Source organism: Lytechinus pictus, chromosome 11 (genome assembly GCF_037042905.1).
Source record: "Lytechinus pictus isolate F3 Inbred chromosome 11, Lp3.0, whole genome shotgun sequence".
NCBI classification, from domain to species: domain Eukaryota; kingdom Metazoa; phylum Echinodermata; class Echinoidea; order Temnopleuroida; family Toxopneustidae; genus Lytechinus; species Lytechinus pictus.
This window is the reverse complement of record NC_087255.1, coordinates 14,675,468-14,963,825: the sequence shown is the minus strand read 5'-3', so window position 1 is coordinate 14,963,825 and position 288,358 is coordinate 14,675,468. Positions and strand designations below refer to the sequence as shown.

Sequence of the window (288,358 nt, the reverse complement as noted above, 5' to 3'; positions counted from 1 at the left end):
ATATACTGGGAACCAAGATTACGTCATCACATCCGGGAGCTACTTACTCACGAGACAAAATAAGGTAGGGTCTGCCATGTATAAAAGCTTCGCCATAACGTCACAACTATCTGTATGAAGCTAACCTCGTTGATCGAGACAGTTATATACACCGGTCGGTGCGTGTTGACTTTCAATTTTTTGGAGAAGACTCATTGTTGAACTCCGGATTTTCACTAGGTTTAAGAAAGTTCTAGAATTTTGAAGCGCCAAACTCAGGTATGTGGCCTACTTTGTGTTTGCATTGCGAGGAGATAAATTAATTGTATTAACTGCAATTGGTCGATCGACAAATGGGATACTCAAAATTTGTTATTTATCATTTACTCTAACAAGCTAATTGGAATTCTTGATCAATGCTGTTGTTATTTAGGGGGTTTATCTGAGTCTTATTAGAGATGGAGCATAATGTTTTTTTAGTTTGCATAATGTTAACGTTTTAGAATAATATTTGCCAAAGTTATCAAAAATAATTTTAAAAAGTTTTTTAACTTGTTCAATATGAGATTCCTCACACACCATTTTTGCAATGGTCAGCCTAAGATTTTGTAAAAATGTTTTATGGAAAATTTCACATTCGATTTTTTTGTAATATTGTTATAATTAAAAAAATTCCACAAATGCAAAAAAATAATAATAACACTTTGACAATATGATTGCTAAATGTTATATTTTGTTTCTTGATCTTATCAAACCATACATTTTTGCATTTTAAACAATGTTTTCTTAACCTTAAGCTAACATTATGGTTTCTTTTTTGTAATTGTGTTAGCTGGATTACTGCAGTGTATAACAAAATGATCTAGAATTCTTACGCAGAAATACTGATTTCCCATTCTGTTCTTCATTCGTTTTCGCTTCCCTAGGAGCAAGAAAGGGATGATGAAGGCGTTTCTTCTATCGCTCGCATACATGGTATGCTCCATCCCAATGGGATGGGGGTGTGTGTCTGGTGCGGGTCCATCGTGGGAGATATCCAAGCCTGGCCGTGGAAGAGGCAGACCGACAGGTGTAATGCCAAGGCCAGGGGTAGCTCCAAGACCAGGTCCAGGAGGTCCACTAGGCCGAAAGGTGAGTTCACCCCTACTCATTTATGTTCACCCCCCCCCCCCCGAGACAAGACTAATCCATCACATTCGTCAATCCTCCCATAGGCATATTCATCTGGAAAGCATTTCATTAAAGTATTATGTCGGACATTGTATCCGACAAGTCTTTTGTGTATACTTCTTGTTAAAGCCATTGGAAACCAAATTATTTTGCATTCATACATTGACCGATAAAAGATTCTTGAAACTTGAATCTTGAATCTTTATCTGTCAATTCATAGTGACAATGCTTCTAAGCCAATCAAAGTCAAGTAAAGTTGTCAGATCTGACAACTTGGCGGACGAAAAATGTCGATGAAACGCTCCCAATTAAGAATTCTCATACAAGTACTTCACGAGCGTATTCGAAAGGCTACATAACCTAATTAAAGGGATATACTTCGGGCTGAAATTATTCATATATAAATAAAGAGAGTAAAATTAACAAAGCAAAATACAGAAAATTTCATCAAAATCGTATAACAAATAACGATTACTGAATTTTAAAGATTTGCATCCGGTGAAATAGCTCTAGACATGCCTTCATGAATATTCATTAGGTGGGCTGATGATGTCACATCCCCACTTTCCTTTTTTCCTTTTGTTATTACCTGAAATCATAATTATTACATTTTTCATAAATGTGCAAATGATGTGTCTCCATTATAATGAAGTCAATTGCAGCAAGAAATAACTAATGCACTTATCAGTTGTCAATCCAATTGTTTTAGTTCTTGGTAGAGAATTTTGAATAAACCTGATTACATATAATAAAATAAGAACAAGTGGGGATATATTACATCATCAGCCCATCTAATAATAAGGGGCAAGGAACCGCGGCATGAGAGTGAGGGGCTCCACATCTTCTCCACACTTTTTCACCAACCATGAACAAAAACATGAAAATTACTATAAAATGTGATTTTATACACGTTTACATATCTAGATCTTGTTTATGAAACTTGAAACTTATTTAGCGACAATTTTAGGCCCTATATGTATGAATGATATTAATATTCAACATTGCCCCTTTTTCTCCCCTCACTTTCTCCCCCATTCCACTTTCACGTCTATTCATTTTTTTCATTTGTTCTTGCCTTCTTCTCACCCCTGTACCTCGCCATTTTCAAACCAAAGGAACCAAGCCGTCCAAGGTAAGAAAATTTACTTTTGAACCTTTTACTATTATAGCGTACTAAGCATGCTAAATCGATTAGTGACGGTACTATACATATAGAAAGTACCAATGATAACATTTATCTTTAATTCAAATGATAAATTAATATATTTCGTTCATAGTTGACCATGGTTGTCAGTTTATCGAGGCTCAAAACTAAAATAAGTATTACGCGTATTGAAACCTTGGATATTTCCTGTCTATAATATTCCAATGATTAAGTAACCATAATCTTTTGAGAAAAAAATGTGGAGCTGTTACATGACTTTCAACTTATACTCTGAATTCCTAATATACCCGTTTCCCTAGAAATATGACCCGCTGATTCCTTTTTGTTATTATACATTCAACACAGAGTTCGATTTTCTCGGAGAAGGGGAGGGAGCTTTGATCTTAAATTTCCACCAGAGCAATCTGCAATTTAACGATGTTGCAACCACATTCTATAATTATTGTCTTTAAACTTTGAACAGAATACCCGAAGAAGTAGCGAGATACTTCGGTGGATTGATCAGCAAGGAAGAAGCTTTCGCAAGCATCGATCTTGATAATGATGGCCAGGTGGCTATTGACGAGTGGATTGTCGAAGGCGGTACCGGGTCCGACTATCTTCACATGCTTCGTCGACTTGATGCCAACGGTAAGAAATGACGTGAAACTGCCTGGGCGTCGGGGGGAGGGGTTTGACTGAGCTCAACATTATATACCTCTTGCATATTACATCATAACCTCACAGCGCCCTCCCTCAGAGGATATACGAATACGCTTAAACAAAGTTGTCAGAGATGCGCCAGCTGTGGATCACCAACGCATGCAAGACAATGGCTTCAGCCTCTAGGCTGGCGGCGCCATGACGTCAATTTATAAGGTCTATTTGCTTACACATGCGCTACCACAGTTTTTTTTTTTCAGAACAATCCTAGATTTGTATTGCTGAAATGATCATCTGTGATCAGGCCTGATCAATTTCCGGACTGCGATGTTATGACACAAATCTTTTTTTTTTTTTTTTTGCGCAGAGAACTACTTCCTCAGTTTTCTCCAAGAGTGTACATCAGACTTTGCGCAAGTTGGTCTTGGAGCAAAAACGTTAATGTCATGTCGGTTTTCAAATGTGTCAGGTGCTGCGTTTCCATAGTAATGTTTTATTTTCAAGTGTCTCACTCTTGGACGACATGATAGAACTGGGGCCTATTTCATGAAACTTAATATAATATTAAATTTTCAGTAATAGTTTAAAGCTACTTAAATCATATAATTTGATTGCTGATCATAAATTGATTATAGAAACTGCGCATTTGTTATCATAGCAAGTCTTTATGAAACGGGCCCCTGGGGTATTTATCACTTTCAGGGGTATTTCTAGTCACCACCGTCGTAGTGGTAATCACAATTTAATCCACAATGGCCCTTTTTTTCTTTATTATTTTGGTGAGTATTTATTGCATATTACCTCGGTAGCGATAATCTTGTTTGCTTTGCACCATTGCCGATGATAATGATCATGTTGACCATGGTCCTGATGTTGACAATACCATACAAATGAACTCCAGAATGTGATGAAAACACTGTTAGTAATTTAATCATTTTTTTTTACAAAACACACACCATCAACTTTTATAATTTAAAAGGAGGAAACACATTGTACGTACGTCAATGTTAAACCCATTATTATAATCAGACAAAGTGAACCAATTTAGGCGAAATTACCTTCAATATCTTTTTTTTTCCATCACTGTGTCTAATTATTTATTATAATTTCTCCGAAACTCACAGGCGATGATATGATCTCTCTTGATGAGCTTCAGCCATTTAGCCTACCAAACGAACCGGTGGACAGGACTCTCGAAGAAGTGGCGGAAATACCGACTGATATTCCACTGGAGAGACCAAGACCAGGGAGCATACCTCGAGAACCCATCCCCAGAATACCGAGACCCTACAATCATGACAATGCTAGAGCAATGCTCGACCCCCGATACAGGTACCGGTTCCTACCTCGTGAACTCCAACTCCAACACCGGCTTCAACGTGAATACCAAATTCCTTGAACGATACAATCGATATCAGGTTATGAACAGCATTGACTTAACCCGGGAAGTGAAATCGGATCAAGTTAACCTATATACCGATCCCCCGATATTACGTGGACACCGATTAATTAACCTGGCCGGTCAATCTCCAATATATCGATAACTTGGAGAATTGGAAAAGAGAACTGCCTGGTTGAACCGAGGATAAGATCAATTTCAAAAGTGTAAATAATGGTCTGCCTCTGAACACGTACCTTCATTTATCATGTCTGCATTTATTTAGTTTGAGGATCATTTCACAAAAATAGCAATAAAGACATTTCATAAAACTTCATCACTCCTGATTTTGTGTACATAGATATGTATTTAAAAAAAGAAGAGGGCCATAATTTTATGGCCAAAAAGCCGCTTCATTACCAACCGAATGGCTTGTCCATAGGTCGGATCTATAGCCTAAAGACTAAAAAAACAAAATGTCCGACTGATCTTTGATATAATAACTTCGTTGCAAAACCTAATGATGTATTCCTCGACTATACAGTGCGTCCCAGAAAGGGGGAAACCGGGATTTCCATGTATATTTTTTCTTTAAAGGCAAATGAATTATGATATTTCATTTATATTATCATATTATTCGATTGTTCTTCTTTATTTTGATACAAGATTTTAGACAAACACTTCAAGCATTACTGAGCAAGACGAGTTTGAAATTTCAATGTCAAACCAGGTTGTGCAGCAAAATTGGACATGATTGGCTAGTGATATGACAACCGTGCTTAATTGAATTATTGGCACATTAGCATTTCTTTTGTATTCTTTGTTAAGATTCTCTCGCTAATCCCTTAAATTGGAGCGGATTCAGATTCACACGAGAGTTTATGCGAGAATTGTTTCTGATATTGTTTGCAATCTGCCACGCCAGCCACGATTTGCTAAGCTGTTGATTTCAAATGAGAGATGAGATTCCAATCGTGCAATGAGTATCAAATTTATAGTAAAAACATAATTTAATAATTGTGAAATCTATCTATGAAAATGGGTTTCCTTTTCTGTGGAACGCACTGTATAATAGTTTGATTATATATATAATGTACATATGAAACCCTCACATTGTCAATTTCGTCGAATGTAAACGACAACAATTTTCTCAACGATAACAAATAAACAGTCGGATTCAAAACCAGTATGATACCTTGCAAATCAGTTATATTTATTTGTGGGGACTTTTATTCCATGTGTAATCTTCAGATAACAAATCCTTGAAGCATGAAATGCGATTGATTTTATTATAAATTCTTATTAGTCATGTTCGTTGATACGTGGAGGATGCATTTAATTCGCTTCCAGTACCGGAAAAAAAATGCATTACCCAACTCCCTCCAAAAGTGATAAAGGTTTTCGTTTTTGCATTGTATATGCTATACAAAATCTGAACGCATTATTCAAATGTCAATTTTCTATCTTGTCGGGAAACTGTAAATTGTGTGTACCTTTAAAAAAAATTCAAAAAATTTCGCTTTTATATCCTGAATCTGTTCCTCCATATATCTTCAGAAAACTACTATAACTAGTTCGAAATTCGACATTTCTATCATCAGTACTTTTGGGATTCTAAACAGTGTTACACGCCTAATTTATCTATTTTAGGTTGAAAAAAAGGTTTGTTTATGATGATTACATAAAATCTGGTCTAGTAAACGTATCATGTGTGCTATGTCAGCGTTCCCAAATAAATTCATTCCTTTTTATTCTACATCGTATGTTACACATTCAAGCCTTTAATTGATGTTTTGTGTAGAAGTACCACTACAGGAAAGTTTGACTCGGTATAAAAATGAAAATAGAAAAGGAAATACTTTTTCAAATATCATTCAAAGTTCAGGATTGCTTTAGTTGAAAATAGTCATAAATGCTAACGTGGACGAAAGCTTACCCGGTACATACAATGAAAAGCAAAATGGAAGCATATATTTCTTTTTATTTTTTCCTTACTTCTAACTAGCTTCCTTTGTTCCCATTCCACATTCTCCTTTCCCCCACCTCCTCTTCTCTCTCGCCCCTCCCTCCCTCTCACTCGCTTTCTTCCTTCCTCTTTATTCTCTCTCCTTCTCCCTCTTTATTCATGAAGGTGTTGGCGTAGGTGTTGTTAGGGTAGAAATGACTATGATTAATGATATGGTAATGATGATGAAGATGATGATGATGATGATGATGATGGTGATAACGAAAACCTCAATGATGTTAATGATGTGAATGGTCACATAGATAGCTGAAAGGCACCAATGGCTGATTGACGGAAGTATTCTGTAATGATAATGATCATCATGATCATGATGATGATCATGATGATCATGACGGATTCTTGTATAGCGCCGGTATACGCTAGCTCAAAAATGTCTCACAAATTCCAAAGCCTTCAAACAGTGTTTAGAATCATCATGATTCAGCTCCAATACTGACCTAGTAGTGCTACAATTATGATAATGATGCGATGATGTTGTAGTGGGGAACAGTAATGTCAATTTCTCCCTTTACATTTAACCCCTTTTTACAATTATTTTTAAAATCGGCTAATCCAAAGACGAAATTATCATCGGTTTTAATGTCGTTTTATCAACATGATATCTAAAAAACGACCATGTTCATTTCCTCCAATGCCATGTCAGTGACTAAATTTATAATGGTCATGTACTACGAACTTTTGAAGTCATTGGCTCATTATAAAGTCATCAAAGTGCCATTTTGTACAATGTCACATAATTGGTCTTATGGTCAAAATGGATCAACAGAAATTGACAATATTCTTGAACATGATATTGTTTAATGGTCATCAGATCATGGCATCAAATGACAAATAAATGTTATGATGCTTAACATGCTAAAAGAAAATGCATCAGTAAAATGTTTGTCCATTTCTATGATTGGAAAAGGTTTTACATCAAATAGGGAAAAAGGGAAATATTGCTGTTATCAATTTCGTCCCAAGTTAAGGAACGGTTTATACTGAGAAGCATATAATAAGCAACTTATCGGAACCTGATTTTTTCTTAAACATCTTAATTGTAAACTTTACCCATACACTACACGTGTTCTATGATATGGTTCTCAAATTTCTTCGACAAAGTCATATTTCCAAAATAGATAATCATATTCTTTAGATTCAACGAAAACTAAATTATGTTTAAGTGTAGGCCTTTATATATATATATATATAAACAAAAAAGGCTAGAGCATGATTATAGATGGGAAGGGGGGGGGGCTTTGGGCAATACACCCCCGTCGTTCGCGCATTTTAAGAAGTTTTTTTCCCATATGCGCCAGGCATGTTCTGCCTCTCAAAATTTTGGTTCAGGTCTTTACCAATTTCATATTTATTATAAGTACTACTGAAATTTCCATGGCAATGATTTTATAAAAATGAATGTGATCGTTAACAAAATACTGAAATCCAATCTGTCTTAATCGAAATTCATTCAAAACGGAGATTCTGTAAAGCAAACTTTATCACCGAACAAAATTATTTGAAATCTAGTAGAAAAACACCTTAATTTTTTAATTGTTATGTTGAGCATTGACTCTCTGGCTTCCCTGAAGTAATATTTCCTGTTTCCTGGTTTATAACGATTTTGCAAACCCCTTTTATTTTCCCGTGCAGGTCCATGACTTCAATAAACACTCTCGACTGTTTATCTCTCCGGAACAATCGAATTAAAATCAGGAAACCTGGTTTCCTACCAGTCTGTATTAAATTTCTATCCAGGATAGGAAACAAATATGAACTTTGTAGCGAAAGGTCCAGGTAATTAATCCTTGGTTGGCGAACGTCCCTATTAATGGAAAAAGAGGAGAGGAAACGAAGAAGAGCATAAACATGAGATGTAAAGGCCCTCTTTTCAACATTTATTGTCATTTTTTCCATTCATCGATTCATGATTTATTAATTAATTAAATTAAATTAATTGGCTGTTAACTGAAGATAGTGGATATTTAAAAGATGTTTGCAAACTGGAAGGATTATATTGATCAAAATAGACCTTTAAAATGATAAAACCAAATATATTGCTTGCTAAACATTAAGAAAGATACAGAATAAGAACAACTCTGGTCGATATAAAAAGCTAAAGATTCAGTGCCATACTAATTTTATATTTTGAGCATGCGAGCAACTGCCTATCAACCCTATATGATGTCATAAAAAGTCACTTGTTCAAATGGTTCATAATTGGTGGAATATCACTTTTATAAAGACATTAAAGAAACGATGTCTTTGATTTCCATCTGCCGGAGAACCTGACTGAACTTTATGGAACTTAGATGACAATGGAGAGCTACTTGTACTTTATAAAGTCACATATTTGAATTTTGGGAATCGATAAGGCTGTTATTTCTTCAATGGATTTTCACAAATCCGTCATTTACCTTTTTCCTCCGTTGTCAAATCAAACCTTTTTGGAATGGACTTCCCTTTTACAAATGTGCACAAATCCCGGCCAAAAAAAGGAAGCTCACCCTCATTTGTTTGATTGTCAGACCAAAGTTACCTAATGATATCCGCAGAGGTAGGAGGAAGAAGGTCGGTTGTTAATGCAATCACATGTAAAGCAATCCCATCCCAGCACCTATTAATTAAATGAAGGCCAATGGTTTAATCATTAGTTACACCATGAGAGCTGGAAGGGAAAGGTGCTGGTTCCCGATGACATGGTTTTCATGAATCCCACACCAGCCCTGCCATTTCCATGAGTTAAGTCTGCTTTGGGATAGGCCGGAGGATTATCATCAGCATCGCTGGACAATCAAGGTATATATGTGCGACCAATTTATAAAATATTTGTAGACAGTGCCTTAGAATTTAATTATTCGAAAAAGCATCATTTTCTGAACGGTTTATCATCTTTGTATTCAGCATGAATAATAGCTCTATTGTATTTATAATCAAGAAAACAAGCTCTATCTCTGTAAAATTATGATGTACCAATGATATTGTGGTATAGCTCATGTTTGCAATTGATGGCATCGTAGTTTAATTCATATCTATTTCTTTTCTCTTCTGTTTTGTTATAGTAGAGCGGATTAGCTCCAAAAATCACAACAATTGTGCAAATTTTGACTAAAGCATGAAACTTTCACAAGTATTAGTATATGCCGTAAGATTTATTTTAAAGGTGGGAGGTAAATTTTAAAATGCCATTTTCGGTCGTTGCCATGGCAACGGATTAATTTCTCAAAAATGACATACATTCCCATGTAAATGGTAAATAAACATGACATAGATGACCAAAATGATAATTTTCAAGTTCCCAATTGAATATATATAAAATTTAGAAACATTCAAAATTAACAAGATAGTTCCAATTGGTCCGTTGCCATTGGAACGGCTTGTTTTTCTCCAGAAAAATAAAAAAACTGATTAAAAAAACGTTGTAGAATAGGATTTATCTTTAATTTTCCCTAATTTTACAGTGTTAAACAACGATATTTTGGTTGCTCAATGTATAAACTACATCTCAAGCCGTTGCCATGGCAACCAAATAACATCTAATTTACAAAAATAACATGGTAAACTAGACAATGGACAGGTGGAAAATACAACTGGAAATGACTTAATCTGTATGCTTAAGTTTTGCCCCCCTCATTTGAACAAAAAATACAGAATGTGTTCTGCAGGAGTTCTTTATAAAGATAAAAAATTATGTTGCCTTGGTAATGCTTGAATTAAATAAAAAAAACGAATGTTGCAAAGATCCCGTTGCCATGGCAACAGTTTATTTCCCTCTAGAAAGGTAAAAATATTGATAAAAATATAGAATACATGTATGATCATCATTCCATTTTCAATATTTTTAAGGAACTAATCAAAATATGATTGTGACTACATTTATAAATATAACATCTTAAGCCATTGCCATGGCAACCAGATAACATCTAATTTAAAAAACAACAGCAGGGATGACAAGGTTATGGATAGGTGAAAAGTACAATGAAAATTAACTTATGTAAATGCATAAGGTTTGACGTACTCAATTAATTTTGGGGAAATAATACAGTGAGTGTTCTGCATGAACTAATTGGAATGATACAGATTGATGTTGCCTTGGTAATACTTGAATTCAACGATAAATATCAATGTTGCAAATTGCCTGTTGCCATAGCAACGGATCATTTAGTACCAGTTTTTATTAAAAAAGGACTATAGAATCTGGTTTTTCTTGCATTTCCCCCAATCTTAGTGTGTTAAACATAGATATGTTTGATGCAAATTGTTTAAATAAAATCTAAAGCTATTGCCATGGCAACCAAATAATATCTAATTCACAAAAAAAAATAATAATTTGGATGACAAGATCATGGACAGGTGGAAAATACAAATATAACTCAATATGCGAAAGGTTTGGCTAGTCATTTAATTTTAAACAAAAAATTTACTAAGTATTCTGCATGAGTTCATTAGAATAATAAATTGATGTTGCCTTGGTAATTCTTGAATTAAATGATAAATATTAATAATTCAAATGTTCTGTTGCCATGGCAACAGCTCATTTCCCCCAGAAAAGTATCAGCAGCTTTGATGAATAAAAACATGATAAAATCTGATTTTTCTTTCATTTCCCTTAAGTTAAGGGTGTTAGAAAATATATGTTTGCGGTTAATATGTAGATAACATCTTCAGCCATTGCCTTGGCAACCAATCAAGATGTAATTTATAAATACAAAAAAAAATTACTGTTGAAATGATAATGGTCAGGTGGGATGTAAAATAAAGGTTTACTTTTAAAAGCTACATAATGTTTGACCAGTCATTAAAGGGAATGAAACCTTTGGAACAAGTAGGCTTGTGTCGAAACAGAAAAATCAAAGAATAAGAACAAAGAAAGTTTGAGAAAAATCAGACAAATAATAAGAAAGTTATGAGCATTTGAATATTGCAATCTCTAATGCTATGGAGATCCTCCCATTGGCAACGCTACAAGGATGTGTGATGTCACACATGAACAACTTTCCCTTTGATGGACACTGAAAATGTGTCTTTTTGCTTTTTCGTATGGTGATACAAACTCTTTATCCATGATGTATTCTTTAAAAATCTGTATTACATGCCCTCCTATAGAAAGAATACATGTTCTACTGATAGATATAATAAAAGAGGCAATTTAAGTGAAATATATACTAAAGTAATGGGGAGAGTTGTTCAAGAGTGACATCACACATCTTTGTCGCATTGCCAATGTGAGGATCTCCATAGCATTAGTGATCGCAATATTCAAAAGCTCATAACTTTCTCATTATTTGTCCGATTTTTCTCAAACTTTCATTGATCTGTTTCTTAGATTTTTCTGTTTTCACACACAAGGGATCGATCGTGCAACAACAAGAAAAAACTGTTGCAGGTGGTCGTAAACAGGTCGTACGTCAATTGTGAAAGGGGCTTTAGATGTTTAGACATATTGGATTACTCACTGTCCTTGTAACTTGTTCCATGTCATGATGTATTTACTGACTTTTAAAACCATGGTTTAGATATCAAAATAATATGCCCTTGGCAGATATTACACGAAATATGTCAATTCTTTAGTAACAGGGCTATTCTATAATCCATTTTTTGAAGCCACCTTGGATTTTTGACATACTTGACCACTGAGTGTTCTTGTAACTTGTCCTAATGTATAGTTTGACACATTTCACCATGGCATAAACTTATTCCAGGCTATTAAACAATCTACGTTTTTTTAATGCAGCAACAACCATTTTAGACTCTATTTTCAAAGCTATCTTGGATTTTTTAAATATACTGGACAACTGACTGTCCGTGTAACTTGTCATAGTGTATTACTTGACCATTGAAACCATGGTCTAGACACCAAATCATATATCCCAGACGGATATGAAATAAGCTATGTCCATTTATATATCAACAGCCATTTCAAACTCCATTTTTGGAAGCTGTCTCAGGGTCTTGGACACATCAGACCACTGGCTGTCCTTGTAACTAGTCACAATATACTACTTCACCCTTAAAACCATTGCATAGAAACCACATTAAGCCACTGGAATTAGATGTAATTTGGTTGTCATGGCAATGGCATAAGTTATTTGTATATCAACAGCAAACATAATGCTTTGCACTCTAAAATTAGGGGAAATTTATGACAAAATGCAGATTCTAAACTGTTTTTCGATCAAATTTGGTACTTTATTCGGGAAAAAAGGAGTCATTGCCATGGCAACGGGCTATATGTAACAGTGATATTTATCATTAAATTCAAGCATTACCAAGGCAACCTCAAATTTTATCATTCTAATGAACTAATGCGAACCACTGTAATCTTTGTTCAAAATTAATTGACTGGGTCAAACCTTGAGTTAATGGATTGCATTTTCCACCTGTCCATTATCATGTCAACCATGTTATTTTTTTCAAATTAGATGTTATTTGGTTGCCATGACAATGGCTTAAGCTACATGTATAATTTGAATGTTAATAGGAAACATATCCATTCTTACCCTAAAATTAGGGGAAATGAAAGGAAAAAATCAGATTCTACAGATTTTCTGATCAAAACTGGTACTTTTCTTGGGGAAATGAGTAGTTGCTATGGCAACAGGTCATTTGCAACGTTGATGTTTATCGAATTCAATTATTACCAAGGCAACTTCAATGTTTATCATCCTTAGAATGATAAATAGTTCATGCAGAACACTCATTGTATTGTTTCCCCTAGATTAATTGAGGTCAATCCTGATGCATACAGTGATGCACATCAAGTGAATTTTCATTGTATTTTTCACCTGTCCATATCCTTGTCATCCATGTTTTTTTTTTAATTAGATGTTATCTGGTTGCCATGGCAATGGCTTAAGATGTTATATTTATAAATTTAGTCACATATATATCTCGATTAGTACCTTAAAATTATTGAAAATGGAAAGATGATCATACATGTCTGTATTCTAAATTCTTATCAATATTTTTACCTTTCTAGAGGGAAATAAGCTGTTGCCATGGCAACGAGCCCTTTGTAACATTTTAAAAAGAATTTAATCCAAGTGTTACCAAGGCAACATAAGTTCATATCTTTTTAAAGAACTCCTGCAGAACATTTTAAGTACTTTTTGTTCAAATGAGGGGGTCAAAAGTTAAGCATACAGATTAAGTCAATTCTAATTGTATTTTCCACCTGTCCATTGTGTTGTCAACCATGTTATTTTTTTTTTCAAATTAGATTAATTTGGTTGCCATGACAATGGCTTCAGATATTGTTTGTATGTTAACAGCAAACATATCAATTCTTACCATTAAATTAGGGGAAATGAAAGAAAAATCAGAGTCCAAAGTCCTTTTTCTAATCAAAACTAGAACTTTTTTGCGTAAATGAGCCGTTGCTATGGCAACAGGTCATTTGCAACATTGATATTTATCGTTGAATTCAAGTGTTACTAAGGTAACATCAATGTTTATCATTCTAATTAGTTCTTGAAGAACACTCACTGTATACTGTATCCCCTAAATTAATTGAGTAGGTCAAAACTTATGCATAAAAGTTATTTTCATTGGATTTTTCACCTATCCATAACCCTGTCATCCCTGTCATTGATTTCTTTTAATTAGATGTTATTTGGTTGCCATGGCAATGGCTTAAGATGTTATATTTATAAATGCAGTCACAAACATATATTTTTATTAGTTCCTTAAAAATATTGAAAATGGAATGATGATCGTATTCTACATTTTTATCAATATTTTTACCTTTCTAGAGGGAAATATGCTGTTGCCATGGCAACGGGATCTTTGCAACATTTGTTTTTTTAATTTAATTCAAGCATTACCAAGGCAACATAATGTTTTATCTTTATAAAGAACTCCTGCAGAACACTTTCTGTATTTTATGTTCAAATGAGGGGGTCAAAACTTAAGCATACAGATTAAGTCATTTCCAGTTGTATTTTCCACCTGTCCATTGTCTTGTTAACCATTTAATTTTTGTAAATTGATGTTATTTGGTTGCCATGGCAACGGCTTGAGATGTAGTTTATACATTGAGCAACCAAAATATCATTGTTCAACACTGTAAAATTAGGGAAAATTAAAAATAAATCCTATTCTACAACGTTTTTTTAATCAGTTTTTTTATTTTTCTGGGGAAAAACAAGTCGTTGCCATGGCAACGGACCAATTGGAACTATCTTGTTAATTTTGAATGTTTCTAAATTTTATATATATTCATTTGGGAGCTTAAAAATTATCATTTTGGTCATCTATATCATGTTTATTTACCATTTACATGGGAATGTATGTCATTTTTGAGAAATTAATCCGTTGCCATGGCAACGGCCGAAAATGGCATTTTAAAATTTACCTCCCATCTTTAAAATAAATCTTAGGGCATATACTTATACTTGTGAAAGTTTCATGCTTTAGTCAAAATTTGCACAATTGTTCGGCTAATCCGCTCCACTATTAGTTCAGTTTCAAATGATTTTTTATTATCATTGTTCATGAAACACAATGAAAATTAATCAATACCAAAATTAGCGCAGAACAAGCATGATTTAATGTAGCATAATAGGCTGATTATGGGGCTGAAAGTGCTACAGTTGTACAGGTATACCAGGGAAGTGTTGGGTATACTAAGAGCTTTTATATTTGGAGACTGCGCTCTAAACAGGATTGTAGAGTATATGGGTCATGGAGTGCATTATTAGGCCATGCAATTAGCTACGAGAACGCATTATCTGAATTATATCGTCATATTTATCATGGTAGATATCAAAAGCTCATCGTATTTTTTTACTATATTCATAGTAGTTAAATCTTCTAAATTTCCGCGTTTAATTATGTATATTTATGGTTATATTGATTTGTGCTTACGGCTGTTTCCATTACATACGACTTATGATTCGTGATAAAGATTCGCGTTTCTACTAAATTATTTTTTTTATAAAGTAAATTAAGTAAATGTACATGAGAATGTCATATAAACGTAAACGGATACCCAACCAACAACAACAGAACAACAGAACCCGGCCACCTGCCACCTACAGTAGGCTTATATAGCCTTTATTCATTATTCCCTTAAAAATAAAAAATATATATATTTTAATGCTTGCTTAATTTCAGATTTCAGAGCAACAAAAAAGCGTGATGAAAGCAATCATTCTAACATCTGTATTAATAGTGTGTACCATCCACATGGCGTGGGGATGTGTGACCGGTGCAGGTCCATCTTGGGAGATCAACCAGCCAAGAAGACCCGGTACAGGTGCACGACGAAAATCTAGCAGACTAAGCTCTCGCAAATCCTTCTTGGTAAGTGTATGGTTAGCAGTCTAAAAGCAACCGCACACCTTACCAGTGGCGTACCTAGGATTTTTCACAGGGGGGGGGCAAAACCGTCCGCCAAAAAAATTGACAAGAAAAAAAAAAAAAAAGAGCTTCAACCTCGTCAGGGGGGGCAATAAGGTCTTCAAGCTCGTCAGGGGGGGGGCAAAAAAGGTCTTTCAAGCTCGTCAGGGGGGCAGGGATACGTCCTTTGCTTGGGTTGTGGCTCGTCAGGGGGGGCAGACTGCCCCCTCTGCCCCCCCCCCCCCCCGTAGGTACGCTATTGCACCTTACGATTGGTCTGCGACCCGATTTTGGAATAAAACCTAGTAGAATTTGATGCTAATATTGAGACATGGAATATCTTACTGTGTAATGTTCGAATTCATCGTACGAATACCTATGTTAAAATATGTGACGAGGCTATCATCCTTCTTAGAATAAAAGCAAATTTAATATGTAGTCGTAATGACGTCATATAGCAGTCGTACGATTGGCTACGATTTGAAACTAATTTTGCCTTTACTCCAAAATAAAGGCTTGTAATCTTTCAAAATGTTTATATCAGTATTCTTTAGATTAATTTTAACCTCAAATAAAATGATATGTTCCATTCACATTTTCAGAAAATCAGCAAAGTGCGATTTGTTCCAAAATCGGATCGCAAACAGTCGTAAGGTGTGCGGTGGCCTTATCGCGCTTACACGCATTCCAAAACACCCACCAAATCATCAAAATATACTCCCAAGAATGTATATAAACACCCACGTATACCTCCTAAATTACACATACCCTCTTCCTCATCCACTCACACAGTCATCCACCCTCGCACACACATACCTGATACACACTCACAGTGGCGCACATGATTTTCCCTCCCTGTTTTCTCTCAAGTCTAATCTCGCGCCAGACGAGATTATTTGTTCGTCATTCATTTGCATCATCACGATAGTACTTTTCTCAAAATACTTTATAAGCCTCGCATACAAGTTCAGAAGTACTCATCGCAACTCTCCCATTTGACAGATGAAAAATTACCATTCATGAAAATAAAAATATATCACATATCAATATTGCTCATATTAGAATTTGCCTCAATTCTTTTCATTGTCTTCTCTTTCTTCCTTTCCTTCTTTGTTTCCTTCTGATTTGTGTAATTTTGTATTTTCTTAACATCTTTCTCACTTTGTATTTGCCTTTTCAGCTCGACTCACCTCCCAGGCCAATCAGTTCAGGGTAATTTTGAATCGTATTATCATTTTTATTCGGAAAGATTTTTTTATTTGTAAATAGAAAATCATATATCCCATTAATATTTATAATGATAAAGGTTTTGATGTGTTGATATAATATATTAAGAAAACGCAATATGGCCTATTGTTTGTTAACAATTATACTTGTTCTTATTTATCACATTCTATTTATGGACATGCCAGCTTATCTCCCAATCGTAGTTACATGAAACCTACGATATTTGATTCGTATAATTTAGTTGTTGATGTTGTTGTTGTTGTTTGTTTAGTATAATGGCGACCAGTCATGTTTGACTATTACCGCTAACTCGTTACTATTTGTTTTCCTTCTTTCTTTTCGTTTCAAATTAAAATCAATACGTTAAAATACCTGATTTAGTGTTTGCTGTGTAACTGTGGCGAGATAAACCCGATAATGTAGACAGCAGACACAAAGAACCCCTGAATATACATGATTTCATATTTCCAGTTTTCTTATCTCTCCTTATAATAATATAGAATACCTTTTGCAGTAGTGACGTATTTTGCTGGACTTATAAGCAAGGAATCAGCATTCCAAAGCATTGATGTTGATGCTAATGGTCTCGTTTCATTGGAGGAGTGGATATTGGGAGGAGGTGACATGACCGAGTTCAAACATATGCTTATTCGTCTTGACATAGGAGGTAAGAACACACGGGAGCGATGAAAATGAAGTATGTTATCATCACATTGGTATGTTCACTTTTGCGATTCTGTTTATGTAGTATTCTAATTTCTTAGTTTTGGCATGTGCATGAAAAATACAATAATGAAAGTGCTGGTTATCCATCTTGTCTGTAGACCGGGAGATTCAAAATCATTGCTATTGTTATACCATCGAGTATCATTATTATTATTACTTTATGATCAATATGCTGATATCAATATCGTGCTTTAATATCATCACCCCTACTATTTGGTATCATTTAGTACATAGTTCCACCCTTGCTCCTATCCCTGATGAAATGATGATGGATACAATTATTACTATGAATTATTACACTCGATCATATCATCGTGGATATTACCATTAACATTTATTATTTTATTTGTCTGATTTGTTATTATTCTCATAAAACATTTAAAAATTGTCATTATGAGGTTTGCATGATTTCACTATGGATATAGCGCTTCGACAGAAAATTTTTGATTATTCACTATTAAGGGTTTTACAGAAAAAAAAAATTTGCATAAAACAATAACAGAATCATTCTGTAAATTCATAAAACAGGAAATTTTCTGAAATTTAAAGGGGAAAAGGGTGTTTTATTAAAGGAAATTTGTAAGGTTCCATACACCAAATACCAATATCCTGTGATTTTACATGATATAATATAAGATTACGCAATGTGGTAAGATTACAGGTGTTCTCGAGACTCTGCTGCAGGAACTTTTTTTATTCTAAGGATAAATTTTCTAACAGTGTATGTCTTACGTTTTTCTATTATGTCTTGTTTAATTCTTACAGGCGATCAAACGATCTCTCTGACTGAGCTGAGGCCATTCAGTCTACCAAGTGAAGGTCCAAGAGATGTGGTTTTTCCTCACCTAGAAATCCCAGACCCTTTGCCACGAAGACCAGTTCCAAGAATATCCGCACCAAGAATGCCGAGACCTCGTCGGCCTCCATTTAGACTCGAACCACGAGAATTCCATGGAGCTCCTTGAACATTATGCCCAATGCCTTTGCCCCGCAAGACCAGTGCCAAGAATATCCCCACCAAGAATGCCCAGACCTCGTAGGCCTCCTGTGTGGAAGCTTTCGAAATATTGATAATGATAGTTGGCTGACGAACTTTGAGTAAATTTGTCAGGATTTTGATTTATTGTTTTTATGGATAATAGCCTGCTACAGCTTTATGTCAATATTATTGTTATTTTACCATTCGATAAATCATATAAAAGGATATTGTATTACTAAAAGTATTCAGAAAAATTATATCGTGTATAATTTCGTGTAATATGTAATGAAATTATATTACAGCTATAATTTGAGTCAATCAGTGTGTGGTGTCTGTGTCAGGATAATGGAGAGTTCGTCTTATGTGGTTGTGTGTGGTGTGTGTTATGGTAAGGGAGTGATAGTCGTATGTGGGTGCATGCAGTGTGTGTAAGGGTATATTGTGTGTTTGAGGATGTGCGGAAGGTACGCAAGAGAGAGTGGTGTTGATAGTTTGTCGGTGTGTGTAAAGGTCACCGCACACCTTACGACTGGTCTGCGACCCGATTTCAGAATAAAATGTAATAGAATTTGATGCTAATATTGAGACTTGGAATATCTTACTGTGTAATGTTAGTAATCATCGTACGAATACCTATGATCAAATTTGTGACTATGATATCATCCTTCTTAGAATAAAAGCGAATTTAATATCTAGTCGTAATGACGTCATAGCAGTTTTACAATTGGCTACGATTTGAAACTAATTTTGCCTTTACTCCAAAATAAGGGCTTGCAATCATTCAAAATTGTTATATTATTATTTTAATTAATTTTAACCTCAAATAAAATGATATGTTCCATTCACATCTTCAGAAAATGAGCAAAATGCGATTTGTTCCAAAATCGGGTCGCAGACCAGTCGTAAGGTGTGTGGTAGCCTTAAGGGTAATGGAAGATTAATGATGTGTGTGTGCGTGTGGATGTGTGTTAGGATAAGGGAGGTAAGTCGTATGTGGGTTTGTGTGGTGTGTGTGTGTTGGGTTAGGAGAGGGTTAGTCGTATGCGGGTGCATACAGTGTGTGTGATGGTAAAGGAGGGTCCGTCTTATGTGGGTGTGGGTGGCGTGTGTTATGGTAAGGGAGGGATAGTCGTATGTGGGTGCATGCAGTGTGTGTAAGGGTACATTGTGTGTTTGAGGATGTGCGGAAGGTTGTGTTTGTGTGTGTGCGCGTGTGGATGTGTGTTAGGACAAGGAGAGGTTAGTCGTATGTGGGTGTGTGTTGGGGTAGGAGAGGGTTAGTCGTATGTGGGTGCATGTGTTTTAGGGTATATTGTGTGTTTTAGGATGTACGGAAGGTACACAAGAGAGAGTGGTGTTGATAGATTGTCGGTGTGTGTAAGGGTTATAGAAGATTAATTGTGTGTGTGCGTGTGGATGTACGTTAGAGTAAGGGATATTTAGTTTATGTGGGTGTGTGTGATTTACGTTAGGGTAAGGGAGGGTTGCTGTAGTAGTATGTGGGTGCATGAGGTGTGTGTAAGTGTAAGGGAAGGTTAGTCGTATGTGGACGAGTGTGGATGTGCGTTGAAGTATTAAGGTGGTTAGTTGTATGTGGATGTGTGTGTTATATGTTTGTATATAGGTGCATGGGAATGTTTTTAGGGTAATGAAGGTTAGTATGTGTGGATGTGTGTTAGGGTAAAAGTGAGTTAGTCGCATGTGGGTGTGTATTATTTTACAGGAGTGGTAGTCGCATGTGCGTGTGTGTAATTATGTTTACATCAATATGATTCGACCTTTCTGTTCCTTCTCTTTTTTCTTTCCTGTATATAAATGCATATATGAATAAGTCGATTATATTTTCTTCATTTCCAAGGGGGATCCACACTTTACAAGCTTTGCTTTTTAGTGGACCCCCCTCATTTCCATTTATGCTCAATATTATACTGTAAGAATGCCCGTCTTTAAAATAGTATTTGATATGTATTACTTTATATTACTTTGTATTATGTTTTGAATGGAAATGGAATAAAGAATTGAATTGAGTGTCTTACGGTAAATGAAGGCTAATTGTGTGTGGGTGTGTGTGGTGTGTATAAGGGTAAGGGAGGGTAACAGGACGTGTGTGGGTGGATGTGGATATTTGTTTAGGGTAAGAGGGGATTGGTGATATGTGTGGCGCGTGTACGTGGATGTGTATGTGATGGTAAATGAGGGTGTGGATATGTGTGAGGTCAGGGAGGGTTAACCGTATGTGGGTGCTTATAGATGTGTGTCAGATTAAGGGACTGTTGATCCTGTGTGTGAGGGAGGGTGTGTGGGTGTGTGTGTGAGGGTGTGTGTGGATGTATGCAGACCTACGGGGGTAAGGGATGGGGAATAATCGTATGAGGTTGCATAGGGATGTGCATATGCCTATGGGAGAGGGAGGGGGTATTCGTATTGTGTGTGTGTGGATGCGTGATGGTGAGAGAGGGTTGATGCTGTGTGTGGGCGTGTGTTAGGGTAAGATACTGTTGATAGGCAAGGGAGGGAGAACGTCGTATGGAGGTGCGTTCGGATGTGTATGATGAAGACAAAGAGTTGATGCTGTATGTGAGGGTGAATGTAGTGGCCGATCGATGTAAAGTTCCTTATTTAGATATTGATTTGTATATTTCCGTAAACAGAATACCATGAAATCAAACATATCATTTTTAGAGTCCAATATATCGCAGAAAATCCAGTGTCAATCATGATAGTTTATAAATACTTACAGAAGTAAACAAAACGGAAACTAAGCTGAAGAGAATATACTTTGGTTGATATATGCACCTAAATGAATAAATAAATATTTGACAAATAGGGAAGGAGGGTGAGAGATGGGGGTGGTGCAGGCAGAAGTATAAATGAAATTACAGGACAGGTGTATGGAATGATTATTAGGCAACCCGTTTGATTTATTAGCTATAATTAATATCAAAATTGGGGGGTCAAGCTTACTAGTTTAATTTGGGGTTTAGACATACATTTGTCCGACTTGCTGATATGGAGTACGGAAAATTAATACACCTGTATACGTCTGATAATACTAATGCTAGGTGATCCTCAATTATACACAGGTTGTGTAAGTTACCTAATTTCACACACAAAAAAAGGGTTGTGATGGTATCAGTGGTGGACTTTTATCTTTTAAAAGCAAATTTCTATGATTTCTAAGTGATATCCCTCCAATCTCTTTTTATCAATGAATTTCTAGTCTTCACAGAATATACCAAACCCCTTTTCAATGTATTTAATAATTTAATTATTATATGATATTTGCAATGAACTGTGCAAAAATCCTCCCGTTTCCCCTAAAATGCTATCTAATAAATCTAATCCGGCAGAGGAAATAGTAATTGCACCCACAAACCCTGCACAATCAATATCCTTTTCCTGCCATTTCTTTCGACCTTTAAAGGTAAAATTGATCAGAATGACCATGGCCCTGGGAAGCGGGGGAGCGTCAGCACCCCCGCTTCCCATGACCATGGTCATTCTGATGGTCATTCTGATCAATTAGGAAATAGTAATTGCACCCACAAACCCTGCACAATCAATATCCTTTTCCTGCCATTTCTTTCGACTTTTAAAGGTAAAATTGATCAGAATGACCATGGTCCTTGAAAGCGGGGGTGCTGACGCACCCCCAAGATTTTCCTTGGAGATGCTGCGTGTATCATTATACATAGGCAGTACCCCCTGGAATTCTGGTAGGTGTTAACAAATGACCTACATTTTGTAGTGAAATCCTCATTTTTTATTTATATTTTTGGGGGGCTTGTCAAATTTATTCGGACCAATATACCCTTCATTTTATAGTGAAACCATTTCTTTTACTTTTTTCCTAGTTAAATTTACATCAGCATCCCCAGTAAAAATCGTTCCCGGGGCCCTGAAAATGACTTGAAATAAGGTGCATCAAGCATAAGCTTACACAGTACCGAAGTGATGCGGTCACAATTTTAAAAGGGGTACTCCAGACTGAAAATAATATGATTTGAACAGATAAAGAAAAACAAAGCACTGACAATTCGATCAAAATCGGACAAGGAATACCAAAGTTATGGCATTCTAAAGACTTGCTAATTCTGTTGAAAAAGCTCTAGGCATCATGATGATGTCTTCATGAATATTCAATTAGCAAACTGATGATGTCATATCCCCACTTGTTCTTTTGTTTTTATGTGAAATTAGATTTATCAATTTTTTTCCGCGAAGAACTAAAAAATGATTAAAAACCGATTTAGTGCATAAAATATTCAATGCTGCAACTTATTTCATTGGGGAGACATCATTTACACATGTATGAAAATATGAAGTAATCAGGATTTCATGTAATAACATAAGAAAATAAAAAGTGGGGATGTGACATCATAAGCCCACCTAATGAATATTCATCTTGTCACAAAATATTGCTAAACTTTAAAATTCAATAACTTTGTTATTTGTTTTCAGATTTTGATGAAATTTTTTGCAGTTTGCTCTGTGAATTTTATTCTATTCATTAAGATATAAGTATTTTCAGCTTGGAGTACCCCTTCAAGGTATTTCCTATTTTCTATTTGATTCTTTGGAGGATCAGTATTAACAAAAAACATCCAAGGACAAATGAAGAATCCATTAATTTAGAACCAGATCAAAATCGAACCTTGCCAATATCACATTGACTTCAATGTGGCCAGGTAGTCAATACTTGGGACTTGTTAGACCAATTCCAACCGAGTTTGGGCCGTATTTGGTTTTCATCATACTCCTGGAAGGTATGATATACAAAATGCTGAAATGCAAAATCTGTTTTTGATGATGTTATACTTTGGTGATTTTACAAATTAATAAGAAATTGAATATCTTATTTCAGATCTCAAGTCTATTTTGACATAGTCATGAAAATACATGGCTCGATAGATAAAACTTCCATTGCCCTCTTCGCCCTCGAAGTTATATAGTATAGAATTTCGATTTTAATTGGATGTTCAGCTTTGTTACCATGGTAGTTGTGATTGATCTCAAGTACTGTAATAATAAGATTTGAGGATCGTATCTTATATTTGTTTTCTGTGGGAAATAAACTTTGACTTTGATTTTTTTTTCGATATGTATTTGAATATGAATTTCAACATGAATTTGAATTCGAATTTGAATTTGAATTTTGAATTTGAATATGAATATGAATTTGATTTTTGAATTTGCTTTTGAATTTGTATTTGATTCTGAATTTGATTTTGAAATATGAATTTGAATATACATTGAAGCATTAAGAGCTACGGCGTCTGAACGTTCATTGAGCACGTTGAGTCAATGGATGCATTTTGCTAAAGAATAGATAGACCTACAGACTACATTGTTAACCCTAGATTTGATAATGTATTTTCCTCCAATAAAGAAAAACATCACGCGTTATACTTATTGTATAATCATTCAAATTTTCACCAGGAATTTCATACAAAAATGTGGGGAAAGGATTAATTAGAATAAGCCTTTTTTTTTCTTATACATGTATAGGGCTAGATTTTAGCTTTAATTTTACCATAAAAGTGTGTAGGCCTACTGTCCTGACATCCTGTTTTCATGTCGATAGCCTGGGCATGGTTTCATAAAAGTCGTTATACATAAAAAATGCTAGAAATACATCGAAATGGTGCTCTTATCCAATCAGAAGGCAGGATTTCCGTAACTTTTAACGGTAGATTTGTTCTTGTCAGCGGTAATGTCCTTTCATGAAACAGGGCCTTGGTTTACGTCGATAAAAAAAAACCTTACAGTTTCCCACCATAAGAGGGAAATCACAGACCATTTCCCAATACAATAGCTCGTGACAAGAGCATATAAATCTTCACTTCACTTATGCAAATATGCATTATTGGTCAACAAAAGTGGGAAGCGATCTTGATTTGGACAATGTTGTAATAATACAGATATAGATCTCTCGAACTGCAGCTCGCCCCTGAGAGTCATATAGGCTTACGTTAAACCAAGAACGATTCAGTTGAATGATTAACTCTCACTAACTCAAGAGAGGACTTCAGACACACTTCAAACGGGTTACACTATACTCCCTGAAGAATTTTGCTCTTTTGCCGGGTACTTATATATTTAGCCGCCATATACAAGGACAAGGCCTAAGGTAAATAGTGTTTTCCTTAAATTTTGATCAAATTCTATTCAAATTTGTTCGATCTAAAATATAATTTTTGATGTGCATGGATCTACAATGTAAATGTACTTTCATTGTACCCTGCCAGTTGTCTGTGCTTGTATTCATTGGATTTTGTTACATTTTAGATATAAATAATGTATTAAATGCTAATGCTAAAATATATATAAGATATAATCTGTCAATTTGTTAAAATTCAAACTGAAACCTACCGTTTCCAAATTTGTCAATAAAAATGACACTTAGTTGTTATATTCTGTATGGATAATATGCTTCCCTTTATCTTTGAGCTATAACTTAAATCATTAAATTTTTTGTTAATAGATGTTTCACTGTCCGTGTGGAAGTTGTGCACTATGATTGCGAAATTATTGCTATTATCTTTAAAAGAGATTTTGAAAACATTGGAAAATGGAATTACATTTAAGACTATAGTCAATACTCTAAACAAAAGTCGAGTAATTCTGTCAAGAAAAATACATTAATGCTTTTGACATTCGGCATAATATACCCATTTTTAATAAGAGTATATTTTCCCATCATATTAAATTTTCTTTGGATTTGAGTTACCTTTGACCTGCTCCACAGTATTATATTGTAAAACAGCATTTAAAAGTCTATATAAATCTGTGCAGACTGGATCACTATAAACGAATCTTTGGATTTTCTTTTACGTTTAAGTTTAAACAATTTCAAACTTTTTAAATGAAAAAAAAAAAGAAAGAACGAAACTAGGATTTCTGTTGTGATGAACTTGAAAGTAAGCGCCGTGAAAGATCAAGGAGGCGCAATACACATTGTTTGAGTGATTTCCTTCAGGCACAATGATGTATGGGGTACATTTTCTTCTTATTACTTGATACGCCAATACCGGAAAATTTCTGGAAAAACCGGTCATTCGAAAGGGCACATCACTGTAATTATACTGCACGTTAGTTTCATTATTTTTTTAGTGTTTATGTATTATTCTCCTCTTTATTTTACAATCACTATTAAAGCACGATGAAGGCATTTCTCGTGACGTGCGTATTCGTAATTTGCACCATCTCCACGGCCTGGGGGTGTGTATCTGGTGCGGGTCCATCGTGGGAGATAGGCGGCCAGAAACCAGGCGGTGGAAGAAGCAAGCCCGGACATGTCGGAACAGGTGAACCAGAGGTAAATTAAAGCTATATAATTATAATAATAATTATAATAATAATAATATTAATGATAATTAATAATGATAATGATAATATTTGTGATAATGATAACAATAACAATAATAATAATAATAATGATAATAATAATAGTGATGATGATAAGGTCCATGTACATACTATATGCATATTCTCTACTGCGCTCGATATTTGGTATCATATTATTATATCGGCTGTAGCTTACCGTCATATATAGGCGCTTTCATCATAGATAAACATTTATTAGAATATTTCCATTACCTTTTGGATTAAAATGGATTTATCTAAAACTCGGTGATTTCCAACTTACGTATGAATGAAAAACTTCAAACTGTATTAATCCTGTCTCATTGCAATATTCGTGTGTCTTGAATGTTTTTCACCAATAACAAAACAATATGTGAAACGAATTTATCCTATCACATTATTTGCCTGCATTTTTATGTTTACTGATTTTAAATCACCAGCTAATGAGGAAAGCCTTTATCAGAAAAAGCAAGAAAAAAGTCTGCTGCAAGTAGTCATATACAAGATAACTATTGGGCCTTATTCTAATTGTTCGCTTAATAAAAATGTGATAGATTTTTTTGTCTTTTCTTTGCAATTCTTCTTACGTTAGTGCATGACGAAAAAATAGCAATAGACCTATTTTAAATTAGCGCCATTTTCAGATTTCGTAGAACTATTATATTTGAAGTAATTTTTTTAACCTTATCAACAAATTTATTTTGAAATGAAACAATCTTTTTTAATGCACATCAGTTTGCTGATAACTATTTTTTTCTCTCTCTCTCTCCCTACATCTATTCCCCCTCCTCCTCCTCTTTTTCTCGCACTCTCCCTCTTCTCTGTCTCTGTCTCTCTCTTTCTTTTTTCGTCTATTTTGATCTCCCCTTTCTTCATTTTCTGACATTCCGAATATCTGTCACATCTCATCAAACAGGACTCGAACACACCAGGGTAAGCACAAATGTTTATAACATGCTTATATATATTCGTCTACGTACGTCAGGGTTTCGTAGAGACAGGGTGTAGAGAGAACGGGAAACAGCTCCACGTACGATATTGCTTGCATTCGATCAGTATGTGTACAAATGGAAGACGACATGCTTTCCGTTTGCTCAAAGTTTTAGTTGCCCTACATGTGCTAGTATATGATTCGTTTTGCAGGCTTTATTGTAAACCAGATGTAACTCCCCAAAAACACACCCGTCATCAGTGTAATTTTCATAAACCAAACGAACAATAAATTGCACCCCAAAAAACGCGCATTGAATAGAATAAAGACGAATTCTGATTTTATCTTCGTTATATGATCATGACTAAGAAACTTAATTGAAACCTGTCAATTTTATGTTCAACTCGAACAATCTTGATATCAAAGGTGTCTCTTTATAGTACACCCCATAATAAAAAATCTTATATTCATCACGTTTAAACATCGTGCTATTCATTTTACGGTGATTTCTTTACCTACATTTTTTATTTTATTTGCATGTCAGCATCCCCATCGCCGTTGCGAGGTACTTTTCTGGAAACATTACGAAGGAAGAAGCGTTTGAGAGTATTGAGGATCCTTTAGACCAAGACGATCTTGTGTCAGTTGATGAGTGGGTTGGTGCGGGTGGATCCCAAATGGAATTCCATTACATGCTTCTCCGCCTGGATTCAAATGGTAAGCTATATGTTGAGGAATTGAGGGAAGCGATTGTGGTGCGAGTGGGAAGGAGGTGGTGGTGGTGGTGGTGGTGGTGATGGCATGGTCATGGTGATGATGCTGCTGCTGCTGATGATGATGATGATGATGATGATGACGATGATGACGATGATGATGATGGTGATTATGATTGCAGTAATCATGAGGGTGGTGATGACTATATTTTTATTGAAAATTAATACGAATATGATGTGATAACGAAGATGATGATGAGAATGGGGAAAGTGACGATAACTATGATGATTGTTATGATGATGATGATCATCATGGAAATATAGCTATAACCCATGGAAATATAGCTATAACCCATTTGTAATCGATGTTTATTTATTGATATTCCGTGTCAATATAACAGGTGATAACCACATCTCATTGGACGAGCTCGATGTTCATAACCTACCGAGTAGAACAAACAGTGACCCCGTCGACGAGACTGCCCCTCGTTTGCTCGAATACCGAGGCGTTCCCGATGAAGAAACCTCCACCCCTGCGACAACCACACCGCGCCCGAGACGTCGAAGGCCCGGTCGAACTCGACCAGGAAGGCGTAATTCGGGAAGACGCAACAGACCCCGTAGTTGAGCGAGAGCAAACAATTAGGGCATCAAAATAAGAAGGGGGAAATAGTGTGAGCGTGATCATCCATGTTGAAGAACCGTCAATGAAAAGTGCGTAACACCGGATGATGATTACTCCTGAATAACATTCGCCATTAATAATGGACTTTGAATGGACTCATGCCTCCCTTTCCCTTGATTCGTGTTACCTTGTTTTCCTGCCCTCCCCTCTTTTGATGAAATCCCGGTTCCCCCATCAACATCGCTTTTCAAAGTTCGACGTGTGATTTTAAAACTGATAGCCTACCTCAAATCATCATGATTGATAATTAACATGGGAACAGATTAGTAGGGTAGGTAAAAGTGAAACCAACTTAAAGGAGAATGAAACCCTTGAAACCAGCTGAATCCATATCAAAGAGAAAAATCAAAGAAACATATTGTTGAAAGTTTGAGGAAGATTGAATGAATAATAAGAAAGTTATGAGCATTCGAATATTGAGATCACTAGTGCCATGTAGATCCTCCCAACGGCAATGCGACCAAGATCTGTGATATAACACACGTACAACTCCCTCATTACTGTAGTACTTATTTCACTTATATTCTCACTTTTATAGAGTCTATCTCAAGGTGAGGTGTTCTCGTTATGAGATGACAAGTACAGAGGTTTCACAACATTATATAATTGATGAATCGTTTGTCATATGATTAGAATGAGCAAAAAGAGATGTTTTGGGGTATATTTTCAGTGTCCAAATGGGAGAGTTGTACGTGTGTGACATCACAGATCTTGGTCGCATTGCCAATGGGAGGATCTCCATAGCATTAGTGATCTCGACATTCAAATGCTCATAACTCTTTTATTGCTAGTCCTATTTTACTCAAAGTTTTGTTGATCTTATTCTTTGATTTTTCTGCTTTCACAAAAGCTAACTTGCTCCAAGAGTTTCATTCTCCTTTAATGTTTCTCACAGACCTCATCTGATAAGGTTATTGATCCTATAAAAGACATCCTTTGAACAACACTCGATGTACTATCCGGATATCCGTGTTTTAAACAACCAACCTAAGGACCGAATTCTTTATCTTGCCGGTGTAATAGCAACGCTAATGGTTTTACATATTACTCGAGATCTGGAGGAAGACAGAGTTTATTTGCGTGGAAGAGCAAGAAAATAATTTTCTATGACTATATGCATTACCTGACGATTCTCGAAAGAGACTGACAAAACATAGCTCTTTCTTTTCCACTATTAATAGCCATAGGTGAAGAAATATCTATGCGTTGGTCAAATCATGCGTTATTATATTATTTCTGTACGCGTTACGTGATTGGTTAAAACTCAATCCTTGGTCATCAACAGAATGTTCCTTCTGTATCAGATTGTAAATATTATACTTGCATATAATAAAATCAAATTCCAAAACATTTGCGATTCTAAATTCGTTATGATTTTGTCATATATGTTCGAAGTTTTCATTCAATTTCGATAAAAATCAATACAAAGTATAGGATAGAGTAATAATGAATAAATTGTACAACAATTAAGGCAAGTATATGAAACGAGAATAAGCAGATACTTATGGCAATGCAAAGAAACAATATTATTTGGGCGACGTCAATGATGATGATCATGATGATGATCATGATGATGATGATGATCATGATCATGATCATGATCATGAAGATGATGGTGATGATGATGATAATGATTCTGATGGTGATGATGATGACGATGATGATGATGGTGATGATATTGATGATGATAATGATGGTGATGATGATTCTGATGGTGATGATGATGACGATGATGATGTGATGATGATGATAATGATGATGGTGATGATGATAATGATGATGATGATGATGGTGATGATGATGATGATGATGATGATGATGATGGTGATGACGATTATTCACGGTGATTAAGCTGGTGGTGAAGAGATCATGGTAACGATGATATTTCACTTTTTCTAACTTTCATTCCATTTATATTTTTTTCTCTCCCTTTTATTTCTTAATTTTACCTATTTTTGTCTTTCCCCTTTTTATCTTCTCAATATTTATCCTCAACTCCCCCTCTCCATTTTATATCTTCATCTTCCTGGAATCTTTCACTCTTCAAATACCACATTTACCCTTTCCACACATTTATCTCGTGGACAACCAAGCCTGATCAATACCATCTACGACCAATGACGCTCAGAATTATCCCCGCGCCCCACCCCTCCCCCATACACAATTTTTTTTTCACTTCTGGGGAAAAAATACTACAAAAAATTGGCCAACTATTAAAGACAGCTGTGTCTTGTTTGTTTGTTTGTTTTATTTCCGTATATAAAATAACAGATACAAAGTACATACAAATACATATAACATGATATGATGAGGTCAATATTAAGATACAATAATAAAAGGTAAAAAATAAAGTAAATTATACGGCTGGTAGTCCATATTCAGCTGCAATAATGCATTGCTGCTGGTCTTCCATGGAGCCAGTTTACTTATACAAAAATGCTATGATTACCATAAAATAAAGAAAGTTGACCATCAGACATATAAGTGAAATCATTAAAAACAAAGAAAAATCATATAACCTACACCTACCCCCCTCCCCCCGGTACAAATCAGTGGTTTAATTTCATTTAGCACAGATATATTTCAAAAATGTATTTTTAAAAGAATTGAAAGTGGTGACATTACGCACGCACAAAGGGATTCTGTTGAATTCAGATGCAGCTCGGTAAGAGAAAGATCTTTTACAACTATTGGTTCTAGGTCTGGGTAAACATATATTATTTTCATTTCTAAGAGGGTAAGGAGTATCTTTTGTATGAAACAAATTTTTCATATATTCAGTGGACATGTTGTTACAAATCTTATACATGAATAATATCAAGTGAGTATACTGTCTCTTTTGAATAGTGTCCCAACCAAGAATAGAATGAATTTGAGAGGTTGAAGTGTGTGAATAGGGGTCAATTTTCAAGATTATTCTTCCAGCTCTATTTTGAATTTTTTTAAGTTGGTCAAGTAGAGATTTGTTTGCAGATTGATAGATAATGTCACCATAATCAAAATGAGGTAAAATTATTGACTTATATATTAATTTTAATTCTGACAAATTTACAAAATGCTTTAGCCGTGCAATATAACCAATCATTCTCCCCAGTTTTTTACATAAATAATTTACGTGATAGTCCCACTTCATGTTTTCATCCACAAATACACCTAGATACTTAAAGCTATTCACTTGAGTCAGTAAATGACAGTCAATTTTTAGTTGTAAATGTTGTGACCTTTTAAGCATTTTAGGTGTTCCAATCAACATGCTTACAGTTTTATCATAGTTTATTTTCAAATTATTCCTGTTCATCCAGACAGATAGACTTTCCAGCTCCTTATTAAGGATGAGTTCGATAACTCTAATATCTTTATGTGAGAAATATATTACTGTGTCGTCAGCATAAAGGTGTACGGTGCACTCTTTAAATACAGAAATTATATCATCAATAAATAAAATGAACAGTAAGGGTCCAAGGAGAGATCCCTGGGGTACTCCCTTAAAAATGACCCTTTCATCAGATAAAATTCCATTAATGGATGTACGTATTCTTCTATTAGTCAAATAACTTTTGAACCAATGCAATTCATCACCAGATATACCAATATTTTTAAGTTTGGATAGGAGAATTGCATGATCGACCAGGTCGAAAGCCTTTTGAAGGTCTATAAAAATAGCCCCTGTATACTGCCCATTGTCCATAGAATGAAACCAGTCATCCGTTACCTTAGCAAGAGCAGTAATGGTAGAGTGTTTCGGACGGAATCCAGATTGAAAAGCAGAAAGTAAAGAATGAGTTTGAATATAACGAAGCAATTGCTTTTGCACAATTTTTTCCATTAATTTAGACACACAGGGTAGAATCGATATCGGTCTATAGATGTTAAATTCAAACTTATCACCTTTCTTGTGAATAGGAACAATTTTGGCTACTTTCCATTTCTCAGGTACAACACCATCACATAAAGATTTATTTATCAAGAAAGTAGTAGGTTCGATTAAAACTGGAATTGATTCTTTGATTATATATACTGAAATACCATCTAGACCAACAGACTTTGTATTCTTCAAATTATGAACCTCTTTCAATACATCGTTTTCAGAGACAGGCGAAAAATTAAAGTTTTCATGCAGAGTGGACGCTACATGATCATGGTGTACATTTGTTGACTCATCAGCAATTTCCAACGCCACATTAGCAAAGTGATTGTTAAAACCATTAGCCACTTCATCTGACATTACTTTGGGAAAAGTGCTATTAGACGAGTTGTTGTTTTTGCCCATAACGGATTTTAGTATTTTCCAAGAGTCATTTCTATTTGTTACATTTGATAATTTGTCACAATAATATTTACGTTTAGATTTCCGGATGACAAAAGTGACCTTATTTTTCAGAGTTTTATATAATTTCCATAAATCATTATCGTTTTTAGTTTTGGCCTTTCTTTTAGCTTTATCTCTTTCTTTCATTAAAGACAAGATCTCATTATTCATCCAAGGAGAAGATTCTTTACGAATGCGCTTAGATTTTAAGGGCATATGTTTATTAACAACTTCTAATAGCATTATTTCCCACTTATTGACAGCGTCATTAATATCATCAAAATCTTTTATTATCCTCCAGTTTTGATTACGAAGGTCATTTCTGAAAGACTCCAAATCAACATTTCTGGATTTTCTATACCTTATATAAGTTTCACCAGATGATAATTTTTGTTGGGATTTCCATATAAAATAACTAATGTAATGATCACTCATCCCATTACATAACACACCGTGAGCTTTCACTTTATCCATGTTATTAGTTAACATGTGGTCAACAAGCGTAGAAGACGAATCTGTCACTCTGGTACATGAAGAGTCATTTATAAATTTTAGCGAGTAAACAGTATTAATTTGGTCAAAGATCTTGGTGTTTCCATAAAATGGTTTTTTCGTAATATCGCAGTTAATATCACCCATGACAATAATGTCACAATCAAAACTACAAGCAAATTCTAAAAATTGTTCATATTGATGAAATACCTCAATTCTACTATTAGGCGGCCTGTACCAATTAAAGAATAATAACGGTTTAGTGTTTTTTAAGTGGATCCGTAAACATATTGCCTCTAACCCAGAAAGAGAATTATGATTAATCAACTCAACATGCAAAGATTCGTGCACATAAACTGCCACCCCGCCTCCGTTCCTATCACGGTCCGCACGAATGATAGAGTAATGAGGTATTTCAACTTCACTATCTACAATGGAGCTATCCAATCTAGTTTCGTTTAAAGCAAAAACGTGTATGTCATTTACATTCAAAATATGTTTAATTTCATCGTAATTTTTCAGAAGGCTGGCTACATTCAAGTGAACAAACTTAATACCTTTATCAGACATCTGATCATATTTCAAACAAACGTTATCTTTCTTTTTACGATGATGTGTATTACTTTCATTTTCATTATATGCTTCAATGCTTTCTTCTATAAAACATGGTAGATGCTTGAAAATACATATAGTACACTCCCAGTTGAAAAAGACCATTGAAGTATCATTATACACCTTAACTGGAATCCGCGCGCAAGATATGTGTACCCATTTACAACACGTAGTGCATTTAAGTGCTTTATGATTTGAATTTACATTTTTGTTACAAAGAACACAAGGAAATTGTACCATTACCCCAACAAGTATATGCAATAACAATAAAAAAAAAGTAAATGAATAAATAAATACAATATACATAAAAGTTTGTTCAAAAGTACCAAAGAATTAACCGAAACAGTGACCCAAAGGTCTGTGTGGTAACAAACGGCTACGTTTAGAATATTACAAAATGGTTCCTCAACAGTTCATAGAACAACACCACTTCATCACTTCATTAGGCAAACCCAAAAGGTATATACTAAATACGTTACAGTCAGTGTTCTTTCAGAGAAGATCAGATTAGAAGCTGAAATCAGTAATTGTTTACGTGCGATCAACTATAATCCTGGGTGTGCCGGATAATCCTGCATAGTACGTCGGACAAGCTTAAAAGTTAAAAAGAAACGTTCAATGGTAACAAGGTAAATCCGAGATCAGGGTCGACTTCTATAAAATAAAGTAGTTTGACCGCGACAATCTATAATGAACAATATGTAGTTCACTGTATCCAAAACCCTGAAGAGATGCTATTGTAGATGCTTCCACTATTGTAGATGCTTCCAGTAGATTATAATCTTCGAATGTGGGCTTCCTTTGTCAGCGTATGTCGATGACCATCGTTTGTTATGACGCGAATGCGGCCATCTTGAGTCCATATACTTTTATATTTATTTTTGTATTTGGACTTGATTTCCCAAAACAGAGTAGATCTGGACTTAGTCAGGCTCTCCTGTATGAAGATGGGGTCTCCTTCGAGACCTCTCAAGATCCTCCTAGCTTGGTAGATTCGGTTACGAATGTCGTAGCTAGTGAAGCGCGCGATGATCCCACGTGACTTCTCCCCTTTGTCTCTGTAGAGAGGTGGCGCAACATTTGATCCGGTCTTGATATTTCAGAAGGCATAGGGTTAGAGTTAGGAGTGCAATTATTGAGTTGTTGGTTCAGGGTAATGTAAAGATATTAGTTTAGGAAGTCAGACTTTATGTTTGGCCTAACGTGCAGATTTTCCATGGGAGCAATTGTCGCGGGAACAAATGTCATGGATCGCTGTAGAGAATCCATCTCATGGGGGCACTTTTCACAGAGACTGTTTCATGGATCACCTTGTTAGTGATTTCCGTTGACAAATTTGCTCTGAGCCAATCACATGCAAGGATATAAAGTAGCATATCACAGCAGTCAGGGATAAGGGGCATAACTTTCTTACATGGGATTGGTTACAGGGACCAGTGTGATTACACATATGGTTTTCACGTAGGGGTTATCCTGCATAGGTGTACATACCCGCCAGTAATACTCACATTTATTTCCTGTTTCATCTATTACACCCCCCCCCCCTCTCACTCTCCTTCTTTCTCTATTTTTCTCACTCATTCCTCTTTCATGATCTTTCTATTTGCCTCCTTGTCCTTGTCTTTTTCTTTCGATCTTCTCCTTTCCTTCGTCTTCCAGTTTCTTAGTATCCATCCCTCATTCATATCCAACTCTATCTTTTATCTGCTGTACACTTTATGAATCTCCTATTGAATTCTCTAAATCAACCCCCACCCTCCCTGCAAAACACACACACCCTCACACACACCCACACACACCTACCATCCCCCTCTGGAAAATGTGCCACAGGGCTATGATGTTAACATTTTAAGTTTAAATTGACACACACTCCCCATGATGGAATGACCACAATGTTTTTGACTACATGTTAATTCATTTTCATAAAACAATTTTTAATAACATACCATACAATCAAAAAAATATTTCATTTTACAAAGGACACAATATTCCGATCATCACCATTTCTTAAATAAATGTCACTCTGCGAAGGATTTTATATGAAATAATGAATGAATGAACATAATGCAGAACAAAATTCTTATAGGTGGCTGTATAAGAGTTTGCAGCTAGGACGTTATGAAGGCAATATGCAAATAAGTTGATGCAGAACTAATATAGTTAGGGGCCACAAAGAATAAAACTGATCAATCGTAGATTTGAATTTTAAAGGTATAGATGCATTGGTAATTTTGCAAAATCAATTGTAAGGATTGACTTTACGATCAATATCTAAGCTTTGTGTTACGAGGCTATGAATGACAACTGTCACGGAATGTTAGTTTAACAAAAATTGAAACTTACATGTATATGACGTCAATACTGCATAAAAACAGGTATTTTGTGAATAATAGTGCATCGGTTTCACGCAATTAACAAATAATGTAAGACATCAACATGTACAAACAAACCAAAATTCTTCTTCCAGATTACAAAAGAGAAACATAATAACTGCTAATACTGCATAAACACCAACACAACCTCACAATTGCTCAATCTTTCAAAACAACAGATACATGACGGAAAATTGCATTGTCCGCATAAAACCAATACGTGCAATGCATGAATCACACAGCAAAAGAGAAATTTACATCAAAATCACAGGTACATTACATTATAACAAGCTCTAAACAATCTCAATATCCCATATCAGGATATTATTGTCAACCAGCAATAATAATACTAAAAAACACAATAAGGGTTCTTCCAACTTGATTTTTACTATGGTATAAAAGTTTGCTGAGTACTGAATATTAAAATAGTTGTATTGTTGGTGTTTTAAGTTGTATTTTTTTTAAAGCCACATAGAAATCTAGCAGTCTAAGGTCGTCGAAAGTGAGCTTAATCTAAAGAAAAGTACAGTTACGATAACTTTATAATTTCAGCTGTCCTTGTTACATGACGTAGTATTGCAAACAAAAATGGCTGATGAATCTTTGGCATTCCCTCGCGCCCCCGCCTGAATAATCTTGCAAACATGATGGAATAACGGTCCAATACAATCACTAACAGTTGGTCCCAATTTTCTTCTACCAAAATGATATCTACATTATTTTCACGAAGTATCTACATCAAAAACGAATGCTACAGTAGGAAGACGAGTTTAATGCATAGATTATTCGTAGCCATAGACATAAAAATAGATTTACTCTTCGTCTTCCTCGACTATTTGATCAGGATACCGCCAGTGTGGTAGGGCATGTTTCAGTTCAAAGTCCCGTACACCAGCCCGGATTTCCTGCAAAAGAGAGAAAGAAAGTAAGAGGAAAAAAAAATAATGAGACATTTGTCCACGCCATTTACATTTATGTGCTACTGTACAAATACTGCCATTTTTCAAACTCTTTGCACGCTGAATTTATTTGGGACGATAGTAATTACAACCGTTTCCATGTTATTACCTTTGAACCAAGATTTCCATATTGCACCATTGATACTGATGATTATTATTCATATATTATCCAAGAACTACTGCCATGTGTTAGCTTCTCGAATATTAACGTAGGGGAGAAAACTAATTAATATGATTGTTGAATTCAATTGTGCAAAATTGCAACATCGGCATGCAAATGGTTAATGTTTGGAAAAAAAATTTAATTTGACTGTTTCATTACTCTAAGACTTTACCAAATCCTGCTCCAATGGAAAACAACTGGCTGATCTCATTTGGCATATCAATTAAGACAATAGTCCCAACATGAGTGTACTTTCATTTATTTCCTGCAACAATAAATATATCCCCCTTGTGCTGCACTCAACCCAGGTGAGGCGTATGAGTTTCTGACAAGAATTAGTTACTCGCAGGCACCAAGCTATGGAAGTTGCACAACAAGCTGAAGGGGGAAATATTAATAGTCCACCTTGGGATAGACCGTCCTGTTTATCAATTTCTTGATAGACAGACGTACTATACATAAAACAGTGCTTGCTATGATTGTATTCATTATCATATCATTTTGTCTGATGTATTCATCGTCTAATCCAACAAGATAACTTCCCTTCTGATCTAAATTTGGTTTAAATTTTCAAAGATTGATTCCCGATCATCTTTAATATTAACATCAGATCTAAGTAAAGGTGGACAAGGGCATCTCCAGGATGTTCATTTCATTTCTCACCTCACCAAACATGTTCAGAGGATCTGTACACTTTTCACACACGGAACGTCCAACCGCCAGCAGATCATCATGGACACAGCTGCAGACCTGGCACTCGGCCGGTTCGGTCTTGAACACCAACCGTTTGACAAAGACCTCGTTGAAGCTCTTGTCACGGAGCTTGCTACTGTCGAAGATGGCACCTCCAGACTCCTGGGCAAGGAGGGCATTCACACCCTTAGGTTCGGTAGTGCGCTGGCGGAGGGAGCCGGATCCCTTGAAAGGCACTAGACCGGCCATCTTGCTGGTGTACGTCGCTGTCGAGTCAATACCTGTAAATCAAAACAAAGAAATAAAAGATTAAGTTAAAAGATCATTTATCCACTCATCCTTTAAATTGTGGAACAGCCTTCCCAAAGACATTTAAAAAAACCATTTAAATTCTGAAACCTTAAATAATAACCTCGAATATCAATTTCCTTTCAAATTGTTTGAAAAGCGCCTTGAGTACTCAACAGCATGGATTTGGGTACAATACAAGTCTAAATTATTATCATTGATATTATTATTATTATTAATGAGGACATAAGAAGTGAATGAACTCCTTGTTCTCCCAGAGCCCACTCTTTGTAGGAAACTTTTAGGATTTTCATCATTACAATGTTGGGATATATTTAAATTCCTTTCATTATGTACACAATTGGCTTCCACAGCATTAGATCGGGAGACCATTGCTTCAAGAGGGAAAGAAAACTCAGCCGAAGTTCAAACCAAACTTCAACCCTAACTTCAAACCTTACTCTTACTCTAACCCTAACTCTGAATCTTTTATTCACATTATTTTGAACCAATAGTTTTAATCATAAACCTTTCTCTACAGAGAAATGGAACTGGAGCAATATACCACAGAAGAATATATGTCTGGGGCCTGTCACACACAAGAATTTGGAATGAACCGATCAATTAAAACTGTGGAGAGACATTAACACCTACATTCCGGAGTTTTAATCAAGTCTTGGCTCCAGTCATCTACGAGAGTACATGCATGTACATCAATGCATTGCATTATCTAATCCTCTGATGCTTTCTTTCAATGCAAGAAATAATTATTTTTAGCAATAATAACACTAATAATGACTTACCGTAAACTAGCTCTGACTTTGACTTTGATTTCGAATTTGAAACACTGAACTGATAATCTGTGAGGATAGTGAGAGAGATGGCTCGCTTTCGAAGCATGACGGACAACTCCCTGAAACTCAGCTAAATATGGAGAAAAGAAGAGGAAAGTGAGAGATCACTGCATTGAAGATTACGTGCCACAGATACATTATTATTCCAAAACACGTTATGTATATGTTAGATCATTCTTTACTTATTTTTTTTTTTTCTGGGTGAACCCAACATCACAAGCACAATGATTTCAGGAGCATCCAATTTTCCTGTAACATATCACAGGAAACTATTATTCATTATGATATGACACATTTTATCTGTATAATGACTTATTTCTATGCTTGGTAATATTAAATGCTGCAAACTTCCACTTTCCTAAAATAAGAACTTGCCTTTCTCATAAATCTATTTTCTTTCGTGGCCCACTACTTTGGAATTCTTTGCTGGTTAATTTGAAAACATCTTGTTCATTTAATATTTTCAAACGTAACTTCAGAAACTTTATATTTGATAATCAAACCTGTTGTAAATATTTTTATATATAATCTAAATCTTACCATTTGTGTATTTATGCCTTTGTATTGTCTTCTAATTGTTTTTTTTTTTACTTTTGATATTGTAAATAATTATTATTCTTTTTAAAGTAAGTTGGGTCGGCCTTTTTATAAGGATATTCTTTTCCTTTTTGGGTGCTTCCCTCTCAAAGCTTTTTTATGTCTTTGATGTTATGTAAACTTTGTTCCTATGTATTTTACCACATTTGTGTTCATTTTTATGCAGAGAGCAAAATAAACTTGAATTGAATTGAATTGAATTAGTTTGTATGTCTTGATTTTGCATCTTTTTAATGAAGAAATGAGTAATTCAATTAAAGGGGAATCCAACCCAAATAAAAACTTGTTTTTATAAGAAAAAGAAAAATCAGACAAGTTGATAGGTGAAAGTTTGAGCAATATTGGACAAACAACAAGAAATTTATGAATTTTTAAAAGTTGTAAATATTGGTAATCACTATACCCATGGAGACTTCAAATTGGCCGCATATGGGATGTCATAGTGATGTAAGGCAAGGACTACTCTTCCATGTACTCCAATATATATTATGGCTAAAATGTCATTTTCCCCAAAAGTTTTATTTCAATTTATATTTTTCTTTCGTGAGGACATAAAACAATATACTACCTGGATTATATTTAGATTACTACCCCAGGGGAATGGGTACTTAGGAGAAAACCACAAATCCCTGATAATAAAGTACATGGCCTATGGGAAAGTTGTCCTTGCCCCTTGTCATAATTTACTTACCCAGTTGCCAATTTGAAATCTACATACTATTAGTGATCTCAATTTTAAAGCAGCTATAACTTTCTTATTGCTTGTCCAATTTCTTTCAAACTTTCACCATTCTGTTTGATTTATTTTTCTCCTTCCCAACACAACATTTTATGGCCAAGGCTGGATTCCCCTAAATGCAATATACTTGGATGAATATTGGATGGAAGGGGTCATGTAACCAGAGGCCTACATATCAAGACAGAAAAAAACCTTCCCATCCACTATAACTGGTCATGGTAAATATTGTTTTCAAACTATCAAACATACATGTATGACTACATCAATCATAATTCAAAAACAATATGTGAAGTATTGCTTGTAATATTCTTCATATTGTTGCACCACATGTTTTTTTTCCACATGATATCTTGGTATGCTCCCATTCTTTATGTCAACAAATGCTACCTAATTAGTGGCATTAAAATTGATTTGCAAACATATGTGTAGGCCTCTTCAAGAAAGATTGATGTGACTACATACAGTACTACAAAGTACTATCAATAGTTAGGTGTGAAGGAATAAAATCTTTCAGATATACTTTCATTCATGGTGCCCAAATGATTGATCTGGGTCTCGTTACACAATGCTTTGCAGTCAACAGCAAATTTTGAAAGAACAATTCTGATTGGCAGCCAGTCACTTCTTCGAACTAAATGTGGATGTAACAATGATCGTGAGAGCCAACTTGTTTTGTGATCGATTGCAAATCTGTTATATGAATGGTTGCTGGCCAGTCTTCTAAAGCAACTTGAATGGTTTAGTGACCGTGATGGGCAGATGTTTCGGTGACTGCAAGCGTTTGTGTTAAAGGGCCCTGGATGGAGACAGGCAAATGCAGATTGATGCCTTTCCAAAGCCGATTCAAGAGTAAGGGAACACTCTAACAACCTACCTCTGAATTATCTCCCGTGAATTCTGAGCAAGAGAGAAGGATGATATGCTTGGCAGCTCCAGCTCGGAAGGGATAGTTGGCAGCGTACTTGACAGCGGCGAAGGTGTCGTTGTTATCACCATCCTCAAAGACCAGCGAGTCGAGACCCAGTAGGAAGTCACGGGTGCGGTTGTTGAAGAGCTTGTGGTTGATGGTATGCTCATGGGGTTCGTCGTGGATCTCAATACCGCCGAAGCCAGAGAGACCAAACCAAGTGTCCTCATAACCTGAAATGATATGAATGAACTCAAGACTCAGCACAGATCCTCATATCAAATTAGTTATCACCATGGAAACAACCATTTTTAAACAGAAGATACCAGCCCTGAAGGACAGAAGTCAGATAAAATATGCATCTTTTTTCAGAAACTAGATGATTTCTCCAAAAGAAATGCTGATAAGTGCCATCTTACACATTTACTACAACAATTTTGCAATCAGAGTCAGTAAGGTTCATCGTTTACATGCACACAAACTATCTTGTCACTCAAGTATTCAACTAAAAAATCAAATTTCAAAGGTTGAATTCCCACTGCCGGCTGGGTTTCAAACAGTGCTATTACACAGAATCAAAGAAAAAAAATAACATGCAATAAACCTACAAACTGAGAGGGGTCAAGAAGTTCTACTCACCGGCATTCTCAAGTTCGCTCGCCAATCTAGCAACCATATCGTCAAGGAGAAGGGCATCCTCTCGCGCACATCGCTTCTCTTCCACGACAAAGACGATATCCACCTTGCGAGGTACCTCCTCTCCTTTGATCCTGATTGGCTGGTCGGCTTGGAAGGACTGCTCTCCAACCTCACAGGTAACTGATGAAAAAATGAATAAAAAGAATTTCTTCAAGGGATACTGAAGACAAGGGGGTTCGATTTTTTATTATCCATCTATTCAATGAAATATCTTTACACAGGATACCATGTTCTGGGGAGCGTTTCACAGAGACTTTCAAGTCTACTCAAAAGTACATGCATGACTCAAAGTCATGCTCAGAGCTGACACGCACATGATACCGGTATACAACACGCAATTTTATTAATTAAATAGCGGTATCACGCGTCCTCTTAGCATGATTGACCAATGCGTTGATGCCTTTCATAGTGCACGCAACTTGAAATTTAAGTGTGACTCTAAATCCAATCTTTGTGAACCCCCCCCCCCCCCCCCCCGGAGTGACAACACAATACAAGGTGCAAATTGCATGGATGTATCATGAAACACACCAATTAAAACTTTTCAAAGATGCTGATACGGTATTAAGGAAAAAGGGTACTTACTGCATTCATCAGGCATGCGTACAGGCTGCTTGCTGAACCAGCACTGGGTCTTGTAGGCAACAGCGATACTGCACATCTTGCTCTTTTGCTCTGCCTCCGGCAGGGTACGCGTGTCTAGGATGCACATCCTGTAGAAAGAGTCTGGATCAACCTACAGTCAAAATGAAAATAATGATAACGATATAATATAGAAAACCTTATAAAGCATTTGTATCCAGTATTAGACACCCTGACAGAAGTCAAGAGCTGTGACTTTCCTCGAGAAATCGGCAAGTGGCTTTTCATCACCGATCACCACATTACATTATTAAGCATTTGTATCCAGTATTAGACACCCTGACAGAAGTCAAGAGCTGTGACTTTCCTGGAGAAATCGGCAAGTGGCTTTTCATCACCGATCACCACATTACATCATAGACAAAATAGTGGGGAATGCGGGTAAGACCGCTATGAAAAGACATAAAGTACCATCATAGCAGAATTCCTTCTTAAAGATGTGGCGCACAGACTTTTGAGAAGTTGGCCTATTTTTGAGATACCATTGGCAGTTAGATCAAAAGCGAGCCCAAAGATGGGCTCGAAAAAGTGAGTCTACAACAGCCTAAGTGGTAGTTCCCGAAATGAAACAAGAGCGATCACTTGACTGCCCATTTCCGGAGGTGGGTTGCACAAGGATAAGTAGTGACTTTAAGAATGGACACTTAAGAATGATATTTTAATGAAATGTAAACATTTCTTTTCTTCGTGGAAACTTACCCCACCATGGCAGGCAGCGAGAGGGGAACAGTTGTCAAGGAACATGCTGGCACAGGCCTCGTTGTCAGGGTGAAGGGGGTCAAAGTTCACAACGGGATCCATGGTTGGGAGGACCCGGTTGCGGTCCAGAGAAGCAGCCTCGGAACGGAGGCAGTTCTTGCCGACCTTCCAGGATTCGGTGAAAGCAGTGATATTGGTCTGGAGCTCATTGCCTTTAGGGAGAGAAATGGAGAGATGTAATAAGCGAGATGTATAACAAGAGGGATATACATGTATAAACACAGTGAGGGTTTGTTGAGAGGAAGGAAAGAAGGGAGGGAGGGGAAAGACGAATGAGGAAGAACAATTACAAGAAAAAAAATAAAAAGACAAATAAAAATAGATAGATAGATAGGATAGATAGATAGATAGATAGCTGGATAGATAGATAGATAGAACAAGTGGAGATGGAGAAATATACATCAAACAAGAGATAGACAGAGAGAAAGAAAGTTATACAGAAAGATGAGAGAAATAAAGTGGGAGAAAAGATCAATAAAGGACAAATACTTAAAGGTAGAGAAAACATTGCGTCATTTTTTAATGTGTAAGTTGCAATTATTCAATTAATCCCAGTGATAAACAAAACAGATATATAATCCTGACAATGTGTATACATTCTAAAAAAAATTACCAACTTTAACAACGATGTCGCATCAGAAAAACAAACTTCAATACTAAAAGAAAAGCTACCTTAATACAAATGTGAATAGATTCCATTTACTTTTATTTGACAACAAAACTAGTAGAATACGCATCCAAAGATAGCGATACATACTTGGGGTCTTGAGGTCATCGTAAGGTTCAAAGTTGAAGTTGCCCAGGAGACCAGCGGTTCTGTCAAAGTATCTGCCGCTCAGCTTCAGAACACAGATGTCATGGGGAAGCTTGCATACAACCGAAATGCCCTCAGAGTTCTTCAAGAAGATACTGTTTCCAATGCGGATGATGACAGTCCCATCCCGCTGTAGCGGCAGTTCCTGAGGCTGGCGGTTCACTCGTACCTGTTTGATAAATCATTTTATTGCATATTGATTAGTATTATTACAGCGAGAATTATATCCCTTACTTAAGATTGTTGTATTGAGAGTGTACACAAGGAGAAAAAAAATAGTTTTACTACGAAAAACGTTTGCCATGAAATAGTTCATTTTCCTTGCTGACGTCACGCATAGTCCATTTTTTATTTTTTTTTTACCCCGCCCCCTACTCGATTCGCGAGCTGTGCGGCGCGATGCGAGCAGAGCGCTGCTCAGCCCAACGGTACTCTCTACTGCATGCCACGGGAAACTTTCGGCGAGCTGCACTAACCAGGTGCGCTCGCTGAACAGACGATCAATACGGCAAGGCTTATTGTTTTCTCAACTTCTCAACGATCGTTCCATCATCGACTAATTAAAAATCGTTTTGCTGTAAAAGTCGGGTTTCAACGAAGAATATCGTATGAAGAATATATATGAGTGGAAGGGATATAAAACAAATATACAATGACCCATTCTCGGAACTGGCTAAAACTATTTGCACTCAGGAACATCACATAGTACTATTCTCCCTCGGGCCGATGGCCTTCGGGAGAATAGTACTATATGATGTTCCTTCGATGCGAATAGTTTTAGCCAGATCCTCGAGTGTCATTGTATATTTGTATACTATGTCTAAATTATTTTGCTGTATTCAGTCATACTGACATTGACATCACAGCAATTATAGCTGAAATCCAGAGACAGAAATAAACATGAAAATTTTGTCTCATGAAATTCAGGACAAAAAATCATTCAACATCAACTATGTCTTACACCAATCATTCAGATTAGTAAGAAATAAATAATTTATTATTGCTTTTATCATCAGAACTTCAGCATGTGTTGAGAAGCCTATCTTTAAGTACACTGTACCTTACAAGAACTTCACTATTGAAAAAGAGATCTGTTATAGACGAAGACCACCCTTAAAGAAGAATGAAACTCTTGGAGCAAGTTAGCTTTTGTGAAAGCAGAAAAATCAAAGAATAAGATCAACAAAAGTTTGAGTAAAATAGGACTAGCAATAGAAGAGTTATGAGCATTTGAATGTCGAGATCACTAATGCTCCCATTGGCAATGCGACCAAGATCTATGATATCACAGATGAACAACTCTCCCCTTTTGGACACTGAAAATATACCCCAAAACATCTCTTTTTGCTCATTCTAATCATATGACAAACGATTCATCAATTATATTATGTTGTAAAACCTCTGTACTTGTCCTCTCATAAAGAGAACACCTCACCTTGTGATAGACTCTATAAAAATGAGAATATAAGTGAAATAAGTACTAAAGTAATGAGGGAGTTGTACGTGTGTGACATCACAGATCTTGGTCGCATTGCCAATGGGAGGATCTACATGGCATTAGTGATCTCAATATTCAAATGCTCATAACTTTCTTATTATTCATTCAATCTTCCTCAAACTTTCAACAATATGTTTCTTTGATTTTTCTCTTTGATATGGATTCAGCTGGTTTCAAGGGTTTCATTCTCCTTTAAGCAAGTTTGAGAGAAAAGGTGGAGATAATAAATTCTTGATCGAAATGTGAAATCCAGGGCCTCGTCTTACAAAGAGTTACGATAGATCCGATCAACCCTTAACTAAACGGAAATCCATCTAAGTCAAAACTTTTTTCTACAGGAAATTTGCACAATGTACTTCATGAACAATAAGAAGCACACTGAATTTTTAAGAAAACGATTAATGTATGAATATACATCTTTATCTAGAAAATATTTTGAATAAACATGCATTTTAGATGTTGACATTGCTGGCTTTCCATAGTTGTGGTTGATCGGATCGATCGCAACTCTTTGTGAGACAGGGAACTGAATTGCACAGCATGAGAAAATGATCGCTTGATGGTGACAGATGGAGGAATATTTTACTGAGTCCAAGTATCAATTGTGAGCACATAATAATATATTTTGATAACTGAACAAAGCATTATGCCATGTGTTAAACTTATGATAACATACATGTACCTTAAGAAACCAAGAAACTTTTCTTAATGACATAGAGCCTGAAAGATCTGTCAGAGGCAGTCATCTTAATGTTTATTTTTTATGTAAAATCCAGTGAAGGAAAAGTTTCTATGTACAAATCATAGCCTAAATACTAAGTAAATAAATTGAAGTGAATTGAATTTAATTGAATTGGACAAATGAATATTCGCAACCATGAAAGGGACATGGAATCATCCTTACCGTGCCGTCAGACTTGATCTCGAACGTTGTGGAGTTGATCATGAACATCATGTTCCTGATCGGGATTTCCATGTCGCGTTCGTAGTCAACGATGGCAGAGAAGTCGTTTTCATGGACAAAATCCCTGGCCAGGATATAGCCACACTTTCCAGAGAAGTCGTAGAAGAGTTTGTCGAATGTCATGTAATGTTGGGCTCCAATGACAAGAGCATTAGCTGAGATGGACAAGGAAAGGTGTACATATTCATAAAACCATCATTATCATTATGATTATCATTAAGGACCACCTGTGTCAAACAGTAGGAAAGCAACAGCAAATATTTATTTTCTCTTTAAGTTAGAAACCAAGAGTAGAGATTAGAAAGTTGCAAATGAACCTAGATGAAGAACTGAAACATTTAACCATTCTCAACCATATCTACAGTCAAGTCTAAAAAATGTCAAAATTTGAGTTCATGTATTGAGATTTCTGATGTTAACTGTGCTTTTTTCTGATTATTTAGTGGTGAAGAAAAGTATCAAATTCATACTTCCAAGATAATTAACAATGATTTTAGAGTCGACCATTGTTTAATGAGCTGATACATTACATCTCTACTGTTAAAGATTTATATCACAAGAGGCTATCCATACTTAAACCACAATTTTAGACCAGAGTTTGAATTAAACCCAACTTCAGAATACGGGCCAAAGATTATTTTACCTCCGTATGGTGGCATCCAGCTATGGGGACAGGTACCAAACCTGGCCTTCATTGCTACAGCAGTCACAGCATTACGCACTCCACACATGGTTTGCTTCATCTTCCCGTACATCCTCTCCAGAGTGGCAAAGTCCATCTCGCTGGTCAGCTCCTCCAGGAAGGAGCGTCGCATCTCCTCGTCGGGGAGGTCCATGATGCGGCCAAAGAAGGGACGGCCACCCTCGACGATGCGGTCACCGATGCGGCCCAGGTAGGGAATGATGCGGGTCTCCAAGGCATCCTGGACACCACCCTGAAGCATCCTGGACTGAATCTCCTGCATCATCTCCTCATAGTAGGTACGGTTGGCGGTGAACTGCTCCATGAAGCGGGCCTTGAAGTCGCTGAGGCTACCTTCCTGGAGCATGCCTATCACCTTCTCCAGCTTCGTCATGTTGAACCTGTCCAGCATGCGCGTGTCCATGTACTGATGGGTGAAGTTGGTGAAAGAAGTGATGTTGCTGAAGTCCTGCAAGATGCGAGGAATGAAAATCATTTATCACCATACTATTATCTATCAAACTTAATCCACTGAACAGTTTCTATGATTAGACAACAATAAATAATGGTCTTACAACATGCTACACCAATATATACAGGATTACCTCTACAATTAAAGGAGAGTAATCAGTTATCACCATGTTAAATTAAATTATTATCTACCTAACATAATCCAGTAAATATTAGGTATGATCAGAGAATAATACATGTAATTAATGGTCTAAGAAAACAGTACACTGATGTATCTCTACGATTAGAATGGAGGATTCAGCAGAAGCAATAAGCCATTCACTGGTAAGAATACCAGACCAACCTTCAAAAATATCTTGACAACAATTTCGCCGTTCATCAGATCCAACTTGGTCAGCTCGTATGTTCCGTTGAAGACCTTCTTCAGGACGTTGATGAGGACAGTGAAGTTGCAACCCTCGTTCTCCTCAACAGCTGGAGCTGGAAGGACGACGACTGGTTGAGGGACATCGACTTGTTGAGGGACATCAGGGATAGTATACTTGGCATTGAACTTTGCAAGAGCAGCAGATATTTGATCAAGGTTTAAGTTTCCAGGTGAACCTGCAGGAGCTTGACGGCGCCGACGTACCAGGGGCTCGGCGTATGGGGCCATGAAGGTTTGAGCAGTGATTGCGGAGAGCTCCTGAGCAGCTGCCTCGTCCATCATCTGTCAATTACATTGAAAAACAAGACAGATAGAAGAACTGTAACTACAGGCAATATGACAGTTAATGGATGCTTCCTTCCTGGGGACTTCATGAGGTATTTCATTAATTTAAAATGATATAGAATAAAATACCTTGGCGCAAGTCTGGTATTCTAACCAGCATAATTAACATTATCACTATCATCATCATACCTCCATCATTTTCACTGGACTCGTCAGAGAGGTGATGGAGATCATCATCTGCATCACCATCATCATCATCACCACTACCAGCACCAACAACATCACCATCATCATCATCATCATCACCACCACCACCACCACCACACCAACAACTACATCATCATCATCATCACCATCATCATCATCATCACCATCATCATCATCATCACCACCATCATCATCACCACCATCACCATCATCATCACCACCACCATCACCATCACCACCACCACCACCACCACCAAACACATCATCGTCATCATCATCATCATCATCATCATCATCTCCGCCATCACAATCAACAAGATCATCACAATTCTTTCATTCCTGCAACCACCATCTGGAATACAATCATCCTAATAAAAACAGGGTAAAGATTGTCCTACATCTGCAATTCATCACGCTTACCATTCGGATGGTTCCATTGAACTGTGTTACAACAGTGAGAATTTGGCTAAAATCAATGTTGCGGAATAGCTCAAGCTCTCTTTCGATAGCGACCTCCCAATTTGAAGCAGCTGTCCTGAGAGAGGCATTAAAACTCTGGACATCCTCAGCAATGGCTGCTATGACATTCTTGATGGCTCTCTTTTCAGATCTCAAGGCAGCTGGGGAGAAAGAAAACAAAGCGTAATTTAAATTATCAATGAGTACTGCACGGGAGCATGCGTTCCCAAGTACCTTGTATTGTTTTTTAATTTCCTTTATAGTCCACTTTCCTGTTTATCTCAAATTTATTTCAACTTGGCTTGGTTTTGTTTATCTTTGTTCTCTATTTCAATTTATTAACTGCAAGCTCCTATTTCCAAATTTTGCTTCACATTTAAAAAACCTGGATATTTTCTTTCTTATATGTTGAAGTTCCCACAAATTTTTTGAAATCCTCTGAATCTTCCAAAACCCCTAATTCTTCTTCTATAAAACATGTACAAGTATCTCAACTTGGTTGTACTCACCAATCCTTGTGTTGAACTCTTCACGGATGCGTTCTCCGACCGCATTGAGGTTCTGACCGATGGTGTAGAGGCGTTCCGAGAGTGGCGTGAAGTCTGGATCCATGGACTCAATGTCCTGTTCAAACTGGGTGAATAGATCGTCAAAGAAAGCATTCTTTGCCTCATCACTGGCAGCCAAGTGGGCAGCAATGGCCGTCCCATTGAACTCATCCTGAATGGCTCTAAATAACTCTTCAAAAGACAACCAGTCCATGGTAACTGCCTGTTTGGAAAAAAAAAACAAGGTTTTAGGAAATGTAAGTCAAAGCTGTCTAGTTTTTCATTATGAAATCCATCTTAGGAAAAGTCTACAGATTAGCCACATTGACCTGAATCATTGAAAACGACAGCCAGTCCATGGTAACTACTGTACCTGTTCAAAAACAAGGTTTGAAGGAATTTTAGGAATAAGTCAAAGCTGTCTTGAATTTCATTGGGAGATCCATCTTAACACAGGTCTCCAAGCTTTGGTTGACATTAATGATCATCCGAAAGGGATTGGTTAAACATTTTGGTTTTGTGGGCGAGTAATTTCAAGTCTAAATTCCTTTGCAAGCCATATACATGTATGACTAAATCTTCTTTTTTGAACCCAACAATACTTGAGATCAACTAGCAGCTACATGTAGTCTACAACATATTTCCCAATTATGTATTCATTAAAAATATTCACTACCCATTTCCTAATATATCAAATGTAAACAAACTGTATTTTGTCAAATGCCCTTCACGAGAAAACACTACTAAGAAGTCTCATAACGGCAGTCCTGTCCTGGACTCTTAACAAAAAACATATTTGCAAATTTTTCATGAGCTGCGAAACTTTGGACAACATACCCGTTCCGGTTCACCAATTTTTGACAAAGATATCTCCTAGATCGTCATTGTCATTTGACAGCCATTTTCATTGCACTTGCTATTGAATATAACAGAATGGCTTTCTTCCTTCCAATGAGAATGCATAATTAAATTAAAACATGGGTAAAATCTACAGGATAAACACTGAAAAACTATTTTATTCAATGAGAAAAAAAATAAATCATGTGAATTTCATGTAAATATTATGCAAAAATTAATTTCCACGAAGTTGGTTCATTCAACAAATGTAGACGAAATCAAGTATTTACCTCTGAAAACGCATTGAATCGTGTAGAAAAGTATGTGTCCACATTCGCAAATTCCATAGCCAAAGCAATGTAGGCATTAGCCTTCTCGTCGAGGCCTACAAAGTTGTTGTGAAACGTCTGGTTGAACGCCATCCATTTTCCCTGCAATAGGCATAAAATATACAAAAATGAGCATCTGATGTTTACGTTGATGCGACATACAGTATGCTACTGCAACATTTGCTCCAGTCTTCATGCTCACATGGCATAGGGTTAGAGTTGGGATTGTACTAGAGTCTTTGGTTCAGAATAATGTAATGATAAGGATTAGGGTTTATTTAGTTTTGGAGGTTAAGTTTTATGTTTGGCTTGACGCACAGATTTTTCATCTGAGCAATTGTCGCCGGAGCAAATGTCATGGAACCATCAGGGAGGGACCTATTGCAGAAAAAGTTGCAATCAAACGCAATTTTTAAAAAATCAAACAAATATTGATTTTCAACCAATCAGAAGAAGGCATACAACGAAGCATTGCAAGGAACTTGCGATCAATTGCGAGTCAATTGTTGGTCCCTAAATCAATTCACAGTTTTGAAATTAATTGCAAATTTGTGATTGATTGTCAATCTGCTTCTTGTAACAAGCAGTGTAATCTGATTTGCTGCAGTTAAAATTGATCTATCAATTATAAAATTACAATAGAATATTTGCAATTGATTGCAAATATTTTCTGGCAAAACACCCCCTAGGACTTGAATATGATATTGAGTTGTGTTTAAACTCAACTCTTTCTGCATCCGACACCAGGAGAAAGAAAAGTACAAAAGGTATATATAAATAGAAGAAAAAAAAATAGTAGGATAGTGAGAGAGGGGAAACAAACTAACAATAGATTCACCAATTGTCTGTACCTACAGCTCGTTCAGAAATCAATTTTTTAATCAATAAAAAGACGAAAAAAAATGTTATGACAGATGCTTGTTTTACAGTGAAGTAATACATGTACCATTTTCCTTTTTCCGTTTTTATAGTAAATCACCTGGCATATCTCACTCATATGTTCAAGTGAACAAAATGTGTTGTCTATAAATGTTGCAATATCTCAGGTCATTGTATAGAAATTGATTTATAAGTGATCTACATGATCTTAAGAGTTTGTGTTAAATTATAAAATACAACTCATAGAGTGCATAATAAATCAGTGACACGAAAGACAGTCCTCTTACTTAAAAGTGAGATACTTACGACGAGGTTGCCAATTTGTACCATCCTTGGAAGTGTGGTCAATTCCCATTCAGCTTCGACGCTAGTCTTCAGCAGCTGCATCCGAGTGTAGATGTCTATGTTGGATACCATGAAGTTCATTGCCGTTTGGTTCAATCTGTTTGCCAGTTTCTTCCAGCCGCCGCAGATGGATGCATGCTTCTCGGCCTGCAGCGCGATTGTCTTGTTGATGATGTCCTGAACGGCAGCCTGTGTGAAGAGATAGGACAGCAAAATGGCGGTCATTGCAATGAAGATGGACCGTCAACATGCCCGAAAATGTTGAGTCTTCCCATCTGCTTCTGCTCTACAACTCCACCTGTTGGCTCAAGCCTGCCTTTCCTCTCATATCTCCAACTAAAGCCAGCCTTCTACTCAAGCCTCTCATCTTGCCTACTACCCAAGCTTTCCACTCCTTCTTGTTTACAGTCCGTTTAAGGACAACAGTAGATCTACTTTCTAACCTCCACCTTCTCGCCTATCCCTTTCACTTCTATCTTTTAGTCCTTTCCTGGACTTTACACTTAGTGTAACTTAAACCATTTCCACAAATGAGAATAAAGGTTTTAAATCCTTTGTTAAAAACATTTGTCAGAATTTCAAGAATCTCATTGTGAATGTGAAGAGCATCATAATATATGCCATTAACTATAGCTATTTATTTAACATACATTCAAGCCTGTCTTTGCAAACCTGTCTTTAGTTAAAACCTTCCTTTAGTGGTCACTGAATTTGTCTCCCATTTGAAAGAAATATGTGTTAAAGAACCTGTCTATAAAAGCCAACTGTCTTAAGTGAGCTCTTTTTCTGTTTCCCTTAGGTGGTCTTAAAGGGGAAGTTCACCCTGACAAAAGAAATAGTGTAAAAATATCAGAAAATATAATAAAAATATTGCTAACGGTTGGAGAAAAATCCATCAAAGAATAATGAAGTTATTAGAATTTCAATAATTTGATTTGTATCGTCATATGCAAGCAGCTTTCATACATATCATATGGTAAAAAATCAACAAAATGTCATTTTCTCAGAAAATTTGTAACATCAGTATATCAAAAGAAAAATAATTACACACCCACTCCCAAGAAAGGAAAAAAAAAAGTAAGTCATCAAGAACCACTTAAAAATAGAAATTTCTGCATTTTATATTACATAACATATGGGCCAGCTGCTCGTTATGGCGTCACAAATCCAAAACTTAAAATGCTAATAAGTTTCTTAATCTTTGATGGATTTTCCTCAAACCTTCACCAATATCTCATATTATTTTTCTTTTATTGTTACAACAAACTTTTTCGTCGGGTTGAACGTCCCCTTTAATAGACAGGTTTGATCGAATACACATGCATTAATCTCTGGAACTATTAATTATTATGAGCAGGTAGGACGAGACGCGATTCTGTGTCATTGACTGCAGTACAGAATTCAAAATCAAAATTACCAAGGGGAGCTAATCCCACCTGTCCCCCCCCCCCCCCCCCCGAATCACCACAATGATCATATACATGACCCTTTATCATTAGATGGTGAGGCTAGATACCTTGAGGTCTTGTGGCCATGCCGGCTCCCACTTGATTTGGGTTGTAAGAACCTTTGGCATGCTGCCATCTAAGCTGAAGACGAGAGAACCGTTCTGGATTGTCTGGCCAGAGTGGACGGTGTCCAAAGAAGCAAAGACGGCCGTGTCGTTCTGGTAACCTGCCAGGAACTCCCAGATGTCATCAGCATTGTCTAAATGAAATTAATTTGAAAATGATTTTAGTCATAATAAAAGTAACAAAAACTAAATTAAATAACAACTAAATAAAAAAAAATATGTTAACATTACTTAAATAATATCAAAAGTCATGGCCCACTCACAATTAAGAATCACATCATGGAAAATTGCATTAATTGAATAAGTATCGGAAGCAACAATGACAATAACTGTAAGAGCAGTGACAATAGCACTGTACTGGTCCTAATAGGGAAAACAAACAAGAACAAGAGTAATTCTCGCTATCGGCAATAACCATAAGTTCCGGGATGTACAGTGTGACCCACTGCATAAATTTGCCATTCACTTTGTGCACTGAACTAGAAATTCTATTTCTTATTCAGCGATGTGTGACCAAACGACTTCCTGCCTACTCTTATGGTAGCCAGATCAGTCCCATCCGCTTCCCCCACTGCCTTCTCAATCTATTCTTACATTTCGAGGAGGAATCCAAAAGCCTGCTACTTGTGTCACCCCTCATGCTTGATACTATTCTTCCTTAAAGCTACCAAAACTACTGGGTCACACAGGTTAACGGCATGATCTACATCTGGATATTGCCGATAGCGAGACTTAATAATAATATGCAACATCTATATAGCGCTTAATACAAATGTTTCTAAGCGCTGCATACTATTGCCCCAGCTTTAGTACAGCTACCCTGATCGGGTGCTCGAGCATTCAAGGAATTCCTTCCCACCGGGTACCCATTTACTAACACCTGGGTGAAGAGTGTGAAATGTAGATAAACGCCTTGCCAAAGGACGCAAGTGCTGCCATGGGATTTGAACCCCGGACCTTGTGGTGCAAAGTCCGGAGACTTATCCACTGAGCCACAACACCTCTAATGATCACTAGTCCCCTGCATACCAGAAAATCATTTTTTTAGGTGTAACCCTCATGAGCCCATCAATTATCTCTAGTAGGGGTACATACCTGGGTTGTACTGGACTGTCATGCCCACCAGTCTTCGTGGTTCACTGAACATCATGGCGTAAGGCACCACACGCCTGTCGTACGTGTTGCGGCAATTGATCTGATACGCCCGGCCTGCCTCGGTGGTCCTGTTGATAAAGTGGCCCCAGAATCCATAGCGTCTGCTGCCAGTGTACTGCGAGTTCGGGGAAATCAAAAGGTTCCAAAACATTCACAAACAGAGAACATAATTACGAGAACATGACAAGACGACACTGGTCACCAACTCTAGCTACGTGTATCCAACTACTCGAGCCTCCCATCTCTCAAACTACTTAAGCCTAGTTCACAGTCCTTTCAAGGACTAACACTCATTTCTGAAAGATATTCTACATGTACTTTCTAAACTTCCTCCATCTTGCCTATCCATTTCACTTCTATATGTACCTCTATCCACTTTTCTTTAACAGTCCATCTAGGACTCACCACATGGTGTACCATACACCACTTCCATGATTGTCCATGCCACCATGCAAACCTTCAAACATCATCATAATCTCAACAAGCAATATAAAACAAACATACATACCATGAAGGACACCTCCTTTGTGGCTCTGTTGAGGGTGAATGAAAGTTCAGGCATATGTCGTTCATCACCAAGAAGAACGCTGTTCTCGAGCGAGACCTCAAATTGCTCAGAAGTATTCGAATACGTTCTGGAGAAATTCAAACATCACAGAATGAATGATTTTGCATGACTGTTTTGATGATTGTCCGTTAAAGAAACTCCTTGCTCTCACTGACAACTTAAGGTACCTTAAGAAAAGTTATGTGACTGGACTGACCACAAGCAGAATTACATGTACGCACCTTGACTTTTTGAAAAAATCCACTTTATTTTTAAAATGACCCAAGTTAAGAGTTAAAGCAGTCAGTTCTGTTTATAGTTTTAAACATCGCATGAGGCAGAGACAGACAGAGAGATAGCATGAGATCATAAGGCTTGTCGTAACAAAATTACATAATCTGTCAATAGCTACCAACAAACGACATCTCACGGGCAGATAGCCAATTGGTTATTGTTTACAAGTTTTATGAAACTGGAGCCAGATATTTGTGCACTCACCCAATGATGTCGACATCAACGGTGTTGACCAAATGCTGAAGGTTCAGGTGAATGGAGTGACCATTCAGCACACGAGTGACCTCAATGCCAGCGGTCAATTTTTGGTTCTTCTCAATGCTATAGGTGATGGTCAGGTCGGCGTCCACGACTGTGTTTCCGCTGTTCTGAATCAGGCTGGTCGCTACAGTGATTGGCTGAAGAGATCAAAGGAATGTTCATGAAACGCAAAAGCAAAACAATCTTAACCGATTTGATTTGATTTGATTTTGATTTGATTTTAATTCTTTCAGAGTCTACATGAAATAAATACATATTTTTACATTTACATGTACCTATATTCATAATGCAATGAATGATAACAATGATACAGGCATATGAATAAAAATTATTATGATTTGATTTTATTTGATTCTATTCGATTCGGTTTTTATATTTATTCATTTATATTCTACATTACAGAAATAAATACAATTACAATATTTACCTCACTATATATGTATAATTTACCAAAACATAGAACCCTAAGATTTCAATACGATATTCGCTACTCTGGGCCAAAATTTTGGAATAGTTTACCAGCCCACCTACAAAACTCTCGTTCTTTGCAATCTTTCTCTTATAAAATGAAACTTTATTTAAATGCTCGCACTGACAGAGATCATTGACATGTTGCCATGCTTGAACTACCTTCCATTAATGCACATGCCTTACCTGTTGCTCTGCTAGACAAATGTCACTCAAGCTCTTTATACATGTTTATACAATGTTACGTAATTGCGACCAGTTTACTCTGATATTCAAATGAACTTATCTTCTAATGCCTACATTTCTTCTCTCTCTTCTCCATCTGTGTTTCTTTTTCTACTCTTAACTTTTTTATTTATATGCAATTACATATGATGTCATTACAGTACGTAACTTGTTATTTATTTGTATCTGGCGACCCCAACTCAAGCTCTGCTTTCCGGGTTTTCGCCTCCTTCAATTGTGTCAAAATATATACTGTATTCGTTACTATGTCAAACATTATTTTGTATCTGTTTGAAGGAAATAAATGTGATTTTCAATCAATTCAATCAATAATGCAATGAATAATAACAACCATACAGGCATATGCATAAAAATCAATATCATTTGATTTGATTCAATTTTGATTAATTCAGATTCTACATTACAGAAAAAGCTACATTTACAATATTTACCTTCATGTATATTGCAATGGATACTTACAAGTCAAGAAATTAACATGACACTTTAATTACAATTATATTGATAAAACATGATAGTATACTTCAAAAGCTACATTAATTTCCATTTTGACGCTCCCCACCCAGGTGTGAAATGGTTACCTGGAAGGGTATGAGGGCCAATGCGTTCGGCCTAGCACTTGAGAGCTGACACTCTTACATGAATACTACCCAAGGAGTGGACAAAGTGTATACATTGCGTGCATGCAATCAACAATCAAATTATCAGGGCAATACAACTAAATATAAAATGGCTTACAGACATTGTCTCATGCATTCAGCCATCATTTAAAAGTGAAATATTACAATTATAAAAACCAGTTTTACTTACATGTCTGTCTAGTATGGTCGTAGTGATACTGTAACCATAATCCTTGGTGATGCCAAGGCTATTATTGGACAGCACAGATAGAACAGAGACGATGTTTCCATTCTCCCCGGTGAAAGTGGTCTGAAGCAGAAAAATTGGTAACAACTGATTAGGATCCTCAAGCCACACCCGATACATGCATTTCATAATACCAGCCACAAATTTTGCCCATATTCAGACCCTCCTCGTATGGATTGGTAGACAACAGTACAATACCATGCCTTAATTGGAGTGGTTCTCTTAGAAAGTGATTACAATATTCAATTAAACACTACAGTTTTCCTGGGAAATCATTGCTACATGTAGCACCACTGGTTACTCCTTATATTTCCCTTGGCTTGGAAGTCATCGTTCGGATATACTGTATTTCTTTAATTTGCAACTTGGTGCCTGCAATATCTTCTATGTCTAAGGAAGAAGTGGTCGACCCCCAAGCCTATCATGATTATGATCACTGCTGGTGCATTTATTCTGAAACGCATGAATTAAGCAAGAGCTACAGGAGGGAACTTTACTTTTTGAAGAAACCCAACAGCAATTTAATGTACAGTACATCTCAGTCAGTCCGAAGCTTGTTTCTTAAATGTTATTTCAATGGAAAAGGTCAAGATCAGGATTGGTAAATTTGGAGTAATCTGGTAATTTGAAAATATTTGAATGAGATTGTCATTATATTACACCTAGTTCAATTAGGTAGAGCGTCCACCTCACAACCAAGAGGTCGAGAGTTCAAACCCCTGCCGCATGAGACCAAAAGATATTAAATTATAGGAGTTGCTGCTGTTTGGCACTCAACGATTCAAGGGATAGAGCTATGTCGATCTGGCGCTGATCAACAGTGGCTGCTGGGCCCATGATCAATTGGGCAAAACAAATTTTCAGAGTATTTCCGATAGTTGTATCACTGTTAAATTCATTTGCAGTCTCTTGGAACTGCATGAGCACACATATGAAATGATTCAAATTGTGGCCAGAAATAAGTTCCCAACATCTGGGTCCCGTAACACAAAGGTTAGCGATTGATCCTACGCTTGATTTTCACGATTGATTGTACACTGTAGTCCATGGAATCAATCGTACAAAAATGTTCTACGATCATTGCTAAGCTTTGTGTTACGGGCCCCAGATGTGGTGTACTACCAGAGTTAGTGTATGACACTTACATTGCAGCTTTCCTGAGATTCCGTTTTGGTCTTATCAACGTTCAGGGTGTACACTCTTCCGAAGCCCAAGATGCGGCCCTCATTTCGAAGCATGAGGGTGGCCCCAGCTCCACCCTGGTTTCTTCTGCCGATGAAACGCAAGGCAACGGTCTGGGTAGGGAGCAGGCTACCCCACATCAGAGTGGTGTTATGGGCGACTCCTTGCTCGTTCATGGAGCAGGAATCGACAAGGACCACCTGATGCAGGTTGATGCTGGGATTGGTGGGCTGTCTGATGACAATCTTGGTGGTACGGGAGACGGGATCGTCTGATGCACCGTTGGTGAATGTCAAGGAGAACTAGCAAAGAAAGAAAGAGACAGAGAGAGAGAGTCAAACTAATTGCATTGCTTCGTTTTATTTTTTTCAATACTTGTCTTGTCTTAGAAATCTAGATTAAGAGAATTCTTCTAAACTTCCAGATTCTAGAAGCGTTGTTCATGCACATGCCACTAATATTTGGGTGGCACTGATCATCATACATGTACAGCAAAAATGTGTAATTTTCTCTCATCCAACCTCTTGTGACAGGATATTAGATAAGAGAATACTTTCATCTTTCATCTTGGCATCTTTCATCATGACAAAATAAACTGAATAATATGTTGAACTGTGTTTTCAAAACAAGTAATTAGATTTTTGTGAAGCAATGCCATGCTGAATGTTTACTACAAAGTCAAGTAATATGAAACAAATAGTCAGTAAAAGGACCTACCACGTCCCTGTTGTCCACATTATGTGAGTAGAAGAGAGTAGCAGCCAGCTCAGTTTCCTCAAAATTGAGAGAGGTCCTGGTGTTGTAACCTGGCAAGAAATCTGACCTGGTCTCTGTGGCCAGGTCAAAGCGCTTCTGGCCAGGGAAAAGGTCAAGCTCCCAGTTGGTGTAGAGGTTCTCCCGATCATTCTCCTGTATTTGGAGGTTGAGCTCGTAGGAATTGCTGATATTACTCAGGGTCAGGGTCAGCACAGAGCCATAGGACATCACGCTCTCGAGAACCCGAAGGCTGTAGCTGAAGCCGGCATCGCTCTCCAGGAAGTTTTGGGTGTAGTTGGATGACCAGATGATGACAGAGTCTTTGGCGAGGGTGATGTTGCGGGACTCCATATTAAACCTAGTTCCAAGGCTGTACACGTGAACTGGAGTTGTAAGGCTTAGATCACATGCAATGCCCTCATTCAAGGGGTCGTGGACATATACTGCTCCATCGAAAACAATCTCCTCCTCTGCAAAGAATGAAACACCATGCAAAAATTAAATATATTATACAACAACTAGAATCACAATTTTCCATACTTCAGCATAAATGCATCTGGTATGATAGCAATAGAGCATCTGGCAAATGATTTTAATGTAAAAAAATAAATCAATGTAAAGCTATAAGCTATAATTATTATCATTATTGAAATAATTATTATTATCAATAGTATTATCATCATTATTATAATCACAACAATTAATGATTGTCACTATTGCGAATATCATCATTATCCCCACCATTACCATCATTCTCATGATCATCATCATCATCACCAATATTATCACTATTACATTCGTCATCATCATCACCATCATCATTATCATCATCATCATCATCATCATGAATACTACTACTAGGACTTACCACCCCACATGCCAGTGAAAGAAGTTGTCATAAATGGCGGTTGATCTTCAGAAAACATGTACTCAACAGTGTGTTTGAGACCATACCCTACATTTGCAGGAGACCTGAAGGTCAAGGCGGTGTCGTATGCCTGGCTTGATGAGGAGCTCCTGTTCTTCATGGCCAACTCAACAGCGTAGGTTTCAGCTGATCTCATAAGAGGTTGTATTTTAATGCTCATATTGCCAGATGGGACACCCTTCTCAAGCTTTCCTTCAGTGAGAACAGTGATGGCAGTCTTCGGGAGGGTCAGAGTGGCGATAATCTGGCCGTCCTCCTTTGCTTCCGTGCTTCTGTTTGTAAAATCGGCGATGAGGGAGATCGGTTTCTGGCCAGGGAGGAACCGAAGCTGCAGATCTGCATTGGCATTGCCAGTTTGACGATCGATAGTCACCGCTTGGTAGTAGCGTATGTCCTGGACAGGTTGGAACGTGGTCCTTATAGCACGGATGTAACGAGTGAAGATTCGGGTTTCTGATTTCTCCATTGTGTCTTCCTCAAACTTCCACAGTTTCAACTCAGAATTCTTCTTGATAGTCATCGAGTCCAACTTGTTGTCGTTATTTTTGTCAAAGATATATTCCAGAGTATAAGCATTGTTCCTGATGTCTGTATATTCCAAAACAGTGGTCATCCCGAAGACCGTTTCAGATTCAGCAGTCATATTGAAGCGCACGAGGAAGCTCATGACCTGCTCGCCAGATCTGTACTTCGATAACCAAAGGATGTCCATGGGGTTGCTGAAATGGAAAATGTCTGTAGACTCGTAATCAAAGTAGCCTGGAGCCGTGAGGAGGATCGCTACGGAGCCGTTGGTGGATGGTCCTTCTGCGGTGTACCTCATGGTGGTGGTGAATAGATCCTCTTCATGATCCCTCAGGGTCAGCTCCATGCCGGAGGAGGCACCTACAACACACCCGGTGGTCCATTCCATCGACAAGTCAACACCAACAGCAGGATGAGTGTAAGACACTTCCATGTCATGACTGTATGAAACGTTCCTTACATGATTAAAGGTCAGGTCATGGCTCAAAGTGATCTGGAGTGGTGGAGGGGTGACGAATGGGGAACAAAAACACGGATGAGAGCAGGAATATGATAACATTTTTTTTGTTCTTCATCTGACGTTAAAGTCGCATGATAGTGTGCAAAGGAGAGTTTTTCATCAAACCATTAGTCACTAACCAGAAAGAAATATAACTTTATGATATGCTAAATACATGTATTAGTATCATGAATTTCTTCTTAATGGCATTCACATTGTGCATGCATCACTTTTCTATTCTACAACTTCTTTATATGGAATTACATCTAGCTTACTAAACATTATCAAAATTACATGGATTCTCAACTATGCTACATGTACGTGAAAATTCATGCCTCCATAATTGTAAGATCTGAAATATATTATCAATTAATCAATTGAATTTTCATACAGTTTTATGATTCCCATTATCCTAATCAGATCATTACTCCAAGTCAACTTCAAATTTGATCTGTTTTTATTGAAGCCATTATGAGAAGTTAATGTGAGAAACAGTAACTTTTTGAATGACATTTTTTTTCAAGTGTTTGACCTTTGACCCAGTGATCCCCAAATCTCCTCAAAGTCAACACCACTCCCATATGAATACATGAGTGATCCTTCAAAATGAATGAGAATTCAGTTCTCACAATAAAATGTATTTTTCAGGTACAAAAATTCTGGTTACCTTCGGCCTTGAACCTTGTGACCCTAAAATCTAAACAGTTCACAGTTAAACATCAAAGAATGACAGAGATTACAAGAAACGAGAGGTTTCATTGTTCGTACCCTCTTATCAGTAGAAGTACAGTCAATTCCATCGTAGCAGAGCCTGAAGACGTTTCCACTGGATCGGCCATCAGATAAGGCGTATTCGGTGTCCATACGGAAGCTCAGCTCGGGATGGTGGGGCATGTCCAGCTCAATCTTGCCGTCCCAGGCAAAGATCTCACCCTGATCAAGAAACAGTGATAACATGTACAGTTTTACTATTCAAATCTAGAGAGTCGGGAGACGCTAAACCCAGTAGGATGCAAAAGCCTATGTAGTGTCCCTAGCAAATGAGTCTTGGAACTCTTGTTGGAATGTTCCCAAGGGAGGGGAGAAGGTGCTTACATTGCATGCCAGGATCCGATGACCAGGGTAACAAATATTATCTGTAAATCGCTTATTATATTATTATTATATTATATCAACATGTGCAAATTACATTGTTGAAACCTCAGTTCTATGAACTTCATAGTCTGAAATAAACCTTGTTGGCCTTCACAGTAGCATACCTGGGCCCCCGTAACATAAAGGTTTACGATGGATTGCAAATATGAAGGAACATATTTTGATTGGTTACTTGTCAACATTTTGAACTAATTGCGTATACAACAATGATTTTGATTGGCCAATGCTATTTAGCGATTGATTGCAAATCTTTATGCTAGAGGACCCTGGGTAGCAATTCAGGAAAGAACATTTTATCAAAGAAAGTAATGCGACAGCTACAATTGGGACTGTGCTTCTCAGTCAATCTAAATCAATGAAAGTTGTCATTCAAATTCTATTTCAATAATAAGGAAACACTAGAAGTGATGGAAAGATGACCAAGAAAAATATAACAACCAAAACCAAACAAAGCCATGGATGTATGTAGGGTGACACGACATTAGCTCCTGCGACAATTGCTCCCGTCTTAATTTCTCAGAAGGCATAGGGCTAGAGTTGATTGTAATAAGAGTTTTTGATTCAGAATAATGTAAAGATAAGGATAAGGGTTTATTTAGTTCTGAAGATTAGGTTTTACATGTATGTTTGGCTTAACATTGCAGATTTTTAATCGGAGCAATTGTTGGCGGAGGAACTGTCATGGAACCAGTCTTATGGTGAGTTTGTAACAAACTTTTAATCAATTCCAAGTAAACGTAGGCTCCAAAAATCAATCATAAGTATTAAAATTGATTGCAAATATGCGCTCAATTGTTGGACAGGTCTGCTTTTTAGAACAAATTTAACTGATTTGCTTAAGTTTAAATGGATCTATCAATCGTAAATTTGCAACAGTAATTAGCTATTGATTGCAAATATTTTCTCGCAAGACCCCATTAGATTGAACAATCTTGGGTCAAATGAGTTTCAATGGAATTACAAACCTCTTTGGTGGAGTTCTGAAGTTCAATGTTGAGGCTGTAGTCAGGTTGGCTTGATCCATCTGATGTCATAGATGTCTGGAAGGTCAGAGTGTTATCACGGTGGGAGGCAGACCCTGATACACCCCCGATGACGTAAGCACCACCAACATTCAATGTCCAGTCGATGGTCCTTATTTCACGATCCAGGGAAGCAGAGCCTGAATGCAGATGAAACAAAGAATTGTTAATTGTAAAGACAGGGGACAATATAAGTACATGTATAAGTATTCATTTATTGTCCATAAATGGAAATTCTTCTTCTATGTCTTGAGCACCTACTAAAGATTAAATACAAATTTCTTTGATCTTCCACAAAGGTTTCAGCTGATAGTGTTTCTTATATTCTGAGAAATGAGCCAAGAATCTCATAACATTTAGGGCAACATAAAGATTTCTGAGACCAACTGCAGCTTGTCATTTCTGGATTGAAGGGAAAAAGTGGTACCAATTTCTGTGTGCGCCCATTCATTTTGCGCTAAATTCTGGGATTTGGATAGGGAGAAACATTTGGGGGCATTTACATGAAATGCCTAAAATAAAATAAAAAAATTCTCAAAATTTTGACACTGGACTTTTTAAATGATTAAAATGAATACTGCCCTCTTTATTGCAGATATAAAGATTGGGTTACTGACTCGTTATTTTGTTTTTCTCATTTTACCCCCTAATACTGATTTTCATTTTGATTTGCCATTGCTAGCTACCTTACCTTTCTGTTCTTCTCATGTTTTACCCTTTCACACAAATCATTTCACCACCAAAGTTAGGTTACTCTTTAACCCATTGAACACAATTTAATTTCAGTACCATATCACCCACTGCCCATGGACACTAGCCAGATAAATCTTGGGCATATAGGGCTTAACATATTAGCAATACATACCACTGAGAGTTACAATATCCTCAGTACCGACCAGCCTCAGGTTGTTGATCAAGATTCCACTTCCTACTAATACATTGACTGATCCTCCCAGAGAGAGACTTCCAAGCTCGTTTGTTTCCAAGAGGAAGATCGGGGTGAACCTGTTCCCGGAATTCATGGGCTGGACCTGAAGACCGTTCTTGGTCCTGAAGATCTGATTGCCTCTGAACTTGATGATGGTGTCCAGGTACTGATGAGTGTTAACTTGGTTCTTGAATTCACCTGTCATGGGGAAAAGTATGCTTCATGCTTATCCTGCTGCCTACTTGAACCACATGGCCCCTGTGCAAAGTCTATGGGTATTGCAGACTTAAGTGGCAAACAGGTTTAAAAGGAGGTGTGTTAGCTCAGTCGGTAGAGCCGGGGTTTCAGATTCCGGTGACCCAGGTTCGATTCCCACTTGATGCACTAGTGCCCTTTGATGAGGCATAACCAAGTCCCTCAGAGAGGACCTTACGTCTACAGTCCCCTTGTTGCTTGCTTACAAGCATTCATGCTTTCAGGTAAAAAATAGCAATCCGGTAAAAAAAAAACCACCAAATCACCAAACCCTGTTAAGAATATTTCAATATCAGTTTCAGTATGACATACATTTTTCTATCGCCCCCTGAAGTTGAAAATGAATTTACTTTAAAATTACTTCATCCTTAATAAAGGGAAAGTCATCTGACATGACCTACACATCATTAGACTATGCTTTGATAGAGTCATGAAATCTTTGTTAATGAGAAAGTATTCTGCCTCAGATGCAACTTAAACAAAATCACCAATCAACGAATAGCCACAACATACAACAAGATATACAACAGCCAATGTAAGTACAATAGTGGATATTGAATTATGAATTTCGAACAGTTTCTTCTTCTAATGGTTTGCATTCAACAGAGGGAAGTACAAGTTTCTCTGCCAGGTCCTGGCGCTAATAAGGTATGATGAGAAACCAACTATCTATAAAACTAGCTTTATTCAACTAACAATAGGTCAGACTCTTAATTGATGTGATAATTATTTCACACTCACTTGTTACATTGAAGAACTCATTGCCGTTGACTGCCGTCACGACCTCAATCCTGTAGATGGAATCCGCTGACTTGTTGAAGAGTGTACCCTGAATGTTGTATGAGCCCATGGAGTTGACGGTCAGATCCACAGAGTACTGTCTCTGCTCGTCGTTGGTCATCTCAAACTCAATGCCGAAAGGAATGATCTCTTTGATCATACCCTGGACACCAAACCTCCTCTCACTTTTCTCGAGGTGTAGGTCTGAATTTGAAAGGTCAAACAAAAATCTTGGCTTTCATATTTCTATGTCACAAGCCGAAGAAGTCCAACAAGGATCCTACTAAGTATCTACATACTTGATATCATTTTTTTTCTGTTTAAGTAGAAGATTAAGTTGTTATCAACTTGAATGAATTGCAAATCTTTAAAAGTTAGTTACAGGAGGTAATACAAAAAAAGGTAAACAAAAATAATTATTACAGTAATAATTAATAAACAAAAACACTTCATGCAAATTTTGAAATTACCATACATGTATTCAAGGAGTTTAAAAATTCTATGTAGAAAATTTGACTCCCCAACCCAGAGCTATGATATCAAAGCAAACAGAATTGAAATTGGATACGAAATGACAAAGAAGAAGCATCATGAAATTGTGCAAAGACAGCGGACAATAGACGCTAGACGACGGACATCATGCCACGTCATTAGCACATCAGGGTCCCGTTGCAGATAGAGTCGCGTTGAAACGTGACTCAAGAAATTGAGCGCAAGTCCTAAATACGCACGTCTGATCAGCGCAAAATCACGATGCATTTGATTTTTTTTCAGGTTGCGTCTGATAACAACTCTTTCTGCAACTGGCCCTACGGTTCCCTGACATTTGGTCCAGCGACGATTGCTCTGGAGACAATTACTCCAATGAAAAATCTGCATGTTAAGCCAAACATAAAATCAAACGTCCACAACGAAATAAACCATAATCCTTATCTTGACATTATTCTGAAACAAAAACCCCTTTTATAATCCTAACTCTAACCCTATGCCCTTTGAAAAAATTACGACCGGAGATACTGTCGCAGTAGCAAATGTGGCGTCACCAGCCCTACAGACCAAATAAGCTAATAAAAGAAGGATAGTTACTATCCTAAATCATACTCACTGGATATCTTGATCAGTCTTGAGTTGGCTGAGGTGAGGTAGAGTTCACCCATGGTCACACCGTTGTCCGAGAGGACCAGAGGACCTCCACCGAGTCTCAAAGAGACAACAGGGAAAGCACTGGTGAGGCTGAAGATGGGAGTGATCATGAGAGATGAGGGTGTGGTTTCCGACTTGTAGCCCCCCTGGAGGGAGCCAGAGAATGCGCCAACGTTACCAGACACGGACAGGAGGCGCATGGTGTCGTTCTTGATGAGGTCACCTAAAGAAAAATCAAAGATCAAAGGTAAGGGTCAAATAGTAACTGAGTAAGCAACAATGAATTGCAACATGTATGTACATGATTTGCCCACAGATGAAACAATCATATCTGAATGATGAATGCAAAGATCTTTCACAAGTGCCTGAACAAATATTGGTACACTGAGAAAAAACATTTAATACAGAGCATACACTTGATACTAAAATATGGACCTCTCAAAAATGCCCTTTGCAAATAAAAAAAAACAATGCTCTTGAAGAAAAGCAAAGACACACAGGTTACTGATGAGCTTAACTAGGAATTCCTCGAAAGGGATGATATCCAACATCAATATAACATAATGATAATTGTTCTCCGACTAAAAACTACATCGAATGTTGTCCATCGATCAGAACTACATCATACATCAACAGCGACAAGCGCTAGATTTTTAGTTCTTTCCAGAGTTCTGAGATTGGAAAATCACAATCCACTTCTCATGAACTCTAAAAAATAACAAATATGTGCTTAATATATAAAAAAATTGTGATTTACCTCTCAGGGAAATAAGTCTTTGTTCTGATCCATCGACCAGGCTGAGATCCACCACCTTGTCCTCTTCAGTGCTGCTGATGTATCCCTCCAGGTTGTAGCTCACAAGGTCTGGGATCGTCAAGGAGAAGACTGGGATGAACTTGATACCATTGGACAGTGGGATGGTGTCCATACCAGCGTCCAAGACGTAGGTCTGAACAGCTCCGGTAGCATCTGAAGTTGCTTGCAGGTGAAGTCTCTTGTTGGTCTGTTCATTGCGGAGTGATCCTGGAAGGAAGACATTGAAGAATCAAGATGTCCGTGCAATTACTTGACTATAGTATTTTGATATACAGGGGCTGCGAACCCAGCGAGGGGGAGGGGGGCGTTTTTTCCAAAACCATGTTCAAAAGCATTACCATCTGCTTCTTATTTTTTGCATGGTCAGCCCCACTCCCCTCCCCCCACTTTTAAAACCGTTCTCGGGCCTCTAATATTAATCTTTCATTTTTGTTTCGACTAGAGGGGTTTTTTTATCTTCTAACAGTAGCACTGAATACTGAACAGACATATCCCACTAACTGGAAATTAGACAAACTGATACAAGATCAGGTAAATATTCATTAGACCAAATGGTTATTGTACAAATTGTTTTACTGTTGAAATGCATTCAGACCATGTGGAACTAGACAAAGTGGGATTAGACCAAATGGCAAATCTAAAACACATTCCCACATGTTGTTCATACCTATGAAATATGTGCTGCCATGGAATGGAGTGTTTGCATCGATAAGAAGTGTTGAATTGGCACGGTGATAGTGCAAATCCATGCTGTACACCCCAATGCTCTCACTACCTTCAGCGCCAACTAGAAGACGGACCTCGTCAACTTTCACAACCTCACCGTTCCTGACACTCTGTGACATACACAACAAAGAAAAGAGTTGAACTAATATGGACTGCCCTATCATTATAAATGACACACTGCTGTGATTATTTTTATGTTATCACTGAATATATATTATTAAACAAAATTGTCATGTCGAGCGAGTAAAGTTTATCAATCGATTCAAATTCAAATTCATTAAGAAATGTCAAAAGAGGAAAAAGAATCAAATAAAATACAGATATCTATCTGTAAAACATTTCTAGAGACATCACTCCGATGCATCAGGCGCTACATAAAAGCGAAATGTTATCATAATTACATCTAAAGCTCCAGGCTAAAATACGATGAAGATTTCTACCTGCTTTGTCCTGAATCCAACCTCAAGATCGTAAGAAACAAGGCTATCCTCAAGCTTGTCTAATGTGATCTCCATTCCCCAGGTGTGGAATAGTGCCCCGGGCTATCAAAACAGAGAAGGAAAAGAACTGATTTGTGAAACATGTTGCAGTATATGAATGGTGGTAATGCAAATATCGTTGAGATTCTTTATCTCAGCCAGTAATAGTCCTAGGGGGGTGTTTAATTCACAAAGACTTAAAGTTTGACTGAGAGTCATGCTTATATGCCAATGCGCACATGATGTTTAGCACATACAAGTAATCTGACTGATGGATACGCGGTAGTGTGCATCCTGTGTGATTGATCTGACCGATGAGGCGATGCACTATATATTATTTTGTTTTGGCGTCACCTGTGCCTGGGAGGCGAAAAGCGAACTGAATCACTATGACCCGCAGGTCTCTCCTCCCGATATAACTGATTGGGGGAATGCAGGTGGACCACTACACCGGGGTTTCCCCCTACTCTTATACGAATAGTGCATTTGGTTCTTAACGTGCAAAGGTGGTGACTCTCCTCTACACGGGGCCTGCATTTAACGTCCTATCCGAGGGACGGAGTGTTTTCCATTGTAACATAGCCTGCATCTATGAAACATGGGAGAGACGTTTACACACAACGCACTGGCTTCAGCCATCCGCCCGGGGTGGACTCGAACCCACGATCTTTGGTTCGACGGGCAGACGCGTTACCGACTGAGCCAACACCGCTCTCTAAAGCATACATGTTCATATACATGTTCTGCATGCAAATGAAATTAAAGAACGACTCTATACCACACTTGGATCTTTGTGAAACACCCCAAGTTCCCATAATTTGAGCCACCATGAACCAATTAATGTTCAATTTGCTTTTTTGTTTTTTTATCATGTGCTCCTGATATATGATCCTGACAATGATGAAATTAAACAACAATAGTTCAACACTATATTTCTGTCATACTACCAAACTGTCATGACTGGAAAGTTGAAATACCAATGGTAGCACAATCTGCCCCATTGGTAACAGTAAATCATTATTTGAGAATTTTGTCACTGTGAACCTTCCTCAAGAGACAAATCAACAATTCTTTAGATAACTGTTTAAAGACTTCTTTGGTACTTGGGGGGGGGGGTGATTTACTTATTTTTTTAATTATACGATAGTAAAAAATTTATCAAAATGTGAAGGTTCAATAAGAAATAAATGTGTAGTGTCATTGCTTCTGCATGAAAGGTACAAAAAAATAAACAGTAAGGAGGCTATAAAGAAGCAGATTCTTACCAGAGGGAAGGTTGCAGCTGGTCTGGTTCCAGTGATATGAAGAGAGTACCTTGGATTGGCAAAGGTTTCATCCATGGAGATTTCTGGCTCGGATACTGCAACCAGTTGATCATTCCCCTGCATGAAGGATAGGGAAGACCTGGCAAAAGAAAACAGAATTTAATAATAATAATAATAATAGGCATTTATATAGCGCCATCTTTCTAGAAATATTCTATTCCGAGGCGCGTTGTTATTATTATTATTACCCCGGCTTTAGCTCGAGCTGCCTTTCAGCGCTCATGCATTCAAGGAATTAATCCTGCCGGGTACCCATTCACCTCACCTGGGTTGAGTGCAACACAATGTGGATAAATTTCTTGCTGAAGGAAATTACACCATGGCTGGGATTCAAACCCACAACCCTCTGTTTCAAAGTCAGAAGACTTATCCACTGGGCCACAACGCTCCACACTTGCTTAATCATATGCAAAGATGCTAATCTGACTGACATGTTCTGGCTGGCTTTGATTCCTCCAAAAAATGGTGTTTAAAAAGTCTTAGGCCTAACTTTGATTCAATTACCCCATGTTTTACTTTTATCTTGTATCAGTAATTCCTACCCTTAATATCAGTTTTGTAATTCTTACAAACATTTTTAGTTTAAATTCCATAAAATATAAATGAGTATCTGAATATAAAAATCGCCCAAGTCCAATTGTTGGCAAAATTGAGTTAAATATGGGAAATTGTTTTCTTATGTACAATGACTCATCTTGTGTTTAAATGATAAATCTGAAATCATCTCAGGAATGCCTTAAATAAAGGAGGAAAACCTGGTACATTCATATCATAGCGCCCTCTCTCATTACTTCTAGTACTTATTACAGAAGTCTACCATGTATATGAACGTAAGAATGACCGAAGTCCAGGTGATTCTAAAAACGACCCAAGTCCACCAGACAAAAGGCCCCACCCACAAGTAATGTGAATATTAAAGTTCATAAAAAAAATTTTTTTTTTCGATTTTCTCGAAATGACCTGCTATAGACTTGGGCCTTTTTTATATTCATATACTCAAATGTATTTATGTCTTACTAGGTAAAGTGCATAGATGTCTATCTATTATGTAATCAATAAATCAATCTTTAGTATTCTTATAATTATCATATAACTATATTTCAGGTTTTTAAGCAATTTATCAAAAAGATATTACTATAAATGATTTTGGATCGATTCCCATTATCTTCATCCAACAGATAAGATATGATATTCTAAGAACTGTGACATCTTCCTATCCTCTGTAAATACTTACGATGCCTTGATGACAGTCTCTCGTCTTGGCGGAGCGTCGACCTTGACATTGAGCAACCCATCCGCGAAGGACAGACTACCTCCGAGGCTGAGGGATGTAGCCATGTTGATCTTGTGAGACAGACCGCTACGGGCGCAATGGGCATCCACCATCATGTTACTGCTCACCTCAATGGCCGCACTAAAACAAATCAAGTTCAGGAAAATATTTGTTAAGTATCCATTCTGAGTACAACATAGTCTACAAACTATAAATAAATTAGAAAGGTTGAGTCTATAAGATGTACTGTCAAGATAAACTTGAGCTAAATTGATGATCCTAAATTGCACATTGAATGATTTATCAATACTGTTTCTGCTTAGTTTGGAATGTTTACAGGGATGGGCCGGGTTAACAATCGATCACAAACATCATGATGATATTATTTGATTATGTTGTAGATTTCAAACAGCAATACATCGTCTGCACTCTTATAATTGAAGAAAAAATGGATGTTGTATTGTGTATACAATATCAAAATAAGTATCCTGCATAAAGCAACATATTTTAGATAAGCAAGATATAGCAAGTGACATACTTTGACTTACCTTGGCTCAAACGATCCCTTGATAGTCAATGTCCTTGGACTGGCCACCATGCCCAGGACGTCCAACTTCCCTGATGCCTTCAGGATGCTGTTGAATGCTCCTTGGATGTTGACCTCTAGAGGCATACCAGCCATGGTCGGGATGGACACCTTGGACGCCTTGAAGTTCTTGTTCAGACTGTATTCATGGGTCCTGTGCGTGGTCAGGGATGCGATGATCTGTGGGCAGTTTAAAATAATTGGAATTTGGAATGCATATTTTTTGGTCAAGAAACTAATTTTACCTTCTCTGCATAATTGGATTACAGGGAGCATGTCAGATATTCCAAAGCTTATGCAAGTATTGCTTTCAATGAAATAATGAATGCTTTTGCTGATGAGTTAAATATTCTCCAATTTCACACCGTTTTGATGTCTTTAAGTTCTCAAAGACAACTCAAATTTGAAGGCCCGGTCCCATGAACTTGTCTACTATTAAAATGCTAATTACAAGCTTCTGTTATAAGCTACTGAATGGTCAATTTGATTGGTCAAAAGCAATTCTGGTATTAAGTCTGGCATTAGTTATTGACTACGCCATTCCGCTAGAGACCCTAGGCAGAAAAAGGTCAGTTTCAAACTGGGATTTTGCCGAAAAACTCCACTGGCCAAAGCCGATGTAACAATTTATTTCCACACCCTATCTGTCATTACTACAAAAAATCATGTTTACATATCTTCAACTCCCTTTATCAACCCATCACAAAAATATTACTCTGACGGTCAAAAGAATGTTATATTGCACAACCTATCAGTCAATAATACTCAATATATTCCAATCTTCAACTATCCTCCTTTGCAATCTTGGGCCATCAGGAAAATATAACTTACAGTCACTAATACATATTATATATACCATGTTTATGTATCTTCAATTCTCTTCATTTCCTATCAGGAAAAAGGACTCTGGCAGTCAAAAGAATGTTATATTACACACCCTATCAGTCAAAGATACACAATATATACCATATTTACGTATCTCCGTACCTGCATGATGTTTTCCCTGCTGAACTTCTCAGCCATACGCTCAAAGTCATCACGGTCCTTGTAGAAGACGTCATTACCAAAGACCTTCATCGCTAAGGAAGCTTGCTCGATCTCCTCCTGCTCCAAGTCATGGTTGGATTCATACTGTTAGAATGAACAATAGAATATTTGATTGTGAAGAACCCAGTATAATCATGGTTGTATTTTTTATGTAGAATAAATAATAAACAACTTTACAATGAAAATACAATGTTTTGGGGCATGGGAGATAAGAAGTACACTGTAGTATGCAAAGTCTAGTAGGATATACATGTAAGAGTACGGAGGTACGACACAAAACAAAATCTTGACATTAAACTTCAAATGCTAACGGTTGAACAACACACATTTACAAAACCATATGCAAGCAGTCTCCATACACCACAATTAAAACCACCGATTGGACTGTCAGGAGTGCAAAATCGCCTCTCGTGTATTCCTACGCTGACCCATATATTATTATCATTTTATTTGGCAGAATATCAAACAAGTCAAATACAATGATAAAAAAATAATTGTTCCTAACCTGGTTCCTGATCTTATTCAGTGCAGAATTCTTGATGCCCTCCCTCCTCTGTCGCCTAGCACGTTTCTTGAACATCCTCTGAACTGATCGAATCATGTTGGCATCACGGTCCTCATCGCTGGGTGCCATAAGGGACTCCAGGGCTTCTTGCCATCCCTCCGTCCTGGCATCCAACTAAAGAGAACACCCAATATACCGTTACATATTAGTCATATTAAGTGGTCTGGTGGGTGTTCGTAAGGTACGAATGACTTTATGCACGACATGTGATCCTTTCTTGTGCTAAGTGATATCCCTATGTAATTGAGTTATGACCTAAGAACATGTTCCAGTCGTGCGTAAAGTCGTTCGTAACTTTACAAACAGCTTTATGAAACACCCATCTGGTGCTCTAACACTTGTCTTTCAATGAGAGGGTCACGGGTTCAAATCTCAACTACAGCAAGTTTTCCGTCAACAAGGAATCCCCCTACAATGTGCTGCACTCAACCCAAGTATTAAGGTGAATTTTAAGGTGAATGGGTACCCAGCAGGATTAATTCCTCAAATGTACCAAGCGCTAGAAACAATTAACAGCTGAAGCTATAGCCAGGGGTAATGTGCATTTGAATAGACAACGAGGTAAACAATATAGACTGGGTGCTATTATCAATGTACTGTCAACAGGTATACTTACAAATTGGTCTCTTTCTGATTACATGCATATAAGTGGCCATTTCAAATAGCATGTAAAGTGATTTCTTCAATGATATTTCAATATTGTTCACCGACACAGCAATCAAAGAATCCCCAAGATAATGACAAACTCCCAACAATAACACGTCCAATGATAGTTTCGGCCAGATTCCATGGCTCGTAAATGCAACCCTGATCAATGATGTACTGCATTAACAAACTTGTAGGATGGTTTTAAGAATGTTTTACTTCTTTGGAATCATCTTTTTAACAACCTCTCAATCTACTTGTATGTTTATGTGCAGCATTTCCTTACACAGATGTGATTATTTTCTGCCATGTTGGAAACATACAGTAAGCAAACAGAATACTTCAGTTAATATTCGCAATTGGTTGGGGTTGGGTTAGCTTACGTAGTAACAATAATGGTCATTCACTATTTCTAACTGGTGTATCATATACCTCAAAGAGATCAAGTCCGTATCCGAAGACATCCACGTTCATGGCCAACCTGCCACTCCTTGGGAGGTAGGACTCGGAGGAGAAGACAACATCACCATCAAAATGGATGCCATTGCCACTCTCATCTACAAAATAGAATGCAATATGCAGTTTAAAGGGGACGTTCACCATGCCGATGAGTTGTTTTTAATAAAAGGAAAAAAATGGTTAAGGCTTGATAAAACTTCATCAAAGAATAACAGTTATACAATTTTGTTTATGTTTTGATATTGTGATGTCACAGATGAGCAGTTCCTTCTTGTGTCATGTGATATGAATTCCCAAAAATAATGTGTTCCCCCCCTTGCGGGTGCAAAAAAAAGTTATTTTATTTCTGCAGGAGATAAACATAAAACACATCATTCCAAACCCCCTCCTATAAGAAATATACTTTTATTCATCATGTTCCTTTCAAATATTGAAATAAATGGAATTTATATTATATGACACATCATACATGTATAAGACAAAATATTTGGCTCAAGAAATCTAGCTCATTCAGCTGAAAGAATGGAACCCGTCATTTTTAAAATTGTGTTTAACTTACAAACAGCCTTGTGAAATGGCCCCCACACGTCCCGATTAAATGCATGGGGCTTCGCACTCACTGCATTCAGCTGAAGGAATCCATCATTTTTAAAATCGTGCTTAATTGACAAACAGCCTTGTGAAATGGCCCCCACACGTCCCGATTAAATGCATGGGGCTTCGCACTCACCGTCAAAGTATGAAAGACCGTAGTTGTGGGAGAACTTCCTGTAGTCCATGCCACACTTTGTCACATTGGCAAGGGGGCTCTGGCCGAGGGCAGACTGGAGGTCAGACACCATGGGGTCCTGGGAGTTCCTGAGGTTGGCAAGGTGACTGGATACATAGCAGGTCACTGGAAGATACAGATTGAAAGGTCAAAGGTCAGCTTGTAAGTTCTATCACGCAGTTCATATTTGGGATAAGATGCAAAATACCATTACCTCTGTGTTGTAGAGATGGTTCTTGATGAAATCCGGGTTCACATCACACTACCCCCCCATAAACAATGATATTGATAAAAATGTAAACTAAAAAAAGAAGTTCTTCTTGGTTGAGGCATGAAGCTTCCTACCTAGGCACTTTCCAATCAAAAAGATACATTCATGAACTTGATGCAAATACAAGTCAAATTAGATCACCAACAAATTACAGTACAGATTTAGTAGTAATTGAAAAATCTCATTAGTCGTGTCAAGGTTCTAAGTTATGTTTCATCGACCAGAAAGACTATAAATCCCAATCCTGCCACCATAAACACAACTTTTTAACGTCATCTTGTGCTCCCCCTTTCACTCTGCACCAATCTGCAACAAGGATTTCCGAAGATTACAACAGATATCTGCTGGAATCACGGACCAACACTTTACGAGATGCTGGACAGCCTACCTTGGTTGGTGGGTTCCAAGGCCATGGTGCTGGCAATGCCCTGAAGGAGTTCCTCTGAAGGACACCTGATGATGGCCCGGTAGGCAGCAATCCTCAACTCGCTGTCGTTATCGACGGTGCTGAAGACACGCATGAAGCGATCGGTCTGGAGATGAAGAGAAGATAGCAAAACATGAAGAATCAAGATATCTTCCAAAATGACGCCTTCAGGATCGAGATGAAGGTTGAGGAAAGGTATTAAGCTCTAGTTTATGTTTGGCTGAACATGTGCATTTCAAATCCAAGCAGTATCTGCAGGAGCAGATGGCATGGAACCATGCAAGGTTACGCCATCCTAAGATCCGTTCTCGACAGTAGGAGAGTATATATTCAAGACTATATCACTGAAACTGAGTTGAAACTTTTGAAGATTAACGATGCATCAAAATATTTCCTACAATTTCTGGTAGATGTTCTCTCTTATATGGAAACATTGAAAAGTACTTGCTGTTTAAGAAAATGATAATAAGCACTTCTAAATAGCATGTTACATATCGTCATCCTGCAATTAAATGGGTAATGTGGCAATAAAAATGATACCAAACACTTAATCACAAATTGTAATAAAACAAAAACTATATTTCCTTTAATATCGATAGCCAATATAGCCCTTTCATTTTCCAAACAACGATAGGGTCATCACTCGGTATGACTGAGTTGTTTTAAGAAATTACTTACAGGGACATCAACACAAGACACTCTTCTGTAAGCTTGGATAGAAGCAACACGTAGTTGGTTAGAGTTCTGGTCCCTGTTGCATCGGTTGAGGAGACTCTTGGTTTGGATAAGACCCATGTTACCGATGGCCCTGACAGACATCAGGATCTACATTCACCAAATGAAATATTGAAAAAAAAAATAATGGAAGAGTAACATTGACTTTCAAAATCTGAGTTGCAAGGGCTTTTGACCTGTGTCCGTGATATATTATAAAAAAGAACAAATGAAGCCCAGAAAGAAATTCACCTGAAAATCAATATTTCGTACTTCACAAAAGTGAAATGTAAAGTGACAGGAAACATCATCTTAATCAAACAAAAAACAAATGTTGGTCTGATCAGAACAATGCAACACCACTATTTGAATTTCACAAACTCATTGATTGTGTGCATCAAAGGAGAGACTTCTGAATGATTTTCCAAACACCCAGTGGGCAATCCGACAGGGGTATTTGTCGCTATGTCAGAATAGCATCAAGATAATTGAAAAACTTTGTATTCAAGATCGTACAAGTTTGTATCTATCAAATTTACGAGCAACTTGCTGTAATTTAGAGGACCCTCCATGTCTATTACATTCATATTGTTATCTCAATGCAATGGGTTAATACCATATTATATTTCTGCTGGTTTTTTTTTAAGAATGGAAAAGAAATTAAAATTAAACATGACCTTAAACATGTCAACTTACCCTCTTTTCATCTTCTTCGTTCTCTGGCAGACAGGATTCGTGGAGATTATCTTCAAAGACCACAGCAGCCTGCTGGATATCAGGGTCCCTGGAGCAGTCGTCGTCCGAGATGCGACAGTATTGGTGGATCATCGATGAGAGGGCATAGTAAGCCGGGAGATTTACCTCCTCGCTTCCATGGACATAGCGCTGAAACAAGATAATTGATTCACATGAAATTGATATATAGTTTACAAAGTGAATGTAAAAATACAACCAAATTCCAAAAGAATAAAGATAGCATCATGCCATCAGAACCCTTCTTTCCATCTAGATGGAAAGTACACTTTATAAATCCTATGTATTATTATTATTATTATTATTGTTATTAAAACTATCCATATTTTCGGTCTTAATACTAAATCTCTGAGCAAACCTCATCAATCACCTTAGTCATGGTAGGTCAACTTCTCAAGTCAATTAACGTCACTCAACAGAAATACAAAATGTGGGTCACTATATGACAGGTAGCCTATCTTAGAATGTCAGACAACATACATTGATTGTGACAGACACAAGAAAGTTGGCCTTATGGAAGAGTTGCCAATGGTTGCAGGAATTTAAATTTGCAATTGATTCCAATTTTGCCAAACTGCACACTTGCAGATCAAACAGCAAACTAATGCTCACTTTCGGTTGGGAAAGCTGATCAGCAATCAATCAAAAAGTTGCAATGGATTCCAGGACTTATAATTGATTTTTGTATCTAGAACTGACTTGTAATTTCTTTAAAATCTGATGCAAATCAGCGGAAGATAGCTAGCCCTGTATTCAGGTGCATACCTTGACAATGTCGATCATGTTTTTGGTAGGGTTCTTGTGGAAGACGAGCTTCATGAACCACTTCCTGAGGTAGAAATCGTTTTCAGCCGAGTTCTCGGAATTGATGATGGAGTGGAATCCCTGAGCGCACTGTTCGGTGTCGCAATCAGTCAAAGCGTCTTTCACCATGTTACTAAAAGGATGCAAACAATCTTAACATGAGTATACATTCACAGTCAATCATGATTTGGTCTTAACCCACTTGTTCTAAAATAAAGTCTCAGCCTTCACACTATAATATTCCAATTTCTCCGAACAGCTCATCTACTTTAATACTTCTTTGGCGTAAATGCTACTTAGAATAACCCATATACATGTATCATTACCTCTAACTTCCATTTTGACAATGATTGTTTTGTCTTGTACCCTTTGATGTGAAAAACTTGTATTCAGACAAGGCCACAACAAAGTCAAACTTAGAACTGCAAGACAGATGTAGTTCCATTAAGACCAATGTTCATAAATCTTTGATGGGTAATTCCATAAAATATGACTGTCTGACAGCGTTTCGGACAATGAATATTGATGACATGCTCCCCCAAGGGATTCATTCTTTTGATATGAATGTGGTCTTGCAAAGGTCCTACCTACTCAAGCTTTAAAACAAGCAATCATATTCCTTTAGTTCTCAGGTGAATCAAGAACCCCAGTTGCCAATTTAGCACATTGGTAAACCTTCATGAATGATTATTCTTGGCTCCCTTTATCAATCCACCTTGACACATTAATTTCATTCAATTTCATTGCATTAAAGAGTTTAGTGGAGGGAGGGGTGAGGGTGATCTCTGTGACTGCAAAGTAAAGCCGGCCACCCCTGTAGTCGGGGACTTAACCAGATTTAAAACCTGGATGACTGACCGACTATACAAGACGCTGACATCAAACGACTTACATGACTTCATTCGTCTCAGGGCAGATTCTGAAGAGTCTGTTGATCACAGTGTACATGTTGTCCATGTCCAGTTCTCCGAACTGCTTGGTCAGGGTTTCAAAGAGTCCAGGAGTCTCATGGCTGATGCCGTTGGTGATGGATTCGCAGATCTGGGTGATAGTCTTTCGGACATCCCTACTGCTTATCTCAGAGTCTGGGCTTGGGTTCTCATAGAGAAGACTGGTCCTACGAGCAAACTCGCTACCTGCGGGACACAGGAGCAAAGAGGTTATGGTGTGATGAGCTAATTGGATCTGTTACATTTCTCTGACAGCTAAATTACCCTTGAGAAAAATATTATGACTACTGTCTCCGAGTATTGCCAAAAAAAAAAAAAAAAAACTCATAGCATTATGTTTTGCACAATTTTTTAAAAAGAATTTGAATGGTTAAGTCCCACAGGTTCACTCCCTAGTGGCAAAAGCATTGTCTCTCTTATCATTTTTTGTAGCATCATGTATGTACCTTATTGTACCTTATATGTACAGCTGACAAGCTGTCTTGCACTTTGTCCCAACAAGGCTTTTGAGTGACTTCCCAATTCCTTCACAAATACAAAAGAAAGATTCAACATTCACAATTCTCAACTTACCAAGTGATGATGAGATCGTCGGCCTGACGTCAGTCTTGGTAATCATTGTGCGTACCCTGACTTCTGGGTGGGACTCTGACTCGGCGAATGGCTTGAGCGTGTGTGTCTCCTGGCATTCAATGGTACTGATGCTCTGACTGTCCATCGTGTACTCGCATTCCATTCTGCTTGTCAGAGGGCTTGCAGTAGGCTGTAAATAAAGGTAAGGGGGATAAATCAACGGAACTGGAATCATCACAGGAGGGTTGCATGAAACAACTCGTCGGCTATTTTCACTGACCATTCTGCTCTCAACAAATCAGATGCAAGGATTTACGGAGCTTGATATGTGAAAATCACTGACAAATCAACTATTGAGACACTCTCAAGGGTAGTGTTTCATGAAAGGACATGTTGGATTTTTATCCCACCAAGTCTGTTTATGTCACGGTTACCATGGTAACACTACTTCTCAGCCAATCAATATCAAAGAAAGCTGTTAGATTGCATGACAGATGTTGGTGAAATGCTTTCTGGAGCCAGCCGGCATGGGCTGTGTAAAATGAGCTAAATCCTGTTAATGTCTCCAACACCAACGAATGTGGTCATTATTTGAAATACTACATGTATCTGAGGGACAGAATGTTTTCAACAGCGTAATGCAGCCTGAATTTAGGAAATAGAAGAGGATCAATATTGAAGTAAAGTCAAACAATTACCATAGAAAATACTTACAGCAAGAAGATGGACGGGCACGGCATCCACAAACATGTTGAGGTTCGTCCTGTGCTTGCACATCAGATAATCGTTACTCTTAATGAATGACATCTCTCCTGTTGGGCTGTACACAGGCATGCAAGTTCCAGTGACACTAGTCTGCGGATTGAGATGACGAGTGTACAGAATTAAATAATAACATCTCAGATTAATTGCAGCTCTATTGGACTTATGTATATTATTTGGCGACAATTGAGGACGTTGGAATGTTGAAAATTAATCAATCTGAATATGATTAAGGATAGAAAAATACTTTCAGCTGCAAGTTGAAAGAATAACCTCTATGTGTTTTAGAAATGTAAATTTCCATATAGGGCTGGTTATAGTAAGTCATGTTACAACTGTATTTTGATCATAATTTTTATCAGAAACCCATTCACTGATGAATTCTACCATATAGAAATACAAACTTTCTAAGGTATCATAAGGAGTTAATATAGTAATGGAATGACACTTGAGAGCATTATCTCAGAGGCACAGGTATTTGGCTTTTAAGAAAATACATTCCTCAACCTGCTTGGGACAATTTCAGGCAACAAGAGTGAGATAATATTAACTCTACCAATAATATAAAAAGCCATGGATAAAATACAGAGCATAAAAAAAAACTGATCATAAAACTTGATTCCATCTTGATGACAGACAACATCTGTTTCTGTGTGAACACCAGGGTAAGAAATCATTCTCATTTTTAGGGGCTATTTTTTTTCTTCATTTTATTGGAGTGATTGTTGAATTTTAGGGCCATTTCTTTCATTTAATGGGCTATTTTTCTTTGCAATAAGCAATTATGTAGTAAATGCAAACAGTCTGCAATGTGCAGAATGCTGATTTTCTACAATATTCTTGAATACTGTTTATGCGAGATCTTGAACAGGCTCTTGAAAAGATGGTTGCCCCAAAGATGCGAATTGGGGAACTTTAGAGGCGATTTGCGCTGTCATGAGGGCAACCCGCCCGGCACCCTCATTTATTACCTATGCTGGTTAACACCCTTATGCATCAAATTCCCCATAAAAGCTAGCTTTTGAGAGTATTCCACTCCTAAAATGTTGGCCCAGGCAAAGATGCATCAAGGCTTACCTCAAAGACACCAGCCACGGATAGAACATCGTTTGAGGTAGTTCTCTTGGTCTGCATGTGAGAAAGGAATCCTCTCTTCACATTGAGGGCCCAGATCTCTTCCCCGGCCTCAGGGCAGACGGAGGTGATGGTGCCGTTGCTCTCCATCGAGAAGCGCAGAGGATGGGCGCTGAGACTGAGGGCAAAAGTGGATTCCGTCTCCGCGGGTACCATGATGCCATCGGACTGCCTTTCAAGGATGCTGATATCACTGAGCTGGAAATGAAGAGTCAACCGTAAACTTGGGTTAAAAAATGAGGAAATGACAAACACATAAGGATATGAACTCACAAGCTGAACATAGCAGGAAAAAAGGGATTATTTATAAAAAATCTTTGTGGGGAAAGAATGTATAGTGTTCTTTATAAGAATACAACAATTAATGAACATGTAGTAGATCACCAATGAAGGATTGTTCTCATCCTTCAAACAATTCAATACCAGTTACGATAAGCATCTACATTTAGCTTCACATTTATCATAGCCTTGATTCACAGATATATGGCAAAACATGTTAAGGTGTCTATATTCACATTGTTTTTACAACAATAACACCCAATTTTTTTGACATTATCCAACTACATTAACTCTCAATAGATAATTGTGAATTTTGAAAACTAAATTTGAAGACAGATTTCTCAAGAGATCTCTCATAACTGGATTTGATGTCCATGCATGCATTGCAAAATGTTATTTATCTGTTTAGAATTTGAGGGGTAAAATTATACATGTATAGTCCCCAAAACAAGATGGCTGCCAAAAGCCCAAAAGGACTACTACTTTGGTTGCACTGCTTACTATGAGCATCTTGTCACAGGCTGAGAGGCCTTCGATGACGGCTGTAGCTTCGATACGGACGGTTGAAGACTGGGCAATGTCGGAGCCATTGATTCTGCTGTCGATGTCCACGGCATATGAAAAGTAGTAGCTCTTGAAGGATCTGAACATCCCTTCATCTTCTGTAATGGACAGAAAAAAAATAACAAAATTCACAATCATGCAATCTCCTTGGGTTCATTCATATTACAAAGACACACCAACACACATCTGGTACATTGACACAAGGGTTTGATTTGAACAGTATGCAGCAGAGCTGCCAACCTGAACAAGATCATTTCAGTTCTTACAAAAGCTGAAAATCAGTATTTTGGTGAGGAAATCAGTATTTTCCAAGAAATACCATAGCAGACAACACATAAAACTGGAACTTTAGACATCAGAATTTTGCATGAAACCATCAGTATCATTTTTCAGTACTAAATACCAACTAACTTTAATCTAGCACCCCTTCTTCTCTCTTTCATCAAAATAAGGACCATTTGATACTGACATGACTGAGATAACAAATATGTAGATCTACTCCTATTATTAAGTTTATTTTTCTTTCAAATAGTATTCAGATATATGTATGTAATATGCATAAAAATGTTATTATTTAAGAAGCAACTTGCAAGACACTATACTACGTCATACAGTAAGAGAGTCATGACATTGATAGTCAGACTCATCCCTAATTCATCACCATCAATTGCCATCATCAACATCAGACATCATCATGGGCTAGCATTCAAAGCATCCATATGCCATGGGGTGAAGATAGATCTAGATCAACTACTAGTTCTAAACTTAAATGTCAGATTTTAATGAAAAATTTAGGACTTTATTTTATTTGAAAAGCTAAAGGAAAGGCCAAGCTGAGCAGAGCAAAGCCTAGACCAAAAGCTTCAGTCTCTGTTATGATGGTTGTTCAGCTGAACTCTGTTGGCTTCACTCACCAAATACAGAGACCGAAGTTCTAGCGCGATCTGAACAGGGGACTCAATGGCCATATGTTTATGTGTATTACTATTAAGTTCGGATAAAACAGGGCAGTGAAGTTGCGCGACAGCCGAGGTAAGTCACTGTTTTTGTTCCTTTTAACTTGATTTGCCCCGTTTTTATGGCAATTAATGCCAAGAGGGAATATTAATTTGCATTTCGGTCGCGTTAATTTTCATAATCATATTAAGTTTGATTCATTAAACTTAAAGACAAAAATTGAAGAGCCCCGACGGGGGGATTTTGCATTGTAAGTCCCCTAATGGTGGCTGCACGATAGCGAGCCGTCTGTGTACGAGAAGAAATTTTAAAAATAAAAAAATGTTTAAAAAAACTCCTCGAAACAGACGACTGCCAGCTGTCTAAGCAAAGCCAAGGCGAAGACGGAATAGTGAATATTGCAACCAAAAAATCATCATATGGGACTGAGGAAAATACAAAATGAATACCCCATCCCCTCTTTCTCTACAATATCGTTTTTTAAGTTTCAAATCCTTAATTCTGTATATTAATGAAGTACAATTTAATGTCAATAAATCACATGACCCATTTAATAATAAATAAAACTTACAAGAGAATTTATGGACCGCAAAGGCAAGCTAGGCCTAAAAAATAGTATGAAAAGTTGAAAACCATGAATTAGCAGCAGAGCCAAGAGTCCACCTCCAAGTTGATTAGTCTTATACTACAGCAGCTAGTTGGACTTACAAATGCAGTTGATTTTTGTTATTTTTTTACAAGAGATAATGTGAGGGAAAAATACCCCTAAATTATATTTTTTGAGGAATGAAAATATTCACAATATTCACCTTAGATTTACTTTTTCCCAAAGACCCAAACAAGTAAAGTGGAAAAGGTAAAACTTTGGGAAACTACTAACTGGGTCATCTCACTCTAGACTATACTCTACTAAGATCTGACCAATGAGAAAGCAAGTAGGTGTAAACATCGATCAGCTGGGGCGGACATGTGCGCAACGAGGTCAGAAAACGAATTAGCTTTACCAAGAAACCCTGCACTGACTCGGAGTCAACAAAACAATTCTATGCAAATCTTGAATTCAAACAACACCTTTCATGGCCCCTTTCTTCCAACAAAAACAGCCATGTTTTATGGCTGCTTGTTGTTCCCTTTCTTAGCCAGCCCAATCTCCGTCCCTTTTCTCAGTATTTCGCCATCAACATCCAGTCCTTCTCACACATCTCTCTCGTGAAAGGTCTGTGACTTAGATCGTGCAGGTACATAATTGTCATTCACAATGGGAGTGACATTGGAAATTCTTCATGGTTACAAATACAATCATATCCTTACCTCGACTATTGCATTGTTCCGCACATTGTGTTTCCCTCACTGGTCCTGTGACATTAAAAACAAGAGATACATGACAATTAAGAAAGGGGGCGAGATAGACCCAAACTTGTCATTCGTCGATCTATACCTCGTTCAAGAATATTGTTAATGTGATTAATTCTAGAATACCTAGGAAGTTTATTTATTTACCGCCTTCTTACTTTAGGATTTGTAGGCCTATTAATGAACAACAATTAGAAATAAACTGATACGAACATGCCTGACATATCATCCAGGAAACATAACTATAAATCACGATAGTATGTGAAACTGCAGACAAATACTTTCGTCACAACTAAATAACTAAATTCAAATTCATTTTTTTTTCAAATTCAAATTCAATTCGGTTTTATTCAACAATACTCATCAAAAAGTCCGAAGACTAACAATGAGAGTTTACAATAAAAAAAAACACTTAACAGAGAAAATAAATTAATACATAACATGCAGTGACCATAAAAGAAAAACATATATATCATGTTTAAAAATGCAATAACAGTATAACAACAAATTGAATGAGCAGATGCATGTAATGAGACAGATTTGATTTATATATTAAGAAAAAAGTAGAAGAAACAAAACCCCATATTATCAATAGTAGCATCTTATTAAAAAAAATATCACCAGGTCATGATATAATCTGTAAAACATTATTATGAGCAATAAACAAGTGCATTATCATCCACATGAACCACCCGCACGATGGACGATTTATGTATTTTGGAGGAAGGCCAAATTCATTTCACCACTGGCCAAACCTCCAGCTGTTTTTCACAGTACGAGTTTGTTTACATGATGTCACTGAAATGATATAATACTTTCCAAGAACGTCATACCCTGGATCGTGCACTAACCTAAACCAACATAAGTGAATCAATGTTTAGATTCGGGGTTGCTGACTTGTATATATTCAACAAGGTTTCAACAATTCCTACTTACGTCTTTGAATATAGGCACATTATACATGGAGGTACTCATGGCTGAACAGTTCGTTTTCGATTCCGTCTTTGAGATCCAATGGTATCTTTCACTGGTATCTTAATACAGTCATAAATCTTTAATCTCCAATCTCCAAAATATTAGATAAGATATCGAACACTCTCTAAAAGGTATAATCCTTTGGCCAATTTGTTTGTCTACATAAATTATTGTGTTCAAGTTACGTAATATATTATCCTATGGTTGCGGTTTCATTTAACATGATGGACACTGGGATATAAACAAGACGTCGATCGGCGGTCTCACTTTCTGTCAACTTGAAGCTGAATTTTAGTTCATTTGTAAGTTTGAGCTCCTGCTGTGTATTTTTTTTTGGGGGGGGGGGGTTCTCGTGGGTCTGTCCTTTTTCTATCTCGGAGCTTCCCTCTTGGAAAGTTTCAGACTTTTTAGTAGTTTTTTAATAAACCACGATTAAGTGTTTTCAATCATTTAAATCTTTTGAAATAGTATGATTTTTACTTAATTATTTCAATAAGAAACTTCAATATAAGAAAGTTTCTAGCTATTTAAGTATAACTATAGATTGAATGCTCGAAAGAAAATATCATGTTGACGTAAGATTGTTCTGAAAGAAATAAAAACTGAAAGAGCTCACAATCATTTATTTCAAGGCTAACATAGCTGGCTTGTAAAGTCTGTCAAATAAATACATTGTAATAGGCCTAAATAATTTATCAAAGTAAGTTTGGGGTAGTTGGGTATGGGCGATGTGTCAGCAAGAAAAGGGTATCAACGTAACATATTTCGTAAGAAAACATAGTTTTAATTGTAGCATATGACAAAACACTGAAAAACAAACTAGATCGATCCCCTGCAGACACAAGACGATATTATTATGCTAAAGATCGAGGGTTAAATCCTAATCCATCCGTCAATAAGAAGAAAACTGTTAAAGCTTAATCTATTTTGAGGGATTAGCTGGTAAAATTAGTTGCCTATTGTTGCGCGCCCTATGATCTTGAACAGGTGCTGACACATGGCCACATTCACCAGGCCAGGTTGGTAGTCTTAAAGGAACATACAGGGTAAAGATATCAAGGTTGGATCAAATTTTAGTCTAAATGATATATGAAATTGAAATCCTCACACTTCGGATAATCATACGAAACATATAAAAGAAATCAATAGACAGATTGACATATCTCATCTCCCATCCATTTATCTTGTTCCCCTTTTCATCCCTGTTTCTCCATCTCATCCTCCTTTCTCTTCCTCCAATTTCCATCTATATATCTACCACCTCCCTGTCTAACTCTGTCAATTAGCCCGACCATGGACCTGGCCCGACAGAAACGTCTCAAATTAGTTGATGTAAGTACAATCATAAGAAATAGACCCAATAGTTTGTTATAATTACAGAAACTCTGACATAGACAAAGGGAATATGAATATAACAATAAGGCATATATCCAAATGAATTAGATGATCTCCAAAAATACATTATGTACAGATAACTTATTTCATGCTATCATCATATCCAGACGCTTTACCAGAATGGTATCTCCCAGAACATAAATAATAACTAATGATTAAAATCACATCCTTGATGATAATACTTGACGAAGCTTCGTAAAGAGAGAGGAATATATATATATATATATTTAAGGAAGAAAAAAGGCGAACATACCAGCTAGAGATCCAGCCGCTACACAAGCGAGGACTAAAAGCGTTTTGAAATCCATAATTGGTCCCAGTATTGGGTTGAACTATCCCACTGGAACTCCACAGATACAGATTCTCTCCTCCTAACTTCCAAACTTCCAATTATTTCGCCAAGCAGCAACAGCGCCAATTTATAGCTAACTTTTTGCACCAATGACGTGCTGGCAGAACGGAGACCGCGGGTTGGCTGTCAGGGAGCAGCTTGGAAAGCTCTTCCAAACAACAGCGATCACCCCTCTGGAAACTGTTTGTTGCAAAATGACAGAGAACAGCCACACTCGCAATACATTGGTATATGACATGCAAATTTCAGAAAGACCGGTTCACTGACAAATTCAGGCACTGCTTCACATCACACTGAACGATAATGAAAAGTGAAAATAGCGTCTATTCCCGGGGGGGCCACTTACATTGACGAGTGGATACCATGCGCGACCAAGAAAACACGTAAAAAGGATGTCTTTTTCAAGATAGGGCACGTTACGTACGTAACGTGATAAGGGTGTCAAAAACAAAAAAATAATGAAAAAAGGGTATCTATTTCGCTAGGAAAGCTACGTGTTTAGGGTCACATTTGCGGGGATGATAAAACAAAATTAAAATGTTGTATAAAGGATGTCCTTTTTGCCCCAACACTACGTGTTTAGAGTCCGATTTGCGCGAGGTGAGGAAGGTGGGACCTTACTAAACCAAATGGTGTGTAAATTAGGTAAAACCGACGACCGACGGACCCGTGACACAACAATAAAATATACTTGTTTAAGGGTTCATTTCAAGGAATACTTGCCAAGAGTATAGTTTTGTTTCCAATACTTGTTAAGGGTAGGGTTTCAGACGCCAATACTTGTTAAGGGGTGCATTTTCAGAACATGGAAAATACGTGTTTAGGGTGCTTTACGAGACCCCGTGGTCGCGCATGGTATCCACTCGTCAATGGAAGTGGCCCCCCCCGGGCGTCTATTTCAGTCCAAGGGATGAGTTGGTACAGTGTTATAACGAACGTTCTATTGCAGTCTCGCTAATTCGATTACAGTTCGTCTTTTAGAATTTCAAATAGTTCCTCCATTTTAATTATGTACACGAATTCGACGGTATATCATGATTATGCCAGCTGTTACGTAATTCCATCATTCAGTACCTCCCTTTATTATCTACTGGGAAAAGATTGTAACGAAACGGATTTGGGATTTTGTTTTTCTTTCTTGGTGATTTTCGAGGAAACATCCCAAGGTATCTATTCCGAGATATTCAGATATTGTGCGTCATGGTATCTATACCATGACAACAGTTACCCTTAAAGGAGAATGAAACCCTTGAAACCAGCTGAATCCATATCAAAGAGAAAAATCAAAGAAACATATTGTTGAAAGTTTGAGGAAGATTGAATGAATAATAAGAAAGTTATGAGCATTTGAATATTGAGATCACTAATGCCATGTAGATCCTCCCATTGGCAATGCGACCAAGATCTGTGATGTCACACACGTACAACTCCCTCATTGCCGCTTATTTCACTTATATTCTCACTTTTATAGAATCTATCACAAGGTGAGGTGTTCTCTTTATGAGAGGACAAGTACAGAGGTTTCACAACATTATGTCATTGATGAATCGTTTGTCATATGATTAGAATGAGCAAAAAGAGATGTTTTGGGGTATATTTTCAGTGTCCAAAAGGGGATAGTTGTTCATCTGTGATATCATAGATCTTGGTTGCGCTGCCAATGGGAGGATCTCCATAGCATTAGTGATCTCGACATTCAAATGCTCATAACTCTTCTATTGCTAGTCCTATTTTACTCAAACTTTTGTTGATCTTATTCTTTGATTTTTCTGCTTTCACAAAAGCTAACTTGCTCCAAGAGTTTCATTCTCCTTTAATAAACAGCAAAAACACCGCAAATAAATTCATTGCAATGAGTTTCTGTTCCAGGGGAAGGATGTCTCTGTCTTTGAGATTCATGTATCTGTCACCCGAAAATCAATTTCTGGATTAACTCCTTCCAAGATCGAAAGTAATCGCTTTAGCATCCTAAAGGTCAAGTCCACCCCAGAAAAATGTTATTTTGAATAGAGAAAATCAAATGAGCATAATGGTGAAAAATTCATCAAAATCGGATGTAAAATAAACAAGTTATGACATTTTAAAGTTTCGCTTACTTTTCACAAAGCATGTGATATGCACAACTCAGTGACATGCAAATGAGACAGACGATGGTGTCCCTCACTGTTTCTTTTGTTTGTTATTGTTTGAATTATACAATATTTCATTTTTTACAGATTCGACAATAAGGACCAACTTGACTGAACCATATAATATTAAACAATGCTAATTCCACATGTTCAGGGAGGAATTAGTCCTTGTTTCACTTGACAATGAAGAGAAAATTAGAATATTTCATATTTCATACAATAAAATACAAAATAAATAGTGAGTGGATGATGTCATCAGTTTCTTCACTTGCATACAGACCAGGATGTGCATATAACTGTTTTGTAAAATTAAACGAAAATTTAGAATGTCATAACTTTTTTGTTTTACATCCGATTTTGATGAAATTTTCAGTGTTATGCTTGTTTGATTTTGTTTCTTTCTATTGAAATCAACTTTTTGTTGGGGTGGACTCATCCTTTAAGCTCCATGTATCTGTCACCCGAGAAAATCAATTTCTGCAAATTATGGATTAACTCCTTCCAAGATCGAGAGTAATCGCTTTGGGAGACATAATATCCTCAACAGGAGGGGGTCATTGGCTAATGTACATGCGAGCACGTTCCATGCTTTGTTACCATGTAAGAATGTAGGTTCAAGCAAAGTCCAGACATGTTTCTTAACACAATGGATGGAATAGAAAATATTATCAGTTTCTAGGATAAATACAGATTCTGCTTTTTTAATCTTCAGGTTCAGATTGGTGCCTGCACCAAAAGTTCAATTTGATACAATCATAGTCTTACGTCTTTGTGACGCAATTTTGCATATTAGTCATTTCATTATACTTTTATAATGGTCTATGTTTATTCAAACAGGATAACACTGACAATCAGAGCATGTTGCTTTCATCTCGATAATATATATGTTATATAAAAGAAAGGTGCATATTGATTATATGTATCGTTTAATATAAAACAAAATGCATGATATAGGTATAGATGCATTGACTAAAAGAACTAATCTTATAAAAAGTATAATGGAAATATTTTCACGGTTTTGTCCTGGTTTGTTGATAAAATTGGTCCCCCCCCCCCCCCATTCAACGACCCTGCAAACATAGCAGTTGTAATAACAGTAAAAGGGGGCTGAGCACCCGGAGCTTCCATTATGATTGGCCAATAGGCAGAGGCGTTGATCATGTGGGGAAGGGGGTGATCGCCCCCATCATGAAATAATTGGGGGCAGAGTTATCAATTTAGCCCCCCCCCCCCCACCCTTTCCCCGCTATTTTTGCTAACTTTATTAAAGATTCATGATATACAAATGATGCAAAAATATTAAACCCTGGCATAAAAAAAATATTAAACACGAAACATGTTCAATTTTTCAGCGCTTCGCGTGTAAATTCTGCATTTTGGTTTGCGCCGAAAGTTTGAACATTTATTTCAAACATTGATCGACGACCCAGCCAGTTGGCCTACATAGAGTTGATATGATCGAGCTAAGACCATTTTGTTTCTTAGTTCCTTCTTTGCTGTCTAGACCTATACCAGTAGATCGGTATAGGCCTACATCAGGGGCCGCGGAACCGGGGGGGGGGGGCTGGGGGGGCTTCAGCCCCCCCCCCCCACTTTTTTCCAAAACCGTGTACAAAAACTTAAAATTGACCATATGATTGTGATTTTTAGCATGGTCAGCCCCCCGCTTTTGGCTTAGCCCCCCCCCCCCCCCCACTTTGAAAACCGTTCCGCGGCCCCTGTACATGGTCATGCATCTCTCATGAAATAGGTAGGCCTATATAGATACAACATTACAATTAAATGAAGAGAATAGACAGGTGAGTTAAATTAATTACAAACTCTAAGCATAGAGGTGAAGACTTATCACGTGTGTTCGCTGTGATTCCCGGCAAATTGCAATATCCTGCCCAAAAGTTTGTCCACCCGGGATGCTTGCCAATGCCCATCTACTTCAGTATGACGTAAGGAAACGTTATTAGAAAGTTTGTCTGTTGTCAACCTACCCTGGATAATGGTCCCCAAAATTTAATGTACTTTTTAAGGATGTAGAGTTTTCAGATGTGATGTTGAGCGTTTTCTAATATAACGGCAGTTTCATTTATATAGGCCTTTACACCATGTGCAGCAGATTATGTGCAACTACAGAAAATTATTTGAGGAAATCGCGAAGGAAATTGAGCAAGAAATAACACAAAGTGATTGATGTTTGATAAATTATCACTCGATATAATTATGCAAATCTCGAATTGATTGTGACAAATGGTAGTACAGACAACGCTGTCATTTTTCGTATAGGCCTACCTAAAGACTAAGTCCCAAAACCCCAACAAAAAATTGTTATTAATATTTTTAAAAATAACGCTGAAAATTACATGAAGGGTGTAAAGTTACAAAGTTATGACATTTTGAAATTTCTCTTCTCTTATTAATTTCCGGCTTAATATCACAAAACAGTTAATACATATCTGTATCGGTATGGAAATGAAAAAAAAAACAATGACGCCACTTAGTTGAATCATTTCATATTCCCTCCTGTAAATTAAAGGTTCATCCCCCCCCCCCTTGAACATGTGGAGTTGACTTGCAACCTACATTACGTGCCTATTTTAATCAATAAAGACCTTTATTGTCTTTGCAATGTGCACAAAATCAGATTCATGTATAGGACAAACAAACTATATAAAAATGTAGCAGGTGTGTGACATTATAAATTCAAGACTCTCTTAAATGAATATCAATCGTACATTGTTACGCACATTTTTTAATGTGAAAATAAGTTATTTTTAATGTCATAACGTTCAACATTGTTCTCTCATTTTCGATAACCATTTTTCTCTCCATTTATTCTTAAAAAAGGTCATTCCCCTCGAATATGTCAAAGTTGCTATTTCCATTAAAAACAAATCATATTCATTCTTTAATCCAATGAGATGGCTTGGTTCCTCGGAGAATGATTGTTACTTTTTACTTTTTATTTATGATTATTACTTTCAAATCCCCCTTGGAAGCGCAGAATGTGTCATTCACATTGTGGATGGGGCTTGCACATAAAACTGGAGCATGTTGAGTTCACGATGTTTTTTTTTTCCAGCTGACGGAAATCTCGTTCTGAATTTATAGGTTCCAGATTTCAGATCTTTGGGATCAGCCCTTATTCCTATTTGATCATGACCTGTATGCGTCCAGATTTTCTTTTCCTGTTATGTCGGATCCTGGTATTTCAATCCTAAAATGACAAAACATGTATTCACCGCATATTTGTGGCCCCCGATACAAATTAGAAAATTGCGACCCTTCTAGCTCTCAGCATGATTCGGTGTTATGGTTGATTGATTGATTGATTGGTTGGTTGGTTGGTTGGTTGATTGATTGATTGATTGATTGATTGCTTGATTGATTGATTGATTGATTGATTGATTGATTGATTGATTGCTTGCTTGCTTGCTTGATTGATTGATTGTTTGCTTGCTTGCTTGCTTGCTTGCTTGATTGATTGATTGTTTGCTTGCTTGCTTGCTTGCTTGATTGATTGATTGTTTGCTTGCTTGCTTGATTGATTGATTGATTGATTGATCGATCAATTGGTTGATTGATTGATTGATTGATTGATTGATTGATTGATTGATTGATTGATTGATTGATTGATTAATTGATTGATTGATACTTTGTTGAATGATTGATTGGTGAGTTGGTTGGTTGGTTGATAGGTTGTTCATAATTGGTTAAATGATTGACTTATCAATATTGATTGATACTTATATAGTTTGTATGATCGATCATTGGCCCTGGCTTCGTAGATTAAAGTCTTCAAATCATATGAACTGAATGAATTGGTTGATATCTTTTCAATGGTAAACTGATATAGACCGGACAGTTTGGCCAATCGAGTCCTAATGGGCATTCGGAACAAAGAACATTGAATATGACAATTTATAATCATATAGGCCTCAGCCTAGATTATGTAAACAAATAAACATGTTTTTAATATGTAATGAGTACCCTCCATGATTTAAGGTAATCACCCGCAACGGACAAAGACCTGCACAATTATTATCTGGGACCATAAATTTTAATCATGTTTGTATTGTAATTTGTATATAGGCATAGGTACCTTGGATGAAAGTCATAAGATCGAATAGTCGAAACCAGATTTCCATACAATGCTGGTTTGAGAAGGGAGTTTAGAAGTAGGGCCTAGCTATAATAGAAAAATACATGCAAATTTTCATCAAAAGTTTGTTCACCCGTCCATGTCCGAGATGTTGCATCGAGAGTAGAGAACAAGAGAGAGAGAAAGGGAGAGAGAGAGAGAGAGGGAGGGTGAGAGAAGTCGGTAAAGTTTGTTGACCCAAAACTCCTTGGCAGAGTTCGAGCGAGAAACCCCAAATGAAAGTCATTGTCATTCATGTGTCAACTAATGCCAAAGCGAGACACACGGGATTAGGGCACCAGACTGTACTGATATGTCGGGAACCCTCATAAACATAAAATCATGAATATAGCCTGATCGCGGGCCTGATCGTCCCGATCGAGTTCGATTCGGAACATATATAATTAATGCTCACAATCACTAGCTGACAATAATAACTACTAGTATGCATGCACAAATCCAGAATGTCCATGGTTTGTCTACATACGGACACCCCCCCCCCCCGAAAAATAGAATTAAAAAAAAAAAATAATAATCATACACAACAAATTTAAAAAAAAACCTTAAAGGAGAATGAAACCTTCGGAACAAGATAGCTTGTATGAAAACAGAAAAATCTAAGAAACAGATCAACGAAAGTTTGAGAAAAATCAGACAAATAATGAGAAAGTTATGAGCATTTGAATATTGCGATCACTAATGCTATGGAGATCCTCACATTGGCAATGCGACAAGGATGTGTGATGTCACATGTGAACAACTTTCCCTGTGAGGGACTATAAAATACCCCTAAAATGTCCCTTTTTGCACTTTCTTATGGTGATACAAACTCTTTATCCATGATGTATTTTTTAAAACTTTGTATTACATGCCCTCCTATAGAAAGAACACATGATCTACTGATAGATGTGATAAAAGAGGCAATTTGAATATTGCGATCACTAATGCTATGGAGATCATCACATTGGCAATGCGACAAGGATGTGTGATGTCACATGTGAACAACTTTCCCTGTGAGGGACTATAAAATACCCCTAAAATGTCCCTTTTTGCACTTTCTTATGGTGATACAAACTCTTTATCAATGATGTATTTTTTAAAACTTTGTATTACATGCCCTCCTATAGAAAGAACACATGATCTACTGATAGATGTGATAAAAGAGGCAATTTAAGCGAAATATATACTAAAGTAATGGGGAGAGTTGTTCATAAGTGACATCACACATCTCTGTTGCATTGCCAATTTGAGGATCTCCATAGCATTAGTGATCGCAATATTCAAATGCTCATAACTTTCTCATGATTTGTCCGATTTTTCTCAAACTTTCGTTGATCTTTTTCTTTGATTTTTCTGTTTTCACACAAGCTATCTTGTTTCAAAAGTTTCATTCTCCTTTTAAGGACGTGCATGAGACAAGGAGAAAATGGGGGCATCATTTCAACTGTCGAAGAGAGCCACGTGACGAAACCCCATTTTAATCAATTTTTAACACCCCCCCCCCCCCCTCGTTCCGACAGGTTCTTATTTGGTTTTGTTTTAAGTGCATACGCTTGGGATAAGCCCTTGTATGATGTACAAGGAATCAAAACATCATGATTTCCTCTTTTTTGCACAAAACATGAAACCACGAATGGCGTATTGGCAGATATATCGATGATATTTCTGACTCATCCGAACATCATCATGGTTAAATGGCCTAGCAAAAGGATATGCACGGTGTATGCACAGGAGCGCGGAACGGTTTTGAAAAGGGGGTGCTGAGCCGAAATTTGGGGCTGACCATGCAAAAAAATACAATCAGATGGTCATTTTTACGTTTCTGTACATGGTTTGGGGCAGTGGCGTACCGTGGGTCACGGCATGGGGGGGGGGCACCAGCAAAAATTTTGAGTCGCTCAGTGAGCGCGCAAAGCGCGCTCAATTACCAGGTATAGGTCTATTGACCTTATTTAGAGACATTTTAAGGACTGTGCCATTAAACGGATATGCAATGTATCTCACTGATCAAATGATGCGAGCGCGAAGCGCGAGCTGAAAATTATTGAAATTCATACCTAAAAAGGGTCAAAATAAGCTATTAAATAAAAATAAAAAATACGGATCTGTCTCGCTAAACAAACAATGCGAGCGCGAAGCGCGAGCTGAAATTTTTGTATTTATTGACCCCAAACAGAGACAGTTTAAGGATTATTTTTTAGAAATCAAATAAGAGAATACATATCTCACCATACTCATCTAATTTGAGTGCCAAGCGCTTGCTGATTTTGTTAGAAAACATGAAACACCTTTTGTAGTCATTGTAATCATGATTAAAATACGCATCTCACTAATCAAATATTGCGAGCGCGAAGCGCGAGCTAAAAATTTAGGAAATTCAGACCTGAAAAGAAGCATTCTAAGGCTTGTTTGTAGGAATTTACGAAGACCATACGTACTTCACGTACAAAATGATGCGAGCGCGAAGCGCGAGCTGAAAATTTTGTATATATTGACCCCAAACAGGGACATTTTAAGGACTACTTCTTTTTTTGAATCCATTAAGAGTATACATATCTCACCATAGTCATCCAATGCGAGTGTCAAGCGATTGCTGATTTTGTTAGAATCACATTCAAACACATGAAGAGCTTTTTGTAGTCATACTAATCATGATTATCATACGCATACTTAGCGCAAAGTGCGAGCTGAAAATATAGGAAATTCAGATCTGAAGAGGGGCATTCTAAGGCTTGTTTGTAGGAATCTACTATGACCATACGTATTTCACTAAACAAATGATGCGAGCGCGAAACGCGAGCTGAAAATTTTTGATATTTACATTAGAAAAAGAAACATTTTAAGGACCGATTTCAGGAATTCATGAAGAGCAGACAAATCTCATCAATCCACTAATTCGAACGTAAGCGCGAACACGAACAAGGATTTTTTTTTATATACAGACCTTAAAATGGGGCTATCACTCTAAGTAGTCATGAAAAGAAGCATATGTCACTACATAAAACAATAATAACTCGAAGTGCGATGATATATATTTGGTGCATATTGACTTGAAAACAGGACGTTTTGGTACATGATTGTACATGTATATCTCATTAAACAGACAATGCTAGTACCATGAATAATGAACAAATAGGCCCTGAGCACATTATGTTTCATAAAGTTATGAAAAAAGAAATAATTCTTATGTAATATAACACAACATATAATATAATATAACATTATAATGTACAATAAATTCTTCTTTCCCACTACGTTTCTTTCTTCTCCCTCTTTTTTCCCTTTTCTCCCGTTTTTTTTTTTTTTTTTTTTTTTTTTTTTGCCAGCCGATTGGGGGGGGGGGGGGGGGGGCACGTGCCCCCATGCCCCCCCCCCGTAGTTACGCCACTGGTTTGGGGGGGAAGAGGGGCGGGCTGAAGCCACCACCCCCGCCCCCTCCCCTGGTTCCGCGACCCATGATGCATGCCTGTATTTTGGACCTGGACAGTTTTTTACCCGCATACATTCGTAATTCCGAAGCTTCGTTATTCCGAAGGTTCGGATATTCCGAAGGTTCGTTATTCCGAAGGTTCGTTATTCCGAAGGTTCGTATTTCCGAAAGTTCGTAATTCCGAATGTTCGTTAGTCCGAAAACGAAATGAGGTTCACAATTCCGAAGGTTCGTTAGTCCGAAAACGAAGTGAGGTTCGTAATTCCGAAGGTTCGTTAATCCGAAAACGAAATGAGGTTCGTAATTCCGAAGGTTCGTTAGTCCGAAAATGAAATGATTAACGAACGTTATTTCGTTTTCAGACTAACGAACCTTCAGAACAACGAACCTTATTTCGTTTTCGGATTAACGAACCTTCGGAACAACGAACCTTATTTCGTTTTCGGATTAACGAACCTTCGGAACATCGAACCTTATTTCTTTTTCGGATTATCGAACCTTCGGAATAACGAACCTTCGGAATAAAGCCACAAATGTTCGGATTAACGAACCCTTTTACGTTTCCGGATTAACGAACATCGAGGTATAGGCAATTTACGTGTTTCGGAATTACGAACCTTCGGAATTACGAACCTTCGGAATTACGAAGTGTAACCGTTTTTACCAGTGCAGGGTGCCGTTTCATAAAGCTGTTATAGTGATCGAGTTAAGGGGTTAAGAGTGACTTTACGAACGACTGGTGTTCCTTTCATGTCTTGTGGTAAACGATATTAACCATTAAATGTTCATCGGTGATTATTTAGTGCGTAAGAAAGGTTCATCAGTCGTTCTTCAAGTTCGCTCTCGAATGAAACACCCGCCTGGTCTTTCAAAGAAAATTTTAATGCTTTCCTGTAGAAATCCCTAATGTGTCATGACAAACGATTGTAAATCACGAATCCTTGTGCATGTTGTGGTTTGAGGGTTTTGATGATGACCTCTTAGATGACCCGATCGACCCTGACCCAGACAATGAAAATGAATGAAACGGAAGGCGAAATAGAAAGGAAGAAATAGAAGGGGGTTGGAAGAATTGAAGTTGGTACCTTATGCCCTCAAAGCGTTCGTCAAAATCAGGGGGGAAATGAATTGACTAATCACTTTCTTTGAAAGTAATATAAATTAGTTGTTGAGGTGATTTATGACATAAGAAATCATTATTATTTTGTTTAGTCAGTTTAGACTTCTTTCAATCTTTCATAGAAGCACCTATGAAAGAATCGCTCAATCGAAACACGATTTAAAGACCTTTTATGATTTCACTCATTATTTTCTTGAGGAAAAACATGCTTCTTTATTCTTAGAGCAGAAATATAAGATAATTCAAATTCAATATCATAAAACAAAATATAAAAGGAAAGGTTAACTCGCTGGTGGCACTATATCAGCCACTGGCAGGGGCCGCGGAACCGGGGGGGGGGGCTTCAGCCCCCCACTTTTTTCCAAAACCGTGTACAAAAACGTAAAAAGGACCATATGATTGTGATTTTTAGCATGGTCAGCCCCCCCCCCCCCCACTTTGAAAACCGTTCCGCGGCCCCTGACTGGGAGCTTGGGGCACTGGAACACAAAAGTTCCGAGAACAAGAACAACGACAAAGGAGAAAAGGGGAGATAAGGATTGATTGATTGATTGATTGATAGAGTGATTGATTGATTGATTGATTGATTGATTGATTGATTGATTGATTGATTGATACAGTGATTGATTGATTGATTGATCGATTGATTGGTAGATTGATTGATTGATTGATTGATTGATTGATTGATTGATTGATTGATTGATTGACTGACTGACTGACTGACTGACTGACTGACTGACTGATACCACCTTACAAATACCAGCCGAACGGTAGTGCATACATTTCACACTTCACAAATATATAAACTATAGACAATCCTTTATTCATATAAAATGCATTTTCTGATTTAAGACTAAATCGCCTATAACAGTTCGAAACAAATAATTCTGTCTTCAACCCCTCCCCAATATTTCCCATTTTTTAAAGCACTTTATTATGAGGGGACAATAATCGTTGAACCTCCCTGAACCATCAAAATAGTATTATCAATATTTGCTCTATTGTTGTATTGACACAGACTTCATGATAGATAATCATTCCATTATCGGGTCCAAATATGACAATACTATCTATAATGAGAAGTTAAGTGGTAAAGTGGGGTTAATGAGATGACGCATAAAATCTAGTGGTCCAGTTCACCCATTATTACTAGACAGTCCTTTTATTGATTACTAATCTACTTAACTAGATTAAAATATTTTTTTATTGGTCATTATGGATTTTGGACGAAGACTCATGTTAGTTTTTCGATTCTAATAATATACGCTGTTAGAAAAAAAAAAGATTTTACAGAAGAAAAAATATAAAACAGATTTTACACAGAAAGAAATAACCAAATCATTCTGTAAATTGTTTTAACAGGAAAGATTTTCTACAATATTTCTACAATTTTACAGAACAGGTCTGTTAAAAAAAAAGGGGGGGGGGGACAGTACAACTTGTAAGGTTACGCACACCAAAAACCAATTTTCTGTAATTTTACAAAAATGCATGTAAGATTACACAGCACAGTAAGATTACAGGTGTTCTCGCGACTGCAGGATTTTTGGGGTTTTTTTAGTATAAATTTTCTAATAGTGTATTACAAGGCAATATAATCGTAGAACTTAGGAACGTTAAAATATCTTTTGAAACGAAAACAACGTAGCAGTTTTTTTATGACATGTTTGACAAGGGAAGAATTGAGGCATGTAACCAGTTTAGTTTCGGAACTAAATGTAAGGATTATTTATTCTCAAAGTTTGAATATATATATTGCCACATAAAACCTCCAAATAAAGATGCAATCTAAAATGTGACACTTATATTATGTACTTTTACAATTAAATGACTTCATTAAAATAATACCCGATATATTTTGCCTGTGATTGTTTTTATTGCGTTATTCTTAACCTCTTTTTCATTCAGCGGCTTGTGATAAGGCAAAATTTTCAGGATAAGCTATAGTTTTCTGGATAATACAATCACTGAATATTCATGTTCGAAGAGAATGTATTAAAAGGCTACTCCAGGCTGAAAATGATGTGATTTAAACAGAAAGAGAAAAATCAGAAAAACTTTAACACTGACAGTTTCATCAAAATCGGACGAAGGAGAACAAAGTTATAACAAAGGTTTTCAGTAGTTCGGAGAAACAGTCATGCATGTCCTCATGAGCGAGCTAATGACGTCATCTCCCCCCTTATTATTTTTATTTGACTATACGAAATCATATACACTGTTGGTCATAATGGTGGAATAATTATTTTTACCCCAGTTTAGGGAAGGATTTAAAAAAATTGTTTATTTCTAATAGATCTAGATAATGGCATACATTCTCAGATTTTATTGAATATTGATTTGCGAGTGTTTCTTTTGCGTGACTGCTAAATCATATGTGTGCTACTATGCTAATCAGCTAGGGAACCTACGTCCTTAAATCATAATTGACAGTAATGAGGATTAATGCCTCACAAAAGGGCACTTATATAGCTAATCGACACGATTTTTATCCTGGGGCCTCACAGTAACGAGGCCATTACTTAGCCCCTGAATCATGACTGTACGCAGTGTTTGCTAGGGTACGCGGCCGCCCCCACAAATCCCCCAAAACGAAGAAAATGCAATAAATTGTCAAAAATTCATTGCAATTTCCCCCCGCCCCCAACAGGAAAAATTTCTCTGTGTGGCCATGCCTTGAACCATAATGCATGGCCCTACAGAGGAATTTTTCCTGTTGGGGGCCGGGGGAAAATGCAATAAATTTTTGACAATTTATTGCATTTTCTTCGTTTTGGGGGATTTGTGGAAGGGGCCGCGTACCCTAGCAAACACTGCGTACAGTCATGATTCAGGGGCTAAGTAATGGCCTCGTTACTGTGAGGCCCCAGGATAAAAATCGTGTCGATCAGTTATATATCAGTGCCCTTTTGTGAGGCATTAATCCTCATTACTGTCAATCATGACTTAAGGACGTAGGTCCCTTAGCTGATTAGCATAGTAACACACATATGATGAAGCAGTCACGCAAAACAAATACTCGCAAATTAGTATTCAATAAAATCTGAGAATGTATGCCATTATCTAGATCTATTAGAAATAAATAATTTTTAAAAATCCTTCCCTAAACTGGGGTAAAAATAAATATTCCACCTTTATGACCAACAGTGTATGTTACTAAAATGTCGTTTTCCTGCAAAGTCCATTGATTCCATTTCCAATGTTTCTCTTTTTCTATTGAAAGTGCGAACGTAGGAGAAAGGGTGTTTTTATGCTCCCTCAAATTCGAGGATGAGTGCAAAATGTACATTGTATACCTGGCCCCCGTCTTACAAAGAGTTACGATTGATCCAATCAATCTCAACTCTATATGGAAATCCATCCATAAATATATACCATATTTTTTCTCCAGGAAATGTGCACAATGTGCTGAGTAAACAAAAAGAATCACACTGAATTTTCAAGAGAATTATGAATGTATGCATATAATCATCCTAATTTCTATAAAAAAAAAAAACATTTTGAACAAACATACATTTTAGATGTTGATGTTGCTGGCCGTCCATATAGTTATGATCGATCGGATCAATCGCAACTCTCTGTAAGACGGTGGCCCAGTTCATGCACAATGCAGATAGGATTGTGAAAGGCATACTCTCGCCCCCCCCCTCCATGTTTGTTTCGGAGGCGGGGAGAGGGTCAATCTAGTTCAACAAATCATAATTTGTTTTCATACCCAAGGTGTATCATGGTAAGCATAATAAACATGTTGAATAGACGGAAGGGGTGTGAACGTGCTTCCTCTCGGTTCTCATCTCAAATTCATGGTTACATCAGCATGGCAACTGAGGATAAATCAGATCGGTATAGGTGATCAATTATTATAATCTCGATTCTCTTCTGACTAATTGTCCCTGATTGAATCAATTCTCTTCGATATCATTAAGAGAGATTTCCGTTTATTGTTTGACAATATTTATTAGCGCCGTTGACAATAGGACATTCAACCGTGGTAGCCCCGGAAATTCTTCCTTAGGCCTAACCGTTAACTCATGCAAGAACAGAGAAGGGGGGGGGGTGGTAGAAATTGAAAATGAATTGTTCACAAACAAAAAAAAAACATTTAGGAGCCTTTAATGATTTAAAAGAAAAAAAGAAAACCACAACGATAAAATGTCGCGTAAAGACATTTTACTGTGAATTTACATAATTATATAAATGTCACACTTTAGCTTCCATCTTTCATCTATGTGCACATTTTTGTACTTGATGATATCATTTTATGTGACGATAAATGTAAACGTTGAAAAATGATTTTTTTTGTAATGATTTAAATGAAAAATTGACAAATGAACATATAAAAAATAAACGAGAAATCATTTATACAAAACAAATGAGTAACTCAATAGATAATGATAGGTCTAGGCATTTTCATTGGTAAAGTTGATGAATAAAAGAAATTAACTTAGTCATGCAAACAGGTTATAAAAACGAATTCCTAATTCTTGCCATTTTCATGTCACACAGGCCTATTTCGTAAAAATTATGTGAATATAAACTTTTTGAGTGATATATTTAAAGGAATCTATTGATGGATATCACGAGGGGGGGAAACTAAAACCATGTCTCTTTTTTTTCTTACAACGTCTTACTCAGTTGTAGGGGCGGCGGAACGTATTTTCTTTCTTTTTTTCTGCGGGGGGCAAAGCCAAAAAGGGCACTTATGGGCATTTCGGACAGGGAAAAACATGATATTTTCACCATGAGAATATCATCTGTGTGTTTTTGTAGTAATTAAGTTGAGCAAAGTTTTTTTTGAAGTGATTTCTGATTGATAAGATGTATTTCTGTTATATTTTTCCGCGAGCGAGCGGTTTAGAATTTTTTTTTAAATAATGAAGTTGTAAAACTCGCTTTTTGGTCAAGGCATCCTTGCAACATTTTGCGAGCGCTAGTCACGGGCTCAAGAGCGCGAAGCGTTAGCTGAAAATTTAAATATACTGATGTTAAATACTGCATTTAGTGAATCATGAATAGGATACATATCTCACCAATCGGAGATGCGAGCGCTAAGCGCGGGCTGACAATTTTTGATATTTTAACCTAAAAACTGGACATCCTAAGCATTTTTGTTACCAGAAACAGAATAAGCACCTTAATAAACAATAATTGATAAGAGCGCGAAACACGAGCCAATATTGTGTGATATTCCAAATATAATCACTGTATTAAAGTGGTTTCTTTGTTGTTGAATAATTGTTTTGCATTTCACCTTTGATCATTTGGTTATTGTTCATTGCATGTTTCCTCGATACATATTCAAGTAATAAAGTATATATGAGGGGAAACTGTGCACCAAATACAAGAGCTACACATTGATCAATTATCTCTTTTTTTTCGTTGCAGGGACCAGCAGGAAACCCAATAAGAGCAGTGGTCAGATCGCTCTTGAATGACTCGAGTGTCCAAGAAAAGACCTGGATGAAATAACAGCTGATCGATGATGCTCTTTCACAACCAGAAGCGGATCTAGAGGGGGGGTTGGGGGGGTTGCAACCCCCCCCCCCAAAAAAAAAAAATCCGGGGACCATTTTTTTAAATCTTATCTTTTAGATGCAAGAAAACGCCATTTTCACACACAGATTTTCAAAAATTTTCCCTACTGTGGGAGGGGGGACACCCCCCCTCCCACACCCTCCCCCCTCGCTCGCTCCGCTCGCATGGACTCGGTCGCTACGCTCCCTCGCATACCACCCCAACCCCCCCCCCCTTTATAAAAAGCTGGATCCGCCCCTGGACAACGTTTGCGAAGTTCATTGTACCGTAAAAATTACATATATACAAACTTACAAAGGGATATACCCCTTTAATTAGTGACAACCGTAGCTCCAGAAGACTTACGACGGCCAGGGGGGTTTATTTTGTTTATCAGATAGCAACAAACCCTTGCCTGCTCCTGCCAGTAAGGTCCGCGTATTTATTGTTGCACATTAGCATACAATGCAGTCAGCTGTTTTGGCTGTTACGCTTCAAGTTCACCCTCCCTCCCTGATAGGATGAATCTACGCACCACACAACAATGCATGCACTGCTCGTTTTTTACAGCATGATTCCAGCAGCGATCAAAGAGGATTACATGTTATGTTTACTGTTTAATGCTATAGTCTCTATGATCAGCCGATTTCATACTTTCTTGAATATTACAAAACATAGATTCATATTCCAAACGGGAAAGAATGAACTGCACCCCAAATTATAATTTCTAGTGTTCTTAATAATACACCAAGTCTTGCATGTGCACCTTTAAAATTCGGTGTCCCTTAATTTGTCTATTGCGTTAGGTCTTGTTTGTTCACGTTTGTGCAATAGTTTGAGCTAAGATAATATAATTTGCTGACCAAATTTTGTTACGAGTCAATTCCGCAACTTCATCGACGATATATTTTCTTCAAGCCTATATAAACTGAAAGAACCTGGTAATTCAGATATATCATTTCGAAGAAGATCTTTGTCTGAAACATATAATCCAAAATGGGTTTACTTTCCCAAACTAGTGAGGTCTACGAACTTTCGAAACTCTGAACTGTTTTGATGCAGCAAGCTCACGAGTGTACACTTTCTCCCTGGCCTTGGCAAAAACCTTCTCTCGCGCGTGACTGAAACGATTAGAGAGACACAAAGTATTATGATTGATGTATTATGATGGGATTATGATAAGCCATTCTTCCAAATTCAGAATTGCTCCTTTACCCTGATGTTCGAAAGAACATGGGTGGAAAAAATGTGACTTGAGACGTTGCGCCTACCAGGGACCGATTTTGATTTTCCACCAGATAGGCAGGGGGCATTTTTGTTCAGAAAAAAAATAATATCAAGCACAAGGGGGAGGGGTTCCTTTGATTTACATGCAGGGGCGGATCCAGGATTTTTCGAAAGGCCGGGGGGCCCATTTTCCCGAGGAAAATTGTGACAAAACCAAAAATTAAGGGTGCATGTTTCCGTCACAAATTTTTTTTGGATAAGCAAAATAAGAAAAAATAAAAGGTCTTCACTTTCGAAGGGGGGGGGGGGGGGCACACTTCTATTTTGACGGCATTTTTACATTACAAATTTTAATTGTGCCTCTCAATCCGTGAAGAATAATGGTTTAAACTTTCGATTTTGTGACATCATAATTATGCAGACGAGCAGCTCCTCCGTGTCGTGTGATACAAATTTCAAACTTTTCTTAAAATTGAAAGCGATTTTAAATCGTATATACTTTTAAAATAGTTGGGCAAAATTGCCCAACTTTTACTTTAACCAACCCTAGGCAAACATACTGTCCACACAATTGGTTAAAAATATGTCCAAATTGGGTAATAAAAACTAATAATTGGGTAATAAATTTGCTCATGAAACTGGATAATAATTGCCCAGTCCTTTGGAAGCGCATAGAGACATTATTCATAATGTGATATACGCTATACAAGAACTGTATATTATTATTATTATTATTATTATCATTATTAATTGCCAAGAATGTTGTAGAGAATATATATATATATATATATATATATATATATATATATATTATGGGTTAGTGTTAGGTTCTGGGTTCAGTGGGCAGTATGTTGTAGAGTGGATATATCATCAGAATTCATATCCAGAAAGATATTTTTATTCCAATAAAAGAATGGAATTTATTTTACATGATATATGAGGATCGAGCTGGACACATTAAAGGGATCGTCCGGGCTGAAAATATTTATATCTTAATACATAGAGTAGAATTCACTGAGCAAAATGCCGAAAATTTCATCAAAATCGGATAACAAATAATAAAGTTATTGAAGTTTAAACTTGAGCAATATTTTGTGAAAACAGTCGTCATGAATATTCATTAGGTGGGCTGATGATGTCACATCTCCACTTTCCGTTTTCTTATGTTATTACATAAAATCATATTTTTTCATTATTTCATACTTGTGTCAATAATATGTCTCCCTTATAATGAAATAAGATGCAGCAATAAATATCTAATGCACTAAATCAGTTGTCAATCCAATTTTCTAGTTCTTGGAGGAAAAAAAATTGAATTAACCTAATTTCATATAATAAAATACAAAAGAACAAGTGGAAATATCATGACGACTGTTTTCACAAAATATTGCTCAAGTTTAAAATTCAATAACTTTGTTATTTGTTATCCGATTTTGATGAAATTTTCGGCATTTTGCTCAGTAAATTCTACTCTATTTATTAAGCTATACATACTTTGTAGCCCGGACCATCCCTTTATGCTCGTTTTTAATCAACAATTTACGTACTTAGGACTACCGCCTATATGACGAGCAAGATTAGGTTAGATTTTGACCTAAAAACAGGACATTTTCGATGCAGTGTTTGTAATCATGATCCTAAATAAATGATGCGAGCACAGAGCGCGAGCTGAAATTTTGTAATATTCCGATCTGAAATCTGGATATGATTATTGAGGACGTTATTGTTTGTTTTGTTTTGTTTTATTTTGTTTTGTTTTAATTTGTTTTGTTTTGTTTGACAGAACAAGCTGTGTAACAATAAATATTTTTTCCGTGGGGCGCGAAGCACAAGCTGAATTTTTTTATACTTTCCCGAAAGGGAACCTTTTCAGAATTGTTTAACATGTAGGAAATTATGAATTTGATATGGATCTCACTAAATAACTATTTTGGGGCGATTATTTAGACCTAAAAAGGGGGATCTAAGTAATTTTAATTTATGGACAGAATGCGTATATCAACCTAAACTCAGTCTTAACTATTTGTGCAAATCATGCTAAGCGAGCTAAAATATTTGATGTACTGGGCCTGCTGACCTAAAAAAGAGAAACTTTCTAGGAATGTATGTGGGAATTCATAAATGGGATAGCAATTCCATAAATCAACTAAAAATAATGTGAGTGCGTAGCGCGAGCTGAAAACTGTTTTATATTCAAAACCTGAAAATGTTCCTATATATTTTTCAATAATTGTGACCCCCTCCATTTCACTTTCCCTTTCTTCCCATTCTTAAAGTTATTCTTTTTTCCCTATATTTTTATCGAACATAAATTGAGGGGGGGGGGCGCTTGGAGGCTTTGCCCTACTGGATGCCTATGGACATGCATGATAAAGTCCTGTCATCCAATAGCTTTTAACAGACCGTGCTACAAAAAAACCCATTGATATAGGCCTAAATCTGAACAATTTTACCAGAAGAAATGCAAAGTTATGTAACGCACATAATTTTTTTTGCAATAGGCCTACTTTTCAAATCTGTATTGATTAAAAAACGTATATAGGGACCTAATTATTTTTTTAGTGCTCCAACATATTATTTTCATATAGGGCCTAATGCAAAATTAATAGTCATAATGGACCATGATTGCTTGTATGAAACACTAACCTCCCCCTCCATCCTCCCTGTTTGAGTCATATCAGGCCTACATTCAGGTCTACTTACAGATTTTGTTGGTTCTTTAGTCTTTTTATCTATTAATTTTTTTTTATTTATTTAACATCGCGGCCTGATTTATTATGTTTATAGGCCTATACTTGCTTGAAAATCGTTGAAGAGGCGTTATTGCCACCCTCCTTCCCTGGCTGTTGAGCCCGCCTCTGATTTAGTATGCCCTGCCGGGGGGGGGGGGGGTGTTGTCAAATATATTGCTTTACACATGCGTGACCAAAAACACGCGTTTAAAGGGGTGTTTTTTCAGTTTTGGACGAGGGCCGCGCGTGCACTCGTTAAGGGCATAGACGGTGGAAGCGGGGGGGGGGGGGGGCGGGTCCTGTCCCCCCTAAATTTGAGGTGGGGGGGGGGGGGAAGGACCCCCCTAAAATTTATGTTCATAACCTTTTTTTGCTTTTTCAATTTTTTACCTGTGTCCATCTCGAAATTTCAGGTGGACCCCATGGCCTGGTTAAGGGTATCAAAAACACAAATTTTCAAGAAATTAAAGGGGTGGTTCGAAAGACTGGTTAATATGGTCATATTAGGGTATTTTTTTCCAAAACTTTTTTTAAAGACTAGCCAAACGTGTTTAGCCAAACTGGGCGTTGTGGCGTGCACCTGTAATCCAAGCTATGTGGGGAAGTTACAAATTGATGCAGAGGTTCGAGGTTCGAGCCCTGCATGGTCACGTCTTTCGGATGGTGACGTTAAAGGTCGGTCCCAGACGTAATCATATCTGATTGATACTTTTTTTAATACTGTTTTTATTCTGATTTCATGAACAAATAGTTACATAACATTTCAATTTAACATTTCAAATCACATAATACTTTACATTTCACATTTTCACCTTTTTTCACTAACTTAATATAATCATATATATTAAAAGAAAACAATGAAATCAGTTATTATAAAAAAAATACACGTCTGACAAAACTCAAATACACACACACACACACACACACACATGGTATGTTTTTACCCCCAAGCTTTTTCCCCGGGGTCATATTCTGGCGACAACTTGTTTAGGGGCCAAAATGTGTAAAAATTAAGCCCGCGAAAAACTTGCATGTTAATTTAGGTGGTTATTTTGCACACAGAGAAAAAAATTCGTTTAGGGGGTGTTTGGAAATAATGTGGTCACGCATGTGTACATCAATACATTTGACTGCCCCCGGGGGGAGGGGGTGGTAATGATCCAACAGTCCCCTCCCCGAAGATCTCGAGGGGAGAGGGGGGGGGGGGGGGGGGGTCGGAGGGCCGCGACCATAGCGCCGCGACCTTGGCCGCGACCATAGGCCACGACCGTAGTATACGTACGTAAGATCGTATCTCTGTGCGCCGCGACGATCTCGCTGTTTTGTAAACATGAGAGGCCTGTGACTCATTTGAGGCCGTGTGTTCTTGTCACTATGAGGAACTTTTGCATTTTTGTACTATTTTTCATGATATTTTTAAGTGTTTGCAACTCAAAAATGATATATCAATTCAATCGGTACCATTACAAGAAGAAACCAAGATCGGTGAGTGTAAATTATTGATGATAATCGGGATTATACAGTTTTGCAGCGATACGGTCCCATATGTATAAATTTGTGTTTGTTTCAGACACCACAAATTAGTTGAAATTGACCACTCTGGGGCTACACCGCTATTCCAACGCGTGTTGGAAAAGTCGACGCCAGACGGGTACGTTTTGGCCTTGAATTTCCAGCAAATTAATCAAAATTACGGCCTAAATTTAGGTCTATGTTATCAATTATATACTAATTTCATAATTATAATGTAAAACGGGTACTCACGGGTTCTTTTCTTTCCAAATTTTGTGTTTTCATCGCCTCTTCTGGCCAACTCTTGCGATGGATTTTGTCGCCATAGGATCCTGTACGTGCAAATCCAGGGCGAGTTGTCACATGACGCTCGCGAGTCTCTAGGGGTAATGGCCTTTAATCAAGGCGTTCTTTTTGCTATAATTTTATAATGACGCTTAAATATCGAAATCAATGTAGACGAGTCTGTGCAGGGGCATAACAGGGGTATATAAGAGGGGGCATAGTACATGTCGCATGTGGAAGATAAAAGTTACGTAATGTAAGTCCCGAGCACTAGCGTACCTAGGGGGGGGGGCAGTCTGCCCCCCCCCCCGATGAGTCACAAACCCATGCAAATTACATATCTCTGCCCCCCGGCCCCCCTGACGAGCTTGAAAACCTATTTTGCCCCCCCCCCCCCCCCCGACGAGCTTGAATACCTATTTTGCCCCCCCTGGCGAGCTTGAAGACTTTTTTTTTGCTTGTCAAATTTTTTCTGGTACGATTGAAGACCTTTTTCATTGAAGAGCCTTTTTTTCCTTTTTTTTTGCTTGTCAAATTTTTTGGCGGCCGATTTTGCCCCCCTGTGGAAAATCCTAGGTACGCCATGCACTGCCCGCGCTACATGTATGTTGGTAGCCCTGGGACCTCTGGATATTAACTAATCCAATTTAATTACAGATGGCAGATTTTTTTATTATCTGAGTAGCCCCCCCCCCCCGGATTATTTGTTCTCACATTACTTTCCTTTTTAAATTTCCTTTCGTTCTTTCTTTCATTTTTCTTTCTTTCTTCCTTCCGTTGCTCCTATGTTTTTTTTTCAGGTGAAATCCACTCGGGGGATGGCCAGCCATGCCCCCATCTGTTTATGCCTCTGAGATGTAGGCTATACTCATGATCTTAATCTTCGATTTTCCAAAGTAGGGGGGTGCAATTTCTCAAGTAAAATTTGACAACCCCCCCAAAAAGGTTATCACAGAAAAATTGTCATTTTGTCTCGCGTAAGATTTGACAAGTAAAAAGAAAAGATGGTTACTAAAAATAAAAGACTCATTTTGTCCGTGTAATATTTGGCAAGCCTCCCCCCCCCCCAAGTTTAACATATCGGAGGTGCGATGGCTCAGTCGGTAGAGCAGGGGTTTCGGATTCCGGTGACCCGGGTTCGATTCCCAAGTGGTGCGCTAGTGCCCTTAAGGCTTATCCTCATTACCAGGTCCCTCGGAGAGGACCTTAAGCCGTTGGTCCCCTGGTTGCTTGCTCACAGGCATTCGTGCTTTTTTAGCAGTCAGGTAAAAAATCTCGATATAACATAACATTAAAAAAAAGTGAAAGTCATTTTGTCCTGCGTGAAATTTTAAAAGTAATAAAAAGATGGTCACTAAAATTGAAGTTCATTTTGTTTGTGAAATATTTGGCAAGCCCCCCTCCCAAAAAAAGGTTTTAACTAAAAATGATTGAAGGCCATTTTGTTCCTCTTAAAATTTGTCAAGTATAAAAAAAAAAATCACTAAAAAATGAAGGTCATTTGTCCCACGTAAAATTTGACAAGCCCCCCCCCCTAAAAAAAAATGAAAGGTAGCTGATAATGATTGAAGATCATTTTTTCTTGCATAACATTTTACAAAAAAAAGTGTGTCACTATTTGGCGAGCCCCCTACCCTCCAAAAAAAAAGGTTTAATTAATAATGATCGAAGGTCATTTTGTCTCTCGTAAAATTTGACAAATAAAAAAAAAGTTGTCACTAAAACAAGAAGGTCATCTTGTCGCGCGTTATATTTGGCAAGCCCCCACCCCCCTAAAAAAGTTTGTCATTAAATATAGAAAGTCATATGTTCAAAGTAAAATAAATTTGGGAAGCAAAAAAGAAAAGGACAAAAAGAGCAAAGAATATGAACAAAATATCCCCATTACAAATATTGCTGTGATTCTCATAAGGAGGTGGGGGGGGGGGGGGACTTAACTTTGTACGAACGACATTTTTTTTTTACATCCAAAATATTGACTATGAATCTCAAAAGGTGGAACGGGCCAGAAATGCTCAACCCCCCCCCCCCCCCCCCCGATCTGCCATTGATTCCAATCGATAATGACTTTTCCCTGCAATACTGATGCTTGAAATCAAGATACTAGTACTGAAGATTGATATATTGTAATATAAATTATGAACGTCTGACAAAAAGATAACCAACCGATCACCTGACCGATCAGCTGACCAGTACGTGAATCACATCGTAGTTGATCAGTCCCCACAGCGTTTGGAACGCTCACCAAGAATTCAAGAAAAAAGACTGAAAATGTAAGTTTAACCTCAATCCATTAAATTTCAAATGTCGTAGAAGTTTCCTTATCATGTTTAAAACTAATTAATACCTAAATTGTTACCATCCACTATGTATTAAGGCGTACATTTGCCAAAGTTCTTGGGTGCAAATCGAAACGGCAATGTCTAACCGGTTTTATCACTGATGTCGCCTATGAGGTCCATACATGTAATGTTTGGACCTCATTGGTACTAGGAGTGGAAATTGACAGGGATACCTGAATCTAGTCTTGAGGACGCAATGATGATGACTTTTTAAATAATGATATATACTTCTTCATCATTGACGTCTTGACACTCTTCCCCCAGTCGCATAAATAAAGATGGATTTCCCTCGGAAATCCATCTTTAGAAACAAAAATCACTTTAATTGTATTGATTTCATTAATTTTCACACCTTCCTACGCCTAATGCGTAGGAAGGTTTTAAAAATTATAACATGAAAATGTGAAAAATTTAAGGTTTCTTACCTAACTGATGCTGAGTAAACCCCTCGATCCACATGTAAACAACGTAAGTACAATAGCGTCGACCCTTGAACCGCTTATGTATGACGTACTTCCGGCTAGCGATGCCGTTCTGATGAATAATTTATAGAAAAAAAAATTATTTCGCAAATGTTAAAATGTATCACGTAAATTAAAAATAATTGTCAGTTTCATACCAATTATTTTTAATTACGTGATAAATTTTAACATTTGCAAAATAATTTTTTTTTCTATAAATTATTCATCAGAACGGCATCGCTAGCCAGAAGTACGTCATACATAAGCGGTTCAAGGGTCGACGCTATTGTACTTACGTTGTTTACATGTGGATCGAGGGGTTTACTCAGCATCAGTTAGGTAAGAAACCTTAAATTTTTCACATTTTCATGTTATAATTTTTAAAACCTTCCTACGCATTAGGCGTAGGAAGGTGTGAAAATTAATGAAATCAATACAATTAAAGTGATTTTTGTTTCTAAAGATGGATTTCCGAGGGAAATCCATCTTTATTATGGTCCTTCTCTTATGCGACTGGGGGAAGAGTGTCAAGACGTCAATGATGAAGAAGTATATATCATTATTTAAAAAGTCATCATCATTGCGTCCTCAAGACTACCTGAATCCTGATTGGCAATCCAGGCCAGGTCAGGTGTTTGTGAGAACAGATTGAGACTGTGACATCGTGTTCAATAAGTCCGACGTTTATGACACACTATGAAGGAAATAATTAGATATACAATTTACTCTATTTTAGACTTGGTTTTGACTTAAAGGTATTCAGTAGAGGCGCACGGCCAATATTGGAGACTGTCTCCAATGTGGGAGATTATCTCCAATATCAGAGACTTTTGTAAAGAATTTGGGTATCCAATTTCAGAGACCGTCTCCAGCTTTGGATACCAATTTCCTTTGTTTACATTTGCTGCAAAAGGATTACCTTGGCGGCAAATAAAAATGTGATAAGCAGATTCCTCATGAAAAATTACCCCTTTTCACCGTCTACTTTAAAAATTCACCATCTACTTTTGTTTTGATAAGGATTTTTGTTGTCAATCACACACAAAACAAATGGGCTTCTAACCTCAGTGAGACAAAATTTTGGGTGGAAAAAATCATGCTTTTGTTGGTGTTGTTTCTTTTGTCCTTTTGCAAAGCAAGTCTCCAATGTGGGAGATTGTCTCCCCTATTGGAGAGAGTCTCCCATATTGGCCGTGCGCCTCTACTGGTATTGTTTAACTTTGTCATTTTGTGAGCAGCCGATTTTAAAAATTCTCAAACCAAGATTAAACATGTGCACAAGTGCATGTATTTGAACTAATAAACCCTGAAAACAACCATTATTGAGAATGAAAAGCTAAAACTACAAGGCAAACCCCAATTTTGTAAATAGGCATCTTATAGACGCCTAAATAGTACACATGACATAAGTCGAGTGTATGAGATGAAATTAAGATGGTGTTTTCGGTCACTTTATATTTCAATTTTTGAAGCACTAAATAATTATTTTCGGACGCAATTTTTTCTGGGCTTCATTTTTGTAACATATCACACACACAGGTGACAAGTGTGACCTTCTAGCTCAGATTTTTTAAAAGTCAAACCAATGTTAACCAATCACTTTAAGATTTTCTTTTCTGTAGACTTTACGAAACTACAGTGCATATAAAAAAAACGGGACAGATTTGAAAAGTCTATCAAATTTTTGTTTCAAATAATGATGTCTATATTTTAGTGTTAATAGATGCTCTAAGGTCTTATCTTTGAAATGCAATTTAAAAAAATAAATTTTATTCATGCTTGAGCGAACACATGACGTTTTTGTTGGGGGTTCAAAAAGAGGCTTGCGCCAGAATTGCAGAATATGTGTAATACAGTGATCAGACTTTTTGCTAATCAGGAGACTTCCTCTTGACCTTTTCATTATCTGTGCCACAATTTTCAAATTATGCTGTCAAATTTCATTTACAAAGTTATTTATTTAATTTAATTATTTTGTTTTTTTCATTTAAACTTCTCTTACCTTTTAATTTTCCTTCATAAGTAACTGAGGAAAGAAGATTTTTTTTGTCAACCCAAGCACGAAGATTTGAATTATTAATTGGGAAAACTTGTGATTATTTAAATCGTTTTATTATGTGAAACAAATTATGTTATGTACCTTTAAAAGACATGAATCTATTTTTCAATGGGTCATTAATTCCTTGACCAAGTTTAATTGCTTGACAGGAAACACAGGAAGGGATTCATGTCTTTCAATGACCATGATGTATTGAGTGAATTTTGAAGGAGCTAGATATGGCAGATCGAGTAAAATGTATTAAAAAGTTTTGAGCGAGCGAAGTGAGCACGCAAATATTCCCACTTTTTTAAATTACAATATCAAAGTTTGTGATAGATTTTGACATAATATTCAGAAAATAATATCATATTTTACTTTCTATCTTTCCTTTTATTTCCTGTCCACTTTTTTCTTGGTCATGATATTTTTAATTAAGGGGGGGGGGGGAGCAACCCGAGCGCCCGCCCATCTGTGTGGCTTTGTTCAAAAGGAACCATAACCTTTGTAGCACATAATGAAAGGATTTGAATAAAAAAATCCATGCTCTCCCATAATTTGGTTGTAAAGAAAAATTTTAGCTTGAAGAAGGAATATTCAAAGCTAACAGAGAGCATATTAAAAAGAAATAACAGAATAATTCAAGCAAATAAATAGATCTGAAAATGAATTTTGACCGCATGATTTGAAAATTATGGCAAAGATAATGAAAAGGTTAAGAGGAAGTCTGCTAATTAGAAAGAAGTCCGATCATCATATTACTCATATTCTGCAATTCTGGCGCAAGCCTCTTTTTGAACCCCCAACAAAAACGTCCCGTGTTCGCTCAAGCATGAACGAAACTAATTTTTTTTAATAGCATTTGAAAGACAAGACCTTAGAGCACCTATTAACACCAAAATATAGACATAATAATTTGAAACTAAAATTTTATAGACTTTTCAAATCTGTCCCGTTTTTTTTTTATATGCACTGTAGTAGTACTAGTAGTATAGTAGTACTAGATTCTAACTTAATAGTCTACTCTTACACTACACTTTTACAGATAACAACCTACATGTAACAACATTCTAATTAAGAAACCATTTCATATGATAGTTTATGATAGCTTAGACCAGGGATTCTCAAATGGTGGCGCGCGCGCCACTTGTGGCGCACCGAGCCTTGCGGAGTGGCGCTTGGAAGCCGGTATAAAAAAAGTAAAAATAAAGAAAAATTAGGGAGATAAAAATGTATCTACCAGTAACCTGGAAATAAGGATTTGCTGATCATTTTAATACAAAGAGAAAACAAAAACTCTTTACTTGACACTTAATTGATTTCCTCAAATTTTGTCAAATTTAGCACTCGATAACCTCTATTATAGAGGATCGATGTTGTTCTTTTTATTTATTCTATGCGGTACAAAGTTTATGTGCCACACAAGTGATTTGAAAACCCCGTTTGTAGGATTTCTATTTCAACGGCGAGAAATGTTGCATTTCCAGAGTATCATTTTTGTTTAAGAGTTAAACATCAAATAATGTGATATCCATAAAGCATCCTGATCATAAAAAAATATGAATTTGGGGCATAACAAGCAGAAAATTTGTTTACGGAGCCGATTAAAATCCGAAGGTGTAAAGTGAAATACATACATGCTCAGATGTATTGCCTGCCGTGATTGCCTGCATGCACTCTTGCTTAACACGAACTGAATAAATGATACTGCACGTGAGTTGTAGAGGGGCAGTTTGGGCGCTAGTGCAGTGCAACGCCTAATTTTCAGCCCTTGCAAAATCGGGGAACGTAACTTTAGCCACTGGCGTACAGATGGGGGCGGGGATTGGGGGCCCCCAAGTGTTTCACGGCCAAGAAAACAAAAGGAGAAAAGAGGAGAAAAGGAAAGAAAAGGGAAATATTGTATTATCTTAATATTATGTCAAAATATAGATTTTTGTATTGAAAAGTTCAATATTTTTGCTTCAGCTGCCATATCTAGCCCCTCATTTTTTTTTTTACTCATTATGCCACTTGCTTCAGCCAATAGATCTGGTGCAGAACAGTCTGAACTAGTGGTATCATTGGTATGTTGTGAAAAAGTCACTGGTCATTTTTCTTTTAATATTGTGTAGTTTGTTGGCATTTGTATTTCTTCTTTTGATATTAATTAGAGCCCCTCTGGGCAATTTAAAAAGCCTCATATTCCAAAACTTCTTGGGGCTCTGCCCCCTCGACCCCCACGCCACCAGGGGCCTCTGGGCCCCCCATCCGCTGATACATTGCTGGTTTGCGTAATGGATAGTGGAGCATTACAGATTCTCAACAAGAAATGTGGCGCTTCCAAAAAAGTAATTGAGAATGGCTGGCTTAGACCTTTGTCTTAGACCTCTTTTCAGGGAAAACATATGCTTCTCTTTTTAAAAATATAGATTTCCTATTGACTTTATGTTCACTTTTTCACAAAAATGCATTTCACTTTCAGTTGTTGTCATGATCATATATTTTGCTTTTCACATAATACTGCGTAACAAATATATATTTCTCTCTCACCAAAATCATTTCACTTCGGTAGCATCAGCATTGATTCTCCTCACAACATATTTTACATTTGGTAGATAAGCTAATAATATAACTATTTTGTTGCAGGTTTGGAGACACAGGTCCTAGGGCCAGGCCTTTGCTTGTCATCAGGCTTTAACATTTTTGTCCACCTCCCTACTTTCTTGCAGTCGGGTCCTGATTTGGTTTGCCTGAGTTGTTTTCCATCTACTAATATAACATGTATATTGGATACCATTCATAATTAAATTCATCTATCACATTACATTATTATTTATCTGTCCAATGTATGAAAAATACAAATTACAATATGTTCTTGTCCATCAATTAATATCAACATTGATGCATTATATTTTGTTGTCTGATGATATTCTTTTTTTCCAGGAAAACCTTTTCAAGCGTGACACAAGGATGTGTGAGAGTGAGTGCACATCATATGTCGGCCGAGAACGGTTAAATTGCATCAGGAAATGCATCTCATCGGAATGCTATGAAGAGCTCTACAGTTGGGATGAGGTATAAATAAAATGGTGGAGTTTCAAAATTCTCTAAAACCCATGGAGACACATTGGGAGTGTTTCATTGAATTGAATTATTTCGCATGGATCCCCAATGCAGAAATTTGTTATCCATTGGCTATTTATTAAAAGTAAATACATTCACATGAAATGGAACTTGAAAACACAAGCTAAAACATATTATATAGCCAGGTGTATACCGAAACATATATAAGAAAAAATAGTTTTGAGTAGTAATACATGTAACTTCAAATGCTTCACACATTGGCGAAGTGTATTTTTAAACGTTTGTAGGAAGATTTGTTTATGTTTTACTTGTTTGTATACAATACATGAGAACTGTTATTGATCAAGCATCATGTACATCATTTGATGGTGTATGTGTGCTTGTGAGGGTGTGTGTGTGGCTTTATTATCATTATGCTTGGCTATTTTCACAAACTCTGTGCAATGTCAAGTGGTGAAATCGCATTCCAAACCTGTGTATGGGGGACATAGCACACTATCACATCTCGGTCACCAAATTCTCTATTTATCTCTGAGCAAAATCATGCTCTTTTTGATGTAGACCGAAATAACTCCTTTTAAAATCAATGGGGTAGTGATTTGTTACAATTTCTGAATTATAGAAATAATAATAATACTAGTGATGTCTTATTGAGCGCACACACTGTCCAGAGACGCTCATGGCGCTAGTGCAGCAACACTTCCTTTGGGTATACATATATTTGTAAATGAAGTCAACAAAGAGATCTTAAGTTACTACAAGTACAGTTTTGCATCACCCACTGGAATTCCTAGCTACATCCTTGTGGGGCCTGGTGGTGCCCTCCTGCTTGCTGCTCCGTTCACCGACAGTTATATCCAAATGCTTAGAACATTAATTTCTATTTTGCCTTTGTTCAGTTGGAGGAAGGTGAGATTGACATAAGGGCATCGTCTTTCAAAGGATGCTGGATGAAAAAGATCATCAATCAACGCTATGGCAAACATCACCGGTAAGTGTTGGCTTAGTTGGTAGAGCGTCTGTCTCACAACCGGGAGGTCGGGAGTTCAAACCCCGGCCGTGTCGGACCAAAAGACGTTAAAAGTTGGGAGTTGCTGCTACCCTGTTCAGCGTTCAACTATACAAGGGATTAGAGCTTCATGTATGTCGATCTGGCGCTGCACAGTGGCTGCCGGGCCCACGATCAATTGGGCAAAACAAATTTTCTGAGGATTTCTTTTTTCTGATTTCTGTTTTGAACAAATTACAAACAGATTTAGAAAAGGCCTCAAATTTATTTACTGGTTATTTCTCAAGCCACACTCAAACTTTTAATTTGTACAAGCCTGAAAATGTTATAGAAATTTGTCTACATATACATGTAAGTGGCCGAAAGGCATTAATGTTATCATAGAACTCGGTCGTGTTGATGTTTAAATCCATGTTTCTTGTTTTATCAATGTTCAGCTCTTCATATTCTCTTGTATCACATATTCTTGTTTTTTTGGGAGCATTATGTGTATCATGATAAAATTAATCATAATAATCATAATAGTCATACTGTACATATTTATACCAGAATAGATGATTTTAACTAATCAATGTCCTACATTACTCACAACTCACTCTTGATTTCTCTTCCCAGAACCAGTCATTGATCGTCTGCATGGATAGGATGAAATGTAAAGAGATGGATTGGTGCTCCTGGTCATTGAGAAGGAGATCAGAGGAGGAGTGTGCCAGGAGTCGGCTTCGACTGGATTAACCTCCGTCATGTCAAGTCTGCAAGGGACTGAAACCTAGCGGTGGAGGAGCTATGAAAGAGGACGAAGAACTAGGGGAAGTGGAGAGATGATTCCTCAAAAGCTTCAACAAGTTCTTAGGATCTTCAGAAGTGACAGTCTCGAAGACAAGGTGATGGGGATGTCATATAGAGGATGAAGGGAAAGATTGATAGAGAGAATGAGAAAGAAAAGAAAAATGAGAGAAAGTGAGAGAGAAAGGGTATTTTATTAGAGGCTGGAAAAGGGAGGACAGTATTCTTGATGAGAGTGGACAAGGTATTGCTAGCTCTATTTTACTGAAATGCATGTCAAACCATTGGCTCTGTACGCCACTTTGTGTTTTGTTGTTCTCATCACAAAACTTAGTACGTAGGGGGGGGAGGGTTGACTGAGATTTAAATGCATCTAAAAGCGCACCATTCCCAAACACGTATCGAGCTCAATAATGTGTCACCGCATTGGTCACACTCATGGGACGCAATGTACTGCATATTACTTTGAAAATTCACTTTTACACTGTTTTTTAATGTCACAGACTCTCTGAAAAGCAGTTTGCTCTGACTGAACGTGAGTTTTACTGCGGTTAAATAAATTGAAATAAATGAATAAAATGTGTTAAATATCACATATGCACAGGCAGTTAAGCATGATTTTTAATCAAATTTTCCTTGGTGTGAAACACCCCCTGGATTGTACTACTACTAACTAGTATATTTCTTGGGCCATCCCCTAGATAAGTTTGGTTTGTGCCCTTGTGGAATTGCCTAGATTCACACTATCAACACAGAGTTTGCTATTTTGGCAATGAGCTTAGGCCAGGAGAAACAGAGAGACAGAGAGATGGGGCAGATAGGGAGAAAGAGTTTATTTCAAAGAGAAGGGGATGAATGATAATTACATTTCTATAGCGCCTTTTCTTGGAAAGGTACAAAGCGCATTACATATAAAGAATGTACAATGAAACAAAACACAACCATAAAAGTGAATGAAAGATTGAAGAACATTGAAAGACCAATGCTGGCTAGTAGGCATTAACGGAAAAGATACATACATGTGTTTTTTAGATTTTTCTTGAATATGTTGAGTGAAATTGCGTTCTTTATAGAATTGGGGAGATTGTTCTATGCTCTTGGAGCAGTGGCTAGGAATACACGCTTGCCAGCATTGGTTTGACATCTTGGGATATGGATTTCTCTATTGGCATTAGATCTTAGGGGTGACACTTCGTAATTCCGAAGGTTCTTTATTCCGAAGGTTCGTAATTCCAAAACACGTAAATTGCCTATACATCGATGTTCGTTAATCCGAAAACGTAAAAGGGTTCGTTAATCCGAACATTTGTGGCGTTATTCCGAAGGTTCGATAATCCGAAAACGAAATAAGGTTCGATGTTCCGAAGGTTCGTTAATCCGAAAACGAAATAAGGTTCGTTGTTCCGAAGGTTCGTTAGTCCGAAAACGAAATAAGGTTAGTTAATCATTTAGTTTTCGGACTAACGAACCTTCGGAATTGCGAACCTCATTTCTTTTTTGGATTATCGAACCTTCGGAATAACGAACCTCATTTCGTTTTCGGACTAACGAACCTTCGGAATTACGAACCTTCGGAAATACAAACCTTCGGAATAACGAACCTTCGGAATATCCGAACCTTCGGAATAACGAAGCTTCGGAATTACGAATGTATGCAGATCTTAGGTTATAACTAGATCTCTTTACATGAATGAGATCACACAGGTATGAGGGGAAGGAGACGCAGAAAGATTTTCAATCAACTGCAACTTGACTGTCACTACTTTCTACCAATGAAATGCGCAGATTAGGGACTTTGCATTTGATTTGGGGGTTGCCTTTATTCTACAATTGGCCCCTGATGGTGAAATATTGTGGACAAACTATCAGCAAACAAATAACACAGCACTTGTCTATTTATGGGATTTTTACTTTTCCTGTTGTTCATAGTGCATTATGATGAAATCTGGGAGTAGTAGCTGGACTTTTAATGAATATGTCACATTTTATAACCAATTCAGTTGATATATGGACCAATATGAAGAAAGACTGTTGTAATGTGGCATTGTGGATTAATAGTCAGCCCTTGGTAAACCTTGAATTCTTGTCATGTCATAGCTGCCAAAGTTTATGCCTGAAAACTAGAACCTCAAGGCCATAGGAAGTGATAACCTGGTATAGGTTGTTAAAGAGTAGGGCTTTCACTTTTGTTTCTTTGAAAACGAACATGTGACCGAAAAAAACAGCGAGCACTTTGGATTAAGTAAAACCATCTGTCAAAATTCTTGGAGTACATGTGGATTATTGTAAAATTTTCATAAACATGTTTACGATAGCTATTCTCAAATGTGGTTTAAGGTTCATGGAATGCATACATGACATGTTCATATTTTTAACTGAATATTTTGCTAAATTAAATCGCTAAGGTCCAACCTGAAATTACTTTATTAATTTTATGAACGTTTTCCAGTTGATTTTGAATTTTGAATTATTGAAAGAGGATACTGTATTACAAAAACTTATTACGATATTGGTTTTCTCATTTAAAATTTGCATGTATATGAGTCGACCTTGTAATTTGTTTTCTATTTTCTATTTTAAAAAGTATGTAATACATTGATGAGTGGAATTTTCCAAATGTTGTTGCTGAATTAATAAAATCAATAAAAAAACTATTTCACCAAGTTTTTGTTTCATTTCATTTTTTAGTACTGCCTATTGTCTATATTATTTTGCAGTGAGAAAGGATTTCCTTTCGGAAAAAACCCACTGTTAAAAAGTTCTGACATGCAGTTTGAAATGGATACATTACATGTATATGCATGACTCCAACTGTATGATAATTAGAATTGAATAACTCAGATGTTCATCAACCTAAAGCAAACCAATGATAATAATAACGTCATATTTTATCCAGGGTAGCTACATGTGTACTTCAGTTCTGAAAACTGTTCTCCCAGCGGGCTCTGCTTAACATGATTGTGTTATTATTACCCCGGCTTAAGCATGGCTACCAAAGAAACAAGACTATAATGTATGTTATGTTGAATGATTTAATTGCACTCAGTAATTGCCCATTGATACCAAATGATTTCAGGAAGTTTGCTGAGGATAATAAAAAGATTATATTTTGGAATCAATGTGTATACTGTATGGCCGTTTCACAAAGGAGTTCATCAGTATAAACTAGCTTAATATAAACTTGTGTAAGTCTACCTTTAATTAATATTTGCCCGACTCAAATTCAAATTTCTCCTAATTCAAACAGATTTCTGAGGTCCAAAAAGATTTGACTGATGCAAAGTTTCCTGTATTTATTAGCATGCCGTTTGACATGATATATACCTACATGTATATCAAGGTTTATTTCAATCATTTATCAGTGACCTTTATAAACTTTTTTTTTTCAAATTATTTGACTACTGAAATCTGTAATTCCCTTTGATTTTGTACAGGGACCCCCTGGTTCTGAAGGACAAAATTTTTTGCTGAATATCCCTCATGAAAAAAGAACTGATTTTTATCCTTTGACTTCGCAAACATCTCGTGTTTTCACAAGTTCAATTTTTGCTCGGTTTGCTGTTATTTTAATGACTATTTGGACTAGCACATTGGCAGAAACCTTGATTATGTTGTATGTTGCTCAATCACTGGTTATTAATCTATGCTTTATCATATAGTGGCCTCATTGTAAAGGCCAATTAGGTTTATACAAGTACTTGTTTCAAGATGTAGTTATATTTATTCTTTTTATTTGATTTTGATTTCGAAAATAATTGAGCAGGAAAAATTGCTCCGGAAAAATTGCTCCGGAAAAATTGCATTTTTTGCAGCAATAACTTGGATTTAAAGGAACTTTTACATACCACGCTGACAGGAAATCGACAGTGGTGAGCCTTGTGCTACTTATTTTCTCATATCTTATTGACTTTCAATGTTTTGGGCCATTTTAAACCGTTATTTTGGTCAATTTTAATTCATTATTTTGGAGTTATTTGAACATTTTAGCGCACATAAACAATACATGCGCAATGAACTTGGAAACAACGCGAGTGATCAACGCGCGTGTGACATATCCCTGACGTGACGCGATGATGGTCTGTGCCAGGGTCTGTGCAATATAGATGACGTCACAATGGCCGCAGTTAATGTGAAAACTCTCCGACTTAAAGAACTGAAAGCAGAATTGCAAAAACGCGGGCTGAATAAATCTGGTGTAAAAGATACGTTGGTTAAACGACTCCAGAGTGCTATTGATAAAGAAGTAAATGCGGGAGTAAATGACACTATCCTACAATCTCAGATCAATGAAATAAGGAATGAAAACAAAATAGATCAGGAAACTAACACCGAACAATCTGACATTTATGAGCTGTTCAATCTAGTTTTGTCTTCCGTGAATGAGTTGGCCGAAAGGATAACCATTCTTGAAGCTAAGTTCGAGAACGAATGGCAAGTAGGAAAGGCGAAAAAAACTCTTCATGAAATCGCTGGAACTGTATCGAGAATCAATCCGGTGAGGATTTACAAGCCTTCCATCCCTACAAAGAATCGATTTGATGTCCTTGCGGAACATCATACTGACGCGGAAGCTTGTACTTCGTCATATCCCTCGGTGAGTGACCAGATCAATGACTACCGAAATCGACATCGCCAACGCCACTTGTCTAAGTCCCCCGATTCTCTCGTCGAGAACACTGAGGCCAAATCCTCGACTTCGATGTCGACAAGCGACCAGATTAGAGATTACCGTGAAGGTCATCGTCGACGCTTCTTGTCAGAGCAGCTAAATGATGTCATCGAATGTGCTGATACCAAACCTTCGACTTCGAAGACGATGAGTGAAGAGATCACTGATTATCAACAAAGAGATCGCCGAGGCCGCTTGTCTGAACTCCCCGATGTCGTCATAGAAGGTGACTCGATGATAAAACACATCGTGGGCCGACTCCTCAGCCGAAAGCGGAATGTTGTCTGCCATCCAAATCCAGGGGCAAAGGTGGCTAACATCTCCTCGAATGTAACTGAGGGTGTTAAGAGGAAGGGTGACGTCATTCTTCATATTGGGTCGAATGACTTATCGAAGGATAATGGAAGTCCACAGATCGCTGAAAACATCGTATCCTTAGCAGACGCTATCTCAGCGAATGGCTGTGAAGTTGGCTTGTCCAGTATAATTCACCGCAGGTGGGAATCAGCTCATCAGAGACGCCGGGTTGATGTGGTAAATGAGCGACTAAAGAGAGCTTCACGTGAAAGGGGATGGGGTTTCATCGACAACAACAACATCGGTGACAGGCACCTTGGTAAGGATGGAGTACATATAAATAAGGCAGGACAAGCTGTTCTAGCCTCAAATTTTCGACGCTTCATCGAGCGACTTCGAGGGCAAGCTCCACTTGATCAGAATATGACCTACGCTGAAGCTCTGATGGGATCTTCAACGCAGGATTTCGAGGTGATTCCACCCAGAGGGAGGCTGAAATCAACCCCGGTCCATCCTTGGCTTCCACAGACGAAAGATCAACAGGAGTGGCACGAGTATCTACGTTTCGTCAAAGCAACATGCAGCTAAACTCTGTCTCTAACTGTGGTGAATCTTGTGGAAGCCGTGACGAATCTTATTCAATATCACCATCATTTTCTCGTAACTCTTCACAAGTTGGTAATGAGACTTTTAATCACCTTGATACATCCAGTAGGCCTACTGGTAGTTTTGAAAATGATTTTCAGGAACCATCACATCAACTGAGAAAGGATAAAATTAATCAATTAGTAAATGGTTCAGTTCCTAGGTTTAGAAACAGAGGCTTAAAATTTGCTCATTTGAATATTCACAGTTTAATTGCTAAAATTGATGAACTTAGATTACTTCTGAGAAATTCATCATTTGATGTTGTCGGATTGAATGAGACACTTTGCGACTCAATGATTGATGATTCTGAATTGCGTATTGATGATTATGTCTTATTACGTAGAGATCGTACGAGACACGGAGGTGGTGTGGCTGTATACATATCGAAGAAGTTCAATTACAAAAGAAGGGATGATCTGATTTCACCAAATTTAGAATGTATTTGGTTTGAATTGCATTATCCAAACAAGTCTCCAATTCTGGTTGGGGAGTTTTATAGACCTCCGAATTCTCATGTTGATTTCTTTGAAGAATTAGACAAAAACTTGGATGCTGCTCTCTTGGAAGATATGAGCAGTATGATATTGGGTGATTTCAACTGTGATTGTATGCCACAACAAAATGATGTGAATGGGGAAAAAATAATGTTTTATACAAATATGTACGGGCTGAGTCAGCTAATTGATACTGCTACAAGAGTCACAAATACCTCTGCCACTTTAATTGATTTGATATTTGTATCAGACAAAGAACTATACAGTGAATGGGGAATATTTGAAACTAGTATAAGTGATCATTATTTGGTGTATACAATTCGCGATTTCAGTGCTAAGATGTATAAAGATTCCGAATTTGCAGAATTTCGTTCATTTAAAAATCTTGATGAGGAAACATTTTATAGTGAATTGAGAAATATTCCTTGGCAGGTCGTAAAAGATATAGATGATGTTGATGTTGCTTGGGATGTATGGTTGACTTTTTTCAATGATGTAATCAACAGGCACATTCCCTTTTGTAAAAAGCGGATAAGAAAAAAAGCTTGTCCTTGGATATCTGACGAGGTCGTCAAGCTAATGAAGGAACGTGATAAGGTTCTAAAAACAGCTAAAGTTAACAAAAATAATGATATTTGGGACACATACAAATTTCTGAAAAATAAAGTTATTCATCTCATGAGAAAAAGTAAAAAAGAATATAATGCTAACCAGATTTCACAAAATCAAAACAATAGTAAGAAAATGTGGAGATGTTTGAGAGAACTTGTGCCCAAGTCATTACCTATTTCTCCCAACACCATAAACGTAGATGGAACAGATGTGTCGGGCAATGCAAATATTGCTGAAGCATTTAATGAATTTTTCATTTCAAATGCTACTAATATTACTAAGGACCTGCAAAGGGATGCGTCTCAACAGAGAGTTCAAGTAGAAGATGATACAAATGTTGGTTCAATTCACTCTCAATTTGAGCTAGAGTTGATTACTAGAGATTTTGTTTTGAAACAGATTGATAATCTGAGTATAGATAAATCAACTGGGGAAGATCATGTCAGCTGCAAACTTTTAAAGATGACAAAAAATGTTATCGCAGAGTCCCTTTGTGATATTATTAACAAATCCCTTACTACTGGAGTTGTTCCTCGTGAATGGAAAAAGGCTCGGGTAGTACCAATATTTAAATCTGGTGATATGTCTTCGTTGAATAATTACCGCCCAATTTCTATATTACCAATCGTGAGTAAAATTTTAGAAAGGGCTGTTCACCAACAGCTAAGTGAATTCTTGGACGTGAATGATTTATTACACCCAAATCAATCTGGTTTTCGGCCTATGCATTCAACAACTACTGCCCTTGCAAAACTTGTAAATCAGTGGTCGTTAAACATTGATAACAATTTAATTTCTGGAGTTGCGTTCATAGATCTTCGGAAGGCCTTTGATACCGTGGACCATGAGCTGCTTTTAAAGAAATTAACTTGCATTGGTTGTAGTAAGAGGACTATCACTTGGTTCAAATCATATTTATTTGATCGACAACAAGTGACACAATTTAAAGGAGCCAAATCGCACCCTTCAATCGTCAAATTAGGCGTGCCACAAGGGTCAATTCTAGGTCCCCTTTTATTTTCAATATATGTTAATAGTTTACCTGAATGTATTCATGAAGGTATTATAGATATGTACGCTGACGACACGACACTTACCGTCAGTGCGAATGATGCGACAGTTTTGGAAGAAAAATTAACTGTTGCATTAAACAAGGTCATGGCATGGATTAAAGATAATCAGCTCGTCCTCAACACTGAAAAAACTTGTGTCATGATAATAGGTTCTCGTGCTAATCTCAGGAAAATAGATTCTTTCACGATTTTGTTAAACGGTGATTTGATAAATAGAGTTCAATTCACCAAATGCTTAGGAGTTTTGATAGATGAAGAACTGAAATGGTCAAAACAAATAGAAAATGTATGTAAACTTACTCAGAAAAGCATTGGCATAATAAAGAGAGCGAAAAGTTCTTTGCTTGTGCAGTCCTTAAAGTTGCTTTATAACAGTTTAGTGTTGCCAAGATTTGATTACTGTTCTGCTGTATGGTCGAATAGATTTCAATCCCATACAATTAAGCTGCAAAAAATTCAGAAGAGGGCTGCAAGAATTATATTGAACAAGACATACGACACACCGTCGGCTGATTTGTTCACAAGTCTTAAATGGATGACACTAGACAAACGATTTGAGCTCAGTCGCGTTTTGATGATATTTAAATGTGTCCATAATTTAGCACCTTCTTACCTTCAGGTAAACTTAACCAATCCAAATGATGTACATGAACATCATACCAGACAGAGTTACAGTGGATATTTACGCGTGCCCAAGTTTCGCACTGATTGTTATAAGTGTAGTCCAATCGTATCTTCAATATTTAAATGGAATAAGCTTGATAATTCAATTAGAACAGCTCCTTCTGTCATTTCATTTAAGAGAATGTTTAAAAGAACTTGTAATTTATAAATAACTTGCGGAACATCCACTGTTGTGCTTATTTTGTGTTAGCATGACCTTGATGATTTGGTGTATATTATCAGTATTTTCAAGATGTCCTTCTTAATTAATTTGATTTATTGATATTTTATTATACGTCAAACGAGTGCCCGTCTGCGTTTTGTTTGCTGCTAAGTTTGTTAATGTTTCGTTTTACACTCAAATCCTAATGTGAATCTTAATGATGTAACATTCTGTACATACGTTATGCATTTTGTAAATATGTTTATTGTTATTCAGGGCCTCATGGAAGACCACTACTTATTGGTGAATGGGCTACCCTGTCAAAATATCAGAAATAAATAAATAAATAAATAAATAAATAAATATTTAAAAGATGAGCAAGCACTCTACTAGGATAATTGCTTGTACATTTGTATTTGTACAGTGTACACAAATGAGCATCCAGAACATTCCCTACAGTGTATGTTTGTTGCATAAATCAATGATTTGATAACATACATGTAACTGCTTATGTGGTTTAAATGTAATATATGCTTACAAATTCAAGTCAGCTCTTTTGGATTACTCTAATTCCAACTTTTAGTGGAGTAGAAAATTATGGTTATTGGTGTAATTGATTTGAGGCATCTACATCTGTAATAAGATAATATAGTATCAAATTGTAAACATATTTATACTGCATTTTTTCTATTTTGTTCTTTTCATTCATTTATTGTTTTTATTTATATTTCCTTATTTTTTTATTTGAATTTTGTTACTATTATGCCAAGAGCCCAAGACAATATTTTGGTAACTACTAGTATTACATATACATTAAATTTCATGAAATATCTTTGATATTCTAGGTACTTATTCATACCTATAGGTTTATAATGATATCTGTTGCCTTTTTGTATGGGAAAAATATAAACCCTACCTTTACTCGCTTGAAAGCATTCCTTGAACTTCGCCCCCCCCTCCTCCCTTATGAAGTTGCAAAAAGTAAAAAAAAAACACAAAAAAACACAGCAATGCCATCGCGTACATGACAGGTAGCATGCCTTAGTAGCGTGTAACATGCCCATGCACAATAGGTGTGCCAGAACTTTGCCAGTTCAAGAATTGGACTATGATACCGTTTCAGAGCCAGAAGGACGTTAAGGCCAATGTACCACTACCACATTGAAAAGCATCAGCTGCTCGAGTCCAGAACTGCTCAAATTGTACACAATTTCTTACCCAAAATGCAACAGTTTGATAATGTAGTCTAATAAACTATGTACGGTACCCAATTTAAAGTGATGCCATATTTGTCAACTTTTTTATTTTAATACACAATTGTACCACAAATGTAGCGTACCGGTATGTTCGTAAGGAATAAAAAACTCACAGATTCCCTTCAAATACATTGTATTCCCTGTTTCCAATTTTCATTTACACCAAGCATATTTCCCATTGTTTTATCAAAAGGTATGGTATATTTGTCAAGAATGTTTTTCAGTACTGGAGTCTATTAGGACCTCCGCTGTGCAAGTGAATCCCTTGGAAGACACTTCCCTTTGAGTATTTTTTTTTCTTCATTTTCCCCTCCAGACAGATTTTAGTAAAGTGGTCAACTTAATATAACGTTTCAATGACAAGTTAATAATATAGCAATGAAGTATGTTACAACAGTAATTGCAAAAATATATATAATATAAAAATAATAATATAGGATTTGTATAGCGCACGTATCCACCTTGCTACATGTAGGTGCTCAAGGCGCTCCTGTATTACCCTGGCTAAGCTAGTCTACCGATTCAGGTGCTCACAGCTTTTTGAGGAATTACTTCCTGCTGTTACCCATTTACCTCACCTGGGTCGAGTGCAGCACAGTGTGGATAAATTTCTTGCTGAAGGAAAACACGCCATGGCTAGGATTCGAACTCACGACCCTCTGTTTGAAAAGCGAGAGTCAGAACCACTAGAACACGACGCCCCCACATGTATACATATACACTGTAATATTTAAACAAATAAAAACAACAAGTGAAAGAACAATTGCACAATGTACAGGGAATAGGAATTGAACAATATCACTCCATGTATACAAGAATCGTGATTGAAAACGTTTTCTTTCGAATTTAACCATTTTGCAATTTGACTCTGTTATATATGTATTTTTCTGATACTTAAAATAACCTCCCTATTAATATATGCTTAAGCATAAAACGTTTTCTTGTGAATTTAACCATTTGTAATTTTACTCTGATATATACATGTATATATGTATTTTTCTGATATTTATAATAAGTTCCCTTTAAATATATACATGTATATGTTGAATCATACAAACAATGTCCTTCTTGCATGAGATAAAATGTGGGTCAAGTTTGCCAGCAACCTGGTTAAAAACAAAATGTAAGCCTTGATCAAAACCAATCCTTCACTGCTGGTGGAAACAAGTGGAAGTGATTTACCCAGAAAAATAACAAATTCGCTTTGAAAGTTTGCATGATTGGGAAGGATTTGAAGTGGATTAAGGGTATGTAATGGCCTAGCCTAAGTATGTCAACTTTGTCAGGAGTCAAACAATGGATATAGGTTATTTTTATAATGATATATATTTAACAAGAAGGATGTTTTGGATTAATTTTTGTATGCTTTATGGGCGTCCATCTCTCATGACTTCCAAAATTGATTTATTATGGATAAAGTGATTCGAAGAACATAGTATGTGGAAAATCTGTTTGTAATTTACCCCCCCCCCCATTTCATGAATAAATATAAATTTCGCTATGAGGGTGTTTCTGTTGCAAAATTTTCTGTATTTACAATAAAATGAATGGCCTATTGGAGGGTCATAAAAAATAAAGAAAAATAATAAAGTTTCTGTTTCTTTAGAAAGTATGTATGTATACATGGTACATTATTGCATTGTTGTATGTTTTATAAACATTTTATTGAAATAATGTAGTTACTTATGATTTAATCACTTTAGTAATAAAGTGATTTGGAATCTTGAACTACTTGCAGTACATTCCCATCAATGAACTTTGGCCCACTTCACCAAACTTTGGTAGAGTAATGAACTTTTCATTTGAAATCTATTGAAGTGGAAATGACAGAAACAAGTGGATGGCTGGTGCAACTAAAGTCATAACACATTTAAGATGCTCTCTTGCAGAAACAAGAATCAGAAAAATGACAGAAATATAATCTTTTATTTTCTTTGAAGCAATTTACTGGCGGCGGAAGGCAAAAAATTTAGGGGGGGTCCACCTGAAATTTTGGGATGGACACAGGTAAAAAAATTTGACAAGCAAAAAAAAAAGTTAACAAAAATTTTAGGGGGGGACCACAACAATTTTAGGGGGGTCCAACTGAATTTAGGGGGGGGACGTAGAAAACAAAATTAAAAAAAAAACTTATCAACAACAAATTTAGGGGGGACAGGACCCCCCGCTGCCTATGTTTACAATAGACAAGATTATGCAAAACAACAGGAACCTATATATTTCATAATGAATTTATGATTGTCGTAACTCCACAATTATGGTTAATACCATGGCAACATATGGCTCAATAACCAAATTAAATCAAGGTTTGAATGGTACTTGGTAGTTACCAAATTATTGTAAGTCTTTATTACATAGGGCCCAGGTATTAACATGTAGGCCTTTAGTTTAGGCCCAGGCATGAGACTTGTAGGCAGTTACCTATACATATATGAACTTTAATAGCTCAGTTATTGAACAAACTTTTGAATCATGTTATTGTTATATATAAACATATACACCACAGGGTGAAGAGGAAGAGGTGGTTTATTTTAGCCTTCCAGCATCGACCATTCTGACTCTATTCATATCCTGCTAGCACCAAATATCCACATTTACTTTGGCTTTATTTACATCAACATTACCTATTTTTTCACCCTCGCCAAACTTTTGAAACTAAAATTGGGAACTCTCACCCGGCAAAATTATAAATACAGAGAGAATCTGTTTTGCACACTTTCACGCAGACGTTATTCGGGAAATTGGAATAATCCAGGGACCCCTATGTTTGTGTCAAGTTTGAAGGCCATTACTGTCCCAAATCTTGTCAAAGCCTGACTGTTGCCAATTCAAGATTTACAGTTAAACTTGAGTCATCCTAATAATTAGTTTTCTCCTTGAATATTGAAATTACCAGCATCAATAGACCTTTTGTATTGACGTCATCATGCCGCCACCTTAAATGCTGAAGCCATTGCCTTTCACAAATTGTTGATCTGGAACCGGCGCATCTGACAACTCTGTCTACACATATTCCTACATGTATGACCTCTGGGGGAGGGCGCTATAGGATTGTGACGTCATTTGCATAAGGTCCATGACATATTTTTTTTTTGTCGTTTTATTTTAACAGGGAAGCCCTGTAATGAGGAAAGCAGGATTAAAAGAAAATAGCAATAGAACAGTTGTCGTATTCACCATCTTTGAATTAATTTAGTGCAGAATGGGTTTAAATAAATAGAAAACAGCCAGACTTGCGAAAGTGGAACTTATAATTGTCATAATTATATCTCTCGAACGAATTCATAGCACAAAGGGTTAACCTTTGAAAAAATCAGACAGGCTTGCATAACTGAAACTTACTAAAGTCAAGGTAATCACTAAATCCTTGATTCATATTTTGTCTGTATAAAAAGTAAAGTACAGTTATCTTTTCATGAGTAGATCCTCACATCAGTTGTGCTTTACCAAATTCAAAGGTATGAAGATTTTTTTTTAGTTGTATAATGCCCAAATTTTCAAAATCAAAGCTACATGTATTTCATCCTATTATTTAATGAATCCCATTAGATTTGACTGGCGCAAGACTTATTGGATACAATTCCCACCAGCGTAAGAAATACACAAGTGCTACGGCGATTTCACCCTAATGACAGCCCAAATCACCGATAAAATATCCCGAATTGAATGCTTTACGGCTACCATCTTTTCTCCTCAATATGTTCCATAAACAATATCCAAGAATATTTTAAAATTGATATCCTACAAAAAAAATTAATATTGTACACAAAAATGTAGCCCTTGAAATGAAAGAAATAGCCCCCAAAACAATATGATAAAAGTAGCCCCTTAAAAAAAAAGAATTAGGTCCTACCCTGCTTTCTTCCTCTTGTTTTGAAACTTCCTTTGTGTTGTTTTTTTATTTCCATCTTGAAATTTCTTTTAAATTTTCTGGATGAATCTGATGAATGTAATTTGAATGTGATGAATTAATAAATGACTACTACATGTAGTATATATTATTGAGAGCTGGATTTAAAGAATGTAAAGCTTCCCACTGCACTCCTAATGCTGCAGTAAAGTTGTGGGGTATATAAAATTACTGTATAAGCAAGTTATACATACAATTTTAGTGATAGATTAATAACACTCTTTACCAGTTGTAATTTTCATGATTAATGATTTGAATATTAGCTTATACAACACAGATATTTCACACCTGTTCCATTAGTATTAGCGCAACACTCATGTATGGTACGCAAGTTACCCAAGCCCTTTCTTGAATAGATTTGAATAAATTTAAATCAATCTCAACTATAGGAAGCAAGTGATGCTATAATTCATCATCTCAGAGGAATATGCTCTCTCTCCTATTTGCAAACAAAATGGAGCTTGCTGATTGTAGTGCAGTCATCAATGGGCAGCACTCGTCTACACAGGGGTGTAAGAGTTCAGCTTATTTTACTGCTGTATATAGCTTTCCTCTGTACAACAATATGGGAGCTCCTTTTCCCCTGCTCTTCAGTTTACATGTATTTCAGCTCTATGATGATCAATTATGGCATAACTGGCTTTCCATACTTGATGATCAATTATGGTATTACTGGCTTTCCATACTTGATGATCAATTATGGCATTACTTGCTTTCCATACTGATCAATTATGGCATTACTGGTTTTCCATTAAGATTGATTTGGATCACTCACACTCCGATGAAAGGAAACACTATAAACAACCAAATTATTTTGTACAAATATACAAAATGTGCTAGACTTTAATAATCTGCAGTTCGGTCCGTGCACACAAGCAAGAGACATGCATTTCAATCATTAATTTCATTTCCAGTACACAAAGGACACTATCGGCATTATTCACAAAATATCTTTCGCTATACATGGTATAAAAGGCATTGAGCACCACATGGAAGGTACTATGGGAAGATTTTATTACCATCTGTATGAAAAACTATGATGTACATGGTATAAAAGGCGTTGAGCACCACATGAAAGGCACTGTAGGAAGATTTTATTACCATCTTTATGGAAAACTTAATGAAAATACACGGTATAAAAGGGGTTGAGCCTCACATGGAAGGCACTGTCTGTAGGCAAATTTTATTCCCATCTTTATGAAATACTTTATGAAATAAACGGTATAAAAGTTGTTGAGCCTCACATGGAAGGCACTGTCGGTAAATGTTATTACTATACACACACCTGAAAATCAATGATACTTCATTCTGTACTCCGTCCGAGACATAACAAGAGAAAAGCATTTTTGTAACTTTAAAACGATGATTCTACATGTACATGTATCTGTATGATTTACTTGTTGGATACTGTACTTTTCAAGTTTTTGTATGGATGGGCTCGGAGAAAAGGTAACATATTTCTGAGCTGTTCCCTACTTTATGAATTAAAAACTTTATGTACACATTTGTGCCACTGCATACCATAAATACAATGTACACACCATATTTTTATACATTTATTTACAAAGAAGATTACATCAATTCCCTTCATAATACTTCAAAAAAGATAACCTGGATATCACTGCATTATTTACAACCACATTTACCACACTAATCTACCTAAATCTATAGTCAATAATATCTTTTGTACAATGAAGAGACAGTATGATCGGAGAATGACAAAAATGGAAGAAATAAGATTTGATATCCCGATAATCAATGAGAGAAAGATGGAGATATATAGAGAGAAAACTCATTGTTGCTTCATTTAAAAAGGAGTGAGCATTTTTATCTCATCCTGGTCACATTTGTACATGAGAATCTAAGTAGTTTGAAAAAGGTTATAAGGTCATATACACAACTCCATGGCAACCGGATTTTGAATTGAGCATGTTTGTATAACATTGCAACCTCTTGCCATAAATATGACAGGAAAACATTACAGAAATGGAAGCATGTATACATAATCTGTTTGCAAGGTTTTTTTGGTGACATCAGGTTTAGCCCCAGCTGCATGTATCTCTTGTATATAATTCTTATATTATCACTCAGAGCGGAATACATGTACATGGTGGAATGTCCTAACCCAAGGCAATGGATCATTGGAAAGTAATCACATGTACATGTAGTATAATTTACCACAAAATATCTTAAAGTGTCGACATTTAATTGAACTTAAAACCATTATCATCGCACCTCTGAATGAACTACCGTATTGGATAATTGAAGATTTCCCTGTTTGACTACTAGTGATTTCTTACTCAAATGTATCTTCATATAATTTCATCAGGAAACTCAATAAAATCAACATTAATATTCAACATTGCATATTCCTCAATATGCTTAGATTCATGGCAAAATATATGAAAACAGAAACTCAATATCAGCTCCAAATCCATTCTGTAAAGCCTAATATCACAGACTAATTTCAAAAATAGGAAAATGATCCTGAATGAACCCTTTAGACTTCACAAAGAAGAAGCATTTTCTGTGGCCAAAATATGTTGCATAAGTAGGAATTTCTATCCTTTTCAGAATAGGGCTTCCTTGAGTTATTATTTGGATCCTAATTAAATGAAGAGTAGACATTATTTCACCACATGGTCTAATTTCATTATGTCTAATGCCATTCCGTCCATTAACATTTCGTCAAATCATTTGGTCCAATAACCATTTGGTCCAAACATCACTTCGTCTAATCACCATGTCGTCTCATATCCAGTTGGTCTAATATCCATTTCATTTTCATTCATTTTGCACAATAACACTTAGTCAAATTAGACCAAACGGTATATGGACTAAATGGCTATTGGACCAACTGGTTATTAGAAGAATTGGCTATTAGACCATGTGGTTAGTGGACGAACCGATGGTAGACCAAATGATAGTAGACAAGTTGGCAATTGGCATTGGACCAAATGAAAATAAACCCATTATTTCACCACATGGGTGTAATATTTCGCAAAATGGCAGAAGCTGGTACTAGTGTTACAGGATCAGGAACAATTGGAGATTAATCTCCTAGACAAATCTGACTGATGTTCTAAAGATAGAATCTCATATCTGTTTGTTATGTACACTAGGCTGTATTCAAACGAAACTTTTACACCATAGAAACATGGCTCTCAGAAACATTGAGTTCAATCTACAGATGCATTCAAACAGGTGTGTTCAAACAATTTTCATTTGGCTTAGAAATGTGTTTTGAATGGCCATTTTATAGAAGCAATAGATGTGTTCAAGCAATTTTCTACCGTCTTTCAAAACGTCAACAATAAACAATGAAAATGTTCATTTTAAATGGTGATTCTGCTAAACCATTAATCTCACATTCACACATTATTGCGTACAAGCCATTTCAACCTTTACTTCCTGGTTCAAGTGGCTTGGCTTGAAACGAGAGATAAAATATTGCTTGAACAGTCTGCTATGACCATGTGGAATGTTTGCATTCTGATTTTGTGAACATGTTTGTGATTCTAGTTTTAAAACTGTTAGGAAAGCATCCCTTGTTCTTATGACTTCTCCAGGGCAGTTGTCAATCCAACGTTATCCAACAGGATACCTGAATGAAATATTGCTTGAACACACCTGCACTGCCCATACTTTACATTTGCATTTTGATTTGTATAAGCATGTTTGTGATCGAGCTAAGACAATTGAATGAACACATCCCTCGTTTCTCAAGACTTCTCCAAGGCAGTTGTTATCAATCCCAGCGTTGACTTTACAGGATAACTGAAGTCAGAGTTTGTAGACTTTGTACCGATAAGACCCAATGTGGTAGATGCTGATTAGGATAATTTCTCACCTAATAACAAAGAGGTCAAACCACTTCTGCCCCCATTAATTAAGAAAGCATATAGACCAATTTTAAGACAATAAACAGCATCACAGTAAAGGTTCACTGTTCCGATTAAAGGATCGTAACGGTTGTTCTCCATGTAAATAACTTCTCTTTTCAGAGTCCAAATGTGAGTAACAATATTGGAATTTATGCCCAAGCGCCCCCCCCCCCCCCCATTGAATGCAAAAATGTTATTAACACAAACATGGAGCAATTTATTTTCTTCAAAATGGTGATTCTTAAAAAAAGTCACCTTCCAGTAGTGAAATGTACATGTATGCCTAATTTACAAGCTATTCATGGGGGGGGGGGGGGGTCAACAATGATCACATGACAGCTATCATTGGTTTAGATTGGCGGAGAATCAGAGGTCTCCTTCTGATCTGTTACTATGGGACATGTAACTGTTGTGATTTTAAATGACAAATAGTCAATCAATGCTGACAACTTTCATGACACAATCCATAGACTTCTCTCTTCTCATAACCCCCTAGAAGGGGAGGGTGCAATTGTTGGAAGTCTAATTTTGTCAAAGTTTTTGTTATCAGTCACAGCATAGATTGCTTGCACAATTGCACATTTTTATTTGCTCACAAATACGATTCTCGTTTAAGAAGTTCAGCAAAAACTTTACCCTCGCTCAATCCTGACACTATATCTTAATACACAGCACTATGAAATATAACAATTGAGAGCTTTAGCAAATCTCCTAATCAATGGTCATCATATGCAGACCTTTGAACATCTGCTATCAAGATACTTCAAGGTTTTTGACATGCATTGCTACTGAATAAAGGAGGACGCTTCTTCCGTGAGATATCAATAACGACGGGAAAGGAAATCACGAACAGAAGGTCTACTACTGAATCAGCGTTATTCCATCCTCGTCTAACTGGAATCTACTATTTACATTACACTGCCAGCTATCGCGTCATCCCCGATAGCCTATCATCATGTTTTGACAATAACGGTTACCATTATCAAAGAAGGCAAACTCATATATCTGGGTCTTATCATCAAGTGTTTGATCCCGACCCTGAATTGTCAAATTCTGACAGCAGTGAACCTTTGCTGATCTTACCCAGTCAGATACCAGCAATCTCAACCCGTCTCATCTTCCAGTCTTATCTCCGGAACAGGTTGATACCACCGCACAGAGTCTGCCAGTTCTTATAAATAACCCATGCATCAGCTAAATACAATCATGTGAGTGGGCGCAAGGGTGCCAGGGATCGACGGCTTTGGGAAGCAGATTTGGAAATGTCACATGCCTCGATGAGGGCAATGGCCTTGGGGGAACTATTCAAAACCTTCTTATTTACATATCATTATTCAATAATTTAAAAGGATTAATTTTGGTTATAGTTATTCTGATGAACATTGTATTTACACAGCAGAAAATACAGAAAATTGAAAGATGACCTTCAAAATGAAAATGCACATTTTCTTTGATCACAAGAATATTCCATCAAACTTTCATTTCTGATTACACATATCAACCAAGAGAAAACTAAAATTGATAAGGCTATATTACACCACAACAGCAGATTTCAGTAAAGCACAACTCATATTAACTTTAGTTGGCATACTTTGGTAACTCAAATCATCATGTGGTGTACATTTCAGATTTTTCTAATTTTCTTAAAAATCCAGCCCTGAAAACTGATGCAAAGAGAACGGCGGTGAAACGATAGTTTCAGAAATAGTTTGATGTCACCTAATGTATCAAAAAGATATCACAGAAGTAGAGCATATCATCAGTTTGACTTTTCTGCCAACGGCTCCGTCCTCGCTCTCTTTGCAGACGTCTTCTTGGTGGTGGTGCTCTTGCCACGAGCGAAGGATGCGGGAACGGCGGGCGGGATTGACGACTGCTGCTGGGCGTAGCGTGTTACCGTGGATACGCCATCAACAAACTTGGTCTTGTAGAGAACATTGGCATTGTTGAACATTCCGTCTTTGAGGGATACCACAATGAACTGTAGGGACAGTAGAAAATGAAATGGAATATTATTGACTTTTAAGGAATTATTTTCATCAGTTTGTTCTACTTAATGATTCTAAATATCCACCCCCCCCTATCTATGGAAGTTTTCAAGTGCAATCTACTTGATGTGATGGCAAGATACGTAAAAAATGACACCATAAATCATCATGCCCATGTATAGGTTTATAGGATTAGTGGAATTGGATTGTTTCTCACCATGTCTACATAATAAGGCTTTTACATGTAAGTTGACTTGGCAAAAAAATGAATCTCGCCATGTCGACATAATCATATTCAAGGTAACTAAGTCAACATGGCAAGATAAAATATCTTGCCGTCTCATCATTAATGCTTCCGTACCTATCAATGATAGAAAGATCTTTTCGACCACATTTGAAAAGTTTTAGTTTTAGCAAAATTTTAATTTTAGCTCATTATGAATAGCTTTACAAACAACTTTCTAAAAAACCCTTAAAACCTGTTGCAAAAAGGGTTGCAATTAAACACAACTGCAAATCATATCAATGGTGCCCAAATGCATGTTTTTGATTGATTTGTATTGTTTTTTTTTTGGTCATTCTATTTTCACTTTATTTTTCAAAGCATTCTCCCCCTGAATGATGTTTCTGCAATGTGTATGAACCTCAGGTGCAATATTTAATCTTGCTCTTATTTCAGACCTGCCAACCATCTACAACAAAAAAAGTATTCTTAGAAGGAAAAAAAAGTATTTTTTAAAATTTGTCTCAATGTAACAATCGCCAGCCTGTCATAGTGAGAATGGTGAAAAAAACATGTGAAATGACTCTACTTGAAAACTTGATAATTCACCCTTTTAAACATGTGCTCGTAGGCAAGAATTTACTTGTTCTTTTCATGCAACAAGTTACTGGCCCGACAGTGATTTTTACCGGAGTAGGACTGTCAGACCGGCGCTAGTGTCATGCACTGTGTATAATACATGTACATACTCCATGATCAGAAATTTAAAAAAAAAAGGTAACAAATCATACAAAAGAAGTATTGGTGTATTCATAGCAAAAAAGAGGAATAAATACTCTAAAAAAGGAAAAGTTGGCATGTCTGTTATTTGATCATCTTTTGTTAATTTGTAAGTATTATATTCCTTTCATGTATTTTTCTATTTTCTGTTAACTTTGTATGTATCAGTCTCCAAAATGTTTTTACAATATCTTTCATATAGCTTAATAGCAAATCCTTTTGAAATGGATTCCATAGCTATCAAATGTTGTTAATCAAGAAATGACAAGCTTTATACTACTGACCTGTGAATGTTTGAAGTGAGTCCTGAGCATCTGTCCAATGTTCTGCGTATGCGAGAGATCCAAGGCTGCGTCTACTTCATCCAGAATGTACAGAGGAGCAGGTTTGAAGAGCAATAGGGAGAGGATCAAAGACAGTGCTACCAACGACCTATCAAGAGAAAACAATATAAGGTGAATATTTGAAGATTTATAAGAGAACATACAATAAACCTAACATGGATCAAAGTAAGGTTGGAAGAGTAGTAGGAAGAGGATCAAAGACAGCGCTACCAAAGACCTATCAGGTGAAACAACATGAGGTGAATATTTGAAGATTTATCAAGAAGATACAATGAACCTCATAGATCAAAGTTGGGGTTGAAAAGCAGTAGGGAGAGGATCAAGGACAGCGCTACCAAAGACCTATCATATGTATATAAATGTGAATATTTGAAGAAATAGAGAACATAAAATCAACCTAACATGGATCAAAGTAAGAATGGAAGAGCAGTAAAGACGGGATCAATGGCTACAAAAGACCTATCAAGTGAAAAAATTATGAAGGTGAATACTATTTACAGTGAACATACAATTAACATCATATAAATCAATGTCAGGTTTGAAGAGAAGTAGGGATAGGATCAAAGACAGGGCAAGCAAAGATCCATCAGATGAAAACAATATAAAGATGAACACTTGGGAATTCATAGAGAACAATCAAAGGTGGAAACAGAAAATATGCCCTTTACAGACATCCATGCCAGATTTTCATTAGATTTAGCATGTTTTCTTGGCTCAAACACCCCAAATAACAATTTTCTAATACATGAAGAGAAATAATATTATATTTTTTCTATAGTTTCAGGGGAGTGGAATATTTTTTATTCAAATTTGTTGAAAATAAGAACTTTGCAAGAAATAAATGAGACTTTTAATAATCTTCAAGGCAGTGGCAGTAAGGAGACAGGGGCACAATTTTTTTTTTTTTAACTGAAATATGACACAAAATTTTTGTTATATCTTTCTTTACCTTTGACCTCCACTGAGCTCCTGCAGACTTTCCTTCCAGACATCCCCAAAGGCCACCTTGACCTCCAGCCCATCAAGGATACCCATACCCTCTGGTGGAGTCAGCTTGGCTGATGTACCCGGTAACAGGGTCGAGAAGATGGAGCCAAAGTCCTACAGGGGGATAAGACATCGCAGAAATTATCTATTGTGTCTGATACAAAACAGTTTAATAGACCTTATGCACTGATATCGTGCAGCTGAACAAACATTTAAATTGGTAGATCATGTGTAAGGAAAAAAAATTAAGCTCATCACAGGCATCTAGTAAAAGATCCGGAATAAGCATGATGAAAGAGATGGTAATACCTTAATGAACAAAATGTGACATTGGGGCCCGTATTCTGAAGTCGGGTTTAACTTAAACTCAGGTTTAAAGTTGTAGTTTACGTATGGATAGCCAATTGTTACATAAATCAATAACAGTAGAGATATCATATTTCAGCTCATTTTGCTCTCAAATCATTCATAATTGTCTAGGAAGTATAAATAGATGATTGTCTTCACCATTGATGAATCAGGAAAGAGCACAGTAAACATAACTATAAGAAACATACAACTTAGAAAGAAAAAAAAATTAGACACTTTTGGCTTCCCATAATTTTAGCACAGAGTTAGACCATAGTCTGGGTTAAGCCCGACTTCAGAATACGGGTCTGGAACTGACAACTGTTACTAACCAAACAATTTGACAGCTTTATAAAGTGGCTAGGATAAACATTCTAATAGAGTGGAACGGTCAAGGCAGTGACACACTTCAAGGAAAATATCACAGAATGAAGTAGGTGATGGCCCAAAACATACAGAACTCTACAGAATTCAACACAAAAGCATTTAAATGTTTTATGATGCAAAGGAAATAAAGCTTAATAGCCTGGACTGGTCAAGGTTATAACAGATTTCAAGAAAAACACCCTCGCTGTGCCCCTGAAGCAACAATGGGTTAATAAGACCAATTAAATTGTAAATGGCCATAAACTAAACAACCAAGATGTAAAGTGTCCCTTGCATATGTTTGAACAAGAAGATTAAGCAATGTATGCTGTTTTTCAAATGGAAAACAGCATACCTGCCAACCCTTTTCACTAGAAAAAAGAGGGATGAAATTGCTAAGAAAATAGGAATGAACATCATTTCCTATAGGATTGTGCAGTAAAATGATCAAGAAATATGGTTATATAACATATGCTCCGCTATAGATTCCACACACTAAATCAAATGATTAAACTTCAACCTTATAAATCTAACAATATATCCTAGCCTAAACTTAACCCTCAACATAACCTAACATAAAACCCTATTGCAACCCTATCCCTACATCTTGGGTGAAATAAATCCAGGAGAAATCGCCCCAGGAGCAAACTTCATGTCACAAGAAAAATAGGAAAATTATTACGAAGCAAGAGATCAGAATGGTTGAAAATTGATATTCTTTCCTCAAAATTCAAAATGGTTGAGAAGTATGGAAAACGGCATTCCATGGCTACAGTAATGCACAACATGGAAAAATTTCTTGCTAGAGGAAATGACACCATGGTTGGGATTGGTTACAATGCAAGCAACAAGAAATTGCAATGCAACTTTATTTTGTTTTGTAAAACATCGTCTTAAATAATGTTGCCACATAACTGTATGATGTAATTTGTTACCTTGTTGACTTGCTGCCATGCTTTCTTGAGAGCCTCATTCTTCTTCTCGTCAAGTTCTCTGATCGTATCCATGATCTTCTTTTTGTCATTCTCTACGATACGCTTCTTCTTCATCAACTCATTGTACTGGGATTTAAAAAATAAAAGATCATAGGTGGCTTGAGTGGAAGGGGATGGTTCAAGAAGACATGGAAGAAGGGTTGAGGATGGACTGAATCGTAGGAGGGGTAAGGTGGAATGCTGCCACATTCCAATTTTTTCTCTTCAGCACAATATTCCCACCACAGCAACTGATCTTTCCTTTGGCCTTGCTAAACTGTAAGAATGTAATTCTTAAATACATGTAACTACATTCAAATTCTTGAAATTTACTTGACATCCATAGATACCAATGGCTTTGTCTATAACATTAGGCAGAGGACAAAGCTTGATTACAGGGTTCCAAAGAACTTGAAAACAGAATTCCATGACTTTTCCATGACTAAATTGCTGCTTTCCATGACTTCCCGTGAGTTACATGTATGTAGAATTTGGGATGTCACAAAACTGGGAAAAATTTAAAAATAATGAACACCAATTATAATAGCAGAGTATGATCACAGATTATGAGAGTTGCGAGACACGACAAACTGGAAAGCTGCCATAGCCAAGAGGTAAATGCAATTCTATGACTTTTCACAATTTTTTCCAAATTCCCTAACTTTCCATGACTGTGGGAACCCTGGATTACCATTAAACACATTTATCAAAATGTTATTATGTTTTATTCATCAATCCATGTAGTCATGTTCACAGCCATGATTATCACATATGTGACAATCACCACCCTTCTCATTACTGGATGGGTCTTCCAGCGCATGACTGGTGTGAGTCTAACCTTTGTTAATGGGGTATTCCCCATTCTACCTTTTCAGTATTTCAAGATTTTTTTTTAATTCTTCATGTATTTACATGTACATACTTCCTCTGCCTTTACTTGTTTATTTTGTATATTTTTCTTCTTCAAATTGTGTTAATACTGTATATGATTCCTTTGATTTGTTTCATTAAAGCATACAAATATGACATTAAAAAAACATTACTGACTTGAATAAAACAGGAAAGTGTGGTTATTATTATCTCCTTGATCACTCACCTTCTCCTCTGCCTTGCTGAGCATGTTCATGGCTCTCATGTTGACACTCTTTCCTAGCTTCTCCTTGGTCTCCTGCAGCTTCTGTAACCTGCGGCCGTTCTCCTTGGGGTCCGAGCTGCTGAAGTCGTAGGCCGTGTTGGGTTGCCCAAAGAACTGGCGCTCCGAGGCGATCCATTCGTACTTGGCCATGAGGTTCTCAACCTGATAGTAAGAAGGAAGTGAAAGAAATGTACTAAACCCTTTGACCACTTGAACCAGGAGGTCTCTGTACAAAACCTATGGGAATTACAGGATATGGTAGTCTACAGGTTAATACTTGATGTGTCATAGAGTCACTAGATTCTGGTTGAGTCATTTTGAGGTTTCAAATCTCTTTAGTTCCTGTACAAATATCAATGGGTTAGTGATATAGAGGGTAAGTCAATTTCTAGAAATCTGTGCCAAAGAGGCTCTCTGCCAAGCATGTGGCACCAACACAGTAGCTTCTAACTTGCCAAACCATCAAGAACTAAAACAGGTGATTTGTTTCATGAAGTCTCTTGTTATCGGCTTCTACTGACAAACTACTCTTATCCAATCAGGTGCAAATATTCTAGTAGCTCATATCAGAAGATTCAACCTTGCCATTAATTTACACGTTTTGATGAAACTGGACCCTGGTACTAACCCTATGTACTGCATCAGCACTGTCTCTCTGGATCTTCGCTGCAACATGTTCTTGTTCCTTGATCTGAAGTTGAGTGTCTTGGTCTTCTTTCTTCAGATCTTCCCTCTCGCTGATCTTAGTCTGGATGTCTTTGTTCTTCTCTTTCAGTTTCTCCTTCTGTCTATCAAGCTCCTTCTTGGTTTCCTTCACCTTGTCCTGTGAAAAAATTGGTAGAGATTCACTGCTGACAAAGATTTTTCAAAAGTATGTATTGGTAAGGATATTTTAGATTTGCATTTCTTTAGAACAAATGCCCCAATATGCTCATTTGATGGTTTATTATCATCATAATTGGTATTATTATTCATTTTGCATTTGCAGAGTCACATTCCTATTCATTAAATTAGAAATTTGAGATCAAGTTGATAAAAAAAATAATAATTACATGCAACAAGCAAAGAGTGCAAATTTTGTTCTAAAAATCAATGTACAAGGCTTTGTGTATAATGGGCTGATGGTGCCAACCAACATGAAACATAATAAAATGGAAAAATAACACAAAATGTATTGAATTTGAGAGCAATACTTGTAGGTGCCATATTTTTTTACATCAGGCAATATTAAGGAAAACTGTTCCTTAAATTCCCCCATAAGTTTGAGTTCACGATGTTATACAGTCACTGACCTTTGATTCCTTTGCCTGTTGTTCCATCTCTTCCTGTTGTGCCTGGATGGCTTCAATGGCCTGGTCACTAGCGGTCAGCTGGTCATCATACTTGGTTATTTCTTGCTTCAGGTTGTCCACCTCAAACTTGAGACTGTTCATTTCCTGGAGATTGATGGATAAAAAAAACCCATGAAACATTACAATCAATCTCTTCATAAAAAGGGTTCTATATCATTCAATATCTCCTTTATTGCTGATTTCATATTTCAAAGGAACCCACAGACCTTACAAGCTCTGCTTTTTATGCAGGTTCCTTCATATATTCACGCACTCACTTATTGTCAGTGTTATCTACTGATGTTCTTTGCTATACTAAATTACTTTGCTACACTGACTTTCTGTATTATAATAAAATGTATCATCTTCTATTGTGTTGATATTTTATTATTTACTTTGTGAAATATGAGAACAAATTCAAATCATATATCAAGATGGGTAGATAATTCATGATTGAAATGCTTAGTCTGCATCCGGGTTGCCGCCAGAAACTCTTTAGTGGTGGAAATTAAAACTTTTTTTAGTGATGAAAACAAAAATTGCCTGACACCTTGCCATTGGGCTTCAGGGAGACTAAAGCAGATATATTCTTCAGGGTTTGACAAATGGAAAGGCAGAGGCTGAAAGTAGGGGCATTGCAAAGTTTTCTATTCATTTATACACAATGATTTTCAAAAAGAGGAGTAACAGGGTTGAAGAGGCTTTCTTTTCACCAAAAATCCAGACCGTACCTATAAAATCATCCTAGAAATATAATACAGTACTACAAACCTGTTGCTTTTCTTTCATTTGTTTATTGGTTTCCTCAGCTTTCTTCTTGGCCTTGTTAACCTCCTGTTCGGCTGCTTTGAGTTCTTTCTCTCTAACGGCTGCAGCATTCTTAATCTTGTCCTCGAGGCTCTTCGTTCTCTCCGTCATCTCCTTCTGTTTGGTCTTGGCATCCTCGATCATCTTCCCTTGCTCCTCTGTGTAATCAAAATTATGAAAAGAGACAATGACTAAAATGTCAAGAGAATGCTAAATGGACAAATCTACGGATGCCGAGCCTTATATTTTCAAATCTTTAAATAACTTTACTTTAAAAAAAAATCATCATCACTTGCCTTCACTAATGGTGCACTGAATTTTCAATATCACAGGGGCTTTTCATACATTTTAAAGATTCTTTTATAATTCCAAGTGTTCAATGACATAAAACTAATGTAAGAAGTCAGAGGTGATTCACAGAAACTTTCAAGCACTGTTTACAAGTTCACATGATAACGAATGATATTTTGATTTCATAAAAATCCATCTTCATGAAATAATTTTCAATAAAAAAGTCTCTTTCATTACATGGTTTAAGTATGTGATTTATTTATTTTATTTATTTATTTACTTTTACTTTTTTTGGGAGGGGTGGGTAACTTCGATTAGTGTTTGAGACACTGACAAATGTTGTATTACATTTTGTAATACATCTCCTAAAAATTTGAAATTCTAGACAAACACATTAATGATTTACTGTCTAACGAAACAGATCCAAACAGGCCACTTACCAACTGATGCTTTGAGCGCATTGATTTCTTCTAGTTTGCTGTGATGTGTGCCTTGCTTCAGCCTTTCTTCTAGGAGCTGTGCCTCGTGGACCTTGAGATCATACTGTTCCTTCAACGCTCGCATCCTGTCAACAACCAAACAGGAAAACATTGTCACGTTTCATAAAAGCTTGGAATTCCATGATTTTAACCCTCAGCCAATCGTATTGGAGCATTACAGTAGCTTATAACAGTAGCATGTAACCACGATTGAAATTCTGATTTTTATTGGTAGCTGAACCTTTTTTACTATTTATTTATTTTTATTTATTCTATTTCCAGGCAAAAGACAACAAGAATATGTCAAGAGGAAGAAATTACCACCGACTAGTGCCTGAGGATGACTAAAAGAAAAACTAGTTTCTGTTATGAAGCTCTCCTCACTAGTGGGGGTTTACAAATATACAAAAATAAAATCGGTATAAAATGGCAATATGTTTAGATGCATTACTTAATAAAACTATGGTTACTATGGTAACTGATATAATGGCAAAAGTTACCATAATCAAGTCTTTAGGAAATGGACCCAGATGAACTTCATAAGAATTATATATTTCTTGCAAAGGTTATTTTTTAAAATTTCAATGAGATAATAGGATATAAAATTTTTTATATGACACCTAGATAGATCCTTTTCATTTGATTGGTTGTTTGATATCGATCATTCAGCCTATTTCTTAATGACTTCATCATCCGTGCAATTTTGGATCGATTCATCATGCAATTTTGGGTCCATAGCATGCGCCTGGCATGCGCACTCGGACCACCAGCGATATACATAAAAACACCCGTGTTTGCAGTGCGTGTGTTGTTTGCGAAAATCAACAGACCTCGTTCGCACTGATTGCACTTCTACTCAAATTTATAATAGTCAGATGACAATGATCTAGCTTTAGGTGTCATATAAATCAAATGGTGAATGTTCTTTTCATTCATGCAATGGACAGAATACTTCATTCGGTGAAAGATGAAATGAATGATCCATTCAACAAGGCGTACTACGCCTCGTTGAATGGAGCATTTCATTTTTCACCGAATGAAGTATTCTGTCCATTGCACTCATAAACATTCATTATTTGTATGATATTTTGGGTATTCCAATATCTTTTGAGATTCAAGTCAGTGAGAAAAGAGGCATACATTACATATGAAAACAGTTATACAATACACGTCTGCCCCCCCAATAAAAATGACCTAACAAACTATGATATTGTACATTCCCTATCGAAAATGGTCTTAAAAATTGTGCAAAAACACAGTTCTAGTAACAAGATAATCTTACTTGTCTGCAGATCCTCTGATCTTGGCCAATTCTTTCTTGACGGCATTCAGTTTTTCCTGCTCCACAAACAAGGCTTCTTCAGCCTCCTGAAGCTCTGCTAGCTTACGCAACACTGAAGAACTGTTGTTCCGCGCACCTGAACAGGAAATATAATTGTTACTTAAATCATCCACACAAGTTAGTCTTTGAATAGATATATCAAAATGACATACTAGTATGCCCGAGACTTTGTAATTGCTTTTTACATGCTGTAGCTAGCGGCAGTAACATAAAATAATGAATTGTAGTGTATGTATTGTAGTTGGACAATGCCATATAGTAAACAACCTTTTTGTTTATCCGACCCACATTTTCTCCATTCTCAACTCATTTCATGAACAGCTGAAGCCATGATAATTAGAGAGCATGAAAACTTCACATATGAACTAGAATTCAGAGACATAAATTATTTCAGGTAGGTTCCACCAATAGGGGATCGGATGGACATATTTCATGGAATTGCCCACATGCATATTAAGTGCCCTGTAAGAGCTTACTTTTATGCTTCTTTATTGAAGTATTTTCTAATTATTTTCTTTAATCTGTACAATTTCACCTAATTGGCATTAGACATGGGGAAAAATAAGTATGGGGACATAGGATCATGCATAGACATTGCAGTATTTTGACACGTAATTGTTGCACAAATATCTACTAATTTGGAAATGATTGCACTTACAAAAAGCATACATGTAAGTCATTCATTTTTAATCAAAGACATTTTTGTCTTCTGACAGACATACTTTTGCTAATGGGCAATTCCATATAGTAATAAACAATTTGTACGTCCAACGCTCCTTTTTCTAATTTTTTAATTCACTTCATGAACTACTAATTTCATGATAATTTGAGATTATTTGAAGCACAAAGTGTGGATCAATTATTTCATGAAGTGCCTCTTGTTTTATAATCTAGAGTGGTGAGAAAAAAAACAGAGGAAGTAAAGAAGATGTACAACTGTTCAACATCTTTTCCCTAGACGAATGATCTATTTGGCTTGAATAAATGAGTAAATTTGAACCTACCTCCCGTCAAGGTTCCTGATGGGTCAAAGGTGTCACCAGCAAGGGTCACTGTCCTTGTCTTGACCTTAGGGTCAAAGGTCACCTACAATAAAAACAAAAGAGATTAATAAATGAGTTTTATGCTTTACACCTTATTTTCATCATCGGTGACATTGACAATCTATGTTAGTTCTTATTAATTTACATGCCTTCTGACATAAAGATCCATAAATAATTCTGAAACCCCAAACGACTCAAAGATGAAACATCAGAGCATTGTAACATACAGTAAATAAATATTACACCTGTCTATATATACCATAGGTCCGGTTCCCTTGAAAAGTATTTCTCATTAAAACCTGCATTTGAGGAACCTATTCATAAAGACCAACCTTTCATAATGACTGCTTTTCTTGTCTTCCTTGGGTGGTCTTCACAGTCAGGTTAGATTGCATTAGGTACATGGATTTGCCATAGATTTACAACTGATATCAATCACAGATCATATGATTCACTGTTTAAAAAAAATTTCATGATAAATTAATCTGATTGTTTTAGACACGGTTAACCAGGATTTGTAAGCTTACATAAATTAGAAATTAAAAATTGATTTTTTGACTTTCGAAGACTGTGTTCTCTTACCTTTTTAGCATGTGCCATATCATTACAGACCAAACTAGACCCAAAGACAAACTCCATTGCTGACTGTACATCCTTCTCGTACCCAACGAGGGTCAGGGCAGTACGGACATTGTCTTTGCCAACCTGCAGTGAAAAAGATATTGATAAAAAATATTAAGAACGACAATATGCAGCAATTCCGTTTGAAATTACTTTATCGGTGGTGTTATCTACGGCAAGGCTCCACACTAACTTTTTTTCTTGGTGACCCGATCGGTCCACCAAAATCATAAATTTCGTATTTTTGGTGGCCCCCAAAGCAAATTTAGTGGCCCTAACACAATAGAAGACATCACAATTTATCAAAACTTTGGTAGCCCAACAGGGCCACCAAGTTTGGGAATTTGCAGAATTTTGGTGGCCCAACTCTCATTTTTGGTTGCCCCAGGCCACCGCTTACGTCGAGCCCTGTCTAGGGTATAGCAGTGATTCCAGTAATATTGCATCCTTGTGCCTGAAAGAAACCAGTAAAGCAAGTTGTCTGTGATTTTCAATGACAACTGTTCTAAGCTACTGAACTGCTTGCATCTGATTGACTAAGAGCAAATTTGTCTGCGAACAAAATCAATGACAAGACACTCCATGAAACACCGCCTTGGTTTCAATTGGATTGTGCATTGTTAAAGGTACAGTTCATGAAGACCATGAAGGAATCCATTAAAAACTACTCTGCATTCAAATGATCGGGGATGTCAGATATGCTAGTCACACCAGCAAAACTGCCTCCACACTGACCAACAATATATCTATCAAAATAATGAAATAGTTTTAATTGGTATGGGGTTGGTTTCGTTGGTGTAACTGTAGCATCAGAATTAATCAGAAGTCCTGAAAATCATCAAGAATATACTTCTTTGTATTCTAAATGAAGTGTTTGATTGTTCCCTTTAGCGTCAAAGGTAATTGCTGGGACCCGTCTGACATAGTTATGATTGATCCAGAGATGCCAACTTTTGGAAATCAGAATTAGGGAGGATTTGCAACCGACTCCAATTTATGTGCGCGTAGCGCACATCTCGAGCGCGGAGCGCTCGACCCTTGCGGCCGGGGTCCAGGGCCCGCCTTAGGGCCCTGGAAGCTCTGGGTTTCTAGATGCTCTCTGGTGCAATCTGACCCTTATTTTGGAGCATTTCACATGTTTTTAAAGAAACATTGTTCCCACTTTTTTAACATAAAAAAAAAAATGAGGGGACAATAGAAGAAAAGTACCTGTTAAACAATAATAATAATGAGGAATTATCCTCTTTATTATTGTGCAGGTACTTTTCTTCTATTCTCCCCTCATTTTTTACATATTTGTAAGCAATATTCCTCTTACCTCACTGGCTAGAACTAGTACTGCTTCCTTCTAGATCTCCAGCAGCTTTGCTGAGTGACAGCTTTGTGGCTTTCTTAGCCCTTCTGATAATGTCTTTGCTATATTGCCTTTCAAAGCAAGGGGTACTATGTGCAAGCTTTTCAATCAAGAGGGCTTCCAGAGTTCTGACACTCAAGTTTGGGCGAAATTCGGTATGATTTTTTCGCACAACACTGAATGCCCTTTCACATGAGGCATTTGAATGAGGGATGACCAGGATTCCTGTCATCACTTTGGTCAAAGTTGGATAAATCCTGGCACCTGTACAGGGATCCGATAGCTGTGAAATCCTATGCCATTGCTCATCCACTCTCTCTGTCTCAGTAGCAATTGTAGCTATGGAGGAGTCTGCCTGGTAGTGGGCAAATTCACTCTCAAGACTGTCAAATTCACCATCACCCAACATACAGGGGAATTTCTCGATGAAAAACTCCACAGAGTCAAACCTTACTTCTTGGTGCAGCTTAACATCCAACACCTGAGCATGCTTTGATAATTCATCATCCAGAGGCCAGGTTTTGAAGATGTAATCACAGGCTTTCACATAGTATGAGCGAACTGCACTGAAGAATCCTTGGATGTCTGACTCACTCAGAGTTAAGGTAGACTTCTCTAGACTTCTCTGTTCTCTTATGTACAGTTTGGCATTCTGCCCAATCATTAGGTCCTCATCATTCTTGTGATGATCTCTGTCAGAATAAGGTACCTCTAATAGAGCAAATGATGATACTGATGATGGTTTCACAAACCGGATGAAGATATTTTTCAGAAGTCCATTAAGTTCTCTGTGGAGGAGATGGATACAGGGCTCTTCCCTCTGGAGCAGGAGATTCCCCTTCTCAAAAAGTTTGTTAGCGTATCGAAGGAAGAAGCAATAAAGTTTTGTTTGAGGTGACAAGAACATTCTGTTGGCACGTTTTTCTCTAGATTCCTGCAAGGTGTGGGAGGAAGATGCACTTTTTGTTGTGGTACTAGTAGAACACTTAGTGGCAGGAAGATTACACTTGCGTTTACTGCCAGCAGAAGTAGTCAGACTCTCTGTACCAGATCCAATTTTACGCTTAAGGAGAGAGCTTGAGCTGGATGCAGACAAGGAAGGAGTAGGCCTCTGACTTTTTGCTGAGGGTTTTGCTGAGCTTCTATCAAGTGACTTGGCAAAAGCAGAACTTAACTTGGGTCCTCCTTTGCCTTTCGATGGGAGTTCAGTTTTTCTTGACTCTGAAGGGCCAGTGATGCTACCAGCTCTCGCCATTGTTGCTCCACTTGTGCTTACTGTAGCTACAGATCCTGCAGTAGATACAGCGGTCTTCTTCTTGCTGGATGTTAGATTTATGGCTTTCGTCGGTTTCATCTTTTTTTGCACTTCTGCTTTGAAGAAGAGGCGAAGGGGCTCCCATTGTTCTATTAACCTGTCTAAGCACTGACCAAGTGACAGCCATCTTGTTGCAGCATGCTTCAGAATCTTGTGTGTCGGGGCATCACAAAGTTCTTGCAGGGCTTTCACTCCTTTGATGCGTTTACTGCTCTTGTCTAAATAGTAGTAGATATCAACAAGAAATTCATCCAATGCAACTGGTAAGGCCTGAGCTGCCTTTTTGGCTGTATTATGTATCATATGGCAAGGGCAGCCCATGATATAGCACTTTGGGTTTTCTTTGTGGATATAAGCAGCAACTCCTTTGTGCTTACCCACCATCACACTAGCATTGTCAGCACAAAAGGAAACACAATTTTTCCATGAAATTTTCCTGTCATTGAATTCTTTATTGAGCAGTTTGTAGATGTTTTCTCCAGTGGAATCTTGTTTGCATGATGGTAAGCTTAGCAAACCTTGTTTCACAATTCCAGCACTGTTGTCAAAGTACGTTATGAGGACAGGGTAAAGTTGAGCCTCACCACCATCATTGCTCCCATCTGTAGCTACACTGAAGGGAGACCCTCTGGCAATATCAGCAATAGATGTAGCAGTAACATTTGATAACTCACCAATTATTGCTGAAGTTTTTGTCCGAGCACAGCCATATTTCGAAGCCACTTTCGAGTCTGGAAACATTTTCCTAAATAGAGGGCCAGCGTGGTCTGAGACAGCAATAGGCAGGTTATGTTCCACTATAAATCCAGTAAAGAAAAGCTCAGCGCGGGTAACGTCTTCCTCCTCGCTGGTCCCTTGCTTGGTGAAATAAGTCAACAGGGTACTAGTGGAGCTCGAAGATCTCGTCTTCGCAATGTCCGTATGCCGTTTGCTCCCTACGTGCTTCCGAATATCATCACGACCTCCGTGCTCAACTGAAATGTCCACGCTGCAAATTGTGCAAAATGCATGGTAAATTCCTCTTTCCGACTTCCGAATACACGGGTACTGGAGACTGTATTCAGTCTTATACTTCTGAGACCATTTCTTGGTCTTCTTTTGTTGATTTTCCGCCATTTCGTGTCAATATCAACCCATCAATACGCCGAAATCACACACCGATATTCCACCGCACGACTCGACAATTACAGTGGCCGCGAGCGCACACGCCTCGCGAAGCTAGCCGGGCCTACCGGCCTGGTGCACAGTGGATTCCCGTTGGGCATATCACATGCACCAGCTTTTCGCTGCTCCTTATTTGTCTACCTTTCACACATAATTTAGAAGCAGCGAACGTAATTGAGTTACTACATGCTACAATTAGCAGACGATACATGAGTTTCCAATCCAATTTGATCAATGCAAAAAAATCGTAATTTCGGGAGGATAAAGATGGTAATCGTAAGGGCGGGAGTTGGGATGAATTTTCGGGAGCCTCCCGATGAAATCGGGAGGGTTGGCATCTCTGTTGATCCGATCAACCTAAACTATATGGAAATCCATCAATGTCATAATTTTTTGTTCAGAAAATTTGCACAAAGTCCTTTGCAAACAAAGAGAAGCACACTAAATTTTTAGGAAAACAATGAATGTACAGGCATGAATATACTGCATATCTAGGAAATAATTTGAACAAACATGCATTTTAGATTGTTGATGTTGCTGGCTCTCCATAGTTGTGGTTGATCAGATCAATCGTAACTCTTTATAAGACAGGGCACTGATATCCTCGAATGGTCTGAAAAGCGGCATCCCTTTGCACTTCTGCAGTGATACTTACCAGATTCTGAGCTGCTCTGACTGTATCCCCCGAGATGGATCGGGCTGCAATCTTGTTGAGGGGGATGATGGTGTAGCGACGTTTCAACTCTCCCTTCTGCAGGAGCTTCTTGCCCGTTTGCTCTGAATCTACCACCACGTTGTAGAGCTAACAGAAAGGAAAGATTAATCCAAGTTAATAAATTGCTTGCAAAATCAAATTTTTTAACATTGATTATTTTAAGAGGAATCTAATGAAAAGCCTGGATGTTCCATGTGAGGATGCCTATGGGCAACAGGGAAGAACTTCCCTTTTGTGAAACCTGACCCACATGCCACTCTGTATCAACCTTTATTCTATATCTTCTACTTTGTATGTACATATGGTCGAATAAACAACAATAAGGATAGTACTAAGTAATGGAGGTCAGGAACCTGAAATCAAAACTGTCTCATGGAAAAAATGTAACGAGTATTTAAATTGAAGAAATGCGAAGTAATGAGTTTCAGTTCTATTCACAACCACCGAAATTCTGTCGTAGAACAAATGCTTTGAAATAATGTGTCCCAAAAAGAAATAAAAAGTAACCTGTCATGGTATTGGAACATATGAAAGGAAAAGAAAACTACAACCTGCATTTATATAAATAAGCTTGAAACTCAACAGAAATCTAATCAACAGACGGAACTTAGAACTTTCTTTTTGTATTCAAAAGTCTGGCAGATTAGCCCTTAAGCCACAAAATCCTTGAAAATATATTAAACTTAACTTTAAAACCAAATTTACTTCATTAAAATTGTTTATGTAACTGACCTTTCGACCTGCAGTGACCTCTAGTGATGTAGCATACTTGACATCCTTGACCTTTACGAGTCTGGCCACTAGACCATGCACCTTGGAACGGTCAAAGTTCTTCTCGGGATCCTTGTATTCAAACTGAAGATTAGGGAATCTACAAGAAAAACAAAATCAAGAGCTTTTATTATTTCTTTGGTAACAAACCAAACCATTGGCTCTATACTTCAATCCAATAACCCATTTAACAAACCATGTACAGTAGTAATGTGGAGCTCTATGAAACAAAATTATTTCAAGATTTTACAGGTTGGAAAGATATGGTAAAGAAGGAAAACAGAAAAGTTGGTCTAAACTGGGAGGATGCTCAAGACAGAAAGAAATGGAAGGAGCAAGATTCATCAAGGTGCGAGAGTTGGTAACCCTTCTCAAGAGGGACATGCTGAAATAAATGATGTTGATGGTAGGAGGGTCTACTGAAATATCATTCTTCAAAACCATGACCATTCATCTTTATTATCTTGATCCCCTTACACAAAAAGATATACAATATCTACAATCAATATCATTTTCATGTACATAGCTTGAAATAAACTTAGTTACGCTGTAGCTTTTATGTTACAGGGCCTTTGTCTTTGATGGTTTTTTTCCAAGTCATAGGTTACATGGAAAGATATAGTGAAGAAGGAATTCAATAATCTTGGACTGAGCAAGGAGGATGCTCATGATAAACACAGGGCAATCATACCTGGATGTAAGTGCGTTGACCTTGTCTGAAAGGTTATCGACCTTGGCCGAGAGGGTTTTGTGTTGGTTCTCGAGATCATCTTCCTTGCCATCCTCAAAACCAAGCTTCTTCATCTCATCCTAGAGGACAGATAATCATAAAATATATTGATCAAATATATCCTTACAGCAATATTATCACTACTTTTGTAATATGCATTCATTTTTAGCCCATGCCCAGTCCCCAATGTTACTGTGATGCCACTATCATCCCCATATTCAATTTTATCATAATTAGCACAATCACCAACCCCATCATCATCAGCAGCAGCAAAATCCTCCTCCTCCTCCTCGTCGTCGTCATCATCATCATCATCATCATCGTCATTGCTGTTGTCATCAACATCATCACCTTCATTATCCTATCACCATCATGGTTGTAAAAAACCATCAATTTTGCCTATGCCGTGCAGCATTTAGGAATCATAATAGAACAAGTTCATTACTTTCTTAAATAAATTGGTTAATTCCCCAAGTTCCTAAGTTTCCCTCAACATGACTGCATTTTTTTTTACAGCCTGCAACCCCCTTCCCATCTTACCTCCAATTTAGTCTTGCTCTTGATCACTGCCTCCATGTTGGCCTTGTCTTTCTCATACTCCTTGGCCGTTTTCTTGAGTTCAGCTTCCTTCTTCTTCAGCTCAGCCTGGTCGCTCTTCAGTGTGCTCTGGGCTTGTTTCAGGTTCGTCTCGGCAGCTTTCATCTCCGCCTTGCAAGCTGAGAGACACAAACATAGTCCGCTGAGTATATTTTATTCTATTTCATACATCTAATCACCTTGCCATCCCTCTCTGTCTATCTGTATGTCTCTCTCTCTCTCATCCTCTATTGTGTCTATTCATTCATCTGTCTCTGCTGTCCTTGTCTGTCTGTCTGTCTCCCATTACCCTTGCATAATATTGCATTACATATATGCCTTCCATAGTTGCCTTAGATTTGAAAATAATATTGTGATGTAATTCTGATCACCTTTTTTTATATGATCAAATTATGCTGTTCTACAACTCCGAACAGATGATATAAGCCAATACAAGAATTATGAATATATCAGGGAAATTTATAACATTACCAAGAGGAGGCAAGTAACATGTGATGATATAATGATCTCTATCTGAAGAAACATATAATAATGGAATGTAATGATTATTGAATCTTTGCAAAAAGCTGTATCTCTCTCTAACAACATCACAAGCAGAATTCATACATTGAATGAGAAAAGTGAAGGCAAGTACAACTTGAAATCCTGTTGCAATTCAGCAATTTTGACAAAAACCTGGATATGATTTTTTGAATGAACCAAACTGAATTGAATCACATTGAACTTACTCATAAGCTGATCAGCTAGTGTCTTATCCTCTCCATCGTCACTGCTAGACAGGCCAGCAGAGACGGCTTGGTAGTGCTTCTGAGCCTGGACGACGCCCTCCTGGTTCTCTTTGCATTTCTCTTCAAGCTTCGTGAAACTTCCACTCAGCTTCTCGATATCCTTTTCTTTGGCCTTTAGGGTAGCTTGATCCTGGAGGGGAGAGGGTACATAATTTCACATTATGCAAAGCTTGAACAGCAGAGGGCAGTATTTCTAAACTGTACATGTTTTATACAATAGGCCATAATCTACCAGCACTATATTGGTTCCCCTTGTATTTCTCTTCAAGCTTGGTGAATTTTTTACTCAACTGCTTGATGCCCTTCTCTTTGGTATTCAAGATGGCTTGGTCCAGGCAGAGAGATAGGGTAAGAAGGGGAAAATAATGGCACATTATATTAAGTTTCAACAGTAGAGGGCAGTATTTCCCCTCTTTGTACAGGTTTTCATACAACAGGCAATAATTTCTTCAAGCTTGGTGAAACTTTCACTCAAGCTTCTCAATGTCCTTCTCTTTGGCTTTTATATCACACGGTCCAAATCTACAGCCTCTAACAAGGGAGACCTGTAGAATGATCGACAACTTGCATATCATCCGGAAGCGTAAAATGCATTGAGGTAGGAAAGCGGGAGTTTGCAAATAAAAATAATAACATTTATAGGGCGCTTTCAAAGTGCACAGGTGGGCTGACTAAAGTAAACAATGAATCCATTAAAAACAAAAAACAAAAACAACTATGCTAGTGTTGAGAAAAGGTAAGTTTTGAGTGAGGATTTGAGAATTTCAACAGAGGAAGCATTTTGAATATGGGTTGGGAGCTTGTTCCACAGAGCAGGGGCAATAACAGAAAAAGGGACGATCACTGTATCTGGTGTTAGTGCAAGGGCCGTAGTTTAAATTAGATGAAAAGGATGAGCGGATGGATCTGACTGACGAGGAGTAACAAAAGGAGACTAGGTCTTGGAGATACTTAGGTGCCCTATTATGATTAATTTTGTATACAATGAGAAGAATCTTAGAGGTTATGCGAGCGTGTAAATCACAGCATTTGACTAGTAACTGAATATCTACTGAAGATGGCATATGAAGTATGCATAAAGAATATCACATGCCGATTTTGAGAGCTGTTCGTGCTTATTTAATGTGTACTTGTTGCACTCATGTGCAGATTAGCACAAAATAAAAAGTGCACATGAGACCTATAGATATAATCTACAATCTGTAACCTTTTTACAATACTGCATAATATAACTTAACAAAAATAAAAAGCATTTTCCAGCTTTAGCAGATAGTCTTGCATCCTTTACCTCTGTGTAGCTCTTCTCAATAGCCTTCTTATTCTTCTTCTCCTTATTGACTGCCTCTTTCTTGTGTTGCAGTGAGCTCTGGATCTTGGTATCGTCATTCTGTGTTTCCACAAGGCGCTTCTCTATCTCCTTTAATACTCCACCAGCCTCCTCGTCCCTCTCCTTCTCCAAGGCCTGGATGGTATCCCCCAGCTCAACAATTTTGTCATCAATCTGAAAGATTAATAATCACATTTAAGACTACATTGATTTCAATTTAGAGTATAGAGTGACATGGAAGCCTGGGTGCCTGTTAATGGTCTAAGTTTGTGGAAATCCCATACAAATGCATTATAACGAATCTGCCAAACTTCAGGAAATCAAATCAGGATTTTGCATCTCCAAAGTTCGTATTCTCCCATAAAATTTTGTATTTAATCAACCCTATTTTTTTCATCAAAATTTATTGAACATTCCAATGCATCGCAATATATATATATATATATATATATATATATATATATATATATACATATGCATGTACAGTCCAACCTCTCTTATCCGGACACGTTGGGACCAGCACCAATCTGGATAAGGGATTTATCCGGATCTGGGAGACCCAATATTAAATACATGCAGCTGCGCCTCCCCAACGGCGGTAACTACATGTACACCGTACACTTAATCTATTGTAGTGGGCGTACAGACAGTATTCACTGCAGTGTCAGTGCAAATTATGGGCGGCATATTTACGGAAATGAAATCGATCGATGGTCAAAACTCTTGGATAATTTAACTGATAAAATGATTGAGGTATACATCGAGCATACCTCGACAGAAAGAGAATGACTTGATGAAACTAAGTTTTACGATTGGATCATCGCGGCGGTTATAGCAGCTTTGCAAAGTCAGCCATTGTTATACTGACTGTAGGCTCAAACATGATAGATGGCGCTGTCCATATTGAGGCCTAGTGCTAACTAGCGAGATGTGTGTGTTGTTTTTTTCCCCGGGAAATAAAGAGAATGTGATGAAATGTTTCCGCTGCGCCCTGATTCACTGAAAAATTATCCTGTCTAAGTTGTTTTGGTGATTTGGGTGAGATATTTTCATGAAAAATAATGTGGTTGTAGGTAGACTATATTGGAAAATATATGTAATCAAAGTGACTTTGTGTAGGATTGAGTTTAGATTGAAATCACATTTCCCAACGTACTAGATTGAATTGGAAAAAAAAAATATCAGCAAGTGTGCGACCGGATAAGGGGAGGCCAGATAAGAGAGGTCGGACTGTATACAAGTACACTCAATCCTTTGAGGCACCGCCTTTCACTTTCCTGTTTTCAATCAATTTGTTACTCAAAAATTTAAATTTCAGGGCAAACAAGTTGTAAAAATTTGAAAACAGGAGATAGAATCTACTGTATGTATTGAACTTCTCTTTTCACATCACCAAAAAGGACGAAAACAGTAGTTTTGCCTTAGTCTTGCCTAATGTTCCTACACTTTCTGGAGGGTCTCACTAGATTTTGGTACTATTGGGGTTCGTTTCATAAAACTTGTTATAAATAACAAATTTGCAAATAACAGTTTTAAGCTACTGAAATCATTTGGTTTAGCTGGCAGAGGGTCAACTTGTTATACAAATTATGCATTTGTTATTGCAATGGGACCCTGGTCCCATATACGTAATCTATTCATTTGGAAGCCCTAATTGGTGCAGAGCTCACTCACCTCTTTCATCCTCTGTCTGAGGGCATTGGTTGCCTCTGCGATCTTGGCCAGCTCCTGCTCCGACTCCTTAGAGAGCTTCTCGGCGGAGACAAACTGGTATGCCACATGGAGCTTGGTCAGGTGATCCAGCTCCCTCAAGACCTTCTGATACTCCAGGTAGGAGGAGCGCTCCTCGTTGAGTCGGGTCAGGGTGGGAGTGATCTCTTCGTTTAGTACCTACAGAGGAGAACAATACGATGTATTAGCTTTGGTTTTAGAATTAAGCTTGGGGAATAATGTATTGGTTTCAGTCTTAGAAGATTAATTTGTGGAGTCAGTCTCAGAATAAAATGTGGTCTCATTCTCCGATAAACGTAAGCCACCTAATTACTGGTATTTGAAAAAAGAAATGGATTGCAGTCCATAGGTTTGTATGAAGACACACGGTTCCATCATTTTCAACAATTCAATAACCATTATTGTATTGAGAGATTTGACACATGAACTGAAATTCACATATTGCATGGTGTATGTGTTTACCAAATGGCCTTCCATTAGCAGTCTCCCAAGATTTGTAGACAATTTTTGTATCAAATTTGCAAACCTATATAAATGTACCTTATCATTACCTTGTGTGACAGTTTAAAACTGAAACAAAAGAACACTACTTTTCCACACTTTATAGAAATTTCTTAACATGAAAGAACAAGACAATGAGAAAGTTTACTTACTGATTCAATTTCTTTGAGCTTAGCATCTTTCTTCTCTATTGTTTTCTGAGCAGAGGCCTTTTTGTTCTCATACATACGTGTGCCAGCTGCTTCCTCTATCATGGAGAGGATCTGGATAGATGAAGACGGAAAAGGAAAATAAAACATACCAAGTTAGCAATATTGAGTTGACTGTATACATGTATGATGCAAAATGGCATTAAAACCTGGTTTAACCCTAAACAGGCCGGGGGGGGGGGGGGGGGTTGAATCAACTCCCCCTCAACATTTTCTGCGATCATTCCTCCGCGCGAAATTTTTTGACCGCGCCACTCGCAGAGTTTATACTTTAAAGTCTCGCGCATCTTTTGAGACCAAATTTAGGACGCCCTGTTACGCGGTTCCGAAATGACGCAACATTTCGTAAGTGCATGTCAGACCAAAAATTGTTCCAAAACGTGATTTTGTGTACAAAGTCAATGCAAATTGAGTTTTCTCATCTTATTCATAAAGATATGATTATTTTTACTTTAAACATTTGAAATCAATTGACTTTAGCATAATTATGCTTCAAAAAGGTTGTGCAATAAATCTGGTGAAAAAAACAAAGAAAAACAAAAGGTTGAAAAACAAGGAAATACATAAGAAATTCATAAAACAATAAAATACATAAGAAATTGATTTCCAAACCGATTTTGTTTTCAAATTGCGCTTGTTAAGAATGCTACAAAGAATATTTTTACCAAAAATTAGCATTCTAGGAGCTTTATTTAGTGAATTAGAGCAAAAAGTATGATTTATGAATAAATTAGCATAATTAATTCATATGAAATAAAATCTCATTATTTTGCAAAATTCTACCATACAGCCTTGTAGATTACATCGCACACTACCAGCGTGCAAATTTTTGCAGCGCTCAGCGGCCGAGATCTCAGGGGGGGTTGAATCAACCCCCCCCGGCCACAGAACAGCCAAAAAAGCCCGGCCTAGTTTAGGGTTAAACGATGACTATCCCTATAGCTACATGTACAATCTTCATTATTATTAATTTGTTTGGCATAAGCTGTGCATGGAAAGTGAACTTAGGCCACCAGCATCACCATGGCCTGCGGGTCTTGAGATAAGTATCTTCTGCCCTGCATCACATAACATAACCTTGAACCTGTAACACAAATCTTCGCATTTGATCATAGGGCTTAATTTATGCTTGAGTAAACTGGTCAGTATGTGCAATCAAGCATATCAATCAACGATAAAATCAATCGCTGTCCTTTTACTGTCCCCACAACACATCACCGTAAAGAAGTATCATTTAGAAAATCAACTAAACTCACCTCTGGAGGTTTCATGTTCAGTACTTTAGTGATTCTCCCCTGAAAAAGGAAAACAATATATGGTTACATTATAATTACGTACATGAATATAAAGCAGTACAAAATAAAAATTGCCACTGAATAGTCCTTTCATAAAAATATTACACAAACATAATTTCTCATAACTCATAAACTCACTAGAATGTAGAACAATCATATGCTAAGTCTATCACATGTAGTTAGCCTTCATGTCCGCAGCAAGGTACAGGTGAATAAATAAGGCAACCTTAAGTTAAAATGCCATTTGGCAACTTGAAAAAGGTTGAATAGGTTCTGTTGCCCAGCTGGCAACCTAGGTAAAAAATTAAGTGAGAGCCCTGCACAGGCACACCTCACGATTTGATATGAATTTACCTGCATAATGAGGAAATGTGGATTGTTGACATTGAGTTGAACGCTGCAAAAGAGATCCTGTACTCTGCTATTGTTTGCATTGCTTCCATTGATCAGGTACTTATTCCTACCACCTATTACAACCTGCCAATTAAAAAGGAGGAAAAGAAATAAGTACACATTTAGAAGATTTTTTCACTTCTTCTGTTAGGACTACATATTCTTGCAAAATCTGCATATTTTGTCAACTTAACCCTATCTGGGCCGGGGGTGGGGGGCCTCAGAGACCCCCCTCAAGGATTCGAGCAATATTTTCGCCGCGCAATTTCTTTTGCCTGCGCCGCTCAATGACTTTTTACTTTTAAGTCTTGCGCATCTTTCGAGACCAAATTTGCGACACCCCCGGGTACGTGGTTCTGACTTCTGAAATTATGCAACATTCTGTAAGTGCATGTCAGGCTAAAAATTGCTAAAAAACGTGATTTCATGTACAAAAAGTCAAAGCAAATTGTGTTTTCAACCAAAAATCATAAATGTATGATTATTTTTAGTTTTGCTGGTCTAAATGGATTTATTTTATGCTATTTATGATCACAAGAGTCCTTGACAAATTCCATTGAAAAAACAATGAAAAACAAAGGGTAAAAAAAACCAAAGAAATACATAAGAAATTGCATTTAACAATATAACACATAAGAAATTGAACTGATATCGCAATTTTTTAAAAGTAAATTTGCCAAGAACACCACAAAGAGTTTCTGCACCAAAAATTAGAACATTTGGAGCTTTATTTAGGGAAATAGAGGACAAATTATGATTTTGCATACTAATTATTTGTAAATTAGCATAATCAATAGCAATTTGCAAGAAATAAATTACAATACAATTTTGTAGATTATATCCCACACAACCTCCATGCCAATTTTTGACGCGATCGCACGATCAACAGCCGAGATCTTTATGATCTCCCAAAATACCATGGCCTAGATCTATATAGGGTTAAGATTAAAATAGAAAATTCCCACAGATTTTATTTTTTTAAAGACTATCAGTGAACTAGAACTGGACTGTTTTCATTTTGCTTAGGGCTTATTTTGGGATATTCCATTTATCCTCTCTTAAAATGAAATATTTTGGTCTCGGGTCAAAGAAATGGCTGTGCCTTCAAATTACTTTTTTTTTTTTTCTTTTCTTTCTACTTTTCATTCATATCAACCATGTATCCTAGCATGAAACTGATTCTAGATTAAAGAACGAATAACATACTGTTATCTTTATTCCCTTCAAATCAACTGTAAATCAATTTTCATAACAAATTTAAATTTCAATGGAAAATCCATAGAAATGTGTGTAGATTTTGTAATATTCTAATATGGATTTGATCATGAAAGTTCATATCATTGATAAAGGTTGCAGTTGATGGCCAAAAATTTTGAGGTAAATTTTCCAGTGTATTGAGAACAGTTGAATTCCTCAAAATTGCTATTGATTGTGCAGGGATAATAGTTTTTGTGAAAACGACCCCATGATATCATTACCTGTCTTGAGACTGTGAATTCATCAAAGCTGTCATATCCTACTGGACTCTGCTTCTTGTCTCTGTTGTCAAAGACTATTGTGACAGTTGCTTTTGTGACACCGGCTTGGCCTCCCTTGTACACCAGTTCTTGTAAGCTGCCAGCTCGAACCTAGTACAACAAAAAGATGGATCAATGAATCAATCATATACAGTACCATACAGATGGGGGGGGGGGGCTTGGGGGAACTTGTCCCCCCTAAAAAAAAAATAATAAAAAAAATAAAATAAAAAATCACCGCCAAGAAAAACAGATAAAGGAAAAGAAAAAAGAGAAGGGTGAAATCGCAAATTATTTTCTGAATTTATTATGTCGAATTTTATCACAGACTATTGTATAGAAAATGTCGAAATTTTTGCTCACTCGCAACTATATTTTAAAAATAAATCTTGCCCGTTACACAATATCTCAGCTCAATACGACAGCAATCATAGACAGCACGACCCAGATGACAATCAGCCTTTTATTGAATTTTATTGAGGCCATATATTCAAAATTCTCACATTTTGCCAAAAATGGGTTATCAGAAATGAGGATACAAGAATCTTAAAAAGTAATACATGGCTTTCGGATATATCACACTCAAATTCTTGAATAGTTTTGTTTCTTTTTTTTATTGACTCTATTCTTGTTATTATTGAGACAGCAAGTCGTGAAAAATAGATGGTGAACTACATGTAGGGGAATTGAGGCCACTGAATCTATTTTTAGCACTCTCAATCCCCCAAATTGCCATCTAATATGTCCCGAAGGAGTAAGTGAAAAAAAAAAAATGTCCCCATACAAGGACAGTCTCAATTCATCAAGACATGATTTGTCTTGGTTTATGAGGATATCCTTGTTTTCTGGGACAATCCCAATTTTTCGACCAGCACCTCTACTGGTTTGTGAGGCGCGAGGACATGCATTCCTCATTTTCAGACTATATAGTAATAGTGCGCCTTTGTTTGCATATATCGCGATATGCATGCTGTCGTCTTGGCGAAAGACAAAGAAAACAAGATGGCGACATAACCGCGGTGGCAAGTTTTCCTCGTCTTTTCATATTTTTCTCGGTTTTTTTAATGAATTCTTGTTTAAAAATGAAATCAATATCGTAGAAATGTCGGAAATGAAGTTGTATCTCATTTACATGATTTAGGGCTAGGCCCACTCACACGTATTGCGAGGTTAGTATTAGTATACTAACCTCGCACCACGAACCGCGTTTGGAAGTGGAAGTGGGCTAGGCCTAGATCGTTTAGAAGTAGAAATCTCGGGGGCGAAAGTTTCAGTTTTTTTCGCGGTGCACACGCGCATGAACGGGACGCAATTCCTGGCTCCGTGGAGAGTAAGCCTATGTTAGTAGAATAATTCTTATTCTCCAGGAGCCTCCTGCATGTCCTGGCTAGTCAGAAGCCCGTTTGTTTTGTGTGAGGATGACAACAAAAATCCTAGACCTTATCAAAACAAAAGTAGACAGTGAATTTTTAAGTAGACGGTGAAAAGCTAAAAAAAAGGGTGATTTTTTTATGAGGAATCTGCTTATAACATTTTTATTTGCCGCCAAGCTAATCCTCTTTTTCATCATGTCAATTCATCATTCATGGGATCTGTTTCATGTTTGAGAAGTTGTGATCTGATCGACAAATCCGGACAATGCCAAAAATCTAGGCCTAAAGTAACAAACTTAGGCTAAAATTCATAGCTTGGCATAGAAAAATCTAAATAAGGGGCCAATTATGGTCTAACGTAAATTTTGTTCAAAATTTTCATAAACGAGTGATTTGCCTATTTGTCTGGATCTCATTCAAACTCAAACTTTCAAAGAACATTCAGTTTTCACATCGAAAATAGCCTTAGTCCCACCTGTGTTAAATTGGAGATCCCCAACAAAAAACAAATCGAGTCGAGGATGTTTGACTTTCCAGAACCGTTCAATCCAGTAATTGCGTTGAAGAGAGGGTCAAATCCCTTGATTTCCGTCCTCTGTGCATATGACTTAAATCCATCGATGATTATTTCCTTGATATACATCTTGTATTCCTGAGATTTAGTCCCAAAAAATAATATTTTGAAAAGTTGTATTGCGGCACTGCACTCCGCTCCGTTCAAAGCGCCCGGTTATTTGGCGGTTGACGTCTGCGCATGCGCGAAGCTCGAAGGCAGGCTTTGCAGTTGTTGTTTATGATGTTGGGTTTTTTTGTCTTGCGCCATCACAATGATTCAAATACTAGTAAATATTTTGGGAAATTTTCTGTTCGGTCGGGTTTAAATATTTTAATAAAGTAACTAAACTCTCACCAAACACCCCCCCCCCCCAAAAAAAATGTTTAAGTTTGTGTCGGGGTTGTTTAAAATTCAAGTCCACGTACGCTGCCAGAAAACGTTGATTTGAGTTAATAAGAAAATTGTGACATTTTAAAGTTTCGCTTATTTTTTACAAAACAGTTTTCATGACAACTCATTGTGCAAATTAGGGTGTACGATGATGTCCCGCACTCACTATTTTGTTATTTCCTCAATTTGTTGTGTGAATTATACAATATTTAGGCCCTATTTCATTTGTAAGGATTTGACAATGAGAACCAACTTGACTGAACAATATGAAATGTTAAAACAATATTCGACATATGTTCAGGGAGGAATAAAAAGTTTGTTTCATGGACAATGAAGAGAAAATAAAAATATATAATCTTTAAAAAAAAAGCAAAATAAATGACGTCATCAGTCCCCTCATTTCTATACAGACTCAGAACAGGATTTTTACGTGCACGATATATCTGCACATTTTGTGAAATTAAGCAAATTTAAAGTATATTATTGACAAAATATTTTTTTTTATTAATTCCAACTGGTTATGATGAAATTCTAGTGTTCTCTTTTAAAAATTCAAATTAACTTTTGTCCTTTAAAATGATATATTAAAAAATGATGCCCTATAGTATGCAGCATAGGACTACCTATTACCTTCCTAGCTCGTTTTTATTTAAATATTATCCTATATGAAATGTAAACTTTTCTTTTTCAGATTTTGTTTCATTTATGCAAATCATATAATAATTGTGACTTTTTGTGTTAATTAGAATTGAACGCTTCTTAAAAATAATGTTCACACCAACAATATTGAGTAAAAAGAGACAAAGCATGCTGATGAAAATCGGATGCAAAATAAGAAAGTTATGGAATTTCGCTTATTTTTAAAAAGTTATGCAAAACACAGTGGTAATCATCATGGAGAATCGATATCAGTCACTCACTATTATACATTATTTCTTTTTGCAGATTTGACAATAATGATACTCTAGCTTCATCGAATTTAACATGTGTTATAAGAGTGGCAATTGTCAGGGAGAAAAAGTGAGGAGAAAATGTTTGTTAGTTATTATAACAAAAGAAATAGTGAGTCACTGAGTTAATTCGTCATCGGTACGTCATTTGGATACCGACCAGGTTGTGCATAAAACTACTTTGTGAATTAAGTAAAACACTGTCAGAACTACCTCGTTTCATATCCAATTTTTAAGATTAAACGTACTTTTAAATTATTTTTTTCTACTTTTTTATTCAAATAAAAGCTTTTTTGATTTTGTGAGGATGGTTTGCCCTTTAATCATAACAAATAAGCATATATCAAATAATTTATTTCCAAGGCGTGAATCGGGATGGAATCAGCCCCCCCCCCCCCTATTGGTGGTGGAATTTAGAAAAAAGAGAAAGAGATGCGTAAGGAAGGAGGAGAATGAGGAAGGAGGAGAAAATAGAATTATGATGAAATAGGAAGAAGACGGAAAAACCAACAGAAAATATATGATTAAAGAATCTCGAATATATGACGAAAGGAAAAATTGAATAAAATAAGATATGGGAATGACTGACAAATAAAAAAAACTCGCAGGTTTCACACTAGGATTATATTAGGTCATATGCATACAGATCACTTCAATTAAGACTGGACAACGAAAAACTTCTTGTTCCATTTCTTCCCTTGTAAATATTGACATTATTGATGCTTTCTTTTCTTTCTTTCTTTCTTTGTTTGTTTCTTTTTCTTTCTTTCTTTCTTTTTCTTTTTTTCCCTTCCTTCCTTCCCTTCTTCTTCTTCTTCTTCTCTCTCTCTCATATGATTCATCATAACATTGGAATTCTTTGCCCCTCAGTCATCAACTTCTTCAACTTCAGTTTCCTACAGTAGGCCTGTAATGTACATGTGTAGATGAATCTATCAACCCTATGATCCCTTTCTCTCTCTCTCTCCTTCTACCTATCTGCCCATTTCTCTTCTCTTCCCTGCCTCCCTCCTGTGCTTCCTCTCTCCATCTTATCCTTTGTTTCCCTTTCTACCAATCATCTTCCTTTTCACCCTGTATCTCATTCTCCTTCTCTACCCCCCTGATCCATTCTCCTTCCAAACCAATCTCCAATTCCCCCTCCACCCACATCAAACGATGTGTAATAGAGTACCGAAGTGATGACGTCACTTTTTTTTGCATTTCAGCATTTTTTATACCGTATTCTGGTAGAGCATGATGAATAACCCCCACTTCCAAAATCTGGTGAGAATCCATGGGGGCCTGAGATATGACCTGATGAATACATAGTTAGTCCAATCATAGAGCTATTCTGTAATAGCTCTATGGTCCAATTGAATTCAATGTACACGTATTATTGGCCTGGTTCCTAACATTTAGAACCAGGCCAATAATACATTGACTTCGATTGAGCTAATTATGTATTCATGAGGTCATATCTTGGGGCCCCACAGACCGATTCCTACCATATTTGGGTTGTGGCAGTTTTTCATCATGCTATACCAAAATATGGTATAAAAACGCTGAAATGCAAAAAGTGCAAATTTATGACGTCACATTTCGGTACTCTATTAACATTCCTCCACACATTAAATATTTTGAAAACCACAGTAGCTCAATAGAGGTATAAGGATTTTAAAGCTAAATTATATTCAATAATAAATAATAAACAAATTCATTCTTCAGTTTGACAAGGCAACATCTGTTGTTTTTAATTATGCTCACATTTTAGTTATCCATTCACCATGAACAGCAATGAAAGATAAAGATAACTGCACAGATCCACGATGGCATAAATGATACGATTTACAAAAAGTACACTTTAGGTATGAAGAGAATACACAAACGTTGGTTCGTAGCATTAACTTTGCTTAGAAACGTTGAAGGAATCAATCCAAACAATAAATGATGACCAACATACATTTCCTACATGGCACGCGATACATTGTCACCCAAGCTATAATCTCAAATACACTCAAAACGTGAGGGGCATGACAGCTACCAACTAAATATATTACGCAACAGTGCTAGAAAAGAAAATGTTAAGATTTTTGCCTACGCATACTGATATGGAAGCTTTATGCGTACAAAGAAAATTCAGTTCACCATAATGCATATATTTCTTTGAGTAAAAATCCTCAGAGAGAGATTGTTATGTTGCAATACAAAAGTAATTATAATGATAGCAGTTTGGTATTTTGTAAGTTGTGTAATGAGCTATATTACAGCATTAAACTGTATAAAACACATATTTCCTTGTAATAGGTAATTTGATATACTTCACTACATCTTTATGGTAAAATAAACAAATATATCGGGCTTTGAGAAAGTATAGTGGAATTATTTATCCGAGGTTGGTCTGGCAATTACTATTTTTTCCCGAGGGGCAAAGCCCCGAGGGAAATATAGTAGTTTTGCCAGTCCAACCGAGGATCAATAATTCCCACTATGCTTTCGAATGAAACGCCTGATATATTTGCTTTATATCCTACTTTTAATAATTTATAACCAAAATCTATGCGCTGAGCATGCAAAGTCCTGTTGAATTACCTACTTTTCTCCGAGCCACCGCGCCCAGCGGAACGCAGATTAGTGTCTGCGCTGACGCATCGCGCTGGACTTGCGCGCCCGGGAGAGAGAGAGCGCGCAAGCCGGTGCGCCGAGATATCCAGTTTTGTGAAATAATGACGTCAGAATATTGGTATATCCAAAAATATATCGAGGTCTGACGTCACGCAACATCATAGTTGAAATATATTCGGTCACATGATGCTACTTGAACCAATCACTATACAGGATTTACTCTATGTAGGATATAATATCTGCCAAAAAGAATGTACATAATACAACCATCTTAATACAATTCCTATTCTAAAGACACTGTTAAAAGATGCATACACTGTATAGCAGATGTTAAAATTATATATTATATTGAATAAAAAGCCCAGATATCACTAATTGAACATCTATTCAAAGATCTAGATTTAAATCTGCTGTAACACAGTGATGAACACACTTTTCACAAGATTGTGCAATACCTCTATAAATGAGTATTGGAAAGCTTGAATGAACTTGATCAATTTTCAGAATACAGTATGCTTACGTATCACTTTCTTGATTAAGCAGTAGTAAACCATGATAGCACTTTACCTAAAAAAACCTGTTCAATAATTTGGCGCAATCAACTGCACATGATTGTACATTGTAAGAGATATGAATCTATATGAACCTCCCCACAAACAGGCGACAACTACGATATCCCTCCTATCACTTTACCATGATTCATAAAAATCCATACAATAATAAGCTTGAATGGCTTATGTGCTACATAGTATTACCAGGGGAGTGAGTGATCATAAATAAAAAGATCTGAAAAAAGCTGAAGAGTGTTGAAAAAGTCTGAAATAGAAAGAGCTCCCATACTTTTTGTACAGAGGAAAGCCAAAAATAAGCTGAAAATCAAAAAAAAAATTCTGAAATCAGATAAAAATCTGAACTCTCACACCCGTTATTACATTCTGCGTTGCATGTAGGCCATAAGGCCAACCATTCTGTAAATATTATTTTTGTCAAAGAAAGAAGCAAAATCAGAGACCATGTCTACAGAATGTGTCCTGTAAGCTGTCTATACAGTGAACATCCTCTTTTGCCCCACTCAAGAAAAAAGAAAAAAAAAGTGTGTTGTAAAACATGTTCACAGTGGGAGTGGCTGCATTTTGCCTCTCTCCCCCCAAAAATGTGTGGTGTAAAATTTCTCTTCAGTATTTGTTTGACCAAAGTCATACAAATACAAAGTTTTGATCCATCTGTATGATGGTATAAAAGGAACATACAAGTTAAGCCCCCATCACACTTATTCCGAATCAAGCAGAATTGGCCTGAATGAAAGGACTATCGTTTGACCACCAGTTGGTCATTTAAATCTACTTCGAACACCGTTCGAAAATATCCCTCGAATGTTTTGAACATGACCAAAACCTTCGGGACGGCCAAAAGAAGTGACAAAAATATTTCGAATGCACTCAGAATGCAGTCAGGATATTTAGAATGTCCCTAGAATGTCCAAGAACGTAGCACGAAATATCAATCTGACTCCATTGCAGTTCATTTTGACTAGTGTATGATGATACACGTGGTCAATTTACTGAATTTCAACTCCAGTTTGGTGAATTCATAAGTTCCTCCCAAAAATTTCTAGATTTTTTGAATTTTTTTTTTCTTTCCAGCTTCTGCTTGATTCCTGCTGATTCCGAATAAGTGTGATGGGGGCTGAAAAGATAATCACTGAAAATCACAACGTTGCTAAGCCTTAACATCAGAAAGTATTATGTGTTTATGTTAAGTAATTATGCATTCAATTTATCTCTAATATATTACAAAGATTTATACATCTATGGCAATTTACATGTAGGTATTAGAATCAAAGATAATTCTCGAGCAAGTACTATATATATATCCATGAAAAAAAAATCATAACGTTCCTTTTATACTTCAATTATGCAAAGTGTACCTGAGATAATTTCCACTTCCACTTCAAAGTATATTGGATAAACATAATTGAGTCATTTAAAGGCATTACTAATAATTATACATCATGATTTTCCATGGTAAAGTTACAAATTTCTAATACGGTAATCATCCCCATTGTTTATAATTCCATTCTCTGTCCAGCAGACTTTTTCTACTATTTTAGATAATTTATCAAAAATATCACTATTTTAGATCTTATATTATACACATGATATACATTGAACTAGATTTTCACTGTGAGGAAAAGCCACACTGATCAGTAGTTAAAACAAAACTCATTAGCCATGAAAATTGCACAAAAGCTGCTCTCGATCCATGCCATGCAATGTTCAATGAGATAAATAAATATTTAAATAACACATAAAAACTTCAAATAACATAACAATGTAAAAACAACACATGTTTGTGAAATGTGTGTGTCAGATTCCATAACTAAATAAAAAAAAATCAATGGAATTTATTATTAAAATTTATGATGACACTTGTCAATCTGAAAAAAGCACATTGACCACAATATGGAATGCAGGCCAACTTTGCTTGCAATACACAGTACTACACCATATTGATGAAGCATTGAAAACAAATAAAAGTTGCCAATTTGTCTTTGCACATGGGGCAGCTGCTTGAGATGCAATCGCAATACTTAAAATTACATCGGGCTTGCTCAAATACAAGAATATGCGACACTTAAAAATGGCATATACCTACCAGTCTATAACTTCTCACAGCAATCAAGGTACACAAGATTCGATAATCATACATAATAATATTCAATCTATCAATAAATACAAGAGCTCACCTAAAGAGTACTGATACACTACTAGCTTAAGTAATAGATGGTAATTAAATACCACTGTGAATGGTCACACAGAATAAAGGGGCGTTGCAAGAAACTTGCGATCAATTGCAAATCTATTTTCGTTCCCGAAATCAAGCATATGCCGCGCAATTAATTGCAAATTTGCGATTGATTGCTGATCTGCTCCATGAAACAAGGAGTAATCTGATTTGCTAAAGGTAAAAGTGATCAATCAACTGTAGAATTGCAACAGAATATTTGCGATTGATTGAAAATATTTTCTTGCAACACCCCCTACGACACACAAATAATCATTTAATCACCTGATCTTCTGAGACTACTATACTTTTTAAAAACATATTTTCAAACATTTCTTGCTCTGGGGCCAGTTTCACAAAAAATAACAACCATAGTAACTTTGTTGTTATGACAACTGCCATGGAAACAGGGCTCAGCAGCCAATCACCATCAAGGTTTCCATAAAAGTTTCCATAGCAGAGATTCCATATTAGTTGTAGCTATTTGTAAAACGGGGCCTCTAAAGTGGCAATCAAAGATGAGCTACTAGTAAAAGGTTTTGTATCAAAATCATAATTTTCATCTTTAGAACATGGAATTATTCTATGAGATATTACCATATTCGTGCCAATATCTTCATATACAAGTTATTGGCTATTATTGATATGATATGCTGTTTATATCATTGCAATATGAAAGTTGGTATTAAAAAGCAAGCTCTGTAGCAGAATGCCAATATTGTGACATACAATGAAGACATATAGACATATAGTTCCACTAATTGTGCAAACAAGTTTTGTTATTTTCTTATAGTAACAACGATATGTTATATATTACCATTAGAAAGATCAGTTTATAATGTCAAAGGCATGATGTCATATTGCCATGAAAAACAGAATTAACATAAAAGAAATAAAATGACTCAAGGAAATCTAACAATCCTTACGTTAATTTCGCTCAAGAGAAAGGAAAACAATGACGAGAAAACCATGCCATTGGTTCAGATCAAAACCTCTTAGTTCCATCACACATTAGATGACATTAAATGCTAAACATGATTTCAGATTGGTTATATACAGAGTAAAAGCATCTTTATACAATGTCAAATTAGCATTAGATAAAAACAAACAAGTTAAAATAAATTGGTCAGAAACCAGTGACTCAATTAGATGATGTTCATGAGAGTGTTAAAAAATACAACAGCAAATACATGTACTTGTGTAGCTTTCTATTTCCTGAAGAATATATGGCATTATTGAGAAATACATGTAATAACGACTGTTCCCTTTACAAGAAAGTTATTCTGCTTCTAATTCCACATAATCTACATGTAACAGTTTGCACTTAAAACAAAACTCTGTTTGTCAACTTTCTAAAGGATTAGTGTGTTGCAAAATGAAAATTTACTGATTTCTAATTGATAAATCCACCTCTTCTAGTTTGAGCGGATATTATTTTTAAAATGAACTTCCTCATCAAGCATCTGGCAAACTAAATGATTGATGATTAAAACTTGCATGAATTCGCTATACCATAATCAACAATGCACTTGTTTACCAGTGCTTATGGACTGTGACATTCACACTGCTGTATTAAAGTAATATGAATAATATTGTACCTTAGCATTAATTAATTAATTAAAATCAATTGCAATTTCCTGAGACAATGAGTGATTCAAGCCAAGGATTGGTCAAAATTATAAGCCAAGAGGATAACTTCAGGGGCCCATCTTACAAAGAGTTGTGATTGACCAATCAATCGCATCTATGGAAAGCCAGCAAAGTCAACATATAAAATGCATGGTTGCTCAAAATTTTTCCTCTACATATGAATGTATATCCATAAATTCATTGATTTCTTTACAATTTGGTGTGTTCTCCTTTGTTTACAAAGGACATTTTGCAAATTTCCTGGAGAAAAAATTATGACACTGAACATAGAGTTACAATTAATTGGATCAATCGTAACTAGGGCTGGGACTAAAACCCGGGTACCCAGATCCCGTCCGGAAGCCTCGGGTACCCGGGTAGAAAAATCAATACCCGATACCCGAAAATTGCTCACCAGTAACGTACATGTATTTTATTTTTATTGCGTAGTGTAAGACATGATTGTAACTCATCACAAAAATACACAATTCTCATTTTGAATCTCACCAATTACCCTCGAAATATCCATAAATATACAAGTTTTTCAAGTGATGATGATGTGACTGAGATCGTTTAATCGTCGCCATGTTTCTTTTGCAGCGCAGTGACGTCATCTAGCCACTGCGACGCAAGCCAATTTATGAATGAAAATATAGTAAGCATGCGCATTGCAAGCCTCCCGTGCCCACGCAGTATTCCATTGAAACAAGTCTGCAATACTTTGTCACCTCGTACCAAAATCGACCTAGAATTCCACTTTTCTATATTTAATATGAATTATGAAAGGTATTCTCAGAGGATCTGTTTTCTCACCGATACCAAGCAAAGTAAGCAAAATTTTATTACTTCTTGCTTTTCCGTCAAAATCTTACGAAGTAGCGTCAATATTACATCGTGTTCGTGAGTTTGTAGAATCTATGTCTACGTGAACAAAGTCAATTGATTTCCGGGTTTCGGAGCATACGAAGCGCCAGCCAATCACGATCGTGTTACCATTTTCGGTTTATGATGAACTGAAAATGGTAACAAGAACGTGATTGGCTGGTGCTTCGTATGCTCCGAAACCCGGAAATCAATTGACTTTGTTCACGTAGCCATAGATTCTACAAACTCACGAACACGTTGTAATATCGACGCTACTTCGTAAGATTTTGACGGAAAAGCAAGAAGTAATAAAAATTTGCTTGGTATCGGTGAGAAAACAGATCCTCTGAGAATACCTTTGATAATTCATATTAAATATAGGAAAGTGGAATTCTAGGTCGATTTTGGTACGAGGTGACAGAGTATTGCAGACTTGTTTCGATGGAATACTGCGTGGGGCACGGGAGGTTTGCAATGCGCATGCTTACTATATTTTCATTCATAAATTGGCTCGCATGGCAATGGCTTGATGACGTCACCTATGGGGTTTTTCCACCAGTCATATTTCAAGCGACATGATTTTCGGGTACCCGCCCGAAAATTACCACGGGTACCCGAAAACAAAAAAACCCGAAAGTCCCAGGCCTAATCGTAACTCTTTGTAAGATGGGGCCCATGCCAGTAAACTTAGCCACATTTATGGAATGCTTGAAGAATCTACAGAGGTATAAAATCTTCATCAATATATGCCACAGCCACATATTTGCATACAACCTGTAGAAAAGCCAGATCATAATGACGCACAGCCATATCCAATACAGAACAATGAGTGTTCTTTATGTACTCAACACACAGACAAGCGCATGTACATGTGGGACTGTGCTACATTTAGCAAGTATTAAAACCAGAAACTGTGACAACTAAACATAATTTGAAATACCTATCTTTAGGCGTTTTTGTTCGCACTCAATTTACCTTACTTGATCGTGCTGTTACTTGCATAATTACAAATGTTATGCTGTTGCATGCGCTCTTATCGCAGCAGCAACAAGAACTGTAAAGAATCCTGTTTGCTTCTATGTGAAATAGCTTGCCAGCTGGCCACTCGAAAAGACATCAATAAGTAAACACACTAATATTGTGATTACTACATGGACATGCATCTTCCTTTTAGCTTTGTATTGAAGTGTATATGTTGTGTATATTACGCAGCATTCATCATTATGTAAAAATTTACATGTACAATGTATATGCAAAAATGCGACTGTGGCGTAGTATTTGGAGGAAAAATGTCAATTGGCTTGAGTGTTCAAGTAGGTTATAACAGTTACTTAAACCATGCTTTAAACAAAACACTTTATAAAACAGGGGTTTGTAATTAATACCACTCCTAATTTCTGTGACAAGGCTTTGTGCTTTTCTATAAAGGATGATGAATTGAACAGGATATCTTACCACTGAAAATGGAACAAGTGTGTTCAGTCTGGAATGGGAAATAGAAAATCAATTTGGTCCAGAAAACTTATTTACATCCCTCAATGATTAGGAGCTATGGAAATGGTCAAATAATGTCCTACCAAGACATTTGTAATGAATTGCACAGATTTTCCATCTGCATGCAGCAGTTCCAGGCTCTCATGAACGCAGCATACAGCAATGTTAGCTCTGACTTCTTATTCCACCTGTAAAAATCTTAATCAAATCATACATACATCTAATCATAAATGAATACAGCTGAATATTGTCATCATAATGCAGAAAGAAGTATATAGTAAATGATGTTAATGCTGACTTCAAGGGACAATATAAAAAACATTGGTTAAACTTCAAAGGTTTAGTGATCAACATACATTTCACCGAGTACCTCATTTGTCATGTTATCTATGCTATATTCCTCTGCTGCACATACAAGCAGGATGATTTTAGATAGGATATAATATTGTCATGGATTTGCACATTACGATCAAGTATTTTCAGGAAAAAGAACATTTGTAGTAAAGACGGTAAAATGGTAGTCCTAGGCCCCGTAACACAAAGGTTAGCGATTAATCGTACACTCAATTTTCACGATTGATTGTACATTGTAGTCAATGGAATCAATCGTAGAAAAATGTTCTACGATCATTGCTGAGCTTTGGGTTACGGGCCCCTAGTGATATAAAAATATAAAGTAAAAGGTTCTTGAAGAAAAATGATGTACATGTATATAAAAATCATATAACTGGCTACGTGTCTCATGTCTGTGTACCGGAAGTAGAAAGCATAAACCATTTTCAAAGCGGAAAGTCAAAATGGCATCATCTCTGTGACGCAGTTGAATAAAATCAGATTCTTGCTGAAAGGGCAAACTCGGTGCCATGAAAGTCAATATGAATTCAATAGTAGTACAGAGTCACACACTGTCGAGTGTTCAGAATGTCAAGGCGAGAAAGCTTTAAATAAGTCAATATATTTCAACACTGAGATGATAAATCAATTTCGTCCATCTGGAGCCCGCCCTCTGGAGTCACACCGGAGTCAGTCGACGTGAAACTGACGACCGGTTCCGTCGGTGGGCCATTGCCGTCGTAAATGGGATTGCTGTAGCCCGCGTATTGCGTCATAATCTTATTGGTGTTCTGCGGATGTGCCGTTGCTATGGGCGACGAGGCAGCCATAGGTTGAGGAGGCGGGGCAGCGAAGAGGGAATTGACTGTGACCTTGTCGAGCTGGCCGCTGCGTTGTCTTTGATGTCTCATATTGGTGTTCTTTGGCTGTAGAGGGACATCGTTGCTGTTGATACTTGTCAGTTCGTGGGGTGTAGGAATGTAACGGGCGGATGCTCCATCTATTGATTAAAAAAAGAAGAATTGAAATCAAATAAAATTACTGCTTGTTCTGATATGGTTTAACTAAGCTTTGCATCATTGTGTACAAAGTTAATGGGAAATGAGGTGCTAGAAAAGATGTTGCAAAAGCCAGAGACAATAAAGCAGAAAAATCACATCGGTAAGAAAAATGAATAGTGAAAAGAAAAATTTTGTCAAAAGTTACGGACAAACAATTTCTTGAACCATATTTGTATGAGGCTGTAGACCTGATCTGAGGGTGTGAAATTCATCTAAAATAAGTTCCCTTTTTTTATTTTTTATTTTTTAATAAAAGTCGTCATTTTTGGGGCCTCAACTATAATGTACCATTGCCTGAAAAAAAAGCCATGCCGATAAACAAAGAACTACACTTCTACACTGGCACATAAAACATCAGGTAATGGTCACAAGTGTCATCATACTGGATATCATTCATATCACTACGCCTTTTTTGAATACTCGTTTAAGGACGTTCCACAGTTAAAGTGAAATCCATGTCATTTTCACCAAACTTTGCACATAGATACTTTAGAACCTTAATATTCGAAATATGCACAAATTAACATAGGTCCATGTGCTTGATTTTTTGCTATAGAGCTTCAAAGTTCACCCAAATTGATGTTTTTAAGAATTGCGCATTCAAAAGAATTTGGCATTTTTAGACCACCCAATATTACTACAATGAGTTTAAACCTCCATTACTCATTCAAAATACATGAAAAAGTCATCAAATTTCGCAAGAGAGTTAATAATTGTATCGTTAGAATGGAGAATCTATCAATAGTGCTATTTGTTTGCAATTTTAAGTTTAACAGCACTGTCAGTTCTTAAAAATGGCGTAAAAGAGAACAAAATCCCAATCTAAAAAATGTAAAATTTCAGTAACAAACTACAAACGTACAATAAATGCTGCACTTTATTCAAAATCCATGTCATTTTCACCAAAATTTGCAGAGTTGTAGAAGAAGGTATACCTAAGAGGTACAAACATTAAAAAATAGGGGTTCATATGCTTGTTTTTAAACTATCAGCATTTTTATTAGAGCAAATGTGCTTTTTAAAACACCAAAAATGGGCCGAATGCTTAGTATCTATGTGAAGAAAAAATCAAAACCACTCTACCATTTATTCAAACTCGGGGTAATATTCGTGATTCTTGGCAGCACTGCAGAGTAAAGTATTTTGAAATTGTAGAGAATATTTTTTGAATGATCCATTGAATAATTCAATTTTTTAGCTTCATGAAATAACGCATCGGATCTGCAGTTAAAGTGCAGAAGATGAGAAAAATCAGCTCATACCCGCAGCTAATTAATCACCTGTTCATCCATTGTGACGTCAGCGCGCAGATCATAATGCGAACAAATATAACTGTGGAACGTCCTTAAATAAGAAAATATAGAATATCCATGAGTCATGCTGATATTTGAGCCCCCACACCCAATCCCTCTTTATGTTCATCTGAAAACAGAGTTTCAAAATTGAGATAAACAGACACGGGTAATTTGAAATCTTTTGTTTATCCCAAGTTTAGTGCATGCATTACATCTAGCTATATAAGAATGTGAGCAAATTAACAAGTTAATCAAGGCAGTAAAAGTATTTCCTCTTTGGTTAAATCTATCATTTGGGCAATTCCAAAAAGTATGTTCCCCCAACCCCCACATGAGAGGCCTTCTGGAAATAGATTTTCTCTGTTTTATAGTTTATATGAAAGGCTGTATTGCTACCAAATCATTGTAACTTGATCAGTTTGGTCAGGATGGAGAAAAAATCAATTAAATTTCACTTTATTAGTCTTTGACATAATTATACTCTTCATAAAAACATTTTCCTCCAATGACTTTAACATAAGAAATTACAGGGTAACATACAAATTGTACACAGGGTTTGACGTGCAAAAGGTTATATTTTAAGGAATAAAGACATAGCTTAACCAAAGAAATAGTTTCTTACCCGTAGAGAGGGCGACTCTATTGTTGGCCTGGACGTTATTAGCCGACGGTGGGAACAGAGTCAACTCGACAGTAGTCTCATCTCCAGTCCTCTGTTGACTGGCAAAGTTAATGAATACCTGTAACAAAAGGAAAAATTGAATATCGTTTTAAAACTGTAGCGACACTGGAAATAACCAACCAACTAACTCTCTGGACTTAACTAGAGGGTCCTGGGTTCGAATCCCAGCCATGACCTAATTTCCTTCAGCAAGAAATTGACCCATGTTGTGCTGCAAGATACAGATTATTTTTAAGCGCTGGATACATGAACAAAAAATTAGTTAACAAATTTAATCTAACAATAGGACAGGAGAGAAAGCTGGTAATACAAATTTAAGATCAAATATATGTAATAAGAAAGCTACAGCTAAAGATACAGTAGCCCACACAGGTGTGGGCTGCGAAGGGATTGGGGCTAAAATACAAAGTACAAAATAACATAAACTAACCTGATCTAGCGTGGTCTGGCTGACCGAGTAGTCTTCAATATTAAACCTCGATCTCTTATCCTCGAGGTATTGGAAGACTTTGGAGAGGATGGTGTCTGCGGACGACAGCTGGAACTCTAGCATGTTGAAGTGCTGCTCTCGTAGGGAAGCGCTCGGAAACTCCACATCCATGAAGTCAGCGAGGGCAGCAGTCTGCGGGACGTCACCTCCTAGCCGTATGGTCAGGGTGTAACCATCACCAAATCTTGGTAAGGATAGAAAGAAGAGATATGATTGAATTTTAAAATGATTCCAGTGGCTGAGTAGCCTGAATTTGATCTTTGATGCATATTTGGGTGCATATTAATCAAGTACGGAGACCCTAAGGTGACACCGTTTTTCCCTTGACTTCTAACTATAAGGCGAGGCAACACGTTATTTAAACGAGGGAATGACTTATAAGTTGAGGGAATGAGGTAATAGTAACTCGGGGGACGAGTAAGAAAAAAAAATGTCATGTCACCTTTATAAGGGCTATGTAATTAAAGGAGTCTCATCTACAATTTCAATATGTACATGTACAGTGTATATGAAACGTCAAGTAACCTCTCTTCACTTCAGCCTGCTACTGCTCAAACCATCGATACTCAAGCCATATTCAACTCATCTCATCTGGTTTACAGTCCTTTCCAGGACTTCACTCACTTTCAAGAAAAGAATACCTCTAATTTCCTCTTTCCATCCTTTCTCGTCTTTCCATTTCAATTTTTCTGCCTGTATTTCCTTTCCCTTCTTCATATTACACATGGTGAACCGTAAACCTTTACCACGTTATAAACTCCACCATGTAAGCCTACAAAGATCATCTAATTTCAATATGCTTTATTTTCTTTGTTTGCTTCAATTTCTGTATGTATAAAATGTTTACATATAAAATATACATAAATAATCCACAATATAAACAGCAATAAAAAACCATGTGCAGCATACATTTTTCATAAAAGAAATACATAATTAATGAACGCAGGAGACTGCCATTTTATAGACACACTGAAGAGCACTATCAGAAATATCACTTATCAAGCCTCCTCAATATTAAAAATGTTGAATTCCATTTCATTTGTTCATTGACCATAAAAGAATTACTGAATGAGTAATTAACCCAATAACAACTAACAATATAATGTGGAAGAACTCAGTACTCACTTATTTTTGAGATGCTGTGTGCTCCCCAGACATTTGAATTTGCCATTGACCATGATGGCTAGCCGGGTACATAGGGCTTCACATTCCTCCATACTGCAAATAAAAGAAATTCATATTAAGCTGAATCCTAAAAATTTCTTAATAGAAACATATCAAAGTATAAAATGGCACTGAATAAAGACATGAATTATTTATTTTCTTGTACTTATCAAGAGCAAATGCAAGAATGAAAAGAAATCAAAATAAATGGAGACCTGAGGGGTGTTTCACAAAGATTTAAGTATGACTTAGAGTGGCACTTAAATGTCTAGTTGCGTGCATTATAAAAGGCACGACCGCATTGGTCAGATCATGCCAAGAGGGCGCGCATTACTGCGTATCAATCAATAAGATTGCGCATTACACATCTTATACACTCGGCACTTAAGTGCAACTCGTCATACTTAACTCTTAGTGAAACATCCCCAGGGCCAGTAACATAAAGCATGGCAATCAATCATGAGGATGATTTTAAAAACTGATCATACATAATTATCAATGCAATCAATCATAGAAATCAGTTCAACATGTATAATAATAATAAAAATAAGAGACAGTTCTCGTATAGCGCATAACACATTACGTATAACGTCTCTATGCGCTTCGAAAGGACTTGGATATTATTACCCCGGCTGTAGCTCGAGCAGCCTTCCAGCGCTCAGTGCACTTCAAGGAATAAATTCCTGCCAGGTACCCATTCACCTCACCTGGGTTGAGTGCAGCACAATGTGGATATATTTCTTGCTGAAGGAAACTCCGCCATGGCTTGGATTTGAACCCACAACCCTCTGTTTCAAAGTCCGGAGACTAATCCACTGGGCCACGACGCTCCACAATCTTGTGTTACTGGGTCCTGGTGGGTGTTTCATAAAGCTGTTCGTAAGTTAAGAGCGACTTTAAGAACGACTGGTGATCCTTTCTTGTGGTAAATGGTATATTCATTGGCGACGGTTTAGCGCATAAGAAAGGATCACCAGTCGTTCTTAAAGTCGCTCTTATCTTACGAACAGCTTTATGAAACACCCGCCAGGACGGATTAATTCCTTGAAATGCTTGCTAACTGTACAAGGCTATGAAGCAAAGCTAGGGTAGCAATATCAAAGTCCTTTGGAAGCCAATAGAGGCGTTATATCATAATGAGCTAGATACATATAAGAACAGTGTATTATTATTAATACCTGTGTGAAGTAAGGACCACTGATCTTCCTTCCTTGACGATGCTTGTTATACAGTTCCACAGGAATCTCCTTGACTTGGGATCCATCCCTGTGGTTGGCTCATCCTGAAACAGAAAAAAGAAACGGTTGATAAAATCAGATTTAGGAAAGGAATTTAACAGGAGGAATGGAAAGGGGGTATACTGCATATTTGCAACAACTGCAAAAGGGATTTGTCAAATGTGTTGTGATCGATGAATGACGGGTAGTTGAGCCTGCTGGCCGAATATCGGGTAGCACAAATTGATCCGAGGTGTAATGACTTCCAATAAAAAAAACAATTATTCATTTAAATAATTTTCATCCAGGAATTTAAACAAAATGTACATGAACACTATCCAGTATGCATTCATCTGGAATAGACTTTGAAAACAGCCTTTTAGACAAATTGTCAAAAGTATGTGCTCCATCTTTCAGCAGGAATCCTGCTATAGCAATCCTTTCCATCTATTCATTGCAGCTTTCCTGCAGTCCCCATTGTTTATTCTACGGTGACTGAGATGATTTGTGACCAAAAGGTGCATGCAGGATTCCTGGGGATCGGCAAAGCTCTGATTTTTATCAAGGTGACTTATTGTAAACAGTCATGTGGCTTACCAGGAATACAACAGGTGGGTTTCCAATGAGAGCGATAGCAGTAGAGAGCTTTCTCTTGTTGCCTCCGCTGTACGTCCCTGCCGACCGATCTCTGTACTCTGTCAGACCTAGCTTGCGGATACCCCAATCAGCGACCTGAGGGTTACAGGATAAAAGATTGTGAACAAAACTGAGGATTTTGCATGATTTAAGCGTGGTTGATAATACTTGGATAAAGCATTATTTCATACAAAAACAAAACTAGTAACTAAACTCGAGACTTTTATGCATGGAGTAAATTTTAAGGCAGCCTAAAGATTATAAGGAACACTAAGACTACTTGAGGAAAATTGGGATAATTCTGTTCTTCTTCTTCTCATTTTCAATACACCCCAGCCCACCTAGTTGAGGGCAAAGTTTCCAATAGGTTAAAAAAAATACCACTGTTGAAATACATGTACTGTCAACATTTGAAGCCCATTTCACAAAGAGTAAGCTGCATGTACGATAACTTTGCAATTATATCAACTTCTATGGTAACCGGGCTCAGCAGCCAATAACAATCAAGGTTTCCATGGTACTGAAATCATCAATTTGATTGGTAGACAGCAAACTAGTCAGAGAATTCATGGATTTGTTACTATACCAAATTTTTAGGAAACAGGACCGTCTCAACCTACCTTTGGTACCTCCTCCTCTACGACTCCTCTCACCCTGGCGTAGAACTCCAGATGCTCTTGACCGGTCAGGAGGTCATCCAGTGCATCGAACTGAGGACAATAGCCCATGGACCTGTTCACATCCTGCATAGAATCCAGGATACTGAAGGTATTGATGTGAGCGGTCCCGCTGGTCACGCTGGTGTCCCCCGTAAGCATCTTGAAAGTGGTTGTCTTGCCAGCTCCATTTACGCCAAGCAGACCAAAGCACTGCAATACCAAAGACATAGAGAAGTTGTTCAGTGCTTTGCTATTTTGCATGAAGGGTCATTCCTTGACACTCCAGACATTTTCAAAGATTCTCTCTTTCAAAATCTACAGTATTCAAACTGCTCTTGCTGAGTTAACCACATATATTCTAACATCAGTTACATACACAATCATTTTTTTAAAACTCTATTTAACATCATTAGAGAAAATGTATGTTAAACAAAGTGATTTAAAGTGCATTTTCTATACAACATTCAATAAAATCTTGTCAAATATTCATCGTGTACATGCATGTACATGTAAGGGAATATGAAAATGTACCTAATAAACTCTACAATAATGATTTGAATATTGTTAAGTATAAAGTATGATGCTTTGAATTTGTTTAAAATTGACAAGATGGTACTATAGACATGTTTTAGACATCATCTGAATACTGGGAATGTATATCATGTACATGTATAGTGTATTGTGGGCACGTCGTGGTCTAGTGGTTCTGACTCTCGTCTTTCAAACAGAGGGTCGTGGGTTCCAATCCTAGCCATGGTGTATTTTCCTTCAGCAAGAAATTTATCCACACTGTGCTGCACTCGACCCAGGTGAGGTAAATGGGTACCAGCAGGAATTCCTAAAAAAGCTGTGCGCACCAGAATCGGTAGACTAGTTTAGCCGGGGCAATATAGGAGCGCCTTGAGCACCTAGCAAGGAGGATACATGCGCTATACAAATCCTATATCATTATCATTTATTGATTAATAATGTTTTTTAATGCATGTTCATGCATGTAGAGAAAACATATTGACTGCTTTAATGCAATTTGCCAATACACACACAACTACATATACATTTATAAAAGAGCAAGGAAACTTCCACAATACATGTAAGTGTAACATCAGATTGAAAGAAATTTTGTTTTCACACACGCATGCACCCCAAACATCTGACCTGGGATTTTAGGATAATATGAAAGTGTTACACAATTAATAACCAACAACCAAAATATAAAACTTAAGAATGCAAGTAAGAGAAGCCTACCTCTCCTTTTGGAATGCCCACACACATTTTATCAACTGCTGTCATAGGGCCTCTGCTAGTCCTGTAAACCTACATATAACAAGTAGAACAGGTTGTGATAAAGGAAAAGAGAGAGAAAGATATATTAGATACAACTTCTTGTTAAGGTGAATCCAAGCTTAGAACTCCTAGAGCTTACAGTTTCTACATGTAGATCTATATTTCTTTTGCCTGTGATTTCCTCGATTATCATACATGTAGAACCATTTGCGCACATGATACATGTACATGTTACATGGAGAGCAAGGGTTGGTCAGACACAAATGCTCTAAATGGCAGATTTCATCAGATTTTACAAACTTTTATAAATACGAAAAAACTAAATAAATTAAAATGAAAATGTAGAAAAGATGGTGAATATTAGGGTTGGTAAGCATTTTTTCCCCCTAGCAAACAGCCCTGTATCCTTATTACAAAGTTGCTCTCACATGAAGAATACAAGGGGAATGAATCTTACTTTGGTAAGGTTTTCAATGCGGATGACATCATTCATGGCCCTTCCAGTCAGTACCCTCTGCCTCTCTCTTTGAACATCGTCATCTTCTTGCTCAGACAAGCTTGGTGGAGGATGAACTTGCCTGGCATAGCAACAAATAAATGATTAATGGGTTGATATATTGCATTACAAGCATCAGACTAGATTGAATTATAAAATCAAGGTACATGTACATGTATCATTGCAAAGATTTAGGAGCGATTGCAATATTTTGCAATTATGGTATTATTATATCATTATACTGTATCATCATACTGCAATTGTAATGTTTTCTAGAACATGCATTCAACCTACATGTACATGTATAGGCTCCTGCCCATATATATGAACACTGCCTCCAACAGATGAATCTATGTTACTATTCAATTTTCCTATTATAAATATGCTCTTCCAGTGTCATGTTTTACAAAACCTTGTTATCAATAACAAATGCTGACTTTAAATACAAATTTAACACACAGCCAATGAAATGACATAATTTCAGTAGCCTTTAACAACTATCAGCTTCTTACAAGAAAGAAGTTTTGTGAAACAGGGGTTAATAGTTCACCTGGGTGTAATTAAGAATCTACATTCAATGGGGAGAGTGAGAATGAAGAAAACAAAGCTCTCAATAAAGAGAGCAAAGAGACTCTTTACACAATTAAACCCACTTCAGTATCAACAAATGCTGAATGATAATCCACTTTCTCGGCCAATCTAAATACACAATTCCAGTAGCTTATAATGGTACTTAACAAAGTCTTACAAGAAACATGCTTTGTGAAACAGGGGTTAATAGTTTACCTGGGTGTGATGAAGAATCTATATTCAATGAGGAGAGTCAGGATGAAGAAAACAAAGCCCTCAATAAAGAGAGCAAAGAGACTCTTTCCAAGTTGATCCCACTGGAATGGATCGGGGGCTGTGTAATCTACACAGAAAAACACAAGGGAAAAAAAGACTTGTCAAGAATTATGATACAATCAACTTGATAATCATATATCAAACTTTATACTACATGTACGTCTCATTATTGTCATATTAATATGTAATGATAATTTTTTTTTATTGAAAATGAATAAAAGGACAATCCAGAAAGGAAAGTATGTGCATCCAACTCCCTATGTGGGCTCTTCCCAAAATGCTTTGTTGCTGTTTTCTTGTTCATATGAAAATTTGTAATGGTCTTGAATTATCATGGCTTGATCACTATGCAAAATGAAGCAAGAATGGAGGAAAATGAAGTACTAAAAGTTGTTTATATCATGGCAATGCCCAACTTTATATACTGTTCTCATAATTTTGATGAGCAATGTTCGTATATATGCTCATATTCTTTGATCGATTGAATGCAGAAAAAAACCCATATAAACTTCAAGTGTATTGTTCTGTCCCCTCCATCTCTTACCCTCATTACTTACCTGTGTATTCGCTGAGAACCTGAGCCTTCAGTTCATTGGACGCCATGTCCATCAAGCCACGCCCAAGACAGTACGGAGGGAAGAGCAGGAATACCCTTTTCAGAACCTCATTAACGTTATGCAGATACTGAAATTAAACGAAAGGAAATTCATTTATTGACACTAACATTCAAGGGCTACATAATCATCAATCAAGCAAGTAAATTAAAGAAGAGGCAAAGATCTTTAAAGATCTTTTAATAAAAACATCTGCCTGAAAATATAATTATAATTAAAGAAAATTTTTGGAAGAGCATGTGCATAAACCAAATAAAATATAATCAATACTGCAACCCTGTCAGTCCTGACAACTTTCATGAAAAGGTCGTCTGAAGCAAACAAATACCAAGAACCAACCAACAAAAAGAGAGATCTTGTGCACTTACTTGATCGTCTGTGCCTAGGTAATCTAGAATGTACGTGGAGGTGACAGTGGTGATGCCTACTAACATGTTACCGCACGCCATGGAAAGATATGCAGTACTGGGCACCTTGAATACAAACGCTGCCGGGTAGGTCATGGGAGTGATGGCCCAGCTGAATAAAGACAATTAAACTCAAGTTAATAATAACAATAACTTATAACGTTATTATATCGCTTTATACAATGTTTCCAAGTGCTGCATACTATTACAAAGACTTTGATACAGCTACCCAAATTGGGCGCTCTAGCATTCAAGGGATTCTTCCAACCGGGTACCCATTTACTACACCTGGGTGGAGAGTGGCAACTATAGAAGCACACACCATCTTACGTATCCTATCTACAAGAATACCTATTGTTTTTAATATTTTGTACAACATATTATCTTGGAGACGGCACACCACTATGATACTCATGCAGGGCCATCAAATGACCACTTAAGAGTTTCCTTATGGTTCATTAAATACATTCTATACAGCAAAAAAGGGAACAAACAACAAAAGAGCGCCTTACCCATATAGGAACAAGAGAAGTATGATGGTTGGTAAGCTATCACCGCCGGTGAAAGCTGTCATCCTGAATGCAAGGAAGATGACAATGGTCAGGATGGCTGGGATCATGTAGTTAACCTGGATACAGGGATGACAAGTTTCAAAGAGTTGGATAAGTTTCGAAGAGGTACACGTTGATGAGTTTCAAAGAGATAAAAAAAAGTTTGAAAGAGAGGTACACATTAAAGGTATCATTAGTATTTCTCTTGAAGGAAATGTCTTTTCTTCAGACATACATACAACATTAAGAAAATTACTCTGACCTCTTTCTTAAATATGAATACAGGATGAATAAGGAAAGAGTCAGAATGGTTCATATAAATTATGAACGTTGTGACAAAGATGTACATGTATTTAGAGAGAAAGAAATATAGATGGGAGAAAGGGATAGAGGTAGATTGTAAAAGAGATTCAGGAATAAAGGAGGACATAATTAAAGTCAAAGACATACATGTAGATTAAAAGAAGAGGGCACACAGATTTGAACCTAACAGATATTGAGAACCTACATGTAAAGAACAAAGACATTGTATTTACAAGGTCTGTCTTCTCATACATACCACAAGTACTGCCAACAGTTATAAATTAACTTAAAAAACAATTTTAATTAATTGCCCGGTTTTTGTTTTCCCACTAAGCCTTATTCAGCAAGGCATTATCAACCCAATTTAGGGACAGTTTGTAGTCTTAAGATTACATAATTGTACACAATTTAATTCATGTTAGGCATTTTGGGCCAAAAGGGAAAAGTACAATATACATGAAAGTGATCATACTATAAATACAAAGAATAATAATAATGAATGTATTTCGACTAATGTGATGCAGAAATAATGACAAAATGTTATTAAACACTTACCATATCCCAGCAGAGATTGCTGACCCAGTAAATGGTGGGATTGATACCGCTCACCATCTGAAGATGTTTGGCTTTGGAAGTACGCTCACTGATCAGGAATACAACAAAGCTGGCTGGAACAAAGGCTAGCGCAAACATGACAAACATGGCCACTGCCAAGTTGACTGATGATTTGGACCTGAAAATTGGGATGAGAGAGAGGATGTTGGTTGATACATCAGTGTATGAGGGCCTTGTTGCTTAAATCCTGTCAGTGATATCTGGGTCCCATAACACAAAGGTTAGCAATTACATTGTAATTGTACGCTTGATTTTCATAACTGATTGTACATTATAGTCAATGCAATCAATGGTAGAAAAATGTTCAATTATTGCTATAAAGCTTTGTGTTACGGGCCCCTGCCATACAAACATTGATTTTGATTGGCTGAAGATACATTATAATGGTAGTTTCCATCGATAGCAGAATGTCAACTAAAGGTAGATTATAAGTGACTAGAGCCCAAATTAAGGTTCTGGAAGACATTTATTTCATATCGTTTCACATTTGTATGGTTTCCATGTATTCACAATCATGGCAATAATATTCACACTGCCAAATTTCGAAGTCAGTTAAGTAAAACAACATTTGTACTGTATATTTCATCATCAAATTGACTAGCTTCAGCTTGTGAAGTTCAATTTTGACAAATGGTTCGAAGGACGATTCAATGCTTTCGTTGTTTTTCTCTCTTTGTTTTTCCTGTCATTTTTGTGTTATGTACAACACAGTTACTATTTTACATTTCAATTGTGTAGTACATTTAATCGAGTCAAGTTAAGTCATGGTTCTCGTTCCCCTTCTGATACTTCTTAAGGATCAACATCAAACAAGAAAACATTCATTTTCATGTCACAAAGAATGTTGTCAAAATGTCTGGTACGACACAGCATGAAATCGCCCTGTAAGTGTAACATATGGTAGAAATACCTGATCTCTTCATCTATCTGGCTGCTGGTGAAATTGATAGGATGGTTAGTAACCGTCATCCCATGGTATAGGCTGCTGTTAGCTGAATCAACGTGAGCTCGTAGGAGCAGGTTGTTCATCACGTTCATGAAGATAGGCAGAGCATGCCATCCGTTATTATCCCACCAAACCTAGAAAAAAGTTAATAAACAAGTGAATGTTTGTAGAGCGATAATATATTATAGAAAGTATTATTTCATTGGGTTTTATTTTTAATGGCTTTGCCATATTTACATGTAGGATTCTATTCTTGTCCTCAAATTATTTGGAGGACAAGAATGGAAAAAGACGCTAAGCAGGTTTCTGCTGAAAAAAAGAGTAGCTGGGACTTTTATCAATGTGTCTATATCGATCCATACACTTACTTTGTAGGATTGAGTCCTAGTTCTTAATCGTAATATGTTAATGAAATGCGCTATGTAATGTAACTTTTATCTATCTGCCTTGTTGTTTGAGTTCAGTATCTTTAGAACTGCTCAATCATTTGCCTAAGGTGGCTAACAGAGCTGCCATCCTGAACAAAAGCATATCAGTATTTCAAAAGCTGATAATCAGTAATTGGGTGAGGAAATCAGTATTTTCAAAGAAATACCATAGGATAACACATAAAACTGAAGCTTTAAAAATCAGTAGTTTGCATGAAACCATCAGTATTCTTCTCATTTTTCAGAACGAAATTCTGCAAATCAGTAATACTTCTTGGCAGCTCTGGGCTAACATTCCATGGATACACCAGTACTGTGCAGTGCATATTTCATATTATCATAAAAACTATCAACAATACCACATTCTTTGCCTTTAGTTAGATTAATGCATGTAAATGATTGTGCTACTTCACTGCCAAGATATCTAATTCAATAAATTATATATTGTGCTATTGCCTAGATGACTAAACATTATTACGACAAGAAAAATTACACAAACATTTAAAATGACAACCAACAGTCCTAAATATCTGGATTAGAAGAAAAATAATGATTGAAATCCCTTTTTGAATAATGAAACAGCAATATACATGTAGACATATACATGTAAGTGATGATCTTACCTTGACATTTGAAGGTGTAGTAAGAGAACTGAGGACTTCATAAACCTCTCTGATAGTATCCCCTGAAGGCAAGAACTCCTAAAAATAATACAAACAATGAAACTGAATTAAATTGATAAAGGAATGAGCATCTGTATATTTTTGGCTGATAAAATATAATTTTATTCAAATGGACAATGATTTAAAAGGTAGTGCATTATCACTCCATAGGGGGAAAGTTTCAAGGACTTGCAGGACATTTTATCCAACACGTAATATAGTTTCTATGGTAACAATGCTTCTCAGCCAATCGAAATTAAGAAAGTTGTCAGACAAAAATGGGAAGAAAATGCTACCCTTTTAGAATCTATGCCATCCAATATACATGTAAGTGTCATAGATACATGTATAAAAATATCTTGATTTTAAGGACCATCTCCAAATGATTGCTCACTGCAGCTATACGAGTTTGGTTTTAATATCATCAAGGATTTATGATTATGTCTTTCAAGCATGGCAGTATATGAGATTTCTCCAATCAAATAGTCATTTGATATAGCGACTTTTCCTTTTAGTTACAAAGCATTGCACACACACTACTCCATGTTTCTCTGTATTGTTTTTCAACTACTCACCCTGTTTGGACTGCCCTCGCCTGGTGTAGAAGAAACATTTCCTCTCATCCATTCTCCGATCAACTGACGGCTCTGATTGATGGATAGGAGCGCATCCTCATTGTCCTCGATAAAACTCATCCCACCAAATCTAGAAAGCAATAACAACAGCAGATGACAATAATCACCATCTCAAAATCCTAGTTGTTCGCAATAAAACTCATCTCATCTAATCTAGATTTAAAACAATCCTGAATGTGTTGTTGCATATAATGATTGAATACTCCTCAGCTCCTTTTTCTACATGAGTGCTTAAAATTTATAGTTCAACATAAAATAATCGCTGATGTGGTTTACGGTACACCATGTGAAGTGTTATAGAAACAGTGGATAGAAGAAGAGAAGAAATGGATAGGCGAGAAAGTGGAGATTTGAGAGTAGACTATTCTTTCTTGAAAGTAGTCCTGAAAAGGACTGTAAACCAGGAAAGATTGATGAGTTGAGAACAGCTTGAGTAGTAGAGCTAATGAGGAGATGCTGGCTTGAGTCGGCGAGTAGAGATGATGAGTAGTAGAGAGACTCGACGTTTCGGGCAGGTTGACTGTCCGTCTTCAGGAATAAAATAAGTTTATAAAACTTAAATCTTAACACATCAACTGTAGTATTCAGACAAGGTCCGAATGTGCACACAAAGTGACGCTAAAACCTGACCGACAACCCTTTTCTTGAAGGCCCACTAAATCCAGAATAAAATAACTCACCTATTCAGAATGAAATCTTCCATGGTCTTGACCAGATAGTGGCTGACATTCACACTGGTCATGTTCTGGAGGAAGTCGGTGGAAGCTTCCATTCTGGTCGGCGGGGGTGGTCCCTCGGCTCCTACATCGCATGATTGGAAACCTCTATCACAGTCACAGGAGAGATTCCTGGATAGGTAGTCATCATACAGGTAGTCTGGGAAGGCCGGCTTGTGGGGCTTCCCCCATTCTGTGGCTCTGTGAGGCTCACAGGGATAACTTTGAAGACAAATATTGAAATTAATTTGAAATTATCAAAATACAAAACATGACACTACAAATGTAAAAAAAAAAACCAACACTTTACCACAGGAAATTGAGTTTTTCTATGGAGTTGAACAACACGCTAAAAACAAAGGCCCCCTTCTTACAAAAAGTTGCGATTGATCCAATCAACCACAACTATGGAAAGCCAGCAACGTCAACAACTATTGCATGTTTGTTCAAAACATTTTCTAACTATGATGCATATTCACACATTCATTGTTTTCTTGAAAATTCAGTGTGCTTCTCTTCGTTTACAAATGACATTGTGCAAATTTCCTGTAGAAAACAAAAATATGATATTGATGGATTTCCAAAGAGTTGAGGTTGATTTGATCAATTGTAACTCTTTAAGATGGGGCCCAGATCAGATTTGGTACATCGATTCCAACGGGAACCCTAATAGCCATATGGGTCAATCTATATTACATGTAACTGATAAATGCTAAAGACTGTAAAATGACAACATTCTCCTTGAAAATGTCTCAAAATTGAACATCTTTTCTTCCCTGTACTTCCAAAAATCTCTTCAAGACTTCATATTTAAGTTTGGAAATGAATTAATCCCAAGCAATTCTTTGCCCTTACTTCCCTTTTCTAAATTACATATTTTGCTAACTGCAGCGAGTTTACTGCGGGAACAAGCCATTTCCTAATCAATGTATTTTTCTACGTTTTATCAATATATCAAAAATACCTCAAGGTCAACTGAAGCAAAAGTTAAAAACTAAAGCACTTTTGATCGTTCGGCCCACGTCTAAATGAAACTCTGTATCAACTCACCCAATATCTGAGTTCGGCATGCACCTCACTCCGATCCCCGGTCCATCGACCAAGGCCTCCTCCATCCTGGCAGAGACTGGGTTATTGGAATTATCCTGGCTGTAGAAGACGTAGTTGTTGGAGCCGTAGAGCCAGGGAACGAGACGGAGGGCTGATGGCTGCTGGATGGGAGGGATCAGGGTCGCAAACAGCATGGAGAAACAGACAAAGACGACTGGCAGAATGACCTGGATGAAGAGAGAAAGAAGATAGGTATGTGTTGGTTAAAAAAGATTCATGTCAAATCTAAGGGGTCGAGGGAGAGCTGTCTGTATGTAAATTGCATTATAATCATAATTTCATAAGTGTTAATAAGATCAAGATCGAGATTCTTTTATTGGTCAATGTATGCATACAAAGAAATTTGGTTTCCAATGGCTTTAACAATAAGTACATGCAAAGATGAAAAATACAGCATGTCATGAAAATATTGGAAACTGTAAACAAACAAACAAAATAAATCATTAATAACTTGAATATAATGTCTAAATCTAAGCATGGCTATGATTAATTATGGAGCCCTACAGGAAAATAAATATATACTGTAAATAAATTAAACAATCATGTTTCTTGGAACAGTAATGAATGTAAAGGTTAATAGCAATAATGTCTGTTTTGTAAATTAGTCAAAAAAAATATTACATCATACAACTAATTTAGTATATTCCTCATAAGAATTAGAATTCCAATGCCTTCTCTTTTTATACTCTAGTTGCAAAAGGCACAACAGCAAACTAGTGCATGTTTCTTATGACCACACGCCAATAATAGCTTGGCATGATGACATCTGTTGTAATTGAACTAAATCAGTACAGAGTTGCCTATAGATACATATATATATCAAAGATATGATCAACTGTAAATCTTTATCTATTAATTGGAGAAATTCCCCTTCATTTTCACACTTTTGGTGGCAGCAGTGGGATACATTTCAAAATAAGTGATTTCAATTTGGTGGTGAAAGCTGGTGTTGGTGTTAGGGAAAACCAAACACCAGCCACAGAAATGAACCTAAAATAATGCTTGTGTTAAACTGATGCTTCAAGGTGTTATCAATGTCATTGGTGTTATTTCTAAAATCCACATTGGTGTTACAGCTTGCTTCAATAATCACAATCTTAACTCGCGACACCAACACTAATAAGAAATTGATCATATCCATCAACATACATTGCAGTGTTCTCTCCAAATAGTTACTGTAGGAGGCCGGTATCTATTCAAAGGCTTAATTGAGATACGCCCTTCTGATTCTAAGCAAATAGAGAACAAATACCTGAGCAATGAAACCCTTCTTGCTGCGTCGGGCGTGGTGAAATCGCTTGAAAAAGAGGGCTGAAAACTGTCGCTGGATCAGTTTAAGTCCTGTCACCCTCTTGTCGCTGAGGTCTAGGACTTCATGGGCATGGACTGGTGGTGCTAGAACCGTAGCTGCAAAATGAAATATTTCATACACAAATAGTTACAGATGGTGTAACAAGTTTCAAGACATTTTCTTGAAGGCATGATTACATGTATATGCATCAACTCATGAAAGATTTATTGGGATATGTATTTGGTAACGCAACATCATTTTCAAAAATATTCATGCATTATTTCTACAAATATATACAGCTGATACTGACAGATCAATTTAGTTTTTTTTTTCCTATGCACTTATAATGAGATTACTGATTTGTCTCTCTTCTAAGATCGGTTTCGAACATATAACAATACTTTTAATATTCTCAAGTAGAATTTGTAGGAATATCAATTTGTAAAATGTCCAGCAAATCATCCATAAAATCAAGCATAAGAAAGGGGAAAGCACTAACATTTTTTTTTCATAATATTCACAAATATTTGTACCAATATATATTTTTTTCAATGTTCATTTGACAATTATGATTCCAAAATGTACTATTCTTTCTAAAAATGGAAATGCAAGGCCTTGCTTAATGCATTTAAATATTTAATGGTAAATTCATAACATCTGGTTGAAATGATTTAATATTGATTATCACAAGCAAACAATGATCATACAAATATGTACATGTATATTGAAAAAATAAAGAATGACACATATACAGTAATATGCACAAACCGAAGAGAGAATATGGTTTTGTTGCTAGGGTGCGCAAAGAGAGATTAAGGAGACGAGTACAAGGATAAACGCCTGGATTAAATACAGATAAGCAGAAACATCAAACATCATCAATAAAATAAAACAAATAATGCACATGAATCAAAAAGATATCATTCACATGGTGGGAAGAAGCAAGTCGTAAGTGCACTGAAAGTATCAGTATGCATTAGTGCTAAAGCATGGACAGCATACAGCATGGTGTAGAGTTTTACATGTAGTATTAAAAAGCAACTTAAAAATAAATAAACATAACAACAAAGTCAGTGAACATTATCTTGTAACTTCATCCCCCACCAAATATAGAAAATTTACAATATACAAAGTATGACCGATAAGCATCATTAGTTATCTTTAAATAATTCAAACTAAAGAAGTTTAAAAGTGATTTTGTTTTGTTTTGGGAAAGCAACAATAAAAGAAGAGCCATTGATATTACTGATATTGATAACACTAATTAACAGTCTTATTTTTTTTAAGAAGATTATTTTACTTAATTACAGCCAAAATATACTATAATTGGAAAGCTCCTTTGAGTGCTGGTGATAGATGTATCATGATCCTGTGGATATGTTTCCGGCCTACAGATCTCAAGGTTCATGGTTCAATTCCCACATCGGCACTAGTGTCCCTTGGGAAAGAATTATCTAAACTTGCCACACTTGACGCACGTGAGGTAAATGGTTACCCAGCAGAAATTAATTCCTTGAAGTGTTAAAGTACATGTATCTCATTGGCAGCTATATGCTAAAGCTGGGGAAATTTAATATGCAGCACTTAGAAATCTTGGCATACAGCGCTAAATACTTTTTGCATATTATTATCATTATATCATATGACTTTATATATTGAACATGATTTGCACAAGTTGCATACATGTACTATTACTTGTATATAATATGCAACATTCTTAGTCAAATAAAGAAATCAGTTGTTTGTTAAAATGCCTAGTGGTATGAGTCAGGATAAAAAGCAAGAAATAGGTCCTTGTAAATATTGCAATTACTTAAAATTCAACAACCATTCATGAACAATTACATCTTTTCTGAAAAGATATACAGAATATGAATGCATTTTCTCGTTATTCCATGGACTTAAATCAAACCATAACTAGTACTATGTAGTATAAGTAAATTCATTGTTGCAGTTTTATACTGTAATTAATCGATGACTGTTTACATCGCATCTCATTCATCACATGTACATACAGCATGCTAGTTAGTTACACAGCATCTTTTTTTTAAGGAAGTTTTTTTTAATTTTTTTTTTTAATAAATAACTGTTTGTCTTTATTAAAACACATTTTATGTATAGGCCCAAATTCATTAACGGGTTTTTGAAACCAAGGTTTATGCAAATTTATGCATTTCATTCAGGTTTCTTTCTATGTTTAGCAGTCATCAGCCCAGTTTTGAATCAATAAATCCACCATTTATTCAAATACATAAAAAACGTTGACTCGATCCATAGCAGCTGACATGAATTTCAGGCCCTGTGATAGAAGCATAAATCTAATATTGCACCCTTTCCCATTACATATGCAGTAAACTAAGCATAGTTAAATATTGAATTTGCATAAACCATGATCACAAGCCACAGATTCAAAACCATCAGGGGGAATTTGGGCCTAAAGTGCTTTTAGTGTGGGGCAATTCCACAAAATGATCAACCTTCTTGTACAATGTATGTCTAACACCCATTTTCTCTGCTTTTACTCACTTCATCTACAGCATTACATGTATATGGATGTCACAAAAACAACCATTATCAAATCAGGGGAGTGTTTCATCAACATTTTCATCCGACAAGTTGTCGGATCTGACATCTTTCTCTGATGTTGATTGGCTGAGAGGTACTGTTACTATGGTAACTGTCGGATAAAATGGGACTTGTCGGATAAAACGTCCGACAAGTCCTTTCATGAAACGCTCCCCAGGAGTCAATTGCAGAAATAGATGCATTTAAATGCAACCAAAAAGTCAAGCGCAAGTCCCTAATACATGTACATGTACATGCATACCATTGGTTGAAAGGAAAGATGCATTTTATTTTATGAGTAGCGTTTGATTGCAAGTCTTTCTGCAGAGGGCCCCAGGAGATTCCCACATTTAGGGGGTTGGACTAACATAATTCATGGAATTGCCCTCGTTGTTAGTCAGCATGCAATGTTAAAAAGTTTGTGCAGATACAGTATTTTGGGGGGATACGCCATCCCTGCCTACCCTCTTGTTGACTGAAGCTCACTTGCCGGGCATGACCTCTGCCCTTTGTTTGACCTTTCACACTTGACGGACCCTTGCTTGAGCTATCTGGGCTCTGAGAGCTGTTCACACTTGCTTGTACTACATCAGACAAAATCAAGTTCAGCATTAAAAAAAAGGATAGCTACTGCTTCACAAGATGTATCGATCATTCTTCAGAGCATTGATTGCATGTACATGTATCAGTCACATATCTACTGAATGACACCCCCCTTCCTTCAATAAAAATGGGGAAAAACACATACAAGCAAACACAAATACATGTAGGTAGATAATATTGCAAATAATAGCATGGCTTTGACCAGTCAAACTTTTATCAGAAAGATCACAGAATTATCCAAGTTGATGAGAAAGTAGAAAATAAACATACTGTATACAGTACATGTTAATGTAAACGTACATTGTACCTACATGTATTTAGCATTAAAATATAAAACACACAAGCATAGATGTGAAGCATTAAAAATGCATTCAAACAAAAACTTGTCATAAATTCCAGTGTAATTTGAAATAGCGAAAGAGGCTGTAGTACGACTGCGCGACAACAGAAAACGCAAGAACAGTTCAGTGGAAAATTATACAAAAATTTTAAAATGTTTCACTCGCAAAGAAATGCATAAAAAAAAGCTTGGACCTACATGTACATGTATGCTTCACTTCAGGATCCTGTTGCTTAAATGGCTTAGTTTGTCATAGCTGGCTTGTTCAACCATGCTGCTTTTAAGAGAAGTGACAGTTACTGTATTTAATATTGGCGACAAAGTTTTAATCAATGCCAAGTTCTGTGCAACAGGGCCCTGGATCTGCATCAAATACATGTAGCAGAGTATTTGCGACTTGATCAAAATACATGTAAAGCAAACACAATTCAGACCTACCATCTATTTGACTGAAGCTGACCTGACGAGCATGGCCTTTGTTCCTGCTGTGACCTTTAACCCTTGGGGGTACACTGCTGGCCACGGCTCCCTGAGGCTCTGAGCTATGGGTATCGGTTGGTGCTGCATTAAGTAATGGAATGATTGGAACAAAAAATGGAAGTTGCACACAAATGAAGAAACCACAATGAAAAGTTGATATAGAATACATGTATGCTTGTACAAGAAATGGAATGATACTACTAAAAAAAAAATACATGTAGGTATCTAGCTCATATGTGACGGATTCTCATCATAATGCTAAACTAGTAATTTATAAGGCACGTATATTAAAGATATAGTACAGAGAAACCTGTCTTTGAGACCAACTAAGAAAAACATGAAAGTGGTGTTCATGAGGCAGCTCGAGCTAAAGCCGGGGTAATAATAATAACATCGTGCCTCGGAATAGAATATTTCTAGATAGATGGTGCTATATAAATGCCTATTATTATGAGCAAGTGGTCTTTCTAGACAGGTTTTTTTTACATGATCATGATTCAAAGGGGAATTTTTTAAGGGAAACCAAATTTGTGGTATTTATATACAGATTGTTGCTTAAACATGTTTGACTGTATATGATATTTGACAGGTAGATTTCTCTGGTCATCAAATTCAAGCGCTCTTTACCAAGGAGTATCGCAATGGGTCACTGTGTGAGAGATTATTTCCACACTCAGTTGAAAGCTATTGATGAATGTTTCGAACACATAGATTATGGAGACACATACATGTTTACTACTGAATTACATGAATGTTGTACCTTAATTTTATTTGTATGGTTTCAAGATGAAATGATACTGGAGCTGAATTCTGTAGCATGTCACATAACAAAGAAAGATTACTACTGACTTAGTCTTTAAAACCTTTTTGAGTTTGCATGGTTTCACGTTGAAAACATTCTTTTAAAAATAATTGTTGAATGTTTTTAACATTAGGGCCCATATTCTGAAGTCAGGTTTAACTTAGACCATGGTCTAACTAACTGCTAAAATTATAGGGTGCCAAAAATTCAAAAATTATGTTTATATTATATATTTTTTATGTTTACTCTTTTGTTTCCTTTTGCTTTCATAATGAAGAAAGATACTTCAGTTATCATTCCCAGACATTTATGAACAATTTGGGTGTCATATGAGTTAATAAATTGAATGTGTCCTGTAAGGGATTTTTGCTCCAATTGGCTTTCCATAGTTAAACCACAACTATAAACCAGGGCTTAATTTAAACTCGAGTTCAGAATACGGGCCATTGAGTATGAAGATACAAACATGTTTACTACTAAATTCCATGAATGCTGTCACTTGATTTGATTTGCACGGTTTCATGGTGAAACATAAACAACATTGGCTAATGACTCATCATTTTACTACCTTTTTGAGTTTGCATGGTTTCTCGCTGGAATGGTGTCATGGGTGTTGAATTCTGATCATCTTCTCCAGCATCCCCACCGTCTCGAGTAACGTCCCGGGCTGGTTCCGTCTGGGCAGGCTGGGCCATGGCCTCCTGGTGGACAGCATCGGTAACTAGATATATGAAAGGTTGGAATATTGGATGGAATATGTGATTAGGGACTAAATGTACTAGGTATGCCACTACATATGCCAAATAATATGGATAGTTGAAGATATTTGATAATTATGATGGTATAAACCTATCATATAATAATATGAATGATTGTTTATCATGATTATCTATTATGATCAATATAAACAATTGCATTTTTTAATAAAGATCTTCTTAATAATAATTTTGACCATGTATTTCATCATCATGATCATCATGATCAACATGATCATCATCATCATTGTCATAATAACTATTCTTGTCCTTATGATCACCATACTCATTATCGACATTATTAAAACCACCACCACCATCATCATCATCATCAAAACAATTATAATTGTCATCACAATCATCTTTCTCCTTTAATATGATATTCACAATCATTGTCATCATCTCCATCATTAAAAATTTCCTTTCTCTTCCTCCTCCTCATCATGACCATCTTGACCATCATGACCAAACCCACCACCATCAACTCACCATCATTTGCCAGCAGCCCTTGGTTCTCATCAGTGATGCTAAGATTGATAGAAGATGCCGATGGCATTCTATAATGCCTCCTCCTGATGCTACCCCTCCCCATGAATGGGCGTGGCAACCTGCCTCCATCTGTTGCTATGTCGGTACAGCCTGGCTCCATGTCTACCATCTCATTCTCTTCTGTCACGGCCAAGAACACCTAATCGGAAGATTACAAGAAGCCCTCTTTATATTACTTCAAATAAATAACGATGTACACTAAAATGGGTCTATATTCACTTCGTCTACAAGCAGTTGGTACATTTCTCAGACGATTACACGACACTTGCTCCTTCGACATTTGCGCTGGTCTTAACACCTTAGTGGGCATAGGGTTAGAATTAGGACTGTAATAGAGTTTTCTGTTCAGAGCAATATAAAGATAAGGATTCAGCTTTATTACGTTTTGGAGGTTGGGTATTTTTGTTTATCTCAACGTGCAGATCTTCCATCAGAACATATTGTCACCTAAGTAAATGTCATGGAACCTCTCGAATAGTCTAATATCACATGGGCTGAATCTATTTGGCCTGCTATCAATTGGTCTAAATACATGTACTGTTTGGTCTAGCTACACTTGATCTAATGCCCTCTTGGTCTAGTCCCCATTAAGTTTACTGCCCAGTTGGTCTTACTTCAAATTCACATACTTATTCTTAAGAACTTGCAATCTATTTCAAGTTTTTGTTACATGTAGGTCTAAAAATCAATCATACAGTACATGTAAGTCTTGCTTGCAACAGAAATTATGGATTGATTTGCTACGATGGAAAGTGATGCACATTTAACTGATGTTTGCAAACAATTGCATAAAAGCTTCTTGCCTGATGTAAGTAAAATATTTTCAGTCATCATTACAAAATAGGAATTTGTGGAATTTACATTACATGCCCTATCTTTAATAGATTAAACTGTTCAAAACACAATTTGACCTCTCTTAGAAACCAACCTCTTCTAATGACGTATCAGAGAGGCCATAGCTGCTGATGTAAAGTTTATCCATGTTCATCTCTAGTTCTCTGAATAACTTTGAGAGCATCTGATTGCGAGCCGATGAGAGAGGGAGCTGGTAGGAGATCTCGGTGCCGATGTTCTCAGCCACCGTTGCCTTGGGAACAAACTTCTTGATGAAGGCTGTGATGACGGCCACGCTGCAATACCCAAGATCTGGTAATCAAGAAAAATAGATGTTGAAGCACTATTGCAACTCCAAAATTGTAACTGTAAGATGACTATTTATCAATAAAGTTAACAGATTCCCGATATCCAAGGTCTGATAACAACAAAATAAATTAACATCTGGCATTAAGGACAATGTTATTGAAGCATTCGCAATAAACCTGAATGATAAATGTAATTCAGAAATAAATTTACATCAAGAGGGCATGTACATGCACATAGTCAACTAAATCATAAAACCACATGCGACTACCTACATGTATGATTTGAATTTCCCCAGACCCAAGACATAATAACTTACATGTATTCCTTCAAAGGAATACATGCATTGAGAGACTCCTGCTGATTTTTCATTATTTCTAAAAAAAATTCTTTAAAATTTCCAATATTTGAATTTGTTACCTGGTACATCTCCAGCTTCGCTTGCTTTCTCGGCATGGATCACATCACCATCGGTCTTATCATCAGGGTTTAGATTAAGCTATACGGAACAATATATATATATATATATATCAATAAATTACTCATCTAGAATTAGCATTGAATATTTCACAAGCTTGATTACCAATGGTTTTAATAGTAACTATTCAAACTAATTACAAGTATGACACAGCAAGGATATCAAAATCTAAGTAACTTTCAAAGAAATACCTAATACAAAAGTTTTGGGATTCATTTAAAAAAGTCTACTTTTTGATGATTTATTAAAAGGGGGAGACGGACAAGAAGGATGAGGATAAGAAGAAGAGAAGGATGGGAAGAAAGAGGAGGAGGCGAGCAAGAGGATGAGGAGGTGGGAAATCATAATTTCTAAAGCACCAATCCACATTGACAATGAGAGGAAACTACTGGAAGGCAATTTTAAACAAATGGGTTTTTAGAGTAATTTTGAAATTATCGATATTTGAAATATTCCGGATGGAATATGGCAACTGATTCCACAAGGATGGTCCAGCATGTGGGAATGACCGGTCCCCAATGATTTCTTGGATTTAGGAACTGCAAGCAATTTTGAATCAGAAGATCTTAAACATTGAGGAGGACTGTATGGAATCAACAAATTAACATTGTATAAAATGGGAAGAGAGGATAACAAAGAAAACCTACCGGTGCAACATCATCATCCACATTCCTACTGAGCCCATGTTCTCCAGTCTTCTTTGTCAGCACCAGGTAATACCCAGAGCCAAAATGACTCTTGAGAAACAGAGACGTTCCGCAACATCTCAGTTTGCCCTTAGCGATGATAGCGATACGATCTCCCAAGATGTCCGCCTCATCCATGTGATGCGTGGACATGATGATTGTTCGGCCTGAGAGGATAACAGTTTGCAAGCATATTCATTTCATGAGGAACATTTTGTAGATTTAATTTCATATTGCAGTTTTCATGCTTTCCTTCAATACAATTACAAAAAAGATAATTTCAAACATACGTCACATGCAGCTTTCCTTCAATACAATTACAAAAAAGATAATTTCAAACATACATCACATGCAGCAAAATAAAATTAACATGACTGAAATCAGCTTTTGTAAATGTTAATCAAAATGTGTATTATTCCCTTTGAAGTTTGAAGCACGTTCATTCATTCAGTAAACGTTTGTATTCTGAATGCTACATTCATATAAGGGAAGATGGAAACAAAGGATAGTGGTTGACCTGTAAACATTAATACCAAAATGTGAGACCTAAATTTACAGATGTATAGGTAAACAGTGTCTCCCAGATACAGGCATAATACTATTATTACAACTAAGTAATACAAAAGCTGTATTATTTCCTACCTGTCTTGTATTTGCTGAGAAGGTCCCAGATCTCTCTCCTAGCATACGGATCTACTCCAGCAGTAGGTTCGTCTAAGATGACTGTCTTAGAGCCAGCCATGAAGGCAATGGCTATGGACAGTTTTCTTTTCATGCCACCTACGATTGAGAAAGACCGTTATTGATCGTCATGCACTTACAAAATATAATGCATTGTCGGCTAATACAAATTGAGGTCTTCGATCTCCATACAAACATGGAATTTCACAAATTATAATGTATTTCAATGCAGAGTTATATATCGAGAGAGCATGCGTTGAATATGATATCTCAAGATTTGTATAAGTAGGTGCAGTATCTCTATATATAACCATCTTGAAGGACAATTGTACATGTCAAGAGGACCTGTCTATGTTATTGAATGCAAGAATAACTTCTACAAATATTTTAAAACACTCTAAATTATATTTTCAATAGTCGTTAAAGAGGTTTAGTTAATTTCATGATTGAAAATATTCACTACTTGAAAATGTTGAATGTTTAAGCTTAACCTTTGAAGCACTATTCCTTAAAAACTTCCCACTATATCTTTATAATAAGTATCCAGATATAATGCTCCCCTCCAAGTAACTACTGTACAAGGAGTAGAAATAATTTACGCCCATACACATTATATCACATGTACTGTACACATTGTATTCCAAAAATTATCATTTTAGAAATATTGCATATTACATTCCAATGTACCTGAAAGGTTGGCAGAGTATTCATCTCTCTTATGAGGTAGATTCAAGTCCTGTAACATCTGTTCCATCTCTATGGCAACATCATTAGCAGTAGCACCCTTGAGACGGGCATAGAACCAAAGATGTTCCGCTACAGTCAACCTTGGGTTAAAACATTTGACATACATTTAATTAGTGTCATTTTCAAATCATTAATTAAGCATGAAATTTGAAGTATAATCAACATATGAAAATGATCTATTATTTGAAGAAAAAAATCAAACACAAAAGTAAAGATGAATAAAGAGAAAATGATGTTGAAAGAATTATAGTGCGAATTATAGGTACAATGTACATGACATAAGAATGCTAATCTTGTACTTGAAAACAACATTTAATAATTTTGAGGGATTGAGATGATGGGACATTTTGCAAAGAAAATCAAGTTTTTAATATTATTATCATTACTTAAATAAATTTCCCAAAATTGATGATGGGATTTTTACACATAATGTTACAATAACTGCATAAGGGAAAATATTGGCATCTCAACAGAAGTTGAGAACAAAAAGCCAAGCTCAAATTCGACCAATCTCAAGTAACTGCAGTCTCACCTATCAAACAAGACGTTATGCTGTGGACACATTCCTAGACTCTGTCTGATCTCATCTATACTGGTACGGATGTCCCTCCCATAGATGTAAGCCGTGCCCTCCGTTGGCGGGAACAGACCAGTCAATATAGACCTACGAGGTACACAGTTGGAAAAAATTGTTAACCAATCTTAGGAACACATATCAAAGAGGCAGTTGCTACAACCTTGCTACTACATTTATTTGGTGAAAATCACTTGATTTTGTAGGGTTTGTACATGTAGCTTTAATAGGGTGGAAAAGACCCGGTCAAAAAATTGTGTGTATGTTGCAAATAAAAAACAATCATTTTCATCTTGTACTCACATTAGTATATCACATTAGTTACAAGTAGATGCAATGTACAGTTTGGAAGTCGTGGCATCATTTCATAATTACATCATTACAGACAATTTTCATGGATGGGTTCAAGTTCAGTTTAGAACAGATAACCAACTTGAAGGTGGTGTTGTCACGTCTGAAGCAGGAGTCTTCGGTCCAGTGATAATAATAAATGATAACTTTACTTCAAAATGTCCACAGGAGTGGAAGAAAGCTTTCCAGCAAACCTCAAGGTTTGTAGAAGGTTTGGAGTACTTTGCAGGAGAAGACTTACATGGTCGTGGTCTTGCCGGCTCCATTGTGGCCCAGGAACGAGGTGATCTGTCCTTCATAGAAGTTCACACTGAGGTTGTCTACAGCAAGCTTCTTACCGGTAGAGTAGATCTTGAGGAGATGACGGATGGCCACACCAAGGGGTAGGTGGGCAGGATCAGCCTCAAAGTCAGAGTTGGGTGCTGTAAGATATGATGACCATACACAAATCATTCCATAACTTCAATAAGTACAATGCACAACGAAAAGGGTAATTACATGATTGTATGCAGCACCAACAAAGAATAATTACAGACCTTAGATAAGAAGTTTGAAGTCTACTTTAGAAGACTTAAATGATTGGTCCTGAAAAGTATGCACTTATTCTCCCCAGGGAGTGGAGAAACTGCGCACTTAGTGCAGGCATGCAAGAATCTGATAACCAGGGTCATAATAATTACAATGTAAAGCACTTAGAAGCATTAAGTGCTATATAATTACATATTATTCTTCTAAGGAAAGTGAAAACATCCTTATGGAAACGTCAAGAGTGAGCAGATCTTTTCAGAACCAATCATGTTCAAAGAGAGAATTTGATGTGTATCATGCCATGAAGCCTCCATTGCAATACATCTCCTGATATGGAAACATAAGATACTTGTATCATTGTATAAACTTACCACCTCTAAACCTTGCATGACTCATATCAATACGCTCTCCATCCATATCCTTAGATTTACCATGCCCAAACCAGTAGCTGTATGTGAACGGGAAGTAAAATGGTCTGGGCATTCCATATTGGCCTGAAACACAAAGACAAAAGAATGGTGCTGTTGTATAAAACAAATATTACTGTGGTATACATGTACAATGTAGATTAAAAAAAATCATTTACATGTACATCATATTCTTATTTGAAATGGTTGTTCTATTCACTTTAATTTAATTCAAGTCGATTCACTAAATTTTCATTGGCAAAGACCTACTTTAAACAAAGAGTAATTTCTTAATTTTCAAATTCAAAGTAGAATAAAAAGTTTCTTACATTCAATAGTTAGAGGAAAACCTTTTTGAGCTTTTATGTTCATTAATGAGATCTTTGTTGAAATATATGATGCTATTTGAAGATGGGTGAAGATATTTTTGTATGAATATTGCATGAATATTATCCTCTACTCCAGTAAAATTACAATTAAACAATACATTTTCTTACTAAACTATGCCTGAATTTAAAGTTTCAATGTAAAAGTGTATTATGTTAAATCACATACATTGTACCTGTACGTGTGAATGAAAATATCGAAATAACTTTAATATCACGCAAGCTCAATGCATCATGGATGGGATTTGCCCGAAAAAAAGCCTAGTAACTTCTAGCATCTTAATATTTTGCAGAAAAATAAATTACCTGGTTTTACAGCTTCAATATACCACGTCAAAAGCCCATAGATGAACGCATCCAACCACATCATGGCTAAGACCTGCATGAACGTAAAGCCATGCTCCCCATTCAAGGGACTGGTGTTGATGTTGTTCCATTGGACACCTGTTCCTTGGACCTCGTACAGGGAGAGGTAGACAGAGCCGTAGCCAAAGGCAATGGTGTTCAGCAGAGACTGTAAGAGATAGGTCAGGCAAGGTCAGGAGTGAAGACTAGCATGAAATTGTGTCTTGTTTGGAAATCTGCTTAATTGCTCGTTTAAAAATCAATATCAACCCAATTCATTTGCTAGCATGCATGCATAAAAAAAAAAAAATAGAAACACCAAGTGTATTTTAATAGAACCATATGAAATAATACATTTCAAAAGTATTTTTGAAAAAAATATCTAGGAAAAGGGGCATCAGTAATAGCCAATGACTAAAGTAGATGTGCCAATCAAATTTTGTAGTACCAAACTAATCAGTTTCAATTATGATGTATGATATTGAACATGAATTGGGAGTGAATTGAATTTGCTATTGAGTGTGTCTTGCATTTTCTAAGTTACAATTTATTAATATTTTAAAAAGTATTTACTTTCAAAATAAGTGTTAACCAACTTGACAGCAGACCGGTTGGGTCTAGCCATGATGGTATATACAGTAAAGGTTTGGCTTTTGCAATTTTTCTTTGTAGAAAATCTTTAAATAAGATTACAAAGATGACATCTGGGGGAAAAAAATGAAAACTTAGAGTGAAATTGGTGTAAATATATGCATATTTTATTCATAATAAATAAAATAATTTTTGGGGGAATTTCTTCTTATAATGGCTTGTAGTTTATGTAATAAAGAATAAAGAATGTGCGAGCCAAATTTTGACACAATCGCGCGAACGGGGGCCATCATGACCCCCCCCCCCCCCCCCCCCCCCCCCGCCGTCGTCAATACATCTCAAATAGCGCCCAGTCCTTTAAGAGTTAAATTGAACTGGACTTCAGAAAATGGGCCTTGAATCCAAACTCACCACACCAAACTTGGCTCCTCTGGTCAAGTAGGCATCCCAGGTGATGACCAGGGTGAAAGGGACGTAGGTGAGGAAGAAGATGACCGCTCCGCACGCAGCCGAGAGGTTGGCCTTGGAGAAGAACACGCTGATGAGGAAACACAGCATGATGGTAGAGATACAGAAGGAGACCAGGAAGAGGAGGACGATCCCTCCATCAGAGTAGGTGATGATCGCTCCATACTGGAAGAAGAAAGGAAATGTAAATTAGTGTCTTTGGTCAATATACTAGATCCATGATTTTATGATTATAATAATGCTGATGTCTTATTGAGCGCAAACACCGTCCAGAGACGCTAATGGCACTTAAGTTGTTAGAATCGTTATCAATCAACATTAAAACAGCAGCATCATCATCACCATCACCAACAATTATCACTATTTCTGACAAATACCACCATCATAATCAACATCCTTAATCATCATTATCATAATTATCATCAACATCATCCCCCTTCCTCATCATTGTCATCATCCCCAATATCACCATCATCATCTTCGACATCATTATCATCATCATACTCCTCCTCATCCCAAAAATTACCACCATCAAGTTCATTATCATCATCATCATCATCATCATCATCATCATCATCATCATCATCACCATCATCACCACCATTACCCTAATTAACATTAAAATCATCACCACTGCCACCTCGACCATCATTATTCTGATCATCATCGTCAATAGCTTCATCGTAACCTCCAATATCGTCATCATCATCATCACCCCCGTTATGATCATTATCATCAAGAACATCATCACAGCCTGCATCATCATCCCCATCCTCACCTTCAAAACCAGCACCAGGAGCACACAGCTGGTGAACATAACAAGGAAGCTATCGATGAACCACGCCAGCCAGTGAACCCCGTTGCTAAGCCCCATCACCTTCATCACCTCCTTGAGACGTCTCTCCTTCTCGTAGACGACACCCTTGATGATCATCGCCACCGAGAAGATCCAGGAGATGATCATGAAGAGAGGCAGAACTCCAGATAAGGATTGGACGAACCTGGATAGAGAAAACACAGGGTTAGCAATAGGAAGACAATCACAGTAATAATTATCAATCTTGTCATCGTCATTGTCATCATCATCGCCATCATCATCATCATCACCATAATAATATTCCGCATTTATATAGCGCTTAACACATCGAAACGACGTTTCTAAGCGCTTTACGGATATATTATTACCCCGGTCATCGGATACTTGCATGCCCGCATACAATGTATGCACCTTCTCCACTCCCTGTGGAGCATTCCAACAAGAGTTCCAAGACTCAATTGCTAGGCATACTACATAGGCTTTCGCATCCTACCGGGTACCCATTTAACACCTGGGTGGAGAGTGGCAAATTGTGGATTGACGCCTTGCCAAAGGACGCTAGGCCATAGCGGGATTCGAACACACGACCCTCTGATTACAAGGCGAGAGTCAGAACCGCTACACCACAGCGCTTCCACCATCATCAACATCATTGCCATCATCACCATCTCTACCATTAGCCAGCGAACCAGTGAACCCTATTGATAAGCCCCATCATCATCATCATACAGTGTAATTTCATATTGACTGACCTAATTTACCATTAATCTTTCATTACAGGTCATCTCATTTTTTTAACAGAAGTCCAGTTAATCTTAACAAATCTTTGATTTCATCTTATCTTCAGTGAGGCTACATGTATGTCCATTTCACTTCCTACTAACTTGGCATGATCCTATTTTTGTTTATCTGATTAGACCATTCAATGAAATACGGCAAAGGAGTAATAAGACTGTTATAAAATTTGGGATTATAGTAATATTGCCATCCAATCGTAATTACCATGGTAACAATGCTCAACAACCAATCAAAATCAAAGATTTCATGATAGTTACCATTGGATGGCAGTTATAACTTTTTATTGCAATGGCACCCTTGGAATTAGACCAAGTGGATATTAACCCATGTCACCTCATCATATTCTAATTCCACAACATGGAGTTTTAAAAAGAAAAAAGAAATAGAAATAACTGAAAAAATTTAAGAAAGTAGGCAGATTAGGGGGATGATACTAGCCTTGAGTCATGGAGGACAGATGTCTTCTTAACTGATATTCCTTATTCAACTCGCCATAATAATAAACTTATAAGACAGTGGGCATCAATGGGAAGACAAGACAAACCAAATGGTTATGATGATTCCTCAAACCAGATTTATACTTACAGATCACTGATATAGCATGGATATGGGAACTGCTTGACGTACATTCCTGCTCCGAGGTCTTCTTTCCCGGTCTTCACTTTGATGATTGCTTGCTCCAGGATATCTTGGATGAAGATGAATCCACTCTCAAAGTATTTCCTATCTCTGATGCCCTTCCTTGGGCCTGGAGTCCAGTACCTGAGATGGAAGTTAATAGATGTGATTACACATTCAGCTAAACAAAAGATGTCAAAACAAACAATGATTTCATGCCTTGAAAATCAAGGTTAAATGTCATCATACCGTTCGTTCTTTCTTTCTTTCGTTTATTCATTTGTTAGTAAGTTCATTTTTTCATTCATCCATTCCTATATTAATTCATTCATTTGTAACTTCATTCACTCGTTCGTTCATTCATTCATCCATTCATTAGTTCATTCATTCATTTTATTCATATTGGAAATATTGACTAGCAGCAAAGGCTAAAGGGGTCAATTTACAAATACAGGTAATTAAAATATATGATTACAAATCAATATAACATTAAATACAGTTTACGGAATTATAATGATTAAATTGCATCAAGAATGATAATCTTCTTCCATGATATACATTGAAGATCTTAATTCAGTACTTTTAAAACCTCTTTGCGATATCATGAAATCTACATGTAAGCCAAAAATTAATCACATTGAAGTTTGATGACATTTATTTATCAAAATCAGCAGTAACAATGGTTACACTACCATCTGAGTGCTACTTACCCATCCATGATCCTTGTGGTACTTTCACTGAAAGCAGAGTCCATGCGGATCTTGTAGTCTAGCAGAGGAGGAATGTAACTGCTATCTGGATCATCATCAATGTTAGTAAACACAATCCCTGAAGACATAAAATAAGAGATCAAAGTGTACTTTAATCCCCATCATCCAACATACATGTTCTTTGGAATTGAACCAAATATATACATAGAGAACAATGACATTCAATGACATCATAATGAACTACATGTAAGTCGCATGTCAATTACCAAATCTGATCTTACGAAGTGATGATGCCATAATAAGGCAAGTGATAATGACTTGTCCAATAAAATTTCTCCCACTTTTTTTTTTGGGGGGGGGGGGGGGGGGATGGATAGATGAAAATTATATTGGATGGCTTTCTTTCATGGACAACCAGAAATGTTCCACTCGTGAGGGCCAATATTCCACTCATAATAATAATTATAATAATAGTGTATATTTGTAGAGCGCACACACCCGTAAGTAGACGCTCATGGCGCTAGCCGAGCAACAGTTCTCTTTTACAATGGAAAAAATGAGATTTTATAGAGATTTATATACATGTAAATACTACACAAGAACCATGAACAAGTACAATGTAAGAATAATAATTTCACATCTGCTTCATTCACCCCAACCCATCCATCAGCCCATCATCATGCGGAACCCAGTGCCCTCTAGCTGCCCCGTTCACTGACAATTTAATCTGTGATTCGTGAATATTTGTCCAAACTCGTGGAATATTTCTGGTATTCCATTCTGAGCCATCCAATATAATACAAAAATTATTTTCTGAAATAAACAGAATATTTTAAATAAATTTTGTGGAGAAAATGATTTGAATATGATTGTGATTAGAGATACAAAATAGTATACTAGTAAGTGTTTGTAACTTTAAGCACAGTGTATATTTAGGTCAATTGGTAGTTTTTGTTTACATTGTACATGTAGTTTGTTTATATTTAATAGACCTGTTGCTGACCTAGTACCATGAGTGCATTTGAACCTTGTGTGCTCTGTATTAATTTACACTGTTAATACTATTATTGATACAATGTCCTATATGTAACTCTCAGTTCTCTATCTTGAAAAACGAAATTAACTACACCATCTATGGCTATGAAAGACTTCCATTTAAAAAAAAAAAAATGTGATGACAAGCTGGCAGCCATATTCAGTGTCCGTTTTGTTGGAATTTTCATTGCTGTTATTGCTTGCCTGAATATCTTTGATACATAATACTGCACTTGTACATAATTATACAGAGTATACACAACGAATGTGCATAAAGGCATGTGCATTTTTTGTAACTGCAATATCACTGGCAAGTGAATGAACTTCCAAGCTATTGTAAACACATTATTGACATTGGCTCTTCAACATGGGGCTGCTATTGTTATCGTTAACAAAGACGAGATCTGCTGGGGTCATGTTACACAACCCACACAATAGCTGCAGTCAATAGACCCACTGGGATTAACTCAGGTGTAAATTGGTTCCCTCCATGGGATCAAAGGAAGCCTAATCTCCAGTCTTTGGGATCCTGACTTCCTTTGTGTGCCAAAACCAAGTTCTCCTCAACCATTTTCAATGGTGTGTTATTGTTAGAGGAAACGATCCATTATCACCATAATGTCTGTTTTGGAAGACATTATGGTGCTTCAGAGATGTGTGTATGCACGCAGAATGTATACTGCATTTAGATAATGTGCAACCTAGATGAGTTACTAACACTATTCTATTTTGTAGGCATGTTGGCAGAGATGCCAACCTAAAGGGATGGTTGTCAGGAATATTTACCATATTTGTCAGGAACAAATGGGAGTTTCTCAGGAACATCCCGCGAAGTAGCATCGTTTATACAGGGATGCCACTAGGTGTCCTCCAAAAATACTGAAACTCATCGCGGGCCGGAGCAGTGTCCAAGAAAAAAAAATTTAGGGGGGTCCACCTTTAATTTTGGGATGGACACATGTCACAGGTAAAAAATTGGACAAGCAAGCAAAAAAAAAAAAAAAAAAAAAAAAAAAAAAAAATAGGAGGGGGGGGGGGGTCTGCCCCCACCTCAAATTTAGGGATGGGGGGGGGGGGGGGGGAGGACCAAGTGGCTTCTTACCTTGTTGTGATCGATGACTTTGAAGTCAATTAGGTTTGAAAAACTGACGGTAGTTAGTTGTGTGTTTCTCATAGAACGCGAGACCAAAAGCTTCAGTCTCTGTATTTTGGTTGTTCAGCTGAACCGCGTTGGCTCCACTCACCAATACATAGACTGAAGAGTTGTTGGCCCGTACATTAAGACAACGTATCAGCTAACCCAGGGAGCTCTGGGCTAGCTGATACGTACGTAACCCAAGGAGCTCCGGCCCGCTTTTCGGGCCGGAGCTCCCTGAGTTCCGTATCAGCATGCAGCAGTAACGTTAGATCCAACATTCGGCGGAAACCCGATTTTCGGATCGTTTTTGGTACATCAAATGTCACATTATGAAAAAATAATTACATCCAAACTTACGAGAAAATATATAAAATTCAGAAACATCGTACCTTAGACCACAGTTACCGCTAATTCCTTTCAAATGATGATTGAAACTTAGTCATCCTCGATTCCTTCGTTGGTCATCGTAAGTTGCCATCTTGGATGACGTCATCATCTTTACAGTCGTATTTACCAGTCGCTATTATACCGCGATTCGTGCCGCTGATTTGTGCTTGTCTACGTGCGTGCGTTCGGAACTTGTCGCTCGCATTGATTGGCCAGGATATCGATAATTCTAATCAGAAAGCCTTGATAAAAGCATAACTCAATGAACGTAGTAGGCAGTGCGCGCGTTTATAAATTATAGTAGAGAAACTCCCGTTGGTTTACCGTTGGCCACACACACGCTGCATGCACGATACATGTATACACAATACACGCATATACATGCACAATACACAATACACGCATATATACACATGCACAGCAAAGCAATACACAATACACATGTATTGTAGTTGTTTTTTCCGTAACCTTTTTATTGTTGCCGTAACACCGTAATTGGAGGAATAAAATCGGAACAAATACGGCGAATCCGTAACGGTTGGCATCTCTGTGTTGGGTGAGCTGGCTATAAATCCATTCACTTTTGTTAGGCGGAGATGAAAAAAATAAACCTATAAAATAAAATGAACTCACTAGTTTCTCACTCAAGTTCTTGACTAGTTCTTGACTTTATGAACTTTATACTGCTCATGTACACACAGATAACGGAAAGATAGAAAAGGTGTAAATCTAACTCTTGTTTGAAAAACTTATTTTCAAGGGCAAATTATATCTACTGTTATGTTATGAGCTACTGAAAAGGTCTCGTTTAATGTGCCAGTAAAAGGCATTACGCTTTTAGAGAAATATAACTGACAATTTTTATGATAGAAATTATGATATGTGACAAATGTACAGTAGTAAAATTTATTGTACATGCACATAAAGCTGTTTTGCTTCTAAACATTGTCATCCACTTAAAAGAGCTAATATTTCTTATTTCATCTTTGATTAACTTGATTTTTACAACTTTTTTTATTCATCACAGTGCAATTTTCAGGAGGTAATTTCAGTGATCCAGAATTTTCAAAGATTTTCCACAAAGCAGGCAACTTTATAGCACTAGTCTAAAGATTTATATTTAGAGTACATGACCGAGGTTAAATGCATCTAATACATCTAATAGGAATAGATCGAGAAGCAGTACTGAACAGGAATTGTATTACTTACCGGCCCAGAATGTGAAATTTTCAATATGAATCTTTGCATCGTCAACAAGATCCATTTCACTCTTGTATGGACGGAATCTGTCAAGTTCAAAGCACTGTTAAAAGAAAGATTGAGTCAATTTTAATTCAGAGGAAAAATCTGATCTCTTAAATTTGAATATTTGCTTTTAATTATTTCAATTCAATGATCATTGTACATTTGTAGAAACCTGTTTTTATTTTCTATCTATTATCATTTTTATTATGATTAAGGTAAAATAAGATGTAAGATAAGATTTAGAAGATTAATCTTAAGACAACCAAACAGGAGTATAGGCATCTCAATAAGAAAATGCATGCACTTACAATAAGCAATACAAGAAAATACATTGTGTATATATAAACATTCAGAATAATGCATACAATGTTGACAAATATAAAATAAGCCTTCACTCCCGAAATGTTCTGGGCCTAGATTGTAATTTTAGCCAAGTGTAAACAGGCAAACCCACCAATTGTTGCTAAGCCCATCCGACAACCTGGCAAAATCGTCAACCAAACCGTTACATATTTTAATCATTATGTAACTAAAACAGGTGAAAATTTCATGAAACAATTGGTAATTATTTTCACTGGCTATTACTACAAGCTCCTGCAAATCCTTGCATCTGATTGGCTGAGAGTGAATCAGTCTGCGAAAATCACGGACTTATCTTTACATGAAATGCTACCCAGGAACATGCAGCAGCTCTAGGAACACTCACCTTCAGAATCACAAGTGTCGTGTTGGCCAAGCTGTCCATGGCGTCCAGGAGGTTCAGAATATCCTCTGTGTTGTTCCCAAACAGGTCCGGTAGGAAAGAGTTGTTCCGGAGGGTGGGAGGCACCACCGTGGAGAAGTTGGAGGGTAGAGGGATGCCCCCTGGAAGCGCCGTGACTGGTAGGAGATCTTGTGGATTGTCAGGGAAAGGGGGCAGGCCCTCGCTGGATCGGTTCAAACAGGTGGCCATGGTACGGAGGTCCTGGTTTTCAACGAAAGCCTGGATAGAAGGTAAAACAGATGGATATCAAAAATATATTTGGGGAGTCTTCATCCGGAGTCATAAAGTGCCTCTTCTTCTTGTAAAGAAGTAACCTATTTAGCTTTATAGCTATTAAGACCTCATGATCTCCGTATAAATTCTGATGGAGATCAGAAGTCTAAAGTGTAAAAGGCCATCATTGTTTTTGAGAGATAACTTTTAATATTTCATCTCGAATTCTGTAAATATTCTTCAAGATACATTCAACTCTTTATTTCACCTTATGTGGGGTAATAATAATAACAATGCGCCTCGGAATAGATTGTTTCTAGATAGATGGTGCTATACAAATGCCTATTACTATCGGTCAATACATAAATCTGTTCACACAGACAGTAAGAGGGTGTGTCTAACTAAATGATCCAACAAAATCAAAGCTGCAATATTTTGTTCATTATTTGTTATGTCCATGCTTGGAATTTTTACTTTAATTTCTAATGTAAAAGCCAGGATGAAATGTTTATATCACACATTTAATAAAATGAAATTGAGTACTATTTTATTGGAATGAAAGCCTATGACTGATTTTACTCCCCAAAAGCTTAATTCTAACAATACTTACTCTGATACAAGGTGATACTTCCGTCCATTTCTCTGCTAAATCTTTCATATCTCTCAAACTGTTGAACATCTCATCAGCCTATATCAAACAGATGAATAATAAATTAAACAGTCAAATCTGCATGTTTCATACAGAATGCCATTAAAGTCATTCACGATGCTACATGTACATAGCACTGGACCCTATACCTGAGATTCTATATGGCAGGGCTTCATGACAGCCAATGAAAAACAAAAGCAAACTGATCCAAAAGTATCTCTCAAAATTACTTCAATGAAATGATTTGTATATTCTCTTTGATGTGCCAGTTTGAATCTAAACTTTGAACTCAATGTGCAAATGCAATGGGATATCCCGTACTAAATGGGCCTTAAGCAAGCGTTTTTGTGCAATACAATCGCCTATCATGAACAAGCCAACTCAAAATGAAAATTCACACTGATATTGTCCAATAAACCGTTCTGGCTGTGCCAAGTGAAGTTTTGTAAGAATTGCATGAAGAGGTATCTTCGCATAAAGCGAATCAGCATTAAATTCAGACTACAGTCAAGCCTGGACCTACCGAAAAGGTAACCAATGTGGCCACAGGTGGCTTTTATCTATAACACATATCCTATTCCAATGGGAGATAAATTTGATGGCCACTGAATACAGGTTTTTAAAATAGACAGGTGGCTGCCGAAGCATGTTTGACTGAACACTTAACAGAGGTAAGCCGATTAATTCATTGTTCTTCATTACCTTTTCCATGATCTGCCTGGTTGCAGTCGTGTTGGGTGTGTAGAAGATGTAGCCTTGGATGAGAGGTAGGAAGAGTGATAGGATGTACTCTGTCTGTTTGGTGTTCCCTGAGCCTGTTTGTAGGAGATCGACAAGCCAAGGACATCGCTCCGTACCTGGGATAGTATCTGAAGGTAAGATATAAATAAGATTTTGTCAGAATCTGCCTCGCAGTGGTGGTGTTAGGAGTAGAGTAGGTTTCTTTGTATGAGAGGTAAGAGTGATAGGATGTACTGAGTCTGTTTGGCGTTCCCTGAGCCTGTTTGTAGGAGAACGACAAGCCACAGGCATCGTACTGTACCAGGGATAGTATCTCACTTTGCGAGAATGGATGCATGTTGAACTGAGATACTTCAAAGGCCCTGTATCCCAAAGCTTAGAGCTTGATCGTTTCGCTCATATTTATGCTTGATTAGTGTGATCATCATGGACAATCAAGTGCACAAATCAACTGGATGATCAATCACAAAGCTTTTTCTTAGATGCGCCATGCATATCAATGCCAAAACCTTATCGTTTGCATACATACATGTAGGCCTACCATTGTCATCTCTGTTCCCCAGATCATCGGATATGGGAGGGAACGTCGGGGGATCTACTGGATCTACGGACTCCTCCGGCTCCAGGGCATCCACAGGCTCCAGGGCTTCTCCTGGTCCTGCTGGGGGCGGTGGGGGCTCCTGGGCGTCCTGTTCAAAACTCGGCACACTGAAGCCCAGGAAGGGCAGGTCTCCGCAGATGAGCTTGCCCGTGTCGTTGTTCTTGAGGATATCCTCAATCTCTGAGGTCAGGTTCTTGAAACTCTCCAGCTCTCGAATCTAAAGTGGAAAGTGAAGGTTTGCAAGAAAGAAGACCACATGAATATTTCATATTAATTACAAGTTGAGCCATTATCATGAAGTCACTCACTGTGTATTGGCCCTTATTGTGATGTCACTAACTACCAATACTCAGGGAGCGTTTCATCAACATGTTTGTCTGACAAGTTGTCGGATCTCACAACTTTCCTTGATTTTGATGGGCGGAGAAGCACTGTTACTATGGCAACTGTCGGATGAAACAAGACTTGTCCCATAAAACGTCTGACAATTCCTTCCATGAAACGCTCCACTGAGAGACTGACCAGCCACAGTTGGTTCAACACCATGCATTAATCATGGTGTTTCTCTTTTAAAATGATAAAAAAACAAGACACGATTTAAAGAGTCTAGTTTTATGGGGATCTCTCTTAAAGTTTTACTGATTAACCCCTATTCTTCCATGCACCTCGGATTCATTGGTCACTTGAACAGTACCATATTTTTTTAATTCTTTACTCATGACCTGTGCTATCTTGTATGCCTTAGGAAAAAGTGGCCAGCCCACAAGACCCTCTTGATAATGAAAGTTGGTGCTGCATCTATTATGAAAGGCATTTAAAGGGGAATCCAACCCAAATAAAATCTTGTTTTTACAAGGAAAAGAAAAATCAGACAAGTTGATAGGTGAAAGTTTGAACAATATTGAAGAAATAACAAGAAAGTTATAATTTTTTTAAAGTTGTAAATATTGGTAATCACTATACCCATGGAGACTTCAAAATGACCGCATATGGGATGTCATAGTGATGTAAAGCAAGGACTACTCTTCCATATACTCCGATACATATTTTGGCTAAAATGTCATTTTTCCCAAAAGTTTTATTTCAAATCATATTTTTCTTTCGTGAGGACATAAAAACAATATACATGTACTACCTGGGTTATATTTAGATTACTTCCCCAGGGGAATGGGTACTTTAATAGGAGAAAACCACAAATCCCTGATAATAAAGTACATGGCCTATGGGAAAGTTGTCCTTGCCCCTTGTCATAATTTACTTACAGAGTTGCCAATTTGAAATCTACATAGTATTAGTGATCTCAATTTTAAAGCTGCTATAACTTTATTATTGCTTGTCCGATTTCTTTCAAACTTTCACCATTCTGTTTAATTAATTTTTCTCCTTCCCAACACAACTTTTTATGGCCAGGGCTGGATTCCCCTTTAAAACTTTTACCAAATAAGAGGAATGCTATCATGTAAGGCTCCCAACACAATTTGAAAGTACACTGGGTTATGCACTTGACGAATTATACATGTACAATTGATTGCATATTGCAAACTGACATCTGTCACTTGCAACCTCTTTCCTTCCTTTCACTCCTTGTGATGGCATGCTTCGCCTATCATCACAATACAGCGATCTCTGACTGTATAAAAATGATTTATGAATCGTCAGGGAAGAAAAGAGGTTCTTAAAAATGAAAGAGCACACACACAAAAATTCAAATGTAATCTCTACAAGTGGTGTATATTCAAATGAAACATAACATCTACATGTACCACATTTTCTGTGTAATACTTAAAACGATACAAAGTGTAACATGCAGCAAGTAGTCAACTTAAAGTAATTCAAGTCCTTGGCAATAGTGAGATTGAATCATATCTCACCTCTTGCATGATTTGTCTGATGTCATCATAAACATTAGATGGTATATCTGAATTATTCCTGGCCTGAAAGTAACAAAAGAAAGAAAAATGTTGAATACAGTGCTTTACACACAAGACATTTATATACAATGTATTCTACTAGATATCAGAATAGACAGGCATACATGTACGTATCACAATGTATTGCATTAATTTATTTTAAATTACACTGTGTTTTCACAATACTCTTTAATGCATCTGCTTCTCTTTTCTTCAAATTTTCATTGATTAAACTAAAACACAATTAATTATTACAAAATCAAAATAAATCAATCAAACTTTTTTGTATATGATTTACCAAGCAGCATGGAACTTTAACAATTCATTATTACGTGTGAACTCCTGTAATATAATGCATTTTTCTAAGGATGTACAGACATCGGCGGCAATATACAAGATACGAAAAGACAATCAATGACCTTACCCAATCAATAAATTTCTGTTTGTCCAATGACTGCCAGAGATCCTTCGAGAACTCATCCAGTTGGCTACTGGTCAGGTTACAAAGGACTTTGCTGATATCATCCAGATCCTCAGGGTTCTGAGGTTGGATGATCTCACCTAGAGCAGTCTCGTTGCATACAGTATCATGCATTCCACTGCCTTGAAGCAACAGTTGAAGCTGAAATGAGAGATAACAACAGGTACTCATGTTTTAAACTTGATTTTATTTCATCTAGTTGCCTAGTAGTCAGGGTACAGCGGACTTTTCTGATATTGTAAAAAATGTCAGGGTTCTGAGGTCGACTGATCTCACCCAGAGCACTCTCATTGCATTGAGTATCATGCATTTGACTACCTTGAAGTTACAGTTGAAGCTGCAATGAAACATGTAATAAAATGTAATAAAACATACTGTATCAATACTTTCATCTTCTTTCTATTCATCAACTATCTATATATCTGACACAAGGAGTAATGGAGAAGATAAAAATTATCATCATTAACCACAGATAAGCAATGTAATTTTTGTAAACATCATTGCCTGACTTTGGCAAGGTCACAAAATTGTGGGCTGAAACGTTTTTCATTGCTGGATTTCATATATTTACATGCATGTACATGTACATGTATGTGCTTGGGAATGTTAATAGAAGACTGAGTCTATACCATACATGTATTTGCAATTTAATTCCAACTGTCCATAAGGACACATTTCTTGTTTCGCTTGGGTGGTCACAATAGAAAGGTTTCACTGTAGCTTATCATCCCCTATCCCTAAAAATGCTAGCCCATATTACAGCACCACGTGACAGGCATATCTGAAAGTCACTTTATGTCCCTTTGTCACTTAAACATGCAGATATGTCACGTATATATTCATGTTCTCAGTTTAGTGTCAAAGTCTGATTTCAGGGCTTGATGTAGACTTGAACCAAAATAACATTACACAGCATATAAGCATAAAATTGAGCAATGTTTGTCTGTAAACAATCACAGTTCACACCCCTGCCAAATCAGCTAAACTTTACCTATTTATTAAATAAACATGAATAAAGTTATAAGGGCTTTTTTTTCCTGATACCTCCCCCCCCCCCCAAAAAAAAAAAAGGCTACATAAACATGTACTCTACCCCTACATAAACTACAAAATGGTGGTTCAAAAACATTCCTTTAATAATAGTACAATTACAAGTAATTCATCATCTCCTTTTTGCTAATATATTCATGATCATTGCATGTTAACTGTTGAACCACGGAGAAATAAAGAAATACATGTAGATCTACTAAAAAAAAAACCAACAAAACAAATAGGTAAATAATTTGTGTTTAAAGGCACTTTTACAGTGTAGTAAAATATTTAAAAACAACTCAACATTATCTCTTTTTAGATTTTGAAGAGATACGTGCAGAAACAAAGAATTATGGGATTGGAACGAAGACAACTGAGGAAAAATTGAATTAAACAAAGGGGGATCCGGAGAGAATATATGAAATTGACTAAGAAACAGAGCACCCAATATTAAAGACAAGTTGGTGAGAATACTAATAAGATGACAAGAGAGGAATAGAATGGAAAGAGAAGAGGAATGAACTAATGAAATAAAACCAGAGAAAAACAAAACCATCGAGACGGAAACGGAAAAAAAACACGATGCGTCATAAGATCCAATGCCACCTCTTAAAACGGCGCATTAAGAGGATTCCTTGCTTTTATATCCCCATAAAGCTCCTGCTAAGATTTGCATGCCAGAGTCTCTGTATTGACATACATAGATTACTGTCTACACAATCATCTCAGATTAGATTGACTTTGTCTATGGGATTACCATTATCAAGTTCCACACCAAGAAGTGATCATCAAGACAAACAGAGTATGGTGTTGTCCAAGTTCAAACAGGGTTTGAAAACATGAAACAAATATTATTGATAATTTATTATGAAGTTGGCTTGACGTCAAGATCTCTTTGTTCAAGCAGTGCTCGATGAACATGAAACTGAAACATTAATAAATTCAACTTGAAATTGGCTTCAAATGGTGTTGTCCAAGTTCAAACAAAACATGAAACCAACATTCATAATTTAATGCGAAGTTGGCTGGATGTGATGTCTTTGTTCAAGCAGAGTTTAAGAAAATGAAAGCAAAACATCTTATAATACAATAAACATGAAGATGGCTGAACATCATGGCTTTTAATATAAAGCAGACTTTGATAAACATAAAACAGGAGCACTAATAGCTTAAATAAATAAATTTACCGCGCAATTGGCTGGACGTCAGTGTATCAGCAACCGGGAATAATGATAATTACTGAGAAGCTCCGATCAGATGTTTCTCTTAGAATTAATATAAACCTTCTTCCCCCATGACAAAATTCTTATTCTTGAGCTCATTTTCAAATATTCCTCTTTTATAGACATGTTAATGTTTTGGAATTCATTGCACTCTTTTGTATACTCCTTGATAGAACATTCCATCAACCCCCCCCCCAAAAAAAAAATAATAAAAGGCCAAACATTAATAAAGAGGAAATCAATGATCTTACCTCTCGAGGATTAATAGGGGTGTTGATCAGCTCCTCAGTCACATTAGGATTAATCCCCAGGTCATTGTTTAAAAGTTCTTCGAAAGCTGCAGGGTCCGTCAAAATATCGGACAGTGTGACAGATCCTATGAGGAAAAAAACAAAAAAACATTAGATTTCAATTTTTACACAAGATAATAACACCATTTTTTGTATTCTGCAAATTAATGGCAACACTACTTACAGGTTTATTTGGTTTTAGGCATTTTCACATTATCATGAGTACAATATCAATTGTTCAAACACACACTGAGTAGGATACATGCATAGTCTGACAAGAGCCCTGTACCATAATAAATCAATCAATCAATTGTACAACTAATTGATGGTTTAACATTTCCAATTTATAGCAACTGCTAATTTGCTAAAATTATTTGATATTTTTGTTTCATATTATCATCATAGAATGTTGGATTGATATGAACAAACTTTCTTACCTGTAGAAGTACTATTTGATGAAGAACCCGTCTATGTAAATGGAAAAAGAGAAAAGTAAAAGGAGTAGGGCAGGTTGAAAAGAATCACATGTGTTCGAATGAATAGAGTATTAAAGATTAAAGTAAAACACTGTAAATTTCATAAAGATTGGGAGCAGAATAATAAAGTTATGGTATTTTTAGGTTTTGTGTTTTTTTCCTTAAACAATACCCTGTATAGAAATTATGAATACAGAATGCGTGAGCTGAAGCAGTCATCTCTAAACTTTTTCACATGAATTTTAATTATTATATGAAATGACATTGACGTGTATATGCATTCCATTTTTCCTGCTTCGAGATTGTAAAAAAAATGTGATTAAACACTTTCATTTTCTCATATAATTTCTGCCTTGTCTTATTAATGAAGTGCAGAAATGAACACAATAGTCAAGACACAAAAGTGTAGAATTCATATTCAGAAATAATGATTGATAATTATCTGAATAATTGCTAGTCTCTCTCTAGACCTTACAGAAAGGGGAAATTTAACAATTGTTTTTAATATATGTACAGGTATTTAGAACAAATAGCCATCATTAAACAAGTACATGTACATGTATTCTAGGAATATGGTAGAGTTTGTTAAAAGGAAGTGTCAATGATAGTAAAACGGACATGGTAAATTTCCATCATATGGGTTGTTCCGGGTTCGTTGCCAGGATATACAAACAAAACTTTGGAAGGAATTCAATCAACATTTTCTGGGTCAAGCTTGTTACAATGTACAGTAAGGTAGCTTAATGAATAAAATGTCCAGCCCATTGTCTGACATGGGATTACCAAGACACTTGACCCCCCCCCCCCCTTCCTCCGGATGTGTCATCCATTTATGTATAAAATAGGGGTTAGGAGAAAAACAGTCTTGACTTTTGGTAGATCCTCATATTCAAAGGCAATTTTTGTCATTTTTACTTTTCCTGACATATACAAACAGACTATGCGATCCACAATAGGGCAAAATCATTTCAACTCTTAAGCACATACTTCCATGAGAAATCCATCTTGAGTTTTAATTACTTTAGGATGAGGGCTCTTCTTGATTTTATTGATTTGAATAGTTGGTTGGTTTAATTTAAATCATTGATTGATTGACTGCTTGATTGGTTGGCTGATTGCTTGCTTGCTCGACTGATTGATGGATGGATGGATGAATTAATTGATTGCTTCATTGATTGATTGACTAACTGATTAATTGGTTGATTGATTGATTGTGATTTATTGGTTGGTTGACTGACTACCTGATTGATTGATTGATGATAGACGATTGATTGATTGATTAATTGATGGATTGACTAAATGATTGTTTATTGGTTGATTGTTTGATAGTTTCATTAATTCAAATCAAGTAGAATGATTCCTGACGTGGCAAAGTCTTACCAGTGCTGCAACTGCTGAGGGGTCTATGTGCGTGAGGAGTTCTTGAGCAATTTCTGTATACTGCTCCCTGGTCAGGGCACATAGTTCTTCAGTGGTCTTCGCTCGTAGCTCTGGATCCTCAATACCAAATAGGTCTCCAAGCGTCCCAAATTCACATGCCAGTGACAGGGTGGTTGGATCAGTCAATGCAAAGAGCTATAGAAAGTACATGGAGAGAAAAGATTGTTTTGTTATAAAGGGAAACTCTTGATGTGGAATAGGTTCAAACAATTGCGAGTTAACAATTTTTTTCATGTATTTATTTATTTGTTTCATTTAATTCACACTGCAGGGTTGGCCTTTTCATTTTTTTTTTATTTGCTTCACAAAGGCACCCTGCAGTATTAAACAAACAAATTCAAGAAGCAGTCAAGTGTCCACTGACTTAAAGTAAAAACTAGCAAGTACATGTAAACAAATAAAATGAAAAAAAAATCACTAATATGAAAATAGATATATAACTAGGAACAATACAGATTATAATAATGTATGAACCTATTTCAATGTACTTACATACAATAATAATCATTACAATTCCTTTAAAAAAAATCTAAATAAATAAAAACCAATAAACAACTAATTTATTAAAGTGAACAAATTTATTAGCTTTTTAATATTAAAGTGAAGTGCTTTCTATAGCAGAACTTGCACAGCTATAAATTAATTCTGTGATTAAGTACAAATTCACAATGTACATGTACATGTAATAAAGTCTGTCAGTCCCTATCAGAATGAGATGGCTTTGTACAATGTACATTTCAATAAAACAGGAGTCAATTGGCATCATAAAATTGATTAATGTTTTATCCTGTCCTTGAAGCTATTCTCATTACATGTACATGTAGATGATGCCTGGTAGAATTGTTTAATCATATCGATCCAGAGCAATGAAAATGTGCTCTAGTTATACAAAAAATGTAGGCAATGATAAATTGCCTTCAAATGCTGGGTTATATTGTAATTTGTAATAAGGAGAAAAAGAATATGAACATTTGATCATTTCTTCTGATGTATGTAGTTATTATGTAGTTTATTGTTTAATTAATAAACCAAACAACATTATGTAGTTTTTAGTTTTTACACAAAACCTGTGCAGAAATTTAAGCAGTGAATTCTTCGTATGAATCCTCTGCACCCAAGTGAAAGAAAAATCTTAGAAAAAAAACCCCAAAGGGTTCATGGCATGTCCAAACATCTTGTATTACAATGTATATACATGTAGAAGGAAGAGGGAAAAGAAATAAAGATTACAGAAATTAAAGACTAGTGTAGGAGTGCTCTGCATGCATAGAATCTGTTTCCAGAAAAAAAAAGACACAACCCCAAAAAATGAAAAAATAGAAGAGAAATGGGAAAAGAGAAAACAAATCAGGAAAAGAGAAAACAAAACAGAAAAAGAGGAAAGATGGAAAAAAATGAGAAAAAGATGAAGTAAATCTACAGTAAACAAATCTATCAAATACAGTGCAATTTCCTTAATACTGCTTCAATCCAATTATTGAATCATACTGCCGCCATTTATGCTGAGCACTATTTGCTATTTATAGTCATGATGAATATTGTTTATTAAAGGTTATCTGAAATGAATAAACAAAAAAAATATCCATACTGTGGTACAGTATACTTGCAGGTGCATAAATTCCATGAGACGAGTGCTGAAAAGTTCATGCGTGTTTTAATGTGAGCAATAGAAAATTAATCATATCATGTTCTGAGAGAGGCTGAACTTTGTACACAATGTACATGTACATGCATGCTTGACTACAGATTATTATCATTTGTCTGAACTACTCCTCGTGTGAATAAACTTCATGTCATTTGACACCAAAATCTATTAAGCGGGATAAGAATTAATGAGAATGCTTGACTATGACCAAGGACCGATAAAAGTCTGTGAGAATGTTGTAAATTTGCTTGTTTATTGGCTTGCTGTAATTGGATTTCACGCCATTAATCAAAGTGGAAGATACATTATAAGAGTTAAAATATGATTTGTGACTGACACAAAACTTTGTTGTTTATCGTGGACATCTTTTGCTGCCAGGACAAATATTGAATGAGGGCATCAGCTCAAGGGATACATTGAAATTGATAAGACAAAAAAGAAGGCCGATGGGTAATTTCACCCTCACGAAGGCCCAAATGGCCCCTAAAATTTCCAAAATAACATGCGCTGGGGTGACCATCTTATCTAGAGTTGCCCCAAGATCTCCCTCAAACAATTTAGCAAATCACTATCTTACATAATGTAGACTGATGGCATACTGACCTGCATAAATTGCTTGATGCAAAAAAAAGTAGCCCTTTATTTAAAATTAAAAAAATGGTCTCCAAAGTTCAGCAACCCTATCACCCAAAATGTGAAGACAAAATAGCCCATACAAATCAAAATTAATCACTAAAATGATCGATGGGAATATACTGTATTAAAGCCAACTAGAAAATTAACAGAGAAGGTAGATCTATATAAAATCAATATAATACATGAATCAAAATAAAAGATAGAAAGACAAGGGAGAGGAGCCGAGAAAAGTAAAGAGAAAAGAAAGGAGTGACAGAAAAAGGGGGAAGGGGGGAGGAGAAGGGGGAAGGACAGTGAATGAGGTGGAGAACATAGGTACAATGTAACCTAGCAATCTGCAGTTAATAATTTAACGAATTATATGCTTCAGGACCCCATTGGAAATACATTGTATATAAATTGTAAGCCTTTCGGCTTTCATGGGTTATCCTGTCAAGGTATTCTTTAAATCTATTGTATCGCACATAACCTGTGATATTCTTCACAAATAAACTCAATCAATCAAAAGAAAGAGAGCAATGGGAGGGGGGAGGCAGGGTGAGAAGGAGGAGGTGGACAACATGACAAAGCAATCTGCAGTAAAAATCATTTTAACCATTCTTTGCTTCAAAACCACATTCCATGTCACGTAGAATAGAATTTCTTAAAAAGCCAGAGGAACGATAACAAATTTGATCTTGGATCCACAGGGATGCAATATATCACTTTCATCAATATGTCTGTTCATCCTGTTTTTCAGAGCTCCAATCATCAATATTTCACGGCAATATGTGAGGGATGTAAATCCATAAACGAGACCGAATTTCCTTTCCTGGTATCCCAGGGATAATTGTGCGCATATCAAGTTCCCCCACTCAGCCTCCAAATCCCCAATACGGATTGAGAGAAACTGCACAAAATGCATGATCAGTCGTTCATACAAGTGTTGCAATGGATTTTTTTTTAAAGCACATGTACGTTGTAAATACATATCTTATAAAACAAAATATTTATTTCCCAAGAGGATTAGTTTTTGATGATGTCATATCTCCACTTGTTCTTTTGTATTTTATTATATGAAATCAGGTTTATTCAAGAATTTTCTACCAAGAACTAAAACAATTGGATTGACAACTGATTAAGTGCATTTTGCCGCAACTTATTTCATCATAATGGAGACACATCATTTACACAGTATGAAACATTTATGATTTCATGTAATAACAAGAAAAAGGAAAGTGGGGATGTGACATCATCAGCCCACCTGATGAATATTCATGACGATGTGCATATAACTGTTTTCACAAAATATTGATAAACTTTAAAATTCAATAACTTCGTTATTTGTTATCCGATTTTGCTCTGTGAATTTTTCTCTATTTATTCATAATTTAGATATAAATATTCTTAGCCTGGACCATCCCTTTAAACAAATCATCTTGCTCAAAACAACATTTTTCCTTTCATTCCTGGAAATACCTCCATTCAGATATCAAACTATCACAGATCAATATCTATACAGGGACCGACGCTGACAAAAAAAAAGCTTTATGAAAGTAGATCAAGTTCATTGTCTGAGGGAAGTTGAGGGAGACACCTGTGCCTGTACCTGCATTTTACCTTTATCTTACACACTCCACTTGGCATTGTGTCAAGAATTTGTTCCAGGGTTTTAAACATGAACGTCAAAATTTGACGTCACTCACACATTTTTCTCTAGTGTTGGTTGACAGCCTTTAATATTTAAGTATCAATATTGCACCGATACTTGGTAAATTGAAATACATGCAGACGTACGTATTATACATGTAGGTCAGGATAAAAAGATAATGGTGATTGATGTGTACATGCTCTCCATGTTCAAAGACCAGGGAATAATTTTCCTGGTATCGCATCGCAGTTTGCTCCACATTTTTCAAAGACTGCTACTGTACATAAAAAGTATTTTGTGTTGCAGATACATCTCTTGTATTTTAATACATGTTAGGACTGAACAAAATCATGAGAGCTTCTCTCTTTGACCAAAAATGTGAATCAAATTGAAAGCAAACTTATTCCCTGAAGACTACATGATTGTAATGTCCTTGAATAAAACAGGCTCCAATATTTTATCAGAGTAATTTGTGAAATTAATTATTTTTTTAAATGTAACTTCCTTCTTTTTGGTCCCTTGCTTTTGAGGCAGGGAGAGAATTTCACAGGGAAGGGACTGTAAACTCTATTTATCAATATCCAATTGAGTGCATACAGACACATTTGGCAGTGATATGCGCTATTGATATATTATTGGTATTATTTTTTGCATGATACACTTTGAAATTGACACACAAAAAACATTGCATTTACATGTACATGTATGTAATAAAGAAATATTCATGTATACCATTTCATACAATTCCTTTGAATTGATTGACGATAATTGTTATGTGAGTTTGGCAATTACACAATTCTTGCGAAACCTTTTGAAAGACAACGAACATCCTGTTTTATACACTTATAATCATCATCATTCTTTTAAACATGACAAGTACTCATCACATTATCCAGCAATTTAAAAACCTAGAGAAAGTAGGCAATCAGAGAAATTCATCACGCCCATTTCCTTCCTATTGTTCAACCAGTGTTATTCTTTCGTTTCTTGGATCTATTTCCAATTGCATATCCTGATTCATCAGGAAGGAAAGGTACAGGTAATATTAAAGATTGGTCAACATTAATAGATTTAAAAGATGATCATTTTGAAATATTTGTAAGAAATATTTCTAAAAAGTACAAAAATCAAAGCCAATATTAAGTTTTTACTTCTATTTCTCTTAATGGTAACAAATTTATAAAATTCGCTTTTAGATTTGAAAACAAATTTATGATCTTTGCTATTTGAATTCAGGATGTAGATGTACTGTATGGTGTATTATCAAATCTTAATGTTGAAAACATTCATTTTTATGGAAAAATATGTTAGAAGATGGTTTCTAAAAATCAATCCTTCAAACGGTTGTAACAAAAACTTTATGGTCAATACAGGTTTCCATGACATTTGCTTTGGCGACAATTGCTCTGTTATGAATTCGACACACTAATGGAATCGCAAACTTGAACCCTGGATTTAACACTATAGGCCTACATGTACATACCCTATCCTAAACCTAACCACACCTACATGTAAAATAAAACCCTATTGCAACCCTAACCCTACATGTACATGTATATCTTAGACAAAAAAAAGCCCAGAGCAATTGTCGCAGGAGCAAATGTTGTGTCACCACATGTACATGTAGGTCCATAGGTATATGTACTCAGCATGATTAGCATTCGTAGATGTATGTACCGGTAATGTGTACTCAATAAAAAAAATGTGCATGATCACTGGCCGAGTCTCATTCATGTGTACATGTACTTCCCAGTCAATTTCATTCAGTTGCCTCACTGCTAAAAATAGCTCCTTGGAATAATATCTCCCATGTGAGTTCATGCTAGTCTAACAGGAAATTAAGCATTGAAATGTAATTAGGATAATTGTTGTGTTATATAAGTATCCATAATAAATTAGAAGCTATGCTATATATGTAGTCATACAGTACTTCAATGGGACTTGACCTACTCATTAATTGCAATTCCTATTTGATTATTTCCTCTGGGTGATTAAAATGTTGAAACTGCCAGGATTAAAGTTTTTTTTTTGAGAAAATTGAGAAAAGAAAGAACATTATGAAATACATAATGGATTACACTTTTAATTTATCAAATGAATGTTAAAGATTTGACTGAGATGCCGTACTCATTACCGTCCTAATACTGGAAACAAGTGGAAACATAACGTGTAATGAGAACGGTCTTGGAGCAGAAGTGGAAGCGATCTTCCAAACATGTTTGGAAAACCAACTCGCGATGTAGTTTTCAAGATCGCTTTGCAGTGTTAAACTTTTTTTGGCGTAAGGACATAACTGTTCTTCGGGAAGCGATCTTCGCACATGTTGCATGTAGAATGCCTATGCTGCGGTTTCAAATTTTGCAAAAAATTGAGAGCGTAGGGGAAGGCGGGGTAAGTTGAGCATAGGGGCAAGTTGAGCCACCACCCCCAGGCCAATAATGAATGAGTCAGACATTGTGGTGGTGTCATGTTTTGATGACCCATTACATAACCCTCAACCCCACCACATTGTTTTCAACTTTAAAACAAAAAGTATTTTTATAGAGGGAAAAATACAAATTTCAGCCAAAAAAGTAAAAAAGGGTGTGAAATAGATGAGTGCTTTTTACCCAAACACGTCTTTAAATATAATAAATAATTAAGAACAATATTGTTAATAGCCCAGGTATGGATTCTAATTCTTGTCATAGTCTTTTACATGATGAATGCATAAGAAATGTGTGGATGTGAAAATATCGCATTAAGTTCAGGCTGGGGTAATTTGAGCCAGCCAACATGGGGCAAGTTGAGCCATGGTTATTCTTACATGTATGTTAATGAATAATAATAAAAAAAAACCTTAAAAAGCCATTGATATGCTGGCAGAAAGGAGCAAAATCACATGACAGTGCTTTTACTTTTAGAGGATGTTAATATCTATAGAGAATTAGCAAGTGAAAAGACTTCAAATAAACACTGACATGCTGGTTCTTTCTGGATACATTTTGTACATAGTTTTTGTGGCTCAACCCCAGAAAATGGCACAACTTACCCCACAGATGGGGCAAGTTGAGCCATTAAACATCGTTTTTTTCAAAGGTGACAATGACTTTCAGTGTGGGGGTAGAAAGTTATATATAGGTGAAAAACATTTCCCAAGAATTAAATTCAAAGGCAAGGTAATTATTTCTACACGATTATTAGTCATATCAACTCTAACATGCAAAATGCAAAGTGTCACAACTTATCCCGCCTTCCCCTACCAATAGCAACAAGATTGTTTTCCGTAAAGCGGCTGTGAATGTGGATTTGAAAATGAGAATGATAGACACCTTTCTCAATATATTTTCTAAAACTAGTTTACTGGAAACCGGTTCAGGAAACCAGTTTGGAAGATTGCTTTGCTAGCGTTCCCATTTGATCACCCGAAAGTGGTTTTCAACATAAAGCGATCTTGTTGCTACGGGAACACTCACAGTGGGGTAACATGTTTCGCACAAAATTTGAAACCACATCGTAGGCATTCTACACACAGTGTGTGGAGTAGCGTGCATGCTCAAAATGTGTGAAGATCTCTTCCCGAAGAACGGTTGTGTCATCACTTACTCTATTACCAGTTTAACGAGGCAAAGCGATCTTGAAAACTATATCGTGAAGTGATTTTATGACCCGGTTCGGAAGATCACTTCGACCGTTCTCATTACACGTTAATCTAGTTTCCGCGAAAATAGTTTCCAGTAAACTAGTTTTACAAAGGTAGTGAGAACGGTGTCTTATTTACCCTGGTGCAACCTACATGTACAACCAAAATATCATACATGTATGTAAACGGTAACTTCAATGCTGCTAATCACAGATGGAAGTGAACTACAGGTAAAGGGTAATCTTTAAGCTACTACGTCCCAGTTTAGTCTTTTTTTAGGGAATGAGTAGTAAGTGTCGAATGAGAATACTCGCAGCTGCATGGCAAATGCATCATATTCTTGTATCTGTTTGAAATTGTGTGCACAATTTGTATGATAATGGATCATCTTCTCCAGCAACATTTCAATAGTTAATGGCAAAGCTGAACTATAAATGGTTATCATTTCTTCAACAAAAGCAGAAACCCTCTTTAGCATTTGATAAAAAATCAGACCTGAACAGCTAAGAAAAAAATGTCGCTCAAGGAGCCGCTTGGCCAGGTGAAAAATGCTGGAAAGGCCTAATGTGGGGCCAAAGGCAGCAACACATTTGGTCAAACTTTGGAGGTAGTTACTGCCGCAGCTGCTGCAGCTGAGACTACTGTGTCTCAGCTCAGCCTTTTCTCACTGTAACCACAGGTGGGGCCAAGCCTTGACTCAGCCACGCTTTCGTGTAAAATAGTTTAACATGGCGTTCCATAGGACCGCACACCCCCAAAATACTGATTGTATAGTGTATACATGTACATGCAAGGCACATTCCAACAAAATATTGAAAGTTCAAATTAAGGCTGAGCTGAGCACCCTACATGTACATGTACTATTCATAAACACACAAAATTTAGCCCGAGCTTGAGCCCCCCCACAGTAAACAAGATAGCCCGAGCTGAGCACCTCATTGTAAACGCTCAAAATTTAGCCTTCAACTTCGCCCAAGCTTGGCCTGGCCCTGTGCACACTGTTAATGCGGCATTATAGTGCCACTTTGCTTTTGCTTACCTCAGCAGGGGTTGGTTTCGAGTTGAGGATGGCATCGACAACATCGGGTGACAGACCCACTTGGCTCTTGAGGTATCTACGCACCGCATCTGGGTCGTCTATTAAACCACTTAAAGATGAAACATCTGAAAGTAAAATTAATGGGCATTATAATGGCATTTGTTTTATAGAGCTCTGGAGTGTATGAAAGTGTGAAGTGGATGCAACCTATCACCACAGTACAAGATACATTACAGGTTTGATACTGTGATCTCTGCTTTTGAAATTGTAATGAATTTTTATTGAACATGTTTGATATTAAATGAGAGATATTACGTCCCCATTTCAAGATGCTTAATAACACTGTCAAGTACAAGGCTACTGTTTGATACTGTTATAAGCTACCGAAAGGTGGCACTGATGAGCTGAGACCAATTTTGTTGAAATTGTTGGACTGTTATTAGAACAAGTTGTGTAACAAAGGATCCTGGTGCGTAATATGATTTAAATAAATCTCAAATTCAGTGAGAATCGATATTCAGGTGTACATGGGGAGGGAGAAAGAACAGAATAGAATCAATATGGAAATGAAAAACAAGCAAAGAACATGATGAGGGAAAAGAAGAAGAAAAGATTGGGATGGGCATAAATAAAAACAAATATAAAGACAATTACTGAAATGAGACTGTAAAAAGATGCATAATAAGGGTTATCATAGTATTTTGAATAGATTTTTTTTTAAATGTTAAAAGCCCCAAAATGATCTCAAAGTCAAACGTCTGTCTCCTGTCTGTCTGTGAACATTGAAATCATTCCTAATAAATGTCATTCCATGGAGGCGACAAGAATACCATCCCTCAATTATCATAGGAAGACTCTTATTTAGTCTGGATTGAGATGCATCATATCATCCTTCTGGAATTGAGGTGTCCCTAGGATGTGTTCATACACAAGCAACTTCATGTTTTAAAGACGTAATATTCACATGGGAAGTGAAGGTGCACCTTGACTTGCTGTTGCTGCCTTGAGAATTCAAAGTAAATCTTGTTTGGTTTTTTTTTAAACAATAAAGAAACATTTGCAAATGAGTTCAGAAAATCAAAACTTTTTTTAATCTCATGTTCCAGAGAAACTTCAGGGATTGCTGTCTAAATCTAATGTAATGCCCCAATAAAACTACTGGTACTCTACATGTACATGTGCTTATTTTCCAATATACGTTCTATTTTTGTGAATTTTGCAAGTCAAACCATACTAAAATTTCTACTTCGATGTAATTTAATTTTGCCTATTTAGGGCCTACATAAATAAAAACTGTGTAAGAATCACAAAAGCCAACAACTGGAGAACGCTTGCTTGAGATATTAGGATAACATCACACAGCATATCCATGTATAGTACCGCCCGCCTCCCAGCCAGATAGTGGGAATGCAATAAACAAAAACTGTTTAAGCCATGTTTACATTTTACATTAAAATACCAACTGACAAAAGGCCTACCATACAGTACGGCACAATTTTATGACGGATTTGAAGATCTTTATTTGTACTTGCTACTCCATAAATCCTATGCAGGAAAACGCGCCGGAACATTTCATACCACTCCAGCACACGCGCTCATGAACACACCTCTCGGTCTTCGGCAAACAGTTCGCAGATGCACATGAAATAAATCCATCTTGAATACACTTTCTGACTTGCAGTATGATTAGTTTGCATCACCTTTCTTGATATAAAAATCAAGCTAGTTTTGTACTCAATAATGCCATCAGACTTCTTCTCTGTTTGGTTACTGATTACAAATGTTCAGGTCAGGATGTATGAAATATCAATATTCGATGCACTAAAACATCAAAAGATGGAAACAGAGAAATTACAATCTACAGTAATGAAATATTATTCATAAACGTGTCAAAAACAGTATCAAATTTAGGATTGTGTACATGTAGGACTACGTGTTATTATACAGAGACTTAATTTCTTCATTATAACCTTATTCATTTTCCAACATGAATAATGATAGTAAATTGAAATGTTATTACTTTTGTACAAGGTAAAAAAAAATCAAGCCAATGAAAAAAATCAAGTATCAGGTATGCCACTTTTTTTTCCAAATAAACTGTGCATAAAACAAGGGCTGGGTCATTACACTTTTTTTTTCACAAAACAATAATAATACAAAATGGTCTATTCAAATACAGTGATATGCATGTATGGAATGCGGGAATCAATATTACATTTATTTTTTATTTCTTAATAAAGTTAGAACTTCTGTGCAAGATCTCCAAAATATAACTTGAAATATTTCATGAAAAAAAAATCAATTTGCATTCCACCTGTGTTACAAATAAACTGAAATCAAAAATTTAAGTGAAACTTTAAAAATAAACTTTCTGATGTTACATGTACATCCAATTTCTAATATTTAAACAATACGAAGTTCCATTTGTGTCTAGCATTCAAATCAACTTCATGCTGGAGTGGACTTGACCTTTAAAAGGTTAAAGATGATGAAAAACAAATCTCAAATTATTTTTCTTATCAGCTATCTTGATATCTCAAACACATTTGATGTATAAATCTCCACTTTACAATGGCCCAATATCAAATATTAACTCAAAGCAAAACAACTATTGATAGTGGAGATATAATTTCAAGCTAACAAAATTCACCTTGACAAAGTCGGATGAACAGACAAACAGGATATGAACAGTTCACTTTGTTCTTCGACTTTGTGCCGGCTCCGTTAGATGATAAAGAATCAGATAGAGGGTCTACTGAAGATTTAGAAACAGTTTTCTCAAAGACACACATTGGAATTTCCAGCTTCTCAAAGACTTTTGAAAGGCTCTCTTTCATTTTCATATCTCAAAGGATGTCTAAATATTTTTGTAAATCAAATAATGAAGCATCACCAAACGTTTTCAAGCTTTAAAAAAAGTGCAGTGACTCTTTTCTCATCCATTGACTCTTTGTGAAAATTTGAATTTGATTTTTTTAAAGCATTCTCTCTCAGGAATGTTTTCATTTTCTTTTAATATTAAAAAGGACTCTTAAAACAAATGTAATGATTGGCTATCAAAAAGCTACAAAAAATTCATGATATCTTGAAATTTTCAGCCCATTCCATGCTTGAGTAACACTTTTATACAGCCCCCCCCCCCTCGGTAGAAATAAATGCAGTTTTCATTTTGTATGGGATCTTGACCAAAATACAATGTAAAATCACATAAATTTATAGATAAAAAAAATATACATTTTCCCCCCAAATCATTCACATCATACAGTTTAGGACATACACATTCTCATACACCAACACTTTGAGGGGGGGGGGGGTAAATTTATTTTAATTGGAGTTTACCAATATGGCCCTTATTTGCCACCTTTCATCATTTTACATACATAATAAAAAGATCAGGCCAAAAGAACATTCTACATGTATAAAAAAAAAATCAAAGAGGTTTAAAAAAACAACATCATCTGGTTCATTAGATACTGTATAATGGAAGAATGGAAGGAACCTGTTGCAACTCATTAGAACAAGACGGGGGGGGGGGGGATGAAGTGATTGGTTTCACTCCAGAAAATATATAGAATTTTAATACGGGTTGTCAATCCATTGACTTCTGGGATTCACAGAGGAAGGGAAGGGGAAGGGAAGGCAGTGATTACACCATGCAAGGTTTGCTCCCAGAGGATACATGTGTGTATCAGCAAAGTATGAAAACCTGGTGTTACTGTTTATGGTGAAATATGACTGTGCAGGAAGAAGCGAAAGAGCGTGATTTGGAGAGAGAGAGAGAGAGGGGAAAGTTTGGCAATAAAGGACAGGACCAGAATAAATAAAAATGAAAATAAAGGAAATAACATTTTAAAAAATCAGTCATCAATTAGATATAACCCTGGTTAAATCTAATTGATGACTGAAAAATCAAATTGAATTGTCCATATTATATACCGATGCTCTCATACTATCAGTTCAACACCTTGTATATTAATTTCTCTCTTTCATACCTTCTTCACCTGCATCTCTGTTTCAGTGACACAACATTTGCTCCAGCGACAATTGCTTCGGGCTTTATTTTGTCTAAGATAGGGCTAGGATTAGGGTTGCAATAGGGTTTCATGTTAGGTCTAGAGTAATTCCAGGGTTGAATTTGGTCATTCCATTTGTATACAAGTGGAAATTACAGTGGAGCAATTATCGCCAGAGCAAATGTCATGGTACCCCCTGTTTCTGCTAAATAGTTGGGGAAAATGAGAGATTGCCTATTAAAGTATTTAGCTAAACTTGACAAATAAATTAATGAAACAGTTTACCAGACAATCAAAAAGAAATGCCCCAACTGTTGCAGTGAAATTCCCATAGTTACCTGGTAATGAAGGGCCGCTAGTGTTTATTTGCCCCTGTGCCTGTTCCCACCAGTTATTGCCCCTATTCCACCAGTCTCCCTGGCGCTCCAGATCCCCTAGCTGGATCAGAATCTTCTCTACATCATCTACAAACGTCTTGTTTCCTAGAATCTTCTCAATGTCTTCTATAAGAATTGATAACCTGTGAAAATAAAAGAAGAGGAGAGACATGATCCAATCAAAAGTCAAGATTCTGGAAAGTCCAACCAGACATCAAATTAATTAAGTTACAAAAATAAAAGAATAGAAAAGTTATAACGTCTTGAAGTTTTTATTTTGTGACATCATTGGTGAACAGATGCCCCATTTGTCAAGCAATATAAATGACCACATTTTTAATGGTTCATGACTGTAAATATTTTCTTATGTACACAAGAGTTGTTTTTCAAGAATGTGCCTCATGATATATCAAATACATGGGTGAAATCATTTTCAATTTTCGGAGAAAATTACATGTACATTGTATGGACATTATTATGGACTTTAATGAGCATGGCGTACAGTTGAACAGTTCGCATATGAAGTCATAAAATTGAAATTTAAAAGTAATAAAGGGAAAATGATTATTTTATGGATTTTTTTCATTGTTTATAATACATTTTCTCTCATCTTTTTACTTTCATTCAATTTAAGTTGACGTCTGGGTCGACTGGGTGTAATTCTCCTTTTATAATCTATTTGACCTATGGCTATTTTTCTTGGTACCAACAGTATTAAATGGACAATTCAATATTGAACATTACTCAATTGTCCCGATCCATCAATGAAACCGTAACCATGTATTTATACACTGTACATGAAAATGAAATGAATGAAATGAAAAATGAAATGAAATGAAATGAAATGAAAAAATGAAATGAAAATGGATCAGTAGTGTCTGATCCTAAAATGAAATCAAAATCCAGGAAGTTGTGGGGAAGTTTATTGGATAAATGGATATCAGTAATAAAACAGTCAGCCCATTGAAATGAAATAAAGTATACATTTCGCTTCCTCCTTAGGCACACAATCAGGATCATGCATGTTTGATCTTTCCATTGGGGGTCATTAACTTTTGGATGAGTAAATACATAGGTCCTTGCTTACTTTGATGAAAGAATGATAAAGTTACAGTATTGTCCTGGTACAGATTGACCTTTTATAAGAGATGAAATTAAATGCACACAAATGCCTTCCTAAAAACATACTGAACATACAGACTAAGGTACAGGCATTTTTTTTCCGGGGGGGGGGGGCTAGTTTTCACAGCTTATTGCTTAAATCTGCAAAATTGGATAAGCTTTTAACTTGCAATAAATGGGGATATTCCAGGGCTTTATTGAGCATTTCAGAGGTTAAATCGCCCCCAGCCCCTGTGTATCTTTTCCCTGCAAAGGTGATAAATGGGACCTTGCAGCTCAGATTTTTTTTAAGTCGAACCAAATATTAAAGGTCAAGTCCACCCCAGGAAAATGCTGATTTGAATAAATAAAGAAAAATCAAACTAGCATAGTGCTGAAAATTTCATCAAAATCGGATGTAAAATAATAAAGTTATGACATTTTAAAGTTTCGCTTATTTTTCACAAACTAGTGATATGCACAACTAGGTGAGTGAGTCGATGATGTCCATCACTCACTATTTCTTTTGTTTTTTATTGTTTGAATTATACAATATTCAATTTTTTTACAGATTTGACAATAAGGACCAACTTGACTGAACCATGAGTACTAAACAATGCTAATTCCACATGTTCAGGGAGGAATTGATCGTTGTATCACTTGACAATGAGAAAATTAGAATATTTCATATAATAAAATACAAAAGAAATAGTGAGTGGAGGACGTCATAGTCTCCTCATTTGCATACCAGCCAGGATGTGCATACATGTATAACTGTTTTGTGAAATTAAGCGAAACTTTAAAATGTCATAATTTTCTTATTTTACATCCGATTTTGATGAAAATTTCAGTGTTATGCTTGTTGGATTTTTCTCTTTTTATTCAAATCGCCTTTTTGTTGGGGTGGACTTGTCCTTTAACCAATACCATCAAAGTGGGGAACTTGTCTTACTTTGCTTGTGAGAAGTCATTGACCTTCCCTGGGACATCACTTTCCAACTCCTCTTTTCGGCATGAGTTTAGAGTATCACACATGAGAGACTGAAGGAAAGGTACCATGCCGGCCGATGGCATTGCTTTGGCGGAAAAATGACCTGTATTGGAAAGAAAACGAGAGAGGGAAAAAACTGATCATTACAAAAACTGAACGAATTAAACAAGAATAATAGTAATAATATTCAAATTTTGTATAATAATAATAGGCATTTGTATAGCGCCATCTATCTAGAGACAATCTATTCCGAGGCGCATTGTTATCATTATTATTACCCTAGCCTTAGCTCGAGCTGCCTTTCAGCGCTCGTGCATTCAAGGAATTAATCCTGCCGGGTACCCATTCACCTCACCTGGGTCGAGTGCAGCATGAAGGAAAAAACGCCATGGTTAGGATTCGAACCCACAACCCTCTGTTTGAAAGGTGAGAGCCAGAACCACTAGACCACTATGCGCCCACATCACGTAAACATGAACTTTCAAAGGGAATTGGATGGTACATGTACTACCAAGCTCAGCCCAGCAAGCCTTGTACAAGCCAACAAGCATTTCAGGAAATTTCTGCGAGGTACCGTACCTCACCTGGGTTGAGAGCAGCACGATGTGAATCAATTAATGCAGGGAGAAGCACATTTAAATAATGCTGTTACACTCGAGACATTTTGTTTGAGTATTTCAATGACACCTTTAAACTTAATTGAATTGAGCATTTATTTAGATAAAATTTAGTTTTGAAAGTGAATTAAGAAATTGCCTTCTGAAGGGATTGAAGAAGAGAACACCTTTTGGAGTAGTACTAAGAGGATTAAATGATTTTTTAATCAAATTTTACGGGGCATACAGCACACTGCCCATCCACCCCCCCCCCTCCTGAAATGAAAATTACCAAAAATAGAAAAAGAATATAAGAGTACACCTTTACCTGTACAGTAGTACTGAAGGGGAAAAAATGAACTTTTGAATCATATTTTACGGGGCATAATACAGCACACTGACCATTATCCCCCCCCCCACCCCCTGTTCCTGAAATGAAAATTACCAAAAACAGAATATAACAAAGTTTAATAGTGCTGATAGTACTACCGGTATTGCTTTGATAGGAACTATTACTATGCCTCCACTAATGGGTCTTCAATCATGAGAAAAGACCAGAAAAAGTAAAAGACAGAAAAGTACGTAAGACAGAAAATGGTATCAATAAAGCCTACAGTATATAATTTGTTTGGCCTATTACTTTGCATTGTCTTTATTAATGTATTAATTCATTCATTTATATTTTTTATAAATAATTTAACTGTTCATATCAGGTCCACTTGTGGGATTTGGTAATTTCCTACATGTCCAATCAATATAGATATGACCCAGATCCAATTATAGTTACATAAGTACATGTATGTACAACTGTAGGGATGCATGTACATCAAATAACCCAGTTATAGTACACAATACTGTACAGAAAAGATAAACACTTTTGTGTAGTCATATGCATGGCCTCGGCAATCAATAAAAATCAATGTTGCGTGACACAGATTGTGTCCTTGTTCATAGTAAACAAAATATTTACATTAGTACATGTAGGTATGTTGACATACATGTATTGCAAGCGACTTTGATAAATTTGCTTGTAATTGTCCTTTTTTTTTTAATGAAGACCACTAAGGACATGTACATGTACAATGCCCGGAGTACAATTTAGCAGCTGGGCTATTCACTATCATTTTTATGATTAACATCATCATCATCATCATCATCACTACCACCACCACCACATCACAACAATCAGTTAACCATCATCATTATCTTTGTTATAATCATGATCATCATCATCATCATCACTACCACCACCACCACATCACAACAATCAGTTCACCGTCATCATCATCTTTGTTATAATCATCATCATCATCATCACCTCCATCATAGTGCAATCATCAATATCAACATCAAAATTAAAAAGAATGTGTGATTGTGTTGAACCCAGCTGGGTGATGAGAGAAATTTAGCTTTAAAAATTATCAATTTTATGGGCAGAATACACATGTACTGGTGCAAACACCAGTTTTCTGACTAGTCTATCGTTTTCCTGACATCCGGGTGTACATGTACTTTTGTTTATAATGATGATAGTTATTCAAGGTGTCATTGACAAGGTGATTCAACCTCAGATGGATTGAAAGCTTCCGTAATATTCTATATGAAGTGCACACTCATTGTACTGTCCTGTAATACATGTAGGCCGCATTACAGTGCACAGTGATTGCATTATACATGTAGGCCTACATATGCTTCATCGTGCTGGAAGATGTTAAAATACAATGTAATTAAATAAATGAATGAATACATGAATGACTAAATAAATAAATAATGTGGAGCGTTGTGGCCCAGTGGATAGTCTTCTGACTTTGAAACAGAGGGTCGTGGGTTCGAATACCAGCCATGGCATAATTTTCTTCAGCAAGAAATTCATCCACATTGTGCTGCACTCAACCCAGGTGAGGTGAATGGCAGGAATGTATTCCTTGAAATGCGTGTGCGCTGTAATCTTAGTAATTACGGCTGCCAAGCTACAGCTGGGATAATAATATCCAAGTCCTTTGGAAGCGCATAGAGACATTATTCATAATGTGATATGCGCTACTGTATACAAGAACTGTATATTATTATTATAAATAAATAAATACATAAATAAATAAATAAATAAATAATTAAATAAATAAATAAAAAATAAATAAAAATAAATAAACAAATGAATGAATAAATGAATCAATAAATCAATACTAGAGCACAGAAAATATACAATATCATTGCACTAAACATTTGAGCCTGACATGATCAAGCATCACCTACATGAAGTGTTGTATTTTTTTTTGGAAAGATGGGAAATACATTTTAAGCAAAAATTTATTGTGCTTTGTTCTGTTGGGTGGTAGGGATGGGGAACACGTCCCAATCCATTCATATACAATGTATAACAAAGAACAATATATATACATGTACAGTTGAGGCCAGAAGTTTACAAACACCCAAGTTGACACTTGCCAAACATCACAAAAATTTACTGTACATGTATCTTATAATATATTTGTGCTATCATGACGAATATGATATGAAACAAATGAGTATGTCATGCCCCTTCATCACATTGCTTTATCATCAGGAGCTGAAAAATATTTAGGTGTCATTTTTTTCCGAAAAATCTTTATATTTTAGACAAATTAAAAATAAAACTTGACAAAAACATTTCATATTTGTGTGAGTTACTTCTCTACACAAACATTTCAGATTACACTTTTTTGTTCAGTGGTGACATATCAGGATAGAAAATGGAATATAAATCATAGATTTGACATTTATAGATTTCTATGAAACGATGTTTGAAAATATATAACAAACTGTAATAGAATACATTTGGCATGAATATTACTTTTTTTCTTCAAAGAAAATTCCACCTGAAATATACTTTAATCCCAATGGCATCCCAATCGTGTGAAAGAGCTATACCAGTATACGTTCTTTCATCTGATACCAAAGTCGTCATGGTAGTATTTATATTTCTGAAGATATAGTAAATTTTATGATGTTTGGCAAGCGAACAAATTTCACTGAATTCCATGGGTGTATATAAACTTTTGGCCTCAGCTGTACATGTATGTTTGCATAACCAATTTAGCCCTTTTCACTGGGGACTTTTTTTTATTTATCTAGGTTTCCATACTAACATGTTTTATACTGAGAATGATCTATTAATAGAGACTTACATTCATGTCTGAACTCTGGTGGTTCGTCCCGTCTGACTGCTGCAAGAATAATGAAGATTACCAATGGCCAAAGTAGCTCTATCAGTATCCGAATCTAAAGTAAAGCACAAAGAAAAAGAGTGAAAACATTCTGATCAATAAACAATTAAGACAATTAATAGTAGTGTACAAGTAATGAAAAATTACATAGTAGTTTTAGTAGTATTATTCTCACATTTAATACAAAGCACCAAAGTAAAACCTGAAAATACTTCTGCACCGCTCTTTCGCCAACCAACCCAGATTTGGGGGGAAGCAATTTTATGTCTTGTTAGGAGCCAGAACCTTTTATTTTTTTTTGGGGGGGGGCTTAAAAATTTTGTGACTTCTGAGCACCATTTTGTATGATAATCTGTGAGTAACTCTCACCAAGACATCTGATAAATCAATCATCAATATTGCTAGACCTGTATGGCAGGCAAACATATTTGCTTGTCCACCCCAACAAAAAGTTGATTTGAATAAAAAGAGAAAAAGCTAACAAGCATAACACTGCAAATTTCATCAAAATCGGATGTAAAAGAAGAAAGTTATGACATTTTTACGTTTCGCTTAATTTCATATAACAGTTACATGTATATGCACATCATGGTTGGTACGTGCAAATGACAGTTACATTATGCATGTCACTGAGTTGTGCTTATCACTGTTTTCTAAAAATAAGCGAAACTTTAAAATGTCATAACTTTCTTATTTTACTTCTGATTTTGATGAAATTTTCAGCTTTATGATTGTTTGATTTTTCTATATTTTTCTGGGGTGGGCTTGACCTTTAAATACTAGGGGCAGCGTTCCATAAAATGGTATATTATGTTGTATAAAAAAAAACATGCAGACATTGTCATGTACATGTATGCACATACTTCCTCTGTGTAATTCTGATTTTACTCCCATGGTACACTGTGTATTGATTGTTTGAAAAATCTAAATTACAGATTTTGAAGGAGAAAAATAAGAATAGAAAAGAAGAAACATGGGATGGCTGTTCTATTTCAAAGCATGATTAGAAATATGTTTGTTACATTGATATACGTGTACATGTACTGTATGATATTTTCCTTATTCTTGAGAGCGTTCCAAATGAGGAACTTGGGCAAAGAAAAATCACAAGTCATGAATTGGATATTACAGGTTAATGGTAGGTGGTACAGCACATCTAAACATCAAATGTGTTCATAGCCAAGAGCAGTGGTGGTTGAAATCACAATAAGGTAGAAATTCAGATTCCTACAACTCATTCAATCCATGATGAGTAAATTTTTCAGGCATTCTAGTCCTTTGTTCTATGAATCAAAGTCCATCTTCAATTCACATTTTGTACCAGGTACTGCTCATTTTATAAAACCTATTCAAAATCCCCATCAAAATGATAAAAATGAAGTGTATTGGTTGATCGCCAGAGTATAAAATGCTGTTTTGAAAACGCAGAATATGTTTGAATGCAGAAAGAGTACGCAATTGAATTTGATGAAGATCACTGCACAACTGGAATAATGTGAATAATTGCCTACAAATACATGTAATTCTCTGCTTGAATGAAATCATTGTACACTTTTTAATTGTATCCATTGAAATTGGGTGTATTTTATTCAAAAATATGTAAATTACATGTTACACTTTTTAACTGAAAATCTAAAAAAAAGGCCTGATCGTGGGGGGGGGGGGGAGTACTCACAGAATGATGTGGTGCTGTATACTACAGGTATGTCAAGGCTCCACATTAACTTTTTTTGGTGGTGGCCCGTTCGGGCCACCAAAACCTTCATATAATTTTTTTTGGTGGCCCGATATTAAAGTTTGGTGGCCCGAAAAATATAAAGAAAAACATTAAAAATGAATAAATGGGTATAAATGGTTTAACCACTGTCCAAAAAAATGAAAGAAAATAATAAAACGGCAAAAAAAAGTGTGAGAAAATTCCTTCCCTAAATTTGCCAAAATGTTGGAAAAATTCACATTTCATATTAATGAAATGCCTTCCCAAAGTATTTACTTTCTCAAGAGTTGTTTAAGAAGTCATTTATAAACAAGAAAGAAAGTAACTGTCTGTTTATTTTTGGCTAGAAAAGACCGGAAAAGACACAGCTTCGAAAGAAACCAAGTAACAACATACATACAAATGCACATGTGGGACTGTGATGTACTCACCTATGTGTTTTTATGTGTATTATTTTCATTTGGAAATCGGTCTTTTTGAGTCAAAAGAGAGCTCGAGAGGTCATGATTCCTCTTTTTAATGCTTGCAAATAATCAGGATACACCAGATTTTAGCAAAAAGGTCTGTAGAAGGGCATTTCATTGGTGTAAAATGTGACTTTGACTTGGATTTTCACAGTTCTGTGGAAGATTTCTTAGCAGCAACATTTCGTATTGCAGCTCCCTGAGTCTGAATAGGCTGCTAACGCACAGCTGCTTCAAGCATGCAAAGCTCACGCCAGCAGGCCGGCGCGGCCGGCTGGATAAAAGCTACTTAATGCTGTAGCGGTAGGCCAACTTTGTGTGTGTGTTTGTGTGTAGATCAACAAAAAGGGCGCATAACGAACTGGCTTGCAATTTGAACTGTAGAAAGTTGATAAATGCGTGCAAAATGGGGAGAAAAATTGCGCTATTCTGAAAATTATTGGTTGCCCGATTCGGGCCACCAAAACATAATATTTTTTCAATAATGGTTGCCCGAGGTGAATTTCTGGTGGCCCCGGGCCACCGGGCCACCGCTAATGTCGAGCCTTGGGTATGTGAAGAAAAAAAAGATGAATGAAGACCACATTTCCAAATTCCAACCCAAGTTGGTGGCAATGTTTTGATACATATGATCAATTACAATTTACATGTACAACGATTCATATTCAGAGGGTCATTCTATATTGATCGGGCCATTTTTTAAAATAAATAATTGCTCAATTATTGAAGGAAATTGGGCCTCCTTTGCAAAGTATTAAAAAGAAACAGGCCTTTTGGATATTTTGAAGACAAATCACCTTCCATGTGTTTCGAATTTGGGAGTGGGGTCCGGGGGGGAGGGGTAGGGGGCAGTCAAATATATTGCTGTACACACGCATGACCCAAAAAAACTCGTTTAAAGGGTTTTTTTTTTTCAGTTTTGGCCGCGGGCTGCGCGTGCATTCGTTAAGGGTATCAAAACACTGATTTTCAAAAATAAGTGTAGTTTTGAAAGACTGGTCAATGGTCAATCGCGGGGTCAAACGTATTTAGGGTATGTTTTTTTTCCAAAGCTTTTTTTTTCTAAGACAAGCCAAACGTGTTTAGGGTATGTTTTTTCCCCAGGGCTTTTTCCTCCTCGTTTCTGAAGTGTTCAGGTTCTTCCTGATTGTGGTATTTTAACCCTTACTGCACTGGGGGTATGCAATACCCATGAATATAGTTTTATCTATATTTAGATATATTGTTACATGTAGCAAGAAGACAAAACTTGTTTAGGGGGCGTATTCTGGCGACAATTTGTTTAAGGGCCAAAATGTGAATAATGAGGCTCGCGATAAACTTGAAGGGGGATATTTTGCACACAGAGAAAAACTCGTTAATAGGGAGTGTTTGGAAATAGTTTGGCCACGAGTGTAAGCAGTAATATATTTGACTGCCCCCCCCCCCCCTGGGAGTGGGGTGGCCTGGTTTGTGAATTTTGTTTACTGGAGGAAATCAATTGTTGGAAATGAAGAATGAAGGATACAACAGATCTGTATTAGTTACAGGACATACAGGTGGTCCCTAGTCCCTACCAACGATGCTTTTCATTTATGCCATTGCCTGGAACCCCAGCCAGGTGTACGTACAGGTGTCCAGTGATTCTTAATATTTTGTGAATACTGGTACTGAAATTCTTATCAACATTAATGTACTTGATATTGTATTACCAAGGTTTCAAATGAGATGGAGTAACAGCATATAAAATCTCTTTGAACAAGGTTAAAAGCCGCCAGCAGAAAGTATGTCAGGCATGCACTTTGCTCAACATCTCTTGCAATTGTGTAGACAAATGATTTCCGCATGACTCCCAGCTATACATGTAGGTCATACATAAAGGGAAATATGCTTTTGTGATGATAATTACTTTTTCGCGGCATCTTCATGATCTTGGTCTGGTTATATGTGTAGTACATAATTCGGAGGCATGCGAAAATAAACTATGCAATATGTCCTGAAATATGACTCAAATTTGCTCGACTGGGCATGTGCGGGCACTCATCTGGCATATACAGTAATGAACAACAATATTCCACCGACCACATTTGAAATTTTTATTCGCCACAAACGATCGAAACAGTGTTAAGATCTGGTTTCAGTAAAGGTCAAATTCTTTCTTTTTTCACCAATTAAAACTATATTGATATACATGTAGTCTGGGCAAATATTTCGTCGTAATAGTGCTTGGTTATTGATGTTTTGTCATGCATTCAAATTTCAGTTTGTTTATTAATATGAAAGATGGAAAATTGATACAAATGGATATTCGTATTAAAAATTTCACCACTCTGATTTCTTCACTGAAACTGGCGGCTTCGAAGGCGGACATCAAAAGGTCCTTATTGCCGTTCTTTCTTTTGTGCTCCTTTAGAAATGAACATCTGCTTGAATAAATTTGTTGCCTGTTGGAACTCCAGTCATAACATGTAGAATCTTCTTGGTATTACAGAGCTGCCATTACCCCCTACAATACATGTAGAGCTCTTCACTAGTCAGGAATCAAATATTTACATTTTTATCAGCCACAAGGAGAAAGATCACCATGGACATATAATTACAGTGATACCTATAACATATGGTTGCTAAATTATGGACGAGAAGCAATCCGTGCGTATTCCTTTGATGCACATCAGTGCCTGATAGATGCCCCGTTACATAAAATGTTGCAGTCTGGCCTGGGTAGCATTTAGAATTTAAAGCCTACATGCGTACATATTCTTGGCATTGATAACAGTAGGGTACATCAATTAAAGTGATTATTGTATCCATGGACAGAAAGGTTTTTACATGGAAGCATTGTAATGTGCACAGTAGATACATTGTCGTGTACAGTAGATCGCATGCAGGGATTATGTAATGTGTGCAATGGCACTATGTTTGTGCTGTGATAAAAAACACAAACATAAAGATGGGGGGGGGGGGAAGGGGTCGTGTCTGCCCTACATGGACCACATAAAAGGGATGATTTCTGTTGAATCATGGGAACAAATTAAAATCAATGACAGAATTGACAAATGATGTAGGCCAACATGTAATGCACTATATTATAAAAAATGTAACATACATTGTAAAACTGATATCGGAAAAAAGAAAAAAACAATTTTGGCAAAATGTTTACATTATATTTTGTAGGTATTTGTGTATTCATTTTATGGTAAAAGTTTGTTGAATTTTAAGAGAATATTGTGTTTGGTATGATTGAATTAATGAAAAGAGTTTGGTAATGTACGATCCACTACCATACATCTAGGGGAAAATTATTTTCAAGTACAGATACTTTGTCCTTCTATTATGATATTATTTGAAATCTAGAAAGTAAGCTAAAACCTTCCTGAACAAAGGGCACTACTATATGGCTTCACAGAAACCATAACAAATTTCAGTAGGATAACAGATGATTGACAGGATACAGTATGATTTTCTCTTCTGGGTCGGTTCAAGGAGCTTCTGTTTGAAGCTCCTTGGTTGGTTCATAGAAATCAGGTTACATACAAGTACATGTAGGACTTGATTTGCATGTTACAAATTATTTTGTGTAACTATTCTTACCACAAAACAATTTCTAAGCATTTTCGCTCTCACAATAGAAGGAAATACTTCTATTTGAAATTTATCTTTTTAAGCCATAAAGTGTACATGTAGGTCTACAGTGCCACTATTTTTTCGAGGTATTACACAGAAACAAAAGCAAATTTGACTATTAAGATTATAATAAATTGCTGTTTAGATGCTATTTTTAAGTATTTGGCTCAAAATGTCAAGGTTTGAAAATACTCCCTGTAGGTCTACACTCTACACTGTTGATGTAATATTATTTGGAAAGTGAAATTTTCAAATTTGTTTCCCAAATATTCCAGTATTATTAAAAATGAACTTCTTGAAATCAAAACATTTTAACTCATACCACCATGGATTCCAAAATTCTAGGCATACATGACATTGCACCACAACAGGAAACTCACAGTACATCTATTCATATTCCAGTTAGGAAAATTTGATCTCTTTCTTGGGAAGCATTCAATTCCTTTTCTTGAGCTAGAAAGAATAATAACTTTGAATGGTATGTGCAGTTCTTGCTGTATATACCAAACAACAACATGAATAACAAATGAATAAGCAAATATGAGACATGTCACTATGGGGATTGAATTAACTATCCCCCCCCCCTTTCAAAGCTGGTTTTCCCCTACTTTCAAGCCCATCCACTGCAGTTTGACCCAGGAAGTCATTCCAGCTGCCTAAAGATATGGTCAACTTGGATTACACACAATGACTACACAATACCTACATTAAATTGTGAGAAGGCCCATCCGTTGGTTTCAATTGAAATTTATAAACATGTACATGTATATATACATTTAATGTCTGAGAGTCTGTAGGATCGCCTTTCAAAATGCATCTGATCTTTTTCCTTTAAATAATCAAAGATGTTTTATTTTTATGACTGACAAAAGATCAGTTGAACACAACTGTGATTCTATAATAATATGCAACATTTTTATACATTATGAGTGCTTTGATACAAGTTTTCTATTAGAAATGCTGCATATTATTTATACTCAGGCTAAATTTTACATATTAAAGGTCAAGTCCACCACAGGAAAAGGTTGATTTGAATAAATACAGAAACGCTGAAAATTTCATCAAAATCGGATGTAAAATAAGAAAGTTATATTTTAAAGTTTCGCTTATTTAAAAAAAAAACAGTGATATGCACAACTCAGTGACATGCAAATGAGACAGTTGATAATGTCCCTCACTCACTAATTTCTTTTGTTTTTTATTGTTTGAATTATATATTATTTCATTTTTTACAAATTTGACAATATGGACCAACTTGACCGAACCATATAGTATTAAACAATGCTAATACCATATGTTCGGGGAGGAATTATTGTTGTTTCACTTGACAATGAGGAGAAAATTAGAATATTTCACATAACAAAATACAAAAGAAATAGTGAGTGGATGATGTCATCAGTCTCCTCATTTGCATACGGACCAGGATGTGCATATAACTGTTTTGTAAAATTAAGCGAAACTTTAAAATGTCATAGCTTTTTTATTTCACATCCAATTTTGATGAAATTTTCAGTGTAACATGTATGTTTGTTGGATTTTTCTCTTTTTATTCAAATAAACTTTTTGTTGGGGTGGACTTGTCCTTTAAGCATGGCTACCTTGATCAGGCACTCAAACATTCAAAGAGAGTATTAAATGTACATGTAAAATACCTTGATAAAGAACGACACTGCTGCAGTGGGATTGGAACCCCGGACCTTGTGGTTCAAAGTCTGGAGACTTATCCACTGAGCCACAACATCTTTATAAACCATGTTTCTTGAGTACATACTAAAAACAGAGTGGATTGAACGCAGCCTAGGAGAAAGTGAAATTTCTTTGTTCTTGGAGTCAACCGAAAGGCTAACCCATGCTGAGCATACTGAATGGTTTCGTTGCTCTTACTGGTCATCAGACACTAACAACAAACAGATGAAAATGATTTACATGTACAGTGGAACCAGAATACACAGTCTCCTAATTTATGATTCATAAGAGGGACTCCTGAGCGTTCAACCATTCTGTCTGGAGAGAGTTGAGCTCATTCTATTATCAATTCTGAGTACATGACTGATAACTACACAATGCATGAAGAAATATGAAAATAGGCCATACATGTACAAAAGGAGATACATGTACTGTACATGTTCAGGAATTAATATTCAGTTCTTGTACAGTCAGTGTGCCATTTAACTATAATTTAGGAATTGGATATTATGAATAATTATTCATTTCCCTGGCCTTAGCCCAGCAAGATTTATTCCTGCCAGGTACCCAGGCCAGGCCTACATGTATGTACTACATGTACCTCACCTGGGTTATTATTATCAAAGGAGTACCATATTGTATTTTACTACCAGTAATGCTGATTGTCATAAGACCTTGTGAGCCCTCAAATATATACAAAAACAAGAATGGCAACAGACACAATACAAAAAAACGAAGAATCCGGGTCAGGGCATACCTGTATTTTGCAGCCAGTAAAGATACAGTACATGTAAGAATGACTATTGAGACCTAGGCCTAGTGACATGAATTGGGTGGGGGGGGGGGGGGGCAGGGGGGGATTAACACATGTAGGCCTACACATACAGCAAACACATGTTGTATTAAATATAATTACATGTTTATGCATGGAGAATAAAACCCTTGTTGGGCAGTTGGTCTCAAGTGATAAATGGACAATATTTCATAGGCTGAAAACACAAAGAAAGAGCACTTCCTGTTTAACACAGCAAGGTATTTTTCTCAAGCTTGAGTCATATATTTCTTCATGCCTGTACCCTCTCCCGGATTAAAATGAATTGTTTTTGTTGAGACATGGAATAGAAAAGAGAAAGACATACTGTATGTATCCTATCAGCTGATATTGGCCGCTCAGCTGGTCATAAAATGAGTCATAAATCTGTCTCAGCCTGAGGTCTACATGTATCTACAATTTGCAGGCAGAAACATCCCACTGAGAATAAACTAACCAGTAACTACAGATCTTCTTATACCCGTACTGTAAATTTACACTGCGAGAAGCACACTGGAGACACAACAGATGGTCATGTAAAAAATCAAAACATTATGGCCTGTATTTTGAACTCGGGTTTAAATCAAACCCTGGTTTAAAGTTCTGGTTTAACTACATGTATTGAGAGCCAATTGGAGCACAAATCCTTAACAGTACACATTCATATTAACTAATATATGACACCCAGATTGTTCATAATTGTCTGAAAATGATAACTGAAGTATTTTTCTGCATTATGAAAGCAAAAGGAAACAAAACAGTAAACATATAAACATAATTTTTAAACTTTTAGCTCCCCATAATTTAAGCACAACGTTGTACCGTGGTCTACATTAAACTTGACTTCAGAATACGGGCCTTTGTGTATCAATACTGGTGACTGATGAGATATAGAACCAAATTGTTTAAAGATGTACTACATGTACAGTACAGTGATCAAAAGAAATTTTATCCTTTGTTTTCAACAATTGCACAATATGTCATACTTTTTTGGTCTTCGAAGTACAAAAATTATGAAAATATTGTTTAGGGAATGAAGTGTGCAAACACCTACGTGTACTGTACATGTTTGTACACGTACACATGCCTATATAAAAATATTCACTATACATGTATGTACAGTTTTTTATTCTTGAAGATTCACTGCTGTCAATAAAGATTAAAAATAAACAAAGAAACAATATGGACTGTAGAATTATCTTCAGTAAGTCACTGCTACATGTACAGCACATATCACTTCCAGTAAACAAGTGAAGGTCAATTTATGAATAATATGAAAATCAAAGTTTTTTTTAATTTATTGAAAAAATAATCTGCGTATTCATGAAAATCTGAATCACTGCATTCAAATGAATTAAAATGAAGACATGTTCATTCACTTTCAATTTCAATAAATTCAACTTGGATTCACTTTAATAATCATGATGTACATGTACTGTGAAACCTACTACACTAGGGTACATTTAATTTTCCATCAAGCTTTAAAAAAAATTGCTGGAACAGAAATTGCTGTTTTATTGCATTTTCACTGCATGGCTTAACATTTATACAAGTTAAATGTGTAGCATAGACATAGTCATTAACCCTTTGCGTGCGGGCCCGCGAAACCGGATACCTCTCCCTGCGGCGGAGCTGTTTTTGTACATTGCTGGTATATGGATCTGTGGCGGTGTTTTCCTAATCTATTGCTAATTGCGACAAACTGAAGTATTTTCAGGATTTTTAGTAAATGTAAAGATGAAAGGTCAGACATTTTTCTTTCTAGAATTAAAGGTCTCGCTTCTCAAATCAACAGAATAGTTAAGAAATTTATGAGGAAAAAGTCGTGTTTTTTGGTCAAATCTTCGCTTTTTCCCAAGTCAATAGGCAGTGTGTACAAAAATGCGTAAGGGCAATCAGCACGCGCGGACGAGTCGGGTTCGATCGATACCGCTTTGTTGTCTGCTCTGGTGCTTTTTTCATTGTCTATTGTCACGCTACTCATGAATGGTCTCTTTACCCCCTTGTATACAGATCATTTGCAAAGTGTATAATTACGACGATAATCCGTTTTGGGTAAAATCACAGCATACCAAATACCTCATTTTCCAGAATGAATAAAAAAGGGTGAATATTCCCTTGCAAGTACGATGATGATGCTGCGCAACGAAAGTCCGAAACTATTTTGTGATTTTTGGCTTCTGGGCTACAAGACGGTGGCCTCAATGTTTCCCTAAAAATCGCCTTTGGCTTCTTCTTTTCATGAATTATAGTTTGTAATAAAAAAATAATTTTGTTCCTGAAGATTGCATACCTGTCTTCGATTTGTTTTCCTGTTGCAATTTCAAAGAGCGAAGGGGGTAAATATGACTCAAATAGTGGATCTGAAATCATACCTCCAAACGCTCTCCTTGTCTCGTTCTACGTTTCATTTTTCTATCTCCCTTTTCCCTCCAAAATAACCATGCTACCGATTACTCTTTGTCACAATGAGAGAAAGTAAATTATTTTTATCTACTGAAATGGTAGCATCTAAATTTAATTCAGATGCTTTTAATTTAAAAGTGTTTTATTTTGTTCTTTCATTTTATTCGTTTTTAACCGTTCTGGATTTTTTCACAACCGAAAACAAAAGTAATAAATAAAGAAAGATTTGTATCCCGTTTTGCCTCTATCTTTTTAATCGTTCAATTAAATACAGATGCGTTGGAGTCGGTAGGAGGCGTCAGTCCACCCCCCCCCCTCCCCATTCAGCAAACGTATACAAAAACGCGAAGTCCATAAATTTATGATTTTTAGGGGCCGATCACTCCCTCGCACATTCAGCTCAACCCCTCCATTATAATATATTATAATATATAATATTATAGTAATAAAATAATTTTGTTCCTGAGCTTTGCGCACCGGTATTCGATTTGTAATATCCTGAAATTATTTCAAAGAGTTAAATCGAATAAAAGTGACTAAAATTATGAGTCAAAAATCATACCTCCCAACTCTCTTCTTGTCACTTTCTACGTTTCTTTCTTTATCTTACTATTCCCTCAAAAAGAGCCATGCTAGCAATTACTGAAATTAAGAGAAAGTATTTTTTTCTTGAATAAATTATAGCCTACGCAATAAAAGTTTTTTTTTTATTTGTTCTTTCGTTTTGTTCTATTTTCAATTTGTCTCATTGGTTTCACAACCGAAAACAAAGTAATAAATAAAAAAAAACATTCCTAATAGTTAGAATTCATTTTTGTCTCTATCTAATAGTACAGAGGCTGCGGAGTTGGTAGGAAGTTTCAGTCCTCACCCCTTTCAGCAAACATGTACAAAAAAATCCGAAGTCTATATAAATTTGTGATTTTTTGGCAAGTCCACTCCCTCCCACATTCAGCTCAACCCCTCCATTATCAAAGCGCTCAGCGGCCCCTGTTTTTTATTTTAAAAATCAGATATTTTGGTTTATATGCTAACCAGGGTAAGCGCCCCAAATGTTTGCAGTAAAGGAAACAATTTTTTTCTATATGAAATCTTTTCTACCACGCAATTCGCCGGTAAAAAAAAGAAATTCGCGAAAAAGTAGGAAAATCAATAAAATTTGGGTCGATATCAACCTTTTTTTTTGGGGGGGGGTGTAGGTCACACATGAATAAAAGTTTGTAGGATTGAGCGGGTTATGTCTGGTGACACGCCAGACAAACGCGTTTTCTTTATAGTGGGTGCCTTAACGTAATTTCTCATCATATATCATTCTATTTCCTCCATTTCAGGCGAGGAAACTTAGTTCATTGTTGGTTTTATAATTTGAAGTGATAATGTTTCCGTCAACTTTTCAATGCAAAAAAAAATCATCTGGGAGAAAAAAGGAGAATAAGATAAAGAGCTTTTAGAACCTAACCTATTATAAATTCATTCTGTATATGGACATGAATTAAATAATATATTTTTATTAGGCGTCTCTGTCTCTCATTCTCTCTCGTTCACCGTGACATATAAACATATTTTTTCTATAATTTCCCTAAATGATTCTTCTTTCATCCTCATATGCATCATCACCCAGGGGAAGCGCTTTTATGCAAAATGGATCACTGACCGATGTCATAAGCACCTGTTTTGTTGGTAATTGAGACAATTTTGTTTTCTTTTTTTTAGATAAAGTATGTTGGTCGGAAAAGTATTCATAAAAACTTGTTGTATTGCTAAGTACGAAGGGCATTCAATAGGTAATCTTGCCGATAAACGCTAATCTTCCTTTTGTTCGGGGCGTTGACCATCTGTATCCTGCTCTTTTCGGAAGGAATTTGTTTGAGTTGCCGCCCAGACATTCTTTTGTTTCGGTAGTGCCGATATCATGAACTACATGGACGTTTCCCTTTTGAAAAGAGCATAAGATAAATGGTGTGCTAAACTGCTTTCTTTTCTCTTCTTTTTTTAGAAAAGTAGAGAAAAATAATGAGGGATGATGGGGAGGGAAAAAGTTCAAAAGTGCACCGCGATCAGCTCAAAGTACTAAAAAGACATTACAAGCTTTTTGTTTTTCTGAAAATACAATCGATCGATGAAACCAAGGAGATATCATTCTATCTAGAGTGATATCGTCTTGATGAAACAAATAAGACGAAAATCGTGAATAAACGCGTAGGTTATTACGTGACGATCTTCCAGAAATGATTTTAGCTTATCTTTCAAAACAACGATATGGATCAAATCACGTGATCAAAACAAATCACGTGATCAGGCCTAGTGTGCGCGCGCGTACGTGCACGTCACAAAATTTATCCTCCCCGTCTGACTCCAACGAAAAATTCGGGTAAAGTTGAAATGATTTCCTATTTTAGGGATTTTTCTCCACGTAGCTGTGTATTTTTTTCATTTGATTGTCGAAATAGGTTTATAAAGGAAATAGTGGGAAAGGTTTTAGTACATAACAATTACGAAAAAACTGAAAAACTTCATCGAATTAAACCAAACAAATCTCGGCTTCTGTAGAAGCCCGTCGTAGCTAAGTGAACGACTCGCTGGGCTTCTGTGGAAGCCCGTCGCACGCAAAGGGTTAAAATATTCATAATTCAGAAATTGCTAATATCCAGCCTTACCTTTTGTCTTTTTCTTGAAGTGAAGTTTTTCCAGACCAAGAGATAGAGCTGCCTGAGAAACCCCATGTTGTATAAGATCTCCTTCCTTCCTGAGTAACACAGCTAGATCACTCACTCTCAGCACAACACTGTATGTGTGTGTCTTGGCATCTATTTAAACTTGTTATACTCAGTCTTTAAAATTCCTCTCTTACATGTACAACAGGAGTCTCTTGTCTCCAATGGAAGTACTGTATGGGCATAAAAAAGCAATTCATGAATAGAATACATTGATATTGATATTGTATGAGGTTTAAAATACAAAGTGATTGCGACATTTGTGAGAAAATGGGTTGCTTTGAGTATGAACGTTACAGTTACAGCCTCATATAAATTTAAAGTTCTGAATTTCAGGCCAATCTAAAGCTTTGTGAAAGGGTTTATAATAACATGATTCATACATTGAATGTTCCAATCGTACACAAGTGTAGTGGCTGTTGAATAGTCAGTAATTATTCATATCCTTATTCTTTTCAGCCCATCCTTGGCCTTGGGAATCAAGGCTGTGAATTTTTTTAAATTCTGATCAGGAACCCGATCAAAATACATGTACTTCTAAATGCCAAATCTCAAATTTTCTTGAATAGTATTATCATTTTAAGATAATTGTAATACTGAGAAGTCTAGACCTAGGCCTACGACCTAGGCCTAGATCTTATTCACTTTTTAGGATATGAACATTCATTTGAATTACTTTTAGTTTTCTGGTAATGGTAATGGATAATAAGAATAAATTTCTTTCAATAAATAATAACTTGGTTAATGGTTATTGCTATATTGGTAATGCAGTGGGCGAGATCAAGTCAACAGAAAAACAACTTAACTTTTTATTTTAATTAGAGCCTTGACATTTTTTACAGATTGTTAATTAAGAATAATATCTTGTTTCAAACAAAGTATCCATTCCAATCATTCATTCCATACATTCAATTATCTTTTTTTAACATTGTCATTCTCCTCTATTCTTGTGAAGGGAGGCTTAATTAAGAGTTTATGAAACAAGCTCTCTCGAGTCTCTGCCCGCCAGATGCCAGACAATAGTCAATAGGCTCGGCCTAGTAGTAGCAACATATCACCGGAGAGTTCCGGGCTGAATGACTACTTTCATTCGCATAGCACGTGAATTCTGCTCACTGTTGCGTGGAAAGAGCCATGACAATGCACAAAATATTTATTACGAAACAGATTAGAAAAAATCTCCCTCACCAAACTGTGAAAAATATATTTGAATAACTAATAAGATTAAACTACGCCATAGCATAGGTATATAGCTTACCTGACGACAAGGTGGACAAGGAACCCTTAAAAGTAATTATCACAAGAACTTTCGTGTTATCATCTTACACTTTGGTAATACTAACAGCACTGCGTCGATTGTGCTCCCGCGTTGCCGGTCTGCGTCGCGTTCTTCTCCTTTGGCCTTACCTATGCAAATTCCCCGAAAGAACCGGTACAACGTGTCGTGTACATGTAGTCTCGCTAGCTGCGCTGCCTTCAGCTGATTGATGTCAACATTACAAGTCAAAGAACAAAAGATGGCGACATACCGAAAAGATTCGGTGGTTTCTTCCCGGTGAATTTGTACAATACTATAGTAATAATAATCATCATGATATTCAGGTAAATGTTTCATCTCAGTATATTCGTGGAACGTCGGGGATAAAAAAAAAATATGGGGATGCATCTTTTTACTTGCACTATAGTTTAGTTTTTGTGTTTTTGTGACTGCGGCCTCAGTCAAGTACGACTATACTCTTTAAAGAAGAAGAAGAAGAAGAAAGGGAAGATAACAAAAAAATCAGAACTGTCAAAGAGACCCAGAATTGGAAGAGAGAGAGAGAGAAAGAAGAAGAATTAAACACCTAGGATTTACAAAGGAGGGGGGGTGAGCGGCATATTTTTCCAAGGAAAATTTGACAAGCAAAAAAAAAGTAAAAAAAAAATAAATAAAAAATGTTGTCTTTCAAAATGGAGGGGTCAGTCCCGCGTATGATCGAGTTATTGGGGCTGACTCAGAGAATAGTGTTTAAATCCTTTATAAAAGTTTGATAAAACCGATAAAAGTGTATGGCACCCCCGGAGAGGAGAAGGGAGCACTGTCATTGCCTTTTTAAAAGGTTTTTGGGTGAACTCCCCCCCCCCATTTCAACAGATAGGCCTACTCTTTATTTTTGAAAGTTATGTATTGCAAATTGTAAAAAAAATCTTTTTATGTTAATTTCAATATGTCAGTTATCATTTATGTTATTTTATGTAATCATAAATGTATGCAATAGATTTGTATTTTCTGTGTTCTGTTTGAAATAAAATCGAATTTGAATTACAAAATTGACACCATGCCCGTACACCAAAGCATGTTAAATGGTAAAAAATAATAATAAAAGTTTCGAGTTTAATAATAATAAATAAATAAAGTTTATTTTATATTAAAGTATCTCAATATAATTAAAATATTTTTTCTTGTAAAAATAGTGTAAATATGTTCACTAAAAATGACTGCAATTTTCTGTAACAGTAATAAGTACAATTAGTTTTGATTTTGATGTACAATATTGAGATTTAGTTAAAATTGTTGTTTAAACCATGATAATGATATTATTTGGGGCTAACCTCGATTAGCAGGTTAGTTCCAATTACCAAATGTTTTGTTTATATGTGATGTACTATTCCTTGTAATTGTACCTGACAGTGATATTTGGTAATAAATTCAATTCAATTCAATTAACCCTAAAAGACTGGGCTATTTGAGATGTATTGAGGACTGAGGGGGGGGGGGGTGAGTAATGCCCCCTCCCTCTTCTGATCTCGGCCGCCGTTTGCGCGATCGTGCCGAAATTTGGCAAGCACATAATCTACAAGCCACTGTATTATTTTAAAAAATATTAATAATTATTTATTTTTTATGAATAAGTTAAGATGCAAATTTATTCGTGAAAAACAATATTGCAAATTTACCATCCAATTTCACTTCAAATTTTCATTTTTTTCCAAATGTCATCTTTCTACTCTTATTTAAAAGTTTCCAAAAAGAAAAATTGCGGAAGCCACAATTATTCTTGTGTATTTCTTTGTTTTAGTATTTCTTATGTATTTCTTTGTTTTTCATTATTTTTTTCGATGGAAATTATCAAAGATCATTTAGCAGCTAAATCGAACCCTAAATGATTGAGTAGACCAATAAGAAAGAAAAATAGTTGCCCTTTTATTAATTTCATCTCCCATAGACATTGTACACAATGTATAAAAGTCAGCAATTTTTTGGCATGAGATGTCTCCTAAAAAGTCACGTGGCGTCGCTATATGCAGCTCTCCCCGTACGTCGCGAATTTGGTCTCAAAATTTACGCGATACTTCGTAAGATAGAAAGTCATAACATTTTGCGGCGCTTTCTTTTTGTGTTCCGGAAATACCGCGAGAAGCATGGGGGGGGGGATCCTCAATCCTTTTAATTAGGGTCAAGGTATTACGTCTTGTTTTCCTGTTCCTGCTATTACTGCTGTTTTATTGGTATTGTCGTGTGAGTTTGCATTACAATATGTGGTCATAATGACGTCTTGCAGTCACCTCTGTGAGTTTTTAAATCAAGTCAATTTAATAAAATCCCCGAAAATACACGGGCAATGAGTCGACCGACCCTATGATTTTGCTAGTACTTCTTCAGTAAGCAGGTTCTCTTTCTCGTCCCCCTCTATTCTTTTCTTCCTTCCTGCTCCAAATATGATTATTTACATTTTCAAGAGCATCCCTTGTCAAACATCGAGAGAAGTCTAACTCGCCATTCACTTGACTCGACGCCATGGCAGAGATAACTTGAATGCCCCTTACCCCAACTGTCATATTTGACCGCAGTCACGTTGTGTCAGACCAAGGGGGTGTTGCAAGAACATATTTGCGATCAATTGCAAATATTCTGTTGCAATTTTACAACTGATAGATCAACGTTAGCTGTAGCAAATCAGATTAAACTTCTTGTTGAGGTGCAGATTAGCATTCTAATCACTAATTTGTAATTAACTACAGGACATATGATTGATTTAGGGACCAAAAATAGAATTGCAATTGATCGCAAGTTTCTTGCAAGACCCCCACAAGTATATGATAATGCAGTTGCACCCCAAAACACAAGCAAAGAAAAAAAAATACGTAGGTGCCGCCTGAATCAAGTTTAGAATGAAAAAAGAAAACAGCACATTCTTTCAAAACCTTCTATTAAAGCCTCTTTAATTTCGGCTTTATTTATATTGGTATAGTTGGACATGCACTTATTGCTTCAGAATGCAAAGCAAATAAACAATAAATAAAGGAACCCACAACTTCGTTATTGAATATAATAATGATTAGATAGATGAAAAATAAGAAATTAAGGAATGGACGAATAAATAAATGAAGAAATGAAGGAAGAAATGGATATACGAATGAAGTATAATGGATAAAACTAAGACAGACAATACATAGGCATACAATGAATAGATTGTCTTCGCCTATATCTGTAGAAATATGTGTGTGTGGGGGGGGGGGGGGGCGATGGCCTACTAAAGTATTTGCTTGTGTATTATGTACCATCCAAATAAGAAATCCCAAAATATATATACAGTAAATCTATATTATTTATTCGAAGAAATATTCTTGAACATTGTTGTAGAATCGAGAAAGGGAAACGATAATGCCTTTGGTTCTTTTGTTGACACGAAAAGTCAGAACACGCAGTATACCGTTATCCTTTAAACAAACCCAAGATAAATCTTACTTTTACAAACTGCTAAGTGCTTACTTATCCTTGCCGCGTCCAAACATTTACAGGACCAGTTTCAACAAACCAAAGAAATATACAGATGCTGATGGCTTCGTTTTAATGCGGAGAATGGTGGCCATTCACAGGCTTCAAAAATGGATGACGAAAAGTTACCTCTGATGAGAGCAAAATTCGATGTTTCATATTTTTGTTCAAATTCATTTATGATGAACCTGCCTCGAGCAATTAGAGTTAGGGTGTGTGCAGAGATTAATAACAACATCAGTTAAACAATATTAGAAGTGCATTAAAAAAAAACTCAATATGAAAATAAAGTTCATTACAGCTCCAATTAAGATACGTTCCAAACCAAATACAAGGAAAGCAGTGATATGATAAAAGGAAATATTTTGCATTCTACTGAGAACCAAAATTACTCAACAAATTAAAAATAAACGTGATTAAGGAGAAGGAAGGGGGGGGGGGGGGATGAAGCAAGCCCCGCCCTTCGGGTATAGATCTTCGCCACTGTTATATGGATATTATGGGCACACATTTCAGCTTTTAAAGGGGATGTGAAACCTGGTCCTCGCAGACGGTCCCATCTTCTTCGCCAACCTCAAACTTGTTTACGCGCTTTTCAGATGTTCATTATCCAAAGAAACTTAATCGTCATGCTCGATCAGTTGCTCTTGAAACTACGTATCAAAGAAGACACCCAATAGGAGAATGGAATCCCCTGGTTTGCTTTGAGTTTGTGGACGACCCCCGTTCATGGGAACCTAAGCATTTGTTTCGACAACAAGGGATCAGTTAACATAATGTGATTGCCTGAGCGCAATTTGTGTAAAATAAATCTCCGTCGATTTCCATGAAAAAAATGATTCATTGTCATTTTGCTGTTTGCAAGTGAAGCACGTCGGCGATTCAATATTCTAGTGAGTTTATAGATGTTTAACCGAACGAGGAACAATTATGTCAATTCATAACGACGACACAGTCAGTTAACAGCAAAGACTAAAATGAGATCAGTTAACATAATTATATGATTGCCTGAGCGTAATTTGTGTGAAAGAAGATCTTCGTTGACTTCCATGAAAATGATCATTAATTGTCATTTCGCTGTATGCAAGTGTAACGCGTCAGTGATTTATTATTCTGGTGATTTTACGAATAGATGTTGAGCTGGACAAGGAACAATGTCATTTCATAATGAGGACACGGTCAACGAACTTAATTTATATCCGACGTCAAGAGATCAGTTAACATAATGTGATTGCCTGAGGGAAATTTATGTAAAATAGATCTAGGTCGATTTCCATGAAAATGATCATTCATTGTCATTTCACTCTTCATAGGTCCAAGATGCAAGTGAAACGCGTCAGTGATTAGATGTTGACTGGACAAGGAACAATGTCATTTCATAATGAGGACACAGTTGGTGATCTTCTACCCGACGGCAAGAGATCAGTTAACATATAGTGTGACTGCCCTGAGGGAATTTTCGTGTAAAATAGGGCTTCGTTGAAAAGTTTAATTCATTTTCATTTCTCTATATAATATGCAAGTGAAGCGCATCAGTGAATTATGGTGATTTTTATATTTAGATGTTGAACTGGACGATGTTATTTACGAAGACACAGTTAATGAACATCTACTAAAGATGTCATTGTTCATTTTTTTCAAAACGATATGAGCTTAGTGATTTAATTGGATAATCATGAGGCCATCAGGGGAGCGAACATTGCCGATATTATTCGAAACAAGTTACAGAAGAGGGGAAGGATTAATCGGCGCTGTCATTTCGGGCTGATCCTGTCCATCACTTTATACGAGAACATAATAATTAGTTGCTTGGCGGGACCAGTATTGAATTACTGAGTGGATATTATATTGTTATAACGAAGAAAACATATAGGGGACCTATTGTGAATGAAAAAAAAGTAATATCACAGAGGATTTAGGATACGTGATTATGATCATAAAACTAAGGCTGCTGGATTAATCTATACATTGTATTTTGTCTCAACTAAATTATTGTGGATGCATTCTGAAGTGATCCGGACTAGTTTGTTCAAAGCACTTTCGACTCAATACATGTAATTCTTTGAGAATACTAGTTTCGTTGTAAGGAAAATCTAAAATGAGTTCACGAATGAGAAAGTCAAAGAAGATGTCGTCCACCTCGTCAAGAATGATGTCGGACGGGAGAAAAGCAAAGGCTCCGCCATCGACCACCAAGTCGTCCACCCTCTCTTCTAAAGGAGGTTTGCCAGAACGCAGGTTGTCACGAAGCAGCGACACACCCGTCACTGCTCGGAGGATGAGCGTAGCGTCCAGTGCGTCATCGCTCACGAGGAAGATGTCGGTGGCTGGATCCGCGAACCCGGGAACAGCGACGTCAGTGACATCTAAAAATAAGTCTGGCGACGGCAATGAAGGAGAGACGAACTTGAAACAAAGATTCGAGAGTTTAATGATCACCAAGCGCATGGCGAGATCGCTTCGCCAGCGAACCTCTCAACGACTCGCTGATCTACGAGGGGAAAGCTTCGTATCGTACATGGATTGCCCTCGTGGTCGGTCACCGAGCATGCAGTACCAGGTCCCTCAGATCGAAAGCACTTACCAACTCGAACCCGCGGAGCTATTCTCGAATTATAGCACCATCATCCACGACATCATCGAAAGCGCAGTCGAGCGTCGACTCAGGGGGATGAAGTACGATCCGAAGCTGTGTTCGAGGGAAGCCAAGGAGCTGTCTGAGATCATCAAGGAAGGCGTGAAGACACTCGACATCGGTCGTTATAAGTTGATCACCATGGTGAACATCGGACAGATGCAAGGACAGCGGACGCAGATAGTCAGCAGGAATTCTTGGGATCCGGTCAGAGATTCGTTCGTCAGTTACAGCTTCCAGAATGGATCCGTCTTCTGCGTGGCAACCATTTACGGAGTTTACTTCGAATGAGATTCATGCATAGAAACGCCGTTTGTAGGCATATTTCTATGTAGGCATAAATGGTGTACATATTAATGGGACTGTCTCTCATGAAAACCATGGTAATCATCCGTAGTTAAATATATACGCTCTTAGAATAAAGGTGTTCTTAGGGGGTTCTATGCTTGTCCGGTATTAGGAACATTTAAACGTTCCGTATTCCCTTAAACCGCCACTTTGGAACCTTTAAAGTTCTTTATCAACCAATTAAGGTACTTCAGCACGTAAATAACCCTTTTTCTGGGAACTATTTTTCTCGATGGCTCCAAATACGGAACAAAAGGGTTCAAATTTTCACCTCTTTTTACTATGAGTGTAGCCTAATTAGAGACTGCGGCATTAGACGGAAAGACTTTAGCTTTGGCTTTATTATGCTAAAAAGATTTTTAAATAATAAAAAACAAACTTTTTTTTTTTTACTACAAAATGGTATGTAATTGGTCCCGAATAACTTGAAAAAAAAAGGGGGGGGTGTAACTACAAAATGGAGGTCAAACTGGTTTCGAAAAAATTGGAAAGCCCCTCCCCCCGAAAAAAAAAAAATTCACCCCAAAATAAAAGGTCATTTTGGTTACATTTTTCTTTTTACACACCTTCCAGAATACCTGGGGTGCTGCCTATGGAGAATAATTCACGCAGCACCTCAAGGAATTTGTTGGGTGCTCCAGGGCCATGTGATGTTCATTTTTAATTTGATTTAATCCTTGCCAAAACTAAATACCGTCCTTCCATCTTTTTCTTATACCGTCCTACCACCATTCCGTATGGTTCCATGACATTTGCTCCGGCGACAATTGCACCTCTCTAAATTCCGCACACTAATGGAATGGCCAACTTCTGTTGCTGTTTATGATAACTCCCGTAGGGACTCGACAGGACAGCTTTTTGTGGTAACACCAATATAACCAATTACCTAGGAAACATTTTACGCCCATATTGATCAGTCATAGGGGCTGACGTTATTACTCTCGGGTCTTAAAAAAAAATAAAAGTGGAGACAACGGCAGAGTGGGGATTCGAACTCACCACCTTGCGATTATGAGTCCAATGCTCTAACCACTGGACCACACTGGACCGCAAACTCAATCCTGAGTTTAACACTTTACCCTATACCTAAACCTAACCCGATACACATGATACATGCATCCCTCTCTGATATCCAATAATGCAAGTAAATGAAACGGAATGATTGTTAATGCATGTTTGATAATTGATTTCTAATAAACCTCTGCAGCTATTTATTTTATTGATCATGTTCGTGTGAAAACTATTCATGGCCCTGGGAAGCAGGGGTGCGGAAGCACCCTCAAAATTACCTTGAGGGTGCTGCGTGTATCATTCTACATAATTATGCAGCACCCCGGGTATTCAGGACGGTGTGTAAAAATGTAAATATAACCCAAAACGACCTTTAATTCGCTTTTCAAATTTCTCAGGACCAATTTGATCTCTATTTTTGCTCAAAAAATCGTTCCCATTCAGTGATAAACGGTGATAATCTACATTATTTTTACTTCTTTTGAATTGATAGTTCTCACCAATTCTGGGTAAAGGCCAAGAACAATTCGATACTAGAAAAAATGAAATTGCAGGGGATAATAAAATTTTGTTCATCCTGTAAAGATCAACTTATAGATGAACCAAAATGCCGTCCATGTTCACCCATTAATCATGTGTTATGTCATGGACCTATTCTTTTACTTTTGAGTGAACTATTTTTTTATATAGAGAAACGAAATGTTTGAGAGAAAGGTACTTGTTTGATACTTTTGTATTTTTTTAAATAGTTTTGTTTTTGTGTGTTATGGTTGTATATGTCCTTCGTTATATCATTCAAGATAGCCTTTATTGCAAGATCATTCACTGTTCAGAATATTGCATTGTGGGTAAAGAACCTGGCTAGAACTGAGTAGGCCTATAGGTGAAGATTTGAGGTTGTTCTAAAGGCTGTTGGTTGGTTTCTGCTTTAAAAGGGAAGTTCACCTTGATAAAAAAAAGTTTATTGTAAAAATAGCAAAAAAATAATAAAAAATATTGCCGAAGGTTTGAGAAAAATCCATCAAAGAATAAAAAAAGTTATTAGAACTTTAATTATTTGATTTGTGACCACTCACCACTTAAAATTCTAATAACTTTCTTAATCTTTAATGGATTTTCCTCAAACTTTTACCAATATACTTAATTATTTTTCTGCCATTAATTTCTAAAAAAAAACTTTTCTTCAGGGTGAACTTCCTTTATGAAGCGTATATCAACAGGAAGATAAGGAGTTATCTCCTGGATGCAGATGCAGATTGGCAAAAAAAAATTTGAATGTAAAGAATTAATGCCAATACGTATGGTTCAATTGTTCCAAATTATCGAATTAATTTGAAAACGATTACACCCCTATCTAAAATACTGCCATTGTTGCTTTTCAAAAGTATTCTCATGTTTTTATTTTAGGTTTTGTTAACACTTGCATTGGAGGAGAAAATTATCACTTATCTGTGAATGCGTTGGCAGGATATATAATTATCTTCTTTCATTTTGTTTGACAGTGCTTGTAGCCTATATGTATTTATTGATGTAATCATTTTTTTCCCATGATGTCCATTGTAACAGCGCTCAGATCGTTGTCATGTAAGACCACATGATTGGAAGCATTCGTTTTCTTTTAAACTTACAATTACCGGGAAAATGTGAATGAAATTCATAAATTTTAGATACGAGCAAACACTTTGAATGCATGACCAAGATGACTGCGCCTTCCCCAAAGACCCTAAATACAGTCTGGGTAACTGTTTTCCTTAATCGGTCGACTGATTGAAGTAGTTATTTCAAGCAACCTTGGACATGGCATTTGGTTATAACCCACCCAGTGAGTGGCCGTACACATTTTACTGAATAACCATAACCGCTTGGTGTTGCTTGGTTACCATTCCCAGGTCTGACAAGAATTCTCCTTCGCAACACACTAATCACTTATGGTTATCAAGCCTTCGTGTCACTGTATGACATAATGGCATTGTGTAAATATTAGAGAATGTGTCTACAAATCAAAGGGAAGGATAGATCTTAGTTTAGTTATGACAAGGGACAAATATTGATTCATCTTCGTTATTGGAATGGTGCGGAGACTCAAGCCTGCTTTGAGACTAGTCTCCGGGGAGACAATCCCGCTAGGGATCCTTTACATAATTTCTAAATATATATATATATATATATATATATATATATATAACTTCACACACATTTATATATATATATATATATATTGTGTGAAAGAAATGGATGAAGAGAACAATGGTAGGCGTAGCTTAAATTAAGGTTCCCCAGAGCTATCTACCCTTTTTGGAAAAATTGGTGATGCCGAAAAAATGTCTCTGCCGGGAATCGAACCCGGGCCCCCAGCTTTGAACGCCGGTGCCTTAACCACTAGACCACAGAGACGGGTTAGTGGCTAGGGCGACCCCGATCCGATTGACCGTCAGATAGACAGATTTTCGACACCATACCAATTGTAATTTCCTTTGTCGGGTGAAGGTGGGTTTTGAACAATGACAAGCCGCCATGCCTCAGCTGGATCAAAGCTATTGCTTTGATACATATATATTTATATATATATATATATATATATATATATATATTGTAAAGAAATGGATGAAGAGAACAATGGTGGGCGTAGCTTAAATCAAGGTCCCCAGAGCTATCTACCCTTTGGACAAATTGGTGATGCCGAAAAAATGTCTCTGCCGGGAATCGAACCCGGGCCCCCAGCTTTGAACGCCGGTGCCTTAACCACTAGACCACAGAGACGGGTTAGTGGCTAGGCGACCCCGATCCGATTGACCGTCAGATAGACAGATTTTCGACACTATACCAATTATAATTTCCTTTGTCGGGTGAAGGTGGGTTTCGAACAATGACAAGCCGCCATGCTTCAGCTGGATCAAAGCTATTGCTTTGATACAGTACACGTATGGAAGAAAGTATACAAATGTGTAAAGTTATACATGTACAACAGCTTTGGCAACTCTTTTATTTAAATATTGTAAAGAAATGGATGAAGAGAACAATGGTAGGCGTAGCTTAAATCAAGGTCCCCAGAGCTATCTACCCTTTGGACAAATTGGTGATGCCGAAAAAATGTCTCTGCCGGGAATCGAACCCGGGCCCCCAGCTTTGAACGCCGGTGCCTACCATTGTTCTCTTCATCCATTTCTTTACAATATTTAAATAAAAGAGTTGCCAAAGCTGTTGTACATGTATAACTTTACACATTTATATATATATATATATATATATATATATAAATGCAACCACTCCAGCGCCATTTCCCTCTCTTTCTATTGTCCCTCTTGTTTCTTTCACTCTCTTTCTTCTGTCTCAGTTTTCTCATCAACCTCCCCCTCTCTCTAATCGTTCGTCGTCAATATTTCATTCTATCATATCGTGACTCTCAAATTGCATCTACTCTCTTTTATCGCCGTCATGTCTCTTTCTCGCTCCCTATCTTTCTTTTAGACAAGACCCATATGGGAATAATTTTTGGGTAAAAGTTGGGAACCATTCTATTTCACACACTTTCAATGTGCTGAATCTGATAAAACCGGTTCCCAAACCGATATTTGATTTATTTTTTTCTTCTGCATTCATAACATTGGTATACAATACAATTTTCATTATGTAACAAACATAATATATTGGTAATTTATTTATTTATTTATTTCAAATATTTAAAAGAAGGGTAGCCCAATCAGCAACAAGCTGGTTTTTGTTGGGGCCCTTCGTAAATAAACACAAATATAAACATGGTGACACATTCGAATATAAACAAAGAATAGAGCATAAATACTAATATTGAAAAATTGAAAAAATTGAATAATAAAATAATCATAATTAACTCTGGAAAATAACAAAATAGATAAAAATATGATACTGTACAAATGTTACCTAAAGGTAAACGAAAATAATATATACACATGAAAAAGATAAGATATGTACAAAATGAAGAGAAAGAATAAAATAGATTCCACCATTAGTCCCTATTATTGATTTTGGTATGAATCATAAAGAAAAAAAATACAAATTAAAAAGTCATTCTAAACAAATATGATCTACTACCAACTAAGATTGCAGGAGAAGGATTGTCATTATAAGCAGATTGTTTGGAAAAAATGACAACCCCATTTACCATGGTTTAACCGGTTTAACCACCTAATTTGCATGAACAAAATAACTGCCAAATTAAAGTCTTTTTTCTACAATATTATTTCATAACATTCGCCTCTACAGACATGGATAATGCTAAATTTTACATAAATAACGTACCATTCTGGAAAAAAATGTTACTTCTTATTGGGGCTTATTGATTATGCAAATTTAATCAGATTCAGCATTGGATTGTGTAAAATAGTCCGGCTACCAACTTCGACTTCAAAATGCCTTTGAGAGTTTATGTAGGCCTCTTTTCCGAGAATGGCTCTGGTCTATTTTCAATTCATTTTTCTTTTTATGGCCCCTTCTCTTTCCCCCCAGCTGTCATATACCCCTATTGTCTGTCAAGTTACCTCCCTGAGTGTATCATAACTATTCTCTCAAAGTACATTTGTCAATAACAAATTTTGTCTGCCTCTCTCCCCCTCCCCTCATTACCCCCTAAAATTGCCCACTCTCTCTGATATTAGCTCTTTCTTTCTCCCTCTCTCTCTTTCTCTTTCTCTCTCTCGTGTTGGAACGTTCCATCCCCCTCTCCCATCTACCTCCATCTCCCTCCCAATCCTTGTATTTGGAGGACTTGAAAAAAAAAAATTTCTATGTTAAAAAAAGAAAGAATCATCTACTATACCAGTCCTGTAGGGCTAGCGCCACCACTATATGTGATAAAAAAGGGAATACCAATTAGGACAAAAGTTTGTAAAATTGAGTTTATTGTATCACTCCATGCAATAGTCAGATATATCACTAAATATGTGTTGCAACAGACAATATTCATGATATTGGGATAAGAACATTTCATCACATTTTTTGATCATAATTATTTCGATTGAATTGAATATCTGTAAAAAAATTGCACAAAAATCGCCATTCTATATATCTATATCTGAGAGTTAGTAGCATAATATCACACTGCTTGACGATCACTGTAATAGTTTTAATACGCGGAATAACATTAACATAGCCATCTTATAATTTTGTTTTCATGGTTGCTTTTTCCTTTGTATATCAATGACCTCGAAATTGTTCCTCAATCCTTAATTTCATACTCTTTGCTGACGATACAAGTATTACTCTTTCTCACAGAAATATTACTTCTCTCATTGATACCATATATATTGAACCTCTTAAAATCGTAATTCTGGCTTCAATGCAATAAACTGTCACCGAACCTTGACAAAATTGTACTGTTTAAAAGAAAAAAAAATGGTACTGACATTCCTCCAGTTAACTATGGATGGCAAGATTATGTCCCAGTTATCAAATATAATTTTTTAGGTATCAAAATAAATTAATTTCTACCCTGGAAACCTCATATTGATGATTTATGTACTCGCTCATCAAAATAAAGTACTGGTGTTCTCCGCAAACTGAAGTTTATTATACCCAGACATGTTTTATTTTCACTATATAATACTTTCGTTCACCCCATCCCACGTATTGTTGTATGCTATGGGGAATGGATTTAAAACACATTTACATAAGTTATTTCTGATTAAGAAACGGTTAATAAGAACGGTTTGTAATGCACATTTTAATAGTCACACAAACAAGTTATTTCTCGATTGTAAAATATTGAAAACATGTGAGCTGTTTCCTATGTATACTTATATATTTATGTACAACTATAATTTAAATCTCTTGCCAAATATTTTTAATAATCTTTTTAACACAAACACCTCTTACCATTCATACTTCACGCGTCATTCAGCAGATCTTCACCAATATCTTCCAATACTAAAATTACCCCATATTCTCTACGTTGTAGAGGAATCAAGCTACGGAATGATTTGAATAATGATATTAAAGTAAAACTCCAAATAAACAAATAAAAAACTTCTGAAAGATGAAGTTGTTCCCTATATGAAAATCCTGCCAATAGCACACTGTAGGTCACTATAGATTTATAATCATAATTTCATGTTTGTTTGTTTATTTCCCCTATATTAGCCCATTGTTTTTGCAATGTATTTCAATGTTGTTATAATTATATTGTTTACTCTTTTGTATGTTTTATATCGATTTGTATTTAACCTAAACTTTTAAAAAAACTTCCAGGCGCTCCCAATCCAATGTTACCGTTCAAATAAACTTTATATATTTGTAGTTTTATGATTGATTGATAAATACAATTAATTTGAGTCTACCCCAGCAGAAAGGTTGACCTAAATGAAGAGAAATCAACCAAATCTTGAAACTCATTTTTTTAATCAGATAAGTTAAGAAATAGGAAAATTATCTCATTTAAAGTTTCTCTTCGTCTCCTTGTCAATGTAGAGATGTGAAAAGTACATTTCCCTATCACAAATTTCTTTTGCATTTTATCTTGATTCCTCCCTAAACATATTAAATTGCCATTGTTATAACATTTTATGATTTGATGAAATTGACGAATTTGCAAACATAGAATTTTCGCAATTCATATAATACCATACAAAAATAAATCCGAATGGGTAAGAGACATATCGACTATCTTATTTACATATCAATATGTAATGTATATAACGGTTTTGTGAAAAAGAGATTAAATACACATGCTGTACACGTTTATCGTACAATACTTTTAACGGTGATTTTGTGTGTAACGGTGTTTGAGTTTACGTGACAAAATATAGATTGTAAGAGAGGGGGAGGGGAGACCCGAGAAGGGGGGGGGGGGGAGGGGAGGGGAAGGGGGATAATGAAAAAGGAAAAGAAGGGGGGGGGGGTAGGGCGCAATGTCATAGTCGAAATGCATAAATATCAAATGGCAAGATTAATATGCCTATCGATCCAGAGTTTATAACTTGAACTGTATACCAATTCTATTATGCCGACTCTAAAATAAAATAATTAAATCTTTTTTTTAAAAGGACTAATTTTCCTTCAATTAGATTGAAAAGAAATAAATATTGCTATATACTTGAATGAAAGTAAAATAATGAACGAATCAATTAAAAGTAATAAACCGTTAATCTATCTTGTAAGGATGAGGATATTCTCCCATCACAAATCATATGCAATCATCATGACCATCAATATTAGCATGCAGTATAGGCCTACGATAAAATATACACACATCTAAGATGTTGGGCAACATACTGTCCACTGTGTTGTTGGGTAATGTACGTTGGTAAAATATATATATATATATTTTGGACAATTATCATATTGAGCATATTTATTGCCCAATTATTAGTTTTTATCACCTAAGTTAACCAATACTGTCTTGTGTGGACACTATGTTGCCCAGGGTTGGTTAAGAGTTCGGCATTTTTTGCCCAACTATTTTAAGAGTGTACATCGTCGCATCACTGCAGTGTAAAGACGGTGTTCAAAATTTTACAAGCTGTTTATTATATAAACCTTATACAGTAGTTGTTTAAACAGTTTAAACCATGGTTAATTTATTGATGATTAAATATTAAATATTAAACTTAGTTATGTAAAATTTCAAACACTTGTTTAAACTGTTAAAACAACTACTGTAAAGTTCATAATGAATAGCAATGTGCAAAAGTTTTAGTCAACGTTTTTTATATGTACGTACTAGATATCTACCAAGAGCTTATACACTTGATATATATATATTGATTTTATATCACACCAGTCGACATAATACGATGACATTTAGTAGTCTCTCCTTAAACTATCGCCGACAAAAGAGGGGTTGTGGAAAGTCGCATGGCCATTCTGTAAAAAGTGATGAAATGCATCATAAATTTTGTTAGTCCAGTCATGATTGTGTTTTGAAGAGGAAGAACAATACCCCAGAATAGTATTTTTGACAGATTCGATAGTAATACTGGTTGTAAAGGACCTTCCATCCCGAAATGATTAGATATAAAGATACAAGAATCTGCAACATTTTCTTCACAGCGGCTAGGTCATTTAACCAAAATTAGAAGGGTGATTTAATCATTATCATTGCCAATATCATTCATATAGTAGTGTTTCTGTCTGTTTTGTTATAATCATTATCATCACCATAGTTATAATTTTCAACTTCATTATCACAATTATTATTGTTTTCATTATCATTATCATTGTAAATACTGTAATTGTGTTTTTAGAGGTTTTTTTTAAAATCACATTGACGCTTAAATTTTAATTGCATAATACTGTAATGTTGCAATGTTAGGGCAATCATGGACTGCATTAAAATAAATATAACCGAAAGAATCACTAAAGAAATTATATATAACTTATTTTTCCATTTCATAAACAAGTGGCTCGTCGGTTGCTTTCCATCCAGGGGCATTGGCCAGACAGTTTGTACAATTATGTGTGTTTTTTAAGGTTCTAGCCCACTCATTTCTTGTAGTAATTTAGAATACTTATTAGCAAATTTTCGCTTTTAGGACGCATGGCAGATTCAAGAACATAACAAAAATGTATTGTCATATGCCCTCCTATCATGGTAATGACAAAGCACAACCAAAATAGTCTTTGTCGAAAATTGGTGAATTTTCAAACGGCAGTTTACTCATTGATTCCGGACAAACGACACACTTTCAATGTTTCGTACCGCTGAAACTTAGGAAAGAACTGCGTTTCCGGTTCACCAATTTTCGATAAAGACCTCCTAGCTTTTTTTTTGTCGTTTGACTAACATTTTCAATACATTTACTGTGTTCTTAAATCCTTTCCTGTTGTAGTTGCGAAAACTCCCTCTTTATCCCATTCAAAATCCCACTTACTTGTGCAGGATGTTGACCATTACACGCCCTTAGTCTCGGCAGTCTGATCAGGGAAAGAGGTGATGATCGTTTAGGACTTGGTGATTTCCTTGGCAGGTTGTTTGGGTCATCTTGAGGGCGCTCTTCAAAACATGCCAGAACTGCAAACACCTGAAAGGCAAGGGTGCGATATGGATCATAATTATAATCCAGTTAAGAAATACACTATAAAACAATCTACATGATAAGAAATTTGTTAATACAATTGCGATATAGGTATTTACAAATGACAAAAAAGGATAACAGTCGGAGCCTGTCAGATAAAACAGATTGTAATAATGAGAACCGATATTATCTAACATTAAGTATCTTTTGTTTTTAGGGATATTTTGTTACTATCCTCATAAAAGATAACACAGTATCACAAAGAACTATTAAATATTTCACTGATATAAAGAAACCTTAGGTAATACATTTCTTGCAAAATCAATTCTCTTCCTTCTGATTTTTTGAATATTTCATATTAAAAAAACCGTTTAAAATGAATGTAAATAGAAAGTAAGTGATGTAAAAGAAAATAAGTGATCGTTTAAAATGAATGAATGAATGAATGTAAAAAGAAAATAAGAAAAGAAAACAAAGAAAACGGACGGATAGGTGTTATTCTTCCATAGATATGAAATGGTCCTGCTAATTACTTCAAAAGACATACTCAATATCGTACTGTCACCCCAGCTCCAGACGAACCAAATAGCATTTCCAATGAAAATCCATCTGTCGGTTTGAAGTAGATTTTGTTGGTGTCACAACTAGAGCAGTATGGTCGAATTTCTATGTTACTTACCAAGTAGAGCGCCACCACCATGCCCAACAGGAAACCAACGGCTACATCACTCCAGTGATGTCGATACCTAGATGCCCTGGTGACACCCCAGAGGAACCCTCCAGACAGGAGACCTAGGCTAGCCAGTGGGATGGGCAGTCTCGTACAGGGTATACTGACTTGACTGGTCATGTAGGCCTGTATTGAAAAAAAAATGTCAACAACAACTGCAACAACAACAACATACTTAGCCAGTGGAATCATTCAAAATCAGTTTTCATGGAAATTATTAGTTACAAAATTAAAGGAAAAACAGTAACAGAGAAAGGTATATAATTTCGACTTCAATGTATACTATTTATATTTTCTTAATAAGAATAATTTGAATGGAGGGTTAAAAAAAAGCGATGAACACCATTATTGTCTCTTTATAATTTACGATGTAATATAAGATAAAATTAAAAGGTTGGCTATTACAGTCGATCATTTATTGTTAACAATGGCGATTTTTATTAAAGGAAAATTTGATCAGATGAATATATTGATATGAATGAATCCCTCTGATAGAGGCAAACATAACCAATAAAAATGATTAAAAAATGTATTTTGTCATCATATCAAATGTCAATATGCATTTTCTGTTAGTATGGTTAAATATGCATTGCCTTTCATCTTGCTACATTTTTAATAGAGGCCGCGTTCTCTTTTTAATAAGATCGCTATAACATGGACCTTTTCCTACCGTAGAGAATACTGCAGCATATGAGCCTAGAGATGCATGGAGAGATGGGAATGACAACCTGAGGAGAAAAACAGATGAGAAGACGAGAGACTTAATTGCACTATAACGAGGACCGTTATCGAAGACCCTATTCCTGCAGGTACAATTATTTTATGTTGGGGTATTGCTGTTGGGATTGCACTGACTATCTTTTTCAGTTTCATACTTCAAAACAAGTATCGTACAAGCGATATCGAATTGATTATTATTTCTTCATCATCCCAAAATATGGATATAATTTTGAGCTACGATATCAGTATGCTTCTAATTATAATGCACATTTGGAAAGAATTGAAATCACAATTAAGGGGGAAAATAATTCTCTAACTTAAGTTTCTTCCTTATTATAATGTGCATGGTTTGTCATTTATTTAGCAACACCAATACGACTACAAACACATCAAATTTTAAGAAAAAAAATACGAGATCTACTTCTCATTTTGAAACACACATGAATGCGACTTGAGGCGCCATGCATTACACGGCGCCTCAAGTCATTTCAGCATCATCAACAAGACACTAAAACACAATTAAGAGAAATTATTAGATCTATAGAGCTTGATAGCACACTCGAACTGAGATGCCGTTTCTATACCAAAGTTATACCATTTCTATTCCCCAAAGGAAGAAGAAGGAGGAGATCAGATGGAGAAGAAAGAGAGGAAAACGAAGAAGAAGAAGAAGTAGTTAGTAGTTATTGTAGGAGAAGAAGAAGATTATGAGCCCCTTCCCAACGTACACCCACACACACATGCAGTATAGCCCTCGTTACCGAGCTTGTTTCAAGAGATCATCATCCCGTTTTGTACACTCATAATCAGTGATGAACCTTCGACAGTCTAGTGCTGTATAGTTTGGTCTACAGATGGTCAAGAAGTACGGTGTTTGTATCCCAGAGACCTTTTGAGCTGCATCAGTAACGATCCATGTGGCAAAGGCCCCACAGGCGAAGACACCTAGAATGATTGTTGGCCATTGAGATGGGGCATAGAAAATATATCTAGTCACGATAATAAACGATACATTGAGCTATTTACAACCATGTTCCATCGAACAGTGCGAAATTTTATCTCTCTGCATTGTGTAAAAGATGCTGCAATTAGGGAAACATCATCAAGCAATCTCTCTGATCTAAAGCATTATGGTTGTGCGTATATGAAAAATGCATTGAAGTAACATTTCAGTTCAGATCAGTTTGTACTTTCCTTGTCAACAAAACACAACAAGAAATCAGATGACAATCTTTGGTCAAATTTAACCAATGAAATGCCAGCAGTATAACGTGATTTGTAGCAGGAAACAAGTTAATAAGGTGTTTTCAGTCCTTACCCGTAAATCTGAACATTCTTCTGATGACGGGGTAGAGCTTAAGCGAGCAACTCTTGACGACCTTCCTTCTACCAACTTTCATCTCCGGTGGAGTCTTCTTGCACGAACAGAGGGCCAGCATACACTCACCGTAGAGGATCTGAGATTTGAAAGAGGTTTGCAGTTATGGTAAACGATGATGTTAAGGTTATCTGCTTCAGAATGTGAAGAACAAGCCTTACATCGCTAGCATAAAATATGACAAAGATACTCTCCAGATGATATGAGTGAAACATCCACCCTTCAACGTGTGAAATGTATAGAAAAGCGAAACACTGGGTAACGCTATTGGGAATTCTAAAAGTAGGTGAATATTTGTATTCATATAGTCTCTTTATTAATCAATTCACTATTTAAAGAGGAGCAGATTTCATGGATTCTTTTTTTAAGAATCAATTGTGCAATGGAAACAGTGTGGCTTGGTCTCTAGGAAAGATAGCCCCAAGCTTTGGGAACCAAATCTGCCACATCTCCGCATCATTGACAGATTATGATCACATATGACTATCCACCGATCCTCAAGATTCGAATAGAATGTAGGACCATTCATTTTTAGTTTTCCATCAAAATAATAATTTTGGATACCACCATCAATCAAAATGACGGTGTTGTGCGCCAGACTGGAAATCCGAGACCAGATTGTCAAGGGTAAGGATTTACCATCAAGGCCAAGGACACATAAGTGTCCTCGTGCTCGGCCTTCACACCAAGGTCGATGAGGAGGAACAATGAAAAATGGGCTCACCATAATGGGCGGAGCAGCAAAACAGGCTACATACAGTACTTCTTCAGTGAAGACATCGTCCTCCAAGTAGGGCATCATCAGGTTCCGATCGTGGCACCAGAAACCACGATGGAACGGACCAGGAAGGTTCTCTGTGAAGAGGAGGACGAACCAGAGGACGACCACGCCAGCCATGCAGAGGTAGTCGACGGCGAGGAAACAAGGGATGAGCATCGGGTTACGGGTCACCATCCGTGGCTCGTCGTCCACTTCGTAAGGGTCCATGGTGTAGATGGGGGTAGCTGACTGCTCTTATACGTGGATGAGATCGATATAGTCTTTATTTAATGTAAATGAGGGTACAATGATGGTAAATGGTGTAGAGAAGGCATTAAATTATTTATGTTAGCGGGCTTTATATACATAATTATGTCAGCAGATAGTACCAACCTATGATATTCACAATTTTATAGATACAGTTTCTTTAACATGTTTGATATGTATAGTTTGAATCCATTCTCTTTTTACATCTTGAAACACATCGAGAAAATGGAGTGAACATGACTGAGGTAGACATATTTATGAATACTCATGTAAAATGAAAATATAAAGATATAAACAGTATTCCCAATGCAATGCCGAATGCAAAATGAATTTAAGCAATTTTATCCTTAAGACTAGGCAAATAAAATCTCGGCTTAAACTTTACTTCTATAAAGATTTCGATAAATCTCAGTATACAAACTCTTAATCTGAACTTGAACTCAATGAAGATACATATTAAATGCAATACTTAATGTCTTTAGATGTCACTTTCTTTATATATATTTTTTTCAGGTGGAATTTTCTTTGAAGAAAAAAAGGAATATTCGTGCCAAATGTATTTATTGTTTTTACATTTTCAAATATCGTTTCATAGAAATCTATAAATGTCAAATTTATGATTTATATCACATTTTTTCTATCATGATATGTCTCCACTGAAAAAAAGTGTAATATGAAATGTTCGTGTTAAAAAAAAGAGCACATATGAAATGTTTTAATTTGAAGATTTTTGGGGACACCTAAATATTTTTCAGCTCCTGATGACAGATGAAGGGGCATGGCATACTAATTTGTTTGATATCAAATTCGTCATGATGGGCACAAATATTTTATAAGATACAGTAAATTTTATGATGTATGTCATGTGTGAACTTTTCTTCGAATTTCATGGGTGTATGTAAACTTCTGGCCTCAACTGTACACTATAGTGTCTTTCAGTGATGTGGGGCGCTTTATAAAGCGTGCATTCCAGTGATTTTCACTTAATTTTGCTCAGACCAGAATCAGATGCAGGAATACCAGGTGCTTACAATATTTTTCTGTGTGACAAATCACTGATAGAAAGCTTCACAAAAGCTACAAGGAAATCAGCATTAGACGATACAGGCAATACCGACGTCATAACACTTCAATAGCACACGCTGCTCGATCCCCGTTGTCATAGAAACTTGCTGTTATCGATGGTTGGGGGTAATTTTAAAGAACTATTGTTATTTTGTAGTACTGCTTGAAGGGCTTGGACATCTTGACAATATATCTTTGCAAATATCTAATGTATCGGCTGCATAGAGTTTGTAAGAACGATTTAGTACTTGGGATATACTGTGCATTGGGTACGTGTAAAATCAGTATATTCCATAATCAGGATGTAAAATTACATGTATGTGTGATCACATGTAAATCCCGATTTTATCATTTCTATCAATTGAACTGATTTTTATTCCATAATAAAGATGATGAAAAGGTATAAGCAAAATAGGGTTTACGTTTAAAGAAAGTTACTGGAGTGACCATTGTATTTCTTTTCTTATGTGGGCTAACAGTTATTGACAACGGTGTTTCGTAATATATAAATTCCTGACAGTTTAGAATACACATTAGAAACAAAATGACTGTCGAATGTAGATCCTAACCCCTCCAAAGCCCCTTCTTCTCTCTTGCTCCGCCATATACCATGCATGCCCACTGTCACTGCTGGCTAACATTCTTTTTAACCTTCTTTTTGTGTGGTGATGGAGGTGGGGGCGGGGGCTGACTAATTCCCCTGAAGTTCTCCCAATACTGCTTGTTTGGGGAAATCAATGTAACATATCTTAATCATTATAACTATAAGTATGGTTTCATTAAGTATCCAGTCCATTTTAATTTTGAGTAACCAAAATAATTGACAAAATAGATTTATTGTTTTGAAAGATGTAAATGTTTGAGCTCGATTGCTTTGCTTTCTCACAAATAAAGAAGATAGCCTATAGCACTGTATAAAACCCCAGCCCTTTCATTTTTTTTGCTCGGTTATGCCACTGCCCACCATTGCCCACTGTGTATAAAATAGATCCTTTCTGTTAATTTACATCTAGGCGATATCTCCTCGATGAATATGGATAGGCCCATACCATATTTTCCCAGTGGACGTGAATCCCTTCTTCATTTTCTTCAGTTTATAACGATCAATCTCTCGACCGACCTGGGAAAAACACCTCGTTAAAAACACCCGCGCTTAATGAGAGTAATCCGACAAGCTGGCAATTTTTAATATGCCCCATTGAAACCATGATAAAGCCCCAAGGATTGAATAATCAGGATAATTACTCGTTCAAAATTCGCTGACTGATTGCTAGGCACTATAAGATGAATATCAACCGGTAAATTGCCAATTCGTCTATTGCCAACTCGTCCACTCATCACATGGTCTATATACCTTCATTTAATCTAATGCCATTCCGTCCATCAACATTTCGTCTAACAACCGTTTGGTCCAATAACCATTTGGTCCAATAGTCACTTCGACTAATCACCTGTTCGTCTATTACCATTTTGTCTCATAACCAGTTGGTCCAATACTCATTTTCTTTTCATCCATTTCGCCCAATTAACACGAAGTGAAATTAGACCAAATGGTATATGGACTAAATGGCTATTGGACCGACTGGTTATTAGACGAGATCGTGAGTGGACAATATGGCAATTAGACCATGTGGATAGTAGACCAGATGATAGTAGACGTGATGGTAATTTGACGAATAGGCATTAGACCAATTGGAAATAAACCGACATTTCTTGCTTTACAACGCAGTTATATGGTTGCAACAAACAATATTGAATGCTTTGACGCGCGATATTATTCTCTAATGCATGTGCGTCAAATTAATTGCGAAGGAATGTGTTTGCTCAGGCAGCTATCGTTGCAATTATCTTGATTAATTTTGTACAGCTCATTGCTATCACCCGTTCTGGAAAATCAATTTTCTGATATTCTGAGAGATGGTGGCATTTAGTAACATTTGGGCAAACATTATAATATAATCAATGGTTTGTAATAAATCGTAGGTTGCTTGATATGTAGGGACTTTCAATCATACTGCTAAACCCATGGGCATTAGAATGATCGTTAACAATTATTCCCACTTATTGCTGACGACAAGAACAAGGAATACATGCTTTGCTTGAGATAAAAAAAAATTAGGGAGACCCAGAGGGGGGGGGGGGGGTGAGATAAAGAGTGCAAGAGAAAAATGGAGAGAGAGGGGGGGGGGGGGGAGGAGGGTAAGGGGAGTGAGGGGAGGAGACTATATCGATCTTTTATCAATAAAAAACTCAATAAGATACACATAATAATCAAATAAGACTTTAATCAACATTAATTATATCGAGCGAAAAATTCAATTAAGTATGGGATGGATGATGAAGATGAAGAAAAGGCAGGCTCTTATTGACCGAGTTGTTACGACTATAAAATTATTAACTTGACCGTATATTAAATTATTGATATCAATATATGGTCAAGTTGGTCTGCACCGTATATACAGCCATGCGCCTGGCGAATAATTTTCATCATGAAAATGAAATCAAATTTGCTGTTGACCCATGGACCTTGCAATGCTTGTCACACACAGGTCAGCTGCAGGCATGCAGAATTTTGATTGACGAAGTTATTTTTTTTCCATATTCAGCCCTTATCAATTGGTCAAATTAGAAATTGGTTATTGTGGAATGACAAAAAGTTAATGGTTCTTGATTAAACATTTTTGTTTTCCCCTCATGTGTTTCAGTAATAAATAGGCTTATACACCTTCATAATACACTGTAAAAAAATATTGGGTAAAATTTTAACCAGCACGAGGGTAATTATGTGTCCAACTTATTTTGGGCAGTATTTTACCCATGCAATGCGGGAAGCATATTGTCCAGTGAGGATACAAAATAAGCAGCAATTACTTTAGAATGGGCACAATTTTCATCACACTGGATAAATAAAAAATGCCCAAAAGAAATGACCTATGTTGGTTGGACACATAATTACCCTCATGGAGCACTTTTACCCAACATTTTTTAGAGTGTAGGCACATTAAGTTCTTATCACAGTAAAAACGCTGTTTAAAATTTATACAATACTGTTTACTATATGAACTCAACAGATGTTAAACAGTTGAAAAAATAAACATGCATAACTCATTGAATAAAAAAAAATCTAACATAAAATTTTCGTTACTTTTAAAATACTTATTTAGATTATTAAACAACTTCGGTAAAGTTCATTATCAATTTAAGTAAACATTACTAATGTTATCAAGAAGCCAAAAAATTATTTTAGTTTAATTACCCAAATAACTTACAAGACTAATTTCTCCTATGTATTACTAATAACTTACATGACTAATTCTCCCCTGTATTACTAATAGTTACCTCAATAGATACATTTAAGACTACACCTGTAGCCATTTATAACACATAGTCAAGGTGAGACAGCACCTAGTTAACTCCCCCTTTAAGGCTAAAATATGTTGGTGATTTTTCACGTTTTTTATGCGTTTTTTCAGTTTGTTCATCCTTCATCGAAACCAAACACTAATCAAATTGTTGCACTTCAAATGAAATAACACATGAACACTTTTATCATTCAAAGCAGGACAGCAATCTGCTATTATGGCGCAGTCACATTTCGCCTACGATGGCCATGCAGTGATTAGAAAGCATCCGTTTTTTTAATAATTTTGTACTAGCTTCCTGTATGTGTGGTTCGTATAAAATTCCTGAAATGGCTGTTTTCGACTCACCGTGTGGGAAATGTGACTGCAGCATAACCCTTGTTTCCACTTCGACATACTATCAGCGTTTAACTACCACGCCCCTCCTCCCCGTAAAGAAGAAGAAGAAGAAGGAGGAGAAAAGGAAGAAGAAGAAGAGAAGAAGAAGAAGACTGGAGTAGAATAATGATAATAATAATCACACTGTGGATACCTCTACAGTGTGATAATTCAGTGTGTCTAAACAGTGGAATATTTGAAGTTGTGATTCATACTGTTTAAAATACTCAAATCTAACAGTTTAAAGAAAATTTCACACTGTGGACACCTCTGTACAGTGTGAGTGTTCACAATGCGTTAACACATGAGATTATGTGACGATGGGCTCCACACTATTAGAATACTAAAATCCAACAGTGTGAAGATAACTTCTCTCTATGACTACATGCACATGTGGGACGCACTTCGGGGCATGGTGTTCTTTTCAACAAGGATTTTTTACACTCTCGACCCATGGCAAGATGGTAATCATACCGTAATTTGCCAGCGTTGTGTGAGACCACTGAACATGGTGACTGGTCGGAACGCTCCCCAGGGAGTAGATAATACGTGTGATGTAAGCTGGAAATACTGATTAAGTTATCGGAAGGCAAACAAAATTATGAATAACTACCATGAATTTTATCTTAATCGCCATATGATAACAAGTGGATTGTCAATATAATGTATGTGATATCTACGGTAGATGGTAACATAGCGCGAAATACATAAAGAAAAAAATAACACTTAGTTATTGAAATGAATTGCACATTCGAAACTATGCCACTAAAAAGCTATATATTATAAATATAAATCACATTGAAACTTACCACATGCAATTGATGATTAGCTATTAAGGGCCAAATAATTTCAGCTATGTAGAGGAATGGAACATCATTCTGCCGGAATGAATTTCCCCTTGACTGCCCGGCATATAAGAGCGAACGACAATGTTCGGTGCGATCCGGAGTCGTCTGCTGTGCCAATACAAAATGCAAATACAAATATCCCTTCTTCTTAATATAGCTCGCCTTTTGAACTCCGCTGCAGTATCGAGAATGGCGTTGGGTGCGCATGTTGTTTGTATATTGCGGCATGCATTTTATGCATTTTGCTTTCATTGCAGTATCGCGATCGCCAGCAGGCTATCGTTGACTGCATAACCAGTTGACCAAACAAACACTTCCAAGTGGTTTGAAAATTTTCTTCCTTCTTATCAGGCCTGTCACATCATTTCAACAATGAATTCATTAATTTTCATTATTGCAATTTACAATAATGACAATGATAATAATGGGTAATAATGTTATGCCTAGATATTGATAACAATGATAATGACGAAAGTATTTTTACAATTATTATCGTCATGATTATAAAATATTCAATTCAATTTTTTTTTCAATTCAATTCATTTATTTGACATCCTTTAAAAACATATGTACAAGTATACAACAACAAAGGAGTACAATAATTTAAATCACAGTATAAGCGATAAAAAATTGTCAAAATATAAAAGAAATGAAAATAAAATGTAGCGGATGTAGGAAGTCAGAAAGGCCATTGACCTGTCAAAGCCGACTCCCTTGATTACTACATTATGGTACGATTAAAAACACAAATAGAATAGTGGCCAAAAAAAACAAACAAACAAAACAGACACGAACACATCGAAATCAACCCCCCCCCCTCAGATAGGCAGTTGGAATTATTAACTATAAGTAGACAGTTGGTTTTGTTTCAATCTACGTTTCAATGATGAGAATGTAACAGATAATTTTAAAGTATCGGGTAAATTATTCCACAAGTTTGGTCCTTTATAACGAATTGTAGATTTAGAAAGCGTATAACGAAAGAACGGTATATATAATTTGTTTGAATTTCTACTACTACAATTATGTTATTTGAAATAAATAAATAAAATAAAATAAACTAACAATAAAATAAGGTTGTGAGTTCGAATCCCTGCTCTGCCTTGTCTTCAATTTGAGAAGAAGACCCGAGAGTAGTTTATATCATCTTAAGGTCAGCCACGGTACCTGATTAACCCGGACGTAAAGTTTCCTATGTACTTGGTTACATACCAACTTGGCGTTATACAAGCACAAAGCTGCGCTGCCGAGTTCCTACGGGAGTAACCATAACAGAAACGGAAATGCTATTATTAAGGAAAAGTGGTAGTAGTAGAGGTAATAGTGGTAGAATTGGTAGAACTGGTATAGTCGTAGACTAGTAGAAGTAGTAACATAATTGTAGTAGTAGAAGTAAAACAGTAGTAGTAGTAGTAGTAGTAGTCAGGCGCGCCGGAACACTGTCAGTTTTAGGGGGGGGGGATCCCGAAGGGGGCACAATATTTATGACAGCGTGAGAACCGAAGCGATCGAGCGGGAGAAGGTGTAGGACCCTCCACGGTAAGGACTTTGTGTAAAAATAGAGTATAAAAGTTGCGTTTCTAAGAGCATTCAAAAATACATTTCTTTAGAATTAAACACAGAATTCACTACGAAAGACTATACTTATAATTTATGAGAACCTATGAAATCTACGCGCAAAACGATCGCTTCGGAATGTGGTTTTCATGTCTGATCAATTAAATTACGTATTACGCTTATATTGACTCAAAATAACAGAAATTACATTTTTCATGCAATATCCTTTCAGAAACATTTATTTATGTACATTTACATACACGGACGACGCGAGAAAGCACAATCATCATAAGTTTCAAGTAATTCCTGTTAAACAAGGAGTGTATTAAGCAGAAGAAGCGTAACAACAGAAACAAAAGAAATTCTAATGAATGTCTTTTCAAATTAAAAATGTCATACTGTTCTGACGTGGCAGACGTCGATAAGCACTTAAATCCCCATTCTATGCAAATCATTTCTGACATCAGCATTGGAGATAGTCCCTGATTATCCATGCATGGGCAATACGTTTCATATTTTGTAACTGGAGGAAAAAGAAATATGACAAGCTTAATTGTCTAACAATTTATAACTTTTCTGAAAATCAATAAAGTTTAAAACATTACTCGATTTATGTGTTTCCTTTTGCAAGTTTTGTATGGCTGGGAATCACTTTTGGATGACTCCTTCAAAATCTTCTTTTTTCTTTACATATTTTCTGGGGAAAATCGATGACTAGGAAATGATGAATATCAAATTCCAGGAAATATTCATTTGTAAATAATCATGAACTGATTAACAAACTATCGCAGTTCATAATGTACATTAAGTAACATTATTTAGAAGAAAACAATTTTATTCCATTAGCGGATGTGGTTGACGGTACACCATGTGGAGTTTTCGAAAAAGTGGATAGAGGAAGAAGTGAAATTGATAGGGGAGGAAGTGGACAGTTGATAGTCGAGTAATTTTTTGTTTAAAAGAGCGTAGTCCTGAAAAAGACAGTAAACCAGAAAAGGTTGAAGAGTTGAAGAGGCTTGAGTAGTTGATAGATGAGTACTCCTGCTCTGCACTCCATTCGCCGACTCAAACTAGCATCTTCTCATTTATCCAATAATCCAATTACTCAAGCCTCTTTAACTCTTTAACCTTTTCTGTTTTACAGTCATTTTCAGAACTACACACATTTTCAAGAAATATTACTTTAGGACCTATACTCTCAATCTTCCAATTTCTCGCCTATCAATTTTACTTCTTCCTCTATCCATTTAGACTCCACTTGGTGTATACCGTAAACCACATCCGCTACACACCACCATGCAAGCCCTCAAACATCATCTAATTATATTCCAGTGTGTTTCTCGAGAATTTGTAGAAGTGTAACACATCTATTTGTATTCGACTACATACCAGGAAGGGCAAAATAATGAAAATATCAGTATTAGTCTAATAATAATAATAATAATAATAATAATAGCCAATTTTTATAGAGCGCTTTTCCCAGAATGGCTCAAAGCGCGTTACAGCATATTATTACCCCGGTCATTGGATTCATTTCAACCCCGCACGAAAAGTGCACAATTTCCACTCCCTGAGGAGCATTCCTTG

General features: G+C 36.5%; 9 protein-coding genes across 10 annotated transcripts; 5 read left to right on the top strand and 4 right to left on the bottom strand.

Moving 5' to 3' along the window:
* The first annotated feature begins 41 nt into the window (after positions 1-41).
* Positions 42-6,090, top strand: LOC129271501 (uncharacterized). Its single transcript, XM_054908835.2, has 5 exons — positions 42-258; positions 906-1,110; positions 2,265-2,281; positions 2,778-2,944; positions 4,081-6,090. Exons 2-5 carry the CDS (start codon positions 919-921, stop codon positions 4,353-4,355), a joined length of 651 nt encoding a protein of 216 aa, XP_054764810.2. The 5' UTR covers positions 42-258; positions 906-918; the 3' UTR covers positions 4,356-6,090.
* A 2,871-nt stretch (positions 6,091-8,961) lies between these two features.
* LOC129270862 (uncharacterized) lies at positions 8,962-18,854 on the top strand. The gene is made up of 5 exons (XM_054908200.2): positions 8,962-9,138; positions 15,454-15,642; positions 16,859-16,890; positions 17,406-17,572; positions 18,397-18,854. Exons 2-5 carry the CDS (start codon positions 15,478-15,480, stop codon positions 18,594-18,596), a joined length of 564 nt encoding a protein of 187 aa, XP_054764175.2. The 5' UTR covers positions 8,962-9,138; positions 15,454-15,477; the 3' UTR covers positions 18,597-18,854.
* Positions 18,855-24,468: 5,614 nt separating this feature from the next.
* Positions 24,469-29,654, top strand: LOC129271500 (uncharacterized). Its single transcript, XM_054908834.2, has 5 exons — positions 24,469-24,740; positions 25,769-25,928; positions 26,892-26,908; positions 27,451-27,623; positions 28,021-29,654. The coding sequence occupies exons 2-5, from the start codon at positions 25,773-25,775 to the stop codon at positions 28,245-28,247; spliced, it is 573 nt and encodes a 190-aa protein (XP_054764809.2). The 5' UTR covers positions 24,469-24,740; positions 25,769-25,772; the 3' UTR covers positions 28,248-29,654.
* Positions 29,655-35,630: 5,976 nt separating this feature from the next.
* LOC129270861 (uncharacterized) lies at positions 35,631-87,760 on the bottom strand. The gene is made up of 49 exons (XM_064106844.1): positions 87,571-87,760; positions 84,906-84,950; positions 82,575-82,735; positions 81,738-81,992; positions 80,613-80,753; positions 79,899-80,088; positions 79,268-79,511; positions 78,337-78,508; positions 77,515-77,703; positions 76,783-76,929; positions 76,066-76,210; positions 75,368-75,532; positions 74,611-74,735; positions 73,474-73,647; positions 72,909-73,052; positions 71,884-72,101; positions 71,297-71,476; positions 70,003-70,141; positions 68,699-68,800; positions 68,200-68,368; positions 67,473-67,739; positions 66,678-66,938; positions 65,534-65,776; positions 64,475-64,735; positions 63,553-63,749; positions 62,201-62,365; positions 60,349-61,426; positions 59,442-59,950; positions 58,688-59,026; positions 57,486-57,605; positions 55,908-56,101; positions 55,371-55,497; positions 54,803-54,977; positions 53,651-53,841; positions 52,096-52,323; positions 50,872-51,012; positions 49,706-49,967; positions 49,158-49,357; positions 48,162-48,527; positions 47,309-47,816; positions 46,606-46,820; positions 44,147-44,372; positions 43,330-43,541; positions 42,574-42,724; positions 41,929-42,108; positions 41,257-41,522; positions 38,996-39,116; positions 37,875-38,185; positions 35,631-36,994 (listed from the first exon to the last, which is right to left on the bottom strand). Exons 1-49 carry the CDS (start codon positions 87,623-87,625, stop codon positions 36,902-36,904), a joined length of 10,767 nt encoding a protein of 3,588 aa, XP_063962914.1. The 5' UTR covers positions 87,626-87,760; the 3' UTR covers positions 35,631-36,901.
* A 21,501-nt stretch (positions 87,761-109,261) lies between these two features.
* LOC129271498 (uncharacterized) lies at positions 109,262-122,113 on the top strand. The gene is made up of 4 exons (XM_054908833.2): positions 109,262-109,438; positions 117,517-117,648; positions 118,557-118,648; positions 119,282-122,113. Exons 1-4 carry the CDS (start codon positions 109,328-109,330, stop codon positions 119,292-119,294), a joined length of 348 nt encoding a protein of 115 aa, XP_054764808.2. The 5' UTR covers positions 109,262-109,327; the 3' UTR covers positions 119,295-122,113.
* An 11,933-nt stretch (positions 122,114-134,046) lies between these two features.
* LOC129270859 (structural maintenance of chromosomes protein 2-like) lies at positions 134,047-166,712 on the bottom strand. Its single transcript, XM_064106843.1, has 24 exons — positions 166,436-166,712; positions 164,549-164,698; positions 163,032-163,154; positions 162,639-162,677; positions 161,326-161,436; positions 160,616-160,831; positions 158,903-159,115; positions 157,555-157,744; positions 156,770-156,945; positions 156,191-156,309; positions 155,461-155,599; positions 154,669-154,815; positions 150,142-150,264; positions 149,521-149,602; positions 148,457-148,592; positions 147,136-147,260; positions 146,369-146,562; positions 145,559-145,702; positions 144,895-145,089; positions 144,228-144,428; positions 143,093-143,218; positions 141,406-141,557; positions 140,397-140,544; positions 134,047-139,102 (listed from the first exon to the last, which is right to left on the bottom strand). The coding sequence occupies exons 1-24, from the start codon at positions 166,601-166,603 to the stop codon at positions 138,881-138,883; spliced, it is 3,639 nt and encodes a 1,212-aa protein (XP_063962913.1). The 5' UTR covers positions 166,604-166,712; the 3' UTR covers positions 134,047-138,880.
* A 10,456-nt stretch (positions 166,713-177,168) lies between these two features.
* Positions 177,169-244,619, bottom strand: LOC129270858 (phospholipid-transporting ATPase ABCA1-like). Of its 2 annotated transcripts, XM_064106841.1 has the most exons (51): positions 244,530-244,619; positions 240,731-240,872; positions 238,639-238,820; positions 234,288-234,412; positions 225,656-225,850; positions 224,237-224,267; positions 223,761-223,885; positions 221,198-221,395; positions 220,735-220,797; positions 218,804-219,080; positions 218,224-218,390; positions 217,483-217,560; positions 216,603-216,878; positions 215,861-215,954; positions 212,092-212,209; positions 211,349-211,525; positions 209,927-210,149; positions 209,092-209,313; positions 208,051-208,258; positions 207,323-207,445; positions 206,665-206,845; positions 206,031-206,162; positions 205,439-205,578; positions 204,713-204,850; positions 204,032-204,237; positions 203,327-203,405; positions 202,695-202,912; positions 201,707-201,905; positions 201,031-201,183; positions 199,619-199,741; positions 198,702-198,821; positions 195,634-195,788; positions 194,322-194,548; positions 193,236-193,493; positions 192,496-192,625; positions 191,882-191,959; positions 190,795-190,964; positions 189,825-190,002; positions 188,928-189,043; positions 188,377-188,527; positions 187,952-188,078; positions 187,335-187,461; positions 186,510-186,630; positions 186,014-186,082; positions 184,730-184,978; positions 184,071-184,205; positions 183,435-183,538; positions 182,218-182,310; positions 181,033-181,276; positions 180,543-180,660; positions 177,169-178,564 (listed from the first exon to the last, which is right to left on the bottom strand). In XM_064106841.1, the coding sequence occupies exons 2-51, from the start codon at positions 240,850-240,852 to the stop codon at positions 178,191-178,193; spliced, it is 7,917 nt and encodes a 2,638-aa protein (XP_063962911.1). In that variant the 5' UTR covers positions 240,853-240,872; positions 244,530-244,619; the 3' UTR covers positions 177,169-178,190. The 2 variants fall into 2 exon arrangements, with proteins under 2 accessions (XP_063962911.1, XP_063962912.1); XM_064106842.1 differs by lacking the exon at positions 198,702-198,821.
* An 18,832-nt stretch (positions 244,620-263,451) lies between these two features.
* Positions 263,452-266,163, top strand: LOC129271496 (uncharacterized). Its single transcript, XM_054908831.2, has one exon. The coding sequence runs from the start codon at positions 264,827-264,829 to the stop codon at positions 265,652-265,654; it is 828 nt and encodes a 275-aa protein (XP_054764806.2). The 5' UTR covers positions 263,452-264,826; the 3' UTR covers positions 265,655-266,163.
* A 5,419-nt stretch (positions 266,164-271,582) lies between these two features.
* LOC129271495 (phospholipid phosphatase-related protein type 1-like) lies at positions 271,583-285,341 on the bottom strand. Its single transcript, XM_054908830.2, has 8 exons — positions 285,176-285,341; positions 279,259-279,575; positions 278,475-278,613; positions 277,918-278,101; positions 277,107-277,164; positions 276,386-276,562; positions 275,563-275,712; positions 271,583-274,555 (listed from the first exon to the last, which is right to left on the bottom strand). The coding sequence occupies exons 2-8, from the start codon at positions 279,520-279,522 to the stop codon at positions 274,493-274,495; spliced, it is 1,035 nt and encodes a 344-aa protein (XP_054764805.2). The 5' UTR covers positions 279,523-279,575; positions 285,176-285,341; the 3' UTR covers positions 271,583-274,492.
* Between the last annotated feature and the right edge of the window lie 3,017 nt (positions 285,342-288,358).

What these genes read in the sequence shown, in the direction of transcription:
- LOC129271501 (XM_054908835.2), top strand. Translation starts at nt 919, where the DNA reads ATGATGAAGGCGTTTCTTCTATCGCTCGCATACATGGTATGCTCCATC. An exon ending in TCGTCGACTTGATGCCAACG is followed by an intron (nt 2,945 to 4,080) that starts GTAAGAAATGAC and finishes CGAAACTCACAG; the next exon opens with GCGATGATATGATCTCTCTT.
- LOC129270862 (XM_054908200.2), top strand. Translation starts at nt 15,478, where the DNA reads ATGAAAGCAATCATTCTAACATCTGTATTAATAGTGTGTACCATCCAC. An exon ending in CCCAGGCCAATCAGTTCAGG is followed by an intron (nt 16,891 to 17,405) that starts GTAATTTTGAAT and finishes ATAATAATATAG; the next exon opens with AATACCTTTTGCAGTAGTGA. An exon ending in TATTCGTCTTGACATAGGAG is followed by an intron (nt 17,573 to 18,396) that starts GTAAGAACACAC and finishes TAATTCTTACAG; the next exon opens with GCGATCAAACGATCTCTCTG.
- LOC129271500 (XM_054908834.2), top strand. Translation starts at nt 25,773, where the DNA reads ATGAAGGCATTTCTCGTGACGTGCGTATTCGTAATTTGCACCATCTCC. An exon ending in TCTCCGCCTGGATTCAAATG is followed by an intron (nt 27,624 to 28,020) that starts GTAAGCTATATG and finishes TCAATATAACAG; the next exon opens with GTGATAACCACATCTCATTG.
- LOC129270861 (XM_064106844.1), bottom strand. Translation starts at nt 87,625, where the DNA reads ATGGATTTCAAAACGCTTTTAGTCCTCGCTTGTGTAGCGGCTGGATCT. An exon ending in CGGTCTTTCATACTTTGACG is followed by an intron (nt 74,736 to 75,367) that starts GTGAGTGCGAAG and finishes TCTATTTTGTAG; the next exon opens with ATGAGAGTGGCAATGGCATC. An exon ending in TCAATGGAACCATCCGAATG is followed by an intron (nt 48,528 to 49,157) that starts GTAAGCGTGATG and finishes TGTAATTGACAG; the next exon opens with ATGATGGACGAGGCAGCTGC.
- LOC129271498 (XM_054908833.2), top strand. Translation starts at nt 109,328, where the DNA reads ATGAGGAACTTTTGCATTTTTGTACTATTTTTCATGATATTTTTAAGT. An exon ending in ACAAGAAGAAACCAAGATCG is followed by an intron (nt 109,439 to 117,516) that starts GTGAGTGTAAAT and finishes CTTTTTTTCCAG; the next exon opens with GAAAACCTTTTCAAGCGTGA. An exon ending in AGCTCTACAGTTGGGATGAG is followed by an intron (nt 117,649 to 118,556) that starts GTATAAATAAAA and finishes GCCTTTGTTCAG; the next exon opens with TTGGAGGAAGGTGAGATTGA.
- LOC129270859 (XM_064106843.1), bottom strand. Translation starts at nt 166,603, where the DNA reads ATGTATATCAAGGAAATAATCATCGATGGATTTAAGTCATATGCACAG. An exon ending in TCAGACAGAGGATGAAAGAG is followed by an intron (nt 159,116 to 160,615) that starts GTGAGTGAGCTC and finishes TTAATCTTTCAG; the next exon opens with ATTGATGACAAAATTGTTGA. An exon ending in ATCAGAGGATCTGCAGACAA is followed by an intron (nt 147,261 to 148,456) that starts GTAAGATTATCT and finishes GGTTGTTGACAG; the next exon opens with GATGCGAGCGTTGAAGGAAC.
- LOC129270858 (XM_064106841.1), bottom strand. Translation starts at nt 240,852, where the DNA reads ATGCCATCGGCCGGCATGGTACCTTTCCTTCAGTCTCTCATGTGTGAT. An exon ending in ACCACAAGGATCATGGATGG is followed by an intron (nt 211,526 to 212,091) that starts GTAAGTAGCACT and finishes CTTCCATCTCAG; the next exon opens with GTACTGGACTCCAGGCCCAA. An exon ending in CATAACGTCTTGTTTGATAG is followed by an intron (nt 205,579 to 206,030) that starts GTGAGACTGCAG and finishes TTTTAACCCAAG; the next exon opens with GTTGACTGTAGCGGAACATC.
- LOC129271496 (XM_054908831.2), top strand. Translation starts at nt 264,827, where the DNA reads ATGAGTTCACGAATGAGAAAGTCAAAGAAGATGTCGTCCACCTCGTCA.
- LOC129271495 (XM_054908830.2), bottom strand. Translation starts at nt 279,522, where the DNA reads ATGGACCCTTACGAAGTGGACGACGAGCCACGGATGGTGACCCGTAAC. An exon ending in TTGCTGCTCCGCCCATTATG is followed by an intron (nt 278,614 to 279,258) that starts GTGAGCCCATTT and finishes TTCAAATCTCAG; the next exon opens with ATCCTCTACGGTGAGTGTAT. An exon ending in ATGCTGCAGTATTCTCTACG is followed by an intron (nt 276,563 to 277,106) that starts GTAGGAAAAGGT and finishes TTTTCAATACAG; the next exon opens with GCCTACATGACCAGTCAAGT.